This window comes from Gallinula chloropus (assembly GCF_964237585.1).
Source record: "Gallinula chloropus genome assembly, chromosome: 13".
Classification (NCBI taxonomy): Eukaryota; Metazoa; Chordata; class Aves; order Gruiformes; family Rallidae; genus Gallinula; species Gallinula chloropus.
The window spans coordinates 235,834-524,191 of NC_140098.1; the positions used below are offsets into that span (position 1 = coordinate 235,834).

The 288,358-nt window shown below is 39.5% G+C and overlaps 3 protein-coding genes across 4 annotated transcripts; 1 reads left to right on the forward strand and 2 right to left on the reverse strand.

The window, feature by feature from the left end:
- Window positions 1-21,811: 21,811 nt before the first annotated feature.
- Window positions 21,812-24,653, reverse strand: NUDT7 (nudix hydrolase 7; the record flags this gene model as incomplete). Its single annotated transcript, XM_084270040.1, has 4 exons — window positions 21,812-22,692; window positions 23,240-23,398; window positions 24,232-24,469; window positions 24,619-24,653. The coding sequence occupies 4 exons, from the start codon at window positions 24,651-24,653 to the stop codon at window positions 22,309-22,311; spliced, it is 816 nt and encodes a 271-aa protein (XP_084126166.1). The 3' UTR covers window positions 21,812-22,308.
- A 1,014-nt stretch (window positions 24,654-25,667) lies between these two features.
- Window positions 25,668-135,157, reverse strand: LOC311196469 (hypoxanthine-guanine phosphoribosyltransferase-like; the record flags this gene model as incomplete). Its single annotated transcript, XM_084270041.1, has 9 exons — window positions 25,668-25,715; window positions 26,608-26,684; window positions 27,354-27,400; window positions 28,429-28,511; window positions 28,689-28,706; window positions 29,206-29,268; window positions 29,940-30,123; window positions 30,567-30,673; window positions 134,663-135,157. 9 exons carry the CDS (start codon window positions 135,155-135,157, stop codon window positions 25,668-25,670), a joined length of 1,122 nt encoding a protein of 373 aa, XP_084126167.1.
- On the forward strand, window positions 135,147-212,141 carry ADAMTS18 (ADAM metallopeptidase with thrombospondin type 1 motif 18; the record flags this gene model as incomplete). 2 transcript variants are annotated; one of them, XM_084270250.1, is made up of 23 exons in its annotated part: window positions 135,147-135,299; window positions 135,415-135,493; window positions 137,353-137,669; window positions 162,146-162,428; window positions 166,082-166,281; window positions 167,010-167,093; window positions 167,933-168,092; window positions 168,711-168,816; window positions 174,232-174,369; window positions 175,579-175,732; window positions 176,762-176,857; window positions 177,426-177,574; window positions 183,053-183,225; window positions 185,196-185,326; window positions 185,462-185,585; window positions 186,789-187,033; window positions 197,417-197,558; window positions 199,050-199,176; window positions 203,649-203,853; window positions 206,051-206,242; window positions 206,623-206,835; window positions 208,209-208,356; window positions 212,026-212,141. In XM_084270250.1, the coding sequence occupies 23 exons, from the start codon at window positions 135,156-135,158 to the stop codon at window positions 212,139-212,141; spliced, it is 3,726 nt and encodes a 1,241-aa protein (XP_084126376.1). The 2 variants fall into 2 exon arrangements, with proteins under 2 accessions (XP_084126376.1, XP_084126375.1); XM_084270249.1 differs by having other exon boundaries at window positions 135,156-135,248.
- Window positions 212,142-288,358: the final 76,217 nt, after the last annotated feature.

Here is a 288,358-nt window from a genome sequence, read left to right on the forward strand (position 1 = left end):
CTGGCGGCCGGGCGGGGCGGACGCTCCCCTCAGGCGGCCTCGGGCCGGCCCCGCGCTCAGCCACTTAGCCCGGTGTTAATTAGCCCGCAGCTACACCTATAGCAGCTGAATGTGGGTTTTGGGAGACCTCTAGCAGTTCCATAGATGTCTGGATTTTGCCTGTTGAGTTCAGCACTAGATGCTTGCCTCAGTTTGCTGATGGCCCCTCAGTCTAAATCAACCCCTTGCTTAAGCGCCTGAAATCGTGCATGTGGTCATGAAGTCTGAAAATTCACCGCAGCGTGTTCGTGGGGACACTGTGGAAGTGTTACGCCTGTCAATGCCCTGCAGCAACTGAGCAGTGAATCTTGAGAAGTTTCAGGACCTTTCTGACTCATGGGTGAGGATTAGCACCAAGGTCTGGGCAATTCCTTGTAGCCAGAATTCATCCACATTCCGTAAGGTCACAACATGCGTCTATTCCATCTCAGTCTGTGCGCTCAGCATAGTGTATGGAGAGGAAGAAAAAAACCTTGGGAATTTCTTAGCTATAACAAGTAATGGGGTAAAGCATTTTTACTCACCAAGTACAGAGAGATAGTGTATGGGATAAAATTTCCATATTTCTAGTTAGTATACAATGCTTGAGCTTTTTCTGTCTGGTCTATAACATGTTTGCAGACAAAATTTAAAGCCCATTTCTGATTATTTTTTCATCTTCTGATTATTTTTATGTCCATCGTAAGCAGTAAACAAATACGTTAGGAGCAAAGAAGTGCTAGGCACACGGAAGCTTCACTAGCTTCATTATCTTGAGCAGTTCAAACAGATTCTATTAAAAGTGAAGTCCGATGCCTCATACACCTCTTACGTTGTCCTTAAAATATGTTTCAAAGATACAGAAGGGGCTCGTTAACACCACTGAGAATTTTCTATGTGACGTGTTAAAGTGATGCTATCCATTCTGAATAACAGCTTGTGGAGGGATCTGACCATTTTAAAGGTCAGGCAGCTTTTTTCCTCCCTCGCTCCCCTGATAGTACCATGAATATTCCCCTCCCTGTTCCCTGTACTTGGCTAATTCAGTGCTGTGATAGGGAATACGAAGTTCTGTCACTTTAGATCTGGCCATTTGAATGCATGACCAGGCAGGCAGCCGCTGAATAAAGAATAACATGCATTTGACTCCAAATGATTCACTCAGCTGGCGTCTTATTAAAGTTCTATCTGGAATGGTAAAGTGCAGAATGACTGGGAAAAGTAAAGCAGATAGTGTATGTCAACTAAGTGACATCCAGGGTAATGAAGAGACTGTGGGGCAGCTCACTCACATCACTCCAGTGGTCTGAGACATCCAGAGAAGTGAATCTGGATCTTCAGTCTGCTTTTGTTCTGCACTGGTTTGTCTGCTGCTGAACTTCTGGTTTACATTGATGACTTAATGATTGATGTTACCCATAACAACTTAAAGCGATCTCTATTCCTCCTTGGTCTTGAACCAAAAGTATTTACACTAAGTGACTTAACCAGGTACTCCTTGCAAGTCAAAGTGACTGAAGGACGGCCATTTCCTAGAGACATAATGTCTTGCTTAAGGTAGAACCAACTCTTGCATGTGTCAGTTGTGGCAGCTCTGGTAACCCATAGCATTTTTTTTTTTTTACATTATTCCTTTTTTTAATCATTTAATTCACACACACTTCTTTATGAATAGATGATGCAGTGCAGAAGCTTACACTAAGATGTAAAACCAAGATTTATTCTGCGAGTTGACTGTTAAGTTTTACCACTCTGGAAATAGGCTGTGGGATGGCCATTCCTGTCACCTAAGACTTAAATAAAAGCATAGCGAATTCTAACACTAGCTTTCCACTGACTTCAGCAGCCAGGGGATGAGACCTGTAACAGTGAAAACAGCACTTGATTTGATGGGTGTAGTCAAGTGGTGACAATATTAATGAACATGAGGTGAAAACCTGAACAAAAGGATATTAAAGAGTTCTGTGATCACCATCTTTATCTGCTGGTCAAGTTGGGGTGATGTATTCAGCTGTCATTCTTTACAGTGATTTTTAAAAATACTCTCTGGAAAAGAAGGGAAAATGGAGCAGTGTACTTGTGAGCAAATGCTGGCAGTTACAGTCAACATCTCGTCCTGATTCAGGTCCTTTATTTTCAGAACATAATAATGCTTTCAGCAAAAGAACCTATGTCAGGAACAAAACAGTCTTCTACTGTTCTGATGGTTGGCACCTGAATTTCACAGAGGGGAGCAGCCATTCAGCATAAATCCAGTCACAGGATTACCAAACTTTCAGGGTAAGATAGCTGAAGAAATAGAAATTGTTACTGGAAACACAGACCGCGTGGAAGGACAATCAAAAACTAAAGTAGATGAGTTAAATGTTATGTAGTTAAATGCAAGGTTTGATTCTGTGTGGAGATGAAAGCTTTGCTCAAAGGAAGTAACACATGGGTGGAAAAACCAAATCCTCAATAAGAATGGGTGATATCTCAGTTATGTTTTTTGGGGCATAGATCATATTTTGTCTTAGAATAAAGAATTAAAAATATTTTTAAGCTAAATGATGTGTTTTTATAATAGTTATAAACAGCACTAGTAAAAGCATTTTGATACATGTTCTGGCCAAGCCGTTGTTTTCTTTACACACTGCTGTTAAAAAATTCTGTTTAGTGCAAGGACAGAAAACATGCTAAGGAGGCTCTTAACTCATCATCTTATCCAACACCTTCCCCCTACAGCTTTGTGTGCTATAAACCATCCATATTACTTGACAGAAGTTGCATCTTGCATCTTAGGTGTAATGTTTTGAGAGCATATTCAGAATACTATTTCAGCTGCTGTTATAACCTATAGTCCACAACTTCTCTTATCAATAGGAAAATGGGTTCAGTGACTTTCCCCCCAACCACATCTTTGTGTAGAATGTAGTAACAAAGACAGACATTTCCAAAGGAATCTCTCAGAGTACGGGATGCTAGGTTTATTTGCTTTTTTAAAAAGCAAAGGAGACCTCTATTTCCTAAGGTTAATTCACATTGTGATAATTATTTTATCTTAGCCAGGGGCTTTCTCTTACTGGTGAAGATTCTCACTATGAATCACAGAAACAATGAAGCAATTCTCTCTTTATAGCCACTGGAAAGAACTGTACATTTCCCTTCAGTAGAGAGAAGCAGTTTAAAGCTCCTCAGAATCATCAGGAGTAATGAAAATGTGTTGTGTTTTAAATTAAAGAGGAAAAGAAATCAAAGGATTCACAGAGGATTTGCAAGGCCAATGTAAGCCAATATGACTTACCCTCTTGACTGCTCAGTTACTGAATTCTTTCATTACTTTACCATTTGTCTTGTTCGGAAATGGTGCTCAGATAAACCAGTGGTGTGTACAATAGAAATTAAATAAATGCAATAAATAGAAATTAAATAAATGGATCACATTGTTGTTGATCAAGAAATAATACAATTTAAGAAAATTTAAATGGATTGTAAAATCTTTATGTCATGGTGATGATAATGGTCAGTAAACACAGACCAAAATAAGGCCTTTTAACGATGCTTTGCTTATATATTTATTTTTAGAATCATACTACCAATTTGTTTGGCTAACTGAATGCAAGGTATAATGAAAAAAAAAACACTGTAGGTATCTTCACCTTCTGTCTGTACTTTCTAACCCTTCTGTTGTGTTTTCTGAAAGCTCCAAGTATTTTTTTTACACTGAAAAAAATCCTATTAAGTTACTTTTGATACGAAAATCGAAGCTGTCCCTTTCTGGACTGAACTCTGAAAAATGAAGTGGAAAAAAGCGTCAAAAAAACAATTACAGAGAGGGACAGTAAATCACAACGAGCAAAGTCACAGGAGATGAGTACATTAGTGCAATCACTGCTTTAAAATGTCACTCAAGACAAGTAGATGGGCTATACGGTCCCAGCTTCATCTTTTTAACTCTTTATGACTTGCATCCCTCTTTGTAAAGCTGAAGTGAGTTGTGCTTTCCTCATATGAATAATAACTAGCAGTGTACACAGTTCACTTGTAGTAGTCTGCAAGCATTAAGTATCCTTAGACTTTATTAGGATATTACAATGCCATGCTTGAATTCCAGCAGGTTCAAGACATTATTCATATCTTGTTCTTTAAGGTGATTCATAGTAAAAGCAAAAAAAATGCTGTACGTCTTAATTTCCTATTCAAAGTCCTGTGGTCAGTAACTGGCCTGTTAGAAATCCAGGGATGCACACAAAACTTTATGTACTTGCTCATTCTGTGTGACTCCAGGCATTGAGAAAGAATAATCCTGCTTGGCATTTTGACTCAATTTGGACTCAGTAATTATGGATCCAGACTAACTTGTTAGAACCTGTTGTGGTTTAACCTGGCTGGCAGCTAAAACCACCACACAGTTGTTATCTCATGTCCTATTCCCACCGAGAAGGTGGGGAGAGAATTGGGGGAAAAAAACCCGAATCACTCACAGGTTGAGATAAAGACAGTTTAATAATATGAAAAAATAAGATTAAGAATAAATATACAAACTAAGTAATTAACAGCACAGTTGCTCACAACCCAAAGCTGAGGCTCAGCTAGTTCACGACTTGCGCTGACTCCCCAGTTATGGGTGGAGCATGACATCATGTGGTAAGGAATATACCTTTGGCCAGCTTGGGTCAGCTGTCCTGGCCCTGTCCCCTTCTGGCTTCCTGGATATCAACTTAATTCTCATCCTAAATCCAGAACCCAGCACTATACCAGCTGTTAGGGAGAACACTAACTCTATCCCTGCAAAAACCAGGACAAAGCTTGTGAAAAAAATCTCTGAACTTTCCAACAGAGCTGACATGTAGAGGAGAATGACAATACAGCCAATACTGAGAATGGTTGAAAAGCATATAGAGTTGTTATACTGGATATATCCAGTTATTATACTGGTTATATACAGTTTTTATCCACTGTTGCAGTACAGTGCACAATATCATCAGGAATATGAATGCTGTTTTCCAGGCTGATTATATCTAATAGTGCATTGTATTTTTGATCAAAGTTACCTTCTACAAATTTCCACTCTATTTTACCTTTCTGTGGCTTCTTTTTTTTTTTTCCCATTAAGTATTTACACATATAGTACAAGTAGTTCCTGAATCTGCTCAAGGGAACAAAAGTGAGCATTTAGGTTTACTAAGCCAGGCTCTATTTTGCATAATTCTGAAGTTGCAGTCCCAAGAGCATGCAACATAAAGGTAGCTGCTCTGGAAGCAGTGATGCTTCTAGCTTGAATTTAAACTTGAAGGCATTATACTAATTTACATCTCTCATGAGAGCTCTGTCACAACACAGAAGTTTGGTAGGGTTTACAATAAAAATAAGTCTCCTTTTCCCCCAGAAACTCTTGATGCAGTTTGCAGTACCACTCTGGTTGTGCCCTCTGTGATGGGCCTTTTGAAGAGAGGAACAGGATGCTCTTTAGCATAATTGTGTTTTCTATGGAGTGTTTTATCATGATCTATTAATAGTTTCTTTTCCTCAGTTCCATAGCTAGTTACTGCTTTCTAACTCATTGATTTTAATAAACCAACTGAGCATGCCATTGTATTCTCTTCTACACTCCCTTGGGAGAAAAAAAATACAATAACAAACCCCATAAATGCCAGCTTATTAGGAGATTGGTTCACTCTGAGCACGCTTGAGATGCTAATGGAACTGTTCATTACAAAGCTGCTAGGTTAGATCTCACTTGGGCTGGCAGAGACAGGGATTTTCAATGAACAAAAGCATGTGAGTTTGCAGACAAGGTGTAGAACCTGTACTGGTGGGGTTTTTTTCTGGGATGGAGTTAATTTTCTTCACAGTAGTTCATACAATGCTACGTGGTGACTCTGTGACCACAACAGGGCTGATAACACTCCAGTGTTTTAGCTATTACTAAGTAGTGCTCACAGGGTTCCAAGGCCTCCTGTTTCTCACGCTGCCTGCCCCACCAGTGAATAAGGATGCACAGGAAACTGGGAGGGGACACGGCTGGAACAGCTGTCCCCACTGATGGAAGGGTTATCCTATACCATATGATGTCGTCCTGAGCAATAAAAGCTTGGGGAAAGAAGGAGGGAGGGAGGACATTCAGGGTTATGGCTGCAGCCCTGCTTTCCTGGAAATGGCTAAGCATCTGCCTGCCTGGGAAGTAGTGAATAAATTCCTTGTTTTGCTTTGCTTGTATGCAAAACTTTGCTCTACCTATTCAACTGCCTTTATCTCAACACACAAGTTTTCTCAATTTTGCCTTTCCAATTCTCTCCCCCATCCAGCTGCAGGGGAGAGCGAGCAGCTGTGTGAGGCTTATCTGCCTGTGGGGGTTAACCCACAACACAACAGAAAAGACAGCTGTCTTCTTTTTATAGTGGTTGTAACAGGGAAACTAAGAAATTAGGTGGGAAAGCAGGCCAGAAAATAGCTTCTGCTATTGGAAATGGCACTGTACCAGTATTTTTAATACCACAAGAATATGGGTTCTACTTTTATCACTTATGTATTGCATCTGTAGCTGTATTTCAGAGTGCCAGAAGATAACTGAAAAATGTTATTGTAGGCTGAAATGGGGCTCATTTGCTGACACCAGTGTTACTGCAGAAGAGGACTGACTGTGCCGTTCTGTTTCTTAGGGTCTTTGAAGATGTATTGTTTTAACTTCCAATGTGTTTTTAAATAATAATCAGATAAATGTTAGATAAAGGTGATTTCTGGAGACAAAGTTAATGTAAACCTTGCATAGCCAACTTTCAGAGTTGCTTGATATTTTAACCATGGTGTGAGCAATGTCCTTTCACAATAGGTAACCAGCCAGCAGTCTTTAAATGTGGAGATGCTGAGTTGATCTTCGGTCTCATGTAGAGAAGGGGTATTTTGTTACTAAATCAGATCCAAATCCCAATACTACCTTGGTTAAGCTGCATCATCAGAATTATTTCTGCTGAATGTCACCCAAGTTTCCTCAGAGACCTTGAAATTCGTGTGATTTTCAGGCAAATGTAGTTCCAAAAAAGTAATTTTTCAAATGAGAGACTAGATCTGTAGTTCACCTCAAAGTCACCTCCTTGTAGGACAACTGAAGGGCTGAATTTCTCCAGTTTAGAAAACATAAAGCTACTAGTGGGTTAATAAAGTTAGAAGAGGAGCAAGAACCTATCCACAGTTACTAGCTAGCTTCAGAAAAGATGAACAGTCCTCCAGAAAGTCACACTGCAGGGTTTTTCTCTTATTGCAATAAATTTTTGCAAGGGTGTGCGGAGGGGGTGGGGTTGGTGACCTTGCTATCTTTTGGGAGAGATGTGGGTAGGAACCTGAAGGAAGGGAGAAGGCAGTGCCTTATGGACACACCTAAGCAAAATAACCTGGTATCATTTCATGGGAAGCAAGCACATCAAAAGGGAAATCCATGTGAAGCTGCTCAGCAGAGGTTCATGAGTTACTTTTGAGGACGCATGCCCTATCCAATGCATGTCCTTTAAGATGGGCAAGAAATCTTGCAGGATGAGTGTTCAGTGGTCTCAAGTACTGCAGGCAAGAACCAACAGGGGCACAGAACAATACTCCCTTTCATGATGCTCCAGCTTCATGGCTACCAAGGCTCACCTCTGCAGGAGACTGCAAAAGTTATAGGGAAATAATTGAACAGAACACCTATCCAGCTTCCTGGATGGCCAGGCAGCTGTGAATTTTGTGACCAAAGCACTCCTCAAATAAAAAAAGTGAGCCACATCTTGTCAAATTTTAGAGGTAACTGCCAAGAATTTTAGCAAAGATTCTGATGGACATTCACAGTAATCACAGCCAATGCTGCTGGTAAGCAACATCAGAAACTGAACTTAACTTAAAGGGAAGAGAGATCATTTCAATAACTGAATTTATTTTAATTTTAAAATAAGGGGAAATTAAGAGGCCTTTAATTGGGAAACTGTGACATAGACACATCAATGTCAAAACAAGTGACAGTGCATTAGGCCCATCATACAGTATCCCAGCATGAGAGACAGGATGGCCCCAGAAGGAGCAGGTTCTTGCCAGGCTCTGATTTTTCTGCTTGAGCACCTCAGCCAGGAGCTGCGTTTCTTTGCCACAATGAAGAACAGGAGATTCCTTTATCAGGAAGAAGCCGTTCTGAGAGGGCTAGTCCAGCCCAACAGCAGCATTTCCTTATCCTGAACATATGTGCATCTTGACAGAATTACAGGATATGCTAAATGATACATCCTGATGGTAACCCCCCTTTATCATTGCTCTCTCCTTTGAATCTGAGAAGGAAGTGCTTGTGCAGCAGATGTTGTAATACACCATCCAATGTGTTCATAATCCCTGTATCACAGCCTACACAACACACACACACACTGCTAATCAGTGGCAGTGCTTAAAACAACCCCTAAGTCACAACTTCCAGTCCTCTCCTTATTGATTTACGCCTGTGGTCGATATCATGCCTTGCTGAGTTACCTCCTGTCATCTGAGCAGCTATAACAGATCACCTCATCTGTGAGGTAAACCTTTCTTTGAGCCAGCCCAACACATGGTACTTCACAGCTGGGTAGGAAAAGGGCACATTATTAGTCCATGGAGTTATGGAAAGATAAGGTTTCCAGCAGTTGGGGTGTTCTCACCCCTTCTTCAGCTGCTTGCTGCTCATTCCCACAACCTGCCATGAGATGTTGCCTCCTCAGCAGGGCTGGCCCAGCCACTTAAGTGGCCACAGTGAGACACAGCAGGGAACTGCTGGGGCTTAAAACTGCCTGGACTGTCAACCACAGCAAAGTAAATGTCCATGAAACAACAACTTAGAGTAACCGTTTCCACACTTTTTCACCCAATGATCTCTCTCCTGGTCCTTTTCGTTTCTCATGAGGTATTGCAGACCATCTTCCCTAACATTCCTGTCACTTCATGTGCCAAGCTGAGGACGAGCGAAGGTATGAGGTTCCTGTAGTTAACTATTTCCCTGTCAGCCAGGACTGGGCCTGAATGCTGTAGCTCATTCCATACCCTCCAGACACTTTCCCATCATTCAAACCTTGAGGTTCCAAACTCAAGGAAAGGAGCCTCAGCAAGGTGCACTCCCAAAGGCAAGAATAAAGTGAAAATCACTGCCATAAGATCTGCCACTGAGGTTAAGAAGAAGGCCATCCCCATAAGCACCCATTTTTGCTTGTTCTCTAGCTCCTGGCTCACCACAGGTGTGCCAGTTGTGCAAAGGAACAGGGGTTTCTAGCTGTGAATACTTGTCAGATTGTGCTAGGACAGGGCTATGCCAGTTGCACAGTGTTCAGTGGCAAGCATTATCACAGCGAATCCCAGCTCCCCATAAAGGAAACAATATTCAGTTCCTGTGAAAAAATTACAGTATTTTACTTCTTGATTCCAATTTTTATTGCTTTATCTTCAGGTTACAGTGTATTTAACACTGAACAGTCAGTCATCTATGTTACATGCTTAGAGGCTCTTCTGAGTATCATCACTCTCTTATGATTATTTATTGGCTTATTTTGTAGGTTCTGAGCAACTCTGTTGTTTCAAAATCTTGGCCTTCAAGATGAAGTGCAGGCTGTTCCAGATGAGCCAGAAGAGTGCCTCCAGCCTCAAGCTGAATTCAGTAAAATTAAGCTCTAGTGGCCTACTATTAACAAGGAAATCTGTTGCCCCTTTCCCCATTAATACTACATTCTTTAACTCTAGTTTTAAGTAGACTGAAGAGAGTTTGACAATTTTGTTGGAAAGTTATCAGGTACCAGTGACAACCCATACACTATGGCAGTTTAGATGGACTAGTTGTCATGACGACCAAGTTAACTAAATAAACATATCTGTATGCAGCAGCAGCAGCTCATGTCCTCTGCATCATCTTTACCTCAGCAGAAAGCATTTTGATTATATGCACAAATGAACCTGTCCCCCACCCCTTTGCCTCTCCCTGTCCCCTCCCAACCAGGTAATGATGAGGTACCAACCAGGTAATGATGAGGTACCACACAGTACTGCTCACTACTCCTGAGCACCTGAACTGGAATCGTTACAGGAGTGTAGCTGTCTCTGAAAGTGCAGAAATCCTGGTCAAGTTCTACTATAATTAAAGGATAAAAGGATAGTTTGTAGGTAAATCCACAGTAAACTACCTGATGGCCAATAAAATCTGGTTTTACATAAAGGAACGAGCACAATCAAATATGATTGCTAGCCTGAGGTTGTCTTTAAATCAGCAGGTTTTGGTAATTTCTTACAGAAATGGGTAGCATAGCAACTTAAGTTACTCAGCTCTGCTCACCAAAGATCTGTGGGCTCAGGAATGATTGACACATCTAAGTGAATGCTCAGGTCACAACTAAGTTTTAATTGCCTTCACTACAAAAGGAATGTTACGCTTCAGAGAGAAGTAAGAGTTCCAATGCCTCCCTCAAAACATCAGCACCAAGGAAAAGAACAGGTAAGAAAAGAAAGGTTCCGTGTTAGAAAGCTGTTGAGGTGACTGCAGGTTGAGGCCTTAAATGTGGTATAAGGAACAGATAACATCTACCTGCAATCATCTCGCACCAACGGCTTTTTTTATGTTTGAGAGCATCTATTTTCATGTTCCATCTTTTACCTCCTGTGTATTTATCTGTCAGAAAATATTATTGTGTGGGACTTAACAACAGCAATAATACAGCCCAGGTAAGTAAGGCATAAATCAGAAGGAAGATGGATAAGAAATAACAAAACAGAGTACAAAAGTACATGCCATAGAGCACCTGATAGACTTTAAGTGCTGGCACCATCATCATTATTTTAATAACTGCTGCATCCTGGTAGTTCCCAGACTGATTTTTGATCCCGAAAGAAGCATCAGATGTACAGCAAAGTCCTCTAGGGCTGGGAAGTGTACAGTGAAACCACAGCTGAATTTTAGAAAAGACTTAAGTGGTCCTTGTCTGGTTTGCATCATGGTGTGCAGAACAGTTTACACTGAGGTGAATTTTATCCAATGTTGAGTCTGATAGGATAGTGGAAATTGTAAAGAATATAAAAAAGGGTCTCGTTCAGGAAAGCATTTAACCCACTTACTTTTGTCCTTTTTGGCTTTGGTGTTTTTCTAATGGGATACAAGTTCAGGTCTAAAATTAAATGATTTTTTAAATAGAGGAATTTTTTTTCTCTCAAGTCCCTAATGATTCAACTAGTAAAGTTTTAAACAGGCTGGCACTGAGAGTTTACCTGACATTGCTTTAATTGTAGTTTATTTAAGTTGTAAAAAGGAAATAATTCGACCTTTAATAGTTTTCCTGCTTTAAAAACACATGGCTAGAGAACAAGTGCCAACTCCTTTCCCAAACCCCCAGCAACAATCATCCCCAAAACCCCACATAAAACTTAAGTAATGTATTCCTAAAAGAGAACATTTCAGTATCACATTTCTGGGCTGTCAGATTCAAGCAGAAAATGATGGATGAACTAAGTCAGCATTTACTGAAGGTAGAGCCCTTGCTTTAGGAGAACAGACGTGTTATGACTGTTTTTGAAGCGCATCATCCCATTGTACTGGTGTGAAAGCTTGAAGTCTTAGGATTCAGAGACTGTTGTTCTGAGGCATATGTACCTGAAAGTCAATAGAGAGTGTCATATTGAAGGAATTCGGTCCAGAGAAGGTTTAATTATATATAAATTGGAAAAGACTGATGATTATTCTGAAGAATTTCAGAAATGTTATGAGAGATCTTGAAAAGGATTAGTTTTGCTGCCCAGGTGTGTGAGAATTGGGTGTTCCTCTGCTTTGTCTGCCTTTTCAAGACAGACCAGGACTCTTGAGTCCCTGAAAGCTGAAAAGACACTGACTTCTGTGCAAGTATAAAAGGACTCATGCTGACAAGGACTCATGCTGACAAGGACCCAGGAGAAAATTTGGATTAGCAATTCAGTAAGAGCTCTGGTCCTGTTTATCTGATCAGTCTCACTGAATGCGAGGAAAACTTCTTCAGGCTTTTGAACAAAGCACATTTATTTTTTGTACTGAACAAAGCCAGAATTTGCCATGCCTGTTTTGGTAATGGGCAGCTCCATGCAGCAGACGAATCACCAGTATCTCTGGAACTGCACTAATTTCCACCAGCTGCAGATCTGACTCACAGTGCCTGAATGTGAGGGAAATGTCTTTATATCCTGAGCTCCGCAGTACATCTCCAGGAGCCATATGACTGCCCACCACACAAAATTGTGAACCATCTGTCTTTCTTGCTTAATAAGCCTTAATGTTTAATAAGTAAATGAAATATTTAATATTTACAGAACTCACGCTGCAGAGTTGCCAAGTGCAAAATGGCCATCAGAAAGTACACAGCTGCATCTCTGCCTCTGTGGATGTAGCTGAGGAGCTCCTCTGATGCCAGACACTTTCTCAAATTCACACTTCCTAACGAGCAAGCTTCAAGGGCGAAGTTTATCTCTGTTTTTGTTCAGCAGAAGGACACATACTTTAACAAGGACTTAAACAGGATCAATAGTTAAGCAACTCAGACACTTTTTTCCCCCTTCATTTTGTTCCCATCATTGGCCACTCCCTATCCTTTCCTGCCTCTCTTTGAACTGTAAATTCACTTGTTTTCCATGTTACACTCACAACATAAACTTGTAAAAATGCTCACCTAAAACTTACCAGCTTAGACATCTGTGAATAACCAGTTAAGATATAAAATACCCAACTTGGAGGATGTAAGAAAAGTTTCCTTACTGACAGTTAAGCCCCAGAGATGTATCTACATGTGGCACGTTAGCAATATTGGACACCATCTCCCATCTGGGTTATCTGAAAAGAATCTAACAAACGCTACTCAATAATGTTTTACTGGAGCATTTATTTTGACTGATGCTCTTAGAGCAATGTTTTATGTAGTACATAAATTGGTGTGCTAATCAGTTATCTTTAGTCAAATCTAGAGTAAAAACCACAGAAGATTCTAACAATTAAAATCAGTGTTACAGTTTTAAATGATGAATATATTTGGAAGACAGTTCTTGGGCCAAAGAGATTTTCTTCCTCCTACTTGTGAGAAATACTTCTCTTAGCAGAATGCTCTTTCTTGTTTATTTCTAGGGCTTGAGAAAACCAATTATTAATTGTCATGACTTCACTAAACAGCCTCATAAGACAGTAAGCAAGGCTGTCTAGGAGTATGTGAGATCTGCTGTTCATTCGGTCTTGAAGAAAAGCAGGAATCCAGGCTGAGAGAGTGTCTTCGTGCTGCTCAGCCATTGATGTGCAGCCAGTTTGAATGAACTGGAAGAATATCAGTGTTTCTAGCACAGCAGAACAAAGTCCAGGAGCATTATTTGGTAAACCCGTTGTCCCCGATGCCACGATGTGAGCAAACCAGAAAGGTACATGTGGACAAACACATGACTCTGAGGAGATCTACATGCAGAGTCTCATTCTAAATAGCTGTAAATAACGCTGTTTGGCAAGCTGCTGTCTGGCCGCCCCACAGAACACATGGGCCAGCCCCAGGCAGTTGTACCAGCCGGCACCAGCGCGCGGCCTGTGCCGGGCCGCAGGCTGGACCGGGCGTGCTGGGAAGCGCCTGGGCAGTGGCACGGTCCCGTGGCCGTACGCTGAGGGGCTGGCTGCTCAGCCCTTCTGCTCTCCAGCCGCCGCACATTGCTTGGTTGACACATCGTCATCCTTCCTAATGCTTTGGTCTTTTTGCCACCTTGGAAGTGAGCTCCAACCACAGCCCCTGCTAGAGCAACCCTGTGCTACTTCTCCTCACCAGACAGATTCTGTAATCACGTAACTCTGGTGCTTTTACATCCAAATCATCTCATTTTTTCATTATTTCTTCTTTTGCAGCCTTCTAGAGATCTGTCCCAGCTAACAGGCTCTCACAGATACGAAGTTCTCCATCAGATCAGCTGCCTTTTAGGCCTTTTCAGCCCAATGATTGTATAAAATGTGCTCCATCCACTGCACACACCTTTTTCCTTTTCCTCAAGCAAGGAACAATTTGATGCCAGGTGTGTAACATCAACTTCTTCTCTGTTAATAGGATTCCCAGATTTCCAAGCATCAACGGACCTTCATTTACATCTGTTATTAATTCATCAGTTACTGCATTTCTAATTTAACAGTTAATAGATTAAATGCACAAATAATGCATTCTGTATGAGTTCCATTTTTAGCACCGAAACCTGGCAATGAACCCCAGCACTCCCATTTCATTCCGTTTGTTTCCCATAAATATCTGCCAATCAGTACTGTAGATGATCTAAAAAGATGTTGCTCTTCGATTTAGAATTCCACCCTAATATTTTAAGAACAACTAACAATATATTCTAGCCAAACTTAGGCTTCTTTATAAGTACTGATTTTTTTCAAGTAGAAACATTGTTAGCACCTGTAATGCAAATGCTAATGAAGTAGTGTGAAAGATACATGCTAAAATATAACTGAGATCAGGTACATTATTAAGGTGGGTATGCAGTATAAACTAAAGCCTCAGAGCATGTACTTTGGCACAACTGTGCTAAAGTCAATGAAATTACTGTGATTCATGCCAACTACAGAACTGCAGCAATTAAGTTATTAGAAAAAATACAATAGTTTAATTAATTTTCCCTGAAATAGAGAATAAAATAAACACTATTTAAAAGTCCTGTTTGTCAGCCCCTTTGCTACAGGTATTTGTTTCTGTATACATATCCATCTGAATACAGGTTTACATCACTATGTCCTTAATCCTTTAAACATACAGAGAGCTTTTTGCCTGGGATTATTCATGTTCATTTCAACAGCTGGATATCTGACTTTGGGTTTAAACACAAATCTAGCTTTCCTCTGAAGAACAGTTCCTGTTTGTTGCCAGTACTTCTGGATTTTACTATAGGCATCATGGAAGATGCCAGCACTTCATTAAGAACAGCTATGCAAATACTTTAAAGCAGCTGTGCTAATGGTCAAGCACTGCAGCACCTGCAGGATGAATTGTAGGGGTGTATCTTTAATACAAAATATGTCCCAATGTAGTTATAGTACAGTGGAGATCAAGACAGACATCATTTAGTAAATGGTCATGACTGAACAGTCTAAAGGATTACAGAATTCAGGATAAGAACAGGTAAATGTGCCTGAAATAATGAGTCTTTTGCTAGCCAGGGAACAATCTTTCCCCCTGCAGCATGTTCTGACAAACAGGATGATTATTCTTCATTAATGTTTCAGTGTTGCTTGGGTGTTTTCCTTCGCAGCACACATCATTTTCAATTTCAAAACCAAACAAAACCTAGCCTCAAACCTAGTACTAAGTAACAGGCAACCACACAGTATAGTAAATTTAATGAACAACATAAAGCATAAAGCAATTTATGTTGAAACTCAGAATGCCATACCCAAAGTGAGCATTCTGCCTACAGAATTACAGCTTCTGCAAGGGATCAGAAGCAAATGTGATTCCTTTTTCTGTTTTTCTTATTTCTTACATTACATTTTGGGAAGAGATAAGGTTAGAGTGACAGATGGATTACCTAAATGACCCTTTTGACTATAACTTCTTTTTGTTTAAACTGGAGATGGTTTAACATGTACTGTTGTGCAAACTGCATTGCTATGGCAACCTACTGAAAAAAAGCATCACTGTAGGTACATCACAGACACGTTGACATGTAAGCACTCACATGAGGTTTTTCTTGAAAGAGGAAGACGCCTCCGGATTTTGCATTTTATATATATGATTTAGGCATGGGCTGAATATAAATAATCTCCTTTCTTGAATGTATACATTCTCTTCTAACTGCCTCGGCCCTGAATGAACTCCAGCTATGCAAGTGACGTATTTTAAAATGAGCAGCACACACTGAACTTACTGAAATTAAATTAACATGTTATGGGTTTGCCCCACATGGAAGTGCTGTAAGATACTATATATGCTATATCCTTTTGTATCCTTAAACCATCCTGAGATGGTTAAAATTGTTAAATACTCATTTACATATCAAATATATAGAAATGTTAGATGTTCACATAAACGTTAAATACCAAAAGCCTGATCATTTGAGCACTCAAAAATACAGAAATGTTAAATGCTGAATCACTGCATGTAAACTCAAAGAATGACTAACAACTCACATCAAACTGTATGGCACTTATTTTTTTCTATTTTTATATTATGACAGTAATTTTCTTGTTCTGACATAAGCCTTTGCACTCATTTTACTGTCAGGCTAGTATTACTTATCCCATAGCTAGAGAATCTAATCTGGAATATACTTTTGATACCTTTTTTTCAATTGAGCAATAGCCTTGGTGATTTGTTTGTGAGAAAAAATGCAGAAATATATATAAAAATATCTTTTCAGATTGGAAGATATATTAAGATACCATACTTAAACAAGGCATAAATGAATTTGTAATCAATCATTCAAATAAAGGAATCAATTAAAAACACCAGATTCAAAATAAAAGTAGATACAAACCTATTTTAATAATACTCAGGTATAGCACAGGACCAGTAGAAGAGAACAGTGGGGCACCCAGGTCTGGAGAAGTGCTTTGTTACATGACTTTAAAGACAGATCTGAACAGGAACTGAGGGTCTATAATGCTGCAGTGTCCAAAGCACCTGGCCAGCTGAACAAAATACTGGGCCTTTTTTAGGTGCTTTAACATTTGTGTACAAAACAAGTGAGAGCTAATTGTTCTAGGCCATGGGCCAGTTTAAGGGCAGCATACAGCGTATTCCAATAGGAAATTCCCAGAACAGCACATTTGCTAGATCTCTTCCCTTTTAGGTTTACACAGCCTCTGCAGCCCAAGGGCCAGGAACAGGTTAATCTCCCTGGAGGATCCACAGGCACAGTCACACTCTCCTTTAAACTACACTTTGCAGAGCAGCTGCAGCTTCCCTTTAATAGGCTATGTAACTACACAGAGCACTTACCCAGGAGGAGTGAGGGACACACACTTCCAGTTCTCTCATACTTCAGAGATAGTGCTCCTAAAAATGCCTGTTACCACCAGACTTGATACTCTGCTTGGGGGACTTTCCACTCCTTCCCTCCTGAAGGTAGAAAAGAGACTAAGAACAAGACATGGATTGGCTAGGAGGGCTGACTAGGTTGGAGGGAGTCCTGTTCTAGTTTCTGTGTCAAGAACTGTGAAAGAATTTTCTCCAAAGATTGGCCAAGGAAACAGTTTCTCATTAGTAAATGTGGGACTTGCAGAACTGCAGTTTTAGTCACAAGCACTTAAATTTCTTTCCTTTTGTGCTCAAAGGGTTTTTTAGGCACTCAAATCTCAGATAGGCATCTAAATACTGAGTCTTTTGAGTTAAGAAAGTACTTCCCGAATTTCAAAGCTAATGTGAGGAAAATGATTTGGAATGCATAACGTGAAGTGTGAAGCCCCAGGGTTTTACTGCAAATCACACAAGGATTTTTGTCTGTACCTTGTGCTGGTTTTGGCTGGGACAGAGTTCATTTTCTTCATAGTAGCTGGCATGGGGCTGTGTTTTGGATTGGTGCTGGAAACAGTGTTGGTTGCACAAGGATGTTTTTGTTATTGCTGAGCAGTGCTCACACAGAGCTGAGGCCTTTTCTGCTCCTCACCCCACCAGTGAGTAGGCTGGGGGTGCACGAGGGTCTGAGAGGGGACACAGCTGTGACAGCTGACCCCAACTGACCTGAGGGATATTCCATACCATATAACATCATGCTCAGCATCTAAAGCTGGGGAAGAAGGAAGGGGATTGTTACAACATTTGAATTCCCAAGCAACTGTTATGGGTGATGGGGCCTTGCTTTCCTGGAGATGGCTGAGCACCTGCCTGCTGATGGGAAGTGGGAATTAATTCCTTGGTTTGCTTTACTTGTGCACAGCTTTTCCTTTACCTATTCAACTGTATCTCAACCCATGAGTTTCTCACCTCTACTCTTTTCAATTCTCTCCCCATCCCAGAGTGGGGGGAGTGAGCAAGCAGCTGTGTGGAGCTTAGTTGCCACTGGGGTTAAACCACAGCAGACCACTGTGAGTTTCACTTTTCAACTAGTTCAAATGGTTTATTTGATTCAAAAATCAACAAGATTTGCATTTCCTAAAAGGAGCAACAGCTGTAACTGTTGTTGTTGGCCTTAAAGTTCCACACACTAATGTTCAAAAAAAGAAATAAAAACAAACTGAGATTTGAATCTGTACAATTTGTACAATTTCTGTGCCAGATCTGGTTGAGAGATGAAGTAGAAAGAAGGCTGCTGGGAACTGAGGAGGATGGTAAGTTAGTAATTATGTCTCCTGGTACCTGTTTTGTTTACTAATTAAAGGTCTAATTGCTTTGCTCTATTTTAATTAACAATGTTCTTATTTTAATTAGTTACTTTTCCTGCATACATTAGAATTGGGAGAAACCACTCAGGATATAAATACTATGATGAAGAGCTTAAAGTTAAGCTTCTAAAAACATTTTAACAATTTCACAAGTGTTTAATCATGAAAAATAAATGTTCTTCATAAACGTTGCTCCTACTTCCCCAAGGATTTCCTCCTAGCAAAAAAAATTTATCTTTTTTTCTTTTAACTGAAAAAGTCAACTTACATCAAATGTAGTTAACAGAGGCATCAAAAGAGCTAATGCAGGAATGTGGAAGGTTTGATAGTATTTGGATGTGCTAAAATGTTCAGTCAGGTCAAATCTCTTTACATGTCCCAGCGCAATCACCATTCTCTTAAGAACCAATCTCAGCATTATTAGCAATTGTCTCTGAAACTTGGGGAAATGTATTTTCTTCCCTAACAGAGGCTGGGAAAAAGCAAACAGTGCCCTGTAAAAGAACTGGAGAATTCATACAAATTGTTCCAATTTCTGGAAAGATATCAAACCCAATAACCTTTATACAAGTACTTTGACATGGAGACACGTAGCAGCTGTCATCTTTTTCCTATGAATTGTTTTTGACAAGTGTGTTTACTTCCTCTGTGGAGCAGGTAATGGGCCTGGGATATTGAGAAAACTATAAATCCTCAGGTTTTGGGAAAAGCTCTACTTAATGGTCCTGTGTGCAGCTTAAAATAAGTTTGGTCTCTCTGAAACTAATAGTAGTATGTTACACAGCTGGTTATAGACCACACAGTAGTTCATTGTCCAAGTGGCAGTTACCAGTTGGGATTCTGCAGAGGCCTGTTCTGAGTGTGCTTACTCTAAGTAGTAAATGGAACAAAATATATTAAACTTGAGGCTAACAGCAACTCAGATGTTCTCTGCTGTGAAGTTGCAGAGAAGGAAGAGGTCACCCCTTGGCTTCACTCTGGAAGAGATGTGTGTGCTCAAGCAGAGACTGAGGCAGCACAAGTCTGAGCAGCAACTCCTCCCTGGGGATGAAAAGCTCCTGAGGAACAGCTGGGAGCTTCACCTATGAAGCAGTAGATGTTACACCAGGAGGAGCACAGGCTGAGGCAGCATGGAGGAAAGGCTGTGCATTATCACCACAAGTCATGCTCTGGAGCAGGGCACAGCAGTCTGAAGACAGGCTGCCTTCCACAGGGATAGCTGAAGTCAAGTCCTCCAACTCCTCCTCAACAACCCATTCTGATAACTTCCTGAGGACTACAAGCAGCCTGCTGGAAGTGCCCAGATCCAAGCGACCACGTCTTGGCTGGAGGAAGTGTGTTCCACCCTTCTGAACAGCTACAGCCAGACCATCAGTGTGAAGGGAGTGTCCCCCAGACCCCTGGGGGCCATGAATGGCCACTTCAAGCAGCTCCTGTGGGCTGTGGGACTGAGAGGCAGCAACGTGCCCTGAGTGTGGCATTCTCTGACCATTGGCTGGAGAACCAGGACCCAGTGGGTCCTCCTAGCCGAGCTGGGACCCCTTTCCCAGTGTGAGCATCTGTGACACCCAGTGCCCACTGCCAGCCACCCCTGCCTGGGGCTGGGGGAGCATGGGGGGCTCTGACAAGTCTCTGGAGTAATGATTTAAGAAAAAAAGTGTTCAAAAAGCATCCAGCTATGACACTTCAGGACATGATTTAGTAGGTAGAGTAGTGGCGGGTTGATGGTTGGACCTGATGATATTAGAGGTATTTTCCTGCCTTAAAGATTCCATGATGAGAGAAATGTCTGAAAAACTCAGTAGTAGTTTGTTTATCATTTGTTTTAGGAAAAAAAAAACCCAAACAAAACCAAACAACCACCACAATGAGATGTGTAAAAAGGAGCTGTGACATGTTCTGTGCCATCCAGCCCAAATAAATGGTTAACTAACTAATGGTTTAATTATCACATAGTTGATGTGGGGGGAAGGGAATAGTGGAGGAGGGGTCGCTGAAGATTCTGGAAAGCAACAAAAATTACAAGAGATGTTACAAAATGTGTTTGATAAACTGAAGGAATCTAGTAATTAGTCTAAGGATGCCAAAGGAAGACAGAGTGATGTAGTTTTTAGGAGTGCAGAAAGTAACTAAGCAAATGAGCTATTCATCATCTGCTATGTTCAGGACAGGAAGCATTCCTTGCTACAACTAGTGTCTATTAAGTTTAGCCATGCTTTACACAGTTTGTTTAAGGCCTGCAATGGATTGTCCAGGGAAACTTAAGAACAACTTAGATATTTATCAGAATATTATGTATCCAATTCCATCTTTAGGGATGGAATCAGGCAAATTCTTGAGGCCTTTTCCAAGCCAGTATTCTGTATCTTGTACTTTAATGCAACAGCATAAAGATTATTTCAGACAGAACACTGTAGAATACCTGCCACTGAATTATCTCTGGGAGGAGAAAAACTAGTATCACACAGTTGTAGCAGGGAGAGGAGGCAAAGGGAAACTCAGTCCTTGCAAGATTTGTGTTCATTTTAGCCTTGATTTGTTTTGGTGTCCTCCTGTCAGCTGAGTGCAACTCCAGCATCTTTCTCTTCTACAGCAAAAGGTCACGCTGCAGTTACCAACCAAACACAAGCTGGTACTTTAGTGCCTAAATGCTACTGTCCTAACACAACAGCCAAAGAATATGACAGACACAATTATCAGAGGCTAAATAAAATATCTTAGAATTGAGTTTCCTAGAAAATCACCATTAGCTACTCAAGCCATGCTTGGGAAGCATTTTTAAACAGGATGCCTTTTGCTGAAGTCACAGGCAGCTTCAGGCATACTACACAAGCTGCTTCATGTGGAAATCCCACCTCTGCTCCATTACAGCACAGCTCTGGGACTTGCCAGCAGCCTTTTGGTCACGCTTGTATCCATCAGTGAGTAAGAGGGAGCACAAAGTGCAAACATCAAGAAGAAATGGGTGTTTTTCTTCATGTTACTCAAGACTAGCACTAGGGCACATGGTTCTGAGAGACAGCGAATGCTTTCAACTCACACCTGTTACTCAGGGACCAGCTATTTAAGAACTGGTAACCTGTTCACTTGCAAAGCACATCTCAAACCCAGCCTAAGTGGATTGTGCTTTTGAACACTTAAACATTTGGCAGTAAGATCATGACCACTATGAGTAAGCCTCCAGTTCACCTGGAGTAAGGAAACAAGGATTCACAGCACAAAGAATATCACCTACCTGTCATTGCCAGGGTGACTGGTAAAGGTTCAACTACAGGTAAGCATTTCAGACATCATGATTACTCAACTCTCTTCTTTCCTTAGGATGACACCCTCCAGGATCAGTAAGTGGTGCTAACAAGATGCTAAAGAGCAAACTTCAGTACTGTTTCCTGTACAGTAATTTCCTTGTGAGAAGTGTTAAGCAAGAGTAAACTCACCAAACCTCCCTCTTTCCTCCACAAGTCCAACTAAAACAAAGTAAGACTGTGAAAGCACCTGCCACCTTTTCTATTTTTATTGTGCATTTCCTAAGTGGTCAAAGGTACCACAGAAGACAGTGTGCATTGTGTTTTCTGTATGTGCTATGCCACACAGTAGTAAGAAACAGGCAGATCCCCAAAAGTTTTCATATTCTAATTCAAACAGACAAAAATTACATAAAATATTATTATCTCATTATATAGAAGAGGCAAACCATAGAAAGTGTCTTAGATCACACAAAATAAAGGCAGAAACAATACAGATTTGGAAGATCTGTTTCAAAGTCCACGAAAAAGACCACTTGCTTTAGGCAACACTAAAACAGATTATAAAAGTTATATCAATCTAGTTAGAGCTTGTCAACTTAAAAAGATTACTTAGAAATAAATATTTTAAGTTCACAATTCAGAATAAATTCAAGAGTGAAATTCAATCAAATAATAGATGCAACAGCAATAAACAAAACCCTTTTTCCCCTTTTAATATAAATTAATTAGCAAACCAGTTTGTCATAGATTACTCTTCTTTCTTTCATATAAGGATGCGTATAAACTCATGAAATTGTTCTCAGAGGATGAAATTAAGTTGTTAAGATCATAATCAACTTCAAAGGTAGGTCTCTCTCCAAGAATGACGAGAGCAAGAAGTACAGCAAAGTGAGCAGTGAGTCCCCATATCTTGAATGATGTTCTCCGCTCGCAGGCGTCGTACGTGAAGCAGTGCATCCGACTGAAGTAACCAGCGGAGTTGCGGTAAGACAGGGCCTTGTAGTTTAAGGGCTTGACAAAGTATTCCAGTGGCACGACAAAAACATCACTCACTTCATCTGGATTAGGAATGGCCTGGAATGTATCCTCTATAAATCCTACAACTGGTGTTACCAAGTTATTCATCTGAGAGGAGAGGGAAAAAAAAACAAACCAACAAAACCCATTAAGTTCCTGTCAAGTAAAACAATGTTCTTTGTTTTAAAATATTATCTCATCCTAATCCCTTTATGTCAAGAAGAGTCTGGTAGCAACTCCTGCATAACCACCCTAAAGGTACTTGAAGAGAGTAACTAGATACCCTGCTTGCTTTCTCTTCTTCAGGCTGAGCAAAACCACTTCTCCCAGCCTCTCCTCATAATCCACATGCTCCAGCCCCCTTTACTGTTTTCATGACTTACTGCCAAATTCTCACCAGTTTACCACTGTCTTTCAAGCCATGGACTTGGATTCTAGCTGGACTGTCTTTCTCCATACCAAATGCAGTTCACAAATATGAAAAGCAGAGCAAGAATCCCTTCCCTTCATTCTGCTGGCAACACAGGCTGCACACTTTAAGAAGCGGTAGTTATTTACAGCTACAGGCTTGAAAAGGTTAGTATCAACCTCTGAATAGAAAATAGCCCAAGCTTCTTTTCTAATGATATGCTGACTTAGTCATTGTATTGCTTACTTTATCAATTCCAGGCACTAGCCTGCAGATGACTTCCACCTTCTCTGGCTGGAGTCCCACTTCTTCTTTAGCTTCTCGGAGAGCAGTATCAATTTCATCTTTATCAATTGCTTCCCTTTTACCTCCTGGAAAACACACTTCCCCCGGTGACCTTCTCAGCTGGAATTTAAAGAAGAATGGCTGTTAAACATAAAAAGTTACACATTTCTTCTTGGATCCACATAGATACTTGTTCAAACTGCAGAACCACTGTATGCTTGCTTCATCTTTTGAGCCAAAGCAGCTGGAAATTGTGCCAAGAGGTTTCAGCAGATCAGAGGAAATAATGCCTTATTGTGCAAGCTACACAAGAAGTTGGGCCTGTAACTACCCAATCCAGAAACCCTGTAACTACCTCATCCAGAAACCCTGTAACTACCTCATCCAGAAACCCTGTAACTACCTCATCCAGAAACCCTGTAACTACCTCATCCAGAAACCCTGTAACTACCTCATCCAGAAACCCTGTAACTACCCAATCCAGAAACCCTGTAACTACCCAATCCAGAAACCCTGTAACTACCCCATCCAGAAACCCTGTAACTACCTCATCCAGAAACCCTGTAACTACCTCATCCAGAAACCCTGTAACTACCTCATCCAGAAACCCTGTAACTACCTCATCCAGAAACCCTGTAACTACCTCATCCAGAAACCCTGTAACTACCTCATCCAGAAACCCTGTAACTACCTCATCCAGAAACCCTGTAACTACCTCATCCAGAAACCCTGTAACTACCTCATCCAGAAACCCTGTAACTAACTAATCCAGAAACACACCTACTGCTCGCACAGTGTTGTGCAATCCACAGCAGGAATTCTATTTCAACAGCTGACAGCGTTGTGTCTGCCTGTAACCTGGGGCACACACGCAGGCCCCAGGCCGCGGGGGGACCACGGCTCTCCCTCGCCCCGGCCGGTGCCTCCCCCAGAGCCGGCCCCGGCTCACCCACCTGCAGCGACCTGACCGTGAGCAGCAAGTGCAGCTTCCCCGCCCTCACCATCAGCGGCAGGAGCACAGAGGCCTTGGGCAGCGGCAGGCGGGAGTACCTGTCTCCCACATCGAACTCCCGCAAGCGGAGCCGGGCTCTCTCTTTGATACTCTCTCTGCAAGCAAACGGAAAGGAGCGCGGTGACAGCCCGAGGCTGCGCCCGGCGCCCCGCGGGCAGCGGCGCCCGTTTGTCCCCGAGCTGTACCGGCCGCGCCCTGGCCGGCAGGGGGCGCGGCAGACACCACCATCCCCCCCCCCCCAAAGGCGCGGGCTCCTCTCTGCCGCCTTCCCGTCGGGTTTATCCCCGCAGCCCCCCCGGGCGGCGGGAGGGCCAGGAACGGCCGCTACCTTTCCTGCTCGTCCTCCCGCTCCGCAGCCGCCATCTTGGACACCCCAACCCGAAAACAGACTTTCCTCTTCCTCGTCGCCTTCCGGCCCCACTCCCACCCTCCCGCCCTCGTGACCGGCGGCCAGTCCCTCCAATCAGCACGCGAGACCGCCGGGTTCTGCCTTCCGATTAGTGGAGGGCAGGCCACGTGATGAGGCCCCTAGGGCTGCACGCGGCGTTCCCGCCCCGGGGCGGGGCTCCCTCGCTCCCGCTGTGGGCGCCGAGGAGAGGGCGGGGCTGGGCCGGGCCGGGCGGCGCGTCAGGGCCCGTGATGGGGCTGGCGAGCGCCTGGCGGTGGCTTCCCCGCGCTGTGCACGGGCTGCTGCCGCCGCCAGCAGCCCCCACTGCAGCTGGGACAAGCAGCAACCCGCGGAGCGGCGCCCGTGGCCCGCACGCACAGGGGGCGGGGCGGTGCAGCGGCGGGGCGGCGCTGGGCGCCAGCTGAGCCGTACTCCCTGTGTTAGGTACTCGCCGGCGCTTGTGTTCCTCCTCTCAGGCGCCTCGAGGGGCGGGTAGCGTCACGTAGGCACTTGCGGTAGCCCCTGCTGCAGCCGTGAGCGCGCAGTTCCCCTCCAGAAACCCACACACAACAGCCCGAGTCGCAGGGACCGTAAGAACCCACTCCAGCCGTGTTACCGTGCCCGTTACTTTCGTCACTGCACGATGCTTGAGAACCGGTGTGATTCCCTGTGTGCTGTGCACTTCACACCGCTGGCTTGAGGTTGATTAAATGCCTTTTGAGCCTATTTGTTACATAAAGAAGAAGATTGCAGCCCATGCGATTCTGTACCACGTTATTTCATGCACAAAACTAAAAGTCGACTACATACACATACACCTGTCCTGCCTCGTTCACCTTCAAGCTGTTTTACATAGTCATTGCAGGGAAAACACATCAAAATCTTCACAAAGTGGTGTGGATCTTCTGTGGAGAGAGCAGAGTTTGTAGAGTAGCGATTCAGCCTCAGAGCCGTGTGTGCCACTGGGCTGTTCCAGGGGACTGACGTTGTCAGATCCTGTATTTCTCTTTAGCTTTCTCTTTCAGAATGCAGATATGCTTTAAAAAAATAAATTAAAAGTTCCCCTTTAGTTAGTCTTACCTTCAGAAAGAAGTCGAGTGATTTTTTTGTTGCAGCACTCTGAGGAAAACAGGCCAGAAACAACTAATGTTTGCAAGTTCACTACATGCTGTAAAATTGAGATGTTACTGTTGCTTCCAAGCTTGTGTTAGAGATTCCCATATTCTGAGGAGGTCAGTTTTGTTCAGTTATTGTATCCTTCATAGTGCCTTGCAATAGCATAGATCCATCGTGTCTTTAACAGAATTCTATTAAATAAAGACTTTCAAAGGAAAAATCTTTGCACTTAACCAGATCTAGGAGCATGTTTTTAACAACTAAGGAGAGAAAAGAAGACAGCTTGCTCTATCAGTTACGCTTTTTCCAAGACTACTACTCACTGCAGTCTAAGAGCAAGGGAAAAAGATCTTTATGAACGTGTTTATGCAGTGTAAGAAGTTTATACAGTGTAAGAAACACCTTTTTACACAGTCCACACATAGCCACCTCAAAAACCTGGCTAGCAAATAGCATTGTGATATTTCCCTAAGACAGACAAATGTGAAATCAAAGCCAAGTTACATGCTACTTTCTCTTTAGATAGGGCCAGCCACCAACATGCTGGGAGGTTCAGAATGCTCTACAGCATGGCTGGGCCTTGAGACTGGTGAAGGAGATTCATGAAAAGGGAAGGCATAAGCAAGCTCTTAATGCATGTGCGCTGAATTACCAACTTGGCACATTGTTTTCCCCCCCTCTCTTAATGGAAGTTTCTGGTCAGATTTGAAGAGATTTTTTAATGGTTGAGAAGCTCCTGGTATAAGCTGATACCTTGCTGGTTACCTGTGGTAGCAATCACATATGTAACAGGGCACACATGTATGTACTTACATTTAGATCTCTGAAGTATTCATTATAATCAAGAGCATATCCAACCACAAATTTGTCTGGAATTTCAAAGCCTATATCTGTAACAAAGTGCAGTTCTTGTTATAGTTTTGTGATGTAAATAGCTTTTAAATACACAGTTTGTATTCAACACATGCTGCAGCTATTTAAGAGTAATATGTAACAAATACATCATCTTGCTCTCAAGCCACTTAGCATGCTTCTTTAGAATCAGATCTGTAAATTGATGAAAGGTTAGAATCTTTACTATCCTCATCAGTCAGTAATACAATTAAAATGTTAAGATAATGTATTTTAGGAACAAAGTGATTATTTAAAACTTAGGAGGTAGTCCTGGGGAAGGGAGAAAAGGAGTGAGATTTTACTTCTGTAAAAGTAGGTGCACAGCAGCTCACTAGGGATTTTTGGTTTGAAAATAGAGCAAGTTTAATGCAGACTCAAAACACATTGCTTTTAGGGTCAAAGCCATAAAATACAAAGTTAAGGCTTGATTCTGTTTCTAGTAACAAATAGCCAAACCTGCACTAGGATCACTTAGGGAAAGAAAAAATAAATGGTGGTCTTGAGATTTCAGCATGGGATAGCTAGTCATCTGTCTGCAAATTTGTATGCATTCTCTCCCCATTTCACTTGACTTTCCAAAAACTTATATGCCAGTTTTCAGACTTCCTGCATGAAGGGAAATTAGGAGATCATATTCTGGACAACCAGAAAAATGCAATACTTACAGTCTGGTCTGTAACCTGGACTTTGATGTGTCCTTTTAACAAGCAGGCTGTAAGGCAGAGCAGAGAAGGTTGTATTTTAAAATATGTCTTGCTGTGCACTTCACTTTTACCACCTCTCCCCACAAGCTTCTGTAATCAGGCAGTTATATTAAAACAGTGAGATTATTTTAACAGAAAGAAGTAGTGCTCAGCTTTATAATTGAGGAAGAAGTGAAGACTCTAATCTAGGGTCATTCTGAAGGTTCAAATGACTCTATTGTTTTGCATTTCATTCTTTTGAATTCTGCATCCCAAGAGATTATTTTTTCATGTATCAATTTATCAGCAAACTAGAATAGCACAGACAGGTATGCAGGGTCAAGTGTTATGTAAAGATTTTAGCAGAGAGGGAAGGAGAAGAGGATGAGCTATGCAGTATCACAGTGATTTCTTCCACTGAGTCGTATCTATTCTTGCTTTTCGTGTGCACTTCTGATGAAACAGAGAACCTCCTGGACATTCACTAGGAAGAGCACAACTGGTACATAAAACAAGTGTTTTTTCAAAGCATCGTGAGTACTTGACAGACACGGGGATACTCAAGAAATTCCTTTTCTAGATCTGTTTTTAGATGATCTCTAAAGTCACTTGAAATCACTTTCCATTGCTGGCAGTCTCTTAGATTCTGAAAACCTGTATGACTGAGGATATTAAGACAAGTTTTCAATACTGGCATCACAACATGAAGACAACTGACAATGTGCTAGGAAACTTGTGGGAAAAGCTGAATTTCCTGCAGGCATATAAGGTAAGAAACAGAGAATCCATCAGTCTGTGGACTAGCAGAGAGAGCCAGGAAACCTTTTTTTAGTTCATTTTAACAACAGAGGTGGTACTGCATATGTAAATTTCCCTGTTTAATAAATATCTGGGTGTTTACCAGCTGGATGAAGATTGCTTCCTGCTTTTACTTCCCCCAAATGTTAAACCAAACAAAACCATGCAAACACTTGCCAGCATACACTGACTATTCACCTAAAAGATTTTGCTATATCTTCTCATTACAGTACACCAGTAAGCAGCCACATCATGATACCTTACAACTTTTACCATCTTTGGTTCATTGTCTTTTAGTTTTGAAAGTAGTGCTTTCATTGTTCTACCAGTCTCAATAATGTCCTGAAAGAGATAGAAAAATAAATTATCTTCAGAGTCTGAAAGAAAAAACAGACTGCTAGTGGATTAACTTCACTTACAAACCTCCCCCCCCTCCCAATATGCAATAGGTATTAACTTGTAAAATGGGGAGGAAAGAGTCCATACCATTCCTCCCCTCTGCCTCCAATCTTTACTTACCTCTACTACTAACACATTCTGGAAGAGATCATGTAGGGAGAGAAAGAAAAGAAAATATTTACATGGCAATATCAAGTGAAAAGTTTGCAGTACAAATTGCAGTTACAGTAAGTTGCCATTGAGTTTTAAAAGTGCATGTCACATAACTAGGTAATTTTAGTGCTTTTTGAAGAATCTTTTAAGTATTTATAGAAACATAAAATGTTGTGAGAAAACCAGCTGTGTCAGGTTTTATATATTATTCCATGTATAGCAATAGCATTCTAAAACTACATGGGTCAGTTTAAGATAGTTCATTTTTGGGAGAGGCTGTGGATGAAAAGTGGAATAGGATCTTCAGAAGCATTCAGTACGGCTCACATCACGTTTCCACTGACATCAGTGGGAATGACTCTCTGTATCTATGCATGGCATTTTAAACCAGTGTTAAGTGGCTGTAAATATGTAGTATCTAAATCTTAATAAAATGGACTTCCTGGAAGATAGACAACTGAAAGCTGAAGATGCTAATTCATACCTTCCCATTTAGTGTAGAAAGTTCTTCTCCAACGATAGTAATTTTTTCTGTAGGTGAATCATTCTAGAAGGAGAAAGTACAGAGTGTTATCTTCTATGTCTGTGGATGCTGTGTTCCTCCTGGGTTTTGTCTAGCAAATGACACTTGCCATTTCTCACAGCATTTCTTCAGTAAAACAGCTTTTAAGCAGCTGAAAGGAAGAGGAGAATATAAAGATGTTTGCATGGAACAAGAGTACATCCATGTTCATGGAGCAGATGTAATTGCTTTTGGCCATTTTGTAGCTGCAGATTTATTTTAGAGTTCCATGAAACATTTATAGGATATTGTTCACTGTCATATTTAGCATGGGGTAAATTTTGATCGTGCAGGACAATAGCAAGTGTCTGATACTAAGCTTCTCTCCATCCTCCTTCCCACCAAAGGGTACCATGGTAAAGAGAGTAGAACCTATGCCAGATCTTTGGGCTGGAGAGGAGAGATTGGAAACTTCAGCCTGGATTTGGCATGTTAAGTGTTCCACTCTATGTTCATTCTAGTGAATATAGAATATCCATCTGATTGTTGGAACAGATCAGTAAATCAGTTACTTTTCAATATGTAATAAAATAATGTACTTTGAACAAGATATATGACTAATCTCATTTTTTGTGGCATTTTCATGTAAACTACCAATATTCAGAAAGCCAGTCTATGAGGAGAGTCAATTTTCCAAGGAAAAGAAAGCTGCTTACACAGTAGCTTTTTATTCTAACAAAATCCACAGTAATAGGCACAGATTTATCACCATTTTGATTTAACGCTTTTATATGGTCCAGCAAATCAGCGAAGAATTTGTAACCTCCTTTAAGGACACAGAGTGCAACGATGTGATGGCTTCCCATATCTTGCATGATGTCTCTAGCCAAACGCTCTGTCCTGGAAGGGAAAAAACACCAAATCCATTAGAGTTTAGTGTGTCATATTTGCCCATATATTGAGCAGTCTCAAAATTAAAATTCTGATCTTGGCATTAAGTTTTTATAACCAGCATATCGTGCCCACAGTAAGACATAGCAAAGTGAGTAATGTATTTGCAGCTCACAAGATGATGCCTACTCCAGTTGACATATTGTTGATTCAATCCATGTATCTAAACAATACAGGATAGAAAAGTACTAAAGATAGTTGGGGTAATGTAGAAACTTAACTGGGGTTGTAGAGGAGTCTTCTCCATAAAACTGCTTTTGTTTTAAGCTCCAGAACACAAGTGTTACAGCTGCACAGTCTCCATATTTTCAAGGGCTATACAAGGTAAAGTATCAGTCTTTTCATTTGGAGGGATCATTGGCATCACTACTCTTTGTTGATTACCCTCATACCTGTCCAGGATGAGTCCATGAGGAATGAATACTCTTTCTAAATCTTCTTCATAATGCTTAGGAATGCAAAATAGATTTTTATTGTAGCCACTTTCTTCATCTCTTATCTGCAAATGAAAGGGAAACAGCTCTAAGAGTAAAGCCAGTCACACAGGAAAAAAACCTTTCCAGTCTGTGCTAATGCAGAGGAAGACTCCCCTCCCCACACTCACCCCTCCCCAGTAATGTGTCAGAATAAAAATGTATCTGAGAGGTTTTTAACCTTCTGATAGAACAATTCCCATTCTGTCTGATAATTCAGGAGCTTGTCTGAGAGGTGAATGGATAGATAACTACTTCACCCTACACATTATAATGGAAATTCTTATCCACCATCAACTAAAAGAACCCCAAAAGACTAATGTAAAAAACCCATCTTGTATAACCCACTTACTCTTCTGCAGAATCCAGTATCTTACTTGTGTGGTAGACAGGCAAAAAGTTAGTTTCAGACAAGGAGATTAGGATTACATTTTGATGGCCTGTCAGGATATGCCTTTAGGATTCTGTACTACCTTGACCAGCATTTTCCAGTGTGTAAAAGAGAAAACTGTCTCATAAGTGTGAATTCAGAACTGAACTTTTGACAGAGGTAAGCACATACCAACCATCAGCTATCTAAAAGGGCAGGGGAGATGGCTTACCCCAAAGGAGAAGCTTTGAGGTGGTAGTGGGAAGCGGAGAAGCTGCAGGGGGTGCCCATAGGTGGAAACTGGAGACCTGAGCTGCAGTGAGATTGTCACATCTAGTATTGCCCTGTTAGTATTAAAGATACACAACTAACTGAAAGAAAAAGTCAAAGCTGGCCTGAAGCTTCACTAGTGCAAAGCAGGTTAGCTACAAACGAGCTGCATTCAACAGAACCCAGTACAGTATAACTAAAAATGTGAGAATGCTGCATTGTGCAGGTTTCTGTGGTGGTGCATATGGTCCTAATAGCATGTAGTCTGTTTATTGAGCAATGAAATGGACAACTACTTCAGTAGATTGCAAATATTTAAATGAGGTGTTTTACTTACTATTCTTACTGAGACTGTAAATAATTTCCCCCTCAGACTTGGCATGTGTAACACTCCTGTACCAACTGTGAAACATGCTTTGATTTTACTAACAAAGCCTCAAAACCAGGGATTTGGTAGCTTGCTGATGGACAGGACAGAGCTATGAACCAGGCAAAAACAGCATAAAGCATTGCTAACAAACAAGTTGACACCTGCAAGCTCTTTAAACAGATGAATTGGTTTTAATTCTTTTCTTTGGCATAGGACAGATGAGTGCTTAGGAAGAAAGGAGAAATGGAGGTGGGGAACAGGAGTAGGTTATTACTTGCAAACTCACAGCAGTCACAAAAATGAGATAACCCATTACCACTGTTTCTTTTAAATTGGCCACAAATAGGCTACTTTGTTTAAAGATGAAACTAAAGAGACAGGTGTTAACAGGAATTTCAAAGAACAGATTAACATAATACAAGGCAATGAATATAGAATCTCATCCTGGCTGAACTCACCATACTCTGAAAGTACTCAAAATTGACAGACCTTGATGTTCCAAGTTAGACTCTCAGAATAGCTTTGCAGTTAAGCACTGTTTGGAGTGTCAGCAGTACTATTTTGCCTGGTTTGGTTACTGTTTTCTTTGTGACTGAAGTCAGCAAAGTGAAAGCTTGGGTGAAGGATTGTTTTCAAATAAGGTTCTTCATGCTTTATTGATCTTGGAAGAGGTACTGGTATCAGCTGTAGGAGAGGCTGAACAGTAGCATCTGTGAGCGGACTTTAATGCAGTTCAGAACTGCTTATTGTTTGCATGTTATATTTAACCCAGTTAGCCAGCTTGAAATGGGCTAGTTTCTGCCTGCATGAGGTTGCTAGTGGTGACAGACAGAATGCACATAGAGGATACGGGATTCTGTCAACAAGAAGCAGTGACAATAAGAAATAATTAGAAGCATTAGTCAAAAGACAGTGTTTACTTGAGGCTACTGGCACATAAAAGCATCATTTTCATTTAGAAAAAGCACCTTTGAGAATAGTCATTGACATGGTAAACAGTTTAAAAATTGCTGCAGGGTAGGTAGGTTGTTTTACTGTTTGTTTTGGTTTCTTCTCCAAGATCCTCATCTCTCTTGCATTCTGCATAGCTGCAGTTTAAATGCCGTGACTATGCTACCTGTGACTTGAGTACGATTTCTTTTGCCCAGTCATGATACTGATTGCCATCTTTGATGGACCTCAGCCTTACAGTTTGCTTTTGCAGTTATGATTTGGGCTTTCATCTGCACAGCAAGGTAAAGTTCAGTTTGGTTGCCGATTTTAGCTTCCTGCTGCATTTGATGAGAGGCATTACAACTGGAGCAAGGGATGGTCTTTGTCCATGGTAGTGTAACTATTGAATAAAGCTAATCTTGAAGCATATAGGTATGCATAGTGATTCCTGCTTATAGCTACTCCAACAGTGCAGTTCAGTGCTCTTTATTTGGTTAACAACTATACTCACTGAGACTACTGCATGCAAAAACATCTGCTACATTAACATCTTGTTTGTTGCTATGCGTGGAATATTTTTAAGGTCTACTGAAAGGTTCAGAACCTTAAGGATTGCATCAGTTTGAGCACCACATCACCATAGCAACATGCTGCGTTTACCTTACGGGCTCATAAAAGCATTTGTATTGTGGCACATGCTAAATATTACAGCAGCAGCCCATTATAATAAAGTAACCTATTAAACTATCACACAAAGTCATCAGAATTTAAATCACAAGCTTAACTCGAGAAATTAGTTATTTAATTTTGATTCAGTCTCATCTGTTGTTCATTTAGTGATGTAGGCTTAAGGGGGAGAAACAAACTACAGCAATTATGTACAAAAAGAGATTCATAAATAAGTATTTATGAGTATTGCTTCCTCAACACAAAATGACAGAGTATGAATGTAAGTATATTAAAGTCAAATGAGTAATGTCATAAGCGCATAAAAAATTGAGTCTATTAAGATACTTCTGCTCTGAAAGCCAGTTTTTCTCCTGAGCAAGTAGAAGAAACAAGGCCTTTCATTAGTCAGGGTTTCTAACGCTCTGTTCTTTTTGCTGAAGCTAACCTCTCCCCCAAACCCAAAGCTCACTTTAATCAAATAACCAGATATAAATGCGTTATCTTTCTTACCTGCAGTCCATGAGCCATAATCTTACTTTGAACTTGCTATCAGAGAATGAGTCGGTGTTATTACTGCAGTTTGTCTTGCTCTATTTTCATCTTGCAGTCAGATCATGACCTGCTTCTGAAAGGTCAAAATTGCCATCCTTCCTACAGGAAGTATTACTTCCTTCTGCTAATGCACTGACATCACAATCCCAGGTTTTTACTTAGTCAGATTAACCAGAAATAAAATAGGCATTAGCCCTGCTGCAACCAATGGGAGTAAAGATGTGGGGAGCAGGGGAGATGCAAAAAGGAAGCATGTGAATCAAATTAGTGGGAAGGACTATGCAGGGTAGTTTTTTTTATTAAAAACACAAATCAGGTATTTGGTGTAGCATATGGTAATTCATTAGGACTCAATTCTACCTTCAGTATAAGGTAATTTTATATACCAGTTTATCACAACAATGGATGTGCACGTATTTTGTCATAAAGTCCAAATCTTTCTAAAGTTCTTGTGCTGTTTTGCTGTCAAAAATCAGCATTTGAATAAACAAAGCTACATTTTTAAAGATGATTTGAAGCAGAGGTCTGCAGCTGTTGAGACATGGTGAACCCTGTCTGACACTCTTCCAGGTCACCCTTTCATAAAGGGGGTGTGTGTGTGTGATAGTTCCAGTAACATGCTCCACATCATTTAAAATGAAATCGCATTGACTTTCACTGTAATCTGATTATTTGAGTGTACGAAACCACACTATTATCTGGGATTAACATGAAAGTCTTAGATTTCTAAAAATTAATCCTACTAACAAAATGAGCTGATGCCAGCTTGCATACAACATGTTACAGAATGTTCTTATCAGATTGGGTACATTTTATCAATTCAACTAGTTTAGTGTTTTCCTGGGGGAGAGGGCACAGTGGTGAGAGATTTTTTAAATTTCTTGGTAATCTTACAGATGTTCTTCAGATCATGGCTGGTAACAGAAATGCTCATCCAAGATAAAGGCATATCCACAGCTTTCAGTGACACATTAAATAGTAGTACTGTTTGGGAACTTTTAGTGCCTTGAGTCTACTTGACCCCTATTTTATGCAGTTAGCAATAGCTTCCTTCTACGAATTCCCTATTGTATTCCCTACCTTACATATGTGAGCTCCCTACCATGTGCAAAGCCTTGGCTTTCTTATTCCTAGTACTCCTTTCCAGTTGTGGTAATGTGTGTTCAAAAATACTTTCCTCAACAAAATTCTCCTTCAAAAGGAAACAATAAAAAACATACATGTAAAGAGTGGTAAGTGTTGTTTGAGCAGAGATACTCTCCCTTATTCTCAGGTGCCAAAATGAAGGTGACCAGCAGCACTGCTGAGGAACTCATGCAAACGTAGATTGTCTTTATAACTGTGTGTGTATTAAGTGAGAAAAAGAAAAGGGAGAGACTCCCAAACTAGTTTCACAGAATCCCAAGGTTGGAAAAGACCTTTAAGATCATCAAGTCCAACCGTTCTCATCCTATGCTAAACCATATCCCTAAGTACTTGATCTACCCTTTTTTAAAACACATCCAGGGATGGTGACTCAACTCTTTCAGTAAAAAAAATTTCCTAACATCTAATCTGAACCTGCCCTGGCACAGCTTTGTGCCATTAGTTTGTTTCCCTTCTCCTGAGCTTTTCAACCCAGCGTAATTTAGCTGTCCAGAGAGGACGTTGGTGCTCTAGAGATCCTTGAGAGGATGATGCCATGGTAGAATATTAAGTGCTGTGGTATTGCTCATACTGATTGCCTATGTATCATGCTTATGGCTTTGTATAACTGGTTCTAGGAATTACATAATTTGTTTTTTTAATAATTATTTACAGGAAAAAATGACATGTATAGATTTCACATTTGCTGATTCTCTTGTAGTTTTCCATATTTAAACATAATTTAGTGTAGTTTTGCAAAAATCAACAGTCTGCCTAAGGCCACTTGCTTTAAACCACATTCAAATGAGGGAGCTGATTATTGGCATTCTCTCAGTTTACAATTTCCAGCAGTTACTCAAATTGCAGTGAAGAAGTAGGTATTTTGTGCATATCTGATACTATCAGGAGCACCCAGCTTAGTTGTGCCCTTTTTAAAAATAATCTGTTCTTCTCTGTATTATGTCCTTTTTCTTCGTGCTTAATCTCTCTGTAGGGAAACTTGGGCTGCAGATCACACGTACTAGGCAGCCTTCTCTCTGAACAGACCACCTTCAAATATTCTCCAGTGTAATATGTATGCTTTGATTCTCTCTATTAGAAGACCACCTCTGTTATGTAAATTACTTTTATAAATCCCTGAAGTTGCTACTTGAGGCAAGTTTGATTTCACATTACTCACATTTTTATAAATTATGCACTGGACCTTGCAAATCTTTGTGTCTCCTTTAGGCACCATACTGTTTGATCTGATTTGAACTGAGCCCAGTTCTAAAGTCTTAGTTTACTCTGTTTCAGAAAAGGATTGCAGAAAATCCCTACCACTGTTTTTACTTGAGTTCCTACTGCATTGGGAGTATTGTCTGAACTACAAATGAGCAGTGACTTTTTGACTGGAGTCCATGCTTTGAAAGCAGAAGAATTTAAATCATTAGGGGTGCATGCATACATGCACATGCATTATATTGTTACATTATTATTACATTTTCTTAACAAGTACTGGTGTTTCTGACAACAAAAGAGACTGTTGTGACACTGCTTTGTGATGTGGACATCTGTTTAGCTGGAATGAGATTCCTGTTATTGAACTGGGAAAATAGGTCTATTCTACTAAAATCCCCATAGATTGAAAATGTCAGACAGGCTACCATGTGGCCTCCAAAATTTTATGAAAGGATTAATGAGAAATAGTCGGGTCAACAGCCCAGGCAGGGATAAAAAAAGTAGATTTTGTAACTCTGGGAGACTTGGAGTAGAAAAAGCTTAGTGTTGTAAAAACCATACACTTTTGTTTAAGCTCGTTTAAGTCTTTGCATACTTTATCACAAACTTGGAAAAGTACTTCACAGATCATATTTATTTGAATGAATTTAGGATTCTCAGTAAATTCCATGGAACCATAATAGTAACCACATACCACTATCTCCTGACAAACACTTGAAAATTCAATAAATGTGTTAGTGGTCACAATTACTAGTGGACTGAGATTTGCTTTATGAAAGTTACTGCTACTATGAATGTTTTTATTGTCACAATTTAAACAAGAAAAATTCACAGGTGAAAGGTTCGTGCTAAGACAGCCCTTTGTCACTGCTGAATAATGAAATTTGAATGTAGCCAGCTGACCTCCTGAGGTGATTTCTCAATTATAAATTATGTGATCATAGTCCCATAGGAAAGAAGAAAAAAAAAGTGAGTGCATATGTATTTGTTCCAAGTGCCTCAAGTGCATCTTTTTGAAATTGAATATTTTGAGGACACTGGCACACAAGCCCGTTGGGTATCAATCTGTGGCCTCTCTCTAAATAACAAGGTACTGAAAGAGCCAGAAGCGTAGCCTGTACAGCCAGCCTGGAGATGAGTCAGAGTAGCACTGATACCTGGGGAAAACTGCAGCCAGTCAATGTAGGAGAACACTGCTCTTGGCCTTGTATATCTTCCCTGAACTACTGAATCAATAATTTATTTTCTCAGGGCATGATATTGCTGTTTACATACTTAAGTTTGTTAAACAATTTTACATTTTAATATATTGAAGTAACTGGTCTCGAGACTCTTACAATAATTTTAAAGGTCCTCAAAAAACATTTTATAGAACTAATTAACCTGTCAGGCATTTCCTCTTATTCTAAATCAGAAAGCAAATACATGATATTGAAGGTATGTTACGATTGTTCCATTAAATGACTAAAACTTTACAAATAAAACATGAGAGAAAGTGTCCACTAGAGGGAAGCCTCTACCATGGAAGACAATCCTTGCCAAAGGGGAAGAAACCCCTGCATTTTATGAAGGAAAATTTCTAGACTAGGAAACTCTGTGTTCAGTTGCTAAGTACACAGTTATGTCACCAAAATAAAAATACAAACAGGTAATTTAAAACAGGCATCTTAAATATTTAGACCAGTTCTGAACTTGTATAATTATGGATTATAGGAAAACTGCTCTGATTTGCACCGCTAAAGACCCATGGGCTCCCTGTTCCAAGTGGTTGATAGAGACTTAAATTAAAAGTGAGCACATGAATTTAGTGACCGATGTCTTCTTACAAAACCTATATTACACTTTGAAATATCTGGACTTAAGTAATTTGAAGCTCATCCTAAATCTCTTTTTGTTTGGCACTCTGAAGTTTCAGAAAAGACCAGCTGCTTAATTGGTCTGCAGAAAAGCTGTCTAGAAAAAACCCACTGCACAACAGTGCATGTTTACAATTAGAAAATAGAAACAATTTCACTATTTTTAGTCTTTATCATATCTACTTCTGTAGATTATGTATCTCTTTTACACAGAAAATGTCATGAGTATGAACCTTCATACTTTCCTCAGCTATTTTCTCTCTGGTCTGAGATTTTTATTATTTTACTGAAACAGAAAAGTGATCAAAATCTTGACCAATATTGGATATTTATAAATGTTGTGCTTGAAGAGCCTTCTGCTTTTACAGCTCCTCTCAGACCCCCAACAGCTAGCAAAGTCAGACTGATTGACGGCAGAACTCGGAGGAAACACCCCTGTACAAGGTGACTCAGACTTGTTTGAATAATTCTTGAAAACTGACAGCGGTTCTTGAATAGATGAATACTGACCTGGAGGAAATGTACAATATTCATTAACAAAGTCTTTCTGCCCATAACAGAAACGGTGGAGTGACTGTGTGAAGGTAATTTTTTTATATACCTTTTGCTACACTTATTTTGTAGATAGGAAGAAAGTTTCAGTCTCCTTGACTGTCTATATTAGTCATTTTGAGAGAGGGTCTGGTTAGGACTGGGGCAGTAGAGCAGAGAGACAAGGAATCAGGGCTTCTGGATTTTATTCACGGCTCAGACACACAGTTTATTTGCTGTGTGACCGTGGCCAGTTTATTTTCCTGACTGCTCCTGTTGCACCTCTGACCTTCCTATGTGCTTGGTTTTCCCCCGTTGCCTGGTATAATCATCTGACCTTAGTCTTCTGAGACATCTCTCATGTGGGCTACACAGGTCATTGTTATTTTTGGGAAGGTGCCATTTGTGAAACACCGTTGCTGTGTTCAAATTAATGATTTGAAAAAAGATTGAGATCTATTTGCTTGAATGGTTAAAATACAGTTGTTATAGTTTAATATGTCAGTGAGCAAACACGAGTTGCTCCATCACTGCCATAATGTCCAGTGTATCTGATCAAGTTCTCCCCACCCCCAACAGCCAGATTGGATTGTTTTACCTAGGGAGCAATGGGTGGTCCAGGAAGTGGTCTGCTCTACTCTTGGGGAACTGGACTCATCTTCACTTCAGAGTTGTTTAATAAAAATATTTGTTGAACAATGGCTTTATCTGAGTGTGTGATCACAGCTGGTTTATTTTAGCAATGTAACAGCAATAACAATCAAATCCATATTCCTCTTTGGATATTTATTTTCCTGAATTCATTCTTAGTGCGGTGAAAGAATTTGGTGTGAATTGGCAAGTGAAAATAGAACTGCATGTAGTGGATTTCACATCACCTTGGTATGATTTTTCTATTACTTGAGACCTTAAAACATAGTATAAAAACACATACCACAGAGAGGCCACATTTTAACTTACTCTAAAATTCTTCCCTCTATTTTTTCTCATTTTTAATTGTTGATAATGTTCTGTTCTGCAAAGCCATGTTTGACTGTTAGAGAAGTTCAGTGCCATCTTCCCATAACAGCATGTAAGAAAATGTAGACTATGCATTTTGGGGAAAAAAAATATCTTTTCAAATACCATGCAATTACTGCATTCAAATAAAGACAGCTCAGCTCGAAATATCATTTTTTTAAAACCAGCTATTTCAGAGTTGCCAGTGCCTTTTGTTGAATAATGAAGATGACACATTTTACTTACAAAGATTTTACTACTGCTACTTGAGTTTACTTATAGGCCACTACAGTAGCTGGCAGCTCGCAGTGAAAACCACTGCTAATGTGCATTAGCTCTGCAGGCTTGCTCACAATCTGAAAAGGAAATTCAGTGCTGGTCAGTACAGTTTTGTACGACAATGGAGGGAACCAAGAGGAAGTTTCTGTTACTGATTCTTATGTTTTCAATTCCTTCCTCAGATCTGCATCAAAGCACTCCAGTTACTGCCTGTTGAATCTGATGGCATAGGTTTACATAGTTGTGCATCTGAATTCCATATGAAGTCAGTAAATCCTAGTAAAGTTGTTCTAGAACACAGAACAGTACAGGTTGGAAGGGACCTTGAAAGATGATTTGGTCCAACCTTTCATGAGAAAGGAAGCCTAGATCAAATTGTCTAGCACCCACTGTATCCTGAAAACCTTCAATGATGGGAACTCTACCAGGTTGTTCCAGTGAATGATTGTTCTCAAAATGAAAAAACCCTGTCCTATGCCAAGATGAAACTTCTGCTGGTGCAAGTTATATCTGTTGCCCCTTGTCTCCTTCATGTGGCACCTTATGAAGAGAGAGCTTCTGTCCTCTGTGTGGTCATCCCTTTATACTGGAGTACTGTGATGAGGTCCCCTGTGAGCCTTCTCTTCTTCAGAGACAAAAGGCCTTAAGTCCTTAAGGCTTTCCACATAATACAAGTTCTCCAGCCTTTGATCATCTTACTGGCCCTCCTTTGGACTGTCTCCAATATGCTGTGATATGCCTTTTTCATACTATTGAGAACTAGTTTCCCACTTCCAGCATTCAGGTTTCATGCCTTCACTCTCCTTCCAAGTTTTCTCTGAGAACTTTTGTTGCTTTTATACTCTGTCACCTTATTAACACCTTATTCCACCTGCTCTTGCATCTCACAAGTAGTATTACAGATTTTCCATTGTAAAATCTCATTCTCTTAATTAGGTATCGTCTTTCTATTCTCTCATCACACATCACTTCTAATTTCTCTCCATTTACTTGTTGTCTTCATGGGCAAATCCTAGGGCTCTCATTTATTAATTCTGTACTCATGACAGCTTTTGACCTGCTTAATGTCTTCCTCCTTGAACGCTTGCCCTTGTTTTGCTTAAGATTTCGTTATCTCCTTCTCTTCAATAATTTCCAATCTCCTCTTAAAAATTTAATTTTTTCTCACATTTTGTGAGGAAAAGCTATAACACAAAAGTAAGGAAGATTGACTTTAAACATAATTCACTTTTGTGCCCATTAGAGATTATAAAATGTCCTTCCTTAATTGAAATGAATGCATTATGCCCTCAATGCAGGTCACACTGTGTTTAGATAATTTGACATATTACTTTTTTTATTTTAATTTGATGCTGCGATGGATGGTGTGAATTACTGTATTGTTTTAATTACTGTATCCAGTTATTTCTACTAGAGCCCTCTGCAAGTAAAATCCTTGAGACATTCAGAATAGTGCACCACATTTCTATCCTGCACAGAAACCCTAACTCAGGTAATTGCTTTCTCATCGATCTTACAGAATGTATATCCCAGACTGACAGATTTTAGATACATTTAATACATACATTTGCCAGCCTAAAAACTAAACATGGCTTGGTTTTGGTACTTGCCAGCTATTACTGAAACAAGATAGGAAGTTGGAAAGATGTTACACTGGAGGCATGTGTTTGGTTTTGGATGACTCTCAAGTAAATCCTTTAATATTAATAGTATTAATAGCTTCCCTTCTGAAGTCATCATTCTAACCTAGTGTAAGGCCAAGTCATCTTTATGTGAAATGCATAAAGTGTTGCAGGTTAAATCTCCTGCCATACAAGATCATACATAAAATACTGATTTGTTTTATGCAAAACCATACGTTTTACATAGGACCAAATCTGGAATATTTGCTAGAAATCATCTAATTGAAATCAGGTTTTTAAGGGATTTATGTGAATTAGCTATACAACTCTCAGCATTTCTGAAGTTACTAACCTTCCACTGACAGCCAACTTCAATTCCCAATTCATTATGCCTCAGGTTTTCAGGCCAAAGTATTTGAACTACTTGTATGTCCTCTTTACTCTCATCAGAATTTGGGAAATGATTATGTAGTTTTGTGACTACACAGACATTAGTGGGATATATAAAAGATTTCCCTTATGCTATTATAATGGCTTTGATCTGGCAGAAACATAGTAAAATCAGAATCTGAATTGTTGAAAATGAATGCAGTTCTCCGGTAGTTAATTCACATGTGCTTTAAGCAGTGTAGTCACCAGTAGTTAAATCTATGCCATAGATTAGAGGCTGGAGTTAACGTTATTCAACCTCAAATAATACTAATATATAAAAAAATAATAGTTAAGGCTTGTGACTATTTAAATCAAATTGTTTTAGTTGAAAGAGATTGTTAAAATCTTTTTTTTTTCATTTATAAGTAGTCTTATTTAACTTAAAACTGTTATTCCAGTTTTGACATATAGCTGGACTGGCACTGCTCGTAAATGCCCCAAACTCAATGAAATGTATTTCCTGTTCCTTCTCATAATGACAATGTGTGTGTTAGGGTCACAGGTATATTCAATAAGAAGAAGTTCGGTTTGTTTTCAAATCAGCTAGAAGCAGCTTGGCTCAGAGCAGAAAACTTGTATGTGATCAAAAGGATCTTCCAAGCTTGTTAATAAGGAAGAGCCATGCAAGTTTTTATGGCACAGAGGACACAGGTTTTCGTTCTGTTCAGCCATTCACAAGAGTGTGTCATAATGAAGCTAAAGGCTGTGCTTGCTAATATTCCTGAAGACAAACAGCATACAGTTGTTGCTCCTGAACTAGTCTTTTCCACGTTTCAGTTGAGTTCATACTAAAACTGACATAGAACTAACAACTAAGAGCCATCCTGTGTAACATTTTGTGATGCTCTTGTGACATGGCAGCTTACTTCTCTTTTTGCCTTGCTGCTCCTAACATGCATTTCAGAAAGTGCCATCCAGCACTGACTGAAAAAAAGATGACTTTGTGGAAGATATGCTGCAGTGGTAATCAAGAGAAACCAGAATGTTAAGACTGTGGGCTCAGATGCTGGCTGAAGATCACTCAGTCTAGCCACAAGTCTAAAAAAGCACCACTGTATGGTAAAGCTAGAAAAATCTCTAACATATTTGCTATTACTAACAAAAAAGAAGAAAGTTAAACTCGTGGAAGACAGCTGTGATAATTTTGGTCATTTCCAGACATGTTAAATTTTCATTATAGCTATTATTCTTTTAATTATCTTCTTAAACAGCTTCCATTTTGAAACATCATCTACCATGATTGTATTTTCAAAAAATTCACTTTAATCAGTAGGAGTCCAATTTGGGGAAGCACAAATGTACACGTTAAGGACTATCCCTATTAAAGGCAGTAGCTATAACCATTCTTAACTTCATGTATCAAGGCTTCAGTCTGGCTTCAGTCATATAACTAGAAAAGTTAGAATGATTTAGGCATAGAATAAACTAGAACTATAAACATGTCGTACATAGCTTTGTATCCTCTCAACTTCTAAGAGAATACCTGTGACAGCTCCATTGTAGAGGGGTAGAAGGGAGAGTTGTCTCGGTGTAAAAGGTAGAAGCTGAGACATTAAGATCTTCACATTTTCAGTTAAAAAATTCCACAATGACACTGTCAGTAAGAGGCTGTAATAGCAAAGTTTTTGTATGGATACTATAGTGCACATAGTGGGTCTGCCCAGGAAAAACAAGAGAAGCTATTAAAAGAAAACTAAGTTTTGGACAGCTAGGGGGTATAACAGTGCTCTCACACAGCTGTGTCAATGGGCTCAAAGCACAGGCTTCTGCATTGAGTTAAAACACACAGTATGTTGTTATGCTTAAGAGTGTTGGGAAAAAAATCAGGATTTCAAGCTGTGTTTTCTATCTGGAAGCTAGAAAATGCTGAGGAATAGGCTGCCAGGGAGCAGAAAGGGAAAACGTTGCCTAAAGGAGGAGTGAGGCAGGGCAGGGGCCTCACCAGCCAGGTTGAGGTCATGTCCCACAGTACACGACAGTGGTGAATGAGACAGGCAAAGGAATGGAGCTGGGGTCAACCAGGAGTCCAGGTCATCAGAAAAGCTCTTGGTGATGCAGCAGGTCCAAGGTGAAGCTGGGAAGGTCCCCGGGTCAGTCCAGTGATTACCAGGCAAATCCACAGCAACAAAACAGATCCCACTGAGATAGAGACAGGTACACAGCTGATATATCTCAGACAAGGACTGAAATTTCAGTCCTGATCTTAAATGGAGCTGCTGGGCCAAGGGTCAGAGGGTATTGGTGGATGTCCCAGGTGAGACTGGCCACGGCCAGTAAGGCCTTTTGATTCACACAGGGCCCTGACACAGGCTCCTGACATATTGTCAGGAGCACCCAAACTTGCAGGATGTTTGCTCTTTAAAGAAGCCCACAAAAGGCATGCTTAGAAGAGAAACCCACAAAATAACACCCACCTTTGATAGTTTTTTATACCGCACCTGTACATGTTTGAAGTAAGTATCTGAAAGAGTGGAAGAGAAACCCAGTTTTGTTTACTCTAGCAAGCATTATTAGATCACTCAAAATCTGTTCAAACCATAAAAGGAATAGTAATTTCAAAAAACTCACAGATGACATTAACACTTCAGGTTTAGCACAAAGGCTTTGCATTGGGTAACAAGAATGTAATTAGTTCCCATCAAATGCTTCCACAGCTATTCATCTTCAGAGGAAGGGAGAAGATAAACAGCATGATGTAGAACAGGACAGCTGGTTGGGATCCTTGTCCCCATCTATACTGAAAGAGCACTAGAACAATTATTCTTACTGCAGGCATGTTCAGACAGCCCATTGTCACAAAGCTAACAGAATGCATAGAGATCTCTCCGATATCCAGTGAACTGCATACCTCCCAAGCATTGTCAGGGATGGCATCTATATTCCTATCCAGATTTTTTTCTTTTGTCATTATTCAGAAAGAATATGAAAAAGACCTACTTAATCTTCATTAACATAAATCTTTCCCTGCTGTAGCCAATGAACTTGAGATATGAAAGAGTATTTTGTATGAATTTTTGCATCCTGCATTCACATACAACAACCTTTGAGAAGAATTTGGGGGGGATTACTTACTTTTCCATTTTCATTTGTGTGCTGGAGTAACCTGTCATACATGGACAGCAAAAGAGTAGGATAAAGGGGAACTGGAATAGGTCAGGTAATGGAAAACAGACATCATGCAGGTACTGTGAGACACGAGATTTCGGTGCAGAGATGCCCCAGGAACTCTGTGCAGTTAGTTCAGTTTTGGTGCAGCTTAGCACTGATCCTGTTAGAAATAGGCTACCTGCAGCCTCTTGGAGAGTCTCCACACTGCATCCCCATTTCTGAGGGCTTTTGCTACCTCAGACCCAGAGGACAGAAACATATGAGAAGTCCTTTTCCTCTTTTTGTTTTGTCAGCCCAGAGACACAGCCATATAGGAAAAGCTTTTAATTATAGAAGCTATTTCAACTGGAGGGGAGGGACTGGGAGTCTAGTGGCCCCTGGGACTTAACAGAACAGCACAAACTTCAAAATTGAAATAGTCCTATATAAACTTTGTATAGCACTTTCTGAGAAATGCAAGAAATGTGAAAATGGAATGCTTAGCGGAGAAAATGATACAATATAAATTAAGCAGTATTTTATAGTGGCATAACTATGAATGCAGCTAATTAGCACAGGGGAAAATGATATCCTGCAATGTTGAAAATGAAGTCTGGTTAAATAGATGGTAATGCTGTTGCTGGCCGTGTAACAAGCCCCAGTATAAGATGTCTAGTCTGTAGATTCCACCACTTAGTAACTCATTGCCATAATTCATGTAAAACAATACAATTTTATCATTCCTCCTACAAAATTAACTAGAAACTGGGCTTGTAGCACAGCATTTATGCTGGCCTCTACGCCCCAAAGGTCATTGTATTGTCTGCATAAAATGTTCGAGTCATATTTGAAAGAAGAGTAATGGGATAAAAATGTCTCTGTTGGAAGTGTTTGCTTCCCTGGAGTGTAGGAGCTTTTGAGTACTTAACCATAGTACTGTAGCAGATGGTGAGCAGCCAAGCCACTATAATGGGATGAAAATCTCTAATGTCAATGTTGGCTTCAGGGATAAAAACCAAGAGTTTTTTATAGGGAGAGGTCTTATTTTCATCTGCAGTGTAACAGTAAGTGTTCAGCTGCATTTTACCTGCATGGTTTTATTTCCTACCATAAATAAAGTGTCTGTGTTAGGATAATAGTAAGGACTACCATCGTTATGCATAAAAATCTGCTTCTGCTGAAATCAGTGACAAGACTACTTGATTTCATGGAATCAAGGCTTCCCCAGTCCATTTAAATTTCAAATCACAGTAGCAGGTGTTTGTGCTTTGAGCAGTATCAATAATAGCATTCAGGATATTCCGTGCATTAGGACTTACAGCATCAAAATTAGGTGTCATGTATGACAGTATATCAACACTCACTATATGGTTATCCTTGTGCCTAATGACTGAGTTTAAAAGTGAGTCATAGTAGTTTTATGAGACAAATAATTCTTAACCCTGAATCTATGCAGATAGTATGGGAACAGAATCCTTTTTTCCCCAGAATAAAGAGTGTTAGAGGAGACAAACATGCTGAGTCTTCATTCTATCATTTAAAGAAGAAAGACAAAGTGGAATTCATGCAAAAATATAAAAAAGTGGAGGCAGACTGAACTCCAGACTGGTCTTGCTCCCTGCCAACCCAAACAGGGAGCACTGTAGCCACTTCAACACAGAGTTCACTCTCAGCTTGCTGAGTCAGCTGAGAGCAGGGCATCCACTGTCCTCTCTAGCAATACAGCACACTGGGGTATATATAACTTGGGCATGTGGCTCGTGTAACTATGTCCTCCCACTGGGAAGATGCTCTGTCATGAATTACTACTACTTTGCTCTTTGTGTATCAGCTGGAGTTGCGGTTTTCAGACTATGATAGCATGCTGCATTCTGATTTTGCAGCAGAAATACCTGCATTGCTCCACCTTACCACAAATACACATACACACAGACACTTTGACTACTGCCTCTAGTTTAAATCAGGGAGTGAAGCACTCTAACATCAATATAACAACCAAAAACTTATTATCAGTAATAAGAATTCTCTCTGTGCAAAGTTGTTTGGATGTTTTGCATGTGTGTGTGTGTTAACCAACACAGTTTTCTGAGGAGGTGGGAAAAGGAATTCTGCTTGCTGGATGAAATCTGAAATGGTTTCCCTCTGAACCAGCTGGGAGTCACAGGACTGGAATGACAGGGCCAGGAAAGCAGAGACCATTCTGGTTTGGCATGAAAGAGGAGGGAGAGAGATATAAGGGACGTGGAGAACATCAACATGTCTGAATAAACAAAAGGCCTAGACCTCAGAAGGAGTACATCTGAGAAGATGCAGTGAATTTAGTGAAATCTGTTCCGGTTTACTCTAGGCCCACAGACTTTCCAGGGTTTGGCTGATCTAAATCATACAGTGATTCTTTTAAAGTTTATCCCATCACTAATTATTTGGTGTATTTAAGGGTTTGACATTCACTCTGTGAGGCTTTTTAAGAACTTACCAAGAAACCACAGGACTCAGGGTAACATTTTTTAGACTGGTTGGTGTCAGTGGTGGTTTTTTCTTCTTGAGGTTTGTTTGTTCTACAGCTGTGGTTTCATTGGGAAAAATCTTCACATAGCATCTGGGTTTTCATTGGTGATGTTTGCTGCAAAAAGCACAGTATTTCCAAGCTGCAAGTGAAAAGTGTGTGCCCTGTCAGGAACCTCCCCCCAACCTTGTCAGAGTGCAGGTATGCTACCAAAATATATTTTATAAATAATGGCCAAAGTACAAAAGGCAAAACCTAAACAAACCTGAACATAAGTCTAAAAGCTATAAACCCAAACAGTCCATAAATCAAATGATAAGATTACACAAGACGAAGAATTCATGAATAACAAGCATGTAAGTTGACTTGGTAGCATGTTGGAAATGTGCCACCTCCTGCATTTGGTAATCAAATCCACCTGAACCAGTGGTTTATGACTTAAATAATGTGAAATATTTTCCATCTCTGTATTAGGAGCTAGATTAGAGAAATCAAAAAGAAAGGTTTAACTACTCAAGAAAATAAGAAGAGAACGTTGTGTTTTCACAGGCATTTCCTTTGCAGTATATCAGTGTTTGCCTCCTTTTAGTGTCCTCTTCGCTTACGGGGGAGAAGGTTCCCTTTCCTTTATCAGAGGCAGCAAGATTTTTCTGCTCTTGGAAATGTTTCTGTGAACTTGATGTGTCTCAAATGGAGTCTTAATTTCTCATTACCATTCTAACCTTTCAGTCTTCGCTGATTTCAGAATGAGGAATTTTGAAGTGTCAGTTCAGAAGCAAACTGGATCCTTTCAACAGGCCTCTCTGTTTAGTCAGATAAGAACATCTGTGCAATTTGAAGGGAAACCTTTCAAAGTGTTAGTGATCCACTGATTTTTTTTTTTTCCATTTGACATAAACAAACCCAGGTCTGGACCCAACTGGATGCTTGATATTTATTTTTTTGATTTGCTATTTTTCTTGATATTTATTTTTTCTTTAGTTTCTAAAATTTTGCTTGTTGGTAAGGTAAAAACCTCTCTGCAGAGGAATACATCTTCTTATGCCTTAACTTTATCATCGTGCAAAACTAGTTGAAGTACTTGTGACACAATGTAGATGAGATGCTGAGCAAACCTCATTAAGTTGCAAGTCTCCAAGAGAAGGCTGCAGTCTTATTCTTAAAATTCATTGCACTTTGAAGTGTGTTAACTAGTCCTTTGAATGAATGCAGTTGTTAGCAGAGTATATTGTTTGCCATATTCAGGAACAGAATTGAAGCCATATTAAAGTCTGCCATCATCATAGAAAAATTTAAGGAGTTCGTGCTGTGATCTCCAAACCATGTCAACCTCTAAAAAGTGGAACCTGCCAGTGGCTGTCTTAGATAACCATGAGAAAACATGTGTTATCACGTGTATCATTCTATGGCAACAATTGCTGCTGATTTTCTCCTTGTAACTAGTGCATTATACTTAGCTATTTATTCAGATAGTTTCATTAAAGTAAACCCTTTAATTAGATTCAAGTCTGAATTAGGTTTGGTTGCCTCACATTTCCAGATTTGAGTTTTCCAGTGAACTGAATAAAAACATTAAATGTCATACCTGGAATAATGTAGGGGCACAGGGTGGAGCCTTGCCCAGGATCCTTCAAAACAGTTGCCCTTTTACACAATGATAGGAAAAAGCATTACTCCCAATGTTTAAAGAACTGACTGCTAAATGTATTCTTTTGAAAATATGAGGAAAATAATAAAAACTTCTTCCTGCAAATTTTCCAAATAAGGAAGTGTAGTAACAGGCCACAAGCTATTTTTCAGTGTTGTTCCTTGTTGCTTTCTTAGACCTCTTAGAAGGTTCAGTAGGGGGAGAGAAGAGGGAGCATGTTGCCTGAAAACAATTGCAGTAACTCCAGATCTGCAGTTAGTATTTAAATTGAGCGAAAGACCTGTAACATATAGCCTGTTTTAGCATTATATGCATCGGTGACTGTCATCTGTCTTTGGAAAGAGGCATGATATAGAGGCTGATGTAATACAAAGTAAATTTGTATAAATTACTTTCTAGTAAAAAGAACTACATCAAAGCAAACCTCATAGCAATGAAAATCAGTGTAATCTTTGCCATGCCAAATGCTCAATCCAAACCAGAACTATAGTTTTACTTTGTTGAGTTCTGGAAACATATTTCCCAACCATTCATTTATTTCATTAAGTACCAGATAACATATAAAAACACTACAAAAACTTGTACTATCTAAATGAGACATAGTATCACTTTGCTCTGCAATTTTTACTTTAATGTAATGGATTTTTCATGGTTTTCTAAAAAAGTGTTGCTGAGCAATGAGGGAAGTAGATTTAAGATTGTCCCTATATTCCTTTAATTCCAAACATCATTTAAAAAAAGAAAAAAAGAAAAAAAGAGGAAAGCAAGCTCCTTACCTTGGGTGGAGTGGTGGGCTCAGACCAAAAGCTCACAAGGCTTCATTTGCTCTTGTCCTCTGTAAGGACTAAATTTCTTGATTTTATCTCTTTATATATGTAAGTGTGAGCCTGTTGACTTAATTTCTAAACTATTATCCTGGAAGGAGGTCAGCCAGGTACTATCCCTACCCAAGCCTGCACACCATCTCAGTGAACTTAAAAGGATATCAGCATATTCAGGAACTAGAGACCCAGACATGTCTTTGAGTTGAGCAAACCTGTCAGCTCTGCTCTGGATTAATCCCTCAAATAGCTGTCCTGCACTTTTTGCCGCCTTAGTCTCCCAGTGAATTGTTTTCTTCTCACAAAGTGCCTTCAGCTCATAGTGGATGGATCACCGATATAATTGGAATTTTCACCTATAAATATTTTTTACTCATCATTTGAAAGAAAAACAGCAACAACAGAAAGATAATAGCTTCTGGTAGATACTGAAGGACAGAATAAGCATAGTTGATAACATTCCCAGAACAACCAACTGCCAACATTATTTTATATTCAGGGACTTTCTGAGCCAGAGGATCATTTTTGTGTTTAAAACTCTTTATTAGACGTTTCTTCAATGAATTTAATTGATCCCTTGCAAGCCTTTGTGATCTTCCAGTATCCATAACATCTGTGGCAAGAAATTTCGTGAGGCAGTCTGTAAAGTCTGATGATTTTGATGCTGTTGTGTTTCTACAATGCATGGAAATTAACAACTCTCTCATATTTTCCTGTTCATTGTCTTAACACAGGAAATCACTGAGATATCACTCAAAGCACTGTTAGGTTCTTGAACGATACAAATTGAAATCAATGGAACTGGGATGATTTATGAAATAGTAGGATGTTAATTGTTGTGCAAGAGCAGTCTTGAATTTGAGATTGAGGTGAAATTTTTTCCATCTGTCCACACAATTTACCTAAAGAAATTTCTATCTGATTGACTATGTGAGAACCTCACTGGTACTCCCAGGAGGAAATAACGGGTCGAGTCCTCTCTGATTGAGAGAGTTTTGACCTGCTGTCAGGACTATGCCTTGCCTGGTGAGCTAATCTATCCTGTCTGACTTTACAGTGCTGTCAAATGGCAAAAATATAGGACATAAGGTGACACAAAATCTTTCTTGAAAAGACCCCAGAATTTTTCACCCTTGGGGAATACAATATTGGTAGAAAGTCTGCATTCTGGTTGCTTGATAGTGGAAAAAATACACTGTAGAGCTGAGTCCTGGGAGCAGTTCAGCCTACAGTATTCTTGGTATCTCTCAGGTCTTAGAGGTAAGTAAACAAACACATCCCACTGCACAGAATTCCTCCTTTCTACTCTGTTTTCTTTGGGATAGAACTTCCATTTCATCCTCATTACATAAATTTCAAATGTAACTTTATTTGCAGGAATGTTACAGCCATAATGGGAAGGTACTCAAGAAGGTACTTGGTTGGGACAGATTCTGTGAGACCCGTATGGAGAGCCCTCCTAGAAAGAACTTATTCATGAGACCACTGCAGATAGCCTTTCTAAAGAGAATTAGAAGTGGAAAGAGTGTATCAGACTGGGCATCTTCGCTCATTCTTAAAGGATTTCACGCAGACGTGCATAATTTATGGATACCTCACTGCCAGTAGTACTTTGGCTGTAGCTTTCTTTCTGGGAAGATTTTGCAGACTGCAACAATGTCTTGAAGAAACTATTGACCTTGACCTTAGCTGATTGAAAACTTAACTCAGCATGTACATTTTAGCCTGGAAATTCTGCCATCTATCTTCCAGAAACTCAGCACTTCAGTCCCGCCTATCTTGCTTCCTCCCAGTTTTAATTGCTTTTAATTCTGAGTATCAGATCATCTTTTCCCCTTCTTTTCTCAGCAGACACTTATTAATGGAAAAAAAATGTTCCTGGTGTCTGGCTGTGGGGTGTATCATACTCCAAATACAAAGGATGACCTAGTTTCACTATGTGATGTGGCAGTTTTCCTCAATTCTGACTGTATTTCAGTAGCACTTAGCGCCCTCACCTAACTCCTGCCCACAAACTGCTTCCCACTACAGGAGTGTTCATTTTCAGTATAAAAATATCTCTAAGAAAATAACAGATTACCCACATTACTGCTTTTTAATGAAGCAGACTCTCTAATGTAAAATAATCAGCGTGGTTTTCGGTTTGGCTCGGAGGTGGTTTACAATAAAATATTGAGTAGTAAAATGGTAGGTCAGAGTAATGCTAGAGTAATACCAAATTGTGCAAGCCTATCACATTTTGTTCCTGTACTTGGAGGGCTGCTCTGTTTTTACTTATAGCAGGGTCTGTTTACCCCATTGGAAAATGTCCATTCCAGGTTCTGTCTGTGATGACTTTCAGAGGACTGAAATTATAGCTTGGCTCTCATTTGTGATCATAATTTGTATTTTTAGTTAAACATAGACAGCTCATATTCTCAGCTCCTGACACCTTTGGTAATGCTTCCTGTGGTAGACAGTACAGAGCCTTTCATGCTGCTTTGGATGTCCTCACTAACACAGCGGTCACTGATAGTCCTGTAAGATAAAGTGTAAATGGAATGCTTGTTTATGCATGTGGATGTCAGCTACAGAGATTTCATGGAGCTTTTCTCTCTTGAACAATCAATATATTCTTCTAGAACCCACCGAAATGCTGATGTAGGAGATACAGTTGCAGCTTGTCATGCAGGCCCTAAAAAGTCATGCCCACCTGTCTAAACTTTCTGACTTGAAAACCTATTTTACCTGGGAAATGGCTAGGTCAGTGGTTTCATGTCCAGCTCTCAAAAATACCAAATACTTCCAGTTAGTATCAAGGATCTTTTCTGTTCTCTGCATGCTAATGCAGTTCAAACTGCTCAGCAATATGCAAGACCGAGTCTTACATTACACTCTCTGCTCATCAGTCTGTAACTGCTGGCAGTGTAATCTTTTGAAGACAGCACCAGCTCTATGTATGTCTTAAGGTCTTTATAAGCATTCTGTTTTTAACTTGATTGCTACCACTGGTGAAATTGTCACCCTTTTGGACCAACAAGAAGGTGTGTCTTATTTCACAAAGCCATTAACAGGGAATCTTCTGTTACTGATGATATTTTTAATTCTTCTAACTTCCCTGACCTGGCCTGGATTACTTATAATGATACTGAGCAGCACATTTTGAAGATACCATCCAGGTTGCAGAATAAATTTTTGTTTATTATGAGCTATTATTTAATTAACACAACAGCTGCAAAAGTAATTATAAGAACATATTGAACGTCTCTGTCTAATGAAGGTGAATTTCTAATGATAGCTACATTCTGATGTTCTTACTCATAAAGTAATAGCCAGAGCTTTGAAAATTTAGGGCAACTTTAGAGGAACCATCTTGTGAAAGCTCTTAGAGAGTAAACTATGTTCCAAGACATTCAGTGAAAACACTAATTTATTGTTCTTCTTCGGATATGTGTGCATTATTAAGCTGTAGAAGGACAAAAATTACGTTAAATTATTGTTCATAAGAGGACTAATATGCACATTGTTGAATGATGCAAGTGCAAGGAAAATAGTATGATTTTATTTATTCAGATGGGAAGAAAGAAAAGCAGTTGGAGGAAATTATTTGCACTATAACAAAGATGATAAAATATGGAGACTTGGTGATTTGCAGAATGCTTCTCATGTCAAAAGATTGGGCATGGCCTCAAATATTCAGTAAGATGTTCAGTAAGATCTTATCACAGTAAATTATAAGACTTTTGTGTTTTGTTGAGAATCACACAGCTGAGAAGGATGACTGATGTACACCATATGTATTCTGAACTCAGTTCTTGTAGGCAAGTGGGCAGAAAAGAATTGAGTCAGGGAATCTCTCTCAGGAATTATGCTATGAAAATGTCTCTGGCAAGTGGAATAAGGAAAGATGAAGGTGGACTTAAGCTGTGAATGGACTAGACCACTTTGGTAAAGTGAGAAAGAAGGTACTAAGAAATAAAAAGACATACTTAGGGAGATCCAGGGTATATTTATTTTGTTGGGACGTCAGAACTTGAGGTCTTTCATCTCTTATCCATCTGGGGTTTTTTTTCTATAAATAAATAACTCTTAAGCTGCAAAACACTGCAGACTAGCATATCTGCAACATCTTTGACTTCAGTGGATGAGGAATTACTGTGCATATTTAGCCTATAAGCACTGCAGAGCTGTGATGATTTCAGTAGTTTTATGCACAGGCAGACTAGCACTGAGCTATTTCATCCTGTTCTGTGTTCATTGTACGTGTACAGGTTGGATGATTAACTGGACTCTTCTCCTTTTCAGATATCTATTGAAACTGTGTTACTATGGAATGCATGCATTTTTCTTTTAAAGCATTATCTTCAGCATTTTCATGTTTGAGAGCTCCTCACTTTTTAACAGCCTATGATAAATCTGATTCTGTCACTTCAGAAAAGTTAACGGCTTCACATGATGTAGCATGGTGTTCTAAATAGCACTTAAATCAGCCATGATGGACAACTCTAGCTGCTCTGATTGTCAGCATCAGTCTCTGTAGGGATTCCAGAGCAGGTTTTTTGTGCAGCTTGCACTGGCTCAGCAATACATCACACAAGGAATTAGAGTAGAAGCAGTGTTTGCCAGTACCCACACTTTAAGGCAAACCCAGACTGAAACAGATTAGAACTGTAATTCTGGTTAACTCCTGTCAAAGAAGGAAAGCAGTGCTTCTCCATCGCTGTCCATTTTGACAGTCAGCTTTATCTAACTGCCTTAATTTTGAGTCCAGATTCTTATATGGATTTTTAAAGTCCAAATTTCATAATAAATGTTTTCCCAGGCACAAGACAGCAAATGTCAGGTTGCCTTACAGTTTTACTTTTCTGAATGTTTTCAGTGCTGGTTTTTTCCTCAGTAAATGAATTTGAATTTTTTTTTTTTTTTATTCTTTGGAATATGGAACAACCTGAAGTGGGATGGGGATGAATTTTACAAAGGACAGCATAAATAGAGCATAATTCAATAAGCAGTAATCCTTGCCTCAGTTCAATTCTCTGTTTTTATGACGGATGAGTTGGAAGGACATGCAGTTTGACAGATAGGAGACTGAGCTAGGATGACAAGATTTATGTTCTTGTTTCAGCTCAACCCTTGACTGTATGAATTCAGCCAGGATGTTTTATCCTCGTTCTTTAAGGTTGTTTTGGACTTAAAGGTGTAGAAAAAAGCCAGAGCATGATTTCTCTGTTGTGTCAAACACCTATCTTCCTGTCTTTTTCTTAATGATATTAAGGTGATTCAGTGGTTTTGAAATGCAGTACCTTAGATGGGATTTATCTCAAGAGCTTTAAATGGCAAAAGGTTTTTCAGAATTTGTCTCAAATGCCTTTAAGCTTCTGAGACTTAGTCATCTCAGTCTAAACTAGAGACAGTAACTTAGGTCTGTATTGTAAATTTCTTTAGGCATTTCTGGATTCCAAATAGTTGAGAGGAATTCAGTGGCTTAAGTGATCCTTAAGTATGCAAAATGTATACCTTGAAATATATTTTGGCACACAGTGTTATTTCACGGTATTTCATCAACACATCTTTGCAATTGCAGACAGCAGATTCCCTGCTAAGAAACTTCTGCCTCCAAGTTCCTTTTTCTACAACAGCAGTGTTTGTTGTGTGAAAAAGACTACAGTGCATGGTTTGTGAGGTGACTAGTGGATATTCAATGTGGATGATCGTGCAGTTGTTCTGTAGAGAACGTTTTCTGTGGATTCAGCCTGATGAAACATATGCTTCCTATTATATCAAATACATTTTTACAATAACCATTTCAACATTATGAAAACGTTTAGATGTTTGCTTTATAATTTATATCGTTCTTTCAAATGTCACCTCTTAAAACTCATAATCATTTTATGAAAAAGTATTTCAGCTCTTTTAACAATTATTGCACTCAGAAAACAAAAGAAAGCCAGTCATATGTATTCCATCCCAAACTGTGTTTGACCTCATTCAGAACTAATAGGATTTTTTTTATAAGGTTAAAAAAAGTCTAATAACAGTCATCTACCACTCAATGCCATTATTCTTCCTTAATTGTCTTCTGCAGTTGCCCTGTCTGTGTCCACCATTCTGGTTTTCTCTTCCTGTAAAACACTATTATGCAGAAGAGGAATGAAACACATGAAGACTGAAGTACGCTCTGGCTTTCCTTTTCTATACAGTGCTTTACCAGTGTGCTGTGCAGGGCAGGACTGAAGCACATGGTGGAGAAGTGTGTGAAGCAGTGGACTTTTTGCTTTGCTTTTAGGAATAAGTATACAGAGGTAAAGTGCACTTTAGGAATTATGAATTTCTCTTTGCTGGAATGTGTCTTCTGAATTTCAGATAGGAGGTCCCACTTCCTTTATTTCTTTAACCTTGTAGGACTTAATTCCCATTTTACTCAAAGGGCAGTGCGTCAGGACTTTACAGTTTCCCATCTGCTTTGATTTTTGCATTCACTACAGTTGACTGCAAACCAACTTTGAAGCCAGAGAATTTTTTTTATAAGTTTAAAAATAAAATCATTCATATTTTGTTAGTTGTGCCACTTTTTTCCCCTTGGTTTGTCCCCTTTTTTCTGGAACCTCAAAATGGTAAAATACTCTCTCAACACTAAATCATGTCTTCCATTTACTTTCTTACTGTATCAAACTAGCAATATGTAGCTTTGAAAAAGACAGTAACTACTGAAATGAATTACTGTATTGTGGGTATGCATTGCCTCTATGTATGGTGATGAGAAAGAACAGTGAGAAATAGTCATGTCATGTGAGACATTGGGACATACTTTCAGAGGAGAGAAACAAGATCACCTCCTACTAAGCAATATGTTTCTTTACAAGCAAATCGATCACAATGAATCTATGCATGCAGTTTGATGGTATTCCTTGTGTCAAAGTCCAGGCCTAACTTTGGAGAATAAAAAATATAGGCTTGTACTTCTGATTTCCTTGAGATTTTTCTGGTTTCCTTGAGGTAGATTAATGCATAAAGTATGACTAAGAACGGAGATGAAGGACAACAGGCATTGGTCAGCACACCATAGGTGGGCAAGCAAACTGGGACAAAATGTAAATTAAAGGTCACTTATAGTAGAGAAATCTCAACAATATAAACAAAGGTGCAAAAGCTGTTGGTTTGTTTGGCAATACTAAACCAATTAAGTGGATAAAGAAATAATATAGTTTGCTAATAGCTAATGCAGTCGGACTGTTTGGATAATGCAAACTGCTTACCTGAGCAAGGAGTTTAGAGTAAGGTACATTAATCTGTTCTTTGCCAAATCACAGTAGTAGGATCTTATCTGAAATTAATTTTAACTCTATTCTCTCTTGCTACCCAGACTTCACTATGCCTGTCTATTCTCAGTGGTTGCAACTGTAATGCATTTAGTGTGAGTACAGCATTAAAACAGTCTCTCACTTGAAAAATGCTACTGGGTTGTGGTTGATTGTCAGTTATGCTTTTACTCTTCCCTGACACATTCACCATATATTTGTCCAGCTAGATGGGACTAACATTTTCATTTAGACTAAGAGCTTGTGTCCAAATATGACAGCTACAGACACTTTAAGATGTTGACAGTAAAATTTTTTGAGTGTGCCTATGCTCAATTTTAATTACACAGTCTGCTTACATGCATTTGAAAATCCCATTTGGTTTCCACTCCCCAAGTGCCTAACTACTCTTGAAAGTTGTCTGAAGGACATATTTGCAAATGAGACATAGAATGTGTGTGGATGTTCGCAACCAATGAACATGTTACCCAAATGTAAGGAGTTCCTAAGTGATTTAAGCTATCAAATTTTACTTTACCACTGGGGATGACTAGGAGTGCACGTTGTCTGTTTGTGAAACTCGGTTGATGAGCAGAGGCTTGTTCCAAGCACTTGCAATCATCAGTACATGCCACAGAAGTGGTATTTCAGGCTCGTCTACATGCTGTGACAGAGCTATGTCTAAAACACAACATTTTTTTTCACCACTGCAATTGCAACCAAATGATGAGAAAATGAGAAAAAGAAAAACCCCAACCCAACCCAAACCCTCCCACTTCTAGTCTTCAAAGTTGAAAAAATAGACCCTGAATTATGAGCTTTAGTAGCTAGGAGATGCTGTCACAGGAGTCAAGCCTTTTTCAGTTTGCTATGCCTGAAAACTGTAGAATGGGATCTTACCCAGTTTTCATATTCATAAGTATTGATTGACTAACAAAGAATTTTAATTTTCAGATAGCTTGTTACAATAATATTTGAAATATAATCACTTCAATAACTTTCCTGCCTAAGGCAAATGTAAACCTTGGCTGTCCTACACCTTTCCTAGATATGACATGTGATGGTAAGATGTATTCCAGATTTTCAAAGTCTTTGAGGGCCAAAGCATTACAAAGCCAATATATATTTGCTTTCCTTTTCTGTTTTTAATTCCCAGACTTCAAAGCACTTTCCAGCTTTTTATTTACTTCGTAACATCTATGGTTGGTACTGTTCTAATGTAGGGACACTGATGTGCAAAGTGTAAGTGATGTGCTATTAGGGACACTGATAGTGGCATGGTGAGAACATGGCTGTAGGAAGAGCTAGCCAAAGGAATTTCCTGAATTAAACTCCTTTCTCTGTTACAATGGCAATGTATCACTCTATTTGTAACTTTTTCAAGTTTGGACTGTTTTGTTGTTTGGCTGGGTTTTTTTTTCAAACAGTTACCCCAGTTGCCCACAGCCCCTGTAGGAAAGCTGCTGCCTAATTAATCAAGAATATTGTCTCTAAATGTATGTAAGATAAGGTTCAGCTTTCAGATCAGGCTCTGTTCTCTCAAGCAATAGCAGGCATTAAGTAACAGCTGTATTCTTGATACTTAGACTAAATCTGTGCTCTCCCAAGGCCTAGTGAACAGCTGGAAAGTCTTGCAGATATTTGATGAACTGCATGCTAAGGAGCAGAAGTTGTATCTTTAAAACTAGTTTCTCCCTTCTCAAAACCTGTCCTTTTTCTCTTCTGCACATTGTGGCTATGCCATCTTTATCCCAGGGAGGAGCTTTTTTATGCAAACTCTTTAGAGTCTGTTTTCAGCCATGAATGGCACTCATGTCTGAAGCTGCCTCTGAGACATGTAATTGTCTTTTGCAACAGCAAACATCAGGAGCTCAAGAATAACAAGGACATATTGGAAAAATCAAACATTTGTAAATATCTGCTTAATTTAATGGTAAAATAAAAGAAAGCTGACAACTTTTGCCATGGACGTTTGAATTTTAGCTGATTTTACAGAGAAAGCCAGGACAGGAGGTTTCTATTTGTTGGAGGTTTCCATAGTTCTGTCTCCTCTGCACCTTCCACCCTATAACTATTATTAATTTCTTTTCAACTTAAGATTTTACAATTATTTTACACCAAGGCAATATGATGAAAAATGATTACATGCCAAATCTCCCATTTTTGGATAGACATATGGCTTTGTCATTGCACATTGAACACATGATATATATCTTTAATTATGTCACTTCTAAAGAGTTTCTTTTTTCTTAGCCACCTCTGTTTGATCAAAATTCTTTAAACATCATGGTGAAAATAGCATAACTTGCACGTGTTTAATAAAAAAAAATAAAAATCAAGATTCACTGCAGTTTGGTCTGAATTCCTCAAATTTGTAAGTGAAATGCTGTTTAAGTGAATTTTGGAATTCAGTAGAAGAAACTGTATACAAAACCCTTTGGGGCTTGATTCACCTTACAAAAAGAGGTTTATGTTTTTAGTGATTTTTTTGAATGCAATTTATGCTGTCATCTGCATGAATTATAGGGACTAAGTACTGATATCTGAAAGAGTGTTTTAAAAACTTATGTGCATTAACAGATTAGGATAGTGGAGGGCTACATTGTGAGATGCTTGAGAATATGCTCCTTGAATAACAAAAAAAAATAATCTGAAATATCTTTGTTTTGAAAATGCATTTTTTTCAAACCAAAGTGCTTTGTACCTTGTCAATTTGTTATCTGTGTTAGCTTGTGAAACTAGAAACACAGACCTGATAGGTTTTCTAAATTCCAAAGCAGCAGTTCAGACCTGTCAACACAAATGAAAACCAAAATGGCACAGTTGTAGAGCCATGAAGATCATATACAAGTCCTCATCCCACCATAGACATCCTCTGACTAAATAATTAGGTGTTATTCAAGTTGACAAATAGAATAAAGAGCAAAAGGAGTTATATGCAGAGATACACTTAGATTGGTCAAACTTCCATGGACTTCAACAAACATTTTCCTGTTATAAAAGGGATTGCTCTGGGCCTGTTGTGGTTATGTGTTTGCTACAAAGTGTTTTGAGATGGAAATGAGCATCCAGAACTTTAGTTTCTTATAACACCCGTCAGACTTCAAGCCTGCTGAAGTTGTCACAGCTTCTTCCTTGACTTAAGGTCCTTGCAAAGGTTTAAGCACTGATCAAGTGTGTGTTCCTATGCAGGATTTACAAGTCAGCTGGTTCTTCTGCATTCCAGTGTAATCACCTGGTTAAGAGCCAGGCTGTTCTGTCTAACTGAAGGTAAATACATGCTGTGCTTTTTCTGTGAAGCTAGAAATATTTCCTCTTGTCAATAATAACTGATATGTAAATTGGTAATCTCTTGAGCCAGTAAAATGCTCAGACTCCTTTTGATGCACCTCTTTAGAGAGTATTTAAATAGTGTCTGTGTTGTCACATGTCCTTTCTTCAGTGTCCTTTACCTTTTAATGAGTGTTACTGGGGGATTGAGGAGTTGGTTTGGCAAAGCTCTGGTTGTAGTTTATAGATTTTGATGTAGATCTGAATACAACACGGTGATCTGACTTTTCTGTTATAGTGGTTAGAAAACATGATCAGAATGTCCTGTGAGCCTAGTACAAGTGCCTGCTTTGGTATTTGGTGTGCTTGCAGCAGGGACATGGTAACAATCCACTTTCATTTTGCATCTGAGTACATTTTGGATTTTAGGGCAAGAATTTTCTGACTGGATTAATCCTACGGTAAAAATGTAACCATTCATCAGATATGTATATACAGAACCTCAGGCTCAAAATCACATTGATTTTTAATTTCAAACTTGTATAATGATCATAAAAATGCAAAGGTTTGCATGGATAGATATGAGTTGTGCATATTTATCATGTCAGTGTTCTGTAACTTCCACAAGCCATTCTAACAATTTAATACAGGTGAAAACCATTCTCTTATAACAATTTCCTGCAGGTGTGAATGTTAAATTAGTGTGACACTCAACAACAGAATTAGCTTGGTGAAAAAAATGGTAAATCAGACTCAGGGTAAATCAGTGCAATCTATGCTTTATATGTTCTCAGTGAAAACCATTATGAAAAGGAATTAAGAATGATATGTAATTTCATTCAACTTTTCACTGAAAGACCGTGATATGTTTGGCAAATAGTGAGAATGGGTCCCAAGGTTTTGTGAAAAAGATGGCACAGATAGCCACCCATCATCCTGCTTCACACTGTAAAGAAATGTGAGTAGAAAGGAGTTGGGATACTTCCAAACTCACACAAAGCATGATCTGGTTTCTTGAGACCAGATTTATTCTCCATTTGAAATACATCTGAGTAAATTTGGCTTTCAGTTTGTTCTTGGTTTTGACTTGGGACTCTGGAAATGTTGAATTGCTGGAAATGTTTTCAAGTCTGAGACTCAGGAATCACTTCTCTAATAATTAACACAGCTGAGAGTTCTATATAAAGACAGTTAAAATTCTTGCATAGATTAAACTTACATAGACTCAGTCCCAAACAAAGCAAGCTGGTAAATTACCAATTAAGTATGATAACGACAGTTTCTATGAGTAGGCAATATACTTGCTAATACTTGCTCTGATGGGCATTGATAGATCCTACAATTTGGTTAAATGAAGCTAGAAAAATCAATCTGCAAAAAGCATTTTCTTCAACAATCTGTTCTTAGTGTGATCTTCATGTGTGAATATGAGAATAGCAGAGTAAGAAAAGAAGTCTGATACTTCCTTGTGTACATCCTATAGGAAGGATTGTATTGCTGTAGAGGGTAAAAATTGTACCAACAAACAATGTTAAGCAGCCAAACTGTTCATTATTTATCTATGGCTTAACATCTAACATTTGATGAATGAATTTACAGCAAAATAAGGTTACTGGAGCTTGTTCAAGTGTTTCATGTGGTTAGGACAGCTGTAGGCAATCTGTATAGGCTCTTCTGCTATTAGAAACCTATGCAAGTTTAGGCAGTATATATTTCATTTATGATCTGCCAGAAAATATATTAAAACTGGAGATCACTGTATGAATATTCCTCTATGAATGCTTACAGCATAAGAGGAATTTCCCAAGACTAAAAGTAACCACAGTATTTTTATTTGAACATCTCATGTAAATGAAGTCCGTCTGTCTTGAATGTGCCTTCTACATGTACACTTCCTAACAAGAGAGGTTGCTTGATATAGGTTGTGTCACTCAGTCTGACCTGCTCTCAAATTAAAAAAAGTCTTCACATGTCTTTTGTCCACAAATCTCTGCTTCTCTTAAAGCATTGATTCGAGGCTTTGAATTTTAGCCTTTTAAGAAACCAAGATTATTCAGCCAGAACCAAATATCACAGTTCTGGCACTCCACATGTTGTTAAATGGAAATAAAAGTAGTCTGAGGTCAAATCATATAACAATCAAATACATGTGAAACTCAGTCACAGGAATCAAACTCTATCTATTTTGCCTATCCTCCTCTGACTCCCCATAAGAACTTTTCCAGACATATGCTGAGTCTTTCAGTTCTGCCTCTCTAACTTTGCATCTGTTGTCAATTATTTTGTCTTTGTCAGCTGTTCAAACAAAATCTAAAAATACACTACAACATTCACTTGCAAACCTTTTGGTCCAGAAAGAGCCAGGAGGTTTTTGACAATGGTTAGCTCATCATTTATTCCAAACCAAGGAATGAGCCTCCATCTTTCTTTCCTGTCCAGGAATCCTTATAAGTAAAAACATAATCTGACAGCCTCTAAGATTTGAAGTGCATGAGAGTACAGAGGGCTTCTGACTTACATGGATAAGCAGAGCAGTTTAATTCAAGAAACATAGACTTCCGTACAGGTAAAGGAGTTGAACTTCCTTGGAATTTTAAGGACTTACTAAGGACACAGAAAAGTTGTTTTGGCCCATTTTTAGTGAGCTTCTACTTGAAAAAGAACATCATATTTCAGTCCTAAAAGCATTATTTATAAATTATTGCCTATCACATGACTTTCAAGAAACTATTTTGACATCCACAAAGTTCAGGATACCGAAAAACTAATTAAACCAAGCAAGTTGTAGGACTGGTGATGCAGTTTTAATTACAATCCACAAGATGGTACCAAAAAAAAAGCTACAGTCAGCATGCCAAAGCTATCCACAGAGCTTGCTCTGCTTGCCTGGGGGACTGAATGCCTATGATGTTGCCACATGCCTGTATGTTCTGTGCTGGCAGTTAAGCCAGTGTATTGTGTTTGTTTATATTTAGCTCTTAGTGGTATATAGTATATGTGCTTGTAGAAAGATAGTAATTAGAAAATCATACCACTGCTGTTGTGCACTGACTTCAAAATGTTGTGATGATTTCTTCTTTTGTGCAAAGTAACCATAGTTCTATACTCACTTTCTTCTTTGTAAAGAGAACCAGGATTCACCTGACAAACGAAACCTCTGTGCAGCACACATTTAAGCTTTGAAATGCATGAAGCTACTTGTTTGCTTGCAGTTGAGTATACATTCAAGTATATTGGGCAGTTTGGAATTACTTCCAAACATGTAAATTCACACAATGGCAGAGCTGTGCTGGTGTTTCCAAAGGACTTTTCAATTGAAATAATGTTGAAACAAATAAACTAGTATTTTTGTGGCATCTTCAGAATAATTAGCAGGAATGCCACAACCACTGTGAGGTTAAAGGTATTTGTTTTCTTAAGTCCCACAACCTGGGGTGAGAAGCTGTATTTCACTGCCCGTCTTGGTTTGAAATGTGAGGCCATTCCAGCAGCATATTGAAGTACAGCTTCCTTCTCCATGGGTTGTACTTGCTATTGATCAGCTGGACAAGAAGGGAAAGGTGTAAGTAAGGTACCAGAGTGTAAAGCAAACCAGGGGTACATTATACTAATTATGTGAAAATGTTAGCTCAAGTGCTTTCCTTTCATCTATGAATAGACTATATTCATGCATATTTAGTCTAGTAGGCAACTTAGGGGCACTCTCAGGGCTACACACCAAGCTCAGCTGAATACTGTGGGAGCAAAAAAATGTGTTTTACTGGTGTTAGTCATCCAAACTCCGTTTTGTATTTGAGAATATAGTGCATGCTATCCCAACACAGGCAATGTAGAACATTGAGTGTTGTGACCCAGGACCCCTTCCTGGGGCATGGCAGGATGTGCATTTTACATCTGAACAAGTGACTTCATAATACTGGTGCATTCCTGATTGTGGGGATTCTCATGCAAATCCTGATGCCTGTTAGTTGAATTTGTGTTGTCGGTTGGTTAGTAAGAGATTGCCTGCAGATGGGTTACAAAACAGAGAAGGAGCTGTTAGACTCTGTAAGAAGGCTGGAAGCTGCTTCTTTGTTATGTCTAATATGCTGTCAGGAAAGGCAGCAGCAAGCATGCCTAAGGTCAGACAGATTGTTCTGTGGGGCTGGTCTGGCTTGTAGACCATCATTTAACTGCTCTATTACATTTACTATCCCACTCATTTATGCTTGTACTTTTATTCTAATACTCCTGTGTTCCACTGCGTGCTTCAGAAGAAAGATAATTGTATGGATCTATGGATCTGGCACATGAGAATCAGGCACAATATTTTGCTCTTTTTGAAAGTCTTTTCCTGGTATTGAGTGGGTTCCCATAGGAAGAGTGAACTAGTGTGTCTAGGTGATTGGCATTATCACAAATTCTTTTTATTGGAAAAAAACCCACCTCCCCACACAGTGTGCTAGTGCAGCATTCATTATAAACATTGTCTTTCCAGTCATGCCTGTATGAAATGTTTACACAGTTTGCTTCAAGAGTTCCTTGTTTTGCAAGTTCACACAAAACACCAGAAATGGCTCACTTAAAACATACATCAAAAGGGAAATGGTGATAACAGATGAGTGTTTTTATGAAGCTGGCCAGGGACAAATTCAGCTAAGAGCAGCTTGGAACAGAGCAGATGCAGCTCACATGTGTGTCTCTGGGCAAAGTTCACAGGTTCTATCTATGGGAGGATAGGTTATAGACCGAGCTTGGCTCTACAGTGGGCATGTGCTGAATGCTGGAACCACAGGTGCTAAACTGGAATGCTCAGCACTGGTTGTGCTTGCCCACTCATACTGCTGCTGTTCATGAGAATGGCTGCCAACTAACTGTCCCCTCCTAACAAAGTAGGGGCCTTCCATGTGAGTACTCAGACTCTCCCCTTCACACGTCATTCCTTTTAGATACCTAAGACTTTGGAGGATAGAACAAGGGGAAATGGCACTAAGCTGTGCCAGGGCAGGGTTAGATTGGATATTAGAAAAAAATTTTTTACTGAAAGAGTTGTCAGGGCCTGAAACAGGCTGCCCAGGGAGGTGGTTGAGTCACTTTCCCTGGATGTGTTCAAAAAAAGGGTAGATGAGGTACTTAGGGATATGGTTTAGCATAGGATGGGAATGGTTGGACTCGATGATCTTCAAAGGTCTCTTCCAACCTTGTTATTCTGTGATTCTGTGATAGAATCATAGAATCATAGAATCATAGAATGGCATGGGTTGGAAGGGACCCCAAGGATCATAGAGCTCCAACCCTCCTGCCACAGGCAGGGAATGTAACATATCATTCTAGATGAAGCAGAGACCAACAACTGAGGTCTTGGAGATCTAGAGTTTCAGGAGAGAAGATTTGAAAAAATTTAATAGCCAAATTTTGAAGGCCCAATTTACAAAGTCGATTGTTTCTTGATGTAAATTGATATTACAGAGTTACTAGGATATTGAAAAACACTTATAATATCTAATTCATAGTCAAAATTAGGAAAATCTTACTACCTACATAACTGCAGTTTCAGGTGCTTAAGTTCTTTAAACATCCCTTCTAGGTGAACTGAAAACTAAAGTGATACTGGCTTTCACAAGAGCTTACATTCTGACATCACTGAGATGACTATAAAAAGGGTCAAATGCTGATGTCTGTGTTCTTAGCAGATTATATTAAGAAGCCTAAAAAGCTTGTGACTATTTACACTGAGTTACTGTTTGGGTAGGTTTGGTGCACTCAGGCTTTATTATCTCTATTTTCAGTTTGCTGACTTTTGGTTTTTTTCACTTTTTTGTTTTACTTTGAACTTAATTAATGTACTATATATTAAAATGTTCAGTAGATGGCATTTTGAAATGGCCAATGGGCTGTCATGCACTGATAAGATCATGTATCTTTGAAGACAGACTTTGAAGAGTCTCTTAGATCACAGCAACAATCTTACCTAAACAGGACTCCAGTGGAAATCAAGCAGAAATCTGCATGAAGCTGGACTCCCTAATGGTACCAGGTTTTGGAGATAACTTAAATCTTGCTAGGTTGAAAAAAACCATTCAGTTGGTACAAAAGTTCAAACCAAATACAGACTGTTATCATTTGCAGTCATCTGGGAAGGGAAATGTTCTCAATGCAATGCCAGTAAAAGATATTCCCTTGAGTTTTCTTGTCCTGAGCTACTGTAGCTTGTTTACATTCTCCAAAGAATCTGTGAAATCTTTCATACACAAAGTCAAACCTTCAGAGGAATTTAAGATAGGGTTTATGTTGTTAGAGTATTTTGATGTGTTCTGGTAAAATTTAATGTTTTATACCTACAAACTCCTGGCTCCCACTTCCTTTATTTTCCTTCTGTGTACTAATCACTTCGAGAAGCATTTGACTGCTAAGGCATTTATACCATGAAAGTCAAAAAAAACCCCCTATCCAGCAGGTCAAGGCATGGAAAATAGTAACAAACACCTGCTGCTTCTACATATGGATAGATTTTTCACTTAAGTGGAAATCACTTAGCTGAAAATCAAAGCAGAGGTGGAAAGCATATCAAAGCAGTTAAAACCAGAAAAGCTTATAGAAGTGTTTTATGAGAAAGCATGTAGCTTAAAGTGTTGAACTTTCACAGATAAATGTGCAAAATTAGTTAGCTATTTTGTCTCTTTCATTTGCTAATCAATTTTCCCCACTACCAGCCTATGACAACTAGTAGACCTGCACATTTGTTTCATATGGTCAAAGAATGTTTAACCCCCTACTGACCCTCTGGTGTTTGCTCTCCTTCCCTCAAGGCACGGAAGACTTTAAAGTAGAAAACCGATGAATGAAAGGAATTAATCTCTTGGGGGCTTTTGTCAGGAAAGCTTGAAAGGGGATCAGAACATTCTGACATGTTGACAGCTGAAGTCAAGAGGAAAATTATGATATAATACAGCCAGTTAAAAAATGTTATGTGCCATCAGATCCAAAAGGCAAACAAAAGTATACATGCTGCGTTTTTTCTTTTTTTTGACTGCTCTTGCTACTGGTAGGAACAGTAAATTCTATACTGGAATCCCCTGAAAAAATTGAAAGGTATTCAAAAATAAGCTGTTGAGCTCCTTAAAGATGGGCGTAACATGTAAATTAGCTCCTTCTGACACTTGTGTCTTACCCCTTTTACAGCCTATGATGGATCTCTGGTTGCTGTTACTGTTCTGTACAGTTTTGTTCATGCTTTGTCTTCTTACTTTGTTTCGAAGTTATGAGGCTTTGACTTGATAGATTTAAACTTTTCTCCCTGAATACAGCATTACACAGCTCCTTATGCCAACAGTGCCATTGCTTGCTGCATGAGCTGGTTGGTTTTGGTGGTTTTTTTTAATATCTTCTCACCTAAATATCTTGTTAGGTATTTTTATTATTGATTTGAATTAGTGATTTGCCTAGCAATTCCAAAAGTGATCAAGACCAGAGTGGTTTTGTATCTTTACATGTTAAGAGAGAGAAAACGTATATGTATTTGCATTTAAATATGACATGTCTTTGGAATGGCTATTAGATAAATCAGAAAGGCAGTGATAAACTTCAGCAAAAAGACACGTTTGCACACCTCCTGTGCTTATTCCTTTTTCAGTCTGCTCAGCACAGAGAGCCAGGCAGGCTCAACAGCTACTGGACAGTGATCCCAAAACCAGATACATTTCACAGCAGCATTTTAAATCTGTGGCTGACTCTGTTTAGCATAATTTTAGGAATCTCCTGAGCTTCCAGTGAGCTTTCCCAGCTAGGGCTAACTGAGAGGCATTGCTTTGTGTTTCTAAATTATATTACAGTGAACCAACAGGAGCTTTTGCTTATAATTCTGTTAGAGGGTTTTCTGTTCACAGCAGCAGCAGCCAGCCTATGCTACATTAACAGCAGGACAGTCCAGTTGCGTAGTGAACTGTGGGGCCATGTGTGACCAGAACCATACACGCCAGAACAGATGGAGGTGATAGTGCCTGCTGTACATACGTGTTGAGTGACCAGGTGGGAGGTGGTAGTCCTATCACTTCCTCCTTCAAATTCCTTCTTGGCTCACATTCTTGCATATTAGTGCTGGCATTCTGAATTCTGTCATCCCAAGGCAAGTCTTGAGCTAAGCTTTTTGAGAGCAGTGGAAAATCCGGTCCTTTACCACGCACAGAACTTCCTTCCTTCCTTTTTTCTTCCTGTCCTTGGGCACGAACCCGTGTTTGGTGCAGAGGGGCAGCAGTGCCCCCTTACACTGCCCCCCCCGCTTTCCCAAATGCCATCCCGCGGTGTGGTGTCCCCCTTCCTGGGGGGCCCTTTGGCTCCCTGACCAGCAGATGTCCCCGTTGTCCCAAACAAATCACGCTGACCATGCATTGCGCTTAATCTAATTAAGTTTAAACCCTACTAAGCGATAGGATTTGAGCAGCTCACTGTGAAAGAAGAAAGTTCAAAGTGCCCACATTTCTGCTGAAACGGTTATGCCCACAACTGACACTGTCTGTCTTACCAAGCCAGGTACAGAGAGCTGCCAACGGGAAGGACCTTGGAAATGGGAACAATGGAGAGTGAAAAGTGAACCTCCCTGTCTAATGCCAGGCTAAACTAAAACATCCTTGAATATGTATATACAGAAATATAATGAAATCAGCCAAAATGGGATAAGCTTTTTGATTTTCATTTTTCAGCTGAAGAGTCAAGAGTTCATCAGCTGAAATCAGATCTTTGACTTTTCTGGATGGAAATGGAAAATTTTTGTCTTCTAAAAACTGTTTAAGAGATGATGCACACCTGTTTTCAAAGTATAAGTTAACAATTTTTTAAACTTTTTTGAGAGGCAAACCATGTTTGCTAAAGCTTTCATGACAGATGTGATATTCCCATGTCTGAGATGGTGGCAGGAAAATGTGAGTACTGGGCTGTAAAAGAAGCAAAAAAAGACCTTTACATTGTAAGACTAAGAGAATCATCTAAACTGATAATGTTTTAAAGACCAGGAAAACCTTCCCTGCTAGCTGCTAGTTAGATGTATGTCAGTTTGTATCAAGTCCCAGTATCCCAGATAGCATTTGCAGTAGTTGTAGCAGAATTGTTCATGAAGCTGTGAGGGCACAAGTCTTGGGAACTTACGGACTTAGAAGAGTTGCCAGTAGTCCTGAATCCCAAACCTGGCTCTGTGTGAAGCATTAGACCACTTTCCCATTCTGAGGACTGTAGAGAGTGCCCCAAGATAACCTCTATGTTCAAGTCAGTGTACTGAAGTGCACTTGCAGTACAACCTACAGAGTTCAACCACATGAAGCTTATTTTGGAAGCCAGTTTAAAGCTGTCAAGTTAGAAAACAAGATGAACAGTAACTCAAATTCAGCCCGTCAGTGAAGGTCAGTTGATTGAATTCAGTTCTCAGTCCACAAAAAAGAGTAGTTTTGTGCTGAGAAGTGGATTTTTTTTAAAAAAAAAAAATACATGCACAAAGATTAATCAGTCATTCTTCACTCAGATACGTGCCTAGGTCTGTGAATCTAAGGCCTTTTGAGAGCACTGCAACTCCTTTCAGCTGAGAACTAAGCTGTCCTCAGCAAGAGGATGACTTTTGGCTTCTTTTGCCATTTTTTGGAGCATGACTGGATGCTCATTTGAGTCCTATCCTATCTCTGGAGATTCCACTGAGCTCAGTGAAACTGGTTCCCAAGGAGGGGTCGCAGAAGAAAAAAGCCTGGAAGTTGGATTGAGCTGAGGTTAATAAACTGAAAACTTAATGTCTAGAAAAAGTTGGTGGGGTCTGTTTATGTATCCATAGTTACTTGCTACATATCATTCCAGTATCATGCATTCTAAGTGTAAAAAGCAGTAAGAGGACAAAAATGACTTTATCTGAGTCTTCGCTGCTTGAGGATACAAAGTTCTTTGAAAAATATCCCGAGTGGCTAATATGGTTGAGTGTTTATTGTTAGTGCAAGAACTTTGTTCATATCCCATCCATTCAATATATGAGAAGACCAAAAGTTAGAACTGTGGAAATAAGATACAAAGATCCAAAATCTGGTCTTTACTATTGCTTTTAGCTTTATCTTAATATTCTAAGTATTCCAAGTTTTATCTGGGCTATAATGCTGCCTGAAATGGTTTAAAAAAAAACCCATTTAACTGTGAAAAGCATCTACACTGGGGAAAAAAAAGATAAATAGGCACAATCATATGATCAAAGTTATGCCTTTGGACACATCCAACTCTTATTTAATGTCAGTCTTCCACTAAATGTAATGGAAGTTGTATGGAGCGTGAGCGCAGAATGCAGGGTTCTCATATAGCAGCAATACAGAAAATACCACCCTGAGGTTTTTGAAAACTTGCTTTAAAATACATTTTAAAAATTAAATCTAGATATGCTGACTTCAGAAAAGAATACAGATGCTTTTAATTTCTTCCTTTCAGCTTCAGATAGTATTAATTTACAAATTCATGGTCTGTTCATAGAATTTATTTCAATGACATAAATTTCAGTGGAATTTATTTGAAGATCCATGTTGGGCTTAAGAATTTTGTCTGCAATTCAGAGGTCGAGGGCAGGATTTTTCACAAAATGAAAAACTGTGCTCTAGGTAGGTAATATGATTAACATAAACATTTGTTATGATGAAAGATCCTTAAAAACCTGGAGGTTCAGTGAAGTTCTTGTGGTTCAATGGAGCATAAATTTTTCATCTAAAATGACACTACTTTACATGCTTTTAAGTTCCCCTAATGACTCAAAGTGGTTCAGCTGTAGCTCAGGGTTGATCACATGTAAAGATAAAGAACATAGGAATGCACATATACTAATATTTACATTTTTATGTGCAAAGTTCATAGATTTGCAACTTGGTAAGAATGTTAGCATTTACCACAATTTTTGTTAACTGTGATCAAACTGGAGTTAACAGGATCAGATATTGGTCAATAATATTTGGTTTTCATTATTTGTTGACAAGATTAAAATGATAAATATATTTATATTAGGTACAGCTAAGCCAGATAGCTAAATATTAATTGAGTTGACATTTACTGATATTTTGGTATAGTTGAAGCATAATTTAATAGTAACCAAATGCTAAAAATACCTAGCAGTTTATGGTCATGTTTCTGAAAAAGTGCATATAACTGCCTGGAAGGTATATCACATAAATTATGTCTCATGTTTTAAGCAGAGCTCTGAGTTTCTTGTATTAGCACTAAAATGATACTGACAAGTGCTGCTTTCCTTCCAGAATTACTTAATATTTCTCTTCTTAACTAGTTGCAGTATATATGAATCACATGCTTTGGTTTTTAGCTGCTGGAGTTCAGGCCATCATCTGTTACATTATCCTTCCTGTTTGAGTGTATTTGGCAAAGAAAATGAACACTGTAAGTAAGCAAGCAATCCATTTTCTTTTTCCACTACTCTGGCTTCTACTTCAGTTGTATCATTCTCATTCTGTCAGGTGAGATCATTATTACATGTCTTGTCCTGGACAGTTATTCTCATTTGGGGTGTGTAGGTTTTGAAGCAATCAATCGGAGGTCAGATTTGGTCAGGGTGGGACCCTTTCCAAATTACTCCTGGAAAAGGTGGGACCAGTTCCTGAAGCAACATTTTTTGAATGGAAAAAATTATTTGGTGAAAAGCTGTAACATTTCATGGCTCTTTTATAAAACAGCACATTGTAAGAAAGCCTGAGAACAGACTAAAAAGTAGGAAGTGACAAAATGCCATAATGAGAATTGATCAAAGTGAGCTCTTCCTTTGGAGTATTAAGTTGAAGTCAGTCTGAATTGCTTTTCAATACAATGATTTTCTGATGACATGATCCAAGTTATGATTCCATTATAGAGACTTTGTTAAATTATTCTTCACCAAACAGAACTAAATCACTGTCCTCATTCCATAGTTGTGGAAGTTTGACATCAGATCCAACTCTGGATCTGCTTTTTGCTCCTGTAAATCCATCTTGATCATCAGTAGCTCAAATAAGTTAAAATAAATGTGAAAAAACCTGGAAGGCAAGTTAAAGCAATTTATCATCCAGGAGGATGATCACAGGGCTGGACCACATCTCCTACAAAGACAAGCTGAGAGAGGTGGGGTTTTTCAGCCTGAAGAAGGCTCAGGGAGACTTTATGGTGGCTGAAGGGGACCTACAGGAGAGCTTGGGAAGGACTGTTTGTCAGGACATGTAGTGATAGGACGAGGGGCAATCGTTTCAAACTAGAGCAGGATAGATTCAGATTGGACATTAGGAAGAAGTTCTTTACTTTGAGTGTGCTGAGACACTGGCAGAAGTTGCCCAGAGAGGTGAGGGGCGCCCGTCCCTAGACACATTGAAGGTCAAACTTGATGGGTCTCTGAGCAACCTGATGTACCTCCTTACTGCAGGGGTGTTGGGCTAGATGGTCTTTAAAGGCCCCTTCCAACATAACACTTTCTCTGTTTCTATGATTGATTCTGTGATCTTGCTTTGTCTTCATTATTTGCAGAACATAACTTGCTGTACTCAAGCAACAAACACCAATGCAGATAATAAATGGGAGATAGGCCTAAGTGTAGAACAAGTGCAGAACTATAAATTGTGGAGGATGCCTGTATGAAAGACTGTTTTAGAAGTTTAAAATTTCTGAAAGAGGAGAATTAGTGAAATAATAACTTCAGTGAGGGCACTTTCACTAGAGACTATTAGTTATTAGCAGTTGTGTTGCATATACTCTTTAGACATTGACCTCATGTCTCAGACATTCAGCATACCAAAAGCTTGGTTGCTTAGCAGTGAATGCTAAGTGACATATTAAGTTCAACCAAATGTCAGTCATTGCAATGATGTCATGTTGTCCAAAACCCATTAATTACTTTGAAAATTCCCACAGTAACTGAAAATCTCAGATTATCTGCCTGAATTAATAGGAGCCCTGTAATTGAAGGATGAATCCCATGCTGTTACTTTGTACCCTATGTACTTTACTACACAATTTACAGGGAAATAAAGGTGGCAGATACTGGGTTTGGTGATCTCCACTTGTCTTATAATCATGACCAATGTTAATATCATCATTAAAAATTATTCCGGTACTAATAAGAAGTGTGAAAGGCCATATTCTCCACAGTACACCTGAGAAATTAATATGCTGATATGCAAAGATTTTGGTGGAATTACATGGCTGAGAGTTGGAGCATCCATGCCAAAACCTCTCATTCCTGCTTTAGCAATGTTCAGGATGCCAGGCAAGAGAAAAAGGAAGTTAAATTTTTAAAGTATCTCCTACCAATTAAGTATCTTTTTTTTTTTCTAAAGTCAGGAAGGTAGAAGGTCAGAAAGTTTTTAAATGTGATTATACAGTGAGTTACCAGTCTGCAGTTAAATTCCTGAACAGTACATGTAAGTTCTTGGGGCTTCATGCATTTGTCAGCCAAGCACTAGGAGGTGCGGTAGCCTTTCTTAATGGCAAGCAAGGACACTGTTACTCTCAAGTGTTTTTTGCTCATTCTAGACTTCTCTTTTGGCTTCCTGGAAGAGCTGGGGCAGCACCCTTATTTGGTGGTGTCAACAGCCAGAAGGCAGGTAGGAGAGAGGAGGGAGAAGGGAGTAGGGAGAAGGGAGAGGAGAGGAAAGGAAGAAGAGAAGGAGAGAGAAGTCTTTCAGGCTTTTTATGACTAATGATAAGGCCAGTTTACTGCTGGTAAGAAAAAATTGTGAAAATATCTGGTCTATTAATCAAACTACAAAAGAAAGACATGTTTGAAGCTACTGGAAAGGAAAGCATGATTCCCAGGATTGTGAAATTAAACATATCTGAACTTTCTCTTTAATAAAGACATTCATACTCATGAAAAGAATTGTCTTGCTTTGCAACTGTACATACTGGCAACAAAAGATGACTTGATGCTTATTCAATTATGTTTCTAATTTGCCATTGTTTCAGTGTGTTATTCTTTGCATGTGTACATGGCGTGTTCAAACAGAAGTCTCAGAAACTGGCTGAGTTGTGGTGCACTCAACAGGCTTTGGAAGCTGATTTCTGGATACTTTATTTCTTGTGATACCCATCAATAGAACGTTAGGACCAGGTGGAGATGTGATATAGAGTATTTATTCTGTCAGCTCATATTTTCAAAAAAATTATATATTCAGCATTAGCTAGGCTGGCTTTATATGTCTAAAAATATCAAGGAAGCATATTGTGGGGAATTCTAGGTTCTGTTTCATAGAAAGTGTAACCTATTTTCTCAGTCCTTCCTATGAGGAAGAGTGTGGGTCTGTAAAAATTAAAAAAAAAAAAAACCAAAAGAGAAGAATATTTATTGGAGTCACTTGTATGTAGCTTACTGAGCTTAAAGGAAGTATTACACCTCATACAGTCAGTATTAAAAAGGAATTTAACCCCCTAGAATATACACAAGTGAAAACCCAATCACAAGCAGCAATTTGCTATCTAACAGGTAGAATTACTGAACGTTCTGGGAAATTTCTGAGGCTGAGTAAAACCCAAATTCAGTTTATCAAAGTTGAACTAAGTCTTTTGGAATCAGTGGAGTGATTGTGGCTTTATTCCAGCCAACACCTGGTCAGCAGGATCTATTTTGGGGATGAGAAATGTCCCGAAATGCTGAATGTAGAAATTAAGGCCACTAGGGCGTATCATTATCCACTTCACACTGTAGAATAGACTGTGTAAATTACTGTCCTAGACTGTGGAACCAGAAGGAAACCGTGTGTCCAAGCCATCTTCTGCTTTTAGCAAGCTCATTTATTTGCAGCGTTTTGCTAACATTGCCATTTAGACTCACTAAGAACCAAAACCCTTGTGACTTGTGCCTCCCCAAAGGGCTATCACCTTTCCTCTCTGGCAATGCAGCAGCTGAATGCAATATCCTTGAAATTTCAGTTCACTGCCAGGAAAATCAGATTTTGCTCCTGAATCTCAGAGTATCTCTTATTATTAGCAATCAAACTGTATTTACCAACTGTAGTTGCATTGCACTTTACCAACAGGAATGAGACATTCTCTTTGTCCAGAATAATTTGCAGATTATTAAACAGAACATGGTATATTAAATTTAACTGTTTTAAAATATATTTAGCCTCCATTACCATAGACAGCTATCAGTTTTATATTCTTGGTGTATGCTTGTTTGCTTCCTTAAAACTAGGACAAGGTAATACTATTATTCCTATAGGGAACTAAAGCTCAAGAAGCTGATTAGCTGGAGTTCACACAAAAGCATATAGGGCAGATGAGGGACCTAAACTGATGTGTTCTGGCAACCACACTGTGATCCTAACTGATGTATTTCTCTTGAAATCGGCAAAAGAAGGCAACAGGGAAAGAAACAACTTTTACTTAAAACAATTTGTCTTCTTGGAAATCCTACAAGCAAAGCCCATGAATTCTTTGCTCATTTTTAGAACCTCAGGAAACACCTGCCTTCAGAAGAAAAATCCTGTAAATCCACAACTCTGAGGCAGAATATATCTGATTTTCAGACTTCTCAGTCATCAAGTGGGGAGGAGAATGTAAAGGAGCATGTGGAAAGATCATGTTATCACTAATCACAGAAAGGAGAGGAAGTATTGCTTAAGGCATGTTTTAGAATATTTTAGATGCTTATTGGTGTTTATTATTCAAGCTCAGTGATTTTTTTTCTCCACATCTTGGCAAATGAATTTCTAAGGTTTTTTTTTTTATTACTGGCATGTTCTACATAACCACATAAGGGTGCAAAATTGCAGAACTTAACTACCTATGAAAATAGTTGCTGCTGGGAGTCACTCATTAACTTTTCAGCAGAAAAGCAAAAATTAAAAACTCAAAAACTTGCCTTTCATTTTGAATTACTGAGCATACATGCACTCATTTGCCTAACCCTCTCATACACTGATGTCAGTAGTCTAGTGGAAATGCAGTAACAAACACGTTGTCAACAACTGGCTGCATCAAAACACATGAAATTTCCGAAGTCCAACTGTGGTGTTGCAAAAAACCCCACATATAACATTCCCACCTAATTAATCCAACAATATTTTTGATTTACTAACTTACCTGTATACAGGAATGCCAGGTTGTTGTAAACTTACACAGGGGAAAAGAAAGGTGTCTTCCTTGGCAAATGCCTTTACTAGGCTGTTCTTGAAAGGGTCACATTGGGTGTTGGTAAAAGAAAAATAGACTCATCTAATGCAGAGACACTAAGCCTAATATATTAACCTTGTTTTTTTCTGTAGCACCCAGAACCATGGCACTGACATAGACATAGAAGAGTCCTTCAAAATCTGAATGTCACATTGTATGATTTTTTCCATAAAATGATGATGCTCCATCTTAAAAGAAGAATTCTTCTGGTTAGGAAATCTCTGCACATTTCAACTTGTGTTAATAGTGATTTTATATTGTTATTTTAGGTCATCCTTTGATTTAAGTATCTTCTCCTCTGTGAAGAAATTCATCCATCATATGTTTTACAGACATCAACCCTATAAGCAATTCCTTGTCTCTATTTTTCTATTAGTCTTTTCTGCTGTCCTACCAGCTGCTACACTCTGCCTTCCACCAGCCACTCTTTTCTTTGCAGTTGCTTGCAGTTAGAAAATGAGCTCAAAATGCAGTTAGCTGTGCAGTCAACTGGAGAGGTTTCTGTGCTCTGTGTAAACTGACACTTCCAGAGGCAGATCTACAGAGTTGTTTGTAAACTTCTGATTACAACTGGCTATCATCCAGCTAGCTTTGAGGGTGGGCAAAGCAAGCACGTGTGTGCCTGTGACATAGCCAGGAGACACCCCTTGGGGGTTTTCTAGCTTTGCCCTAGTTACAGCTCATTCTTGCAAAACAGCTGAGTGTCAAAAAACTATGCTGAGGTCTTTCTTGATGGAACATTTATCAATGGCAATAGGAAGTGGCCCAGGTAATAACCCATAGGAAAGAACTGACTCAAGTCCTGTTGAAGGTGGTAGACCACCTTTGACTTCACTGAGCTTTGGAAATAGACCTGAACAGTCTTCAGCATTTGTAATGCAGAGCCAGACCTGACCACATAAACGTACTGCATATTCTCACATTCCCCACCATTCTCTTTTCCTTTCAAGTCAACAGAGACCAAAACAGGGTCTCCCAAGCTTCCAGAAAATACAAATCATTTGTATTTTTAATGATAGGAGATTTACTGAACTGTAGTCAGCATTGACTTTTTTTTCCTTATGTGGATTTCTTAAAGCCAAGGTAAAACCAGTCATCCTTGTTTTCTTTCTGTGGACTATGCTGCATCCTGAATTTGTACAAAACATTTCTTTTGACCTCCCATTGTGAAGGTCCGTTAAGTCATTAATTGCCATGGGGCACTTAAAGTCTGTTTCTGCTTCCATTTTGGTTGGCTGCTGGTTTGGTTGTGTTTTAGTTTATAATTGCTTTTAAATGTGCATCGTAAACACATGTTCTTTTAGAAAGTGTTATTTAAAAAGGCTAAATTAATTTTAAAGGAAGATTCTTTCCCCAAAATGAGCATATATTTTGGATGGCACATAGTCATACTATGAGAATAATGCAATACTGCATTAAATAAAAATGAAGTGGAAGTCAGTGAAATTCCATAACCCAGTTAATGGATATTCTGGATTTCTTGAGCCAGCCTTGTAAAGTCCCTAACTGGTGACTAATTAGAAGAAAAATGTTGACAAAGTACACAGAATGAGGGCAACAGAAAGAAGACAGATTTGGTGAAGAAATAATATTGAATATACCTTAAAAAATGGAACATCTCCTTGGTGAACTTCTTACATATAGATTCATCCACTGCAGTTTTAAAGTGATCAGATATTTATGTCACAATAAAAAGAGCCAAGGGTTCGTGGGCTAAATGACACTAACGGTAGGAGGTTGGATTGTCTAGTGAAAACAGCCTTGCAAATAAGAAGCATTCCATGTTCATAAATTAAACTTGCACATGGTTTAATCCATATTCATAAATGGATTGGCAATATATCAGTTCCCCATCAGTACCATCATGTTGAGCTTTGTGCAATTTCAGCTACATGCAGGAAGATAAGCAGGGACACCTTGTTCTACAGGCTTTGTGTAAGTAGTAAACCAAGCATAGGAAAGAACCTGCTCCTGCTGAAGAAAAGGGAAGTAAGTTGCCAATTCAATGTAATCAAAAGAAATCCAGGCTTACTTAAATTTTCTTTGCTCAAAGAAACCCCATGTTAGCCCATTTGACTCTTGATATATGGACAAAATTTAACTAAAATATTAAGTAGAAAAAAAAATAATCTTCACCACCTGTTTATAAAAATTACACCAGAAATATTGCCACACATTCTGCTCTCCACAGACAATTACTGATATTTTGTCTTGTCTTTGTTATAAATGAAAAGGTGAAGATAGAAATTATTGAATACATCAGGTTTTTTTCCATTTAGTAGTATCTGAATTAGCCTGCATAAAACATAAAATTGAAACAAATCAGCTGCTCTAATGATTGATACCAAACAATGTAGCAAGTTCCAAATCTATAGAAAATACACATTTCTTCCACTATTGTGTCTAGCACACAAGAAAGCAGCTGGAGTAGGGACCAGTTAAGTAAGAGCAGTAGAACCAAGGATGGAATCTACCCAGTAGAAGCTGGGTAGGAGGGAAGGTTTAGATTAGATATTAGGGGGAAGTTTTTTACAGAAAGAGTGGTGAGGTGCTGAAACAGGCTGCCCAGAGAGGTAGTGGATGCCCCATCCCTGCGGGTGTTCAAGGCCAGGTTGGATGGGGCCCTGGGCAGCCTTGTGTAGATCCAGACCTGGAGGTTGGTGTCCCTGCCTGTGGCAGGGGGGTTGGAGCTCTGTGATCCTTGGGGTCCCTTCCAACCCAGACCATTCTATGATTCTATGATTCTATCCACTAAGCAGTTTTGACATATTCTGTATATGCTTTCATGAGCCATAAATTGTTTGTAGACATTACCAAACTTAAGTGTGTAGGTACCTTTTCTCTTAGAGTGTCGGTTAGCTTTTAGTTACCCTTATGATGTTTCGATTTTGGATTCTATGTTTAAAGTATATTTCAGCATAGGACTGAATATGAGCCAATGTTATCTTGGCGTTTACTGGAATGCCATGTTTTTTGGAAAATTGAGGTTTCCTGAAAGGTGGTTTGTTTTGCAAATTTAAAAAAGTGTAGAAAGCCACATTCTTGATCTTCTTTCTAAGAGTCAGATCTTATCAACGTTGTGTTTTTCTACCATAAATTCCCACAGGTATATAAAAAACCCTTTATTTCATTAAAATATTTCTACTAAGCATGTTTCAAATGTATTTTAATATGGACATTTAAATTCTTGTACATTCATTTTGTATTTCTAATAGATCTTGTCAGACAGAAGAAATCTATAAATACCATGTACTATACAAGCTGCTTTGAGCTTCTGAATAGCTCTGACTCAGCACAGACTGTAGAAAGCCAATGGCTGTTGAAAATGGGTTGGTCTGTTTGGTTGACTGAAATGGTAGAATATGCCCAAAAAAGCGCACAAACTTTAACAGCACTAATAAATAGTTTTCTGTTTGTATTGATCTCAAAAGTAAGTAAACACTCTACAATTTTGCATTAAGAATTAGTTGAATTGGCATATGTTTCCTCAAGCAGGAAAACTTCCATGTTCAACTTTTGGTACACAATTGGCTTTTTTTGGTGTGTCTTCTTAACATCACTTTACATGTAATGAGGTTTATATATAATTCAGGAAAAAAAGTGCCTCCACAAGTATTTAAATTGAAGAGACTCCAGGCATTGTGTGAATACAGGGAAAAAAAATATGGTGGTGTTTTCAACTTGGATGGTTTCTGGCATGCTCACCAACTATATTTTTATTTAGTTACACAAATGTAGGTGAAGCATGTCTGAATTTCCACATTTGAAGGATGCAAAGAAGGAAGGTCTAATGGCCATCACTTGGTCTTTGGCCCCAGGGAGGATAGTATTTGATGTGCTTGGTGTTATTTAATTTTCTCCCTGCCACACAGTTGGAGCAACTGTGTTTTCTCAGCCACCCTGAAATATCCATTTGCAAAATTATAACAACTTAACCAGAGCAGTGAATGCTACCTCTCACTTCTTGATTCCCTGATTTCTTCAGGTTAAAAGTAATTTGTTGTTCTCCTGCATGCATGCCCTTGCTATACTAGGGAAATGTGGTAACATGTTCTCTGCCATTTAGAGAAATCGTACAAGTCCGAAGTTCCTCAGCTCCCTGCATTGTGGATGAGCAGGCTAGAAATGGAATCCAAGATGGGCAGCACTTGGCATTTTAAGAAAGTTGCAGTTTTTCAGGAAGCAGGTGATTTAAACACAGCAGATAAAGACAATCAGTCCTACTGACTTAGGGACTGCATGATACAAGTTTGCTTTGAGATGTCCATCCCAGAGCTAGGGCCAATTGAGATATGTACTATTGTTCTTCCTTACTGACAAGTTGCTGACAAAATGATAGGATGTGTTGCTTACAGTAGCAGAGGAGCTGACTCAGAGATCTAGGAGATCTGTTGCAGTCCTGAAAGACTGTGAAGCTGCAGTTCTCTGGGGAGCCTTGGTGACATATGTAAATGTTAGAGCCACACTGAAGATATCGAGAAGTCATCTCTGATTATCTATGTGAGTGTCCTGGGATGGCTTGTGCTGAAATCTGAAAAAGTAAGAGAGTGGAAAAAAAACCTGTTGAAAATAACCACTTAGCAGTTACTTATAAAACACAAAATTGCAGCTGTTGTTTTCAGCATTTAGATTCTACAGGTCATGTGTTATTTGTGAAGAAGTTTCATCACTTTTTGTCTCCAAAAGGTATTAAAAACCAGAATTTTGTCCTGCACATGAGCAAAAGAATTTGAGCACTTGCACAAATTAGAAATGTTTTCTGAACACTTCCAACAGGAAAGATTTCAACATATTATAGGAAAAATAATAATAAATACAGCTGTTTCAAGAAGAGCCCTGATGGCTATTTAGCTCCTACAGAGAAATCACACAACTTTGTCTTTTATGTTCACTATTTATTTACAAAGAAGTAATCTGTCATTACTTGTATACTCGCTAATGTTGATCCAGAGCTATTGCCGTGGTACAGGCCCAGTTTGACTTCTCTCTGACCTTTTTTTAACTGGTATCATTCCATCACTTGAGCTGGAGTAGCTACTAATGTAAACAGAGTCACTAGCTAAAACTGAGGTGTAGATGGTGGATACTTGTAGCTCTTTAATAGGAATAAGAAGAGTTAAAGCACGCAAAGTTATCTTGGACAGAAAAGATTTGTGCAGTGTAGATTTGTGTAGATTTTGCTGCTGTTGTAGGATGTGATGTTTCTTCCACCTCTTTCTGGGATGCTATAATCTACAAGATAAACATCCTTTCCTTTTTCACACTAACAGTCCCACTGAATTCAGTGCTATGACATATGTGAGAAAAGATAGGCAGATTTGACTTTCATTGATTATGACACTAATGGGACAAAACCTTAAAATGAAGAGAAAGAAGAAAAAATAAGAAAAAGTGTAATTTATAATCAGAAAGAAACATCATTAAATGTTCCATTAAGCACAAAGACAATGACTGCATCATAGTCAATAGGAAACGAGGGGAAAACGTTACACTCAAGTGAGAATTTTGAAATGCATACATCATGCATACAGGGATTCAGAAGGAATTTATCCAATTGATCATGAAGCCAGCAATTAAATCACTAAAGAAACAATCCATGACAATAGGATGTTTAGAAAATCCCATGTATTATTTTCCATTATTGCATTAGAACAGTCATCTAAACTTGAAAGAATAAAAACATTCCAGTTGAAACAGATGGAAAATCAGATTCCTACCCATGGTATTCATAGGACGATACTGCAGAGTATCCCAGCATATACACACTTTTGTATCTAAGAATGTGACATCTTCTAGGATAGCATTTCGGCCCTTGAAGTAAAAAAAAAAAAAAAAAAAAGTTATTTTTAAGCAGTTAAAGTAATTATAGTAGTTAAACATATTAGAAGGGGACAACCACTGCATACTATAGTGACAGAAGTACATGCAATCTCAGATTTCCAGTGTAAAATTTCACCATGTGGAAATCAGCATCAAGAATAGGTGATGTTCAGTAATATGCCCATTTTCTTTTTTTTTTTTCCCCCTCTGTCTTGTTTACAAATTGCTAGGACCAACTTGTAAAGAACTCTCTTCTTTGACCTTATAGTGATCTGTCATAACTTTTTGATTCTCAGTTTTCCCCTCTGTGAGGGATGGGACAATTGATATCAACCTTTCTTTCAAAAGACCAGAAGTACCCGTGAGACACAAGAATGATTATGGTTTAATTTCTTTGAAATCATTTGATAAACGTGTCTTTGTGAACAGTTAACGGCTCAGATTGCTTTGGCTTGGCACACACAGCATCTGGGATGGTTCTGTTCCCTGATGAACTTGACTCCTCAAAGCAGGAATGGCATCAATGCTCCATTATTACTAACTCAACATACATTCAGTGCAAATGTCTCTGCAATATTAACTCAGATGTCAGGCTTTGAGCAAACATGACTTTCTCTAGATTTATTTTAAATGGTGGCAAACTAATTGCAATTAAAGTCATACTATACACCTTTCAGAACTGCTGAGGCTTTGTTGCTGTATTCCCCAATTACTAGTCAAAGTTCATGCAACTATATGCCATGAGGAAATAGGCACAAGTCATCCTGGCACATTTTTGCATTTTCACATACATATTGTAAATACAAACCCCAAAGATTTTAAACTTTAAATAATGCACTGCAGTCCAGCTTAAATGTTTTTTATCCCTTAGAAGCCATTTCCTTCAGCTTAAAACCATGGGAATTTGTCTTTTCTCACTTGCCAAAACCACAGTACAGAACAACCATCAGAAAGTAATTAACATGCTCTTTTCTGATTAAATTAAACATATGTATGTGTTTAGGGTAGGGGTTGAACTTACTAAATCAACCTCATTTAAAGTAATAGCATTGGTGTCTTTCACCACATTAATTTATTAATGAATAATTTTCCTTGTTCAATGGTTACCCTTTTGTCATGATCACTATATCTTAACCATTCATAATTTTTAAACCACAAGAAAAAATGTTATAAAACTGAAATTTAAAAAGAATAACAGTTCAAATAAATATCAAGGAAAACTCTGTACCTCATTTATAAGTGCAGGAACACACAGACACCTGGAAGCACTGCACACTTCTGTAGGCTGTATCTGTTGAGAATACCACCTCTGAAATGGTTTACAAAATCCCACTAGTTGGTAGGTTTTGAATGCAGAGTAATGTGGCAACAGTCTTTGTCACATTTTTACTGTCTTCACAGGACAGGAAACGAAATGCTTTAATCAGTGTGCACATCAGCATAAACTAACTGCCTGTGTAAATAGCAGTCACTGACATTGGCTTGCAGATAAAACCCCTGAGTAAGGTGCTCAGTCAATAAGGGTTACTCAGTTCCACTCAGTTAAACACACTTTTTGTCATCTACTGTTTTGTAAAGAAGAACATAATCATGGCAACCAGAAGTATTTATATATCTCATTGAATTGCACAGTCTTTGAACAGATGGGAAACTTAACATCTCTAAAGACTGAAGTCACTCTTGTCATATGTTTTAGGTGTAATTTAACATTTCAGCATAGACATTCAGTAAGTTATTGTATCATGAGCTTCTAGTTCATTTCAGCTTTTGAGTATGCCAAGCCTACTTCTGCATGAGATAAATGACATAAAGTATCTTCCAGGTTATAGTTTTTGCTAAATGAGGAGTTGGCAGTTAATTGCAGGGGGAATGCCAAAGAAGGGAAAGAAGGAAATCGTGTCAGTAAGCTACTTCCACTTTTCCTCCGGGCCACTGACAATCACCTTGCAGTCATAATTGTGTCCCCTATGCAGGAGTACTGATCTGTGTGGCACAGAAGTAGAAAACCACTGTTACAGCAAGTTTTATCACCAGCAATGTTCCCCACCAGCAGCAGCAATTTCCCAGTCTTAGGTAAGGGCTTGTCAGTAGTGCTGGGTGTGCCGGAGAAAGCTTGTGGCCAGAGACCTGGCTGCACTCCAGCAGTTCCTGTCTCCGGCAGCATTCTAAGCACATTTCCTTGCCAACACATTTCTTATGCCATTTCATTAAGAAGGAGGGAAGGGAAGGCTGTGCTGCAGGCCATTGGAAGCAGGTGTGGCCCTAGAGTCTAACAGCCATCATTTGAAGCATCTCACAGTTTCTTCTAATCAATTCTGGGAACCCCTTGGGGACCTCACCTGTTTTAAGGGGAAACAATCGTGGCTTACAGTAGTTTTGCCCCTTTGTCTTCTGCTTAGGTGTGCCAAATAGAGTTTGTGTGTCTGAGTGCCTTACTGTTCTTAGGCATTTACAAGACGTGGTATATTTTGGACACATCCAACTGAGCTGTTTATCTCCATGGGATTTCTTTAATTACAGCAGGAAAACAGGTAGAGACTTTGTTTATCTAATTTGTTCCTTGCTTAGTCTGGGAGAAAGGATTATGCTTAAAAGCTTTAATGAATGGAGATGATTTGAAAATCAGATCTATTTATGATTAAATAATCTTTCAGAGTTCAGTCATGTTTATAAAATCAAACCCACAGAAAGTGGCCAGAAGAAGCCATCACAACAAGTTAGAATTTTTCTAAGTTTTTGGTCAATGTCACTTATTCTGTTCACTTTACTTTAGAAATTGATAAACCCCCTGGGTTTTTATTAAGTGTGCATTTTTTGTATGCCATGTTAGCATGATCCAGTTGGCGGTGGTAAATGGTAATCCTTGTTCTTAATCTTGAGAGACATGTATTTGGAGTTGAAGGAACAGAATTCCATTATCTGTACCTTGGTGGGACATGGAATGTAATCCAAATCCCTTTATTCAATTAACCTGGCTTACTTGAAAACAATGAAGTATTTTGTCTTCAGTCAGTTGTTCTGTGGAAAAAAATAGTTACTTAGTGTAAGGTAATATTTATCTGAAAGCTGTTAATTGACTATCCTAATATTCAGGACAACAAACTGTAGATGAAGAGGCCATCCTCCAGATGCCTCACAATGACTTGCAATACAGCAGGGACACGACACATTTAAATGTTCTCAGTTTCCTTGCCACAGCACTAATAAAAAATTCTCTAAGCAGAATTCACATTGTATCTACTATGCTGTATTACAGTTTCATAGTTACCTATTATCTCAAATCAACACCTTTTCTGAGTCCTCTCAGCTCTCCAAATGCAAGTATTTTGGGCCTCACTTTTCTTGGTCCACCCTCAGATAAGAAGTATTATGATGAGCTGCTGGTACCTTTCTGCAACTGCACTGAAACTGCTCTCTTTGCTTAATTGCAAGAGTCTATGTGTACATTTTGTTGGTTTTAGGACTTCTAGGAACTGTGTTTGGATTGGACTCTATTATACCAATTCATCATGTTTAGATTCTTTCAAAGAGCTTCAAACACGTGGCAGTTACTGGCAACCAACAAATACTAACCCCTGCTTGCATCCGAATTTCCAGAAATCATCATTCCACTTGGAGCTCAGTAAGCAGCACAGGGCACACTTCCCTTTATTCAACTAGCTGCAAATGAAGGTGTGAAAAGATGTCTTGATTCTGCTAAAAGCAAGATTTATTTGCATGGGACAAAGGGACAGAATGGAATCATAATAGTTATTTGAGGCAGAAATAATGTTAGTAGTAGAAGGAGGGTGAATGTTAGTAATAGAAAGGAAGGTTGGAATCAGTTCTAAATGGCAGAAGCTGTATTGTGCAGTGTGGGGAGCAGAAGGGATGTGTGCAAATGTCCTGTGGGAGTGTCAGAACACAAGCTCATTTCAAAAATGACAAATCCATACTGCAGAGAGGAGTTTCCAACTCCAATGCTTTGCTTTTATGTCAGAGTGAACATTTTTACTAAAAAGAAGACATTGCTAGAATTCCAGTACTTTGTGGAAGCAGGAAAATTGTGGGATGATGGTGGGCCTGGCTATTTAGCTGAAGTCCTTTGCTTCAATTTTTTTTTTTTGAGCCCTGAACAGTTGAACATGTTCCCTCAGGAGTAATACATCACAAAGGGAGACTGGATTTCATTGTACAAACCAAATAAACTTACAGTTTATATGCACTGATTTTGCCAGACACTTAGTTCCGTGCTATGCTTTGCTGTCATACTGGAAAATGGCTATTATACACTGGCTTTAAGACCTTTAGGTTTTAAGAAATCAGCTTTTACACCTTGTTTACATTTAGTTTGCAAGTTGTTTTGAAGATGGTGGGCCAAATCCAGACGTTTCTTTTCCACAAGTGTCCATAGTAGATCCCTGAATCTTCTAGTTAGGAAACTTGTAGCTTAGTTTAGTGCTCATTTAAGTGACTCACACTCATGCAACAAGCACTAAATTAACCCTAAGTTTGGAGGCAAAGCAATTATTGAGGTACCACCCCTGGGACTCAGCAGATTCTGGGTTATTTCAAGATGTAGGTTAGAAGGAGGCAAATGCAGTTCACCACTGACAATGTAAGATGGCTCTTGGGAACATGCTCTAAATGGGAACATATCCAGATGTTGGACTCCCAGATGTGTGAGTCATTGTGGAATAGTCATCCAATCAATCAATTTGTGTAAAAGCAGGAACAAAAAGGCAAACAGTGTATAAATGTGAGTTGGAAATTGAAAGTCAGTGGGTTGTAAGGCACAAAGATGGTCCTGTCAGTGTGTACAGGACGCTGGCTGTATCATGTCTGGGAGGCTTTATGTGAGAAAGTCAGTGTTATTAGACAGCAAAAGGAAGGCAGAATTTATCTTCTCACTTGTGTGTTGATGTGTAACAACAGTAAATAGCAATTAGATGTGCAACCCATGAATGACCGTCTGTCCAGCCTGCTGAAAATCAGATCCCTTCTTTGTTTACAAACTGTGCCACCGAAGCACCACAGATTAATGACATTTAGAAATCACCACTTCCACTCTGTGTTTTTATAATTTACTTTTTCCTAATTTGTGTTTTCATAACCCATTGAAGGCACATTCAATATGATATGAATACTTGCTGTTTAAATGATTTATAAACAAAAATAAATAAGGGAGAAGCACTATGGTATTTTCCTTGACCTAACATTTACACAGAAAGTTTTTAATTCTGACATGACCAGACAGATACCAAACGCCAAATGGTTTTAACTAACATCAATACACAATTAGCAGTCTTTGTAATTAATCAGGGCAGAAAATTGGAGACAAGGGTCTAACACAGGCTTCTCTCAGTCTTAATGTCCACTCTGCAGAAGTATAAACTTTTTCCCTACTCTTTGGACAATTTTCAAAATGGCTCCTGCACAATTCAGAGATGACAATTCCCATTGTTGCCGTTCATTCAAGGCTCTGTCAGTCTTTGAAACCCTGTCATTATTTCTGTTCAAAGGCAGGAAATCCTAATGAGGTTTGATTTCACCAGTCTCCATGAGACTACTTGCATAGAATTCTTCTCACAAGATAAACTCACAATATGTGTTATTTTGTCACATATAAGCTTAGATGTAAACCATGAGAACACAGTAGCTGGGAGATGATATCCTTAAACAATCCTAATGCTATGGTAAAGGTAGTCCAATAACATCCTTGGCCCAGCTGTATCACTGCAGCCTCTTCCTGGGTTTATGTGACTTTATGCTCCTGAACATGGCATTTGAAGTGTGTGGAATAGAAACACATTCTGTTCAAGAAACGCTTCAGAGTCCTGGTATGGTTGTATTGTTTAAATATTTTATATGTCTTCTGGTACAAGTGTAAGACAAAAGCTGTTTCCTTCTCTTACCTCTCACAGAATCAATTAAAAGACACTGGAGTTCAGTCAGCAAAACCTCAAATGTTTACTACTTGAAAATTTAATTGGAATTTTTAAAAAGGTGTTTGCAGTGAATTACTGTATTAGCTGCTGAACTATTCTGCTGTGCAGTGTTTTGGGTCAGAGAGTCATTTCAACTTAAAAAATTTCACTGTTTTTCCATTGATATTTCTTATCGTCTTTCAGAATGACTCACTTATCACTCACCAGTGTGATTTGGCATTTAAGATTCTGACTGCTAAAGTTTCCTAGTCCAGTCAAAAAGGTCCCAGAACAATACATTGCTAAAAAGTCCAGTGTAATTAGGTTACTTGCAATTTAAATTATAGCTACTCAAGTTGAAATGACATGTACTTAGATTGTTGTTCATTTAGTTATAACACGTTTCTGAATTTCATCTTTTAAAATGTGGATTTAGAGTGTTTTTTGTTTAATAGCTGAAGGATTTTCCATGTGGCTGGTCCTATTGCACAGATTTGGTTTTAAGCTGGGATCAGAAGAAAAAACATAATCATGTATAAGAATTAATTACAGCTTTAGTGGATAAGCTAACTTTAAAAGATACAGGCAAATCTGTACTCATCAACTAGTCATTTTTTTCAAGCTTCTTTGTTGATTGTCTGTGTTGTGGGAAAGTATGAGAGACATTTCAGGAATGACAACCTGATTGCAAAGATAAGTACCAGAAAAGATTTGATCATGTCATTGATATTGATGGGAAAATATAACTTGGGTTTTCATGGGGATTGACTTGATGGGCAAGCTAAAGTGCATGTGTAAGGATTAGGCTTGTCAGTGGGAAACACTAAGTCTGGTCATTACAGTTAGCTCGTTTACGGTACAAAGAGGTAAGCCAACGTTTGTAAATCCTTGGTCTTTGCTGAATAAAACTGAATTATTTCAGTCAAACTGCCATCTTAGCTGTAAAATATCAGAGCTATAAGGTAGGAGCAGTGATTAGTGACCCATCTACATCTTGGGCACTGAGAAAGCATTAGTATGGTCTGTTCCAAATCAGGAGACTACCACAGAAATTATCATATTGAATAATATGATTCCTTTTTTCAGAGTTGGTGAGAAAATTAATAAGTTTGGTTTATACAGCTACACAGGAAAAAAAATACTTGTCTCTCTGGAAAAATGCATATGTGAACTGTCTGGTTATCTTCTTTACATGAAGAACTGAAGAAAATTCTTCTCACTGGCCACTACTCTGAGAGGTGAAGCAGAGAAACTGTATAGCCTATGCTGAAAAGTTTCAGTACTCTCAATCCCTCTTTGAAAACTGGTCATCACCAAGGGCTATAGAGATTCTCCCTGCAAAAAGACAGCCTTAGGAAAGCTTCCCCAGTTACACCAACTCCCCCTTCCCTAAGATTTCATTCTCTCTATCAAGTCAGTGCTGCCAGTTGATTCTGTTTCTGTTATAATCACTCCTAGCTTTTTTTCTTCTGGACAGGAATCATATGATAGCTTTATGCTTAGTTGTCATAGGGTCTGCAACAAAGGAATCTTCATCTCTCAGGTCTCAGGGCCCCAACGAGTTCTTTATGACCATATGCAACTCAAAAGAATGAGGGAAAGAACCTTCAGCCATCTCTTAACATTCAGGTTTATGAGTCATGTCACACCAAGGTACAGCCCCATTTTGTTCATACCATAATCTCAATACAATTCTTTGTGCTTAATCAGTTGCAGAGTCGTGTTTCTGTGTTTCACAGGCTATGCTATTACTGATTTTATTATAGCTCAGAAACATGTAACTATTTATGCTATTAATATGGCCCCGGTGGGAAGGGTATTCTGCACTGTCTGAGGTGTGTGTGTCATAAAAGCTGAAGTCCCCAGTGAATGCTCCATTTGTTATCAGCAATTATTCAGTAATGACAGAACAATAGTGGTGGCTTAATGCTCAAAACACAGAAACATTTGTAATCTTTTCTGATGTATTAAAACTTGGGAATATAAACAGAGTTCCTCGGTTCCATGTGAAGTTAGTTCTTCAAGACTAATGGGAACTTCCAGAGCCTGTGGGCATGCAGGAGTTTTGCAAACAAAGCTTGAGAAAAGAAACTTCAGGTTTCTGCTTGTGCCTGGTTGTGCAGTTCCTTCAAAAGCCAGAATTTGAATTCAAGTCTAGGTTGTGAGACTTGTATTTGGATTATTTCCCTAACAGGAACAAGGAAGTCAACATAATATTGGTAGTTTCTATTGCACAAGTAACTAATTTCATGTATGAAACCAGAGTCTTGGTTAAGCAGCCTGTTTAGAATAGATGTGTTTAATCACAGGAGAGTTCCTGTTTGCTAGTAACTGCAGGGGGTCACAAAATAGTCCGGAGGATCTTACTGCCTCTGTGCTCTTGCAAGTGCATTTATACTCATGATTACAAAGAATAATGTCTAAAGATCAAAGTAAAAGGGTAATTTTCAATCTTGTAGTACCCTACAGTGGAGTCAATCACATGAATAATTCAATATATCACAGGCATGCAGTGTAACACCCAGGAGAGGAAGTAACTTTGTGATAACAGGCCTGTGTCAATGTATCTCTTAGCCTAAAGTGCACTGGGACTGGGAGCTTTTGCTTTGTTATTTTAAATCAGTGTTCTTTTTGAAGTTTTCAAACAGTTTTATCCTACAGATTACAGTAACAATGGTACCTGTGTTGCCCTACATTACAGCAGCACTTTGAAGAGGTAAGCAAACAGCTGAGGAGTTCTGTTTTAAGAAGCCATTAGAAGCAGAGTGAATTTGGCAGTCAGTGGCCACCCCATAGTCTCCAAAGTTTCCTCGTGCTACTTTGCCTACCCTGAAAACCAAGCAGATCAGTGGCTTTTGATCACATTCCTGGAGATCTTTTCAAATTCACAAGTAACATAGAAAAGGCAGGAGGGCATCTCTACTCACCCCATATCTGTGAAAACAAATAATAAACTTTATCTTAAAAGGCTTATCCTACCTGTGTAAGATAAATAAAGATATCATTAAATTTACCTCAGCTCTTCCTCTAGAGTCCCCTACCTACATTTTAATCCTCATTACTGGTGTCTATATTAGGAATGTTGCACCAAAGTAATCTAGTGTTAGGGAAAAAGCAAACAAAGTCAGAATTGTGAAGTAGTTCCTTTCTCTGCCTTACCCTGCCTTTTGGGATCTTGGCATGCTAGTGACATGCAGAAAGGATATGTAGTCAGATGTACCTTCTCTCCAAGAACAGGCAAATGAGCATGCTCTCCAGTTAAAGAAAGTGCTGGCCCAGGAAATTCCTCAATAAAAATCTCTCGTAAGCAAGGAAACATTTTTTTTCTCCAGAAGGATAAATTAATTTAAAACATGTTGTAGGGTGTGTCTCACATGCTCTAATGGGTATGTCAGACACATGACATTATTTAGTATTACACAGCACAAGGCATCATCTTTAAATTAAAGTGTTGGATGGCCCATATTTTTGCTTGACACATAGCAGATGCCATTTGCTTACATAAATCTTCCGATGAGTTTGTTAAGATACAAGATTAGGCTCAATACTGAACACAGAATATTAGAGAGTGCTTTGCAAGAAAAGCTCTTCATTACCAGGAGCAAAAGAGCCTGAACTGTATCAATTCTAATGCCAGTTGTAGGCATCTCCATCAAGCAGTGCTGTCAAACTGTTGTCCTTCTCTTTAAAGAAGGTGAGGCAGGTGATGACCTTTATTTCAAGTGCTGGTTTATCTCCCTGGTCAAACTAAAGGAGCAGAAGTAAAGCCCTTTCCTTTCATCCTCCCTACCAGCAGGATCTTTATCATGCTCAAAGCCACAGTCTTTGAGCACAATCTTCTTGCAAGAAAGCTCCAGTTGCTCATAATCAAGACCCAAAACTTCTGGTTTCAGCACAGGAACAATATACAGAACAAACCCTTTTAAAGAGGAACTATGTGAGCACAGGAGGAGCAGAGCATCAATAGCATGCAGCGTGATGGATCTCATGCTGCAGTGGACTGAAGTGATCAAAGCTCAAGGCAGTAGGTGTTCCTAAGGAAGCCAAGGAGATGACAGTATTTAGCAGTATTTTGCTCTTGAAAGGTGCAAAGTGACTGATTTGTGATTATAACAACATCAAGACAATAGTAGATCAGAGAAGAACTGCAGTATAGCTGTGGCTAAAGAAGATGAGTACTAGTGTTCACAATGCTGAAGAGATGGGTCAAAAGTCTTTTAAGTCTAGCTTTTTTTTAAAGATCACCCCATTGACCTCAGCTGGCTGGTGCTGGAACAAAAATTCATTACTGCTTCTTTTTGGAACTGTTTCTCCCATAGTCATCCCCAAAACAATAAAGGTTTTTTCATTAATCAACTGTCATTAATAAGACTGATTTCCTCTTTTTTGTCTCTTGTTTTCCTTTCTTCTTCTTTGGACACATTGCTGTAGGCATTTGCATGCTCACTAGCCTCTTCAGTATTCATAAAGCAAAAGTCTTACATAGCCTATAGGGGAGGACATACCCATTCATATGTTTTTTCAGGGTGAAGTGCAGACCTTTTCAGAAATGCTGAAGAACCTTTGTCCTTTGCTAGTAGCCAACACACATGGTACAGACACTCAATTGTACTCACTGTTAGAGTTTGATCCCAAGTCACTCTGGCAGGCAGAGATGCAATGTTGATGCTAAAGAGGAGAAAGAATGATCACAGAGATTCTCTAGGATATTCTTTAACATCAAGAGAGAGGAAAAGCAAAGATAATGAATGAAACAGTTAAAGGGAAAGAGGGAAATGTTAAAGCAAAAAGCGAGCAAGCTATTGTGTAGAATTTGTTTGTACACATTATCCTTTTGAAAGGAATCACTAAGGTTTTTTCCCAAAGAGCATGAACACAGCACTCTATACTGTAGATGTAATACAATAAACTTTTAAAAGTCCATTTCAAGTCCTTGCTAAAACAAGTTTAGCAGTCTACAAACAAGAATGCTTTTAACGTTGCAACACCCACAGCCATTTTATAGGTCTTGTGGCTTGGATCTCATTCTTGGTGGGGGTTACTCTTTATTTCTTATCCAGAGTGTTTACATCTTTGTGGTGTCGGCAATACAGACCCATCTTTATAAGACCAGCAAGAAAAAAACAGCAATAAATCTCTGCAATGTGTTTTCAGTATGTCTATAAAACTGAAATATTTAAATGTAAACCAGTCCTTTTCTTTGAAAACTGTGAAATGAAACTCACAAAAGGATTGATTACAATATTTTTATTCAAGATGATCTGAACAAAGATGAAGCTAATAATTTAATAATTTCTGTGAATGTAACCTTTAAATTAAGGAGTACTGTGAGAAAAAAAGAACCCTAGAATTTTATTAAAGGAATTGGTGGTGGTTTGTCACTGCGGGACTGAAGCCAAAACTGTTCTTACAGAAAGATGTATGGTTCACTGATGAAATTATATAACCTGTGTGTTATACAGACACAGTAAAATGTACAGCTGTGTAGATGAAAAAACTAAATAGGCACAGATAGATCTCTTCTCTATGTCTGTATTCATCATCTTAAATATAATGTTATTCAGACAGGTGAATACTGATTCCTGTAAGTGATCTATAAGTAGTTTGGGAGATTTCACACGATTGGATATCTGTGTTTGATGAACTGATATTTTAATTTCCTATTTTGATAAATTATAATGTTTTCACAACATTCCCAAAAGACCAAAAATTCATTGTGTTAAGCACCTTTAGAGTGTTCAGCACTTTCTAGAGTCAAAAATAGTTTCTGACCAACAGAGATCTTACTGAAAGGATGGGATCTGAGACAGAGTGGCAAATAGATAACTGGGGTTTGAAAGGCAGGAGAAAGAGATGCATGCAAAGAAAACTGAAAAGCCAGACAGATTTTTAATAAATCAGTGGCTACAGACTGCTACAGTCTGGAGTGACCAGAGAAGATGTAGAATTACCTGGGTTGTCATTCTATTATCAACAAAGTGCTGAAATTAATAAAGGTGGAAGTGGATTAATAAGGAGATCGAAAGAAACAGAAGAAAATCCTTCAAAAGATAGAAGGTCAAAATGTGTGTTTTGAGAGTGGTAGCACTCCCTCATGTGTGTTTGCCCTTCTCATCTCTGTCAGTACCCAAGTGCCATGAATTCCCTGGTGAGTGTATGTTTTGGGAAACTCACCACACAGTAATCCCATTCTTACCAGTCTGACTCTACTTCATATCATCCTTTCATGGATCCATCATATCTTCTCTGAGACATACACCATAGAGTATATGTGTACATACCTTACAAGATATATTGTTATTTCCAGTGTATGATTCTATTAAAAGATGTCTGTATTCAGCTATCTCCTCTGAACACCACCATTTTTTACCTCACCTGCTCTACACACTAATTGTTCAGTCAAAATACAGGTTAGTCATTTGTCCCTGGTCTTGTGAGCACCTGGTAGAGATTTTGGCAACAAAAGAGGTCTGGCATGTCCCATTTTTTCACACTTGAGGCCACCATGTCATATGTATGAGTTAGGTCTGTAGCATGTGCACAGGCTGCCTGTACAGATAGTGCGTAGACATTTCAGAGGTCAAGTCAGCCCAGCAAAGCTCTGGATGCAGGCCACCGCGGCGTTCCAGTTTTCAAGAATTTTTACAGCAACAGCTTCAAAATATCAATGCAGAATTCATAAGCTGCACATAGACAGATTCCACAAATAGTCATACAAGGCCAACCCACACACCCAAGCGGATATTTCCCAGCTGCTGGAGTGAGTGGGGTCCCCTGCTGCTATCTCTGTCTGTCTTAGCAGCTGGGAAGGAGATTCCTGCTGCTTCAAGGGCAATTGGTCTTTTTTTCCACTTTTAGGATGGAAATAATGAAAGATTCCTAGAACATTCGCATTATCTGGGAAGGCTTCCTAGCCACCAATTCTGCAAGAGGAGGATAGGTCTTATTTTTGGGTTATAGAACCATCGATGACCGTGTGTTATACTGTGTCGTTTTAATTTCATTTACTGGGGGGCAAGAAAAGAAAAATGGAAAATAAAAAAAGAGAGTTAATATTGAATGCGAGTACTGGTGGGACTGTACAGGAGCTGGCACCAAAATTCAAGCATCCTAACAAAATGAATGAATTGAATAAACAGGGTTTGTGACTATCATGGGTCAAGTCCTGGAAAAACACATTAGCAGATATGTTAATGCCAGAACAAACATTTAAGTAAATCACTGTGTGTTATTACAATAGCACTGCTATTACGGCTAGTAATCCCCTTCAGAAATTAACCCAGTTCTGCTTAATAACAATTATGACTTTTTGCATCCACATTCACGCTAGTCATTTTAGATATACAAATATTTCTAATTAGGAAAATGGCAATAAAAGTAATAGAACTAGTGTATTAGGTTAGCAGCTGCAAGTGTGTTTTTTATCTCAGCTCTGAGCGAACTTTGTGTTGCAACGTTAGCCTTCAGAATGATTGCATGTGGATGTTTGTCAGGAGATTTGCTCTACGTATAGTTGTACAAGTGCTTCTGTACTCTAGAAAACAAGAAATGACAGCAATATGTTGTAAAAATGTATCGTCTCTGTTGGGAGGGTTTTTATTACGCATACATTTAATCCAAATAATTTTAAACTTACATTTCCACCAAGGCTCATCTTTGCTTTAACAAGTGTTTTTTATTAACTGGAATGAGTGGGTTTTCATTTTGAACTGAAATCTCCTTTTTGTGTTTTCAAAAGGGCATATATCTGAAGGCTTATTTTTAAAGCTGAAATGCAATATGTTGAAAAAGCAGTTGTGAACTCTTTTTCTGTAATTGAAAAAATACATGAGTTAGGCTTTAAAGTGTGAAGAATGATACAGCTACTATCTGTGCTGACTCAGGCCAACTTGCTTCCATGCTGGTATGACCTCCAAAAGGAGTTAGAAAAATCACTTGAGGAAAAGAGAATTTCTGTCTAAAAATGTGAACCAAAACTTTTCATCGCTGCATGCAAAATATCAAGTGGAATACATGTTATCATTTTGATCTTAACATAGCTTTTTTTCTAATATTAACAATGTGGTCTGACTACATCAGGATCCTAAAAGAATACTTTTGTTTTATAGTTGGAAATTATGCAGTAAAAACTTCTTCTTTCTTAAAAATGTAATGAGAAGCAAGTGTCATTGCAACTCTGGTACTGTAACAGTGCATTTTTTATTGTATCTGGCTCTATGTTAGTAATGCTCAGATCCAAATATATTTTTTCTCTATGTCTAACTAGTACTTAGGGATCAGAGTGGCCGTAATGATCTGATGGTCATGACAATAAGAAAAACAATTTTATTGGTCAGACAAGAACTTTGATCAATTTTTAAAGACGTGTAATACACACTGATTATGTTCAAAGGAGTAATATGGCTTTTGGTTCCAGAATTGTCCTGCAGGTCTCCAGGTCAGCCAAGAATAATATCTAGATAGATAGTTTTAAGTGAACTTCCTGCCTGATTTAGCTTGGTCAAAGTCAACTGTTTCACTAATGTGTCGTTTATGGAAGAAACGTGCAAAAATTACACCAATGTAGTTTTGAGTTACATATTCATTAAGTTGTTAAGCATTTTGACAAGTTACATAGGTTGTCTGTAGAATTTTTAGTGAGAGGGTAAATGATTGAGTCTCATTAAATAAGTGGGACTGTGTATCAGTGAGCATTGTTGTCAAATATTCTGAAAAACAGTCATCTAATTGATCACTAGCCTCTTATTCCAGATATACTGGAGAGAAGGCATAGGGCTGCTACCTTAAATATTGTGGCAGTTCCGAAAAATTCTTCTCATACATGGCAGCATGTGCTTTGTGTCACATGATGTCACAGCATGTTGGTATGTCTTGTGGTCAATTACTTGTCTCCATGGCCTACAGGTGATACTATGCCATACATGAAGGGCCCTGTGTGTGGAAGGCAGGTGGTCTGCTGGTCAGCCAGACCATTTAGAATTAACCTCAGGGATAACAGTGACCATAGTTTGGGATTGCCTTCTTATGTTATACATTGTTTAGTGCTTTACCTAAGCTTTAAAGTGACTGAGCGCTCTTTATGATAGTTCCTTGCACCATTTACTTAATGTTCCTGATCAATATAAATCCCACCTGCCACGCCTGTACCTGTTTGTTACATCAGGGAATCGAAGAAGCCACTGGAAGGCTAGAACAAGCACTGTAATTGTCCCACATGCCTTTCACAATCTCCTAGTCTTCATGGGTCGTTACTGAACTTTAACAAAGATTTTGGTACAGCTCTTGTCTTTAGATGCTGGGAAAATGGGGCATTGAATACCTTGCCAGACACTTCACTACTAGTTTCCATTGTTGTTGGACTTTACTAGTTCCAAAGAAGGAAAACAAAACAAAAAAAAGATCACATTATACATGTAGTCTGGAAACAATGTAAATTTAGGACACTTTTGTGACCAGGACTCCAACTGATTCCTCTAAGTAAGCAATAAGGAAGGATACCATCATCATCATCATCATGCTATAACCAAGACCAAACCATCTGTTTCCTCAGATTCATACTCCATCATCTATTCATCAAGATCAAAGCACATTATCATTTTCCTATAGCATCCAAACAGCTGAGTGAGTGACACAATGCATCCCTGCCAACCCCCTTTCCTGATGTTGGGCCATTTTGTTTTGTAGCACCTTTTATTATTTTGACTGCTGTTTTCTGCTTATAAGAGGGACTTGACAAAGTCAATTAACTAACAAATTATTAGTAATGTCCAGTTCCAAAAGACTGTAAAGCTACACTGACGTTGTATAAAGCAGTTTTTTACTCAGTAGCTTAGTAGCAGTATCACTGGCTGGGTTAAGTTTGTACTTTCTCATTAATTGCTCTGCAAGAGAATGCTACTGCTGTTGTTGTATTTCACAACTGGAGTACTGCAAATAGTATAAACTTCATTTTGTGAATGTGTACACAGATAATTGTTTTTTACATAGCCTGTTCCTGCAATTATCTTTCATTTACCCTCTTTTTTGACCCACTGTCCCTCTCATTTATCACACTGAGCATAAGCTATGTGTCCCGATGGCTCTTTCCTGTTACCCCTCTGTTTTTGAAGGCTCACCAATGATGTGACAGTGGTGCTCATCTTATGTATACCTTTCACATACTCCTTTTTTAGGTATTTGCTAAACTTTAAACACCTTTATGCTGTCCCTTGGGCTTCATCTTCCCTGTGGAAGAAGCATTACAAAATCTTCCAGTTGCAGGTTAAAAGCAGAGAATTTAATAATCTCCTGATCATATGGAATCTGCCTTACTACCTGACACTTCCTGCTGTGCAGTGACCAGAGCAGACAGCATCTTCAGTAGTATGTAGTTCTGTACCTCCTGTGCTGAAGTACCATGTTGTTCATATATTACCGTGCCATGGGGATCACGCTACAAGGATGTTACAGCCTTTCACAGCTATGCCTTGCAACCTCCCAGTGAACCCTGTGATTTAAGTATTTCTGTGCACCTGATCAAAAAAGAAATGCAATTCTTGAACTTTCTGTCTTCTGCTTGACCATCCTTGTTTGTAATTCAGGCTAGAAGCACCGGGTGGTGGCACACTGTTCACACAGTACAGGCGTATTTTCTTTCCACAGCTCAGGTGGAACGGTGGGAAAACACCTGAAGTTAGTAGCACAGAAGCCATAGCCCAAACTTTTTGGTTGCATGGGAGTGTAATGGTTGCTTACAGAAACAGAGAGCATCTCCAAGACCTGCACAATTTCAGATCAGAACTGCTTTAACTGAGTACTGGGCTGCCAGACAAAAAACAAAAGTGATTCCCTTGGATGGTGAAGACAACTACATCTCCTCTGTAATGAATTCATTATTAACACAGTGAGAGACAGAACCAGGCAGTTTCAAATTCACAAATCATCTGTCTTTTTCCTAATATCTGTATTTTTTGGCACCTCAATAGCAGGCCCCATTCCCCTGGAGAGACTCTTTCATAACGCTCAATAATGCATCTGTTATTGTGAGAAGGATGTTGAGAGTTGTTGAACACAGCAGCTCAGCTGAAGCAGCTGTTGCCTCAGAAACAGCAAAAGCAGAAAAAAAGGACATCTAAAATTTTAAAGTATATGCTCCCATGTGGTCTGTTTCTCACTGCAGCTGCCACCTGTCTGCAGTGGGGAAGCTTTATAAAGTTTTTTCCTAGAGCTGTACTTGGCTGTCTGTTTCAGGCCAAAGCCAACTATTAAAAACCATTCTAAAGAGTGAATTCAGCTATTCCTCCCTGCTTAGATTTCTCATGACCCTGATCTTCCACAGGGGCTGGCAGTTAGAGTGAGTGACATGCTAAATCTTGGCCAATGAAAAGCTTAGCAATCTCCAGAAGCAAATATAATTACCTGGCTGATGGCAGGTATTTGATTCAAAGAGCCACAGGAAATAGCAATTACGATTTCACAGAACAATTATGTGTTGGTGTATCAGCCAGGTAATGGTCCTCATCCTGCCAAGGGAACTGTTGTAGGCATCTACTAGGTTTCTCACAGAATGAGACAGTCCACCTGATGGATGTGATAGCAATACTGAGGCCAGTTTCTTGAAAGGAGGCCTGGAGACAATCCTATGGATAAACTGTGTATATCTTTCAAAGACTGGGCTTTATTTTATACAACCTAACTGCCTGTTACCTGCCTACCACAGCTTTTTCTAAAATTCAGATATTTACTCTGGTTCAGATTCTGCCTCCTTCTTCAACACACCTTCTCATAGTAAGTAACACCACAGTCCTTACTGAATACAGTTCACTCAGCTGGGACTTTTAAGGAGCAGTGAAAATCAGTTCTATAGGAAGTCTTGTTTTTAAAGTTGTTTCATATAAGAATTTATTTCTAACTTCTTTAAGTACAGAGTGGAAAAACAACCATAACTCATGCAGTAGTTCCTTTTTTCTGTGTTTTGAAAGTGTAAATCAAAGGTAAGATTTAAACAAATAAAAACCTGCAAGTGCCTGTTAACACAGAGTGTTGGAATTCTGGATTTGCCACACTGATGGACAGAGACCAATGGGAATCATATATATTTCCATGCATTTCTAGTAATTTTTAGAATTCAAGAACAAGTATCCTGTCCCTATTGTATATTATTTTATCTTCCTTGACTTCTCCAATTAACACACATGGCTGTGCTTGAAGTTATGGCTTTTACAGACCCATGTGGCTTTATACTGACACAAATAGCAGCTCAAAACAAAAGTAAGGAAAAAGAAAATTTATAGCTCAGCCCAATACTGTATGCCAAAATCTAAAAATGTTTTAAGACAGCTTCTTAAATAATCATACTTCAAACAGCACACTCAAGTTCCTAGGCCAGAAACATTAGGCATTTTTGTACTTCCCCAAACTCTGTGGAAATCAATCTTTTCTTTTCTTTTTTTTTTTTTAATTTAACATTTTTTTATTGAACAATTTTTATCCAGTCTCAGAGCTGCCAGTTCTCATGATATTAGGACTTTTGAAATAATTCCAGCTCATAAAGCATGAATTACAGTAGATTCCTAATTCTTATTTTATTTTTAAAAGTGACTTTGTTGTTCTTCTAACTGTGCAAGGACAAACAGAAATGTGAACACTTAAGGTTAAAAAAACTTGAAAATAAATTTCATAGTACTATTCTAAAACTATGATGTTTGAAGTTAAGTCCTTCATTTTGGGGACCTAATTGATGATGCTAAAGTTGTGCCAATACTGCCATCTAATTTAAGATAATAGATGCTCTTCTGGAGTCAGCACTGCTAAATGGAATACTGTAATAATTATAATTATACAGATGTAATGCTCACACTTAGAGTTTTTTACAGCAGATTCTACTGGCAAAATTGAACCTATATATAATTGAAACTATATAATTAATTATAAAGTAGATATAATTTCTTGTGCTTTCCCTCAAAATTACATCTTTTAAATGGGTCAGGTAATTAGCTCTTCCAGAAGATATTGCAGGAAAAAACCCTATGATGGTTTAAGACCTAGTGCCCATTGAAAGGTTTTGAGTTAGACTTCTGGTCAAACATGATGTGTCAGTACAGACAAATTTTACAGAGTTAAAATGTGTGGCATGTTTGCATCTCAAATGAGATAAAGCATAATTATATTAGCAGTAGGAACCATATAGAAACCTAGTGTAGATTATTTCACTACCATTACTAGTTTAGATTAGGTAAGCAAATTTTGTGCATTATAAGCTACAGAAGAAAAGTATTAGCTGTGAAAGGAATGTATATTTGGAATTTTTCTGGAGTCAGTGGAGTTACACAGCTGCATTCCAGGCAGATTGGTCATATGTAGTTTCCAGAACAAATTGATGTCTGAAAGATCATTTAGATAGCTAATACCAGGTGTATCATTTGGTCATATCCATGCTTAGGTGTGTCACAACCACACTGACATTGCTGAAAAGTGTTGGAGAGTTTATTTTAATACTGCAGAGAAAAACAATCCAAGGTTTGGGGCCAGTTCTTGAGTGCTAGTGGTAGGATTGTCCTTTGTGTGTTCTGACTCTGTCACAGTTAGGTGATGTCTTACTCCCCTTGTCCCATCGCAGGCTGACCACCTGCTCGTCTCTGGACACTGGGCAGCCAGCTGGCTGCTGGGACTGGCTGAATAGCTAATCCTAATCATGTCTGACAAAATGTTATGGGCCGGGGGGATGTATATGCATGTCTATGACTGGCTTGTGAAACAGCTGGCATTACTAGACTGTTTTCTTTTTACTGATGTACCATATATTGACTCTCTCCTTTCGTCAGGAACTAGACTGCATTTGTGACACTACAAAGACCTGAAGAAGTAGGAAAGCATAAAGTAAAAATCTGCATATGGGAAAATTAGATTGTTTGGCAAAAATTAAATACTGACTGTGATGTTTGTACATGAATTTCTGAACTTGCACAATCATTGACAGAGAGGAGACACTGGGGCTAACTGAGGTCCCATAATTGCTGAGGAAGTATTCCAATTTTCAGCTATTTATTATTCCTTATTAGTCTCAGCTCTTTCATTGTAATCCACTGTTTCTTTTTCTTCTTAATCCCTTCTAATATTGTGTATTTGAAACACAGATCCTAAGGTGTTATGTAGCTAGCTCTCCACTTACTTACTATACTTATTTTTAAATGTGTTTATGTTTAACTGTGTTTGAAGATATACATATAAATATTTTTCATACATAAATTTTTAAGTTTGTATGAAACAAATATTTACATATATATATATATGTAAATATTTCTGCATGTGTGCATACATTTAATTGCTGCGTGGTTAAGTCAAAAGTACCTGGATACCTATTTAGATAGTTTTTGCTTTTTGTGCACACAACTTAAAAACAGAATATATTGAGATACATCTACACATGCACAAACTAAGAATTGTGCAAAATTAAAAAAAGGGCATCAATTTTAAAATAAATTGTAGGGAAGCCAGACTGTTATACTAAATATTTTTGTATAACGTATAAATATATTTGTGAAAAAAGTTAATTTTCCATTGCTGTAGATAGAGATTTATGCATAGGCTTAAGTCAATAAACTGTGGATAATCTCACTATTATCAGTGGATTGCTACCAGGATTTAGTTGAATGCAAACCTAAGTCTTTCTAGAGTTAAGTATATCTATTAATTAAATTATTATAAAAAACAGACATTTATTTGGATGGATGAGCATCATAATGAGAATATTTGATCACACTGTAACAAGCTTTCATCCTTTTTCTGTGGCATGTAAAACCACTGGAAAACAGCCTTATAGTCAAACCCCTGATGTAACCCTAATGTACTGTATAATTGTTCATTTTAGTCAAAACTGATAGTTGGGAGGGTTGTTTTGGTTTGCTTTATGCCCTAAGGATTCTCTAGGACTTAATCAGACTTCCTGGTTTATTTCCATATCAAAGTTAAGTAGTAAATATTTTATTAACAGATGTTTGCATGAAAACCTTCCATTTGGATGCCAGCCCTCAATACGCAGTCTTATTACAGAATAAGAACAACTCCTGTACTGCAATTATCATCCCCATTGTTCTCAGACAGGAACCCACCAGTTCCCCATTTCTGAATGTTCTTACACATTTCCTCTGAGGAATAATTGCAAAACAATCAGAGCACATCTAGATGGGGTGCAGAGTTGAAAGACTTATAAATGACTCTTGTCAACATTTTCCATCGGTGGTTGATTTATGATATTACCTGGTGCTATAATGACACACGGATCCTAATTTGTAATAATCCATTCAGTAGAACTGAGATTCAACATTATGGAAAAGCAAAAAAACCCCACCCTCAGATGAGTTGATTAAATGTGCTGAGGGAAAATATACCATAGAAAATCCTTTAAACACTGGCGAATGGGTTTTACATGCCAAGATGTGGAAAAAATGTTTGCATTTCAGGAAAAACTAAAAATGAGGTAAAAAATTATTAACGGTTTGGGTTTTATAGTGGTCATTTAGTTTGAGTAAGGACTATGGTGTCTAGCAGAGCCATGATATGCTGAAATAGTCTATTTCACTCATTTTACAGCCTTCCTCCACCATTGCATATACTAAACATCGGGCCGCAGCAGTGGCTTTGGGAGGCTATCTAAACTAGGCTTCCAGATTATCTCCATTTTAGAAGCGTTTTTTCTCTCTGAAAACAATCTCTTCATAGAGAATGAAGCAGCATCCACTGGAGTCACCCCACCATGGAGTCACCTCTGTTAGAGACAATAATAGCCAGTTAAGTAATTCATTTCATGGTCCTGAATGGAAGCTGATTACATTCTCTGTGAATTGAGATTGATTCAATGTAATTATCCTCTCTAGAGCTTTAAACAAACCAGCTCTAAGTATTTTAAGCGATGTGGCTTCTATCACTTCCTTTGGACAATATTTTCATTGTCTAATAGATCTCAATCTGAATTTTCTTCTGATATCCTGCGTAAATTACTTAACCACATATCATTATCTCTTACTCAGTTACAATTCCTTATAACAAGCCCTGTCAATTATTGTTGCCAGGAGCTGCTCCTTCAAATGTTTCAGTAGGGTTCATATAGCTAAAATGTTTCATCAGAGAACACATTCTCAAAGCATTTGGCATTAAATATATATATATATATATGTCACAGATCATCTCAGTTTCTAAGCCTATTAAATAATCCTTAATTCAATTATAAGGAAACTATCATTTATAATTAATGCAGAATTGAAAATTGATCTAATGATGGGGAAGATATGCTCCTCTAGCAGTACTGTAGATTGGGATGGGCAGTGGGAAAGCCTCTTGCTGGGCATTAAAGCATTTGTCACCAAGTGCCATGTTCATCTTTTGCAGCTATGGGTCTCTTTCTGTTCTTGCAGTCATGAAGATTCATGATTGCTCTGTCTGATGGCTGTGGGATGTTAGAAAAGCAATCCTACTTTCTTGGTGAAAAGGATAAATGAGCTGGGAAGCCTGACTGATGCAGGAGGGAGGGAGCTAAGAAGCTGCATGGTTAGATTCAGGCACTTTCCAAGAAGGCAGATGGATCTTGACTATATTGGCCAGGTTAAGACTTGTAAATAACCTCATACAAGTGCAAAGAAGAAAAAGCTGATGACAGCTCATTCAAAATGGTTACACTTGCTTTTACACTGGAGTAATCACATCCAGGTTTGCTGATTAATTGATGGCTGCTTGACCAAAACCTCCATCTGCATATCCACCCTTATTACCCATATGCCATTGACAGATCTCTTTTTACATGGACTCTAATTAGATGGACCACTATCTGAATCCCTTGCATTTAATCAACCATATAATTTGCATTATTGTTAAGTTCAGTTTACAGTAATTGTTGGAATCTCCTCATTCTCTTGAATCTTGACCTAATGCATCTTACCATGCTATGAGGGAGTTAGCCTAATATTTTGCTTCTGTTCTCAGCAAGGAAGATTCTGTGTAGACCTGACCTGGGTGCGAGTTAGAAAGTTGTCTAAGACAGAGTAAGCAGGTGTTGCTCACTTATTAGATCTTCAAGTTTACTTCCCTGTAAATCCTTACTGCCACTTGGCTAACACTGCTGTTCCTATGTGAAGACTTTGATTTGCTGAAATCCTACAATGGAAAGCAACATGCTGGCATGTATGATGCAGTGGATGTAGTAAATGTCGGACAATGCAGCAGGACTTCCTGTGGTGCTATGTGTTTGGCAGAACTAATAGCAGTAGTATACAGACAGACCCTAAAGTGAAGTCTGCTCCCAGCCTAACTAATCTTTCTTATCTCATGCTTCAGCATTTGTGGGTTGACTGTGAGAGATGCATTTGGACGCTTGTCCCATAATCATATAGGATGGTAAAATAATTCCTGGCATACTTTCCTTCCCATGGGATGGCAACATCTGCAGTAGAAAATGTTTTCAAATGGGTTCCTGTCATGCTTTCTATAAACTCTTCTTTTAAGGCTTCCTGCACGGAAAAAGGAAAAAGTGTCCAGAACGCAAGATTATTTTTATTTCTGTCCTTTCTCAAACTAGTAGGACATTTGGAAAGGAGATATGTAAATTACCTGAGATAAACTACTGTTTTAAGACAAACTTCTACCAGGTGCTGTCCGTGCTGTCTACAAGTACTGAAGTGATATAAAGTGAATGTAGCAGAACCATGAGTTTAATCTGTAAAAAAACCAGCAAATCTGAGACATTCTCTATAGATACAGAATACGCTGAACTAAAGCACTTAGCTACATATTTCTAAGCATTTATTCTTTTTCATTATTATTATTCTGCTCTGACAACTCCTATAATGCCTTACTATTGAATACTTCCTTATGAATACTTTACTGTTAAACTAAATCAGTTGCACATCCTGTTCATGAGACTATCTTCAGGGCATGTGGCTAAAATGGTTAAATTACTTACTATAAGAAGTCACTGATTTTCTAAGGACTGAACAGTTACATAGTGTCATAGGACAGGAGACATAAGGCTGATGAGATTAGTGTGAGGAAATACACTTTTAGTGCCATGTTTAAGGAGCCAAGTGGATCAGGCAATTAATTCTGAGTAGTTTCACCAGCTCACTCACCAGTGAGTTCAGGTCCACCCTTTTTTGATGCATTAAACTAATCAATGTAAGAATGTAAATAGCCTCTAATAAAAAAAAGTATTAAAAAAATCGTATTTTGAAGGTACTTACTAGCTGCTGAGAAAATAAGAGGGCACACTAGTAGTTTAAACCTTACATTTCCATTAACAGAGTGAGCTCTCTTTTTATAGTATGGACCACTGTTGCAAGTCATTTCTGTGCCATGTGTCCCTTGAAACTCAAGTTCCTTCAGTTTTAAAGCCTCACATCAAATTCTGAGTCTCAGAGTGTGTGAACTAAACTGAAAAATTAGTGTTTGCCTTGAAAAAAGCTTTAGTAATAGTATGGATGAAATATCTCCCATCAGTGTTAAAAGAGTAAGAGTGTAACAGAGTGTTTTTCTACCTTCCATAGCTGGCAAAACTGTGAAGTTCAAAAGTCAGAGAACAGAGAGAGCTCCATGTATCATCTTGAAAAAAAGAATCTGATTATCTTGTGTTTGGCTCATGGTGGCTTTAACAGCTGGGGTTGGCAGAGGCATCAGCATGGGGACTGCATACCTTACAGTACTAGCATTTTGTTACATCTTTTCACTGGGGAGGTGCTAGTATAACAGTATTATTTTAATCATAGCAGCTACACATGGAAGGTTGGCTGATGCCAGGATACTGTGAAGTGTAAAAATTGGTCAAAGTACTTCTCTTCCATTATATATATTCCCAGCGTGGAGGCAAGGAGGACAGCATAAACAAATGAACACTTGTGCTCAGCAATATAGAGTTAGCATAGTCTCAGAGAAGACAATGAGAGGCAGAGAAGGAGTCTGACCACATGCTGTGCTGCTGTCCTTATTTTCAGCTGGGGGAGGGAATACAAAGACTCTTTCTTGAGTTCTTTGAGGTTTTTATCATTGTAATACACCACAATAAGCTGTCCTAGACTTTGTGTTACTGTCCAACAAAATAGACTAACTCTATATTAGCTATTGAAACCTGATAGCCAGAGCAAGCAGTTTAGAATAGGAAAAAGACTGCTAAAAGAAACATTGAAATGTTACAGTCCTCGTGCAAATTACACTGACTTTGTGGGCCGAGTGTAAGATCCTGTAACAATAAATAGAACAAACAACAGAATTGTAACTAACTGACTGAATGGACAAAGCTGGCTACAAATTAACTCACAGTAAAGAGAGACTACTATAATTCTCCCTTCTGGCTTCTTTCTACCTACTCTCTCAACATGGAAGGAGGATTAATGTATGCACACCCTCCACGTCCCTCCAGCTCTGTACTTCCATAAACAAAGCAGCTGAAATGCAGATCGTATATATTTTGCTTCTGCTGGCGACTCCTCGCATCCTATCAAAGGCTAATAAGGCATTTTGGATGCTTCATCTCATTTGTTATCTTCCTGATGGCATTATCATTCCAGTCAGAAAGGCACCGAATTCAACCACCTCTGAGATCAGCCATCACTTTTCAGCTGTGTTAGCAGGGAAAGCACATGGAATTATGGTCCCCCTGCAAGTTCTTCCTCCTGCTTCTGTCACCACAGACATGCACAGTGTACCAGAGACTGCATACCATATTTTTACTGAAAGAGTTAAATGAAAATTGACAGGGCAGCTGTTTTTCTTTCCCAGTCTTTGCTGTAAGGGTTGCCTTAGCATACTGGGAAGGGAAGTGCTCAGGCACTTATTTTACATGCTGCCCACACAGTCTGTGTTAAGTAGGCTTCAGTTGACAGCATGAAAACACTTGGATTTACACATCACTAGTGTTCCACTAGAGTATATGGGCCTCTTCTCTGATAGCTTCTGCAGAACAGTGCCCTGGAAGGGCACAATATGACCACTCACAGACTAAAGCTGCCCACTGGATGTTTGCCATGCCAAGATTCAGGCTGTTCTTTTTCAGCATTGGCATCAAGCCTAACTGCACAGCAGGCTTTAGAATAGTGTGGAAATTGGTACCCGTCTTCCTAAGATGCCATACCCATGAGATTATTTATTAAAAGATTTATATCTTGTTAATGATCTCAGAACCACCCACGGGTTGTTTTGCTTTAGAATCTCTTCTTGTGAAATTGATGATTAGGAAGAAACACAAGGGATTTGTTCCAGTGAAGCACGATTTTCTCTTTAATTAATACAGGAATTTCAGGGGAAGACTCTTATCTCTGTCTCCTTAAGGGGAGAGTGGATCTTCATCCCAACATCAGTAAACTTTAAAACATAATCATGATTATTCCATATGTATTATTTTTGCAGTGTTGGTAGTCCAGGTAGCTCGCTACTGGAGTTCTTTGCTCGTCATCCTCAGAGATTGTAGTGAGCTTCACAGCTTTGGATAAAATAGAGCTCAAGGGCAAAAACAGTGTCTGAGCAAAGAAAAAGGTTTGGTGAGGGTAGGACTCAAGCAGACCAGCTAGGTGTCATGCTGCTTTCACCTGATGCACTCACTGCAGGGAAGGGAACTGTTAATTATGTCTTGAGGCTACTTGGAGATTAGGAGGAGATCAGCACTGTGGATCTTGCTGCAAGATATCAACATGATCATTAGGCAGCCTTCACAGCCTAAAACAGCAAGGAGGAGTATGGCAAGTAGGCAAATTCAGGTCAAAGAAGTCAACAATACAAGCAAAGTCCTAGATCAATGAAAATTTATAAACCATCGGTCTTCACTCAACTACTGGGGACTCCTGTGCTTTTTGTGTGGTAGACATTTATGAGAAATTAATCTCCTTGGGGGCTGTAGTGAATTTTATTACTGAGGCTGTAGCCGGACCCTGCCACAGGTGTGTGACATAACATGCTTTACAGCCATGTTTTTCCAAAGTATTCAGATTAGGAACCTGGCAAGATCACACAGGGACTCCCTTTGAAGATCTTGGCAAGGCAGTAAATAAATGCCAAATTCTCCTCCAGATAGAAATCTAATGAGAACTGTACCTATCTTCAGGTCCTTAGTTTACACAGACAAAAATAAGCTTTTAGCTCTGAGAAGCTGCTAAATAACTGACAGCTCAAAGACATCTCCAAGGAGGCATATCGTGACTACAGTAAAAGGGGCAGAGGATTCAAGCATTAAGACAAATCAGTGCTTGTGGAGTGAAATATGTGTCTGGTGAACTATATGTTTGGCAGAGACTTCTATGTATTTCATAAAAGTAAGTGATTTAAACCAAGGTTTTGGAGGTGGTAATGCTGTGTTCTTCATTTTCTGGAGATCCAAGTGGAGACATCTAAGCTAATGCTTCTGGTTTGCAGATGTGGTAAGATTCTGTTGTGCTGACATCTGTTGGGAGTGGAAATGTGCTATACATTGGAAGTGTTCTAAAAAGTCCTGTGCTTCTTAGACCAGGCAACCAAACCAAAATAGCACATTTGGCAATTGTGGAAGACTCATGAGTCTGATGAGGTGCAGCAGGGAACGCAGGAGGTTATTCACTGAAGGAGGGGAACAAAATAAAATAGTAGCAGTAGTGAGCATTGCCTGTTCCTGCACAAGCCATATGGCTGCATAATGAGAGTCTGTACTGTACTGTAATACGTATACACATGCATGACAAATTAAGACTGCATAGGCAATTGCAGAGGAAACCTTAACTCTGGTACTTCCTGGTTATTGAATCCTTTACTTCACAAACTTAATGTCCTTTTATATATAGTTTTTGGGAGACTTGACATCATTTAATTGAACTGTGTAACTCCTCAAAGGTAGGAACTTCTTACATTAGGCACTGCAAACCTATAAAAAGGGACGCTCCCAGACCAAGGAGTTTATATTTTAAACATAGCAAAGTACTCGATGTGGGAAATACGAAGTATGTGAGAGATGCTGAAAGAAAAATGTGGCTCTGAGATACAGCATAGTGATCTCTCCTGTCCCATATCAAATCTAAACCACAACGATTAATTAATAGTAGTACATGTTTATACATTGTTCAGGCCAGTTTTGTATTGACACTGAAGAGGTTAAAGTTCCTTTAATCACCACAAGACAGCATCCCTTCCTATAGCCAGACTTTCTTTAATAAAACTATTTGTATCATATTAAAAAAAAAAAATCACCTCCTAGTAGTTCATTGAAAGCAGGCAGTAATGTACCATAGGGTGCCTACTACAGGAGGGCTCTGAGCCTGGAGCCACCCAAAATTTCAATAGAACTGTCCTACTAATAGCTTTGAAACCAAAGATTCTTGAGACCTTCTTAAGTTTCCCTATGAAATCCAGTCGTGCTTTCCCTGACCAACCAAAACAACAAAGTGCAAGTCCGCACAAGTCCAAGAGCTGCAGGAAAACCTGGTGCAAGTTGAAAAACAAAAATTCCAATGTTGGTGGGCTATAGAGCTGGATTGTTGTGAACCCTGTGAAATTCTAACAAAGCAACCCCCTAATGTTCATATAGGACATGTAAACAGAGAGCCACGACTGCAGCGATTGGACTGGGTTTCTTCTTGGGGCTGCTATTGCTTTAGCCAGACCACATGCACGACAAAGCAAAACACATCTTTGTCTGTCCTCTGCCTTACTTCTTTCAGAATTAAGTGCAACATGAAGCTCAGCTTCAGGGAGGTGATGGGCAGAACTACATGCAGGCTGCTTTCTCATGCGTACTTACCTTTGTTAGCAACAGAAGAAGGAAAAATTAATGCAGAATTTTATTGCTCCTTTCCCCCTAGTCCTTCTCACCCTTGCTTTATGTCTCGTAAGCTAAAGGTCAATCTTTTAAAGCGTGATTTAAAACATACAGCCATAAAACCCACACAGATCCTGGATATTAGAAATATACTCATCTGTAAACTGTGCATTCCTCTTGTGTCAAATACTCCTTTGCTGAGGTCTGGTTCTCTTGTACTGTTTTGTGAGATATCTTTGCATGGAAAGAGCCATTACATATGATACCTTCTATAAATGAGGAGCAAATGAAGGAACTAAAATCCTGATCTATGATTCTTCTGCAAGACAATTAAGGGGATGGAGCCTTAATAAAGATCTTTAAATAGAAAGACATACTTAAAGAGTATGGCTTGGGAGAGGTCAGGTTGAATATCACCCAATTCTCCTGGATCTGCTAAAGGAGATCCACACTGTTTTCTGCTGCCTTCCTGATAGCAGAGTCACTGAGGCTTCCAGCAATATTCTCCTGCTAATCTCAGAGCTCCACTTTTAAGCAGTCCCAGAGTCTCGTGCCATTCCGAAGAAAACTCCCTATTAGGCCATAACAGCATCTTGTAGTGAGCTGTGAAAGCTCAGGCCTGCAGATTGCCACAAGGCACAGGTTAGACAATTTGTGCACTGAAAACTTTGAGTCACAACAAAACTGAATGCATGAAAAGTGCAGGAATTTCACTTCTTGCAGAGCGGAGCATTGCTTGAGGCTTGGTAATACCAAAGCCCTGGATTTGGACATGGTGACTAATGTATTTAATGCTCAGCAGTTCACCTCTGGAACAGCTTGAAAATGGAGGTGCATTAAGGAAGGGTGTTATGCTGCTTTCTTTCACCATCTTCCTCTGCAGAAACATTCCCTTATCCTGAAAGCCATGAGCGATCTGTAAGATAAAACAGCTGGCAAATGTGTATGGAAAAGTAACATGCTGCTACTGAAGCTTCTGCAAACACTGGAGATGTGGGAACTCAACCTCCCCCTGCACCTCTCTGGCGTAGGCAGGAGATCAGTAAAGACAAAGTCGTTGCTTGCAGGCAAGCTGTGTTGCAATGAACCAACCTGTGTGCTTTGTACTGAGACTCATTAGGTTTACTGACATTGTGTAATATTCTTAGTGTGGCAGTAAAACACTTCAGTTTTCCAACTTTGCATCCAGTGAGGCTTTTTAAAATCCTGTGAATTTATTTCTAGTCGTTTGCAGGGACATTTTAATGGCGAATGAGAGACATCATTATAGATTTCCTTACCTCACACAACAGGGAGGCAGGGTACACACTGACAAAAAAACAAAGCCAGAAACAAGAGAAAAATTCTCTAGAGGACCGGGAAAATACAATTCTGCCTAGAGATAATATTTTTTATTTAAAACTTTGTTGTCTAGATTTTCAGTCTGAGGCTTCTGCTGTGTGAGAATGGGCTGTGTATTGTGTGTGTTTGGGGGCTTGCTGTTGTTTGCCCAGGGATGTTTGGCATCCTAAAGGAATATGCAAACTACAGATGGTGCCCAAAGCAAGGAAATGTGGAGTGGAGCTCGAAGTGGAACACAAAGGGAGTGCCTGAAAATCTCCTTGTCTGCTCATGTGGGCCAAGGGAGCAATGCACAGTAGAAAGGCTCTTTGCTTCTATTATGTTATATCAAATTGTTTGCTGAAAGACTGTTCATTTTCCTTTTCTTTCTCTCCATCACCCACCAAAAAATCTAAACATTTAACAGCCCAGTTTGAATAGTGGAATGTGCAGTACATTCTTGTCTTGCCTGATGGGACAATGTCTGTACCATGGGGGATTGCTGAGGTAATTCTTTATTGACCCTGAGTAACTCTGGGACCTTATTGTGTAAAATTCCAATGAACTGTATTGTGTCAAAAATATGCTTAATTTGATATCTAATTTAATTAACTTTTGTATGCCCTATCCTGGAGAATGATGACATGGAAACACACCTTTCAGTTTATAATCAATTTATTTAATGGAATACACGTGCTCTCCAGTGGCACTTAAACTGGAGTTTACATTTGTTGAGTTTTCTCTAAAAGTTGTATCAAAATTTTAAATAAAATCCCATATTTCTAAGGTGAGGCATACATATCCAAATGGAACATTCAGGCACCTCCAAACTCAATGGTTTCTATTTCATTAAAGAAATTTTTGGACTGGACAATCAGTCACCTAGATATTGTCACAAACCCTCTTTCAGAACCTTTCCTCTTAAAACCATAGAGCCTAAACCATTGTGAAAGATGACAGTTTATTCTTTCTTCATCAGCTACAGTGGCAGCAGGGCATGGCTGAAAAAGTCCAACAGGGGATGTGATGTGGTCCAGCCATAATTATCTTTTTTTAATTTGTATATTCAGCTTTAGAAAACGTTGGAACAGTCTAATAATGCTGGCATGTGATTTAACACCTGTGTGATAGCACAATGCAAGAGGAACCGAGTGATTTACATGCAGTCAGAACACAAGGTTGCTGATGTTGCAATGACATTCGTGTATCTTGAAGATGTACAACTTCTGGAATACAAGTAATCAAATTTGCTAGATAATTGAATTCAGATGGTTTGTGGTTACTGGAAAACAAACAAAGACCACAAACTGAGAGAGAGGCCTAAATATCCTCTAATGATTTACTAGGAAAACTTTCAGCCTACATAAGTGATGCTATGAAATTCACTTAATAACTGAGATATGGAACACAGTAAAACCAGACATTTTTGTCTTATAGTTCAGTGTAACCATATCCTACAGCAACATGCTGGAAACACAAGCAGATGTTCCTTAAATAAATTGTTTCATGAAAGATGCTGCTTTTTTTTTGAGAGAGAGGAATTGTCCTTTTGGTTGGGCTGTAACAGAGATACTTTACTGACTTCAGTGGCTGGCAGAAAGAAAACTGTAACCATATTTATTAAAGCAGGCATTTTTAGTTCAAAAGCAGTAATAATAATAGATCTGAAGACCTTAGTGAGATGAAAATGTATTCCTTGGTAAAGCTCTGCAGGAACAGTAAAATGCTTTTTCTTTTGTAGGGATGATGCGATGCTCTGGTCCCGAACTGCAGCCAGCACACCATGACACCCAGCTGCAAGGTGAGTCAGAGGAGCCTTAGAGTGCATGTTCTGTCTTTCTGCCATTGCTAACATGAAGTGGGTTCTCTGATTCATAGCTCAATAGGCTTGTGGGTACCCCAGATGGAAAGAGGGAGACTTGATTCTTGGGATGTTATCAGGATGCCATGTTATGGCAAGGGAATATGTTTGAAGCTAATCTAACAAGTGTGTGAGTGAACAGAAAAGACCCCTACGGATTTCAGTGGCCTCTGGATCAATGACCTTTAAAAGTGAGTAAAAGCAAAACAAGATTGTAGCCTGGGTGAAGGGAATGACGTAGTTCCCTTAGTCAGGGAGCTTTTCTTTCCATGCCAGTTAAAGACAACAGTGTTCTACAGTTAAGAACTTCAGGAATAGACGGTTATAATATTATATATTCTTTTACATTGCAACAATAGATCCACTCAACGCCCTTCCTTGCCTCCAGTGCTTTTTGAAAATCCTTTGTGGGCAGGTGGATTTCAGGCTGTGTCAGCCAGCGGGTAGGAAGTCAGTTTTCAAAAACCTTATTTCTTTTTTCACTCAAAAGGTGAAATTTTCAAAACCATGTATGCAAAGCCCAAAGCTGCAGAGTAGCCTGAACAACTCTTTTGGAATTTAATTGGGATTTTGATTTAAGAAGTTAATAAGCTCTTCATGTCCTTAAATATTGTGGCATGCTAAGATTATTTAAGCAACCAAATATCTCTCAATTGATTTGTTTGCTACGCTAATGTTCACTCTCTTGAGTAAGACCCCTTCTGTGACATGTCTTCTGGGTCCTGCAGAATGCATTTATAAGTATTGGGATCATATAGTGGAATAGATGATAATATTAATCATTATTCTTATTTAAGGATTCTCTACTAGTCAGGAAATATGGGAGATACTTGATTTAATCATCAAAAGCTGACTTTCACAATTATTAATTAGGAGACCATTACTATGAATAATTCAGTGTCAGGTTCCCTGTAAAAGAGATGGTGTTTATCACTAAGAACATTTGTTGTGTTGATGTACATAAGAAAGTAGCAAATAAGAGCTGTGTTATCAGAAATGCATTTTCCCTATATAATAACAAGAACTTAATTAGTACTTCAAATATACATATCTCATTTTTTGCTCTATATGCTATCTGCACATGCCCCAAGATACATCTCCATATTCTTTCCATGTATTAGTCCTGGCAGTTGACTCTCAGCTCCTGCTGAAAATTTCTTTTGCCGTTGGGACTGTGTTTTTCTGTCTATGAGTCTGCAGATTGCCATTTGACTTAGGTTATTAAAAAACCATAAAGATGGCTTAGACCCCTGAGCTGTTTTATATAGAGGCTGAAATTAAATAAACCAATAGAAAGCCATCATATTGCACCCTTCCCTGGCTGAAACACAGTGGCTGCAGTTACGGAGTGGCAGCCACAGCGTGGTGTGTTCTCCAGCATTTGGTATTACCTGTTTGAGAAACAGGTGAAGTCACTCCCGTGCAGGAGGTGATGGAACTCCTGTTTCTCTGCATGAACTGGTTCTGTGTGGACAGTCCCAGTGTAACAGTGTAAGCTCAGTGCCTTATTTTGGCCCGGCTGAGGAAAGGTATTCATGGTACCAGCAATCAGCAATGTGATTGGGACAGAGAGGAGACCACACATACGGAGTGTGAATGTACAGATTGATTGGCCTTAAAATACTGTGTATGGGGCATAAAGAGGCTGCGGTTGAAATTCCCAGCATGTTGGTTCACATGATGTCTCTGACTGGGAACATGTGGCTGCAGCATTCAAGAGGTTTTGCCTGCACATTCTTTTTATTATTCCAATGTACAAACTCCAGTTTGCTTCTGCTTGATACGATTTCCCTCTGTATCTCTGGCTGGAGTGAATAAACGAAATCTCGTTGCCATTTAGCAAAATGAAAGCGATTTATGTTCTCTTCATTATTTATTGACATTCATTTCTGTCTCAGGCATATTTTATATTTGGTAATGAGTAGATTCAGTTTTCAGCTCTAGATGTCACTGAACCACATGTCTGTGATGTAGGAGCATAAACACGGCATGAATGTAAAAAATAGAGAATTTCACTGGAAACAACTATTACTGTTGGTGTGAGATGATTTAAGTAAATTGCTGCCAGGCACTAAGGCTTCCCCTAGCAAGCTGCTGGAAGTACGTCAAGAAACAAGCATCTATCAAACTCTGAATTCTTATAATGAAGGTACTTGATAAAAGTCTTGGTATTTGTTTTTTGCTTGAGAGATGAATAGAAATTACTTGCTTGAGTTCATCAGGAATGCATGTTATAAATGGTGTACCAAACACCTGCATCTGTGCTCGTTTTTGGAGTCACATATATTTTAGTGGAGGTATTCAGAAGTGGGGCCTTTCTAGAAGAAAAAAATTCTACAGAGACTTTATTTTAAAAGTAGATGGAGAAATTCATGTGAAGAGAATTTCAAAGACACCCCCAGTTCTTCTGGGTAATGCGTTTGATAAATGGTAAATTTGTATTTGGTCCTTTGGAAACAACTTATGAGAAAAAGTTCACAAAGCTCAAAAGTCCCTAAAATTCTTTCCTCTAGAAACAATTCAGACTGTTTGGGGGAGTTCTTTGTTTAATCACCAGCATCAGACATCTCTTTTATGTGTTTGGAAATTTGCTACCTTTTTTTTTCTCATTTTGATTTGATTAATTAGACCACAATGAAGACATTGGAATAAAATGGACTGGTTACTTCTTCCTTTGTTTGAAAAATAAACATTTGGGTCGAGATCACATTTTTCCACTTGAGTGCATGAGAATATATTTTCATGGGGCTTGATTTTTGAACACTTATTTGCAAAATGTCAAACATGTTTCTGTTTAGCTTGCTTTATTTGCATTTATGATTTCTTTTTTATTAATCTTTATTATTTGAACCATGTCCATATTTATTGAAATATATTGTTTAGCATTTCAACTACTGAGCCCTCTGTTAATAGGATGATGAGAAACTTGTCAAATTCAGGAGGAAAAAGAAAGACAAAACATACCATTTTTTTCAGCAATTCTAAATCTTTCTACCTCATGACACACAACTTGTACAATCATTAAAGCGTTCTGTGACATAACTGTGTGAAATTATGAAAATATATGGGGTGAGAATATTACGAAGTGATGACAGCTGAATCCTAATTTCGTCATTCATTATATTTCTTGTCTCCATGAACAGCTTGAGATAAGCTGATTTTTGTGGTTGGTATATTCATCGTTAATATGTTGCTATATTTCTTGAGACATATGTACTCTGCAAAATATTTTAACCAGTGGCAGCGCCTGTCTGAACTAAATAAAATAGGGATAATTTAGGATATGCTGAATCCATGTAGAAATCCCCCTTCCCTCTCCTCTGCATCTGCATAAGGAATGAGCCTTGAGTTAAACCAGGACAGCAAGTTTGACAGTGCTTCATTTGCAGGCCCACTTAGATAAAATGGAGAAAGATGGAGTGAAATAAGGAATAAAATCCAGGTGCACGCAAAAGTCTAGCATGCTTACCTGCTTTGTCTGGTCTGTGAGTCAGGCTATGATAACATTCTAATGAAGAAGAAAAGGCAATCCTCACCAATGTCCTTTAGCATGATGTTTGCAGTCCACATCAAAGTAACTGCAGTATTTGTTGGTAATCAGAGTAAGAGGTGGGTCTGCAAAGCCTTGTTTCAAAATGGTCTCCGCTTGCTAGATTAATAATGATTGATGATCTATGATCAAATACTGAAGTAATGCTGGAGAGTGGGCCTGAAGTCAGTTCTACGGTGTTAGTGTGATCTTCTACTTTAAGCTTTTTAATGTATTTTATAGTATGTAGCAAGTGTTTCCACATTAACATTTAAATTCTTAACTTTCTATCTCTGTAGTTCAATCTTATTCTTATATCCTTCAGCCTTTCATGACATTACCATTATCTGATAAATGCAGAGTTCTCGGTTTCCTTTGAAGTAGTGAAATATTATACAGTGTGGACTAGATTATCCATAGATTATCTTCAATGCAACGCAAATCATGAGATTCTCAAGAGTCTAAGCACACACTCTACATCTAGCTTCAAGGTCTGGTTTAGTACTTGCTCCAAGATTATGGAAGTGAACTTTCCTTGGCTGGTTTTAAGACATAACTCTAGCCACAGATGCCTGAAGGCAGCACAAGCTAGAATCTCCACAACAAGCAGCATTTAATTTGTTTTCACTGAAGAGTGGTTTCATCATCTAAAAGCAAAAATTGTCCTTGCTCCACAAGTAGTCAGTCAGTACTAAAAGTTCAGAAGTTCATTTTTTTCCTTTTTCCATCCAAAATTTTATGTTTATTATCAACTTTAGTGATGGTAGTAAGGAGGAGATGATGTCCCACATTCCTTGAAATCATGTGGTCATTTAAGGATTTTACCTTTCATGTAAAAAAAAAAAAAAGAAGCTTCTGTCCTGTAGTTGTAAGAGAAAGGCCAAAGTCTATGAAAAAACAAAGCAAATAACCTGCACACAGCTGACTTCTGCTGCCTAAACCTGCATACAATCATGAGTAGATGATGATTTTATGACTTGTATCTTTCTCTCGTGATTTTGAAGACAGCTGTCATACATCTGATTTGATGTGAAATGCTAGATTTAGACCTGGACTAGTGGGTCGGCCTTCTCTGCTTTCTGCTGCCATGGATGTCTGCATTGGGAGAGGTGGTCTAAATCTCTGCAAGTAGCCCTAAGATTACGTATGAGTGAAACACACTTGGATCTATACTCAAGACTACAAAATCCAAACAGTGTGAAAAAACTCAAATAATCTAAAATAAAGGAATAAAAAAAGAGAAGATGTTTTATCAGCCAGAAATCTAAATGAAGAGGGGAGTTGTCTGAAGATTTATGAACCCTGTAATTTTGCATGTAGCTCCTGTTCCTTGTTTCCTCATAGGGCTTCATCACATTCTGATATTCACAGGGGTTGCAGTGGAAATAGTTTTGAAGCAAATAACAATACCTCCACTGAGCTCATCAATCTCCTGTTTGGGGAAAGTATTCTGTCTGCATTGTGCATAATTGTTCAGGTTTCCTTAATGTGTACCTCCAGTGGACTGATCTTCTGTTCCTGTGCTGGACACGTCTTTAGAAGCTTATGGTCCATGCCCAGTTCCTAATAGCTTTTTCCACTCCACAGGGAATCAGATGGTGCCCTTAGGAAATGTGTGATTCAGTCATTCCAATTCTCTTTTAATTATTAATTTCTACTCTTCATTTATATTTCACTGAACTGCAGAAAATCTCCAGTCATCACAGAGCCACTTCCATCTCTTAACAGCCTGAAATATTTATTAAACTCATTAAGCTCCAGTCTCAGTAGCTAATTACAACAAACGTATGTTTATGGAAACAAATCTAGCCGTGAAGATTAAATTTAAATGAGTGCTAAAATCTCTTTGCCTTTGGAGATTTTTGTTTTTCCTCTTTTTAATTTGTCATGCTGATTTGTAAAGCTTCCTAGTTATTCTGGTAACATTAGCACTGTTGATAATAACAGACACTGTTTGTCTTGGAGAAGTGCCAGTATTCTAAGTACATATCTAATTTGTCCAGCCAGTTTTAAAGTCTCTTGAATTTCAATTGTAAGTTTAACCTGAAGACTTACAACAGCTAATTACAGACGAAAATTTGGAATGAGAATTTTTAAAACAAAATGAACTACCAGAAATCTTTGAAGTTAAGGCCACAGAACAAATCCACTCCTTTTGTACAATCAATGTCTCTAACCCATGTATTCAAGCAGGGCTCTCAGAGGATTGAACATGTGGACTTGATACTATTTGCAGATGCCAGCAGCAGACCTTGTGAGCTGATTTTGAGGCTGCTGCTACCCCTAAACCTATGTGTATAGATTTACTGCAGTAGAAAAATACTTTTGCATTGCTGGAGGCTCTTCTGGAATGCTGTCCAACTTAGACCTCCTCTGAAATATCCTCTGGAGGACCATCGCCCTCTCCAGGAACTACAGATAGGCTACTGGGATGGGCTCTTTAGGCTGTGGTAAATGGCATGTAGAGTATTCTTCCATTTTAGGGGGCACTGTAGAGTACTCTTCAATCTTGCTCTCTTCTACAACTAAATTCTCAGTAACTTTTTTTTCAGCAAAGTTTTCCCATGAAGACAGAAAACTGTTTAGGCTGCCAGAGCAGAAGTATTAGCTACTTGAGTACTAATTGTACTCACAAAGAGTAATTGCATTCATTTCAATTTTATGTGTCTTTCTGGAAGCTGTCCCAAAATTATGGATGAGTCCCTGAAGTGTCCCCAAAAAACATTGGAATATTTCTGTGTGCATAGGGTGTACAGAGTGCTCTCCTCTTTCCTTCAGTGGAAAGGGAACAAGCTTCTTCCCTCACGAAATTCTGGCCATAGGATTTACTGAGTATTACAGTTAGTTTATGGGTACAGACAATATGCAACATCTAGATTGGATTAAAAAGCCTCTTGAATTTGTTTATATTCCCTAGACAGTGTTTGCTGTTGATGCACATTGCTGCAGTTCTGTTGATTTGTTACACTCTGGGCTGGCCTGAAATTCTGTCTAGCAATGGTTTTCAGCAAGATGTGACTTCAGTCAAGCTATACTGGTTCACACCAGCAGAGATTTTTGGAAGAATCTGACCCTCTGTTCACAGCAAGGAGCCTGGGAAGTCTCACTGATGCTTTTTAGTAAACTGATAGGCACTTTTACTAGAAATATGTTTGCTGTGAAGTGGTGTGACATTCAGAGCACTTGGTAAGAGTTGTCAATTATGTGGATTAACAGAACATGAATCAGGAATCATAGAACCACAGAATGGTTGGGGTGGGAAGGGACCTTAAAGCCCATCTAGCTGAAACCCCCCTGCCACAGTCAGGGACACCATCTGCCAGGCCTGGTTGCCCAAAGCACCATCCAACCTAGCCCTGATATTATACTCCAGGTAGGGTCTCGGTAGAGTGGAGTAAAGGTGGAGAATCCCCACCCTTGACCTGCTGGTTGTGCTGCTTTTGATGGAGTGCAGGATACAGTTGGCTTTCTGGGCTGCTAGTGTGCATAGTCAGGTCATGTTGAGCTTCTTGTCCATGAACACCCAACCTTCTTCTCAAGACTGCTGTCAATCCGTTTTACACCCAGGCTGCATTTGTGCTTGGGATTGCCCTGACCCATGTGCAGGACCTTGCACTTGGCCTCAATCAAGTTAATGTGATTCACACAGGCCCACCTCTCAAGCCTCTCAACGTCCCTCTGGGTGGCATTCCCTTCCCTCCAGCGTGTGGATTGCACCACATAGCTTGGTGTTGTCAGCACATCTGCTTAGTATGCACTCAATCCCACTGTCCATGTTTGCAAAAAAAATGTTACACAGTCCTTTAATCTTCTTGAGGAAAATTCTCTTCTTAATGAGAAATGCAGTATAGGATTTTTTTGTCATTTGTAGACCTTCCCCTCAGTTTCAGTAGAGTGAAGGATCTGGAGCATGTACAAAAGTGAGCCCATTGTGTCTTGGTAAAGATGGGAATGCAGGGCAACACTTCAGTGATATAACTCTTGGTATTACAAAATTTCCACCTTTCACATTTCTATAATGGCCTGAAAAATCTAAAAAACTTTGCTACAGAAAATACCAGCAGATCAAGAGAACAAGACATAAACACATACAAGTTATATGCTGAAACAGTAGTCTTAAATAGCATCTTTCAGCTTGGGAGACAAAAGGTGGAAGACAGAGATTCTTAAGGAGAGAAAAGGTGTCCCACATAATCACTCTCTTCTTCCTGATTTATATGTCAATGATTTTGTCTTCTACTTTTTCTATCAGTAAAAGCCCTGGTATTTAAGACTGGTGCACAAGGCTCACTGCTGACATCTTCTGGATGGAATTTCGGTTGGCTGGGACAGGGAGTTTGCCGTGACTTGCTTCTTGGCTGCAGTGGAGTCAGGATATAAAGTGTTAAGGTGGTGTAGAATAGAAAAATTCCTTTATGCACATACTAGGTCTAGCATATCCTTCAGATGTGCACAGCCAGTTCCACCATTTCCATGCACACTGCTTTTCAGGCTACAGCATGCAAAGGGACTGGGTGCAAAAATCACCACGTAAGGGCTTCTGAGTCCTTGACTGAATCCTACCCTTTGCATTTAGAAAAAATGCTTACTACTATTTTCATACTGTTTTTAAAAATATTTGTGGGTATGCTTTGTGTTAGGTTACTTAGATAAGCTCAGAGTTGAACATGGAGTGACCCTCCAGCATTGTACGCTGGAATGAGAGAGAGTTGAGCAAAAAGAAGCCCTATTTTCTTTAAGCCAAAGAAATAGGAGTCATATAGGATATCATAGGTTGATAGCCATCAGTGTACGTTGCCAAATCAGATTTTTTCAAAGTGTTTCTGTAACTGCCAGACAATAGCTGTGTGCAGAACTTGGGTCATGGTACAATGACATTAGGCAGGGTTCAGAGAAGTAGGCATACAGATAGTGTGCTTTTTGAGCTGCAGTCGTTCAGCCACACGAGACTAGCATGTTACACTAACCATTCCAAATCCAGTTATTTCCTCCAGTACACTAAAATATTAATGGTACGTTGCTGAGTGTTGAATTACTTCATCATTTGACTTTCCAGTTTTATAGTGGCAGGGGATGCATGGAGTTCCAAACATTTCACTGACTCTGGGTATGAAGAGCTGTCTTTGCTCACCTGAGGGCTGCAGAGCCTGTTCAAACTACAAAAATACTGCAGTATATTTTCAGAAGTGCTTAAAATCCATAAAATCCATGCTTAAGGTTGAGATTTTTATTATATATGAATCAAACATGTTTATTAGGGTGGAAAGAAAATGGCTTATTGGCTTTTTAATGTTTCAAGGAATATACCTCATGAGCACCAGTGCCTATTTCTGTCCTCTTGGAGAAGACTGGACAACGACATATTTTTATAATCTCTCTAATCTCTCAGGGCAATAAAATGGAATTCTCCATTTCAAGTATCAATGGATTCAGTTCCTTTTTGTTTGGGGTTTGGTTTTTTTTTTTTTACCTGATATGAATGATATCTTCAGATGGTTTTCTAACAGCACCATTAAGCATACCAAATGAAATTCGTACTTATGCCATTTACCTAGGACTGCATCTGACTTTTTTGAGATATGTCCTTTTTTTTTACCTAGATATTTTTATTCCAGAAAAAACTGAGGACTCTGATGACCTCACCAAGGCCATTTGCAGACATACCTATTGTATATGGTCAGATCTACTCTACAATATATGAACAATGGATCCCATGCATTTGGGATGTATGGGATCTAATGTGTGTGCACTGAATAGGGGATCTATCTGAGCACAGTAAATCCAATTCATTCTGAACTTACTCTATGTTCTATACTCTATGTGTATAAATCAAGGATGCATCCCAGACACATTAGTCTCACTGCATTTCATTTCATCTGGGAAAACCTGGACAGAAATATGGTAGCCCTAAGCTTCCCACATTCCATGCTCCACACACACACACACATAATAGTTTCATGTCTTAACTCTTAGTCTCTCTTGGGCTTTTCATTATTGTTGATACAACACATAAATCTGAGGTTGTGTTCTCCTGATTTTGCAGTTACTTGCAATTTTCCTCTAAGCCCAACAGTCTTTAAATCCTTCTGAGTCTCTTATTAGACTTTTAGGTGGGAAATAACAGACGCCCCTTGATTTAGCTCTTAGGATCACTCAGGAGAAATGTCCTCTGTGTAATGCCCCAACAAACCATTCCAAGTGTTTTGCAGACATGGGCATTGTTCTCTTTATTTTATGTTCTCTGTTGTTTTCTTAGCCAAGTCGCTTTGGTATTTATTAATTGAGACTTGTAAGTAATTCAGTTTATCTAAGACTTGATCAGCAATTTCAAATCAACATTTGAGAGGGAACATGTCCTAAGGCAGTTGTTATTTATTCTGGTCAGGTAATTCCTTTCTGGGCTGTTTAAACAGCAGTGTGTTTTCTGTAACAGTGAGGCTACCCAGCCCAGGGAGGGAGTTTGCAGAAGGCTGCCTTTCTATTTCTTTAAAAGTTTAGCTAAGTAAACTGCTTAGTGTGATAATGATAAACAAGTACTAAGATGGGAAGACAGCATCACAGTTAAGAATATGAAGCGCTGCAATATAAAGTCCAGGCATCTGGTAAGGATTAGATTTGCTGGTTGTACAAAACCATGAAGATACCAACCATTTTGACAGAGCTGATAGGGAGAAGAAAGATGAATACATTACCATTTAAACTGCTCTTGTAGCACTGAGAAATCCTGTAGTGTTTTTCACTTAACATATTTCAACATCAAAAGCTAAACATTTGGCTCTCAGGGAAAAGTTCTCATATTTACATGTATCACCTATAGCTAAATTCTCCCTTTAGTATTTTAAGTATTTTGTTCCTCTGAGGAGGAAATATCGAATGTTACTGCTCACATTCGGATTTTAGGGGATTTCTTTTCTCCATTTGGAGTTTTGGAGTGTAAGCCTGACTTAGTATTCCAAGAAAGTCCAATAGTCATGAAGCTCCATAGTAAAATCGCTTCTGGGCAGCTCATAAGGAAGAAGTTAGAATAATCTCACTGAAATGTGAAAGGCTGAGCTATAATAAAAGCACTGTGATAATTCAGGGGCTAGCATATACAAGCCACATTTGTAGTTAATAAACAACCAACCTTTAATCACTGCAAGTAGATTGCTCCCTTTACACCTATAAAAAAGTGCTTGCAGAGTTAAGCAGCACAGGCACTTAGCAAGAACTCTGACATTACAAAAGTTAAACCTGGTCATGTTTATCAACAAGGTAAAGCCATAACACAAGCCTCCTTTCTCCCCTTTCTTCCTCCTCCCAAGAACAACAACCAGCACACTACCAAATCATTAAGCTCTATTTAGTGAATTGTTAGAGGAGGTTTTTCCTGGACCTAACAAGGCAAGTGTCTGCAGCTCCAGAATGAAGTGGGAAACTGAAGAAAGCTTTGAATTTCAAACATCTTTCAGTGAGGAATTAGTTTTAAAAGACATACAACAATAAGCCATGAAATAAGTCCAGACACCATAATTCAGGGATAGAATATGCTATGAAACTGGCAGGCGTCCAGACCAGAGCCAGGTGCCTGTTTTGGATTAGATTCAAGTGGCCTTAGGCCACCTACAGAGCTTTCAGGTAAAATCTGGAAGCTGCTCACCTCAATATGCCCTACCTTACTTCTATTTCAGGTACCTGAGAAGGATTCCCAGATGGCTGGCCCTCATCCAAAGCAATGTGCTTTCAGATCGCATTGTCTCCACAGTGTGATGAGGCAGGTTTCAGAAAAAAATGTATCTGGAAAACAGGGACTTAATAAACTGCCCGTTTCCCTCAGTTTGCAATGAGAAAATTTTGCTCTTGAGAACAGTGTCTTGCTGCTCTTGACATACTTAGTGTGTGATTGCAAACGAGCAAGACACAAGTGCGTATACATAATATATGGGACACAAAAGGTAGATCCTGAAAAAAAAAATCTTGCAGCTTAGACATTCATAGGTTATAAAAAAGTACTTTATCAATCTCATTCATATTTTACCTGTCACTTACGTTGTTTACTTTTAATTACATTTTATTTTGGATCATGAAAATAGGCCAAGGTAACTCCATTCGTGCTCCAGTCATAAAGTTTAATGTGCAGACTTCTGACTGCGAATAATTTTTGCTTGACCGTGCCTAAACCCTGGGTGCAGTACCCTCCATAGCTCTCTGAGAGATCCTGGGCATATCCCAGTACACAGCACGCAGTGTGCAACTCCAGTTTCATGGGTGAGGGCAGCAGGCAGTGGTAGCTGGCCTGGCAGAGCCAGGTAGAGTCAGCAGATTTCTTCCTCCTAGATGCAACTCAGTAAAATTATCCTGCGAGCATGGGTAAAAACTAATCAAGTTGCTCTCAAATAGACTAATCAGTTTCAGTTTCTGGTTATGAAGCTGTAGCACAATGTTGCAGTGTCTGCATTGCCAAGAAGGTTAAATCTCATTTAAAGTCAGGATAAAAAGAAAACCCTGCTCTTGTTAAAAGTAAAATGATTGAAAAGGCCATGAAATCACTTTTACTAATGTTACACTCTTTCAGAGTTCATCCATGAAGCAAAGCAACAGCACTTGCACAGGATTTGGTGTTTCTCAAAAGAGAGGAAGGGAAGGATTGTGCTTCTGAGGCGCCTCCCCGCAAACATGAACGTACCTAGTCGTTAGACCTGCGTGTAAAGGGCTTGCTGAGTAACACTTCAACCTGCATGACTCCAACTTTCACGGATATTCTGTTCTCCAGTTCTTACTGTCATATGCCTAAAAATCACTCCTCCTTTAGCTGCCCCAGTAACCTTTCCATTCTTGCCCAGCTGAAGGGCTTGTCTTGATATGCAAGTTCAGAATTGCCACCGTAAAGGTCGGGCTCTGGCTTATTGAATTCAGCTGAAGAGGGGCTGCTAATTTCAATGTTACAGGCATACAGCCTAAAATGATTTCATTCCTTTTTCTTCCCAACATCCAGCTCTGTTGAAACTAGACAAAAAATCAAACGCTTTCCACTCAGTACACACACAGAGTAAGATATTATTAAATGTTGTCACAGCAACCGGTGCAACACTGAGTTTGTAAAACAACTGTTTGACGACTCAACATGCTGAAATCACTTTGGAAATCAACACCACAGTCAGGGAATAGTTTTGTTTGCAAATTAGGAATGCAAAGAAGGCTGTAGTAAATTAAAAACTGTAAGCTGAGCTCTTGGGATAGACACCAATTTTCTGTTCTGTGTGTGTTCAACACCTAGCTCAAGGGGTCCTGTACAACTACTGCTACCATATTCTTCACCTCTTATCCTCATCCTTTGGTGAGAAATACGGTGGTAAAAATATCCTTCTTTGCAGAAAGCAAAAGATATGTCATGATGGCCTTGTTTTCTTGATGAAAGAGTCAAAAGCAAGTTAAATATTTAGAGTTAATACCCTTATACAAAGCTGTGAAGTGATTGCTCACTGCCATTGTGGTGCAAAATAGCCCACAACAAATGAGAATTTGCTCCTCAAAAATACAGCTTTCTAATGTCTAACACAAACCCCATTCTTGTTATGGTACAAGAGTTTGAAGTCTTTCAGTACACAGCAAATAGAATATCTCTGCAGATTTATTAGACAACGCCTTCTTTGTATAGTATTGCATGGTGCTGTAAGCCCTTTCTTATAGAAGCAAATATGGAACAGCTCCATAATTCTGTGGAAGACATTTTCCTGTTTGATTGCCAAGCTGTAGTTAAATTCCCACCGAGAAGTCCATTTTGAGTAAGAAAGAGATGAAGGTGATGGGTCTGGGCAGACAACTACAAAGGGAAGATGAACACACACTGAACCAGAAGTAAAAGCACCTAATTTTCATAGGAAATGGCCTAATACTTAATTGAAAACGGTGAAACAAAGTATTTGTGGGTACACTGAAACTGTTACACAGAGGAGTCTGAAAAAGGCTCCTGAACTTCTCTGCAATCTATGTTCCCAGCAAGAAGGCTGAAGTAACAAAGGCTCATTGATGTGAAAAGGGGGGGAAGTTTTTAATAGAGGAATCCCAGGAGCCAGCCAAAGAAGCATTATCTTGTATTAAAAAAATCTGCAAATAATGAAATTCAGAGGAGAGAGAAGCCAATTTTCTTCTTTGCTTGGCCCATGAAATTAGTCGCAAATAAAAGAAGAAACATGTTAAAAAGGACCAGAGACTAAATCTTCCCAGCAACATTCTTCTCAGGGCATATTGTTCAAAAGAGCACAGGGGTTCATGCTCAGAAATGCTGAGCAGGTCCTCTTGGTCTCAACTGGAGCTCTGAATTCATGGTACTTTGGAAAATTAAGTCCCCAGAGTGCACTTGAAATTTTCATCCCAGAACTCAGCCTCCTAGCCTGAAACTAACTGGATAGAAAGTCGTCATCAGAGATCTTATCTCACAACGCGAGGCGAACCGACGCTAGCGCTTGTGGGAACAAGTCACATCAGCAGAAGTTACGTTTCCAGTCCAGAAATAAAATTAAAAAGCAAGATAATATGCCAGGCTTGGGTGAGATTAAACAGCCCTACTAGGAATAGGGGAGAAAATAGCTTTTAGCCTCTGTTTGCTAAACCAACTATATTTTGTTTACCGAGATGAAAACAAGAACCAGTAAGAAATAAATGAGGAACCGTTTCATCCCGATGCATGAGTAACCTCATACATTCCTATCATGGAAGACAGAGGTTGCAACTTCCATATGGATTTTCTTTCTTGGCCTGGCTTATCCTTTTCTGGGGTGCAGATGCTGGCTGACTGTAACAGAGACTGGGCTTTCCTTCCTGCACGTGATGCCAAAGTATGTCTGAAACCAATACTACTGTCTTAGAAGTAATTTGCAGGGGCTTTAACTATGTCTTTGTGAGTCCATGGGCTACAGAGCCTTCCGGGTATAGTGCAGATCAGGACTTACAGAAAGCATTTTCAAAGTGGATCTCTGAACCTGCTGGACTGCACCGTTTCTCTCGTGCCATTTTTGATCCATTGTATAAATACAAATTTTGGCACGTGTTCGGCATTATAAACGGCATAATTGTTTTTATTAGAGTTCTGTGAGTTTGGAGGTACCTGTGCTTTAATTACGCTTGGCAAGTTTCCAGGAAAACTCTTCTGAAATGTAGTGCTTGCAAAGCCTTTCTTGGGCCACCCACAGTGACAGCTTTTATTTTTCTTCTATTAGTGATGGACATTTTCATTTAATTTTGGTCTGGGTGTGTGACAGAGCCCCCGTGTACCGAGCTGCAGCTTCCCCCTGTTCACTTTTCAGCCACAGACTGTGTCGGGACACTGTGGCAGCAACTTGTGACATTTGGATCCAAGCCAAACGAATGCTATTTGCAGAGTTTTTAGGTTGTCTTTCTTGCTTCCTTGGCCTCCCCTCTCCCTGTTAAAAATTGCTGGTGGCACCAGAAATGCAAGTCAGTTAATCTCTTCTAAAATCTAAGTGTTAGCCTACAGCACTGTCGGCAAGAGCAGTGCAGCACATTGCTCTGTGAAGTTTCTGTGTGTCACTCCCAAGCACCCAGCGTGGAGGTGGTTTTAGTTCCGCTCCTGAGCTCAAACCTCTTGCGTAGCAGGATAAAGCAAGTACAATGGTAACAAGTCAGCAGGATAGCTGGAACTTCATAGTCCATGCCAGAAAGTAGGATGTCCAGCTAGCACAAATAAATGTGTAGAACTAATCAAATTAGGATGGACATGCTGTGTAATACAGAGAAATGCATGTAAGCAGAAAATTGTGTTTAATATTTGTAATCAAAAGCATTTATTTGGGACTATAACAGCCCAGTGCTTCGTGCAAATTGGGTGAGGAAAAATGTAAACATTGTTTCTTTGATTTTGTTGGGAGTTAGGGTACTCCAGGAATGCTGGATCGAGCTCCTTTCCAGTGGCTGTGATTAAAAAGCTATGTGAAATGAATTTAGGGGCTTATTGACAGAAAATATTACTGTAAATGGTGGTGAAAACCTATTCCACAGAGATTAGTCTTTATTACATGGAGTTTGCCAGAATTTAGAGGATGCAATCTGAAAACTGTGGGTTTAGAGACCACTTGAGGAAATAACTTCAGTCCTAACACCACGTTTTGAGGCTTCTGCAGAAAGCAGAATTTAACAGAGAAACTGGTGAGACAGTGGAATTTTATTCTGTGAATTTGCAGGCACTTAAGGAACAGGAATTAATGGAGGAACTACACTAGGTCAACTGGTAGATGTTTTTGTTACTTATGCGATTTCCATGTCAGCTGAAATATAGGTGCCCATAAACAGAATAACCAGTGACAGGGTGTAGCCCGTGCCATGTGTCACTGAAGAATGCAATTAGCCATCACGCAAAAGCAACTTTATTACAGCAGCTCATATTAGAAACTGAACACTGGTTAGAAATGCAGCAATGTGCTTTTGGGAACGTGCTAGTCCAGCATTTTCCGTTCCTGAGAATACTGTAGTCAGCTTCAGATTTCATGGAAGTAAACAAAGGGGTCCTCATAATTTCTTTTTATGTGAGTAGCCGTTTGGTGTGTGGGGAAGGATGCAGCGTAGGGGTGGATCCGCTGTTAATGGCATTACAATGCTGTCTAGTGCTTTATAGACCTACTCCATGGAAGTAGTTGCTAATGCCATTCCAGCTGGAGGGGAGGCTGGCCAGTGTCCTCAGACCACCAGTCTGTGAGCACGTGTCATGTTCCAGCTGTGGCCCTGTACCATGTGTGAGGTGCTCCCTGTGGCAGGGAGGTAGGACACAAACTCTCTTTGTTTACAATCTCCTTTCTGCACAAGAGACCTCTCTGGCAAGAAGTAGACTGTCTTCTCAGGTTCTGTAACTCAGCCAGATGGAGGAGCTATGATCATCTATGCCAGCTGAAAGGATTGGGCCTCTTCCTAAATCATGGTATTGAGTGGGTTTAGATACCGTACAAATAGTCATGCAAATGTAATTTGGTACCAGATGAATACATCCCTGCAGCTACACTTAATCTATATGAACCCTTCCATAAGTTCTTTTTCACTGTTTAATTAGAGGCTTTGTCCTGCTACAACTGAGTAAAAGGTTGTTGAACTCTTTAGACAAATTATATAAATTCACAAAATGCCTTGAGAATATTGAATGAATAACACAATGGGAAAGTAAAGCCTCCTCAGCAGTTTGTGGTGTGTATGGACCATCACCAACTTCGGTTCATAACTTCACTTTGGAGTCTCTTCAACCTGGGACAAAGATAAACTTGATGTGTTTTGAAAACTACCAGCTCGTTCTAAAGAGGGTCATTTTCATTTGTAAAGGAGTTTCCATAAAGACTTCTCTGCAAGGAGTTTCACACAGCATGTGGTTAATCACCACTCACTAAATGAAGGCAAAGGGCTTCTGTGCTTCACGGGAGTGAAACGTCTTCATGAGGATAAACACAAAGACATCATGAAGATTGACCTGGAAGAATCGTGCGGGGTGCTTACATTTATCCTGAATAACCCAATAAGTATGCAAGAAACAGTCACGAAAATGGTAAAGTAGGAATGAACAGTTGCAGAAACTGAATACTGAGTTAGCAAAACCCGTTATCTGCTCCATATACTATGAATATTCACTCAGTATGACGTGGCTGACTGATTAAAACAAGCCCTCACTGCACCATTTTCCCATTGGAAGACCTCTGCTTCCAGTTATCCAATCATATAGTATGTAGATATTATATAAATTATTCATTTTAATTTCTGATGCAAATATATCTGGAGAAATAATCTAGGTTGACAGAGGGAGAGGTGACAGCTGTCAGACAACAGGCCTCTGTGAACCATTCGTTCATCTCAGTGGTCCCAAGTGTCTCACGTGGTAAAGAATTTGCTCTAACAAAGACAGCAAAACAAACATGATGGCATTTTTATTCAGGGCATATTTCCTCTGTGTGTCTGTCAGTCATGTTACTGATAATCTGAATTCTGAGTGGGGCTAGACTCTGTCACAGTGGCTATGACAGCAGAGTTCTTGGGGGGGGGGGGGGGGGGGGAAGTTTATAGAATTGCAGAGGAGGGATTCAGAATTAGAAAGAATAGAGTTATTAACAACAATAATCCTTTTTCTCTGATAAACTAGCAAGTGAAAACAAGGACATCCAATGCCTTTGCATCTAGACATCAAGCAATATGGACACTTTGCATGATCTGTCTAGATTGGGTGGATGAGAAGCACTGGCGAAGTGAGTCTCAGTGTGGTGATGAAAGTGAAGCCGTAACTCACTGCTGACACAGAGTACCAAACCCCCTGCTTCCCTTGCAGATGCCAGAGAAATCCTGACTTTCTAACTCATAGTACTGTGCTGGTTGATTTTCTTCATAGTAGCTGGTATGGGGCTGTGTTTTGGATTTGGATTTGTGCTGAAAATGGGATGTTTTTGATATTGCTGAGCAGTGCTTACACAGAGCCAAAGACTTTTCTGCTCCTCACACCACCCCACCAGTGAGTAGGCTGGGGGTGCACAAGGAGTTGGGAGGGGACACAGCTGTGACAGCTGACCCCAACTGACCTGAGGGATATTCCATACCATATGACATGCTCAGCATCTAAAGTTGGGGAAGAAGAAGAAAGGGGGAACGTTCAGAGTTTTTGTGGTGTTTGTCTTCCCAAGTAAGTGTTATGTGTGATGGAGCCCTGCTTTCCTGGGGATGGCTGAGCACCTGCCTGCCTGTGGGAAGTGGGGAATGAACTCCATATTTTGCTTTGCTTGTGTGGCTTTTGCTTTACCTGTTAAACTGTCTGTATCTTCACTCATGAGTTTTCTCACTTCTGCTCTTCTGATTCTCTCTGTGCCATGGGGCTGGTGAGTGAGTGGCTGAGTGGAGCTTCGTTGCTGGCTGGAGTTTAACCGTGACAGGTACATAGATGATTTCTGTACTGGGGAGCTCCCTCCCCAAGAAGGGCATTATTACCTGTGGGACGATGCTGCTTCTGGGATCCCACATGTTCTTGTATTCTCAGGTACTGGAGAAGTTCCTCATGTAGGTGGAACACAATTACAAACAAAGAGAGGAAGAAAAAGACTACTAAAAACATGACAAAACTGATCAGCATAAAAAAGTGATAGCAGCATCCAACCTGACAGCTCAGGGAGAATAGAGAAGAGTCCAATAACAGATTGTAGCATGGTAATGATTATCTCTGAAGGAATATGTGCTTGCTGGTCATCTGAGGTGGGAATTGCTAGGGAGTTGGGACAGAAAAAACCCCTCTGACTGCATTGTTGACTACACTGCTGGCTGTGAAGCTTTATTTCTCATGTTTTGCATAGTAACTATGTTTGCACATGGTAACGAGCTGCCTGCAGGATTCTCTGATGTTTATGACCATCACTGCTGGGATCTCGATTGACTTGGGGAGCAAAGTATGATGTTGTCTGAACACGTTAACTGATCAATGTTGCTGCCTACAGGCCAAGAAAGGTTGGAGTCCCCTGCCTAATGCCAACTCAGATTTGGACACGTCATTTATAGTCATGCAAAGCAATGTCACATTTTTTTTTCTTCTTCTTTGATCATATTCAGAAACTATAAATCCCCAGGGTGAAATCTTAACTCCACAGAAATCAAGAGCAAAACTCCCTTCAGTGGTGCTAGGTTTATGGTGAAAGTTGTCTTTTTCTTTCTTGTAATTACTAGAGAACTGTATTTATTTCCTCCCCTCATAACAAATAAAATATCAGTCTTCACAGACAGGAAGTCTACTGAAAACAGTCCAGCCTGTCTGTTCAGGGTGTTGAGGGCCAATAATAAAATTACAGGCCAATAATTTTATATTTTTCTCCCATTATCTGCAATGCACAGTATGTTTTCTGTGTTCTGCTCCACTGGGACCCTTGTAAACCTGTAGCCAGCTATTTCATTTGAATATTCTCAGTGGGAGGTGACAGGTGCACTATGGCAAAAAGATCTTGAAACTTTATCATAATATATTCAGCAAGGTGATAATGTAAAACCCACTGGGAAATAGAGAAAGAGGTGCAGGAGAAATTCCACACCTGGGAACTCATTTAATATTTAAAGACAGGAATTGCTTTAGAAGGGAAAATATCTCTGATTTGTTTAATCCAGTGCCTAAAGTAGTTACCACAAAACCCCCATGAAGGAGGTAGATAGAGGAAATGACCTCCAGCTCACCTCAGCTTCCATTGTGCTCTCCAACTTGTGTGCCAACTGGAGCAGTGAGGCACCTTAAATTGACACAGGTACCATTTCTTTTCATGGTGTGACCCTGGAACAAGGGAGATTTGGAGAGAGATCGGACAGAGACACATGCTGGAAAGCTCTCGAGCACAAAAGAGAGCTCATCAGCTGAGGGACACTTCTCCAGCTGCAGCCAAAGCTATCAGAAACAAGGGCTGTATTGGCTTCCAACCTGGACCAGTCCCATTCGCTCCAATGCTTCAGTTTCCTTTCAGATTGTTTAAATCTTTGATCCTTTACTGAACTTTTCTGTAGAAGGGAAAGTGTAACTGAATAGCACAGGCTAGATTAGGAGAGCCCAGAGCCTGGCGATGCAGCGGCTCAGTACGTGTCAGCCCCTGTGTGAAAGGCAGCTCCTGTACAGTGACTTCGCTATCGCAGCTGTATTGTCCTCCCAGACAACCTAATCTTTGTTTGAGTCTTCTCTTTGTTCGCTTGCTCGTTCTCCCATGAAGCTGCCTTTAAAAATAATACAAACTAGCAGCATATTCTCTGCCGCGAATGGTGCTTTGATAGCTGGATGGCTGATACTGGACTCTACTGCTTCTCCCAGCATCACCACGAAAACTCTGGTGCTGGTAATTAAGCCCTGTGGGTCGGCCCCCCGGTGTTGCACCCCTCCTGCCCCAGCGGCGCTACCCCCGATCTCACAGCAGCCCGCCACAGGTGTGCCGGCATTGGCGCTGCCCTTGCCCGGCCCAGCCGCTTCCTCGCCTCCCCCCGAATCTGGGGGGGCGCCGCAAGCCACCCCCTTTCCCAGGTGCCTCCCCGCCCGCACGGCGAGTCCCATTCCCGTTCCCGGCCCGGCCCCGCCGCCTCCCTATTGGTCCCGCCCGCTCCGCTCCGCGTCGCCCCCCGGGCGGCGGCCGCGCCGAGTCGCGGCGCCGGAGGCAGCGCTGCCCCGCGGCGGCGGCGGCGGCTTAAAGCGTGCGCGCCGGCGGCGGCGGCGGTGAGGGCGCGCTCGCTTGGGCGCCGCTCCATGGGCTCCGCCGCCGCGCACGGCGGGGGTGCGGCGCTGCGAGCCGGCCGCCGGAGCCGCTGCGGGGCAGAGCCCAGGTGACCATGCGGGGGATCCGGGCTCGCCCGCCGCACGCTTCGGGGAGCAGGTAGCACGCCAGGTGCACGGCGGAACATGGACTGTCTCCTGCTTGTCGTCTGGACTTTACCTGCTGCGATTCTCAGCGGCAGCTCCATGCAATTCCCGTGGCTTGGAAGCGCTGTAAAGGCAGGTCGAGAGCACTTTCTTTTGCAGTCGCCTAGTGTGCTTTCATACCAGGTTACTGCACAGTTCCTGGTGCCTTGTCTCTCTGTCTTCCCTTGTCAAGTGAATCCTGCCCAATGCTCCTTTTCTCTTTCTTTTTTTTTCTTCTCCTTTTTTTTTTCTCTTGCAGACCCTGCAGCTGTGCTGCCTCTGTTGCATGTCTCATGCAGCAACTTTAACCAGTGACAGCATCAGTGAATTGAATCATGGTTTGTATAGCTCTTTCTGTGTATATGAACATTTGCATGGATGCTTTTTTTTTTGGTGGACTGAGCATTTAAAGGGAAGAAGCCACAGTGTTTGGGGAACATAAAGGGAAAGCGACTTGACCGCTGTAGAATAGTTAGCCATGGGCAGAAATTACCATGTTAAACCCTGTGTGCAAAAGCTAAAAGTAACAAATGAATGGGTAACAAATGAATGAGATGGTAAATACATCCACCTTTACATGTGTGAGTACGAGGATGAATGTGTGCGTAGCCACAACAACAAAACCTCGTGTCTGCTGTGGAAGCAACGAGACAAAAGTGGGGAAAAGGTTTGGGTGGGAGAGCAGAAGCTGTGCGATGCAGGCTAGGGGCAAGCAAAGCTGGAGGAAAAGGACCTGTGTGAGGGAGGGCTCAGGAGCTGTTTGTTCCCAGGTTGCAGACACTAACACTTAGATGCTGATGACTTTGGGAAGTTTGAAGTGCAGGATGTGCTTTTTATTGGGTGCGAGTGGAAACAAAGTACAAAAGTACACCAGGGTGCAGAAGGGAAAACCCTCTTGTACCCTATCCTCTGCTCACTGGGGGATTCCCTCTCTCCAGCAGCTGCTTGCATTTTTTGGCCACCAGCCTGCTTAGCGTCCTCAACTTCTGCCATTGATTAACACCACTCGAGGAAAGTGAAAGTTCTTGATGTATTGTTTCCACTGTCTAAGGAAAAACAACCTATCACTGGTTATGTTTTCAGCTTAATGTGTGTCCAATAAAGTCTACTCAGGCAAAGAGATTGATAGTTTTTGCAACATCTGTTACAACACAAGAAGGAGGGGGGGTTTCTTCTTTTTTAATGGTGTTACTTCAATTTAGGAAGAGAAATGAATTATTTTACTGTCAAATGCTTGGACATCTTTAAGTATTCACAGAGAAATACAGCTCAAAAATGAAATGGGCTTGTGAAACAGTTTATTCAGCATAATTACTCATGTAACCAGGAATAGGTGCAAAGGTCCTAGTTCAGCAAACGGCTAAAATTCAGACCCAGCTTCCAGGGTCCAAGTAATCCCTGTATGGTTGGTTCAACAGCAGTGAACTGAACGTCAAGCTAGGCACCTGCTTATGCAGCTAGCTGAATCATGGTCTCTCTCTTCCCCTTCGTTAGGGGGTTGTGAGTAGATCTTAGTCTTCTCCTCACAAAGAGTTTTGTAATTTTTCACATATTCATACCCAAAACAATAAAATTCTTTGACAAGCAATTAGCAATGGCTGACTAAAGGTTATTAGGTAGGATGTAATCTCTTTCTTCTGAAGGTCAGTTACAACTTGAAACCCGGTCTAATCAAGTCACTACAAAGAGATGAGGTCTTACTCAGTTAAGGCATTAATGAATTAATCCTTTAATCCATTTGAACAAGCAGTACAGTTCTATAAAGTCTCAGTCATGGTTACCCCTACAGTGATATAATATTTGCTGCAGTCTCAGGGAAGGAAAAAACCTTCAAACCAGAGCAGCCTTTGCATTTGACAGTAATTAATACAGGGGGAGGGGAAAAAAACCTACAGATCTGCTGGTGATGACAAATATCTTCAGAAGACTGATTGTGGGAATGTTCACAGCTATGGTAGTTAGTCTGTACCTCTCAGTGGGGCAGAAAGGAAACAAACACTGTTTGAGAGCCTGTGAGACTTACAGGGGTGAATTTATGCAGCCGAGTCTATCCACACATAGCCTGCAGAGCTTTCGGGCCGTTCCCTAAACAAGGAATGCCTCATGCCATAGTGCAAGCCTGATGCTTACCATGTTAGAATGCCACCTACCTTACTGTTGGATACAAAAGCTGATGGCTAACTTTTTATTGTTACAGATTATGTATTTGTGACACCTGTCAGAGTGGATTCCAGTGGATCGTACATCTCACATGATGTTTTGCACAGTACTAGGAGAAAGAGATCAACTCAGAGTTCAAAGAGTTCCTTGCACTACAAATTTTCAGCATTTGGACAGGAACTTCACTTAGAACTTAAACCTTCGACCATTTTAAGCAGCAGTTTTATTGTTCAGGTACTCGGGAAAGATGGAGTCTCGCATCCTCAGGAACATGACATTGAGCAGTGTTTCTACCAGGGATTTATAAGGAATGATAGCACCTCTTTGGTAGCAATATCTACATGTGTAGGCTTGGTAAGTGTTTATTTAAAACCAATCAGCATTAGAAGTATTTTCGTATGTGGAATAGTAGCTGGAGGTGTGTGATTCAGGATACCAGGCACCATATGGCGCTGTTCCTCACACCACTACCTGCTATTGCTTTTAGCAGAAGACCTTTAGTTGGAGCCAATGAACTGCACCACAGCCTTTGTGTTTTTTGATCACAGGCCTTCAGGAAAAAAAAAAACACAAAACAAACACAAAAAGACTGGTAGTCCCAGTAATTATCCCATAGCAATTTTCATTTGGGATAGTTTATATATTTTGGTTGCTTTTAAGTAAAGTCTCTTCCTGCCTCTGAACTACTACAAATAATGAAAAAGAATCAATCTGTAAACCTGTGGGAAAAAAAATATTGTACCTAGGCTTGTCAGCTGCTTTAAGGAAGGGTGAGTTTCCTAGCTCAGCAGGAATTATGAACCAATTTCCCTTTGTTTCCTTTGACAAGTCCAACCTTATTTGAGTTTATAAGTCTTGATTAGTTGGTCTTTTATGAATGTGTTAAATATTATCACTGCATATTTTCCATTGATGGCTGTCATCCAAGTTCATGAAAAATTATTCCTCACAAATTATTATTTCAAAATACCTTTGACAGTGCTCGTTGCCTGCAGAGAAGTCTTTCCTGATGTAATTCAGAAGAATCACCCACAGAATTAACAGTTATTGATGGGTTTTAGGTTTAAGCCCTTGCACTTGCAAAGCAGTCTCCTGGGGATGCAGATGAAAGCAGTGACATTTAATAGTGTTACGTATATGAAGCAATCTGTATGCTTTGTGGTTGTCTGAGGACCAGCGGATATGTTGGGTCACCCTCTAGAAATCTGTTTTGCAAAGGTACTTGTCCACAAGGGCTATTAAACTGTGTGAGGGGAGCAAAAAAGGAGCACTTGAGACACCCAGTGTTTCCTTTGAAATAGTAATCAGTGACTTGAGAAGAGGGTGGTTCATTAGGAAGAGCTGTTGACTACTGATGACTGGGTGAAGTAGTCTGGATTATATTTTGAATGCTCTACTTTTTTTGTTTTTTCCCCTCAGCAAATTAAAGGAATTAGTATTTTATAGTTCATTTGAACGGTTGCAAATGGGACTTCAGGGCCAGTGCCAGGAACAGGAATGAAGCTTTCTTTGGGTTTTAAATTGTGTTTGTAGTGCTGAACTGTTAATATTGTATGTGTTTAGCTGTTTCTGTGGAAGCTACATTTTCACAACTCCTACCTTTTATCATATTTATTCAGGAAAAAAAAAATCCCTTATTGTCATGTTTGTCTTTTCCTCTAAGAGTTCTACCTCCACACAACAGTTAGAGTTTGGGTATCTCCCCTGTTCGGTCACGTTTTGTTTTTTAACATGCTTTGAGTTAAGTGAAACTGGGCTTGTCAAGTCTTGTCTGGAGAAGGAAAGTTCAAGTCTGCCTCAGGTCACAGAGAAACAAAATGTGGTGAACTTAACTGAGACTGAAATGGATCTTTTACCACTGTCTCGACATAGAGACTGTTATGACTGGTAAGCTTCACTTAGAAAAGATCCAGAAGCTGATCAAAAGAGAATAAATATTGTGGCACGAACAAATTTATTATGGCAGAAACTTTTTCAGTACCTAGATTATCATCAATTAGAATGTCCCTCTTTAATCTGTTTCAAAGTTCAATAGATTTCACCTTAAATTGTTATTTTAAACTAGTAAATGAAGTAAACCTTTACTTGTATTTATCTCCTGCAGAGTAGGAATCACAAAGTATTGTTGTTCCTTTCTCCCTATTCATTTGTGTATTTCCCTGCACCTAATGAATCCCAGGCGAATTACCAACAGGATTATTGGTCTTTCTGGTTTTAAGGCTGCGTTCTTAAAACGTGTCGTCAGCTGTCTGTAATGACAACCACGTCATTTTGTACTGTGATCCAAATTCAGTAATCATATGTTAAGTCTGGACGCTGTGCTCTGATCAAGAGAACCTTGTGAATAGCTTCTATATCCTCTTTGCAGCAACTACTTTTGTCACTTGGTTGCCCTTCTTTCCTATTTGCTTTGTTCACTGCAATTAAACCGAAAGTGGTGTTTCTTCTATATGGTTGGTAGCACTAATCTTTCCATTGTTCCTTTCATTAGCAATAGCTTCTCTACAATAAAACTGCAGTGACCCATTCTTTCAAGCCTGGAACACCACAATGTGATTTGGAAGCAATTGCATTTCAATAGACTACAGGGACTCTTTGATCTAATTTTTTGGATGACCTAGAGTATTCAGTCATTCAGCTGTCTGTTATCTGCCATTGCCTGCAGAGTAGACTTTTGAGAGAGTCTATATGAAATGGTTTGTTAGACAGGGTGACCTTAACTTAACACTGGAAAGGAGCAAGAATTTGTTGTTTTGGTATAGATCTATCAAGAGATGTGTGTATCTTACCCACATTTTAATAGCTTAGTTGATTGTAAGGCCCCACACTTTTATGCTCCTTTGTTGATTTGAGACCAAATGTTGCAATGAGTCAACATAATTTTCTTGATGTGTCAGATGGCAAAACTGGATGGATGCTCTTTATCTGAACAAGTGCTCCAATACATTAATATTTTAGGAGAATATGTACAGGTTTACTCTGGGTACCGTCTCTTGCCTTTTCATCATCACTGTTTAACCACTTTGTTTTTCAACAGGAAACTTGTTTTCTTCTTTCTTCTGCCCTTTCCTGCTTCAGTCAGTATCCTTTACTTGCTGGACTATTAGTTGTGAAGCAAGAAAGCTGTGATTTTATATATTTTTAAATTAAATTAAATTGTATGTAAGAAATCCCTTTTGGATCTTCCTAAGTGTCATCAATGCTATCTGGCATTATTAACATCGTGCTTATTTAGTGATAAGAGTATGACAGATTTATTAAAATTCAGGCTTGTGTTGTACATAGCACAGATTTGCTCAGTCATTTTATCTTGAAGTTTCCTTCAACCTCTTCTGCTTTCCCAATTGATATATCCAGGACACTGGTTTGTCTTGCTGCTTCATCCTCTGTTTATATTCCCCAATGCAAATTGTTTAATCTTCACAAATTATTTGTTTCCATACTCGTAACTTGAGCTAATTCTTACTTATTGTAATTATGGGGCTTTTAAATACTATTATTATTTATAATTGCCTTTAGCTATCTGAGAAGCAGACTATGCCAAATCCACAGAATGCAAGGGACATAGTGCTGGTCATTGTTAGAATATAAAGCTGGGTTTTAGGACTTACTCAGTGTGGCTGTATCTCTATTCCTACCTCATTCCTTTTGCCTCCTCCACATGCTGTGTTATATCATCTGCATTAAAACACATACCTATTGTAGGTTCACCGTCTTTAACTCTTCTTTCATGATAACATTGCCTCTAAAAGGCTTTCTGCTGTCGTCCTAGTCTGTGCATAAAGTATGGTGTTTGTGTCTTTATATGCAAGGTTTTGGGTTTTGCCTCCCTTTCTGTTGCTTAGGTTATGTCTATGTGTACACAATCTCTTGTATAACATGAGTTGTTTGTGGTCCCACAGTAAAGGAAGGCTGAACACAAGAGAACCCCAGAGTTGTCAGTAGTCCAGTTGCATTCTGAGATATTCTTAAAACCAATTTATAACTGTGCATTTAGGAGCAGAAGTCACATTCCCCTTATTGGCAAGAACTCTTATTACACAACATAGAAAATAGTGACTATATTAAATGAGTAGCTTAGTAATGCAGCATACGTGGAGATGCTGCTGCTGGTTGGTGGAGGAGACAAGTGGGGGTACATAGCAATTACAAACCCTGTGCGCCTGGAGGAAAGAAACATAACCTACAACAGAAAGGAACTCTCCTACCATTAAATCACAGAGGAGATGTGCATGTTGATTTGGGGTCAGAGAAAATCAGTACAGTTCAGTGGAACAGTTCAGGTCCTTTAAAACTATATGATACACAGTTTTATTGTTCAGTCCTCAGCTGCACCTGCTTACACTAAAGGTGAATGTGGGCCATTCTCTGCCTTGTATTTATGTACCTCAATTAGAAGAGTGGAGTCAGCTTCATGCACTAGCTAGTGCCATCCTTTGTTTCTGGTAAGATGTGATTGAATCTTTCATTATAAGGGGCCTCTTTCTCTTGTCTCAAGTTCTGTTATGTTTGTTAGTGTCTAGTCAAGGGAAGAGAAAGAGGAGGGAAGGATGAATCATGTTACACTCACTGAGCTGTCAGAGGAATCTACGACTGGAGAAAGGGTTAGATGTAGCACAGAGAGATAAACAGGAGCTGTATTAATTCAATGGTCGTTGTGTGTGCATGTCTGAGGGCAGGACTTTGCTCGGAGTATCAAAGCAGCCACAAAATTAAAGCTTCGTAGCACAGTCTGGCCACCTAAGAGGCAGGCAGGCAAGGCAACTCATGTACCCGTTCTTTGTAGTAGTTTAATTGCACCCTGTATTAGCATTGTTTAAGTTCATGCTAACAACAGCCTCTTATTCCTAGAGCTCACACTTTTAAGTCCAATTAAATATGTTGAGACAAATCCCAAGGTTCTTTTGCTGACAAACTCCCATCAAAATCAGTGAGCCAGACTGCTGGTAAAAGTACAAAATAATTGCTGTTCACAATTAGGTTCCTTTAGAAATCTACAGCTGTAAAAATATGGCAAAATTTGGCCCAGTGAGAACTTGAAGAGAAACTAAGTACAGAAGTGGTGGCTTGACTAATTCTCAAAGCTATTTTTAGTCCATCCACAGGTCAATATAAAAATCTTGCATTTTCTGCCATTACATCAGTGCAACACAAACAGTATCTGGCACATGAGTTCTTTGACTTTCTTTATATTTACATACCATTGTATCTCCATGCTTTATAAAACACAGAAATAATATTTTTTCTACTGTTTTGATGGAGATTTTTCACTGCATAACGTTGTAAGGATGAAAATAAGAAAAATCTTTACAGGAAAATAAGGTGACAGTGAGGAAAAAGACATCTTCTTGAAGATAAATTATACTAGACAAATACAAGACACCTTTTCTGGTCTCAGCCTTGAATTGATTTCTGATGGGGAATGAATTGTGTGATTAGATTATTGGTTGCCCTTCTTCATATCTGTCTGATAAGCCTTCTATTTAACTCTGGCTTTAGCTCTGAAAGACAAAGACAGTGTTATCCCAGGCATTTTGACCCTACTCATTCTTGATCAGTAAGAAATGGAATTAGAGAGGATTGATGATGGAGAAATAATCTGTCCCTGCTGGACAGGAAGACTATCAGAGGCTGCATTTCCTCGAGGTTTTACATTTAAAAGCCTGGAACACACATAGAGGAGATCCTGTGTCTCTGAGAGCACTTTGAGTCGCTCAGCCTGAGCACAGTGGGCTGTAGACATAGAACAGTCTGCAGGAGTGCCCACAGAAGCTGGTCCTCTCAGGCAGTTTTACCTCCTGCATTACTGCTCAGCTAGCAGTAAGAGCATGGGAATTGTTCAGCAATCTATCCAAGCTGCGGGCTGTTGCCAACTCTGCTGCTTGCACTCTTAAAGCAGGTCCAGAAGAGCAGCTGCCCATTTGCACATAGACCTTTCTTGTTAAGCAGCAGCCTTATCAATACTTCTAAAGGAATTAGTAGGCTCTATCTGTACTTGAAACATCAGCATTTTTCTTGCTGTGGCAAAAGCTGTCCACAAAGCTTAGTTCCCACACTTTGCCTAGTCCATTAGAGAGACACTTAGAGTCAAATGCCTTCGTAAGGGTCAGGAGAGGATGACCTGTCTGTGCAAACTTGACCTCTTCATGTCTTTGATGTAAATGAGGTTTTTTTATTTTAAGAGCCGCTATTTTCATTTGGACCATAACATCTCCACTGCTAAGATGATGCCACATATGTTCTGCATAGCTGTGAACTGGTGTTCTAAAATGTTTCTTTTTTTAGAGGCAGATTCTAGTAATAAACGAGACCTTTCAGTCACTAATAATTAACCTAAACAAGGCTTAATGTCTGTCCTTTTCCCCTTCTTCCTCTACTTCAGAAGTGTTTGAGGAAGATACCGGGTAGGCAGACCTGGATTGTAAAGGCGTTTGTTTACCTAAAACACAATGACAGTCTGTGAGACTGTAGTTCAAGTCTAACTCAAGCAGCCCACTCCTAGAGCTCTGCACCTGACACACAGCAGTAGAGTGAGTGGAAAGCATAGGAGTATTTTAGTTCTGCCCTGGCTCTGCCACAGGGTCCTCTTAATTTAAGCAAACAGTGGTATCAAACCTGTTCTTAAGCAATTTTTTTTTCTGAAGCTTACCTGCTCCTTAGCCTGTCTGCAAAACCAGTGCCCTGATTCTCATGACAGCTTTGTGATTTGCACGCTTGTACTCAGTTGAGAACTTGACTTTGATTTGATGTAGGCTGCCCAGTCACAGCCGGTTTGGATGGTCACTGGGAGCTGCCAGCTCCCTAAGTCCCTCAGTCATTTTGGCACCTACAGTTTTTGTTTGTCACAGCTGTGTTTAAGTCTACAGGATATTTAGAATAATGTTTTCTAACTTTCAACATTTTAAGGATGGGTTTGTGTTTCTGATGCATGACATGTCCCGTACTCTTTGAAAAAGGTGGTAGTTTGATCACTGGGACTGCTGTCCAGTACTGCAAACAGTGAGAGAAGGATGGAGGTCTAATGACAGTTCTCAGTGTCTGCACCTTTGAGAGCTGTAGTCCCTGGAAAAAGGCAAGGTAGAAGTTGGGGCCATGCTAGGCTAGGGCATCCACAGCTGTGATGCCATTAACAGTCAGTTCTTTAAGACAATTTCTGATTTCATTCTCTCCTGGACATGAGTAATGTTGTTGACTTACAGATTTATAGCTACCCAGGAATTTTCTATAAAGCACTTGCTTTCTCTTTTTGGAAGCTGCAAACCAGACAGCAGCCCCACTAAAGTCAGCAACCTTTTTAGTCATCAGAAGTGTTCCCTCTGACTTGACTCCTCACTACTCACAGAAGAAGTTATCTCTGTGTGCCTTATTTTGCAATGGTGGTCTCTCAGCAAGCTGGCAGGAGAGGGGTTAAACTAGTTCTCTCTGCAGTGAGAGCTAGCAGTGGACCTACAGTGAGTTATATCAGCTGAAGCTCAGACTTCAGTATCTTTTTCAAAAAACCTCTCATTTTGTGTTAGGAAGGCTCTGACTAGCCTTTAAATGGTATCTGAATTGAACTTTGGTGGATAATTACATTACAAACAAGGTTTTCCTCTGTCTTTTTGATCATGTCCCTGGGAGCAGAAATGTTGGTTCTTTCTTGCCTTTTCTTATCCCGTTTTAATCCCAATTCTGTTGCTGCAGGTCTACCATAAATTACTGTATGCTAAAGGAATTTCCTATTGATTTGCTCTGACAGTGATTTGACCAGCTATGTGAATAGCTGATGGAAGCAGAACTTAGCTTTGGTTCAGACAGTAGAGCATTGACTAAAGCTTTGAGGTAAACATTTACAGAAGAAACCTGAAATCATAATGCCTTGCAGCTCAGCACAATTTGCAAACATGTATTAATTAAGCTTCGGTACTGGCTTTACTGTGTGTTAGAGGAGAACAGCATCCTGGCTCATAATAGGTTGACATCAGTAACCTTTTATTGTTTATCATGCTCGGAAGTCACTAAGAATGAGGGTGAAGAAATGTCAAATAATCAGGTCATATGCAAGTGAATGGGTCTTGATGGCTGAAGCTCAGTACCGTGGGAACCATTATTGTTCAGTGTAATTCTGGAACATGCAAGTTAATTTCTTTTTTACAGTGTTAGTTCATAAACTAGGGAATCTACAAATGAGTTGCACAGTCAGTTGAAAATCCTTTTCCTGAATCTCCTATGTAGCAGCTCAGCTAGTCCCTGCCAAAAAATAGTACAAGCAAAACGTTTGATGACGAAGATAATAGGTCTTGAAGTTATTCTTGCTGGAATAACCTGGCCCAGCACAAACCTCCTTAACAGAAGAGGAAGCTGAGGCAATAAAGTGATATTTACTTGCACAGACAATAGTGTGTTGCCTTTTCACTCTTCTGCGGCATTAGCATTTCTAGTTGCCCCACTATGTACACAGCACACTCATGGCTTTATTCTTTGAGGACTGGATTCTTGCTGTTCACAGTGGGATCACTTGAATGCTTGTGCCTGCCTGCCTAATATATGTTAATTGAAGGACTTTTGTGTCTCAACATCTTTATTAATATTAATGGAATGAGGTTTTTAATGGACCATACAAAATATGCTTGACCTAGCTTGAGCCCTCACTTTTGTTTTTATACTCTGTAGCACAGTGTGGCCTCCAACTAATTTAAGAACGTAATATTATATTCTGTGGCAGAATACACAAACTAATGAAACATGGATTACTCTTTAGATCTGCAGTTTCTTTGCCATCAGATATAAAATTTATATAATGCCAGAATATATGTGTTTTTTTTAACATCATGAAATTAAAAACAGATTTGCTTTTTCTTCATGCAAATTGGACTTCAGTGAAAAGAGTGAACATTTAAAAATAAGGTTCTTGAGCAGGCTTGCCTTATGCCACACACATTTTTTTTTAGGAAGAGGTCATCAAAACAGTAAGTCTTAAAATTAGGCTAGTCTAAACCTCAAGAAATATTTCAAATTCATAGTGTAATTAAAGTATAAGCTGGTTATGGTAAGGGGGTAAGTATTAATGCTGTAACGCAGTGTTGGAGAGGAAAGTTTAAACTTTTCTAAAACTGTGGCTACCCAGTTTCACTTCTTAACACTTGACAGAAAGATATGGTTTGTTTTGGTACATGCAAGTATCAATTAAAGAATAAAATTGTGATATTGGGCTTGGGCTGAGATTGTTTCTTTGCAGCCCAGCGTGGATGATTACAGTGTGGACAAGAAAAATGCTTCTGTCACTTTTGCTCTTTTTTACTACTTTTTCTGACTAGGGATCATTCCTTATACTCTGTTCTACATTACATATTTTACAGGAGATACCTGGTCACTGTAGAGACCAGCCGACCTCAGTGGTATCTCCAGCCTGCAGTTTGGTCTGTTTGCTGGCTTCTCTTTATGCTACAAGCCATGCCAAAGGCCATACAGTTATTTTTTTGCATGCCCAACATCATGTACTGATGATCAGATTGTTATCCTGCCTGTAGTAGGAAAAGCTTGAGCAACAGGTCAGAAAAAGGACAGTTTCAAGGCTGAGACACAAGTGAGCAGTTGATGTCTACTGATGCCTGCAAGCGCAGTGTCTTCCACTCTCGCTGCCAGGTATTTCCTGATTTGTGGGTCTCATCTAAAGCTTGCAGTGAGTAAAAGTCTCATGCTGACTCCTTTGGATCAGAACCTGGCCTCAGGAGAGTTCTCTTTTGCTCCTCCCTTCAGGAGGAAGGGGCAAAGTGTTTCTTTGGGAAGCATTCCTACAGTTACCATTTGGTTGAGAGACACTTTGCAGATGGGAAGTACCACAGGCTCATCAAGGGGAAGCATGTCCATTTCAACTGCACGACCCCAAATCACGTATTGTAAGTAATCCAAGGTAGTGCTGCATAGTCAGATTTCACTGAACCAGAAGATATAAGAGAATGGGCTGCTTGAAAGGCAAAGAAACCCCTCTGCAGACTGACCCTATGCTTTCTTCATGGACCACTCAGACTGGTAACTAGAGTGAAATGAGGCAGAAGTTCAGGCGGTTTCCTAGAGAACAGACTGCTGCTAGAAAATGCACTGAAGTGCTTGGCATCTGGTGTCTGCGGCTGCCAGATATGTTTCAGTGTACTAATGCCAACTGTTTTCATTCTGCTATGCTGCCAGAGTAATGTGACAATGAAGAAGTAAAGAAAGAACACTGGCCACCAAAAAAAAATGAAGTCAAGAGTCAGTGTAAAAAGGTTACTTGGCTTAATCCCAATCAAGTCCTCATAAAGTCAAGTCTGGCATTGGGAGTAAGAGGAAAGTAGCTTTCAAGGCTTTTTCCCCTTATTAGACAGCAAAGGATATTATCTTGGGAACATCTGTAGGAGGCAAGACCTCGTTCATCTTCTGCTCATGATAGGAGAGCCAAATATTTGCAGAGAGGAGAGCATGTTGTGGAAATAGTCCATTGATTCCTCTGACTCTTGTGATTCTGCTACCTACCAGAGTCCCGGGTGGTCATTTTAACTGCTGGAGGCAGAAAGTCCTACAGCTCTCCCTGAATGAAGATCATGCATGAACCCAAATAAAGGGTGGGAACCATAATAGTGCAGCATACAGGTGGTGCCATGTGTCATCGAACATCTGACTAGTGTTATGGTGACAAAGCTTTGCTCCCTTAATCAGCATGTGTGACAGATGAAGTACTAATGAAGGACAATTTGGACCAGAAACCAAATCAGAAGGAGAAGCTGATAGATTACCACAAGTACTTGGAACTGGGATCAAAAATGTGACAGACTTTGGTCTGGGCATATGGATGTTGCACTGGTTCTATTTACAGGTTCTCAGGTTTTGGGTCATAGTGGCATAACAAGTTTATTTTTGTTGTAGTTTTCCAACCATTTATTGAAAACTATCTTTCTGGTGTACAGAGAGATTTAGTGTTGTGCTGCACTGCAACACTAAATTCATTGGAAATTGCTTGAGGGCTGAGAGAATAGTATATTTTTTGTTATTGTGGCTGTTCAAATGATTTATTTAATAATTGTAAAGTTTGGGAAAGTCAAGAACATGCTCTATTGTGAAAAACAGAACAGGAGGAAATAGAAACTTGCACAAGGTAATGCTCTTTACAGCTTCTGTCTCTTCTGCCATTCAATAACTATATTAGGTGCTTGCACAATAGTAATTATAATTTAAATCAACACTTTCATGTTTCCTACTGGAATGGACTTAAATTTTAAAGAGAAGGTTGATTTGTCTCTATTTTTGTAGTAGGTGCATGGATGTAGGGTTATTAAAAAAATGATAATACAGAGAATGTATCTCAGTATTGCATGATTTCTATGGTTACCTGTAAATATATGCTAGAGGAATAAGACACTGTAAGCCTGTAAATTATCTTATAAAAGTTGTTTCCTCTTGAAAAAAATATTTATTTAGGATTTGTGAAAATTGATGATAGTATAAATAATTAGGAAAAAATATGAAATTCCAGTGTCCTATTATAGTCCTTTTGAGGAGTTCAGTGGAGATTTATAAAGAGAAGCCCTGGACAGAGGTGATTATTGTATTTGGAAACACGGGCTGAAACTATTCCAGAAGAATGGGGACTGTAGTTCAGACCCTCTTTTACCTTACCAACATTCTTGTGCCTGCTAACTCTCCATAGCAAGATGTCTGATTGATTCATAGCAGCTGATGAGCAGTCTAAAATTACAAAGCTTTTGACTTGCTTGTTCCTGACAGATACAGAGAGTGGGCATTTCCTGATTCTGCCATATACATTCAAAATATTTAAGTTCTGGTGCTGTTTGTGACTAATTTACTCCCGTAGCCCATTAGCACTGCTGGTTTTGTGGTGTGGGAGGAGTGTATAAGGTAACATGCTGTGAAGAGAGGAAATGTTTCACAACAAGAGGTCCTTCTGGCTTTTCCTTTGTTTACATTACCACCTGGAAAGAAGAAAAGGTGGAATAGGTGACTGATGATGCAGATGGATTACATGAACAGTCACATCTTTAGTCATGATACATTAAGCTGGACACAAGCATGCCAGGAAGTGGCAGGGTTGTGCTTCAACTCTGGAAGCATGCCTCATCTTATGTAGGAAAATGTGTGGGCACAAGTAGGGCTTGACTACTTTCATGCCAGTAGTGTTTTTGCCAGGCAGTGCCCCTTCAGTGCTGCTGAGCAGACACAAAATTTTGGGGAAAAGTCAGGTATGCACTAATGTGAGGGATAGGGGCTTGAGGACAGGCTCTTGCAGAGCAGTTGGAATCTCAGAATGATAAATCAGTGGCTGTGCAAGTGATGTAGAACTTCAGAGACTCAGAATGGGAACACCACATTTTTCACCTCTTGTGCCTAAACTTTTAATTCTTGCCTCTGAAAGTAGACAAATTCTCTCTTGTTTATGGGAGGGGGTGTGCTTGATGCTCTGCTTGACTCATGCAGCGCTTCACAGCACACCAAGTGCATCCTGATTTCTAAGTAAGGACTCAAGACAGAGCAGCAGTGAAGCTGTGCAGCACTTCTCTCACGTTATGCCTGAAGTCCACAGAGGGCAGCCGCTGGCTGTTTTGTGGTGTGGTGTGAAGCCAGGTCTCGTGTTCCGTGGTGTCAGCGTGGAACAGAGAGCATGTTCGGGCCCTGGGACTAGGAGCTGTATATGAGATTGAAGTGGCTGTAATTCACACACTTCACTGATGTCCCAGAGCCTCCCTGACCCTGACAGCACATTCCTCTTGGAGCTTTTTGCTTAACCTATGTTTAACCTGACCTTTGCTTAACCTACTGTTCAGTAGATTCATTGCAGAAAGAAGGTCAGGCTGCTAGGAAGTTTGCCTCCTAAATCTTCTGCTGATATATTTTAATTACTTTTTTTTGGTTGTGTTTTTTTTTTTTTTTTTATCATCAGGTCATAACTTTGGAGCATGCTAAATTGTCAACAAATTCCATATAATTATATCTCTCTAGACTCTAGTGCATTTTTATTTCAGTAGGAAGGCCTGTAGTGTTTAACAGTGGCAACAACTGGCAATAGACTTCTTGAACCAGTTTAATATAAAGAATATCTCATAGAAGAAAAAGCTGCTTCCAGGCTCAACCTTGCCTTTGTCACTTTGTCTTTTGTATTTCCTGAGATCTCAGAGATCATACTCTGGATCTTTGCTTCACAGACTATATTTTGGGAGCCTAATATGTAAGGTAGTGCACTGAAGACACTCTACTATACGAATAATTTAATGAAGAAATGCTATTTACTTGTTTAAAAGTCATCACAACTGGGGCTGCTGACACAGGAATCAAAGGCCTCCCTTCTTGGACTCTGTAGAAATGGGAACGTTTATGTTGTTGCACACCTTCTGTGTCTTCTGTTCTCAGCTCTGATTCTCAGAGGTGCATAATAGGGCTGATTTCATTGAAAAGACTGAGGTAATTGTTCCCACACCATCTTTCACACTTTTCTTAGGACTCATTCCTGCTAAACCATCACATATTTCACAGGCTTGTGCTAAAGTCTGCGTATGGTAAAATCATGACCAGTCTGATTCTGTGGGCCTGCTCGGTAAGTACAAGTCAAACAGAGATCTGAATACCTGGGACCTGTTTGGTAACACTCCAATACTGGTTTAGACTTGTAAGTTGTACTCTGACCCTGTCAGTAGACAGGATGTCAGGAGATGTAAATTGATGTATTGGGCTGAAGAACTGATTTACCTCCCTTCATGCTGAAAAATCTGGACCAATGTAAAGGCAGTATTAGTTCCCATTTTAGGACAGTTACCACATGAAGCTTTGTTTTATGTCATACCAAACCAGGGCCTCTTTGTGTCAGCTTTTGCATGTTGTCACAGTTATTTCTATTACAGAGATGTCTGCAGTTAGAAAACTGTACTGAAAATTATTTCTCATCAAACTTTCATTTATAATTGTATTAAAAACTTTTCTGGTCTGGGAAAAATCCACCCAGGTTTTCTGCTTTTAACTTCAGTAGAGTTACACCAGCAGAACAGTTACAGTATGCTCACCTTTGTGCATCTTTCCCTTAAAATAGAAACACAGGCCAATATGTGGGAGAGAGGAGTGTGAAGTGTGCACAGTTTTAAAGCAGAACAGTAGGTCTGAGCACTGCTTATTGATATCATTTTGCTACAGGTAGGAAACTAAAGCATCTTTGGACCCACAGTATATGTGGTGACATAGTGATGTGAAGGCAGGTTTCATGGCCTAAAAATATGAGGCTCTTTCATGGCATGGAAAAGAGATGTAAATGACTGCATCTATCTTAGCAAATAACTCCTGGTTCAAATGCCAATTGTAAAATAATATTTGGATGCTCAATGGTTATCTAAATGTTATGTGGGGTTGCCATTGTACAGGTTTCCAAAGGTGAAAAAAGAGAGAAAATGGTGAGGTCTTATTTTAACTCAGTGGATCTTTGGGCTGCTGCTGTGCTGTATTTCAGGTTGACTACTCTGGGTTGCATTCAAGACTTTACTGATTAGCTAGTTCTTGGAAAAATAGGTGATTCAGACACATAGGCTGCTGTCCTGTTTCAAAGATGTGTTTACACATGGGACTTCTGTCACAGAGCAGAAGCTCATCCAGTGATGTGTTGAGGGGAAGATCATGGGTAGGGCCATGTTTGAGGAATGTGTCTTTGAACTGGGCGCTTGCCAGCACGGAGCCCTGCTAGGTGGCACACACCTCGCTGTGCTGTAGCCTTCTGTGCTCAGAAGGAGCCCTGGGGAAAGTTCTCTCTTCTTTTCGCTGGTGTATCGCTGTGCTGGCAGATGGGGCTAAACCATGACAAACTGGTCTTTGGATCACAGCAGCTCAAGCTACTGAGTGACATCCCGAAAGCTGAGACTACAGCTTATAGTGAGGCATTTTAGTAGATCAACCCAACGGGGGCCAAATGTGAGTCTTCACAAGTTTCTCTTGAGCATTTACTGGATTGATTACAAAATTCTGCCTGTAAAACTGAAAAATAAGGAACAAAGAAGCTGAATTGCTGAAGAACTGGAAGTTTAATCCAGATAACCCAGGCGCCAGCCTGACATTCTTCCCTCTTGGCCCATCTTTGCTTCTTGCTTTCCATTCCCTTAATGGCGTAAGCTCATTTGTTCCCCTCCCTTTCTCCTTCCCACATAGATATTTCAACATATGTAGATGTCTGTGTGTGTGGAATATCAGCAAAGTTGATACTCTGCTCCCTGCAGAGTACCGTGTGACCACTCTCTCATGTAACTAATACACAGCAATGTATACTCCAACAAGGAAAATTAAAAGGTTGGGAACCACTGACCTAAGTTCTTAGTAAGCAATACAGCTGGCGATGCGATGTAACCCGAGCTCCTCGTTATTGGAGCTGCCTGAGCTATTCATAGCAAAGTAAAATTGCTATGGGAATTGAGCTTGATTTTATTTTGTTTGAATGCAAATTTTCCCAGGTCAGACAGGTTCAGATCTTCTGCCCCCACAAATTCATTTGCATCAGCTCTGCCAGGCTGAAGCTTTGATCTGTCGGCTCTTCACTGAGGAAAAGTGGGTATGGGTAGTGAACTGCCACTGTCTAGAACATTTGCTTTGGGGCTTTGATGCAGTCAGCATATGTCACCCTGAAGCCAAGACCTCCGAACAGAATGAAGGGTTTACCACCAGCTAGCCCTGTGTGGTGTCCATGTGCATTGAGTAAGTGTCTCTCTCCGTTGGCTGCAACTTCAACAGGGTATCTTGTAAGGCAGAGAGAGTCTGTCAGGCTTGTCTGCCACTTTCAGTCATAATATGAAATGTTCTCTAAAAGATACAGCTGCCAAAGTCCCATCATCACAGGAAAAGCTGCATTTTCACTAAACCCCTTCCCCCAAGTTTGATTCTAGTACACATGATCCTAAAGGGTAAAAAAAACCTCTTTATAAACTTGGTTGAAAAAGTTTCAAGAAATCAGAAGATAAAACACCAAAGCCCTTTGGCATTATTTTTTAAAGATCTCATAATTTAAAGGGTAGTTTCCTGCAAGGCCTGATTCATGACTTTTAATGTTTGGAGTTGCATGTCTGATAGGAAGGAATGTTCCTGATCGGAAACACTCAAGCAAGCATCTGCTAATGCTAAGTACCTATGGAAAAGTTATCTATCATCACTTTCTTCAAGCTGTTCATTTTGTCACTGTGCTGTAATCTCACTGGCTTTGCCTTTGTCACAACTTATAGGAGCACAAGATTCATTAAGGAGGCATGCACTTTTCCTAGAATATTAGTACATCTGAATTCAATCCACATAAAATCAATTATCTGTACACCAAGGAGGAGTAGGAGAATCTTGCAAGAACATTTTCATTGCACCTAATCCTTCAAGCAGCATGAATAATTCACAGCAAACCATCCTCAGGGTGAAAACCTGCCCTGTTGAAAGGTCTGTTAGAGATCTAGGCATCTTGAAGTCACACTGCAGAGATTTAAGAAGAACACAAATGGTACTTTTATTTTTTGCTGTTACACAGAATGAGAGGACTGGGAGGGCTGCATTTCCTGTGCTTCAGAATTTCCAAAAGGTATACCTCCTCTCAGGCCTTAAGGATTCCCTTAAACTGTGCACTCAGTTACATGGGTATGCTAGATTAGGGGACTGACTAAACTACCTTCTGAAGTCAGTTCTTCTGTTATTCTTGATGTACCATAAGTAACTAATCAACCATAAGACAGCACATGACAAATAGTGGGCTGCTTCTTTTTAGGAAAAGTGAAGCATAAATGCATTCATAAAACAATCCTGCTGTTTCCTGTTTGCTTTGTGATGGATTTCAGAACTGTCCTAACTAATAGAATATCTAGATTTTATCTTACAGTTGCAGGGATTTGCTTTAACAGGCCATCCCCAAATGCTTGCACAGCTACCCAGCCTAACTTCAAGCTGTTAGTTTTAGCTAATTGCTTTCCAGAACTATTACAGCAAGCCAAAGAGCCATAATGAGGGCATCATGAATAAAGTGATCACGAGCACAACTTTGTAAACCTTTGGCAGTTCTCTTAAATATTATTAGCATGTAGTTAGTGTCATAATGCTGTACCTTACAGGAGTATTTTTCTTCTGTTCATTTATCCTGCCCACTTCTGTTTAAAAAAAAAAAGAGGGAGCCTATGTACTGACAAGTGAGTATTTAATCTGTGGCAAAGCAATAAAATTTATGTTAGTTTTACAATATCTCATTACCCAGCAATAAATACCAATTTAATACATTTCAATACCAATGTGACTGGTTCAATTACCCTCAAGTGAAGGAACAAATAAGAATACTTCCTTATTTGCCGTATGTTGACAGAGGGTTGCATAAAGATGTTTTAAACAAGTTCAGTCAACTGCAGAAGTACAAAGGCACTATTCAGAGATAACGCTGTCTTTGTTAATATAGGAATAATTAAAGACATGTAGTTTTGTTACCTTGTCTTAATAATTAATTGCTGAAGGTTCTGCATAGCACTTATTTTGAGCAACTGGAGTTATCTTTGATGACTAACTCAGATTGGCAATTTAAACATCTTACTTTTCTTGTGTGAGATCCTCAAATAATGAAATACTATATTGTTAAGAGCTCTTAACATTTTACATTTGGAATAAATCTATGTTCTCTTAGAAAACAGAATAAATCGCGTTATTTTTGTGAGTCATTCAGAATCTAAAGGAACGTGTGATCTGCTGTACAGTTCTCAAGTCAGAATATGTGATCCTAATGTTTCTTTCACAATAAAAATATTTTAGTGTGTATAAAGGCCATTAACTTAACCTAAACATTTGCTGTGGTACAGAGCCAGATATTCCAATCTGGTGGAAATCAGTAAAGGTCTGCTGAGGTTATTCTCATCAGCCAAGGACCCAGCCCAACAGAACATTGCATTTGTACTTCCCTGACCTGGGGTAGCTGTTAGTAACTGCCTGTGCACAAACCTGACACTTTCCTGAAGGATGGGTGAATTTGTTTGGCAAACATAAAAGCTAGGGAAAAGTTTAGTTAACTGAAATTCTGTCATTCATTTAGTGTGTTCACATGCCTTTGTACTGCCTGGTTTGGGATAGGATCAAAAATGAACTTGCTCTTGTGTTTTGCTCATGGGATTTCTGACTTCAGTAATACATGTATATTATTGGAAACCTCATGAGAGTCCATTCTCACTACTTTCCCAGAACATTTTCTTTCCCAAATTGGTATAAATGTGCTCTGGAAATGCTTGTGGAGGCAATGTTCAGCTCAGTGGGAGCTTCTGGGTGCTCACCACTCTTTAAAAGTCAGTCATTTGCTTGACAACCTGTGTATAGATTTAGGGTCCAGACCTTTCAGTCTTTGTTGGAGAATCATGGATCGCGTCCCTGTCGCTGTGTCTCAGGAGCTTTTTCAGTTTACCCAGTGGTTCAGTAACATGGGTGCATCTGTGGGAAGTGCCCTTCTGAGAGGGACAGAAACAACATAGGGAGGCAAAGTATGCCTCAGCTCTGCTAGCTGCTGCTGTCCCCTTTGCTGTTACCACCCAGAAAAGGGGCTGGAGGTCATAGAGGAGAGGGAATGAACTTCTTTAATTACTATGATTTACTGCCATTGGTTTGGCTGTTTACTCGTGATGCTTCCCAAGGGTAAAGATACCTTTCACCTTAGCAGCACTTTCTGCAATTCAGCTCCTTTTTGCTTTGCCAGATATGTTGCTTGTCATAATTTCTACCTAATTTCACATCTTAATTTGCTGGTTTTGATTATATTTTCCAGACCATTGACATTTTGACCCTAACCTGAGAGGTGCTCAATAACCCATCTCTCAAAAAGTCAGGTAGTGATCTCTGGTATCTATAGTTCCAGGTCAGGCTGCACTATACTGCTGGCTAGAAATTCTCTGAAATAGTTTTACTTATGAGTATAGTAAGGTTATAGTCTTGCATATTTTACAGACTACCAACTTAACCCATTCCAAGAGGTGAGTCTACTCCATTGCACATTCTCAAAAGAAACAATAATTTATTTAGACTGCTTGCATGATGCAGGATTGCTTTGAACAGCCTTGTGCTAGTATTGGTTGAGTGTCCTTGCTTTGGAGGAAAGAGAAATCCATAAGGTGAATGTTGGCAAACTTTACAGGACTTTATTCTCCTTGGGGTTCCTTGGCATGTGTGAGAGAAACTGTATCTTAATCTCAGTTTCAAAGCCTGACTCAACCTCATTCTAACCCTCTGTCTTCACAAGATTTTGTGTCAGGCTGAGGGAAGGGCCTCATCTCTCATCAGTCTGTGGTGGATTCTGAGCAGAAGCAGAGGAGTTACGGGGTGACCTCTCCCTTCTTGTGCAGTATGTTGGTATTTGAAAATTGACATCTGCCCAATTGTAGAGGTCAGTCTGGGTCCAAAGGCAACTTATGGCTGTTGTCATGTAGCTCAAGTTGAATAAATGGCTTCGTGTTCTCTGCATCTCCATCGTACCCTCTTTCTGCTTCTAAGAGATGCTTATTATTCCTCGATGGGAAATGATCTGTCAGACAAAACCCCAAGTAGGACACTTGTGGTAGGGGAGTTTCTCCTCCTGCAAGGGAATTCTTTGGTGGCAGAGATAGGTCTGTGTTTCCTTTGTGATGCCAAAGTGACAGAGATTTATCAAAGCATCATGGCAGAAAATAAGATTTTGACTTTGATTGAAATGAACTGTAGCTAAGATGATTTCATGGGTTTTCACTGCAAAGCAAATGAGAAGACCCTGATATGGCATGATGTGCCACCAATATTGTGATGTGAATGCTACATATATATAGAGAGAGGCATCTTTGACCTCAGATAATTTTAAATAGTCAGCAACTATAGTTCTTAGATCATTTGTTCTTCTTTATATTTCAAGGAAGTCCTTAATTTACATTTTTATTTGTTTTTAAGTAGAACTAAAAACTGTACTTTATGTCTCTGTACTTTACGTGCTGTAACTCTTGTTAAGATGTGTTTAAATCAATGATTTGGGTTTTTTTTAAAGAGCTGGACAGTTGGGAAATAACACAACAGAAGTCTTGGATCAATGTCCACTGAAGTCTGTGGAAAGCTTTATGCCAATTTCAGTTGACCTTTTGTCAAGTCTTTTAAAACTTTGCATGAATATTTGGAGCTATTTTAGTGGGTGTGAAGCTATCTTTAACTCTTCCTTTTGAAATGTTTTTCATCTTGAGTACATGCACACCCATCTAATGGTATAGACGTCATTGATTTCTTGTTTTAGCTGCTATCAGTTAAGACGCAGTCGTTTCTTAACACTTAATTTTGTGTTTATGTTCATAACACTGCATAAAGAATTCTGGGTGTGTTTCTTAGACAATACCTGCAAGGTTTTTAACACTTTATTCAGTTGAGATACTCCTGTCTTCATACAAACTGTAATTTAACTTTGTGTCAGTCAGTATTTTAAGCAGTTGTTTAGCAGAGACATTGTAGTTCATTTATTCATATGTCTTAATTCTCAGTTTCATTTAATTTCATTATGCTTCTTCCCCTATTATTTGCATCCAGTGTATCAAACTCCTATAACTTTACTATGCATATGGCCAAGCTGTTGTCTTTAATTAGCATGTAATGAAAATGAGAAGCCACAGCGATGAAGCTCTTCTAGTTTAGAGCAGGGTTTGTCTGCTGGCTCAGCTCTTAGCTTTGTTAAAAGAGGTGTAAGTTCTGAAAATCCTTCACTTGTCACTGCTGTTTCTTATGGAGGGTTTGGTGTTTTGGAGATGCTGAAACCTCAAAATGAATTGGGTTTAGAAGCTGGTACACTGCCAAAGGCTTCACTCTGTCTAAGAGAACAGGGAGAGACAAACGGGACCAGCCTTTGTGCTGTTCCAGTAAGAGACCGAGTTGACCTGGTAGATGTGTAAGAGTGTGATTCTGAAAACCATTCCATGTGGGTCTAAAATCAGTGGAAGTTTTACCTGGTTTGTGTAGCTAAGATGAGCTTCCAGTGGTTTAAAAAAAAATGTACCTTATTTTTCAGTATATAATCTAACTTCAATTTCAAAAGTCTCGAAGCAGATGTTTTATTATAATTTCCCTTGTCCAAATTTCTTTTTGGGATTCATCTTCCTTTTGAGACACATCAAGAAAACAGCACCAGTGCCTTACCTTGGTGATAACACCCTGATACTGAGGAATTTCACAAAGGCCTATTGGATCTGAAAATTCCTTTAGCCCAGAGCTGAGCAAACATTTCATAACAAATAACAAGTGGGAGGAATGCTGCTTTCTCATCTCAACCTTTCTGCAAACAAACTGCAAGTTCCTCTAATTTATTGATTTAGAATTATTTGCTAACCACACAGAACAACGTATGTCTTTATATTTACTTTCCAGTGGCATGGAATATCCCTCATGGAAGGATAGCAAATGCGGGTTGTGAGGGAAGAACAAGAGAACAGCAAATTCCAGTGAGCAATCTCTTGGGTTTTCCTTCCCACCATATTCTCACAATTACTGCTATTATTAGTGATAGCCACAGTGGGAGAGACAGGGAATAGACAGGAGTCCCTGGTCTTCTTCATGCTGTGTTGTCTAGACTTAGTAAAAATGTTAGATTTTGTCATCCTGCTTCCTCTCATGGTGTTGAAATTGCAGAGATTCTGAAATAAAAATGGAGTTTTGACCTTTATGACCCTCTCCTTGTTGGGTCCCAAACCCATCAAAGTTAATGGAAAGATACCACTGAATTCCGGTTCAGGGAAATCACATGTATACTTCAAGCTATGCTGGTAGTAGGAAAACCTAATGCATAAATTTCCATTACAATTTTTACAATATTTACTCATCTACTGAGATGTTTGAGCTGGATAAACATATTCCATCTAACTCATGATCACAGAGATGTTTCATGTATTTGTAGAAAAAAATTCCCAGAAACCGTTTTTTAATGTAATACCCTGCCCAGGAGTACAGACAAGCCAAAATCTGGCCTTTGAGAAACTGGAATTGCTTGGCAGTATAGAGTTAGCAAAGAGGGTTCTGTGCTAGTACCCTGCCTCAATGTTCTGGCATCTCCCAGCTGGTAGATTTTCCAGCCAACACTGTCATGGCCATAGGCTGCTGTGCTTTACTTAAGGCTAAAACTTCAGAAACCTGAAGGAAAAGTGTCTGGCAGTTATTGCCCAGTGCCCCCTTTGCTGCCATCCAAAGACCTGTATCTCTCAGAAGCCAGGTCAGCATTCTCAATATTGCTTTGAAATTGCTGAAGAGATTATTTTAATATTTTTTCAAGAAATCCTTGAAACTCTCCCCTACCTGTAAGAAATGCAAAATGGTCTGTGATTGAATGAGTGTCCAGATTGCTCTGTGGCACTTCCCCTTTCTTCTTGACAACTTCATAAAACTAGATGTTATCAAAAAAGAGGTCCTTTTCATTCACACAACATTTTTCAATTTGGAGGATGCATCTGATGTGAAACCCAAAGGAAAGAAGTCTTGTTGGAGATTTAGGGTCACTTCTGCTGGGGAAAAAAAAATTGAATACAGCCTGCACAAAGGTGCAGCAATACACATACATTGCAGGGCCCAGAATTCAGTTTGCTTTTTTCTTTCCCCCCCCAGAATTCTCAATCCACCCTTATAATGTTAAATATAGAAATTACTTTTGAGGCTGAAACTTGGTGTACATCAGGGACAGCTTCTTACAGGAAAATGTAGAAAACCCTTTGTTCCATATGGTTTGAATCATTTACAAAATGAATCCTACAGGGATAATTTCAGATGTGGAAACCTTTAAAATAGGGAAATAAAAAACAGATTCACTACAACTCTGTTTTCCAGCTGAAAAAAAAAAATCATTTAGCAGTGCCCAGTTATCAGTGCACTGTAAGTAGATAAAGATTGCCTCTCAGAACCACTTTTAAATTGTGTGATGACACACATCGTAAGGATTAAAATATTAGTCGTCTTCCCTACAGGAAAGTACTTTGTCATGAGGAAATGCAATCTGACATTTGAAATATGCCAACTTATTGCAGTGAGCAGGCAAGTTATATTCTTGTAGTTTAACGCCTGTCTTTTGATGGGCAGAGACAATCTTAGAATGTTAAGTAGATATAGGCTGAGATACGGAATTCTGAATTCGTGCTGAAGAAAGGAGAGTAGACAAATCAGAGTATCTTTTATGTTTATTTCATACTGTTTTTCAGGAGGCAATTAGAGTCTCCCAGTTCGTAATGTGCAATCTCTTCTATTCTCAGAAAAGATCAGGGTACAATTTTATATGTGCTATTATTTGGCCCCTGGGAAATATACTTATATTGAAGAGTACTGCAAACTACCTTGGATTTGCAAAGAGAGAAGTGAATTTCCATGAAAAGGACACAGTGCGTGACTGTAGACTTGACGACCTGCACATCTCTGATAAATCTTTCCTGTTTTAGCATTATGTTGCTGAACAGTTAAAGCTGTGAAGATTTTACATGTAACTTTCTATTTTTAGTTGCTTTTCATCTTCTGTTGAGTTTTCCTCATGGGAAACAGTTCTGAAAGTGCAAAAAATTCCAGAAATCCTTAAGTAATACAATGGTTACATTAGACATTCAAGCCTCTCTCCTTCTGATACCCTTGGCATTCTGGTCCTAGGAGGTTAGGCTAAAGAAAAGCATCCATTTCAGAAGGGAATAGTTGATACATGTCTAATATGTGCATTTTCAAAGAATACTTTCTGAAGAAGGATGGAATAATGATCTGGTAGGACTTAAGATGTTGGGCAAGATGGTTCGCAATTGACATTTGTTTGTCTGCACATATTTTTCTGAAGCATAAGAGATATGTAGTCCTTGTGGGATGTCAGTTTTGGCAGGAGGGTGTTGGCACATGGTAGAGCCTCACCAATCCAAAATAAAAATCTATATCTATTATCGTGTATATAATATAAAAGAATTACCTGATGAAACTTCTTCTTGGTTTTTTACTTGGTGAAAAGAAGTGTTTATTACAACATGTTTTACAAAACCAAGAAATGAAATAAAATCATAACTGATTAATGAGCTGCATGGAAATACTTCCTCAGTGCCACCCACGTTTCCCTGGCCCTGATCCTGGAAACACTTCATCACATGTGCGCATTTATGCACAGATACTATGTGAGAAATACAGTCTAGTTTTCCCATACTTCTGTCTTTTAGGGATCCAAGATGGAAAATAATCAGATACTTGCTTTCACTGATCAGTTTCCTATTGTAGAGGGCATAAATTTTAAGCTGCCTTTACGATGGTTAAATTGTATGGAGTTGATTACTGAATGTTCGTACTGAAATGTTCAGATGCTTCAATTGGGTGCTGTTGTATCATAATGTGCTTACTTTTCCACTTAGAGCAACCCAAAGTCTGGGATTCCCATCTGTTAATACCTTGTTTGGAAGAAAACCTGAATCTTAATTCAAATATTTTGTTTTAGTAGTGTTTCCATTTATTAGAAGCTGCATTTTCCAAAAGCGATTTCTTTCTTTAGGCAAGCGTGCATACGAGCAAATCTGAGCTGGGAAGAATGGGTTGATATTGCATATGAAATGATTCATGGTATTGTGTGAAGGTGCTATGCTGCCAGTCCCACAACATTCTTGTTCTGTGTGTTACCAGGTGTGAAACCTGGTCACCTCTGCAGCAAAACAGTGCATACTTTAATTGGGAAGACAATCTAGACTGTATCTTGAGTAAATGTGATTGTGAAGAGCACATTTCCACCTGTCTAAGCTTTGAAGGGAGAGCACTTAAAGACCTAGCATGTTCCAGCTGCAAATCTTGACAGTCTTTCCTCTAATTTGTGGTGATTTTTGTGTTGGATTTGTTTGTTGTTTTTTTTTTAGTCAGGCTTGATAAGGACACAGAAGATCGAATTCCTTATATCTCCATTACCTCAGCAGCTAGCACAGGAGCACAACTACACATCACCCGCTGGACACCATCCTCATGTATTATATAAACGAACTGCAGAAGAGAAGGTGCACCGGTACACAATAGAGTCCAATCCCAAATACTTTTCTTCTGGTCACCACAGAATTCATGCTTCCCACAAGTATCGTGCCCAAGAGAATGGTTACCACCATGGAAGGGTTCAAAAGCAACATTTTTGTGGACGTCGCAAGAAATGTATGTAAGGAAACTTTCCTTGTTTGTTGGCTCTTAGAGACTGTATGGTGATTCTGAGGTGTGGTTCATTGTCAACTTTGTGATGGAGGCATAACAATTTTAAATAATACAGTCATAAAGCAAAATAGATATTGGAAACTTGATTATTCCTTTAAATTGATGTCATCATCCATTTTATGAAGCCACCAGAATCACTGTTTAGTTTTCTTATTCTCTACCTAGATTAATAGATCCCATACCTGATTTTTGACACTGACATAGTTTTCAGTAAGCAATTCTGTTTTAGATTGCTGCTTTTGCACAGTGATGGATGCCAAGTCCTTGAACTGCTTATTTTGGGACATGAAACTACTTATACTTGAAGATGAAAATGTCTTCCAAGTCATTAATTTTTGAGAGGATGGTGAATAAGTCTTTCAGAACTCACCATTTGATAATGAAAGTTTCAGCAATTGAGCTCTTCAAAAAGAACCTCCCATGTAAATTGTTTAAATAAGATTTTGGAGCCACCTCTTAAAAAACATATTGGAATATGTTATCCTGCCAAGCTTTATTCTGAGTCCTTCATTAGGCCTTCAAATTGCAGAGCATTTTAGAGCCCCCTCGGACCCTATATCCTTACTTACAGCATTCAGTTGATTCTGTTTGAAAGTTGATCTGCTTCTGAGCTGAGTTTCTTAATGAGGGTCTGCAGGACTGCACACGGTTGAAAATGTCGTCTCAGTCCAGTTACATTCTTCATTCCTAAATGAGTTACGAAAAAATGAGCAGGTTCCTTTTCCAAAAGATGTGTAGGGAAGCAAGACAAAAACAAATAGAAGGGAAATGAGAAAGGAGGTAGTGAGAAAGGAGGTAGTGGTTGGTTGACACTAAGGCCTGAAAACTGCTTATTAAAAATTGACTCCTCCAGAAATCCTTTTTCCTAGATTTGAAATCTAGATCTCAAATGCCAGAGGAACAAGCTTAAAATTCAATCTATAAACGTTTGCATTCTGATGCAGTTCAAAACTACCTCCTTACATACTTCCTTTCCCTCCTGTCTGTTTTTTCTGCTGCCTGCTTCAGAGCAGAGGCATAATGGTGCTGTTAGCTCTTCTGCTGTAGGGTTTTATTTGCATTGTCCACTGTGGTCTTGCGCCTTATTTACTTTACCCCCTGGGACTGCTTGTCCAAATTTTACTCATGTTCTCTTGAGCTTTTACACAGTGATTATCCCTATGATAAGTGAGTGCATTTTGAACACTGTATTTTCATAACCTCCTGGGATGTGTGAAGAAACTATCATTATTCCTACCCTATAAATGGGACTCACAGACACAGAAAAGATAAAAAATAGCCATTGCTTCTGGGTATCAAATCAGTTTATCAGAATATATGCTTCTGAAATAGTATGTGTGTAGCTATATATTCCATAATTTCAGTTACAGCTATGAGCTCTTAGGTGCATATTCAATCTGGGTTTATATTAAATGAAGAACATGCAATTAGCATCCAGCTGTGATGAGTTTAGTGTAAGTGGTTTACCCATCATTGTTTAGGAACTCAGTGTCAGATGCACCGTTAGAATCCAATTAAGCAAGATTGCATTTAATTACTTTAAACACAAAACTCTTTCTTTTCACATCCTGCAGTCTTTCACTCCATGCAGTACAGACCTGTAACCTTCTGAGAGAAAGGAAGGAGGAGTTCTAAATGATAACAACCTACTTCCATACCCAGCTTTGGTTAATCAATAGAACAAGTCGATCTCCTGTTCACAGAATGGATGTGGTCCTACAAATAAAATCATCTGTGATCATTTAATTGAGTAGGGGCAAATATAGGATATAGAAGAACAACATATCACTGGTAAAGGCAACACCCCTTATATGATCTGGGACATTTTGCGGCTTCTTCCTTTTCTGTTGTGTGGTTGGGTGTTTTTGTTCTGGTTGGGAAGGGGGAGTGTTTGTTTTCTTGTTTGTTTTTAGTTTTTGCATTGTTTTCCTGATCTTGTTCTGAGATCTGGAGTCATATGAGTTTGAAATCTTTCACAAAAGCCAGCCTGGTCACCTGTAATAGAAAATTTCAGCTTGAACGAGCAAAGGTGTTGGGAATGCAGTCTTACGGAAGGCGGTCCTTTGCTATTACAATTGCCTACTCAAGGTTCATTTATCCTAACCTCAGAATTCATCCATGCTTGCCGAACAGCAACTTTTAGTGTCATAAAAGTAGCTTGTCCTACTCACCATCTTGTAAAATTTCATAAGCACTGGAGAAGCCAGTTAATCATCTTTCAAACTCTTTTTTCACAATCTAAATGTTTTTTGATCATGAGCTGGACTGTAGTTACTGAATTATGCTTGAAACATTGCTGCTGTTTAGGTTTGATTAGTAGCAGTGAATTTCATTCAAGAGAATAACTCCAGTGCTTATGGATTTATGAGTCAAATTATCTTGAACTTGTATTGCCTTCAGAACAGTACATGGAAACTGATGTGCCTTGGCCTGAGTGCTTCACTCCTGAGCGAGGCATGTCTCCATGTTTTGATGTGCTTTCAGGAAAGTTCTTTGAGCTTGTAGAGAACGATTGTTTGTAGTGGGTGAATGCATTTTAAAATCTTACTTCACTGTCACTTGCAATGTTAAATAGAGTTCAGAGTGACTTAGTTCTTGAAAGCAGACCACTGTTGTGCATTCTATGATGTTCTTGATTTCCCAGTTCAGCATGGAAGAAATTAGCGCCTGTTTTAGCTCTGTCCTTGGAATAACTTTCTGAGGAGGCACAGGTAGGATTCCAGTGATTACTGGAGGCTCCCTTACTTGTGTCATGTTACATCCTGTGTCAAAAAAAATCCTACTGTTATCCAAAGAGTATGTTAAAGTGGCCTTTGAGTTAATTCTTGATGCAAAGGTGTAGTGTAGGTTTATGCAAAGTAAGCTATGAATAACAGAAGCCTTACAGGATGTAGGGTATCAATTTATTTTCCCACCTTCTGGCTCTCTGAAGAAATGGAGTAGAGACCATGTTCTAACCATGCCATTGACCATGCTACTTAAGAATGGAGGGAAGCACACCCTGGCACTGGGGTGTGCGGGCTGGATGCACATATCCTGGTGTCAAGCCCTCCTTGCTGTTGCCTGACGTTTCCCTATACTAAATAAATGAGTTCCCAGCAGGAATAACCTCAGCAGCATAATCACATAGAAGGCTAATGTCAATCACAATAGCAGGCTGGCAGGAATCTTACTTGTGATGTATGTCTGCTTTCTGTACTGATGGTGGACATCTGTTGTGGAAAGAAGTTTTTTACCAACTGCTATGTAAGTAGCACATGACAAACACTTCAGAAAGTTGCCAAAAGGACAGGAAAAATGTAGGTACTCTGTTAAAAATTATGTGTTTTTGACACAGATGCTACCATTTTATTAGATTAATTCCTTATTTTAAACTGCTTATTGCATACAAATGTGGTTCTCCTATTTCCTTTTCTCCCTGTAGCCATCCTTCCCTCAGGAATGAATCAGATGCTTTTTAATAAATATACAAGAACTTAGCCCTAAGTATTAAATCACATGCTGTAAAAATAATCTAAGGCCCTAAATGTGCAATACTTCACTTCTGATGAAACTGTTCATTGGTGTTCTGAATCCTGAGTTTTATTTCCTTTTAGATGCACCTAAGCCACCCTCAGAAGAGACATACATTCGCTCAGATGAATATGGGACTTCTGCAAGGTTCAAAAGATCATCTGCTAAAATTCAGAAAAATGGAAGCCTGAATGTTGAAACGCTTGTTGTGGCAGATAAAAAAATGTTGGAGAAACATGGCAAGGAAAATGTAACAACATACATCTTAACAGTCATGAATATGGTAATATTTAGTGTAATTGAAGCATGTTCCCAGTGGAATATTGTTATGTCAGAGTAGGATCTTTCACTAGACAAATGGTGATAGCAAGAAGAGCAGGAACACTTTATACAAGCCTTTCTTCACATTTCATCTAATATATTACTTATGTCAAAAAGCATTTAAAGATACATCCACAGGTTATCACAGCTCTGGCAACAGTACTGTAGGGTTAAAAAACAATAATTGGAAAATATTTAAATGTTAAATTCTAAAATACTTGTTACTTTTTATAGAACAAACATCAGAGACACTGAGACTTTCATTTCATTTAGTATCATGAAGCTTAGCTTGTTTTGTCTGATGTCTTTTCTTGTAACAAACATTTGAGAAAGTGCAAATTTATTTTGACAAAATAACATGATTTAACTAGAAATATATTTTACTTTTGAGCTTTTGTACTACAAAACTTGAACTTTGAACTTGACTACAATAACACTTTAGTCAGAAGACCAAGGACAGAACAAAGCCCATTAAAAGCAATAGAAAGCTTTCAAGTTTTTTTTTAATAAATCTAGTGGTTTGGGGCATAATTCTTCTGTGTTAAGAACATTTGGATTAATCCTATAAAGTAGAAGATTCCATTAATTTGCATTGAAAATTGAAGTCCAATGCAACAAATCTATATGTTTAGTCTATAAAAACCAACTGTGTACATGTAGATGATATTTCCTCTTCCATAATCATTGCAGGTCTCTAGCCTGTTTAAAGATGGAACAATTGGAAGTGATATAAACATTATTGTTGTGAGCCTTCTTCTTTTGGAACAAGAGCCTGTAAGTTGTGTCAGAATTTTTGTGTCATTTGCTGCTGTTCATAGGGAGCATTGGGTGTTCCCATGATATGTATATTAACTTTCAGTAGTGCTTTCTTAAGACATAAAGAATGAGAAGAAGGTTCAAATCACAAAACCTTTCAAAATCACACTTTCTGCATTTTATTGCTTCTCGTTTTTTCATAGTAAAATCTCCATTTCATATAAATATTCTTTAGAAACATTGAAATGCTTCCAGTGAGATAAAACTTTGTAATTTCCATCATTTTTTGAAGAGAATCAGAAAAGCTACTTAAGAAGTATTAAAATAAATTTATTTTGAACTCAACTTGCCAGGATTTGATGATCAGAAGAGGGAAAGAGTCAAAAGTTCCCATACTGAAGATAGTATGTAACAAAAGGTGGGAGCAGAGCCAATTCTTTTGGCAAGGATGTTGAGACAAAAGACAACAAAATTCTCTGTTCATGGAAAATTTTAAGGGATTGATCTACTTGGATCATCCTTTTTCTCAACAGAATTATCCAGGGTTGAAAATGGTTTAGTGTTCAGCTTTATCAGGAATAAAATATGTTTGTACACTACAATTGCAGCCATTGGCTTTGAAAATATCTGTGTCTGGGGAGAGGTGCAGTTTTACTTTGCAGTTGTGGTAGATTCTCTCATCAAATTAATTGGTCAACACAGACAGTTAATGTGGGAATACATATGTTTGTGTAGAACAATATGAAAAACTAATTCCCTTTTCCCTCACCAATTTTTATTCATTCAGTCACTGTACTATTTTTTTTTTCAAGTACTGATGGAAGCACCTCATTTCTCTCTCTGTGAAATATCTGCAGGGTGGATTACTGATTAACCACCATGCGGACCAGTCTCTGAACAGCTTTTGTCAGTGGCAGTCTGCTCTGGTTGGGAAGAATGGAAAGCGCCACGACCACGCCATCTTGCTTACAGGTTTTGATATCTGCTCTTGGAAAAATGAGCCCTGTGATACTTTAGGTATGACATGAAAACACGGAAACTCATGGGTATCAGCAGAATCATCTTGATTTTGAGAGAGTGAGATGTTTTAAAATAAAAAAGTCCATTTTTGCACGCAGTGGTAGCCTTCTTGAAGAGGAAATAACAGTATTATTCTTACATAATTGTCTTTGAGGCAACCTAGAAGAAAATGAGTATTACTGGTATCATTGCCCCTGAAAAAGTGGCAAAATAAGCTATCTGAAGACAACCTTTTGGATTATCTCTTCAAGAAATATTTTTGACTTTGAGAATATTTCTGAGCCACTCTGATTTTTGTTTAGTTGTTGTTGTATCTACCTGCCTTTTTTAAATGGGATTCACTCCTAATTGGGAGCACTAAAGGCATGGGGGAGGAAGAATAATCTTTACAAGTAATGTGTATTTTGAGAGATTAGGTTGGATTTGCATATACATCTTATACAGGAGTCCCTTGGTTGACAACTAAAAGTCTGCTGTAATATTCCATGATAAACCTGATGGAGTAGGCAACCGTCTGCAAGCACCACAATAGACTGGCTTATTAGGAGCAGCACAGGTGATATATGTATTGGAATTCTATGGAGAAAAAGCTATTCTACTGCTTCATTCCTTCAGGATTTGCACCTATCAGTGGCATGTGCAGCAAATACCGTAGTTGCACCATTAATGAAGATACAGGTCTAGGACTGGCTTTCACTATTGCTCATGAATCTGGACACAAGTAAGTTATTTTTCATGAATCTTGCATGCTCCTTCTATAAATAAATATGTAAGTGAATGGAAACATAGCACCAGTTAATATAAATGAGTTAAATATGGATCATTTATAGAGAACTCCAGGGTGACCTAATTGCAGTGTATCAATACTTAAAGGGGTACTGCAGGAAGGTGGGAGAGGGGCTGTTCACCAGGGAGTGTAGTGATAGGACAAGGGGCAATTGCTTCAAGCTGAAAGAGGGGAGGTTTAGGTTAGACATTAGGAAGAAATTCTTTCCCATTGGAGTGGTGAGGCACTGAAACAGGTTGCCCAAAGAGATTGTGGAAGTCCCATCCATAGAGGCATTTGAGACCAGGTTAGATGGGGCTTTGTGAAGCCGGGTCTAGTGAGGGTGTCCCTGCCCATGGCAGGGGGGTTGCAACTAGGTGATCTTTGAGGTCCCTTCCAACCCAAAGCATTTTCCAATTCTATGACTAGGCAAGACCTTATTTGACCTTATTAAATATCATCTCTTCGGCAATCATAAAAATAACCTTTTGGGTTAATGATTGATTTTTCTTCCATACATGGAGCGACAGGCTGACAGAGTTGGGATTGTTCAGCCTGGAGAAGAGAAGGCACTGGGGGACATTATCACAACCTTCCAATAACTAAAGGGGCTTACAAGAAGCTGGAAAGGCACTGTTTGTAAGGGAGGACAGAAGAAGGGGTAATGGGTTTAAACTAATAGAGGGGAGATTTAGGTTAGATACTAGGAGAAAGTTCTTCTCTGTGAGGGTGGTGAGGGTGCAGGTTGCCCAGAGAAGCTGTGGGGGCCCCTGGATCCATGGCAGTATTCAAGGCCAGGCTGGGTGGGGCTCTGGGCAACCTGGTCTTGTGGAGGGTGCCCCTGTTTGGAACTAGATGATCCCTCCCAAAGCAAACCAGTCTATGATTCTGTGATTTTACTCTCATGCATGTACCTTAACTTCTTCTAATTTGATGGGAAAATTTAGGCAATTTTAGGCCAGAGTGAAGACTCTTCCCTCAGAGGTGTGTACTTTACTGTGAAATACTGAAATCAGCTGCCCAGGGTGCTATCCTTTTATTTTTTGATATTTTACATATTCCAGGTGATAAACAGAACAAACAGTAAAAGCTGACAATAATAATCTACCAGATTCCCCACAGCTACAATATTCTTGTAGACAAATTGCTTCTAGTATTAATGTGTTTGCTCCAAAAAGAGAAGGGACCCTACAGCTTACAGTATGGAGAAGTGATCTCTGTGAGTCTCTTGGCAGTCACTTTCCCAGAAAATCCACAGAATCACAAGGTTGGAAGAGACCTTTGAAGATCATCGAGTCCAACTATTCCCATCTTATGCTAAACCATATCCCTAAGTACCTCATCTACCCTTTTTTTGAACACATCCAGGGAAGGTGACTCAACCCCCTCCCTGGGCAGCCTGTTCCAGCCCTGACAACTCTTTCAATAAAAAATTTTTTTCTAATATCCAAACTGACCCTGCCCTGGCACAGCTTCATGCCATTTACCCTTGTTCTATCTTCTGTCACCTGGCTGAAGAGACCATCATGCACCTCTCTGCAACCTCCCTTCAGGTAGTTGTAGGTGGTGATAAGGTCTCCCCTCAGCCTCCTCTTCTCAGGCTAAACATCCCCAGCTCCCTCAGCCACCCCTCATAGGATTTGCCCTCCAGCCCCTTCCCCAGCCTGGTTGCCCTTCTCTGCACTTGCTCAAGGACCTCAATGTCCTTCTGATAGTGGGGAGCCCAGAACTGAACACAGTACTCAACGTGCAGCCTCACCAATGCCCAGTACAGGGACACAATCACCTCCCCAGACCTACTGTTTTTGATACAAGCCAGGATGTCATTGGCCTTCTTGGCTGCCCGGGCACACTGCTGGCTCATGTTCAGCCTGCAGTCACCCAACACCCCCAGGTCCTTCTCTTCCTGACAGCTCTCCAGCCAGTCTCCCCCAAGCCTGTAGCACTGCATGGGGTTGTAATGTCCCATGTGCAGCACTCTACACTTGGCCTTGTTAAACCTCATCCCGTTGGTCTCAGCCCATCGGTCCAGCCTGTTCAGGTCCCTCTGAAGAGCCTCCCTACCCTCAGGCAGATCAACACTTCCTCCTAGTTTAGTGTCACCTGCAAACTTACTGAGGGAGCATCCAATCCCTTCATCCAGGTCATTGATAAAGATGTTGAGCAGAACTGGACCCAGGACTGAGCCCTGGGGGTGCTACTCGTGACCGGCCTCCAGCTGGATTTGGTTCCATTCACCCTTTGGGCCCGGCCATCCAGCCAGTTTTTAACCCAGCTGAGGGGCCACCTGTCCAGGCCAGTGGCAGCCAGTTTCTCAGTCAGAATGCTGTGAGAAACCGTGTCAAAGGCTTTCCTGAAGTCCAGGTAGACACATCCACAGCCTTCCCCTTGTCCATTCAGCGGGTCACCTTGTCATAGAAGGGGATCAGGTTAGTTTGACAGGATCTGCCTTTTGTAAACCCATGTTGACTGGGCCTGATCCCCTGGCCATCACACATGTGCTGCATGACAGCTCCCAAGATGACCCTCTCCAGGATCTTCCCCGGGACTGAGGTCAGGCTGACAGGCCTGTAGTTCCCCAGATCCTCCTTCCGGCCATTCCTATGTATGGGTGTCACATCTGCCAGCCTCCAGTCCAGTGGAACTTCCCCAGTCTGCCAGGATTGCTGATAGATGATGGAAAGGGGTTTGTCTGGCACATCTGCCAGCTCTCTCAGCACCCTCGGGTGAATCCCATCAGGTCCCATTGACTTGTTAGTGTCTAACTGGCCAAGTAGATCGCTAGGTGTTTTCTAGGATCTGGGGGGAAAATTTATTCCATTCAACCTGTCCTCTGTTGTCTCTACCTTTTAAAGAAGTGATTTGGCAAAACACAACCTCTGTGGAGGTTTCTGCCTTTCTTTGTCTGTATCTGTTGGATTTCCATGTCATTTCTATGGTAACAAAACTGTAATTTTCCTAAAAGCCTGCTGTCTTTCAAACAAAGTCATTAATAGTCTTCTATGGAGCTTCAGCTATTCTCTGAATTCTTGAATTAAAACTAAAGAAAATTATTAGGGTTTTCTCTCATGGTTTTTTCATCATAATTTTGAATTACTTTTTCACAACTTCTTGCATGGTTTGATTTTCAGTTTTAACACAGCCCAAGCTGGCATCTGTCTAGCCACTGGCAATATAGAAGCATACTTTCTCTATGTGGTACAAACCAAAGGTCAGATAAAATATGGGCACAGGATCTTTATTTTGTGCAGCAAGATTACTGCACAGAAAATCTTTGAAAAGCAGTGGTACTGTATTGAGCTGTTTGGTCAAGACATGAATCCTTCCGATTCTGCATGACTGAATCAGGACTATTTAGTTTTCATTGTGCAAATATGCTCTACAGTATATACTATGACCTAATGTCTACATCAGTGACCCTTTCACAGGTTTCTTTACATCTGAAGGGAAACAGAGAATTAAAGAATAATCCAGTTATCAGTGAACCCTGTGGGAGCTCTGCCAATGCTTTCAGTGGGACCAAATATGTAAAATACGTATTGTTTGATCCTCTTGTCACACTAGTGCAATTTCACTGACCTCAGTACATTTTTAATGCCCTTCAATCAATATTAGCAGAGAATCAGGCCCAATAATTATCCCTTTTAGTTTTCTAATGTCCTTCACCTGTCTAATAAAATGCATCTTATCTCCTGGAAAATCTGCCCCAGATAGAAAATATCTTTATTATTGTTTTTTCGTGTTCATGTTCCTGAGACTACCTAGTATATGATGTAGGACAACAGAATTCACTGTGTGATTCAGAGATTCATGCAAGAAAAAAGCCCCTGTGACAGCTTTGGGGATGCTGAGGTCCACTGGGAATGTTAACCTAAGGATTTCGTAGTAGGAGAACATTGTCTACTGTACAGATCACACTCTGATCTACTGCTTAGTTCCAGTTATGATACATTTTTATGGTTTTCTTGAAGTACTTTGTGTTTTTACCTGAAAGCTTAACATTTCCTTCAGGAGTTGAGAGCCACTTGTGACAGTGAGTATATAAACTGTGGGTTCTTTGCTTGCAATGTATCTGAATGAAGTTAGTGTTTTATGAAGGATTCTAAAATGTTGGGTTAGTTGGGACTTTTTCTGTCCAGTTATAGAAGGTTATTTTATATAGAGTTATTTTAGGAAGTTTGGAGCCTCAGCTGGTGGTAGCACATGCAGTAACTCTGATGAGCCTGCAATGATTTATACTTGTAGAGGATCAAGTCCAGTAAATTAGATATCCCCTGCACGTGCACAGTTTACATTCATAAAGTTGCCAATGTACTACAATGCAGAAGTAACAGAGTACCAAATTTCTGTTCAAAACACATTGAAATTCACAGATGTCCTGTACAGAGAGTAAATATAAAACAGTCAAAGGAAAAAACCTGAAAATCAGCTTTATTATAACCACGAGGTCCACATAATTTATCATTTTTAACACGGTTTTTATTATTGCTCACCAGTCTTTATATTAACCTAACACCTCTCGTAGTGAATGCAGGGCCTCATGATGGTGCAGGCTGAGCAAAGCACCCAATAAGAGGCAATATTGCCACTAAAGAACTTACAGTCTAGACAAAGTAAGTGACAGTGTATAACAAAGGTGAGGAAAAGGAAGTGATTTGCCTAAGGTAATTTAACAACTTAGGGACCAAAATCTGAAAACGAATCATGTTTTTATATTCATACTTTGCATCCTATTAATTCAATGCCACTCCTTCTGCTGTAAAGTGAATGCAGCTATGTAGTTCTTCCCTGCTCTTAGGAGGGCAGTTATGCTATATTCTGGCAGCTGTGTAACCTGGATATTTCCCTCTATTCTGACCTCCATGCCAGTCATGTTAACAGGCATTATCACTAGGCAAAGGAAGGCTCACTCTGCACACGTGTTTACGCTGATACAGATTTGTAGGCAAGCACAGTGTGACTGAACGTAAGATCCACTCCTGCCATCCATCTCACCACAGAACATTTCTCCTGCAGGAAAGAGAAATTATTAGACTGTAAAACTTCTGACATGGTCTGCAGATCTGGTCTTACTTGCCAGTGTCTTGTCACATTGCAGAGCTCCTGTGCATCACCAGTATGGGTCTTCCTTGAAACTTGACTGTCTTTTTCGCATCAGACAAGTGTATGATGACAATAAAATTTGAATGCTATTAATTGGAGCTTGTTTCATGCTAATATTCATTTGTATGGTGCATGAAAAGGATGAATTCCACGTTCCCTGTGGTGTTCAAGCATAGAACTGTTACCCAGAAAGTTTCTTCTGCCCCAAATTCTGTCTTGCCTCTGATAAATTTAGATTTTCACTCTCAAACCTGGTTCTCTTTTCAGCTTTGGTATGATTCATGATGGAGAAGGAAATCCTTGTAGAAAAGCTGAGGGTAATATTATGTCTCCCACGCTCACAGGAAACAATGGAGTGTTTTCTTGGTCTGTATGCAGCAGGCAGTATCTCAACAAATTTCTCAGGTAGGTCAGATGTGAATCTGGGCTGGTGCCAGGGAATGTATCTTTAGTAACTGGCCTTGAACTCTTGAACAGACATAAAAATTACTTGAGTGTGAAATTCACTGCTTTTAAAATGTGCTCAAAGCCATGTACTGTTTAAGCCCACACACTTGGACTTAGGAAGCGTATAGCTGGTACAGCCTATAAGTGCTTTTGTCCTGCCTCGTTTCAAAAGAATGAATTTCACTCTCCATGAGTATCCTGCAGTAATGCCTGGCATATCATTCTTTCCCAGGCATTCCTGTCAGCAGCTGGGTTTGTTAGAGAATTAGTGGGAAGTGAACACAAAAGAGGGCAGACACAGTGGTACCAAAGCCATTACAAAATGTAAATTAACGTTCGTGGCCTTTCTCACTGGAGTTTCTCTCTTGAACTAGCTCATGTCATGAGTAAGGACATTTTACTTTTTTCATATACTGAAAAAAAAGGAAAAAAGACAGATGCCAATTATTTCTCCAGTGTGCTGGCATTACTCAGTGTTGCTTTTAAAGGAACTGTTTTTCAGTATGTGTTTAATGTCATCAGAATTGCTGTCCTTTCCCGTACAACCTTCCTTTTATTTTTTTCATTTTACATGGGTAGAATATACCTGAGTGCTAAAAAATGTATAAGTGATACTAAGACCCATCTCCAGTACATTTTAAATGTTAATCCAGGCATTATAGATGTTAACTCCTTAGAGTGAAAGTCAAGTACCTAGATAGTTCTGTGGATCTGAGCCTTGCATCCAAGTTTGTATCTTACAGGCCATGAAAGGTGATGAGTTTGAGTGGTTTTGTTTTTTTTTTTTCCTGCTGCAAGGATGCAACACATTCTGAGTACACAAACACACTGCAAACTAAAAAGTCATATAAGCCCTCTGACATGTAATGTGGTCCAAGAGACTTATAGTTGGAATATAAATCCAGCGTAGAGTGACCTTCTGCATACATGGGTTCCCAAGCATATACAAAGGAAAAATAACCTGGAAATACCTGCTGCCTTAAAACTTGGCAGGTCAGGCTACAAAGAAGATGTCAAGAACTTTTGCTCCTGCAAGCCATTTCAGTGCATACCTCTGAAGCTAGTTAAAGGTGCTGTGTACTGTTGCGTGGGTTTGCTGGTCTGTAGCAAATTAAAATATTTTTATATAAATACCATATTCGTGACTAATATACATTCTCATTATAGTACAGCTCAAGCTGCCTGTCTGGTTGATGAACCTAAGCAAACAGGACAGTACAAATACCCTGACAAACTGCCAGGGCAGATCTATGATGCCGATACCCAGTGCAAATGGCAATTTGGGATGAAAGCAAAACTCTGCAACCTCAGCTTTGTAAAGGTACCTATTGATCTACTCCTGAAAAATTGAAGTTACATTAGAGAACTGCAGTACCGTAAATAAATACAAGTAATACCGTGTTCTCCAGAGGCCTGGGCTATTTCTGTACCTTATCTTCCTTGGCTTTGAAGGTACTGGCCTCTTTTGAGGAATATCACAGTCCCAGAGGAGTTTCAGAGGGAAATGTGTTCTTTCCAGGAGCCTTAAGGGCTACAGTTGAATGTGTAAGACTCACGAGCCCCTGCCTGCTCAGGGAAATCAGCAGGCAGTAGAGTTTTGATCAAAATGTGCGTGGGGGAAGAAGGACTAAGTTTCTTGTGTTTTGTTTCAGTCCCACATTGACAGCAAAGTCTGGAAAAGATCTATAGGGTTATTTTAGGACAATAAAACATAATTTAGACTCTTGACTTTGTGATGAAGGATTCATTTAGATTAGCCTGTTATTTTAGTGACTGCTGCATACACTCCTTGCTGATCTCTTCAGAGAAGGCATTTCATTAAATAATCTGCAGTGCTCATTCTGAAAAGAAGTATTGTAATTTCTTTAACTCCTGTTATTATCCTGGAGTGTTTTGGTTTATTTTATACTAACCACATTTATCAGGTGATGGCAGCTGTGTTTCTTCTACAGCTAATAAACAAAGAAGAGAGAGTGAACAGCACTGTGAAGAGACTGTTTCCAGATATCTGCTGTGTTTTAGAAAATCTAGTCTCTACACAGCCTTACAGTCACTGTAGACTTGATGAAATCTTAGCCTTGAATTTTTTAACACAGCTTTTTGTCCTATTATAGTCTCACACTCAAAATAGTTCTAAAAATATATATAGTGAAATGGTGCATAAGCAAGAAGGCAATACACAGGGTATGGCTATGCTATGAATCTTACACCCTGGGTTTTCTAAATCCAGGAAGGGTTTTATTTATATGGCTTTTAAGGTAGCAAAGGTGTGTATAATTTGTTACTCTTTCTAATCACTAGGAAATAATGGGAATTATCACTACTACAGTCAGTTCATTTTTCTTTTTAGGATATATGCAAATCTCTTTGGTGTCACAAAGTGGGTCATAGGTGTGAGACAAAGTTCATGCCGGCAGCAGAAGGAACAGCTTGTGGTATAAGTATGGTAAGTTGTTTTATAAATAGGACAATGTCATTCTAACTGGGTTTTAGAGTGTATTGGGTCAAATACCAGCTCCTGTCAAAACCAGTTTTATCCAGATCCCTCCAGGTTTGCTATCATGGACTTCCAAATCTGTATAAGATCAAGCTGTGATATGTAGTCAGGACTGGTCCTCTCAGTGCCTCCTCTCTGATGCTCTCCCTTTGAGCTATGGAATATGTTGTGTCTGGTAAATCTGAATCAGTAACAAAATCCATTAATTATAACAGAAGTTAGAGGAGGTCTTCAAATTCCACCCTGATACAAACATTCCAAAAACATTCCTTAAGCCATAATATTTGCTATACAAAGGCCATCATGCATATTATCATCAGTTATAAAAAAAGCATATGTGGGTCAATATCCTACTTGAGTCCTTGTCCTACTGTGAACAATCTCATTGAGTTCAATGGGTGACCTCATGTTTGTCAGGGTTAAGCACTGGAGCTTTTAAATGTGGATTTTCTTTCTTTTTTGCATCTACTAGGTACCACTAACTCTGATGGGATCTTTTTTGGCATTCTTTTGGCAGTGGTGTCGAAGAGGACAGTGTGTCAAATACGGTGATCATGGACCCAAGCCTGTAAATGGCCAATGGTCTGCCTGGTCCGAGTGGTCGGAGTGTACTCGCACTTGTGGAGGTGGGGTCACATATCAAGAAAGACACTGCAATAATCCAAAGTAAGACATAGATATGGAAAGGTATTATTTTTATACTAACTACTTAAGTTTTTGGAATGAAAAAAAAAAAAAAAGAGTCCATTTCAGTAGGAAAATAATGTGTGTGAAAATGCTTCTAAGTCCATTCTTTCATGTTCAGTATGACTAGTTGGTAGCTGAAGGACAGAAATATGCCCTGGCATTAGGAAGTATTGGCTGTCTGAAGACTGCTAGAGAGCTCAAACATCTACAGCTCATCTATCTCAATTTATTTTGTGACAGTACAGTTTATCAAATACCTGTAGAAGTAACCAAAAGCCACAGAGACACATGTGCATCTAATAATTTATGAGCAAGCGACAAAAGTCTTAAAAGCTATTAAGACATTCTGATGAGGTCATATTGTCCAGGATAATAAACTAAAAATGTTTAAAGTCAATATGAAAATGTTTGTAGACAGATGTCTTTGTATGTCTGTCATGTTCTTTGCATTCTTCTATGTTTCTTAGGCCGGAAAAAAAGTTGCTGAACCCCAGAACTGCACACTATCATGAAACATTTCTAATAGTTTCCTCTAGTGAATGTCTTATCACTATAAATGCTACCATGCTTACCATGCTTTACAATACTATTTCAAAGTAGAGGTAAAGTGTTACCTGACCAGCATCTTCTCCAAGTACTTCATTCACTTCAAATTGCAAGGAAAAAGGATTTCATTATTTTATTTCATACACAACTTCAACAGGCATAGACACATGTATTCTTCATTGCTCACAATAAAAACAGCATTTAAACTGCAGTAATAAAAAACAGAGAAAATATGACACAGTTTATATGAGGCTGTAAAGAAGCCTCACACCTACTATATAGTGCTGCAGTAATAATATCCACGCTTCATATACTATATTATAGGAAAATGTGAGTTAGTTAAAATAGTCTTTATTACCCTCACTCAGGCAAGCCAATTTTTGCAGATCCGTGGCAGAGCATTTTCTCAATTTTTTCTGTTGCTTCTTAGTGTATTTTGATAAATAAATTACTTGGATGGTTTCCTTTATTACATTATTTAGGAAGAGAATGCAGAGTCTCAATTACATGTCATATATACATTCCAGTCTTCCTACTTTGGTCCCTGTTTTCCTGCTAAATCTGTGTGTATGCATATTGTTCTTTGCTTTATTCATAAGCCTTGATCTCCCTGTGTGACAGAACAGTGTCCAGTGATTGAAAGGTTTCAGTTTGGCACACTGTTATAACTGATGATGATTTTAAATGGTCTTCAAACAGAAGCCCTTTACCATGAAGGCTGTGTGTTACTGTCATTTTTATGTATTTAAAACTTGCATTCAGATTAAGACTTGATACCAGAACTGGATTGTGTTTATACTAAGTTTAATTTTATTATATTAGTGATAATTCAGTTAGAGCAAAGAGAAGATGCTATAAATCAGTCAACAATGAAATGACAGGAAGATAAATAAGCCATCCACAACAGTGTATGAATATCCAGGTAACTGTATTTCCCATCACAGCACTCTTGTATAAATGTGGAATCATTAGGAAAATACTATCCTTTTTCAATGTTACACCACATGGAACAATTTACAACCTGGTCACTGTTCATTGTTCACCTCTTTAACTGCACATAAACAAAGAATAATGATTCCTTTCTTTTTGAACTTCTGAAATATATTTCAGATGTTTCTATATTTCAGTACATACGTGTATATTATTTCATATGTACTGTATTTATTCCACTTTGCCTAATCCAGATTTGTGTAGGAAATAATGTTTATTTTGTTCAAAGCTTGATGGACATTTTTGGATAGCAAAATTTTGAGAATGATGAAAAATAACATGTATTTCTGTAAGAGATTAGGACAAGGGGTGTTGATCTCTGAAGAACTGACTGGGCTATAAAATGAGATTTTTAATAAGTAGTTCATTTTTCAAAGCAACTGACTTATGAACATTAAGGGAGGTTACAAGGTGCCCAGTGATTTTGAAGGTGACACATCTTATTAAGAGCTTAGAGGCAGGCAAAGAACACAAATTGAGGCTGCTGCTTATGAAAAAAAAATAAATCGCATTACCAGTGTTTGTATGTGAAATTCTCCTCTGGCACATAATATCCAACCAATTCACTTCCCTTTCTCTTGAGAATTTTAAGACAGACCTTGTGCCCACACCCAGAGAGCTCTGGCTACGGCTTCTGAATGACCGCAGTTATGTGCAACTTCATACCACCAAACACCTATGGAGGTGGTATGAAGGCTGTAGAAGAGAGAGCTATGCAGAGTTGCTAAAATCATTATGGTTCTGTAAATTGTCACAGCATAATTTCATGGATCTGGTTTTCATACATCACAACATTTTAAAATTGAGGTACTTTTCCAAGATAGAAATAGATTACATAATTTAATAGTTTAGCTGGGAAAAAACCTGAAGAGTGTCCGAGAGATTTAAATTAATACCTAAATCATATCTGTGGGACTGCATCCTACCCACTTCACAATAGTGCATTGTTCAGTAAGAGTAGAATGGAGTTTTAGGCATGTATGCAATCAAAAGGCTACAGCAGAATTGCTTGAACACGTCTTTTTAATCTTTTGTGTACAACATCTGTAACAGTGATTACAGACAATGCAGATGTAAACTGATACAAAGTAATGATGCCATTTAAAATACTAATTAAAATGAGGACTGTGAAAGATCTTGTAGACCTTTCACATCCATGAAGAAAAAAATGGTTTAGCTTTGTGATACTATCGTAATCTGGTTATAATATGAGCACATATGTTCTCACTTGAATATAAACAATTACAAACCAGGACAAAATAGGAGTCCAGAATTTCAGATTCTAATTCCCATTGTAACACATAAAATGCTTTCCTTAATCAGATTAATTGCAGGCATTCACACTCTCCCTGCTGCCTTGCAGTGAATATCCATTTAACATCCATCACTTGTGACTATTCTTAAAGGGGTACTGAAAATTCATTTAAACCGCTCTTGTAGCATTTTAATATTCAAGTCTTATATGAAGTGGAGTATGTATATCTTTGAACACTCCTTTTACAAATCATTCTTTGGTGACTGTTTATTGCTGGCCTTTCTCACCATGTTTCTCACTTCTGCAGTTATCCTCAGCAAGGCCTCAGCTCTAAAGGTATCTACTCATCTGGGTATCTTTGCCTCTACATGCCTATGCTGGGAAGGTACAGAGATGGGTGAAAAATTTGGGCTCTAACTGTATTAGCAGCACAGTACCACTGTAGAAATATTGCACTATCCTCTGTGCTAGCGTTCCTTTGTAAGCGCAGTTATACTAACAGAGCTTCTGTCAGCAATCAAACCAAAATCTGCTGGTGGTATGAATGTCTACAATAAAAGCGTGATCTTGTCAGTGCAGATAGTAGTGTTTTCTCAAAAACTTGATTTTGCAGATCTACATCTAGTTTCCAGTGAATTACTTAAGTCTCACATCTTGTTGGTAAAAACCTGAAGGTGGGGAAGTTTCCATTAATTCTCTGGCCAACAGTTTCAGTAATGGGAGTGTACTGCAATATTAAAATGCCTTAACAGAGCTGGGAAACAGAATGTCTCTTTCAGTGCTCCCTTAGTTTGGTGGAATTTTATACCATCCTCAAATGCAAGACTGTGGCAAGAAATCACGATCTAGCCATAAATAATTCTATTATATTGCTTGTTTGTTGGCATTTACTTGGAAGGAGGTTGTTTCTTTTCTTTACTCTACAGCAGATTTGTTCTCGGGGGCTGAAGGAGGTCAAAAATCATACATGTGCTGTAGCAGTAAAGAAAGTCTATAGAGAATTGAGTAAGGACCCAACAGTTTGGCTGCCTTAGCTCAAATCTCTCACCAATTGCACAAAGTCAACATAAATACTGCCTGACTTCACTGATGTTACGTATCCTCCCTGCCCGTTGCAGACTGAACTGCCGCCTACTCGGACAGAAAATCTGACTCCATGCAAAGACCTTTGCCATTAGACCAAGTGTCGGGGTAACTAGTAGGTGACTTCAAGAAAAGTCACTGGAAGTTGTTTTGTTTCCACAACACATTTCTCTGCTGCTTTAACCCAGTTTTTACTAGAGGAACAGGTGGGATTCCAACTCTTCCTTTGACTGACTACTTTGTAGCCCAGAATTCGGAAAAGCCAGGTATTGTGTGCATTCAAAGCTGATAGAAGGAATAAAAACCAAGCCCCAACTTGGTCAGATGCTTGTACATGCAAGGGTTAAAATTTGTAATAAAGCAAACAGAAGCACCACTTCGATTTTCTCACCCATGTTACACCAAGCTGTCTCCACAGTACTCCCGACAGATTCATGTTAAGAGAAGCTGTGTAGGATACTTGGTATGGGAAATAGTTATAGTGTGGAGGGATTTAAACAAACAACCTGAATCTTATGTTTTGTAACCATATATTGTATGCTATTATTATTATTGTTGTTAAATTTAGTATTATTGTTATTATTATAATTTTCCCCTATTGTTTAACATGGGCAAACTGTTCACTGAGATTTTTAAAAGTCATTATATAAATGTGTGCCTTTTTGCATTTCTTTTCATTGGACACAAGAAATTGTCTAATATGATAAACAGTTTTTAGAATTTAGTGTTTTGAATTTGGTTCAGCATGTGCAGATGTATATCTCAGTTGTGAAATTGCAAAAAGAACATCAGTGAGTTCTGGTCTAGGTCCAGAAGGAATACAAAAGGGAGTGAATACATTTCTCAGCAGCTTGTGAGACATTTCAGTCACCTTAAGAAGAGCAAGTCTTACATTTTACACAGTTTTACAGTCATGTGCATAGACCAAGTAGTTAAAAACTATGATTCTGATAACAGAAGATACTAGCAAAGTAAGAGAATATACTCTTTTCTTTTGGGCCATGAAGGGAAATGCCCAGGTAAGGTTTGCTGAAGTGGATCTGACATGTTTAAAGTCCTCCATGAATTCCAGTGTTTTCCTAAAGCAGGACAACTGTGCACAGTCCTTGTTCCCTTTGATTGTTTAAAAGTACATTTTTCCGAAATGATTTACAAAACAAATGAACATCCAAATGTAATTATTCATTCTGTTTATGTTTGATCAGTGTTATGTTATCCTTTATTAACTCTTATTGTGATACGTAATTCTTTGCACATGTTCATTCCTGGGTTACAGCACAGTAAAAATAGCTGTATAAGAAGATTGAAACCAGCCAATACAAAATAACCCCATAAATTTAAATTAGTGCGAACATGACTCACCTCTAGATGGTTGCATCTCTGCTGAATTTGCAGTGATCCAAGTAGATAATTCATGGCAACTGTTTTGCTTGGTTCTAGGAACCATGAAAATTAATGGCCCTTAGAAGAAATACTCCTCTCCTAAGACAAACCAGCCTCTCATTTTCTCTGCTAACACACATGTAACATGCCAATCACACAAAAAGGCAGCTTTGCAAAAGGTTTATTTTTCTTTTTTGCAGGCCACAGTATGGTGGCAAATTCTGCCAAGGGTCCAGTCGGATTTATCAGCTTTGTAACAATCAGCCATGTCCAGCAAATAGTTTGGACTTCCGTGCCCAGCAGTGTGCAGAATACAACAGCAAACCTTTCCGGGGATGGTACTACAAATGGAAGCCATATACTAAAGTGGAAGGTAATTATGCCACAGCTCTGATGGACAAAGGCAATTGCAGGAAGCGAGTTGTAAGCTGTAATTCATCCATATTCCTTGGGCAAATATCAGCCTGATGTAAGCAAATAGAGATTTGGTTGGCTTACTGTCGGTGTGTTTGCTTTCTGGCAGAGTTGAGTCCGGCCTCCCGTGCGACGCTGCCTGTATGAACATGCAGAATTCATTTTGGTTGTGAATTTAAACCTTTGTCCTTAGCATGACTCCCTGGCTGTTGCTACCCCTCTTTTTCATTTTATATTACATATCTGTTAGTGTAAAAACAAAGCAAAACAATTTCCATGGATTTTTCAGCATGGGAAATGTGAGCTCCCACCAGAACACCACCAGAATCTTCCTTCCTTTGGAATGTTCTCAGATTTCAAAACGTAACAATAAATCAACCTTTTGACTTTTCTGCTGGTATAGTCCCGTGAGAATTGGAAAAAAACAACAATGTACTGGCATAGGTTTTTTTAAAGTCATCTTTTACTAAGAGATCTTTATGAAGTTCAGGTCTCAATAACTATTCCTTGTCTTTTATACAAGCAAAGTTAATTTTTACTTTACACATCTTAATTTTGCAAGTATTCTGAATCTTTCTATCAGACACAAGTATTTTGTGCAATTGAAAAACAGTTTGTAGCTGTAATTGATACTACTTGAATAAAAGTGGCTGGATTACATCACATCCTAGCTGCTTTGTTTAGCACCTGTACACATTTGCTTTTGATGATAATGAGTGTATAATTGTGTGTGAGTGTATAAATGTGTGTGTGTGTACATACACATATATGTAACTTTCATTCATATATACATATATACACATATATGGAACTTTCATTTCTTCAAAAGACTTGGCAGACATTTTCATTTAGAAACCTGTATTCTCACAGTTGTTGTGAACAGAGAAAAGAGTAAAATACACTTTCATGGCATGTAACAATGGATATTGTATGATAGAGAGCATAATGCATCTTGCCTGACAGAAATTAAGGTAGCCTGCACTGGTTATAAAGGTAGGGGTTGCATTTGGTAAAAGAAAGAGTAGTTTAAAATTAGAGACAAAGGGCATAATTTTCAAAAGTGAGACATCCCCGAGCGACTCTGAGTGGGAAAAGGCCTTTCCTTCCTCTCTTAGCTGTTTTTCAAAACCTTCCCCAAGATCTACATTTGCAACCCTGAAAACAAGATCTGGCTTTCAAAATTGCTGCAGATGCCTTGCCTCTGTAGAAAGTGCTATTGAAACTCCAGCTGCTGATTTCAGCATAAAAAGATATGATTCTAAATTGCATGTTCTTCAGAACTTCGTTATGCTGTTTTATTTGTTGCCCTTACTATTTGTATTAAAGTTGTGTGTCTTGGCAATTGTGACAATATTTACAATTGCATGACCAGTTTTGGCTATAGAGAATTAATCAGCCCTTCATAAACATAAGATATGACCCGTGTATAAGAAGACACTCGATTGACAGTTGTCGGGGCTTTGTAGAGGAGAAGTGCTGCTGTTAGGGCAAAACCTGGCCCCAGCCCTAGCTTTCAGCTGAGCTGATAATTTGTGCCATTTTGTATTGTTTTCAAATTTTAACTAAAAAATGGAATAAAATTCTTACAATGTCTTATTTCTACTAATTTAAAAATTTAACTGTGGACCAGTGGAACTGGACTCAGGAGCACATCAGCAGGGCTAATGTTTTCACAGTGGTTTGAATTCTTAATTCTATTTGTGGAGACTCAAACCCACATGTTCTTTAAAATAGCAAAATGTAAGCTGCTATATTTCTGACCATCTTGGGGTCCTAGAATCTCACCACACACAATTAATCATTGTAGATTTTCATCTAGGATGCAGGAAGAAGCAATAGCAGAATGCCCTTTACTTATTTACTTTTTAAACTGTGGTGCAGGTCTGCTAACACTTTCTTGTCTGGATTTTTTGTGTTGTTTTCCTCTAGAGGAAGACAGATGCAAATTGTACTGCACAGCTGAAGACTTTGACTTTTTCTTTGCAATGTCCAGCAAAGTGAAGGATGGAACTCTGTGTTCTCCAAATAAATATGATGTTTGCATTGATGGAATATGTGAAGTAAGATAAAATTTAGTTTCTTACAATCCCAATGTCTATTTTTTTAAGTGGGCAATTGACTCCTTTATGGAAAATGCAGCTGTTTCTTCAAATTCCCTTACGTCTGAGTCCTTCACTTGTGCCTTTTGGTTGCAGCAAGTAGGGTGTGATCACGGACTTGGTTCCAAAGCTGTATTGGATGCTTGTGGAGTTTGTAAAGGAGATAATTCAACGTGCAAGTTCTTTAAAGGCCAATACTTGATCCAGCACAAAGCTAATGGTAAGGAAAGCTGTTCCACATGATCATCAACTCATTGCTCTGCTGTATCCCCATGTAATACATATGACTCCTTGCTCATTAGGGCAGTGGCTAAAAGTCCAGATGTGAATTGAAAATCACAGGGAGAGTGAGAGGAGAGTTCACATTTCTCCTGTTTCTTGGTAACAAGAAAGCTATGACCATAAGTCTTGGTTAGCTAATTTGCAAGCATTCCTCTTCTTTCTTAAGCCACATTTTCCCTTTACGTGTGAATTTCCTCCTAAAAGAGATTTTAAGATTCAGGCAAGTGAAAAAATAGCTGTCAACAGCTCTGACTGGAACGGGGCTGCAGGAGATATAAAAAGCGATACACAGCATAATGCCAAACATGACAGTATTTCCACGTCCACTTTCAAATTAAGTTTCCTGGAAGCTGTCCAGCTGATTCAATGGATGATCCAGTGACTGGGAGGTGGACTTTTCTTTAGCGGACTTTCACAGGCTTCCTGTGAAACAATCTCACCATGCCTCAGTTTCTCAGGCATAAAATGAGAATAATATTTCTTTATCCACGGGGTTACTTTGAGGATCCATTCACCACTGGTCATAGGATGTCAATGCTGCAGTAATATAGAGTTTAGAGTACAGTAATACAGAGCTGCAACGCTAGAAGGATAATTTAAGTGACTGCTCTTTGAAATGAGCTGTGTGCAGTGTGTGTAGGAGATGGTCAGCAGTGTCTCCCCTGACTGTAGAATGAGTGAGATCTCTGCATGCTCAGAGTGCAGTGACTCTCAGCAGGGAGATCCAGCAGTGCACAGGGCTTTGTGAAAGCTCTCTGAACCCCAGTGCATCTCACCTCAAAAACCTTGTCCATGATGGAAGTAGTACCTTCCAACTACTGGAGGGAACTACAGGGAAAACATGGTAAAACAATTACAGTGAAACCACCATTAGTCTGTTCTGCATTTTTCTAAGGTGAACTTGCTTTTTCTTGTCTTTAATCACAAAGAAAAATTCCAGGAGTCGAAATACCTCTGAGTTACTCTGATTACAGGCTGCATAGGGGCGTTAAAATCAGAAATGATTTCTCCTTCTGAAAACAGAGTCACTGTGGTGGATGAGAACAGCTGCCTTCAGTATCTTTTAAGCTGCAAAAAAGTCAAATTGGCTCAAATAACTGTATGACAATTGCTAAAATGTTGCTTACTTCTGTCATTTCAGACTACTATGCCGTGGTCACTGTCCCAGCAGGAGCACGCAGTATACAGCTGCAGGAAATGCAGATCTCCACCAGCTACCTTGCAGTGCGCAACCTCAGGAAGAAGTATTACCTAACGGGAGACTGGACAATTGACTGGCCAGGAAAGTTCTCTTTTGCTGGGACAGTTTTTGATTATCAACGCTCCTTTAACCATCCAGAGAGTCTATATGCAGCAGGACCGACTAATGAGACGCTGGTCTTTGAAGTAAGCTTTCTTCTGTTTATTCTTCCCTTGATGTCTATTACAGAATTGGTAACGACAGCTTCAGCTCTGCACTGTAGCGCTCAGCCAGATTAAAGAATAGCGTTGAGTCACGACAGTCTTCAGGCTTAATTGTGTGGTCATGCTAGATTGAAAGGCCTTTCACCAGTTTATCAAGGTCTGAAGTTTAGTAAACTGTCACAAATTCAGTGAAAAGGAGGGTGCATAAAACACACCATGTATCAGTATCTCTCAGTTGCTGCACAGTGGTAATAAACACATCCCATAAATAGTATCCAATGAAATGTAGTGATGTTTAAATTAAAGCAACGTTAAACCAACGTTAGTGGTAACAGTTTCAAATAATGCTTCTGAAAATGCAGACACGTGCAGCCATGGGGCACAAACGGTCACAAAACGTAGGCTCCTGTGCCATTTCGATTCAGTTTTATTGGTGATAGCATTTAAAATAATGCATTTTATAAATTTTTATCTCCCAGTCAAATTTGTATCACCTACTCTGCCTGCCAGATGTCCTGTGTGGAAATGATTTAGTAGAAAGTAAATTTGGTGCTTACAGGGTTTGTTCCAGTGTTACACTTTTGAAGTTGACCACTAACACTGCTGGTCTAAGAAAAATCTCTTTCTGTGCTAAGTTACTTTGCTACCTTTTCTTTTAAAATGCATCAGAAGATTTGAGGGTCAGTTTCTGGTTGAATTGCCAGTCTTTACTCCCAGTCAGCTAGTAGTTTGCCTGCTTTGATAGAAAGCTCTGGCAAACCCTTGGCTTTGGAACTCCTCCCATACGTCTGTTTGGATGAATGCTTCCCTGTGAGAAGGAAGGAGCCCTCCCCAGAAGGGATCCAATTCCTTCCCACACCTTCCACCAATACTCTGGTCAGCTCAGTGTCAAACACACAGCTGCCTCTAGTGTGCCCTTGGGGAGCATGAGAGCGAGTGCTGTGCCTGGTCCCTGAGGCTGCAACCTGTGGTTCTTCACCCCACCATGAATGCCATAGGAGTTTAGCAGGAGCTGAACTCCCATCTCCCTTACACAGCTTTCTTCTGTTGAACTAAGCAGCACAGTAAATACAGACCTTGACATGAAATACATTCTTCAAGGATTAGTTAAATTTTCCAACTATTCTGTACATTTTTTACTTGGAATACTGAGGAGCCTCACTGCTACTTATGCTGGCCTTGCTGAATGTGCTTGGAGATCTTCAAGAGCCACTGATGTTCATGGACCATGAACACGTGCTAAAGTACTCTAGGGTGAACATACATTTTTGAACAGTTTGACATGGGCTAAGGGCGTGTATTGTCACAAACTGCTGTCAGAATTTGCAGTGCCTTCTTGAAACACTTTTTTTTCTTAGTTGAAGCATTTTCATTCTGGGTATGTATGGCAGGAGGGATGTTTTAGTACAGGAAAGAGTTTGGTGGAATTTTGGTACAAGTAGACTTCCCTGTCTGCAAATCATCTCAAAAATAGCCTTACACCAAAGAAGCCTCACACACTTATAAAGACTGTGAAATGTTAAGCTGAATCCTGAGAGTCTTTCTTACATATTAGAGTAGATTGAACTGTGTGTTATAAAGCTAAAGTATAAATTGCCTGCAAGATGACTGACTTGGCTGCATCTCATGCACGTATTTTTTCAGAATAAAGATTAAAGAAAAAAACTTTAATGCCAAATAACACTTCTATTTTCATTCTATCAAATTATGCTAAACAGTTTTATTAAGGTTTAAGATTTAACTGGAGGCTATTGCTCCTATGAGAGCTTATTTAAACTTCCCTTGTATTTTTATTGAAATACCTACACCAGTGGCATTGGTAACTAGGGACTCTAACGACTGCAAATGTTACAGTTGTGTATTCCCCAATTTTATATACATATTCTCTATGGGCTGTAGGTAAGATTTTTTTCCCTTTCAATAATTTAAGCAACATTCAATGAGTTGAACTCTGAAAAGAAATGTAAAATGTGTGCTCAGAGGTCTGCCTTGTTTATGATTTACCAATATCTCTAAGGAGCAAAAATGGCAATGAAAACTAAAGAAATATGCTTTTATGAGAAAATACACATACTGCTGAAGATCTGTTTGCAGCAGTAATAATGAAACAAATCCTACTTCAACTGTGAATACCAGAAACTAATAGAAGGCTAAAAAAGGAATGTTTAAGTGTACTAACTACACTCTGTCTTTGTTTTTCTTATTCTCTAATCTGTAATTTTCAAAGAAGCATGAAAAAAAGTCCTGCCAGCAATTTTTTATCCAATTAAGTTGATTTTCAATAAGATAAGGCTTTCCAGGGTTTGGACCTGAACTTTTTCCTGTAATATTTACATTATTTTTTTCTTCATTTTTAATTAGGTCATATTCAAAAGGAATTTAATACTTATTTTCTTGTTTAAGTTTTTTTTCCTCTCCAGAAGAATTCAGTGCAACCCCTTGTAAAACACCAGTATGGGTATTTTGAAATTGAATAAATTGCACACATAAATACAGAACATTTATTATTCAGGTGGCAGAAAATGTAAGGTTTTGTAGGTGTATTTATTGCCATGCCACTCTGATCTGAAAGACAGATTAACACAACTTAATTTTGTAGTTGTAGTTTTGCTAGATGTTTGTGTGATTCCAGCAGTCCAGGTTTTTGACTGTGTTTCTGAGTTAAATCAGCCTGCCTGTACCCAGAAGGTTCAGGTTACCCACGTCCACTGAGCAGTTCACAGGAGAGGATGGGACCAGTGCTTCCCAGGGATGAGTCCAGACAGGCCTGGCAAGTCTGTGCTCAAGGCAATCACCTCCTTTGAAATGCAGTCATTCTCCAAAATATTTTCTTGAAAGAGACATCTGAAGCATGTATTAAGAGAGAAGGATGAAACCCAAATAAGGAAAAAAATCTTAAAATTCCCTATTGTCTTGCACATCACAAGTTCAGCCTTGCAGTTCTACCCAGGGTTTTGTATCTGTATCTTCTTGCACAGTTTGTGCCTGTGTGTCTGCTTTGCTCTCGGGTTTTTCAGTCGTTCAGCTGTGTCAGACTTCATGGTCCTAACTACCATTCAAAAGTGGGTAAGAGACAAGAAAAAGATGACAAAATGCTTTTCTTATTTACCCTGGAATGTCACCAAAAAGTAAATATACATATACATATATTAACATGCATTATAAATATGTAATTATGGGAACGAGTCATACAAAGACAAGGAAGGGCAGTGAGTCTGTAATTTAACAGAGAAAAAATACCAACTATAGTGGCCAAATATTTTCTGAGGCAGAGGAGAACACTGTGACAAGAATGTAGAATTATACATGTGGGAGTAGTATTTCCTTAGCACAACTCCTGGAAGTGTAAATCCGTGACAAGATTTTAGAATTTATCAGAACCCTTTCTGGATTGTTCAAGAATTAATTTCACAGATGGAAGGAAGAGCATGGAGGTAGCCCAGAACAGCACTGCCATTCAGACTTCTTGTGTCTCTGTCCTTCTGAAGGTGCAGATAGCGTTACTGATACTTTGGGAACTGTGCGTTTGGAGAAACCAGTAACAGCTGAAATGAGAAATATTCAGAAATATTCCCCAAATGGTCAAATTCAGGCTGGAGGAAATAACAGACAAAGGTCAGAGCGGTAGAAATATGACAGTTAAATGATAATCTAGGATCAGAAATTAATACCAGGTTTTTACAGTACGGTTTCTGCAGCACAGTTGTCTCATCTTTAATGGAAACATGCCAGAATAGTTTTTTAATGCAGTTGAATATATTCAGCTTATTTCTCTGTCATTTGTTCATAGGTAATCTAAGGTCAGCCCTTTCAATTTTAAGACCTCATCAGGGATTTTCTGTTGACAAAAAAATGCTTAACTGGAGGGCAAACAAGAAGCAAATTTGTCATTGATTTATGTAGCTTTGGGAATAAGGGCTGCCAGCGGGTACCCCTAAGTGCTGAAAATCCTTTCCAGAAAAGCTACAGAGCACAAGGGATGGTGCCATCGCTGTCTTTATTGATACAGAACTCTTGTGAGATTGACTCCTAACACCCATTTCTTGACGTATTCAGTCACCCTCCATAACTGACTCAAATTATGGAAAAGATTGTGAAAGGCCAAAAGAAACCGGACTGTGATGTAAGCATGTAGAACGTTGCCTGGCCAGGGATTGATAAACTAACCTAAAACCCTGAAAGTTTAATAATTTGATTTTCCACTCTATCAATAAATGGATGAAGAACTGACTGATTCGAGAACTCGTAGCCAATTTGAGAGAGCATTGTGAAGTGTTTCAGGGTGAGACAGGATCAGTATCCTCACCGAAGTTTACCTCACACTCTGAAATACTGAATCTGAGAATTGTCAAACCTTTGTGAAAGAAGGTAAGTTTATTTTGACAACAGTAAGGAACAGATGGAAAGGATGCTTTGAAAAGAGGCAGATGGGAGAAGAAGGTGAATGAAGCTTCAAAGCAGGAATATGTCTAATTAAGATCAGTAAATCACTTCCTCTTTATCAATAGGGGAAAAAGAGAAAGGAGGCCAGGTGGAATGACTTTAGTGATGATCTAGCTGCCACTGGGAGAAAGCCAAGTTGCGGTTATAAAGCATTACATTTACTGTTAGCTACTAGATGATAAATTTGTACTGATTTCCCCTAAAGAGAAAGTGGGCTAATGAGGGCTAAGATGTGCTTATAAGATACAGATGTTGACTCAACACAATGGATAAAAGGGTTTTCCTTTAGTGTGGAGAGATTAGCCGGACAGTATCCCTGAAGGTTGTGCATTTAGCATGTGAACAGTAAAAAAATGAAGACACAATAACAACAGAAGATAAATTTGAAACAGCTGAAGTAGAAATGAGATCATAGAGAACCTTTCAAGGATACTCTTTTTCTTTTTCTTCCTTTTAATGACCTTAGTGGACTTTCTTGAAAAACAATAGTTTGTCATAAGCTTTTAGTTAAGATTGTGTTTAAAGTGACTTTAGAACTATTAAAAGGATAAAACCCCTTTTGTTTTAAGGTTTGGCTTAAGTAACCAACAGGAAATTCTTCCTTTACTGGTGCTTTCCAAACAGGTGTTCTCTCACTTTCCTTTGAAGCTCCTGTTTTAAAACTTGTTTTAAACATTTTTTCCACTATCATCATATACTACATGCTTAAATTTATCATACTGAAACAAGAGGAAATTCACAGGAGTCAGTGGAATTAATCTTGATTGGACAAAGAAATCAGAATCTGTTTTAGGATGTTGGATGATACAGTGTTTATTAAGCAGTGTGTATATCCACAGTAGAAGAAGGATGAAGGTCTCAAGCGTAATACAGGCAGGCAGTAGTCTTCCACACATACTTCTCCCTCAGTGGTGCAGCTGATGCCTCACTGCAGATAGTTTAACTCTGTTACATCCACCTAAAGAGGTGATCAAAGACTTACAAATCATGGGAGTGACCCAGGAAACAGAGAGGCAGTGTGGAGACTCAGATCAAAGCTGCCATGGATGCTGGGATTCAAAATCTGGGCTCATGCCCGTCTTTTAAACTGTGCACAAGAAGAATGAGTAAAGATGAAAATAGATAAAGCACATATGGGTAAACAGGAGCTATTCCTTTACTTGGCTTTTTCTCTGTGCTCAGCTTCACTCTGTGATTTGTAAATGTCTGTTAGTCCTTCACAGAGATACTGAGCTTTTTCAGCTTGTTTCATGCCAAGCATTAGGATCATTTCCTGTACATTGACAGAACATTATAGAAGAAAGAGACCTTTATCTTGTGTAAATTAATGTCTCTGAGTTCAGTGTCTTCCAAGTAACTCTGCCTATACATCTTATAATAATAAAACCACCTGAAGAGCACAGAGTTAATCATAACAAAGCAATGTTGATAGGCTCTTTAAAAAATTGACCTGCAAAATGGAGTATTGTATTGGAAATTTAGGACAGCCATGGAAAAAAAATAATCTCAAAGGAGCAGATGCACAGTTTGTTTGCAAAATGTATTGGTTTAGCTTTGAAATCAAAATTAGCAGCAAAAGGAAAAGGTTCTCTGCTCCAGAGAATTCAGTTTATCCATTGTTTTAACATTTTGTGCCCTGAGCAAAAGCCACAGTTCTTTCTCTTCAGAATAGATCTGGCAGATTCCAGCCCAGAGTCTGTGGTTTTCAAACTCAAGAAGCTGTAAATTTTATAACTCTGCGCCCTGCGGTCAGAGCTGCTGAGTGTTGTGTCTGAAGTCAGGTGGTTGGTGTGTTAAAGGTAGACATTAAACAGTTCTACTGAGGAACTGGAAATGTTTAAGGAGGTTGTTTGCCAGCTGTAAATTTGGGAGCAAATGCCAGTTGGCTGAAAAGATGCTGGAATGCATCCAGTTAAGTAGACTAGCACTGGAGGTCTTTCCAAATTTGTAGGTCTGATAACTTGGCTGTATATGCAGACTTCAGTTATTGGGTTGTTAAGGAAGGGCTTTATAATGAATGTTTGAAAATATGATAGAAAACTTTTTATATGCTCATTACTTTGGCAAAATTGTAACTTTGCAATACTATTGCATTCCTGAGGAAAATATGAACATTCTACATTGTATACTGGTTTTCACCTGAGTGCCAGGGGCTGCAGAGTGTACGGTTTGTGCCCTGCAATGTTTTGTCTCCAATACCTTTCCAGAGTTTGATCTGCCCTTCTTCTGCATAGCTGGGGTGATGCTGGAGGAAAGAGACGTGACTGTGATGCAGAGCTAGTGGTCTGCTGGATAGGAGAGGGCTCTGGCTTTGGCCACCAGCCAGGAAACAGAGAGGAAGGTCACTTCATCTGCCTCTCAGAAACATGTCTGCTTCCCAGTACGCAGGAAGGCGGTGTAGTTCCATGTCTTAAAATGCATATGGCCCTGCTTGCTGGGGGTGCAGGATTTACCCCCCAGGCACTCGTTCAGCTGGAGGGTGGGAGTTTCTTACATCATTGTGTGGTTGGTCCCTGAAGCCTACATACAGATGTGCCTTGTTCTAACGTGTCTGATATCATTCGCTCTATGTTCCCTTCACTCTGTTGAAGCACCAGGAGAATATTGCTCTAGCAGGACTAAAACTGGTGGCCAATTTTATCTTCTCATCCTCCCTGTGTTCTGAATTCTGTTGTTGAGGATGCATTTGTTGTTTCTTGCCTCTACTATCACAAAGCAAGGAGCACTTTCAGATGACAGGTCTTCAGTTTAATACTTCAAGATATTTTAACCAGAAAAGTTGAAAGCCTTACTGTTGTTGTGGCCACTGCCATAGCACAGTTTCATGACAGTCCTCAGACTCAAATGAGACAAGTCTAACCCTTACACAAGGTCTTGAGGTATGGACAAAACCTCCTCCTCTTTTGACATGCCTTACTAAACAGCCAGATAGAATTTCAGCCTCTGGCCTTGAAGGAACACAGAGCACCTACTGAAATGGGAGAAAGTGCATCCCCATAGGACCATGAAAGAGGAAATCTGACTTGGACTGTTGATACATTAGCCAGATCTTTTCTAGCATAAGAAGAAAACAAAGCTACTCTTTGAAATTGTTTCTGGCTTCCTAAGATGATGAGATCTGGGCTAATATGTTGGACTCATAGGACCTTCCAATGGGTAAAAGCAAATTAAAGCATTTTGAGGTCTGGTCTTTAAGAAGAACCAGGAAAGGAATTGATTTAATTAAAAAATAGTTTTCAAAGGCTCAATTATTATTAGGATTAACGCACCCTATTTTGTTCTGAGGCATAAGTTCTGAAACTTTACACATTGGTTATTTCTCTGAATTTGTCCTTAAGAGAAGGCTAGTAAAAAGTGGACACATTACTGCAACCTATTTTTTTCTAGAAACTCTAATGCCCGTGGACTTGAGGTTCAAGATTCAAAGTGACTGTGGAACAGCTGTTTTAAGAGAGTTGGATCTTACGCTAGCAGCTTTCTAAAAATTAGAAGTTTATATAGAAGACACATATTCCTTCATCTGAAGAGGCTCCTAAATCTCATAAAACATTTACATCAAGTGTTGTGGTTTTGCGTGGCAAACCACCACAATCAGGTAGTCCTTACCAAGGGAAGGGTCTTGAAAAAAGTTACACTGATAATGGTATGGATAGAGCATGGCCAATAGGTCACAGAACCCCACACTGATGTAAAGCACAACACAGCACCTCCTATGCTCATTAGGGAGCACCGTGTGCTGTGAGCAGGGGACGTGAAAGAGGCTTTCTGGAAAGACAGTAGGAGTGAGATCCAGAGCTTCAGGGTGCATCTGTGCAGGTCAGCATGCAGTGTGTAGCAATCTCAATCTCAGTCTCTAATTTCAGTGTTTGATTTTAATCCTGTTCTTGTAAAAAGGTTGTGATATGCAGATACAGATATGATTTACCCATCAAGCAACTATAGAAGTGTTACTTCTATCAAAAATATTCAGTAAAAATAGAGAATAATCACTCTCAGGTTAATTTCTTCCACAATCTCATGAAGTGCTCATGAATTAAGCTTGGATGGGAGAGATTAAAGCTTTCACATGAAATACTTTAAGTTCCCTGTGCTTAGAGGAGCTTCTGATCTGAAACTTCCAATGAGAAGGCACGAAACTCTCCAATTCATTTGGAAGTATTTTGCCTTTTACAGTTCTAATTCCTATATTCTCAGTTTGGGTCATTATTAAGGTTCACTGACTGAAATAAAAATCTTTGGCTACTAAAAATGGAAAACATAGCATCCGTTTTTCTTTCTTCTAGAAAAGTAAACAGTAGGCAGTCCAGACCCTTCATATGTTCAGCATTATTGAGCTGAAGGTCATGTAAATTTGGTCTGAATTTTCACTGTCATGGGTAATTTCTGTTTTCCAATAGGTACATTTTTCAGAATACTTTAAAACCCTTGGCTACATTTCAAAATGTTACTATATTTCTTGGTCTTAAATGACATAAATGCAAGTTTGTTGCTATTTTATGAAGCCAGTCTATACCATGATCAGTTCCACCTACATGGTTTGCTTAAGCACTCAGGTTAGACACCATGTGTACTTACCTGATATTTCATTAATATTTTGAATGGTAATCATTAACATGGACTGGAATTGTGCTTGAAATGCTACTGCTTATCAAAAAGCATATTTAGGCACTAAGGTTAACTACACCTGCACTTTATATTACCATGACCAGATCCATATTGGTGAAGAATTAAAATTTAGTAGAGCTCTGTAAGTGCTTGCACTTTTCTATTAAATATGAATATAAATGCACCCTGCTGCCAAAAATAGTTTCTAAAATAAACGTTGTTAAATAGATATTTCTGCCCAAATGTGTCAGGTGTTCATGCATCTTGCATTAATTAAAATTCAGACTTCAAATGAATACAGTGAATTTTAGAAAGTTGCCTACCTGAAAGCTGCACTATAATTCACCACTAAAACAGTACACCCTGAGAGCTGAACTCCCCAAGTTAAATGACAAAGACTGTTACTACAGTCGCTAATCACACTTTTTGTGTGTTTTCTAATACATTATGCTGAAATCATGAATAAAAGGTTTTTCCAATCCTTTTTCCCTTGCAGACACCCAGGGACAGGTCCTCTCCTGGCCTGAAGCTTTATCAGCTTCAACCACAGGAAAAAAATACCAGCTGACAGTCTCCCAAACAAAGTTTATCATCAGTCTGCATAGAAAAGAAATTCTTACAAGAAAAAAACCCCAAATAGTCCAAAAATATCTATTTTATAACCTGAGCCTTGAGAATGAGGAAGCCATCTCTGACCATCTCTGCCTGCACACTGCTATAGTCCTGCTTTGCTCAAGTTTCTTTGAGTGTTTGAATCATGGTTACTGAACAAGCAAAGGCTTCTTCATTCATAGAAGGCACTGTGGACAGCTCAGCTAGCCTGGACTTTGCTTACTAAAGGAGAGGAATTTTCTCCCACCCTCAGTCCTTAATCCAGCCACTGCCACAAGCAAATTCCACTTGTTAAGGGACAGTTGCAAGAGCAGACCAGAGTCCCAGCAACAGCTGGGACAGGCAGTGACTAATACTGCATTGCCAAAAGTCTTTGGATGATATTTCACATCTGCTGAAGGCGTTTCTGCTTCACCAGTGAGTCTGATGCTCTCTGACTGGAAGGAACATTACTCTGAACCATGTATTTCTGTTACAGGCCCTGCAGGGTTAGCCCAAGCAAACACTTTGCTGCTTAGGAATTACTTTCATGGTTTTTAGTTTATTAAAAATTTACATCTGCAGAAATTCTTTCACAAACATGGTGTGTATAAATATATTATGTGTGTATCGTGTTCATCTTCCTTGAAAATGACAGAATCCTTTTTTTTTCCCCTTCTTCTTCCTTTTTTTTCTTTTAACCAAACTCCAAATACTCCTCTATAGATCCTGTTACAAGGCAAGAATCCTGGGATTGCTTGGGAATATACATTTTCCAAAAGCAACAATGAAAACAAGACATCTGTCAAAAAACATAGCTACTCCTGGGTGACGGTGCAGTCAGAGTGCTCAGCCAGTTGCGGTGGTGGTAGGTAACCTCCCAGCTGCCAATCCTATTGCTCAGTTTTAGAAAGCACCTCAAACTGCCTTCAATTATGCAAATGTGTATTAGTGCCTACAGGGGGTTACACTGCACACCTGGGCCTTATTTTTTATCCACAACTTACAGCATAGATGCAGTACCTTCATACCTTACAGGGAAAAAAGTTGTGTCCCTTACAGTAACTCAGTCTTCTTTCTTTAGCTCAGTCCATACACTTAGGAAACCTTCCTGTTGAAGTAACGTGGAAATTAAGCATGTGCTTTGATGTTGTAATTTGGGAACATAGAAAGATAAGAAAGAATAAGTAAAATTTATCTTATCTGTAGAGAGTAATTGAAGACTAAAATATTATCCAGACCTTCACTGACAGATACAGTCTGATCTCCTCACTGCTTAAGTACAAATATTTGAGTTCTGCCAGGTCAAAGTTGGAGATTCTGTATAAGCTAAGGATTTCTTGTAACCATATTGCTCCAGGTATTTGCTTTGCACAGACCATCTATTTGTTTTTCTGAATCCTGGATGTTCTGTCAGTGAAAGTAATTCTGGGCTGTAATGAAAGCAGAAAACTGGCATGTAGGAAGTCCTGCAAAAAGAATTGGGAATTAAAATTTTAGTAGATTAAATTGGAACTGGGTCATATAGATGAAACTATATGATGCTGTTGTCATTAATACCAAATAATAGTGTGGGGTGATTGAGGCAATACCTTCTAATGCTCCTGTATTGCCAAATAAGTCCAGGTGAAATTCAGGAACACCTTGTTAGTCTCTTGTCAGACTTCACAGCATTTCAATAAACTGTGGAAGAAACACCCACCAGGAGCACTGCAGAGATAAAGTACAACTGCATTGTTCTTGCTTCTCTTTGAAACAAATAAAGGCTGGATATAAAGACAATAGAAACAACCATATTTCCAAATTTGACTTGTTGTGCCAAATGAACCATGTGTGAGGGGAATGATACATCTCAATTAAAAGACAAATCTCTAAAATCACTTCAACTCTTAAGGCATTTATAGTCTTCTCTGTAACCTGCCCTGATGCTGACACTAGATAGAGTTTAGCTACAGGAACCTGCAGGAGTCTGTACACTGTGAAGAGCTGCAAAATGTTTTGCAGCAGTTTGCAAGTGTGTGAGTGCACACAGAGTGCCTGCTCTGAGCAGGCACTGCTCCCTTCTCCAGGGAATTGGGCTGTGAAGAATTGCTAATTTTTGCTGGGGGAGGATTCTGCAAACACACTGTCCGTAACTGAAATGTTTCATCTCACTTCAGCAGTACCTGTGTTACAGAGAAGGAAATTAATGGTAAAAACATGCTGCCAAATTAAATTCTATTTTATTTAGTTCAAGTCAGCAGAGTTGTACCAAGGATGAGTTTGGACTTGTTTAGTTAAAATTCTCCCCTGCTCTTTTTTCTCCTATAGTTTGAGCAAATGTTCATTTCACTGTATTTTTTTTCTGATGCTTCCATAGGACACATTACTGCAAAAGCAATTTGTTTAGAAGATCATCGGACACGAGTTAATTCCTCCTTCTGTGGCCCAAGGATGAAGCCATTAACTGAAACAAAACTATGCAATACCAATCCCTGCCCAGCATAGTAAGTTCTCTTTATTTTTGTGCCTTTTCGCTGTTCCTTATGACTGAGTTTGCCATGAAAGAAGTCCTCTGTGACAGGCACACAGAACTGTATAGCCTGCTAGATGAACCCACTTTTATTCTGTAAGGTCAACCTGTACTTGTTTAAAGCTGTTAGTTGTGTAGGCTTCTGCCCAATGATAATACCAGAGGCGGTATTTCTGATGCGGCCGAGCGAGACCTCCTGAGGATTGCTCGCAGCTCTGTCACCGTGTTGGGGTTAGCTATGTGACACTGAGTAAATCTAAGTTACTTAGAGGCCTGTTCTGCCACCTTTACTCACCTTGAATCAATAAGACCATTTCCTGAGTAAAGTGCTACTCCCTGTGTGGAAGCTTGGCCCCATGACTCAGATTCCACATATTAGATTAGGTTAAAAGAATCGTCTGAAGTGTAATTAGTGATTTTTGGACAAAACGTCCCACAGAGTATTATGATATCAAGAAGAGGACTATCTAAACCAAATAAATCATCAGCAATGCTCCTGGTGCCCACAAAAATAAATATGAAGACATTGCCTGTGTGAACAATCTTATTTTCTAAAAGACTTAAGAAAGGTGAGATGCAAAGGAAGACATTGACATATAGATAAGCATTTAGAATCCAGCTGGTCTAAATCAATAGTGCTTCTTTAAAAACAAGGGAGTTACACTGATTTATAGTAGCTGTGGTAGGGGTCCTTTGGAAAAAAAAATTTTGTATGCTCATATAATTAAACACAGTATTGTGTGGCTTAGTTATAAATGGGTAGGTTTGAGGACACATTTGCCATCTCTTCTCTGCTGTTTTTTTTCACTTTGGGATTGCTGAGTTTGCAACCTTAGCATGTTTTAAACTATATACTAAAGATCTGAAAAGCTGTACTGTGTGGGACAAGACATTTTGCAATTTAAACCAAGAGATTTTCTAAAGAAATGTGAGGAAAAAATTAGGAGTGTTTCAGTGGGAAATAAAGGCAGTTGAAGATGCATTGAAGCACACGGGCAGCAGAAGGCAGAGGAAATGGAGGAAAGCTCTTGACCTGGTGTCATCTGCTGCTTTTACCCTGTGGTGACTGAAGCAATGGGCAGTAAAAGCAATTGGCTGAGCCCGCTCCCAAACTTACTAGAATAGCACATTTAATGGAGCTTAGTAAGAAGCATTCCATCTCCCCCAGTTCAGAAAAGGATGATGGGGCAAAGCAAAAAAGATGTATATGCACTGCAGTGGCTTTGTTTTTACTTAAAATCATAGTTTGCCCTATGTTGAACAATAGTCCAGTAATAGTTTGGAATTTCCTGCAAAATTTAAAGATTACAGCAGAGGACAGAAAATCCAAATGGGAAATTATACACTGTGACCACAAAACTATAGAGATAAGGTTTAAATAATAGTAACATGGGACATGAGAGCTCCATGTTCCTACTTCAGCAGTTTCTTTAGATTACATTTAGCCACATGATTTTCTCAATAGCAATTTTAAGTAATCTTTTGTAGCCAGACACAATCTGTTTGTAGGCAACTTCTCTTCTGCCAGAAGGATTTTTATCCAATGAACTCAGTCTCATGTACTCAAAAATGAAGTGTCCATGATGTTCCCAGGAGTCTTTTTAAGCAGTTTGCGCTCTCCTTCGTGTTGATATGGTGGTGTTATGCTTCACCAAAATCACATCCCCTTCTACTGGCCACACTCAAAATTTCCCATTTCTGTTAATCAGACATCCCCCTGTGTTTTGAACAACCACTGATATATCCATCACTGAAAATGCTGAACAGCCCTTCTGACACACACACACAGGGCTACGTTCAGCTTTTCATGCTGAAAGTGCTCTGATATTCTTAGATTTCCTACTTTAAAAACAATTAATGACTTGAAACCTAAAAAGAATATGAAAAGAAAAACTGTAAAAGCCCCAAGCCACCTCTAGGGAAAACAATTCAACTCCCTAATTATTTTTAAATCCTTAGGATATATTAATGTATGGAGGAGCTACATGTAGGACCATGCCTTAAATTAACAGATTGCCATTGCGCTGAGTGAAACTATGCCAGGATATCTCTGCTGAGGAATCTGCCCAGAAAGTCATGGCATGCAGTAGTTTCCATACAACTGAGACTGCCAACATCAAAAAATGCAGTATTAACAAATACCATGGAGGGAACAAAGAATGCTTAATGGCCAGTGAATAAAGCAAACCCAAATGTGGTAGGCATAATGGGCAAGGGAAGAGGTGAGTAATAGATAAGATACAAGTGTGTCAGTTTTGTGACATGAAAGAGGCTCCAGACTCACAAAGGTCAGTGAGGAATAATTACTGCATAAGAACAAAGACTTATTAGTCTGAGTGGGAACAAACTACTGTCCCAACAGTAAGAAAGAACACAGAAAGGCGTCAGTACTGCACACTGTTGTTGTTGGATTTCAGAGCTGCCAAATCTGGTCATAATTATTTAGTTATTTGAGCTAATGAAAGATACTCTTGGATCACAGCCCAGATAATCTTCGAAAATGGTAGTTTACTAGAGGACATTAAAGTAGGTTTATTGCCCTCTCCTCTGTGAAGAGGGGAACTCTGGGCAGCTGTGGTGAATAAACTCTTAAAATGAACACTTTTGGTTGCTCTACCAATCACCATTGTCAGAAACATCAAGGTAAGCTAATTTCAAGTTGTAGAATGGATTAAAACAGTAACTTTTTTTTTTTTTTCCAGAAGCTTGCATTGCAATAGCCCAAACATTTCTAAATCCAAAAGAAGGAAACTTCTGACATGGTCTGGAATTACACAACTACTGACTTTTCACATTACTATTTCTTTGTCCTTAAATTACTGCTTTTCATATTAACTTTTGGCAGTTACTGAAGATACTAGGCTGAGAGTCGGGATTTCTTCTATTCCCAAAGGAATTTTTCAAAAATAGACTTTTAATACATTTTTTTAGAAATCTAAATTAGCTTTGTTTTCAGGCTGATGTGAACAGACAGGCAAATAGGATGCTGTTCATCTTTCACACAGAAAGAAAAGAAAAAGCTTTCCTGTCATTAAGCCTGTATGTAAGCAGCTATTCCAGTGGTCACACTGGGGACTTGATGCTATGAGAAACCATGGAAGTAGGACAGGCCAAGCTGTTGGATTTGAGATGAGAACCTTTTATGTGCCATAAATTATTAAAAACTTGTAAAACTGCTTTTTAAAAATCTTTAGCTTAAATTCAGCACTAGATCTTTGAATAACAGTTCTCAAATTGAATAATCATTTAGTCATTCATAATTTCCTTTGTTTCTGCTCTTCTGTTTTCCTGTTCAGCTGCTATTTATGGTCTTGCACTGTAGCCTTTGAGGACAAGGACACTTGGTTGCATAGTGTTCCACCAAGCTGGGGACCCACTCTAGTGCTTCATTAATAGAAATACTGAGCAGATAATGACATTTCAAAACTGAATTTACCTGAAGCAAATGGCAATAATTCTTCAGACTTTGTGTAACTTCAGTGACATGAGGCATAACTGAAGCATGCCTGTGACTGGAGTATGGATTTGCCTGACAGCTTTTGCTGTTTAAATTTCCTCTGTCTTATTTAGATTCCACATCATTTGTCTGCCAGATTTATTAGTCTGAGGACATTTAAATCCTGCAGACAATAATGACAGGACTGCTGACTTCAGCCAGGCCAGTACGGTTTGACAGATACCTCTGGACAGCACCACGTCGACATTTGTCACCCTGTGTGAATATGTCTATGCCCATATGCACTGGGAGGTACATGCTGAGCTAAACTGGCCCTGTTCTTTCCCTGCCATGCCAGCCTGTCCCTTATATCAGCCTAAGTGATCTCCCTCCTCCACCCTCTCTTCTGAGAGAGATGTAAAAAGAAAAGAATGTAACAAAGGGCTGAGCTTCCCACTAGTCAGATCTCATGGATTTACAGAACTCTCTGTTTCTCTGGCTTCTTCCTTTGGCCCCAGGTGTATTTGAGGTCTCTTCAGCAGCTGAAGAGTGATCATCCTGCCATTTCTTTAGAAAATATGTTTCTTTCCTGTTTTAGAGGGATTTTTTTTATTTTCATTTGAAAGCATAATGTGGTTAAGAAGGAATGGTGATTTGTTAGCCAGACCCTTAGATCTTCGACATACTCAACCAGTCTCCATGGCAGTTACTCTCAGTCCCTGTGGAATTCCAGATTCCAGGTCAGATTCACAGGCAAGTTGGTTCGGGTAGATGAGAAATGTAAATAAGTAATACTAGTTTTTCTAGTTGTGTGACTTCATCCCAAGTGAAATGTTCCATGCTTTGAAGATAATGTAACTATGGCTTATTGATTGCTTGGGCAGATGTCGGGGCATCAGGACACTAAGGCGAGTCTCTGAATAACTCACATTTAATAGGTGGCTCATATGTATTGATTTGATAAAGCTAATTGGACTTCTGTGTTTCTAACACACATCTTCTCCTTCAAGCTGGTCACCAGGCGAGTGGAGCGCATGCAGCAAATCTTGTGGAGGAGGGCAACAAAGTCGTCTCATCCAGTGTGTCCAGAAAAGGGCTTTCCAAAGAGAGGAGGTAGTGGCCCATTCCCTGTGTCCTGTCAGCACCCCCAGCCAGGTGCAGATGTGCAATAGTCAGGACTGCCCACCTGAATGGAGCCCTGGTCTATGGTCTCAGGTAATTTGGGGGGAAATTTACACTTTTGCCTGCTGGCATAATGCAAATATTACCAAAAACTGGTCAAAAAGAATAGTGCAAGCTTTGTGAAGATCAGTGTTGTGCAAGCAGCTCTATTCCCAAGGATAGTATGCAAGCTATGTATTTCTTTCAGCGAGTCCTCCTAAGTGCTTGGACAGTAGGGCTTGCCAGGGGTGGCCACGTGGTGTCCTTTCCAGTACATACAAAGAGATGGATAGCTTTCTCTGGTTTCATAAATGAATTCTTCAAAGGCATTAACCCCCCTCTGAGCCTGCTTCCCACAGCAGTATTAACTTTTCTCAGCGATGACAGGCAGACAAGGAATGAAGAAACAAACATTTGGGGTTAGAGTTGCATATTAATGCACACACACACACATATGTGACTCGTGGGTTGATAAAGCCCTGATTTACATGTTCACTAATCACTTCTGTACTTTTGCCTTTGTTATGCTGGGAGAGGAGCAGTGCTCCAGTTAATTGCCATGAGGGGCATAAGGCCCCGGGCAGATTCCTGTGTGCACACACCCCGCTTTACAGACCTGCAAACTGCCTGCCATCAAACCAGCTGGAGTTAAAACACACACACACAATGACACAAATCTCTGCTCTGCTCTTTCTGTCACTACTACTGATACTGGTATGAACAGTTACTGTAGGACGAATGAAATCTGGCATTTAAGAGATGTTATTTTTATTTTTCCATCTTCATCTAGTGAGATTCAAGGTGGATTTAAATTTACTAAAAAATCTCTCACTTCTGTGTGCACATCTTGGGACTGTTACACTTTAGGCCTTAAGAACACAATGACCTAAGCATTCCCAGGGGAGAAGAACAGCCTGCCATTCCAGGGGACTGCCCTGCAATGTGCTATGACTGACCAATAACTACTCAATATTCCAACTTAAAAAAAGTGTTATGTGTGGCAGGCGATGACAACAAACTGGTCTGATGCTTAGATACTTAAAAAGGAAGAACAACATCTTCAAACACATTCAAATTTTCAAACTTTCCTTACTCTAAAATAAAGCAGAAAACATTAAAAAGTCCGTTTGCCTCCTCTTTAGAAGGTGTACAATTCAGGTGGGGATTTTCAAATCAGCCTGTGAAAATTAAGTTCACAAAACTTTCTGTAATGTAATGAACAGGCCTATTGAACACTGGTGATGATTTGAAGATTCAGCTGGAAGCTGTTGTCTCACAGGCTCAGAGGAGTTAAATATTGTGCAATACCCAAGCTCTCTGCACAAATTTCAGTAATTTTAAATGAAAGGATTTTTTTGTTTGAGGGAAAGATTAAAACCACAGATTTTCAGAATGAAGATATTTCTGTTGCATCCTCAGTACAACTCTGCTTTCATGAAATCTTTCAAAAAGAGTTGTGATTTAGTACAGATAATGACAGCACAGGATTCCTCCTCGGGATGGGCCCCTTAATTATTACTAAAAAGAATAACAATTAGAAGAGGGTGAAACAAGGTAGAAAACTGGCAGCATTATTTCAGGGCTGTTTATTTCTCCATGTCATCAGAAATGGCTCAGCTGTGCATTTTGTTGCATGCTAGGGCCATGAAAACTATAGCTTGTCTCTTCAACTGAACCACGGTTCAGCAGTGCTTGTTTATTCACTGGTGACTTGCCCCAGGCTTCGGTTGCAAACTTGGCAATTAAAACATCTCTGGCCAAACATCTCAGATATTGTCTGTATCAGGTTCTGTCTTGTGAGATTCATTTGGTGAAGCGGTTATGTACAGATTCCCTGGGTAGTGTTCTCTGCCTGTATCTCATCCCTCTAGGCCAAGGTGAGGACAAAATAACAAATAGCCAGGAACATCTTGCTGTGGGAGATGTTACAATGGGAGGTTAGGACCAGCTTTCAACTGTGCTGTCCAGGGAAAAAGCATTTTGCTCCAAACTCCATCTTTCCCATCTACGGAAGAGAGATATTACTTATCTGTTCTACAGTGGGGGCTCTAAGAGTTCATAGCTTACTTTAAGAAGGCACTTAGAACAATGCTTTGGAGGTGACATACAGATGTTGCTGTTACTTACCAACAGAATTCCAAGTTTACTTACATTATAATGGCAGCTACACAGCACATCAGACACCGTTTCTATGCAAATACTGCCAATTTTCATTTCCTCTAGTTCAAATGAATGTTTCTTTCCATCACAGTGCTCCAAGACTTGTGGGAGAGGCATTAAGAAACGGGATGTCTACTGCAAAAGTACCGGTTCTCCCAAGGGTAAAGTCCTGCCTGATAGTATGTGCAGCAGAGACCACAAACCTGAATCCCAGCAGACCTGTGTGCTAGGACGCTGCCCCAAAAATGACCGACTGCAATGGGTGATTTCTTCCTGGAGTGAGGTAAAGTGGTGCAGTCACCTGGCTCGCTGCCTTCCCTTCCTGGGCCTGAAACGGTGACTCAGGGACACACAGGCAAACCACGGGGTGGGGGGAGAAGCCAGCTGAGCTGTGATTTGGAAATCAGGTGTTCTAGGCAAGGCACTGTAAAACCAGTGTTCTTTACATCCAGATGTAGGTAAATGTACCCTGATGTCTTTGTTTGTCAGGACTCTCGGTGATGTGGATTCATATTTCAGTTTGCACATTGCAGAACGTGGTCTTTATGGTTTTAGTTATATAATGCTTTTGTAGCTTCGCATCATTTGGGGGTCTCTTGCACATAACACATTCTCCTTTATCTGACCTTTATCTGATTTAAAAGGTGTCATTTGCCTTGGCAGTGCTCAGCTTCCTGTGGCCCAGGTGTACAAAAGCGAGAGCTAAAATGCGGTGAGAAAAGCATCCATGGGAAACTGATCACCTTTCCTCAGAGAAGATGTAGAAACATCAAGAAACCAAACACCAACCTGGAAGAAGCTTGTAACAAGGGAGCGTGTCCGTCACAAATGCTGTATAGCATGGTGTCTGGCTGGTATTCCTCCCCCTGGCAGCAGGTAGGAATGGGAAACTTTCTCGCCTCTCTCTGCCTGCCCCAGTTGCGGTGTCTCCAGCACTGTCATGTCTTGGCTTTTGTGGAGTTTCCAAAAGGAGCGAGTTTATCTAGACAGTAGCTCGTCACATTCCCTAGTGCTTTGCACTACAGCATTAAAACCCAGAACAGCTGCATTGTGACTGCTGACTCTTGGACAGCCGTAAGCCGAAGGTGAGGTGGCCGTGCTGGGCTTGGAGAGCACCAAACCCAGCAGACCCGCTGCAGCATCACGCGCCACAGAAACTGTGGTGAGTTTAGGACATTGTGAGTCCAAGCCACCTAGATTCAAGCTACCTTCAGCTACCATCGTGCTGTAGTTAAAGGTCTGATTGTATGGAGGAAATATCTGCAGTACTGACAGTCCACAGGTGTCTCCTGCACGTAGCCATTCCCTAAAGAAGGTCACACCACTCAGCCACTGAAACATGATGCAGCTGGTCCACATCCATCATGTACTGTGGGGCAGCTCATTTCTTTGTCCTGAAACTGAAGAATGTCACCTAAAAATGTTATTTGTGCTTGAGAGGCACTGCGTTCCACACTCATTTTCCAACACTTTCTTCTCAGTCTATTTCAAACTAAACTGTGGTTGAACTATTACATATCTATATGCACAATGTATTTGAGCATCTGCACAGATTGCCTGGAATTCCCTAAATACTATGATTAATTATGGGATCAGTCTGTATTTGTTTCTACATTCTTGCAAACAAGCTTCTGTATTTCTGGAACCTATCTACTTTATGAGTCACATATCAGTGAGACACACACTCATTCAATAACATTTACATGAAACAATGTCGGCCTGACAATTGTAATCAGATGAAAAAGATCACATTTATCTTAAAGACAACTTTTCATGAAACACATACAAGTAAAAGGCTTATTCATTTAAAAATACTTCATAGATCTTCCTGCAAATGCATAGTGCTTTTCCCCAGATACTGCCGTAATTATGGTTCCAGTGGGAGTTTTATCTCTGTTCAGACAGCAGGTTTGGGCCCAGAGGCTCAGAGTTCAAAAGAAATCAGTGCAGACAATCAAGAACAGGTTTTCTAAAATGTTCAGTTTCTGTCTCAATGTCTAAGGAACCAAATTTTCATCTGAGTCCTTAAATAACCAAACTTTTGGAAGGGAGAACAGATGCACACACATCTTTGAGAAGTTGTTCCTGATGGTCCTGATGGGGGTTGCTGTACAGCAACACATCCAGTCCTGACCACTCTCTCTTTCAAAGACTCACCCACAGCCCTGGAAAGTCACTCCTTTGGCTTTCACAGGCTCCCAGAAAGTGTCCATAATGAAAGACGGGTTTTAATTTTTACCTCTCCACAGTGTACGGTGACGTGTGGAGGAGGCGTGCAGACCCGGAGTGTGCAGTGCCTGCGCCAGGGAAGACCAGCATCTGGGTGCTTGCCACATCAGAAACCAGCAGCCCTGAGAGCCTGCAACACGAACTTCTGCCCAGTGCCTGTGAAAAGAGGTAAAACTCAGCTCTACGTGCTGCAGCAGGGCTGGTTGCCTAGAACTCTAAATCCATCAGAGATCGCCTTTTCCAGTGCCACCTACTGAAGCTCAGTATTGGCATATTCCTTCTTAAACGATATTTTTTCCCCAGACTTCCCAGCTTTGCATTTACTCTCTGATGCTGCAGCATCTCTCTGCTCAAAGTGAACCCTCTGCAAGCAGACCTGAGAGTATACCTGACACAGGAGATTTTAAAGCCAGGGATATGTTAAAAAAAAAGTTACTCCATTGTTTCTGAGCTGCATCTTTATACTGTCTTGCTGAATAACATAGAAACATCTTATGCTGGTACTGTTTTACAGTTAAAACCAGCAACTTTCGAATAAGAAATATTCAGAATATTTGAATAAGAAATAAAAATTTGCTATTTATTTTTAGTCTTTTGAAGTCTTCCCAAGCTTCTGATTGCACCCATATCCTGGGAGTCCAAAGCCACTTTCTCTGAATGCTTCTGATCAGTGTATGATGTGTTGTCAGGGAACATGAAACAAAGCTGTGTCCCTACATGTATGTCTACTGTATCCCTCTCCACCACTTCCATGTGTTTTGCAGTTCTAGAGGAGCAAGAGCAGCGAAAGGTTTTGAGTCACTCTGAATGAAGGAAGGGAACATTCCTGGCCCACCCCAAAAAGACAGCTGTACCTTAGCCCCATCCCATATATTTGCTTATAAGCTGGTCACAGTTTGTGGCTCCTTCTTAACTGTGGAAAATGGTCCTGGAGGTCCAGGTTTGTCCCATGTAGCACTAGTTCTCTAGGTTTGCTAAAGGGCTTTAAACATTAACTTTTGCAATGCCAGACATTATCTCTCTTGCTACCATTTTAAAACTGGGAGCTGAAAGAAATCCTATAAAACCCAGTCCGGATGGCAAGAGAAAGGTGGCACTAGAGTCGGGAGCAAAGGTCAAGCTCTGGCCCTGCATCATAAATTGACATTAACCACCCCCATCTGCATCAATGCCAGCAGTCACTGCACACAGACACCCTGTAAAACCCAGGGGTATCTTAACACACCATTCTACTGCATCCACTCGAGACATGCAGAGTATCAAACTGATGTATCCAGGGACCTGAATCCAAACAAGGATATATGGATGAAATGGCCCTAAAAAAGAAATAAACAATTCTGCTGGGTTTATAAGTAAATGTTTTTAACTCTTCAAATTAACCTTCCCAGAAAGTTCTGCTGCACTTTGGAGTTTCTGTATGACATCCTCTTCTGTCACAATACAGCAAGCACTTTTCTTTCACCTCTGCCTTCCCCTGCTATATGTCATGTCTGGAGTAATGTCTGTTATTAATTTTGGCCTTGGCCTGTTTCTCTCTCTCCTCACATCTGCAGGAGCCCTTTTCCCATTATTATAACTGGGTCGTCAGGCTCTAGAGATCAATTATCTCTTCACTGCTCTCTAACTTTCTGTCTAAACCAGCACACCGAGAGGGAACCAGCTGGGCTGGAATCACACTGAAGCAAATCAGTCTCTATTATCAGCCGTGCAGCTCCAGCTCAGTGATCACAGTCGAGAAATTAATGTTTCATGGAGAGTTTACACACTCTCCTAGAGAAACTGGGTCATTTCCATCCCTCTGTTAGCTGCAGTTATGGTCACCGTAACTCCTAGTAAATCCAGCTGCTTAAAACAAATTTAAACAACATATAAATACTTGAGTAAATAGAAGTAAGAAATCGACAGCCTGATCCACATCTATTGAAGTCTGTGGGACACTGTGTTCATTCCAGTGGTCTTTGGATTGGGTCCCAAGAGTTGAGTTTTTGGCCATACCTCTGTAATGTTAGCACTGCACTCTGATCTTCAGAAGGGGCATAACGACTTGTTGACATCGCTGCCTCAGTACTTATAATTTATTTTTTTAAACAGTAATTTGTAATTTTTGAAAATTTACCCTTCCGTGGCCAGAGCTTTCCTGACATAATCCAAACAGCTTTCCTCACTTCTCTGTGTGCTTTTCATCTGTTGCCTCCTTTGGGTTCTGTCTGGTGGGCAGCCGGTGAAGTCATGGGAAAGCTGGTGCTGAGCTCCAGTCTCACCCCTGCTGACACCCAGGTAAGACTAGAGAGGCGAAGCTGTGGAGTGGGAAGGCTTCAGTTCTGCACTAAGCTTCCTAGTTGCTGGATAACTCTTGGTTCAGTAGCAGTATTTTCTTTATGTAACACTGGCATTGACAGACAGGATTATGATTTTGAAAACAGAAGAACAAAATGTCCTATTTCAAAAATATTATTCATTTCTCATTCAAATGAATTCGAGGGTGACAAAAGGATGCAAGATCACCTTTGCCATCATATAAAAGGTACTCAACAAAAGCAAAGTGCTGGCTAATCAAAAGAAGTTCCTTTCAAGAGATGTAGAGGACTGCTGGCCCCCAGAATACGAAGAAGTTGCCTATGCTGTGCGAGGGAGCATTTATCTTGTGTGACTCAGCTTGGCTGATCTGAGAACGCAGACAACAGTGGCTAGGTTTTTCTTCACCGTCTCCTTGTAAATTCCTTTTATTGACCATGTAAACAGTAGTTCTGAGAGTCAAATGGAATCTTTTCCCATGCTCACAGGAGATTTCAGTTTAGCTATAAATTCTGCTAAACCTCATTTAAATGTCTTACCGCTCTCTCAGACATGGTGAATTTGTTTATAAATCATCCGTATGAATCATCACTCTGCTCTTTTAAAGAAACATAAAGTATCCACCACAAAACTGTAGAAAGGAGCAGCAGTGAAACATTTTTGAAGTGACTGGGCTGTGTGTATAAATGGTCTGTGCATAAATTTAAGGGAAAGAAAGCCTTAATTGAAAAATATGATTTATTTGTATTTGTAATTAGAAGCTGGGCTTTTCAGAACTGAACATTGTCAGCCTGTCTCTTTTCTCATTGCAGTTAATTAACATTTCACCAATATGGCATCGTCAATGTCCTAAAAGCCTGCTTCATGCTACCTAACTGAGGTGTCCAAGAAGAGGGATTTCTTAGGTGCCCTGCATAGCCAAATGGAGAGAACAAAGACCCTCTGAAAGTGTTGGAATGCAAACGCACAGCACAGCACTTTGTGCACACACATGCACAGAGCAGGGTCTGTGCATTGAGATTTCCTTGCATTCTGTGTGCTCACACACACACGCTCAAAGCTGATGCTACTTTGAGGTGCAAAACTCTGTGTAAAATTGGTGTCAACAAGCAGTCAGCATCAAGCATGGAGCAGGCTCTCTTGTACAAGTATCTGGCTTCAGAACAACATTTGTAATCAGAGATGAAAACACAGATGACTTTTCTTTATCCTTCACAATGGAACTTCTTCCTGTTTCCCTGACCTTCAAATCACATTCTAAATTTTTTTATTCCTTCAGTCTCTGACCCCCTGTATTATATTAACTCTATCTTTATCAAATTAATACATTTGATCTCTTAACACATTAGGTATCTCTAAACAAATTAAAAAAAGAAACGAGTGTGTCTGGGATGAAAAGTAATTCCTGGTTCCCCTTCTTTGAATTGAGTTGCCCATCGTGTTTTTACTGTTACCAAACGCATACAAGCAGCGGAACTATGTCTGACTTGTAGACTTGCTAAAACACAGTCTCACCATATTGCTTGGATTTCTGTCCTTCAGATGATCCCTCTTGTGTGGATTTCTTCACTTGGTGTCATCTGGTACCCCAGCATGGTGTCTGTAACCACAAATTTTATGGCAAGCAATGCTGTAAGTCATGCACGAAGAAGAACTGATAGCAGCGTGTTATCTGAACCCTCCAGTGACAGGATTCGCTTCTTCAGTTTATGTTGGAATTCACTCTGCTTTGAGGCGAGACATGGTGCCACACAAACCACTGATGCAAGAGACATTTTTTCTAAGGGAACGTCTGAGGTACAGTAATTGTTGGATAGATGTTGAAAGAGGAATTTTTCTTTCTTTGCTTTCTTTATTTGCTGACCTCACTAAAGTACAGGGTACTATGGATCACTTGAACACTGAGACTCGAGGGGCAGTTCTTTCTTTAAAAGTGTCATTTTGCACTGTCAGATCTTATGAGGAATTAATTAAGCCTTTTCTGGCTAATTTACCAGAAAGCAGAGGAGATTGGGAGCTCGAGGAGGAAGGTTACAGCGTGGCAGCATGGCAGATACACAATCAGAAGCATTTCCTTTCTATTTTTATATGATGATATCGTCCCAGGGTAAGGAAGCTGCTTGCTGCCACTTTCACAGAAAGACATTGACATGGCTGTTGCCTGGAGAACGCAGCGTCACAAGTGTGACCACAAGAAGTAAATAGTGCACTACAAAGATTTATGGTGCTTCTCTATTCGACTTGCTGCTGGAAAAGCAAGTTTTGCATCATGCTAATGTTTTTATTGTTTTGAAGAATTCATTTTCTGCTTTGTGTAGAAACTCAGAGGTGGTTAACTAGTAACTTGAAATGTACTCCTAGAAATATTCAGCATTAGAATATTTGGACTTTTAATATTGCTGTGTTACAAGTAAAATAGAATTTCATATTTCAACTAACTCAAGGAACTCAGATTTATTAAGGTCAACAGTTCTGTTTTCAACTTTCTAAGCTCATTAGCTATGTAATTTTAAAATTTAAACTTGATGTTTTAAAGTAGTTTTTTTCAGAAGCTAGGTTGTTTGAATGCCAGGATACTGAAGAATGTCTTCCTTTAAATCACAGATCTCTCTGTGAGTTTTGATTCATCCATTAGCCAAAGGAAATAACAATAATATTAGTCCATTAATTCATGGTAAACTTCGCTAAGTAGTTATTTATTCCTACAGGTTATATGAGAAAAAAAAGAAAGATAAGAAGGTGATTAACCAAATAAAATTCAATTCTATTTTTATACGTTCTCCTAATACTTTTATTTAGTTCAGAATCCACCAGCAAACAAAAGATATGTAAATGCAATGCTAACTGTGATCATTCAGTAGGAGACGGTGGGTGACACTGTACAGCAAATGGTACAATTTACAAAGTGTCTGCATTGACAAAACCCCCAACCTATTTGCCAAACCCATTCTGAGACAGAGCTGTGTTCTACTGTAATTTTCTGGGGAGTGCCTATGAGGGACATATTTATCTAATTCCACCCAATCCCACAACGGGGTTTGATGAATGTAGTTGAGTTTTACTGTTTTTTTAAAGTATCATTTCAGCATCAGATTAGCCAGCTCAGCACTAATGCCAGACAGTGGTCACTTAAAATTAGCAGTTCCTTCTGCAACAATTTAAATTAAAAACATGAACTCTATCATACTTTAAGAAATTCTGATTGGAAACATATCTCAACCTATGCCACTCGGTCTTGATATTGGACATCATTGTGTAACTATAACCTTTTTTCTAGGAAAAAACTACAAGGGTTTTTTTTGTTTTGTTTTGTTTTTATAATTGTGTCCTTTTTATTATTTGATGTGAAATAATTAATTTATTAATGCATAGCTTTTTCTTTATATTTCTTTGCTCACTTCCTTAAGTGACAGCCGAGGAAAGAAAATGGTAGTGTCACAAAGTATGAATTATGGTGTAAAAAAAGCAAAAAATATAAGTGTAATATTTAATTATTTTATAAGCTTTGTAATAAAGTACTCTAACTGTTGCATTATATTTGGAATTGTAAAATTCATGAATAAAATATGGAAGGTATAAGGAAATATCAAGCAATAGGAGTGGTGTATACTGTCATTTGTGTTCATGTTGATTGTCCCACAGTGTCTTTAAGCAAACATCATCCTGTTTTCTTCTGCCACCTAGTTGGCTATCGTCAGTGACTCTGAGCCCACGATGCTTCTGGGGAGGGGCAGCAACAAAAGCTGCCCAGAAGAGAAGCCTGTTCTTTGGGCAGTGGGAATTTAGCCACCACAGCTAAGTGTGACCTCTGCCTAACCATGCCCCAACCATTCAGGTCTTGTATGGGTTCCTATTGGTGGGGAACCCTCCAAACAGTGGATCTGAGTGTTAACGAGCCATTATGATGAATGGGATGGAGGTCATTCCTTTCAGGCACTCAAAGTCAGGCATATGTGCTAAGGTCATGTGAAACTTCTCTACTTCTGAAGGTCCCATTATACTGGCAAGTGAGGAATGCACCACTGCGTATTCAACAGTGTGAATATATTGTAGTTGCCTTTTAAGAGCAGGAGATGTTTCTCATTTGAACGACCACCCTACCACTGAAGCAGCTGGCTTGGATTGTGCCCATTTCAGGCACAAAAAGGCAAAATGGACATAATGTCATGGGTTTATTTTCATAACAACACAAAAGCTAAAATACACAAAATAGAGTTGCCCCTCCACCCCCATGCAAGACAAACCTGACCTATTGCTTCTCTCACCAAAGACAATGGAAACATGTATTGTCACAGAACATGGTGCTGCCCTACATCTATTTATCTGCAAGGTGGTTTGCAAGCTAAGAAACGTCATTCAACATAGTTTTTACAGCTTCTCCCAGCTGCCCGGGGATACTCTATGACTCAGCTTACAGGTTTCCAAGCCAAGCCCTAGTAGGGTCTACATCATCCCCTCCCTGCATCATGCCACACATATTCTGGAACAGGGATTTGCTGCTTTTCCCGTCATTCACTGTCACTCGGCTCTCTGACAGCAGCAAGCTGTGTAGAGTGTTGCTGCTCGGACACACTGAGCATTCCTCTGACATACAGTATAAGCTAGTAGGAGATAATAAGCAATAGATCAGTCTTCTCCTGAGGGAAGCCCAGCAAGTGCTCTTTTGCACATGATTTGGACTAGTGATTTAAATAATTAATATGCCCACACAAGCATTCAGACTAAACTGCTTTGTGTTCTGGGCATGAATTTTGGAATTAAAATGAACTGATGGTTGTCAGTGAATTACAGCATTTGAGATGGATGTTGAAAGAGGAAATATTGCATAAAGATGTGCTATTGTGTGGTTGGATCAACCCCAAGTCTACAACTGTTTTATGGCAGAGCCCTTACAACGATATTTGGTATACAAAGCTTGGCAGTTTTCTAAAATTATATTGCTGCAAGGCTCACTTTATAAAGCAGAATGGGGTCTTTTCACAAAGGAATAGCTCTGTTTCCTGTAGTCAGATTTCATCACTCAGGTAGAGGATGCATCTGCCCCAAACTCAAACAGATATTTAATGAATGCCCTGATTGTGTACTTCAAACTCAACTACCTCGGATGCCCAGAAGACATGAAATGTTGGAGACAGATGAACGTTTCACTGCATGTGGTTTTATGGTAACATGAGCCATTTCCCATATTTCCTTTATTTTTCAGCAAATCCTATTCAAAAGCATCAATAAAATAAAGTAACATTATTATTTCTATTGTACTGGAAGTCCAGCCCTCCTGAGTCACTGGGATCCCATTGTGTACGACACTGTATACACACGTCATGAAAGGCTCACAGTCCCGAGCGTACACAAGAAACAATAGGAGAAGAACATGTTAACAGTGAGCTCATTGTGATCAGGAGAAGTGGTGTTGCTCGTGGCTCAGTGTCTGTCTGGACACTGCAGAACATTTCAAAGGCAGCTCCATGCAGGTAAGATCTGAAAGAGCAACGCTGAGGAACATTAGCTTGACTCTGTTTAGAAAGCAAATGCTGAGGTCTGAGAGGGTAGTAGAGGGAAAGACATTAGGGAAGCTGGGATAGAGAGGAATGAATCAGGAACGAAATGTGTTCAATGACAACTCCTAACCAAGATAGTGGCTATCACAAGAGGGAAGTCAATGAATCAATCTGTTAGCCTGGCAGCTATCAGTGACTACAGAGATGTGAAATATTGGCACATGTGTTGCCTTTCCATTAAAAACTTCTGAAATAAGGAGATGCAGCTGCTAGACAATCCCTTAAATTCCTCCCCAGCCAGTAGTGTATGAACACCAGCCAAATCAATCTGACCTTCCTCCCTACTTCCTCCACTATTATAGGTGTTCTTCATCCCCTGCTCTTCAGAACAAACCTGAGGCTGGGCTGGAACGTTGAGTGTACCACATTCCCGAGTCCCGCACTTTGCAGGCTACAAACACCTCTTGCTTGCCCCGAGAACAGGCAGAGACAGCCAGCAATGGAGCTGTGTTCATTCCCAGGCTTGCTGTTTACAGCATCTGCACTGCATGGCCTTGGGCAGTCACTGCCCCTGCCCCAGGCAGAGGCAATGGGAAGCACACTCTGGCCCCAGGAGCTGCCTTCAAACAGCCAGCGCACACCAGGTAGGGCACAGGAAGCAGCACTCTCCGTGAGCGTGAGTGTCCCAGCTGGGCTGAACTAGAGACTTCTCCATTTACAATGCAATGTAATAACATCAAAACCAATTTTCCAGTTTTTCTCCCTAAAGAAAAGCAACTGCAGTGGGACTTACACTTCAAACTAATAAATATTTTATGTACTTTCTGTTCATTAATAAGTAGTACTCAAACATGAGCAGAATCTGGTTTAATTTCTGGATTCTGTCAATGAATGCAGGAAACTTCAGTTAAGCCCTATAATTTACAGGCTTTCTAAGCATTAAATCAAGCTATTGTCACCATACATTTCAGCCTTAACACTGTTGTGTACCTGCTGCAACATAAGATTCAGTATCACCCCGGTGACATGGGCGGCCAAGCCTTAATTTATGATGTTCTGTTATGATAATGTTTACTAATCTCTTCATAGTAACACAGGAGAGCTGACACAAAAGCTCACTCAAAACAAGTATGAACTTAGAACAGAAATGTTTATTCACAAAGTTCTTGCCTATGAGAAGCAAACAGATTTCAGAGAAAATCATACACAAGAGCTCCCTCTCTCACATCATCACCTTCTTGCATCACTATATTATCTGAAGGCATTCTCCCCAAAGCAGGACTACCCTGCCAACACTGTGCTTCATGGAAATCATGGCCCTCTGCTAGCTCTATTTAGCTTACAGTTGAAGAGATTCAGGGTATCTGCAGAATTTGAGAGTTGTTCTTACACTCAAACCTACTTATAAGGTCCTTCCTGAGGGACTGCAGCAGTGCTGTTAGCAAGGGGATGTGTTACAGCCGTCCCAATTCCTCACCACAGGCACTGCAGGATGCTTCAGGATTCCTGTGGGGCTCAAGCAGAGGGGGCACCTGGACACAGAACTGGCTACATTTTCCTTCCATAAGGACAGACGGGAGAAAATGTCGTGAATGTTAGGACTGGTCTCACAGGAAAAGCCATTCTGGTGCGATGGGTTCCCCAGAGCACTGGAACTCACATTTCCACATTGTATATTCAACTGTTAAGCAAGGAAAAGATAACTGAGGTCTCTATTTCCCAAAAATGCACCACCAAAAAATTATTTTTATAAGACACAAAGCAAAGTATTTTGTAGGTTTCATTTTGGGGGCTTTTGATAGCTGAAGTATAAATTTTTATTGAAAAAGAACAAATTTTCTAGGTCTATTTTTAATACCCAAACAGATCATCTCACTGATTTGTTTTCCCAAATGATACAAATATATAAACCTCGCAGAAAGTGGCCTTGGATTATTTCTGTATTAACGATATATCACTATTTATCCACAGGAGCTGAATAAACTTAAATATACAAATCATTATTTCACTCTCCACAAAAAGAAACTCCATTTCCAAGTCCACTAAAGCACTCAAAGTGCTTTAAAAAGATCAAAAATCCACTTTCAAAGACTTAACTTGAATGATACTGCACTCTCTGTTGATAGATAATATTTTAACTGGATCAGAACATTTCATTTCTATATTGCCTGTCAGCAGAAGGTTGATCAGCTCAGGTTTTGTAAAATGCACTACAAATGCCAAGTTGCCCAGAACTACCATGACTTACTCATTCCTGTCATTGCTGGCGCGTGGGGAAAAGTCAACCAACAGAGTCAATAACAGGCTGTAAACACAGGATATACTTCTTCAAACAGTATCATTTACCACAACTTAATTTTGAGGGGTTTGGTGTCCACTTCCAAAATACTAGTTGCAAACCCAAAATTGTACATAAACAAAGTGGAACATCTAATTTGAAAAGCATTCAGCTATTGAGTGAGACCGTTGGAGGGTATATGGGCTACTGCGATATACATCCACCATATTACACATTCTGAACCCAAACTGGTGGTGTGTCTTGTGGCCAGTTAACATCTAAGGCTGACCTTTTGTTTCTGCATGTTTCTCAGTTGCAATGGAAATGGTTGTGAAAAATGTTGAACTTCTTCGAAGGTTAATGCTCAGGTAGGCATACAGCTTGCTTAAGTGCAGGCTGTTTCTGACTAAGCTCTGGCTGGACTAGACCTATGTTACATTAGCCACAATGATTCAAGACTGTACCAGCACAACTCTCAGGTAGCTGACAGAAACCACTTAACTCACTAAGACGTTTAAGGCCTGGCACACTCATCAGCCATTCATAGAATCATAGAATCATAGAATGGTCTGGGTTGGAAGGGACCCCAAGGATTATAGAGCTCCAACCCCCTGCCACAGGCAGGGACACCAACCTCCAGGCCTGGATCTACACAAGGCTGCCCAGGGCCCCATCCAACCTGGCCTTGAACACCTCCAGGGACGGGGAACCCACTACCTCTCTGGGCAGCCTGTTCCAGCACCTCAACACTCTTCCTGTAAAAAACTTCCCCCTAAGATCTAATCTAAACCTTCCCTCCTTTAGTTTTAGTCCATTCCCCCTTGTCCTGCCATTATCTGCTCTTTTAAAAAGTCGAATCCCCTCCTGCCTATAAGCTCTCTTCAGGTACTGGAAGGCTGCAATGAGGTCCCCCCGCAGCCTTCTCTTCTCCAGGCTGAACAAGCCCAGTTCCCTCAGCCTCTCTTTGTAGGGCAGGTGCTCCAGCCCTCTAATTATCCTTGTGGCCATCCTCTGAACCCTCTCCAACAGTTCCACATTCCATTTATCCCTTAGCACAGTGACCCTATCCTAGAGCTTACACACTTTTGCCAGCCCTGCTCAGTTCCACCCGTCGTACTGCTGTTAGTAAGGGGGAGCTAAAGCCCCTACACCTCCCTGCTGCTGGGCAGTGTTGCAGGTAGGTTGTGAGCATTGGTGAAAATACTTGATCTGGGCTAGGTAGCTGAGGAGCCAGAAGTTCAGAGAACTGCTTAGGTAACAGGTGAGGGTAGATGCCAGAGCTTTAAATTATAGTTTGGGATTACAGGGCTTTTGAGCCCTGTTGCTGTCAACTGGGAGGTTGAAGGGAGGCCAGGCTGACTGCCGTTTGCTGCACAGTATTTGCACTGTGTTGAGTTGGAGCTATGCTTCTCTGTTTCTGCTGGTCTTCATCAGGGGACAAGAATAGGTCTTTCACCTTGAAGTGTAACTTGGAAACACAAAATAGAAGGGCATTTATCTTCTGACTGACAAAAACCAGGAATGGGAATAGTACAGGAATTGCCAACACTCTCCTGTTGTTGGCTCAGTGATTCTCACCCTTTCTTACACCCAGTGCTAGATCTACAGTCAAGAAGGAGGATTTTTTTTTTCTCGCCCAGTTAAGACCATCTGGACATTTTTAATACATTCCTAGTGTTATTGCACATATTTTAACCTCATGCACAATCTTCTGTGAATTACCAGGTTTTGAGTCTTTGACCTTTTGTATCAAGTCTGCTGTAGGGTGGTAGATAGTGCTTCTGCAACTTCTTACACTTGCGTTGGAGAAAGAAGAGGGGAGGGTGAACAGAAAAGCATATACACTTGGTTTATTCTGAACTCATATGAGCAGAATGACATAGCAGTCTGATGTGGCTCACAGACTGGATTTGATAAATGATTGCTTTCAGCTCTCTAATCACCTCTCTCCAGCTCACTCTATCTACTGTCTCCTCTTTGATTACTTTGGTTAAATGGTTCATTTTATTTAGACCAGTCACCACTTTCACCACACGTCTGCACGAAGGTAAGTGCAATGGTTCCTTGCATTGACTGATACTGATAACAGCACTAACCTGCTGAGAGACTGTGACTTAAAGGGAGATTAAAGGTCTTATTCCTCTTTTAGGTCACAATAGAGATTCCTCAAACAAAGCCAATTTTAGAATTTGCCATCCAAACTCTTCTTATCCCCATACATACAATATATATTGCGTATTTCTTCCAGGCTGTTAGTCTAGATCTTTTTTTTTTTTTTAAAGGAACTTAATTAAGGTGAAAAAAAAACCCCAAACTACTTCATATGTGCTATGTTGTCTTATTCAGGAAACAGCCAGAGCAAAGCAGTTCCCCAGCATCTTAGATTACACAATCACACTTTGCCCAAGAACTGAGCACTTCAAGAACCGGGTTATTCTTGGTGCTGGCTTTTGTAAATGCTCTTCCCTGAACTTCTCATTAACCTTCTGAATCTCATGCCTACTGGATGGATCCCAGCCAGCATCTTTCAACTACCAAAGGACCCTTTGAAAGGAGAGTTTACACCTCCCTTTCCAAATTGTGTTAACTGTGGCATACTAAGAACCACAGAAGAGGAAGGCAAACAGCAGTCGATTAAAAAATAAAGTACCAATAATGTGAGAATCATAGAGGCCTGAACCCTTCAGACATTTTGGCACACAGCTCTGTCTCTCTCGGACAATTGCATCGCCTTTTTCACTGACTCTCTCCTCCTGTTCCAAAGCTCCCCCCTGAAGCCATCGGGGGGTGGGGAGCAGAGTGGGTTGTGAAGTGTCTTGGGGTAATCCACTCTGACAGGGAACTATGCTGATTAAAAGTTATGGCTTTGGAACAGTAAAGCTCCCACTGCTGTCCATGTACAAGTTGCTGCTTTCTATTTAAACCTTAACAGTCACATCGAATCAAGAGAAAATAAGGACGTTTTTATGAATTCCATGAGAAAAATTCCCCTCAGGTGTAGGTTGCATGGTTTGATCAGCTCCAGTATCATGTTTGAGCGTTTCATATTAATCCCCCAGATTCTGAGCCAAGAATGCTAGCTTCATACTCGCCTGACGGCCAGGCAAAAAACATTTTGGCAATCTGTTATTATTTTAGCTAAACTTGCAATATGCAAATTAAGATTTATGGCAAATGAAGGCTTAAAACTATGCATTAATCTTCACATGGAAAAGGTATCATGTTGTTACAAGGTGCCAAAAAATACCAGAGCTGGGCAGAGAACAAGCGAATTACAAATCCCAGAAGGCACTGGAGAGTTGTACATCAGCAGTTTGTGTCCTGATGACAGGAAACAAACTATTTCACAGTCTGAGATCTTCTGGAAGATATGGACTTGACCCAGCCCTCAGACTAAGTATCCTGTTTCAGCATTTCCAACTGAAAATTGTTAAAGTGTCAGGTAAATCTAGGTTTTTCAACAAGGGTAAACAAAAAGAAGAATTATCGGTTTATGGAATGTAAGTATCCTGTTGAAAACACAGTGATGGGAAAAACTGATTAAGTACAGATAACATTTATATTCCCTACTATTCCCCCATCCTCCCTCTTCTTTCTCCATGCATAAGCAATTAAGATCCTTCCCTGCCCTGTGCTGATTCAGTTTTGCTGTGATCACATCAAGGCAAAGCGACAAGATACTGCTTATTACACAAACCATGCAAGTAAGATTCAGGGGTGCTCTAGAGGGATGCATTCCTGTGTGGTCTTATTCCCTGCTCTATATTCTGCAGTACTGAAGACAATAGGATGACACATGGACTGGAGATAGATCCATGCATACTTTCCTTCATAAGTCAGGGTTTCCAATGAACAACATTGGAAAACTGAGAGATGTGCCCGAAGTTCAGCTCAGCCTGAGCTTTGGGGTCCAATTTTCATCTCAATCAGAAATAATTTCCCTTAAGTTAAAGGATTCATAACCATACAAAATCAGTGCATTCAAGCCAAACTCAAGCCACATCTGGCAACAAGGACTTTAACAAGAGGGATGTTAGATGAACAGCATTTCCCCTCGCCCCCCTCCCCAGTCTACGTCCTCACATGCAAACCACAGTTCCCAGATTACAGAAACTGCTTTGCCCCATTCCTCTAGTTACAGAAGAACAATCTGGTTTTAGTCTTAGTTACACAGGTTCTACCTTACTCTGTTTTTACCTAACTCCTAAGAATACCACATAGAATTTGAAAAAACTGGTGTTGAGAGGAAGCCAATCGGGGGGATGCTTGGACTTACTTGATACAAACACTTAATTCTGAGAACAAAACTGGCTTAATCAAAGGGATCTGATCTCCAGTACCAGTACGCCAGTGGGACTGGGTTCCCTCAATCCAGACCTTGCAGCTGGTACCCGGTTCGCGCTGTGGCTGATGAGAGGGTGCTCTCCAGCGTGTGACCAGAGAACGGCACAGCAGCGAAAGAGCTGTATTGCAGCAAGGAAGAGTATGTCTGTTCTTAGACAGCCACCTAGTGAGCTTAGTGAGGAATCAAGAGCTGAAAGAAAATTCAGAGAACTCTTACAGAGACAGGAGTTACACTGCAAATCAATGGAAAACCTGGGCTAACATTACCAATGCATTTTATAAGTAAAAACCTTTTGGCTCATAGGCAATGCAGTAGCAGAGCAGGAGGACTCTTGAATTACTCAGCAGCTGTGAGACAAGATTCCTCAACACTTTGATTCTAGAAATGAAGGTTCAGGTGAGAGTTCCAGCAGTAAAAATTATGTCTGAGGGTTGAGTGAATTTCAGAATTTTGTATAGGAACAAGTATATGTGTGTGTTTATATATATATGTATGCACCCCCCCCCCCCCCCCCCCCCCCACACACACCTTGTTCTTACCTCCCCATTTCTAAATCAAAACATCACTCTTGACTGAGCCCTCTTACACCCTGTGATATGAAAGGGGCAGAGTCCAGGGGAAGAGATCCTTCGATCCGCCTCTGGGAATGCACACAGAGCCTGCATCACCAGCGTGCTTGTACTCTGCATTTCTGCCAGCCTAAACTTGCATGTGGTTGGGAAAATAACACAGTCTTTTGAGTAAGACAAGCGAGCCCGTGAGCCCAGTCCCTATCAGGAACAGCACCTGCATTAGCTTGTTGAGTGCACTAAAGTCTAGTTCTGTGAAAGAAAATAAACAAGGAAAGAACAAAGAAGCCCTCAACCATCAGGGCCCACAGACAAACATTCAGGTGTGATCTCTGAGTTTGCAAAGTTATTCCAGGGAGAACTCTGACAAGTTACACACTTCTGGTCTTGTATCTGTGCCAGTGCTCCAGATGTTCCCAGAGCCACAACATGCCACTTTATCCTCATGTTAGAGAGATACAGAATGTGTGGAATTATAATGAAGAGTTGGCACCTCATCAGTCCAGTGGTTACCTATTAACCCCTGCTCACTAAATTACATTTTGCTATGAAGACCACCTGAGAGAAGGAAGCTCCCTGATGGTCTCCTTTTATAACTGTGATCATTGAAGGAAAAAAGGATTAGCTGAAATAAAAGGTTGAGACACTGGTGGAAAACCTTATCAAAACCATGGTTCCCTGAAGTTTCATCTAATATTAATATGCCACAGAGCAGCTGCAGGGGTTGAGTATGTCAAAGAAGAAACAGTTATATCATGGTGATGATACTCTGAGACGCTGTAGAATTTATACTAAGATACTTAATGTCTCCCACAAATCAGATACAGAGAGCTGCTGTAGCTGCAGACCATGTCAGTCCTGAACCACCGCTGCAGCCTTGGACATACAGTTTCTTGCAGTGTTTGTACTCCCCAAATCCAGCACTGTAATACCACCTAAACCCAGCAGTGAGTGCACTTTGAATTCTTCTCAGAAACACCAGCTAACACATGCCTAATTAAATATCCTCACCACACAAAAAATAATTGCAAGAAAAAAGGAATCTCCCTCATGAGGCCCAGATGATTTTAATTAGGTCTCACTCAACATCTCTCTAGCCTCACATGGCTCCGCTCACTACAAAACGCTCAGTCGCACTGAGACTGCCTGCTGTGCTCCAGGCTTCTCCTTCCCCCTTCATGCTCCTTGCTGCTCCTCTGTCCCCGTTTCTCCCTGGTCCTTAAGAATTTACTGTCATCCAGAGCTCCAGTTCTGAAATTCCCCAGACATGTGGGGCTGGAGCCATTTGCTGTTTTCTTACTTTTTCATACCTCAGGAGGAGCTAGCCTGCACACATGGCACACTTCTGTGCAGGAGCTGAACAGATGCACAGAGGTTCCACGCAAAATCTGTGGAGGAAGAGAAACAGGATTTATTTATTCCAGGTACGAGTTACTGCCCCTTTATCCTCCCACAGACACAAGCAGGTCTGCTATTGGCTCCAGCACCTGAAGTACAAACCCAGAGCTCACTGCCTTCCTTACAGGGCAAGAGGGGTTAAATCCTGATGGTGACCAGACCCTGGAGGCTATCACCAGAGGGAGTGTGGTTACTGCCACCAACAGAAGAGATCCCAACAAATTCACACCTCTGCCATCTCCCTCCACAAACCTCAGTTTTCATCTCTTCTGGGCCCAGGGAGGATCTTGTGCCACAAGGATCTTGTGTGGTGTTCAGTGTCCATGCCAAGGCAAGTGAGAGAAGCGTTTCTCAGTGTCCCAGTTCCAACTCAGACATGTAACGCTTTGGCATTCAAGAACTGGGGTGTCTCTGAAGCACAGTCTCCCACCTCCCCCTTTCCCAGCCAAACCTATTAATAGCAAGCACAAAAATTCATACCCCAGGAGAACTGGAACGACAGGGTATCCAGTTCGGCCTATGTAGGTACTTACAAATAGTAGAACTATTTAATCCACTTCAGTGTAACAGATACTGGTTGCCATAGTTAACACAGTCCTGCAGTTCATTCTTGTATGATTCCTCCTCTCCTGGTCCCAAGTATTTTTAAGCACAGGCTTTTGGTTTGAATCTCTGTGTGTGTGTGTGCACTATGGATTCAACATGTTCAGTATTATCAGAAGCCTTGTCCTGGCCCTGAATGACTCTTGTTTACTACAGTGTTTTATCTTTCATCTCAAGGGTTCATTCTAGGTCTTGCAATGATTTTTGAATGGGTTTTGTTTGTTTGTTTTTAAATGCCACATCATGGACTTTGGCAAATTATAACTTGCAAGATTAAATTCCAGCTGTTGGAAAGACAACATGTAGCACAGACCTTTTGAACATCTGCACTGCAGTGCCATGCTTCTCCCCACTTGGGGTCACTTACAAATGCTCCCCAAATTGCCCCTGGTTCCCAGCACTACCCTGTTGCTGGAAGTTAGCACTGGCAGGAGGTGCATGTGTGGCATTTCGGGCTGAACTTCTGCCTCCCGCTTCCTCAACCACTGAGGTTTCCAGCTCTGCCATCAGGAGTTCTGTTCCTTCATGCTGGCATTTTCTAAGGTTTGAGTTTTCATCTCATTTCTAGTACTGTGACTTGTCCAGGAATTTTATCAAGAAATATGCTTCCAGCTGTCATTTAGTTACACACACAAGCTTCTTTAAAGGGAGCACTCTCCACAGTCTCCATGACTTCTCTCTGTGCTCCCCCAATTTAGTACAGAAGTCTTATTAGCAAAATTTAGAAGCCTTTCTCTTTAATTACTACAGATTGAAGCAACAAGATTAGATTGAGTCACATTTAATTTGGCCAAAGACAGCAAAGTGCTTGCTGCTGTTGTATTAAAGTAGTATTAAGCTAGTGATAAAAGTACTCTAACCTGAAGCAGTTTCTTTAGCTGTGAAGCCATTGAGCTTCCTGCCTACCTGTGTCATTCTTGCTTTTTACTTGCACTTCGGTATAAATTCATCCCCATCACACTACACAGGAGGTATTGCTTCTTAACACTTGAGAATGTATAAAACATATTTCCTTTATGCTGGCCATGTGTCAGTCATGCCGTGTGCTTTCCTTTTGGTTAGCATCTGCATGGCACCATTTTCTACATTATGTGGTTAAAACTTTTTAGTGCTGATCCCAAAAATCACTCCTTCAGAATACCTGTTCCCCTGGAGCAGAGCATTGCCATCATATGTCTAGAGATCCCTTTCTGAAAGTATTTGACCTCCATTCCTGCAAAGTGGATGAGTATTGCACATGTATCTGCTATGGAGAAACATCTCTCTTGTGGAACCTGAATCAGACTTTATATTTTCCCCCATAACCTTTTGTTATTTTTTGTCTCTGTCACCAGTATCATCCCAGCAGGTACCATTTAATACCATAAGGCACTGCAAAATTTAACCTTCTAGTAACAGTAATGTGACAGCTTCTGAACCACAGAAAGTTTCAGGCATAGCCTGTGATTGTGTTCTAGGACTTCTGCTCATTCCTTTGACAATGTGTTCAGTACAGTTGCTCTGCTGGATTAAGTGCAAAGTCTAGGCAGGACCTGAAAGGATCAGAGGAACTGAAAGCAGACACCAGAAAAATACCCAACTTCTCCTATGGATGACCATAAAGACATCTTTCTGTGGTTTGACAGTAGGGGCAGGGCTTGACTGAGTATCTCTGTGATCACAGGTTTGATGAGTCAGGGCAAAAATATCTCTCTAATTTAGAAAGGAATGTTGCCACTCTCACTGGTGAACTACCCCTGTAAATGGAAATTTGCTATCACTCGCAGCCTGTGGGAAATACTCCAAGTAGACTGGCAAAATTAAAACCAGAACTTCTCTGGCAGAAGACAGTGTGGTGGATTTTATTGCTTCTAAGATCTTCAACTACTGAAACATCCCTTTTAAAACTTCACAGAGCTTTCAAAAAACAGATTTTGGATTATGTTATTGTTTCTACCCCCGATTTACTAACTGGAAGTTTGCTTTTTAAGTTCTGAAGGCAGGCAAGAAGATAAAATTGCAGCTGAATCTGGTGAGAATTTGAAGTATAGAACTACTAAAAATTCCCCTCTGATGTCAGAGTAAAGCCATTTTACAGGATTAACATGTACATTGACATAACACTCTGAACACTCTCAAGCATATGAAATTAGTATGTCCTGGAAGTTTTTTACTATGCTTCTATTTTTGTAAATCTGACATGCTGACACAAAGCATTGCAGGGTAACCCACAGTCCAAGGAAAGATTATGTTTAGATCTCCAGTGTATTTCATGTAAAAGTTTGTGCTACCTTGTGAACACAAGAGACACAAGAATGCAAGTAACTATTAAAAAATTTTTGATCAATTCCACTGAGCTGCAACCAACCAAACTAACACAGTGAGCACTTGCAAAAGATGCTGAGCAGACATGACTTTTCTAAGGTTCTTTGCAGGTAGTAAAGTTTCAAAGTCATACCAAGAATACATGAAAACCCCCTACATTTCCTGAAGCACTTGCTTGCAAAAATGGATTTGTTCCATTTTAGTGAAAACAACCTCAGAGACACAAAGTTGTCACAGTTTTTGTAAAACAGGAGAAGCACTGACCCATCTGAGAAATTAAGATATACCTACTGAGTTAACAACATTACATGGAGTAACAGTATGGTTGCATTGATAGTACCACAGGGCTCAGACAGCAGAGCCAACAGAAACGTGGTACTGGGCTTGGAGATAGCTTTTCTCTCTTGTCAGTGCTCCTCAGTGCTGAGCCTATCTAGATTTGGAGAAAGTCTGATATTTTGAATCTAAAAGAAATTAAAAAAACCCCACATCTCTGTTTTCACAGATTTAGGAGATTTAAATTCAGGCACTCTGTGAAACTTCATAGAAGGAAAAACTTCCCACAGCTCATCTAAAACTTAAAAGAGGTGTTTGCTCATTCTGTTTGATGTTTTATACTCTTCATGTGAGACAATTCCCTCCACTGATCTCCCTTAGTGGTCTTAATTTCAGAACAGAAGTGTTGTATCATAGAAGCAGGCTGCATGGTGAGATGGTAGAATAAGTTGTAGAGAAACTCTCATGTCATATGGGAAAACTTTGAAAGCAAGTTACAGGTGTTTAGATTATTACAAAATGAATGATAAATCCTTTCTTTATACACTTTTTGGACATTATTAGAAGAAATGCTGTAACAATCATCCCCAGAAGTGTGCTATTCTTGCTGTTCAGTATCAATAAGACCTAAAAACCTTTTTCCTGTTTTCCCCTTGTTCATTTACCTACAAAACTGCAGAGGGGCTGCCACTAACAGGCTCTGAAAACAGGGGAAGAAGGAGCTGCAGAGGTCCTCTGGCTATGGCTCATTGCTATGTAAGCATAAGAGGAATTGATCAAAGGTTGGCCCAAGATGTGGAAGAACACATCAGGCAACATGGGAAAGGTATGGAAAAAAAACAAGACAACTGTTCTCATAGATCTGACTGGCTTGACCTGCTTGCTAGATTAAAATGTGCCCAGGTTAAGCCTAAGTAGTATAAAGTCTATGTTATGCTGCTCAGAGCATGCTAGAAGAGTAGATTCCTTTTACATTTACTGGTCTGGAGAGGAAATGACCTACTTATAGTCAGACAGATCTGGTGAGTCTTTGCTTAAGGGCACTGCCAAAGAAGTAGCTTTGGCTTAATTCAGATCATGCTAAAGTCAAGATGGTACATGGGGGAAGCCTACCATGAACAATGGCACAATTCTTAGTTTAATGGTACTAGTCACAGCTTTCTATTTCCTTCTGATTTCACTTGGCTCTTCTCTCTAGCCTTCTGAAAGCACTATATAGAAACACATCACAAAACAGCTGCATTGCTACAAGAAGCAGGATCCTTGCTTCTTTCCATGAGGAAAGTCTGTACATAAACATAGTTCAAATGTTTCCAGCAAGTGACAAAACTCAACAAGGAACCTCTTAACTCTACTCTTTCATGTTATACCCATCTATTTCTGAGCTACCTTTGCCAGTAGCATCCTGAGTTGATAAGAACTGAAGGAAATTTTTTAGTATTACAGCTGTTCCTTCAATGTACACCTCCAAAAAGATGTTCAATGACAGTGCCTTTCATAACATGTAACCAAGCTCTCTAACCCTCACTTCACAAGCCTACTGCATTGAACCAGACACTAAACACAATGCATAAATGAGCAATTGCATATTATTTGCCTGAAGTTTTTGCACATATGTGGATCTACTCATATGCTCTAAGGAAAACTACTCCTGCAAGTAAAAACATGAATGTGTCCTTAAAATTGCCCTTCTGAAAATAGCTCAGCCCATTTGTAAGAATTCCTGCAACTTAGCACATGCTTCATCTTCAGCTCAGAATGTTAGCCAAGTAATAATCAGCACTCAGCAAGAATTAGAAAGCCAGTTTGTCACAGTGAGGTCATGGGGAAGATTATTCCTGCTTTATGTCTCCATTTATAATAAATATTCCATAGCCTGTCACGGAAAGGATGTAGAACATATTTATATTTCCAGCCTCCCTTTTCACATACCATTCATCCACTTGTTCTGGTGAATTCAATAGGAGCCTATTCCCTTTTTGTCTTTTTTCAGGTCTCCTGGCTCGGAAGAACCAATAACCTACCTTACAGCACAACAGCGACATTGTATATCTTTGAAAGTTAATGTAGCACAGATCTAGAACTGCAAAGGTATTTGGGTATTTCCTTTTAAAGTAGAACATAGCCATATAAATCTTCTCAGAGTCAAGTCAGACATATGCACTCACCTCACTTTCAGGCTGCTTATGACCATCTGTTGCCATATCATGATTCAATTTCACAACTTCATCTTAATCCTATCCAAGTATTTATTGCCAGATAACTGTGAGGTTGGAAAAACAGCCTACATGACCATGTAATGGCTATCCCTTCCTCTTTCATAAGCACTTTAAGAGAATCTAGTGCATTTCTCAGAGCAGAAACATTCTCTTCCCTGAAAAAGGCAACGGGAAATGTCAGCAGTGTCTCGCTACGTGGCAGTGAGCTGTTGGAATAACTTGTGGTTATTAAAGAATTCATTAAAGAATTCATACAACCCTAAGTTATCATGTAAGAACATCTTAATGGAGTTATCTCTGCAAGTAGAGGTGCTAAGGAAATCAGTGATAAAGTCGGTTATTTACTCTCCATAACTTGATGGGAGTACTGTATAAAAACATGTTATGCAGATGGGATTGACTATATTGGGGAAATCAGTAACCCAATTACAGTGTCTTAATGGTCAGGGAAGCCAGAGTAACTAGTCTAACTGTAATGGGTGGCTTCCAACATGATATCTCCCCTGCCAAGGTGGTCAGAGTTCAACAGACATTAGACACAATGTTCCTATCTCCTCAGATTCTCTAAGGGAATATGGCAAAGGAGCTGGTTGTGGTATTTTTTTTTACACAGACTGAAGACTTCTCATACCAGGAAATTTCCTTGAGAATATGTGGAGAATAGTACATGCCAACACCAATTTGCAACTTGGTGTTGCCAAGTTTTCAAAATAGGTTGAAGAAAAACCTCTAGGGTTTTTTTTTTTTTTTCACACCTTAGAAGCTCTGTGGTGACCATGCAACTTTAAAAATAAAACAACAAAATTAATCAGATTGAGGACTGTATTATAACTCAGGTCCCACGCCACTGGAATGTTATAACAAGACAGGAAACAAAACATGCCAGCTTAGATTTCAACAGGATGGTATCTCAGAAAAGCTGATAGCATGGAATTGGCCAGCAAACAGAAAAAGCACTTATTTACCAGACATGAAGATACATGTTGTATCTCTGTCCTCTGTAAATGTATAACAGATATTTTAAAGCCTATTTTTGAAGCAAATTGAATACAGACAGCTATTTCTTTTTACAAAACATATGGGAATGATCATGATGGAATTACTCTTTTCAGAAATTCAGGAATGAAGTTTTGGGGAACTTACAGTTGTACTCCAGTAAAATAATTGCTTAGATAGAAAACAACAATTTTTTCTGGGAAGAAAGTTTCTAACCCTACATTTCTTAAATGGGTAATTCTTACCCAAATGGCTTTCACTGAAGTCCACTACATAAAGAAGTACTCTCAAGTGAGTGAAAAATTATAATGAAAGAACTATAACATATTTAAGCTTCACAAAGTAATAATGTTTGTCTTGAGATGAACTTGAGAAATAACTTACATGGCAGCTTTCTTCCACAACAGTGTAGCTGTTGCTGATAGGCTTTTGTTGTGTATCATAACTGAGCTGATTCTGCATTGATATTCAGTAGCATTAACTGTTTCAAAAATAGAGCTAACAGAGGAAGTCTATGTACCCATCCTTCAGAGGAGAGAGGACAAGAATCTTGGAAATAGAAAGGATGAAGCAATTACATATTTTTTTGGCCCTAAGGCTATGAATCTGTTAAAATCTGAAGTAACTTTGTGGAGTTTTTCAGACAATTCACTCAATTGTTATTTCAGGACAAGAAATTGGAGAAAAGATGAATGAACAGTTAAAAAAGAACCACATTGAGAACAAAGGAGTAACCAGGTGTTGAAAGATGTCAGAATTTGTATCTTGCTCTGATGACCTGAAGATAAATACTCTCGCCTCCAGCTCCTGATCTTTTCTCCAAAACATACAACCCCTCTCAGTTGCAGATCTGAACTGGGTCATTTCCTATAGGCTCTCCCTAAAAGCTCCTGGCATGATCACCTGATCATTAGCTCTGGCTATCTAGCACTACAGTAGCCATATCTCATTTTCCATATCCAGGCCTTGTTAGGATTGCATCAACCAGTTCACTGGCTGTTTCCATCATTATTCTAAGCAGGATTCTGTGACATTTTAGTGGTTTTGTTTTGGGTCATTTCAGCCCTCTAACCTAAAGCTGCTGGTAAGCTGAACAGCAGACTTTGCATTCTGATATGTACACACACACAGATTCTCATGGTATCCGTGAAATACTGGTCTTTATCTAAAAAAGAGTCACATGAGCTTAAAACTGACAGGTTGTATGAGCCTTTCTGAGGCTGCAGCATTTGTACAGCTATCAGCACAGTGTATAAACCAGTAAACAATTAATGCTGTTTAACTGTCCTTTTTCAACCAACCATTTGCAGTTGAGAGAGTGTCATTCACATCTCCGTGCTCAGCTGGTGAGACAGAGGCAAGAAGTTTCTGCCCCTTCTGAAGTAATACCTACCTTTAGGATCAGACCTGCCTAGAATTCAGAAAAGTCATTTTAAAGCCTGCACACATTCCCACCTACCTTACTGCATTCTATCCTTTCCCATCCTAACAAAGCCAACTGAAAAGGGAGACTAGGGATTAAACACTTGCAAGACAAAGATATGAGCACTGAAAAAAACCCCCAAAACCTCAAAGCACGTGTCCTACACTGAGGGTAAGTTATCTTCAGTTAAGATGGGCTAAACAATAAACCTGTCATAAAAGCCTTTGGCAGTCCCATGAACAACTATACTTAAGAAAATCCTATAAAAATGCTGAACACAAACCCAATTCAGTATAACTAAATACTGTTTCTTCTTGAAGTAGGCTAATGTAGCATGAGTGCGGCACTCAGTCAAATCTCTGGCACTTAACAGCACTTAGAGAAATACACAATGCAATCTTGGAAGCCAGGCAAAGACAGATGGAAATGAACAATAAATGAACGGGTGGCTAGACAGACAGAAAATCTCACCCAACATTTTATCTTCCATCTGCTTGCCTGGGTAGCTGTACCTTTGCACAAGCGCTTCATGCCTCAGATTTCCCTTCCTGACACTGGAAATGGCACAAGGACTGTTTGTGACAGTGGAATGTGTTTAAACACAAAACCCAAACAACAAAATTAAAATGTGAAGGTTAGCATTTGAAAGCAGAGACTCTGAGAAAGGTTTCTTTAAAATAAAACATTCTTGTCACTTCCTTTGTTTTTCCATATTGTTCTTTAATCTTCCTCCTAGAGGGGGGTCTGAACAACAGGAAGAGATAAGCACAGAAGAGATGAAAGGAGGGAAGATGTAGCTTTGAAAAAGTAAAATCTGTTTCTTTTTGTCTAGCTCTTCAGTATCACCTGCAGCAATATAGGAAAGCAGTAGGAAATGTGCTGGGGTGGGAGTTTTGCTGCAAGCTTGTGTTACAAACAGTGCATTTCTACGTGGCACAGAACACAGTCTTTTTCATCCTTCCCATCAGGTCTAATGATATTTGACACTTACACCTTAACATATACCATGTTATTTCAAAACACTGTAAATCATCTTTCACTGAAATTTATGTTGCTCCTGTGGGGCTGAAGGGAGGACAAAAAAAAAACCCCAAGCAGTTAAAAGCTGGGTAGTTACTGGACACGTTTCCAGGCTCAGTAAACTATAAGGGTCTGGGAAATTCCTCAACAGGTTTTATACAGGCACCTGTGACACTGTACCACATCACCACAGACACCTCAAAGATACATATGGTTAATATCTTCTCCTGTCATCAAATGTACAGCAACAGTATGAGCTAAAACTTTCTCTATACAGGAAGAAATACTTTGGTATATATAAATTTAGTTCCTCAAGAAATAATTGAGAAACAAAGCATACTTAGGGCTGCAGGTACGTTTATAATGTAGGCCTGGAGCATATCTTCAAACAACGCTACCCCAACATGCTGGGCTTCAGGAGTTCTGACTCACTGTCTACATCCTACTGCATCTACTACTGTAACTATCACTTTCCATTCCCATTTACTAGAGTCAAAGAGAGTACAATAAACCCATTTTCAACAGGATTAGCAAATTTAGAATCAATTGTTTTTATTGATGCAAAGGACAGAGGGATTACTGGTAGCAAAAGAAAACATAAACCTCCCCTTAAAGCTTCCACTAATTTAGATTTCTTACTTAAAAGCAGCAAAACGCTTTTGAGTTGTCCCTGGTGACCAATTCCCAATGAGAATGGGTTTGGCATGGAGCACTAAATCAGTGCAACAAGGGGCACTATTCCCTGGCATTGATATAGTGTGTTTTTATGGCAAAACCTTACTGATTTCAGGACCTTACTGATTCCATAGTCAAGCATTTCAGATTGCTGCAAAGACTTCACAAGAGTCGCAGCACCAAGTTTTATCAGTTTTGTCAGTTTGATTGGGTTGTATTCCAGGCTTCAGAGACGCCAGCTATACAGTAATGTTTTACTGCTTGTACCTTTGACAAAGACTGTATTATCTAGCTCTAGAAATGTACTTAGAGGGCTGTAAATAAAAAGCAACATTTTGCAGGACTGGGATTGCAGGTTGTGAATGGCAAGAGAGCACACACAATAGAACACTGGTAGCATCTTCTGGCCCCTAGTTAAGTGTTATTGCTATTTTAGCAATTGAATAATGGTGGAGGGAGCTTACAGCAACTTTGCCTTGGGTCACAAGGGAGATCAATGTATAAGTTCAGAAAGAACCTCTGCGGTTCCATCCCCCTGAACATTAGTGCCCTCTCTTAGGGAACACTGTTAACTATAAAATACAGTCATCTGATTGAATATCTAAATTAAGTACAGACAACAAATTTGCATAATGTACACAGAGCTGGTGCTTCTAAAGATACACACCCACCTGCATCTAGTGCCTATCACTACCTGCTACTTTGCACAATTGCTTATGTGTCAGCATCACAGATGACAATACTCACTCAGCTAATGGACAGTTTACTTCAGCTGACATAGCTGAGAGCCCCTCTGAGAACAAGGGCTGCAGAGTTTGCATGTCTGCGCTGTATTGAACCAGATCCAACACCCATCCCAGCTGATGACCTCAGCATGCACTACATTAGGCCCTCAGTGCAGTTAGGTGCAGTGACAGTGTATGAATGCTGAAGCTCTTGCACCCTTACACTACATGGACATCTCACAATTTCGGGAAGACATGAGCAGCCTGGTCCAGTGAGAGCTGTCCCTGCCCATGGCAGGGAGGTTGGAACTTGATGATCTTCAAGGCCCCTTCCAGCTCTAACCATTCTATGAATCTATGTGAGACAGAGCTAGAGAGAGTTCTTTTCACTCCTTTCCAGTGCTCTCTCAGTCTACCACAGAAAGGACTGGTTTCTCCAAACCACTGAACAACCTTCCTTATTTTTGCATCTTCTTGGAAAAACAATCAGACAAAAATATCAGCTGCCTTCCCTTAATATTAAACAGCTATCTCAGAGCAATGGCTATCTTACTTTTTTTGCAATATTTAGCAGTTCAGAGCTGGATTGTGCAGAGAGTTAAAAAGAAGCAGCCATTTTAGCTAGTGAATTAAAAAATCCTACTTAAAACAAACCTTCTTCCTTTTCAGGAGTGTCCCTAGATCACACAAGGCCAGGCACTGCCTTGATCATGCACAGAGAGAAGAGGTTCTCTCAAGGGACCCAGATGAAAGCTTCTCAAATATTAGCCCACACTAAATAGTTTAAAACTTACTAAATGCTAAATTAAAAACAATTTCAACAGCCTGATTTCCCATCACCACCACTTGCTTCTAAAATTGCTATTGCTTTTGAAATCCACATGACATATGTAGGAATTATTCCTTTCATAACTGTAGTTGTCTAGTGTTTTGTCATACTATTACTATGATTAAATATATTAGATCTCAGCAGGAACTCTTACTGATAATCAGAAACTGAAAGTGCTTAGGAGAAAGGAAGCTGTATATGTAAACATGATTTACCTTTTCTTCCACGTTTTTCTATTTGTAAGTGCCTCCAAAATAAGATGACACAATTAACATAAAATTGAGTTCCTTAATGATCTTACCCAGTATTCTTTGTCCCTTCCAGCAGCCAACCCTTCCTCTTTATTGTTTAGCAGAGCAACACCTAGACCTGGTGACAGTGCTGTGACCAAGGTTTATGACGTTCCAAGATTTGAAATGAAGGTGATATTATTATAAAAACTTCTTTTTTAAACTTAAAATAGCATCATCAGGAGGATGACACATTTTGGAAGATTGTTTCAAGAGAATAAGGATTTCAGGCTATCCATGGAAACAATCTACTTGAGGTATTTCCTAGAGATCCTTTCACTGTCATAGTAAAATTTCAATGTGTGAGGCAGATAAATATGGATGGCAACTGAGCTGCAAATTGACCTTGTAGGCTTGGGATAGATTTAGTCACTGCTGCCAAAAAAATTTTCAGGTACATCAGAGATTTGTGCCCAGGGGTCCTCTTCTTACCCAACTAACTTGTAATCACAACTGTCAGTTTCAGAACATTTATATGACCCTGTGGAGTGTAATGTGAGTCAACCATCTGAATGTGAAATTCGTTAGACAACTGCAGCATGCTCAGTGGGAGCAGATTGTGAGACAACAGTGATGTATAAGAGAAGATGAAAGAACAGGTTAAAGAGTTCCTGCAGTGGTTTTGCAGGTTTGGGAATAGGTGTGCACACATTAAGTGCCAATGTGCCATCTCACACACCTCAAAAGAGATCATTTAGGTGCTGTGAAAACTTCAGCAGTAACAGAACCTGACACCTATCTCTTCCAGTATCAGGGTATAACAATGCTTGGACTACACTTTATTAAGTCTTGTTTATCAAGGACATCAGGCTTCAAAAGCACAATTTGCTAGATTATAATTTTGCTGTAAGAGGTGTGAGCAGCCCTCTCCACACCACTCTACCCATTACCCACAGCACCTCTTAGCCTATGCCAATCACTCATCCATAAATCACTCTAATTGTATAAAGGGATTTTGAACACTACTAACTTGTGTCTAATACAAGCAGGGTTGATTTATTACTCCTCCCCCACTTATACTTGTTTTAGCCTTCAGTAGGCTAAGGAATCTATTGGTACATTTAAGGGCTTTATGTAAAGCTGAACCCTTAAGCAGTGAGAGACTATTTGGCAGGCTCTCAGTGAATTATTAGTTACGCATTTTTTTTCATGTAAGTCTAATTTTACTTCCCACTTCTATTTTTCCTCATAATTTCTTATTGCTGAGGTGGGCACTTACAGAGAAAAGCAGTACTGCTATTAAAAGAATCAATACTTACATTGCACGATACTTACACTGCTTCATTCTGGTTGCATCCTGTGCCCTTCCTATGTCAGGAATAGCGATCAATTACAAAGATTTGTCAGGTTTGTTATTACATGAGATCATTTAGTCTGCTAAGAGGATAAAGCAGAGTCAGCAAGCCAAGAACACATCAAGTCAACTACAGTTTCAAAGCCTACAGATACAGCCTGATAGAAAGACAAAAATACTTCCTGTATTCCAAATTCAGAACTTAAGAGCAGAGGGAGAATTCTCTTCAGCCCGACCGCTACAGAAATTAATTGAGAATCACAACATGCAGCTTGAAAAATTCTGAAACCTTTTTCTAACACTGCTTTCACCTAAAAGCTTTCCTCTAAAGACCTCACCTCCATCATAAAACACAGTCAACCAGAACAGGGCTTATCAGATCCTTTTGATACTGGGTCAAGAGAATTACTTAATTTTCCTTAGCTGGCCCAGTTCAGGTTCTCTGGGAATGACAATTAGGGCATATGCAGCTGTGGCCTTCTCTTGCTTCTCTAAGACAACGTCAACTTGAATTTGCCAAAACTAGCAGGTGCCCAAGTGCACTTCAAGGGGTAAAAAGAAAAGTAGCCAGTGTGAGCAGAATGTGGCTTTCAGATCTCTACGAGCTTGTTCTTAGTGCCATTCAGCTCTAGTATTGCCATGGAACAGGTTAGACATGGAATCATTAAGCTTGCAAACACGTTCAGTTGCTGAGTAACTCAACTCCAGTTCCATACATGTGTATGCTCAGTCCAGGTAAAGGTAAGGTCAGAGACAAATTTTGTTTCTTCAGGTTTTATGGTTTGGGGTTTCTTCACAAGATAAAAGACAAAGGCAAGAGCAGAATTTCCTATAGTGATTTTCAACTAATGCTTTGAAGGGGAATTTCTGAATATTTAAACTTTTCCTCACAGTGGGAATTCTGATATTTGCAGCCACTGCCAAGGAAGGATCTTTTACAACTAAACTAGTTGAAGCTGAAAATGAACATACTGCAGAGTCTGGGAGAGATGCCAGAACTGCAAGTTCTCTGTGTAGCTACAGAACAGGTATAGCGCAAGCACGGTGTGTTCAAGATATTTTCTATCCCCTGCAAACATCTCATCCTTATTTGGAAAGGACTGTGTTGAAGATAAAAAGGTTTTTCATTCTGCACTTCCATTCAGCATTGATTTAAGGAGCTAATCAGTAACAACACTGAGGTTCAGATCCTAAATGAGCTTAAGCACCTGTTAGCAATTGCATCTCATGCCAGCTGAAAGCCACGTACCTTCGAAGATCTGAGTGCAAACTCTATGGTAAGAGGTCCAGCCTTATATACTGAACCTTCTCTTGCTCTCTAGTTAGAGAAAACCCCAGGTGTATGGAGACTAGCTCCTACTTGTGCTCAGACTTTACAGGCAGGAAGAGTTGATATGGCTCTGAGAACATGATGAGGAACCTGACCCCGGGTATCAAAAGCAGTTAAGATTTAAGCTACTTGGACCTTCACAAGCCTTATATGAGCTATTACTTAGCATTCAAAAACTTGAATCCACTTGTTTCGATTCAGATGCATTGGATGCAAATATCTGCTTGGAAATATACATAATGCTACCGACACCCTTAAGACATTAGGTCCTGAGCTAAAGAATGATGCTTGAAATAGTCTTTTTTATCTGTCATTCTGCTTTACTGGACTCAAGGCAGAAACTGTGGTCTTAAACCATGTGCTCCTATTTATCCCTCTATCTCCACGTGGTCTTGGCTAGACCCACACAATGTAGCCTGTGCTATTACCAGGGCCAAACTTTCTTCTCAGTACAGATGTAAACTCTATAGAATATAGTGGAGATTTTTCAGACAGAGTGGTAGGAATTAATTTAAAGCTGATTTTTTTCTTGTTATTCTCCCACACATCTCATGTACAGCTTTCTTTTAGACTATGAACAATCTTATAATAGGTATTTGCATATATGAAACCAGAGTTTATATCTCAGTCCAAGTGTGACCCAATGACATTTGTGTTACTGTGCCTGTCCTGAGTCTGCTGATATATTACAAAAGCAATGACAGGCTGCAGAGAAACAATTTAGAAGAAAAGAAATGCAATTCTAAATGTGTTGTGCTTATCTACATTTGTAATTCCAGTCATGGATCCTATCTGTTTGTAAATTTCAAAGCAAAATATCTCTGAACTTGCTAAGTCAGTATGGATATGCTCATCTTTTTCTTGCTGCATAAAATTAGACACATACCAGGCAACTCTGAACTGATTAAAAGAGTTTCTCCAGCAAAATAAAAGAAGATAGGTCTTGTTATCAACTTGGTTGCTGACTCCTGACAGAGGTAAGAATGTAAGGTGCATTGAGATGCTTATGAGATTCCTACTGACTATTATGAGAACTTTCAGAAGTGGTTATAAGCTGAAAAGTGACTCTGAATAAATAGCATTGTGAAGTTCCAAATTTATTTTCTCTCAAAGTCTTACAGAATAAATTTGCCCACTTTACAGGTAAAGATACATTTTCTCTTGCTGACAGCCCCACAAAGCCTGAAAGTCACAGCTGTGTTCTTGACTTGTGCATTTCATTACACTTCTGAAGTAGTGTCTTAGTTAAAAAGCTATTGTTAATGTAAGAGAGAAAAAATTACCCAAATTACTTCCCTACTACCCTGTTCATTCTACAGGACTAACGAGAATAAAAAAGAGGCTGGAAACTGTTTCTCACCATATAAAAGAAAAAAGTATGCAGGGAGCAGATCTAATGAGTATGAAAGGAACATTATATGTGGCCCCATTTTTGACCAGAAGGAGAGAAGGAGCACGGAGAGGTACAAGCAACGATCTGCTTCTAACTCAAAAGAATTTTCCTGCATTCTTTAGCAGCCCACCTTCCAGTCTAGGCTGCTTATGCAAAAATTAAGGAATAAATCCCCCCCCAGGAAGTGAAGAGTCAGAGCTTATTTCCACACAGTTTGTGTATTTTGTTGGGTTGTATGGAGTCTCCTCTCATGTTGATGCACATATGTTTAAGGCTTATGAAGAGCTATGCAGAGTGCCTGTATGATATGCTTACCCCCCCAGATTCCTCTATGGACACAAGTATTTAGAACTGTGATGGCTGCAGTTGCTGTGGTCTATGAAGTAAATCTCCAGTCTTTTTTGCTGCTTCTGTGAAGTCTTCCCTGACTCTAGTGGAACTCTTCTCTGGAAAAACTCTAACTTCAGCCACATATATGAAGACAATTGTCCTCAGATGTACTAGGAAACTGTGCAACCTGCAGTGCGTTTACTGATTTAGCTTCAGATATAAATCCTCTAACAGGTCTTGAATATAAAAAACAACTAGTGCACATCCTAAGATTATGATAAAGCTATAACCATAGCTAAGGGGGGACACAAATCACTCTGAGATTTGATTTCTCTGAATCATAAAGATTCACCATAAAAATCTAGTTATGAGCATCGTTAAAGAAATGAGCTTCAGAGCGTGAAATGTTAGAGACGTTTGCAATCTTTTAGAAAAATAGTGTCTTGTTCAAGATCAGATTTTAAATCATCCCCTCTAAGTTGCCTGAGTGCTAACCTCTTGCAGGTAGGTCAAGGAGATGTGTTAAAATGTGGGCAAAGTGGGTTTTAAAAGTGTCATCTAACACACCCAGTGCTGGGATATCATTGCCTCCTCTTCTCAGAAAGTGATTAGGGTCACATTTTGAAAGACATCTCATTTCTGAAGATGTAGATAAATGTCTATTGACAGTTTTGAAAATTTTTAGTTTCTCACTCTTGTCAAAATCCTTTAAGTTTGGAAGTATCTCAGCTGTTTTGAAAATTCCAGGAGGTGCTGAGTGTGGCAAGGCCCAAATGACTTCAAAAGTTTAATCATCGGTGTCTTTCAGTGGCTGGAAAAAGAACCTAGAGAACAGATCCCTTACACATTTAAAGCAACAGATAAATAGATCACAAAATGTAAGGGGGCAATTAACATTGCTCTGTCCACTCCTTTTATTAGGATAGATCACATTATGTCATGGAAGCTGACTGCTGTACAGAGCTGTATGAGATAAAAGCCATGCCCAGTATGAATGTGGAGAAAACATAGTAACATTTCTTGTTTGTAAACAGCTGGGATGCCATGGTTCACCTCCTGTAAGGGCATTCAGGGGTTTGAATAAGAAATGAGCTGAGTTCTTTGCTGGATTTCAGCAGCATGTTCCCAGCAAAATCTTTTCCAATGGCGCAGGTGAGCTCCTGCATGAGCCCAGGGTGAGAGCACCTGTGAGAGAGGTGAAGTTTTATTTTGTGTGGACCACTTGAGGACTTGAGTCCTCTGGAGTTTTCCCTCAAACTACTCCCTAAAAGGCATCAGAATGAATACGATGCATGGTTTGAGGAAAGTGCTGCTGATCTGGGCTCATCAAGTTCAGGAAGTCAGGGAAGTTTCCTGAAAAGCTGTTGTGGATTTGGAGACAATTAAAAAATCTAAGTATGTATCCTAATATGTTTAGAGCTTTCTGAGGAAGTCTGGATATTATCTTGTAAAGCCCCAGCTCTGATGGACCATTCTCATCTACAGAAAGAATTCTCCATAAGTTACTTCATAATTTCTTTTCTAGATGGAAAAAGGAAGCAGAAGAAAACAATGTGATGCTGGAAATGCAGATTTTTGAAGGCATATCATCCCATAGGTGGTAACTTTATCCATTAAGGCATGGTCCAGCAGACCTCCATCAAATGAGGAAATACACAGTATTTGATGCCTATCTGCTAGAAACAGTGAACACCATTTAAATACCAACCAAACCACTATTTTAGAGGCCTCATTTTAAAAGAAACTGAATGGTCCTGTTGGTCACCTTTACTTAAAATTGTGAATAGTATGTTACTAGATCAAGTTACCTAAATCATGATATGGGCCTATAATTTTCAGTACCCACTCTAGAAAACTGCTAGTAGCCTGTCTACAATATATAATTTTTCTCTGGCAGTGGAAGAGCAGTTATTTTGTCCCTGCTTTAATGGAGAAGGAAGATCTGGATCCACACTCTTTCACAATCTGGCACTGTTTGCATCAAGTGTTTGTTTTAGACATAAGGAAAGAACTTCCAATTTCCCTGGAAACTGGAAAGTCTTGGAATATTTCAATTACAATATTCACTCTTTTCCCATTCTTTGATGCACATGTAAGTCTCATGAACCAGACAATTACAGGCCACACTCCAACATGCCATTCTACAGCAAGTATGTTTTGAACTTGGCCATGTTTGTTTATTTTATTTATACTGGCCTTCAGCTAAACCAAACATTTTAAAGTCCCTCATCAACTTTCAGCCACAGGAAAACTGAGATTAGATCAAAATACACATATGGCACCAGTGACATCCTCTTTGGAGTATGAATAGAGATTTGGAGAGCAAAGTAAAGACCCTTGTGCTTCCCCCACTCACTTTGTGTGGAAATGAACATTCAAAGCACTGGTTCTTAGTAAGTACCTTAGATAATTGACCCAACCAAAATCAAGGGGTTGCAAAATGCTTCTTTCTACAGCTATATGGTCAGCACTTCTCTATTTCAGATTTGGCCCTGTCTCTTTGAAACATTCATTTGTTATTCAGTTTTACAGTTGGAATCTTCTTTGTGCATTCTGAAGTAACACTAGAGGGCAATAATGCATGAGACATTTAGAATTTCTGAGTGTGAGAATATTTGAGATGGGTGGTCTTCATCTGTTAACAGTGAAGAAAAATTCATCACTTGCTTCATGTATTTGCTTTAATTTGGAAAGGACTTGTGCTAGGATAGGAAAGGAGTAAGGAAAAGCTTCACAGAAGACTAGAAATGAAAAATCACTTCTTCATATTGCTGTGATGTTCTTAAAGTGAGAAAACCTCCTGGGAAGGCTATCTGCATACAGGGAAGGGGTGGATCTTCCAAACAAAATATTAAAGGACATTTTAAGATCCCTGAAGTTATTTTGTATTTTGGTGAAACATTGACAGAGAAAAATTTCTTGAGAGAAGAGGAAAAAGGGAAAAGGAAAGGGGAAAGATTAGATAAAATTTTATAGAGGTAGGTAGAATACCCCACCTATGTCTTCATGAGAGGTATCTTACCTGCACAGCCTAAAGACTGTACCTACCCTTAGTATCAAGTCTCTCTAAAAGTTTTATCTTTAAAGCTAGCTGATGTGTAAACTGAGAGTTTGGCAAGGGAGGGAAGGATGGGTATGGTTTTGTTCTCTTGAAACTAATTTATCACCCTTTCATGGAGTGTCTTGGGCCATAGATTATTTTCAACAATGTTGCTTACTCAGATTGCTGTTAGTAAAGGGTATTGTCTAAAGCTGGGGCATTACTGCCTTCAAGTCTCAATAAATTCAAGGTACCTGCATGACTTTTTCGTTTGAATGCACATCTCAGGTGATTAACATCTTCAGGGTGTATTCAGACATCAAGAGAAGGTTTTGCTTCAAAAAAGCTTTCTTTTAGGAACGTCAAGTGCAAAATTAATGATTCAGGATCCAGTCTGGAAGAAAGAGATATAAGTGTGAAGTAAACCTTTAATGGTCTGTAAGAGGGAGTGACTGCTTAGAAGAGTTTTTATAGCACTGCACTTCCTGCTACTTCAATAATAATAACAGTAATAATAATGCCTACCTCTTACATTTCCCTTCCCATCAGCAGACCTGAAGTAATTATGTTCATTGCTTATCTTAGAGCAAGCCTTAGCAAAGGATGGAATGTGATAATGCAGTATGTGTTTTCTGCTCTCTGTGTTTTTCAGCAATGTAGCAGGGCCACTTCTGCCTCCACTACTGAGGCAGGATGCAGAAAATGACCAAATAGCAGGTGAAACTCTGAGCACCCACATTTTAGACAGATCCCTATAACTTACTTAAAGGTGACGTGGGGATCATGTCATAGCATCACAGGAGGTCTGGCTGCTTTGACTAGAAAAAGAATATGTTACATTTAAAAGCCTAACCATTTCTGCATTCAAATACATAGTGCAGGACTAGCATGAGGCCACATTAGCGTGGCATGTTATTGATGGTTGATACTACCTAATGGTTCAAGCCTGGCAGTTTAAAAACAGATTATGTTCTTTTTAAGAAAAGGATTTAAAGTCTTAAAATGCTCATCAGTCTGAGTGAGCTTCATTTTTTTTCCTCCTACAGCCAATACAAAATGATCATGCTATATAAAATTAATTCAGGTCATGATAGTGTAGCTGTAAAGCTAGAGGACAATTCCTGGAGATTGCTCAGAACAGACTCTCTGTTTTCATGTTGCGTTTAATGAGCCTTTTGAGTGAAAAATTTGTTGTGATGCACTTCGTTACCAGTAAAAGATGAACATGGCTCCCCCAGTTTTGAGCCTTTCCAAGATAATTACCAAGATTCAACTGTTCATACTTTATGCACCTATCTTCCATAGGTCTACCTTCCCTCTGTCATTGACAGAGTTTGAAAAGGAACAATAAGGATATTCACATAGGTCAAGTTTCCCTGAAGAGATCTTGCCTCCCATACTGGTGTTCTTTCTGCTAATCCAAACGTAAAGATGAATAGTAACAATTCATTTCAGCTATATATTATTCATTTTAATCAGTCTAATTTTTCTTTCAGCCACTTTATATTACCCACATGTAATGACCCTTGCCCACATAAATCAGCCAGGAAGATTTAATTCGCTTACTGATGAACCCAGTTCTGCTCATTTCCAGCCTCTTCCTGCAAAACTCTGAGCTCAGTTTTTCCTTAGTCTTCTAAGAAGTAATGCATAACTAAACCCTTCAGTGAAACTTGGAACATCGCCCTTCAGCTCCTAAATGCTGACTATTAACTGCAGGAGCTTTAAGTGTTTCACTTTGTTGTATTTAGCTCTACTATGCTAGATTATCCTTGATTTTTGCATTGGCCATTTTTTGTTGAATGAGGTGATAATTAAACACATGCAGTCTATAGAACAGAAAGTGTTATTCAAAACTAACCAGCAAAGGTCACAGAACAAATTCATTGACAACTTGCTAAGAAAGGAGATTATCCAAAGTCTTGACTTGGTGTTATTTCAAATCCCAAGGCACAAGAGAGTTTTTCTTCCCTCTCAATTCCTTCGCTGTTTGGGGATTTCTATGTATTGCTCAGCTTTAATTTCCCTCAAAGCCATCCAATCAACTCTGTCCACTGCTTGGTAAAATTCCCTTCTACACTTGGGTCAGTATGTACTGAAGAAAAAGGTTATCTGCACTATTAAACCTTTGACTTCTTGTCTTTTGAAGAGATCATTTTGCATTTTGTTATGGCAGAGCTGTAATTAGATCTGTTAATTAAGGACAGGATGAACTTTTTAAAAACTCTAAACCCCTTTGCATTTTTGATAAGTTTGCTTAGGTTGCTACTGACCTTCGTACAGGGTTTGCCACTGCTTATTAATTGTTAAATTTTAATTAGGCATGCTGATGAATGTGCTAGCCTTTGCAATAAATAAAAGGTAGCTTCATTTATAATCGGATATTTACCAGTCCACAGTGAAATGATCTGCTTTCCTAGAACACAGTTAATTTAAAATATTTTGATAACAGTAATTGGTGGTATATAAAACCCAAACCCAAACAGATAAATATAATGACTACCTGGTTCAGAGATTGGATTACCAGTCCAAACTAAGCTAGGACACTGGAGTTTAAAAACATTCCACAGGCACTTGAACTCAATGACTTTAGCAGCTGGTCAGATATTCACCGTATTATTACTGAAATTCTTTCAAAATGTTTTTCCCAGAGAAGAATCAATCCTTCTTACAGAAACAGCAGGTCAGACAGGGGAGATAAAGAAGTAAGGGGATGAGGAAAAGGATCATCTTTCATGCCTAAGGGAAGTGAAAATTTTCAGCACTAGCTAGCAACCTGCTTTTGTCTTTGCCAGTAATAAATATGTAGTCCATAATCCACCTATCCAGGGATTCCACAGACTAACCCACCAAGAATGTTGTCAAGAAACATAATGGGAATCTTTCCCAAAATCCCTTGAAATCAGAGTACCAGGAATCAAAATAATTCTTTCAGAATGATTAATAGTCCCATACCTGAAAGAAAGAGCAGGTATCTCTCCTGTTTGATTACTCTAGTAGAATTAGTAACCACAGTATTTAAATTGGACCCCTTGTCACTATCACCTCTTGCCTATGTGAAGGTTCATCAGAGAATATTTTTATGAATGAAATATTTAATTAGCCATGTCCATTACCATGAAGACAGAATTAGCTGTCACTAGCTTCCAACACAATACTTTATCCCCAATTTCACAGCAAACTGTGAAAATAATAAAGTCACTCACTGAAGGCCTGATTCAGGTAGAGGCAAGTGGCAAAAGTCACCCTTAATTCCCACACAATCCCCACCAAACTCGAGAGATCAATGGCCAAATGTTCTGCACTGTTCTTATCAGGACCCACCACATACATAATGAAATGCTACTGCAGCCAGCACTGATTTTCCAGCTGTTTCACTGTTTGCCTTGAAGAAAGAGCATGTATGATTCAGTTTTTGCTGGGAAGTTTATTAGGTATCTCTTCCCAAGGACTGCATAATTAGATAATTATCATGTTGTCTGTATTATTATTGATGAAATGCTACCTAAATTTAATTAGGGATGGTCCAAACGGGTTTTGAAAGCTGATGAAGTGCACTGCTTAGAACTGTGTGTGTAGTGCCGGGGTTCCCTGTCCTCTGACCATCTCAAAGCATGTGGTCACTGCTGTTTGGTTTGATGCCAGTTCTTCAAGTGTCGAGTGCAGCTTTCAAGACTCACACTGCAAGCAGCAGGACTGATGATTGACTTGCCAGGGTGATTTCAGGCAGTCATGAAAGTACTACTGTTCAAAGGCTGGTGCTTTGGGAGCATTCCACCGTACTGTGGGAATATTTTGCCAGTGGTACACCTAGTTGCTAACTGGACTTACAGTGAAAATTCAGAAACAGTAGGCAAATTCATTTTCTGTGTCCTAATAAGTATGACTTCCCAGAAAACAAGTTTCAACAGACTCCTTATGTGGAACTCAGTGATATGTGTTTGATTATCTCCTGACATTGAAAAAGAGACCTAAGCCAGCTCTCAGAGAGTGTTTGAGTAACCTGCCTGCTGTTAACCCTGTTTTATCCACAGATGTTCCTGGCAAGGCTACTGACAATCAATTCTTTTTCCTTTGAAATCAGGTGTGATTGCATGCCTGGCTTCACTTTTCCCTGCAATGAAAAAGCAAGAGAAATATCTGCAAGCTTTCCCCCTCACAGACATAAAAATGGCATCACATCTTCAGCACAGGGTGGGGCACACCTCATACCTGATACTTCGCGACGCAGGTTAATGCATCTTGTGCAGTGCTGTTGATTTAAGTGACGACCAACACCCCAGAAATACAGTTGTTACTGCAACAGAAAATAGGGCATGAAATAGAGGTGGCATATCCTTCTTTTTAATAATGATCTCCTTGGAGCTGTATTAACGAGCTGGAAGCAAGGAATTATGGTTGAGCAGAATTTCTTCCCCTTGAACTCAGAATAGCAGCAGGACATGAAGGAGCTGTAATAGAATGTTATTTTACAAGAAGTAAATAATGTAATAGAGTCTATAAGGATGTCAGCAGGAGAGTTAGAACTGTCATAGCATAATCTTGACTTGAGCAGCAATGTGTGAAAAAGTAGCCTGCAGCAGTTTTTCCAGTACTTCAATAATTTCTGCTTTCTCACTGATCTTTGTTTACTCTACTTACCTTGTCAAAAAAATGTTTTACCTTATGTTAAAATGCAAGCTAAAAGAGGAAAATGTATTCCCAGAAATCCCAACTTCTCAAGCATACACATTTTCTTTTCTTTTTGAGTTGTTGTTGTGGAAAAGATGGAAGAATTGTATTCCCTTCACTTAAAAAATATGAAGAGTAGTAAAACCATAAATAAAAAGAAGAATCCTTTGCTGCTTCTTTTTCCTTCCCACTAATGAATAATTCAAAAAATTGGCAGCATTACACTTCACATCCTTGTGATACGATGGCAGTTCTTCCAATAAGTCCTCAAATGTAAGCTCAAGAGGGTCATGAAACTACACAGTTATCATTATTGGAATACAACAACATCTTCCAAGATACTGCAGCATTATTGAAGCAAGGCAGAGAGGACAAGTTTACAACTAAATAAAATGCTAAGTATTAAACTGAAGTTACAAAAAAAGAGGAGCAGGGCTGAGTTTCTTCTTGTCATTTCTCTTTTCATATCACATCTATTTAAATTTTCTTAAACCATTATCACAGGAGTGTGGTAAAGACTGGGGGATAAATTAACCCAAATTTTCAGGATGGCTTTGCTCCCGCCTTGGCAAAATGTACCCCCAGAGTAATACTTCCCTGGCACAAATCCAGTCTGACTTTCCACAGGATCTAGGCACCTCTACTTTGCTTTAAAAAAAATGTTGCTTCTGTTGTTACTGGTGCTCTTGTGGAACTCAAGACCCTATGCAATTCTCTCACCCCATCCTAGTCATAGCCTCAGAACTGCTATGCCATGCTTTTAATTCAAAATGTATTTGCTTCTGTAAGTTTGAGACAGACCTTTAACATCAGTTTGGTGTAATGTGTTTGTATGGAATATTTGTCTTGGTTTTAAGGAAATACATTAAAATCCTTTCACTGAGAATATGAGATATTGCATTGTCCTTGAAATTGTGTTAGGTCCTTCAAAGCCATTTAATCTCAATTAAAGCAGAGCATACAAGATAAGGTGCTCTGAAGATGCATTAAAGCGTGTTACAGTGCCAAGCCTCCGCGCACTCTGACACGTCCTAAAAGCACAGTGGCACTGGTTTAAAGGTACGGTTCAAAACTCTCCTTGCGACCCATTATCCATGGATCATTAGCATAATTCAGAACTATTACAGTGTGTTGTGCCAATGCCTGCTAACAAGAACTGTTAATGTAGGAAATCTTGACGTGATAGATTGTAATGCCTCTGGCTCTGTCATGTCAATGGAAGTTTATGCATTAAATAAAACACACTAGGGGATTAGATAGCTAAGAGATTGGAAATGCACTATAAAGCCCTTTAATGCAAAATCACCACTTGTAATCTACGCTGGAACTGCAAGATACAACCAAAAGTTTGACCTCGGATGGACAGCCAGAAATTTATTTGAAATGAGTTTTGTGTTCTCAGTACAGTCCTTCTGCCACAGGATGGCATCCTTCTTGTCATTCCTACTGGGATCCTAAGGACTGGTGGTGAAACGAAGCTCAGGCACCCTCACAGCTGAGTGAGCACAAGACATTTCAGAATGACATGAGCAAGTTTATGCTGCCATTGATTTTGCTGCACTAATTCAGAGGATAAACAGAGGACTCAATTCTCCAGAGTTATCAATCTGGCACCTTTCAAGCACACTGAGATTGGCATGGGCTTTTGTTTTCTGTTTTCTTTTTTTCCCTTCCTAATTACATGTTAAGTGCAGCAGTGTTAACAGATGTCACTAGAATATAATTCCCAAGGATTTCAAGAGCAAATAACACCAGGAAAATATTGATTCACAAAAAAAAATGTTTAGCTATCATAATTATTGAGAATAAACAACATTATTTTCTTAAATGCCTAGCTCAAACACTGGTTTTTAGAATTATTTGTCATAAGATTTTGCTAAAGTTGCCAGCAAACTATGCTGAATGACACCCACACAGGAAGAAGATGGTGCCACAGTGAGAAGTCACCAGTGACAAAGATGAAAGGAATGGGTCATGGTTTTTACAGTGGTCTAATGTCAACACCTATAATAAATACCTAAATGGTAAATATTGCAAAATCCTACTGTGGCAGAAAATGTATTTGTACCAGGCTAAAAAATACCAACTGACTGCAATGATATCCTGGCTCTATTTCTTATTTGCTTTTGGGGCTTAGAAAACCATTTTTGTATTTCTGTCCTCCTTAATTTAATTGGGTTGGGGTTTTTTAAGCAGCTCACCACACAAGTCTGTTGTTAATAAATTACAGCTGATTTGACTGATAAATTTTTTAGAAAGAATTATGTAGGAACCTGAAGTAATTAATATACCAGAGTGCCTATTTGATTCCTGCAAAATAATGATCTCAGAAGCACAGAGTTCCCACAGCTTCTGAAGCAGAGGGTGAAAGCTGCAAAGATTAAGCCTCTCTGGAAACGGAGCTGTTTTAATACAGCTGCCCACATGTGGACACACACGCCCACAAACTGTAGAACCATAATAATAACTGGTTAGTAGTTAAACTTCTTTTTGGAGTTCATTACCACTGCCTCTTTGTTTTACACTAATAATATCTATCTATTTTGGACATGGCAGAGCAGGTCACAACTAGATGAACACGCTTACATAAAACTACTCCACATAGGCTGCAGTCCGTGCATGAGGACCGTATGCTTGTTTAATGCTACCCAGTCTACTGTCAAAAGTAACACTGATAGAAGTAGTAGAATAATCTGTGAAAACTGATTTCTGTGTAAGATGGCAATATCCCTGGCCCTTATCAGAAACTCGGTTCGTTTTCTTCTAGACTGCAGGGCCTGGAGCTGCATCAGTACATCAAGTTCAGACAACGTCTCTTCTGCACGTCCTTAAGCTGGCTGGCTGTGAAGGAGGTCTGGCCTGGGAGCCATGTGGCCAGGCCTGTGATCAGCCAACTGAAACCTGACCAGAAACTAGCTTGTCTGGCCAGCTCAGAGCATGAGGAAAGCAGATGTGTAGCTGTCTCCATCTGATCACAGCTTTTTTCATTTTTTTTCTTTCCAACTTCGCCTTTGGACTTTGGAATGATATCTGCTCATTTTGACCGTCCTGAGTATGGTCCTAGGGAGCCACTATCCAACTTGGAGAAAGTCCATAATCACTTCAAATTGACATTTGCCCACAGGCCCTGCAGTCTCCACCACCAAAATAGAAACTTGTCCAACACCCACTGTAGGACAGCTTTGAGTGTGTGCTTATGCACCACTCCTACTTCATGCCATGGAAAAACTTCCAACAGAACATCAAAATTATGCACTTTTACCCTTACACTAGTGTATTCTCCTCATTCAGTCTGTTGTTTAAAATGTGAAGAGAATCTGGGTTTTATCTCACTAGTGACCTAGTTCAGGCTCATATCTCCAACACTTGTGGAACGATTTCAGTCATGAACTGTAGATGGAGTTATTAACACACCAGAAGCCTCTGACAGAGGAAAAGGCCCCCAATGCATTCTTTGAAACATTTCTAATCTTTCAATTGTTTGTTCATTTACTAAAAATAATATATTTAAAGGTATGGAATGGCATAGGGCTGGAGTTATTGAGGCATATGACAGATATGACAGGTACCTGGTTTGGAAATGCCATGTCACTTCTTGTGCATATACCATCATCCACGTCTGAACACTTCTTAGCAAACTGTAGACCTGTAGGAAAAGAGTGAAAGCTGTTAGTGCAACATGAAAAAAATCCAGGAGAGATCTCAAAAAACAACCCAAAACCCCACAACAAAACATGTTCTTAGAAACACAAATAGCCAAAATTGCTTGATTAAATTTATCTTTATTGGAAGCAAAAGCTCCTCACCGTTCTCTCGCTGTCAGTTAACGTCACGTTAGCTGAGCTTCATCAGTTTTTGAAGTTGGGCAATCACTGAACCCTGTTCAGTAACATCACCATTGGGCTAATGCAAACAAAACCATTTTCACTTCCCAAGACATGCCAGTAGCCTACTGATGACATTGTGATAGAAGCCCTTCTCTCAATTGGGTGCATTTCTAAGGAAGCAGAACACTCAATCAGCAGCGGGGTAAGAAAATCCCCTGGAACTGCATCATAAGCAAGTTTTATTCCTGTTCAGTGATTTATTTAAATGCACTTATCTCTGAAGGATAAGAAACAAATCCTTAGGGTATTCACAGAAACAGAGAGTTAGGGCACAAGGGATTTTTCACCTTCAGATTAAATGAACTGACTTTATTCTGAAATGAGGATGGTCAGCTGGGATGGTCAACGAAGCATTTGTTCAAGACTGCAGAACATGACTAGCAGAGGAACTCTGCTGACCTGAGGGTTTTCTGAGTAATCTGAAACCTCAGCTGTGGGAGCAAGTGAATTAGCAGAGACTACTGAGGCTGAAAACTAACAGCCAGTCCTAAACTATTTACTCCTCACCTCCTCCTCCTCTATCTGTTTTACAAGGAGTTTGGAATGCATTTTCTTATAGTTCTCAGCAATATGAAGCTATCAAGATATATTTTGTACAGGAAAGCCAGTCCAATCTCTCCTAACCAGCTGTTCTCAGCAACTGGATGCCCAGGCAAATACAAAACATCTTGCACTGGAGATCCACAACAGAACCTCTAGAGCAGAGAGGGCACCTCTTCTCACACACTGCTCCGAGCAGGAGGAGACACTGGTCTGTGTTTATGAGACCCCTGTACTCCACCTCACAGCACATTTTTCAGAGGGCCTGAAGGCAAGTTGGTTTTTCCTTCAGCTAGACTTTCTCTGCTCTCTCCCTGCCAGCTTAGTACAATAAACAAGGGCCAAGAGAAACAATTGGTTTTGGGGTCAATATTATTTGTGTATTTTCAATGCAAACATAGATTTTTCTTTATGTCTTCTGAACATGAAAGAACATGTTGCTTACCCCAGTATGACTTCTATACATATACATACTCCTATTCATTCATACTTCTACTGTTTGCCTAACATCAGAGCTGTAATTTACACCAAAGCATTGTAGAAGATGGACTAAATCTGAATACCACCAACACAGACATTCATTATTGCCAATCATAGCAAGATGGTCCTAGAAGCTTCCATGTTAGCCTATACAATGGTTAAATATGCAAGTTTTCTTATGCAAATAATGCAGATACAGAGAATTGTTCACATTTCCAGGCAGTAGAAGATCATGCCTTGTAGCTAGCTTAAAAGTATGCAAAGTTACCATTTAAAAATAAAATGCTTTGAGAAATGTTTGTTATAATCCTTAAAATACTGCAATTATTCAAACTGAAAAAACTCCACACCTAGCAAGGCAATAATTTGATGGCTTGCTCAAAGAAACAAGCCATAATAATGTATTCATGTTAAAATCCCACATTAAATTGATGAACTACTTGAAAAGATGTATGTCTGATTCTCTGTTACCCTAGGGCCACTTTAGACTATTCTAATAAAACAGCCTCAGATCATCAGTGCTGTTTATGCAGTACAGCAGAAATGGGAGTTCTGGCTGATATTTATATATGTGGGAATGTATAACTATTTTGGGGTGTATTGTATTAGAAACACTGTGGTGAATGGGATTTCAGAGCAGTGAAAGCCTGGTTATGAGGGATTCTGACAAGAAGGGCACAGTCACACATTCTCTCGCTTAGGGACACTAGAGGTCTCTCTACACCTGCACTCTTGTTATGCCAGCTCGGAGTGCTGCTCTCTTATTTTGGACCACAGTTTCTGTTTATGCTTTAGACAATTTAACTCGTATAACCTGAATGCTAGCGTATAACACCCACTTATTGAATTAATTGTTTAATAGGCCAATTAACTTCAGCTATTTCTCTCTATAAGTAAGCAAATGAGATCATCCTCTACATAATATGACACTATTGTAATGAAAAGTTGAGGGAGGTTGGATACAGCGATGCAGCATTAGTCTTTCCAGCATGGTCCAAGAATTACTGCAGACAATAGGACTTCTGATATTGACTGCAGCTGCATCAGGATTTGCAAAAAGCTTCTTTATGACACCAGTGATGCCCATTAAGCTGTGTCATTTTAACACATTCATCACTCACCTGCTAAGGCAGAGTTCACCTTTTAGGTTGTGTATGTGTTAACTAATCTGTTTTCTATTTTGTATTTCTTTGCAGGTCACTCAACTAGTTGATTTAGTAGCTATTTTTCACACTCCTTACACATTAAGAAAACCTGCCCTGCACACTCAGCAAGTGTCACTCACTCACAGTGTCGAGCTCAGGTTCTGAGGAAATGCTGCCACAGACATACTCAGGATAGTATGTGCTCAGTGAGGCATTTAAATTCCTTACCCTGTAATTCAGTGTCATTGGCTGACTCCTGTCAGAGAGCCTGCACAGAGATCCACCTTAGCATCATCACCATCTCTAAATTAACCTGTGGCAACTAAGGAAGCTACAGCTTCCAGCTGTTGACGCCACTCTGCTGGAATCCATTGCCTTGTGGCAGGAATCAAAGGACTGCTTGTGTGCTCCTCAGGCACCAAGGTTTGCATATGGACTGCTCATCACACCATAGCAAGGGCTTTCACCCCAGCACTTAGAAAGACCCATCTCAGTTCTCCCTGCTTTCTCCTCCTGTTTCATAACCTTTATCACCTGTTGTTGGGAAGAAATGAAGTGCTTAGGATTAGATGTTAAAAACTTTCAATCTGACTTAAGATCCATTGTCATTGGTATATACTTTGGCTGTATTAAGTGGATCAGTGAGCACATGCCTTGCATATGTTATGGTCCCTCATAGTTAAGAGGCATGCAGTCATCTATCTTACTTTTCTTTGTAGTATATAAACAAGTCTTCCTTTTGGTGTGTGGTCATGCTCCATTTGCAATTAGGAAACTGAGTCACAGAGAGTGAGTAGTTTGCTAAAGGACCACTCACAACATTTCTGGCAGACCACAGAGCCAAAGCCAGGTATGGAAAAGAGCTGGCTACTCATGTGTCATCAAGCAATGGGGTACCCAATCTTCTTGCCTGACAGCAGGTTCTTATCAAACAAAATGAAAGTGCTTTCTCACAGAATGCTCAATTGCATTATGGAGTTCAATATCATTTAATGTTTTGGAGAACAAAAATGTAAATGGGTTCAAAGAAGGAATTAGAAAGGCAATCTCCATGAAAAACGTTTATCTAACAAGCAGACAGACTTTTTTTTTAATTGACTAAACAGAGAAGTCTGTATGCAAAAGCAGCAAGTTCAAGGTATCAGATGAGAAGAAAAGGTTCACTTACATATTCCTTAAACACTACCCACACCTTCCACCCTGCTCACTCTGCAGACAGACTGCTTCACAAGAAAGGATTTGAGTTGAAGTTACCACTCCAGCTGAGAGGAGAGAGAGAGAGAAAAGCTCTATTTCATCAGGGATATCTAGTAAGCAAGTGCAGTTATGGTTATCTAATGCAAATAGGATGTGCAGGGAAGGAAGAATTATTTTTATGCTTTTCCTCTAAGGTTCAGAGACTTTGTTCCTATAAAATGCATCATGTGCTATTTCAGAAAGGCTGGCAGAGGATATGCTGCCAAACAAGCAAACAACCACACGGTTTGCATCATGGCCAGAAGACCAAGTTGTTAAGTCAATCCAAGTGGGTTTCCCCTTCTGTTGACAAGAAATCAGACCTGATACATGGAGCTTCACTAACAGGTATGGAAATGTTCAATGATAAAAGAAGACAGAAGCTTCAGAAGGAGCCTTTCCAGTTTTTTTTCAATCCAAGCCCAGTGCAGTGGTTGTAGGGGTAATTTTGAATCTAAGGGCACTGCAATGTTGTTTCTGTTTCGCAAGCAAATGCCAGTTCTCCATGTGTAATGGCAAGTGATGGCAGCTCAAGGCTATATCCATTTTTATTCCACGAGTGTACCAGGAACAAGTAGTGCTGGGAGGTTGCTGTGGAAAATGAGGGGATCTAAACAGCCACTGGTTTACATAAATATTCTAAATATGCCTTTAGTAAAGCATCATGGTTACAGAACTATACCCTTCTCATCTTACTGACTTCTGTGGCAGCACCTATTCTCTTTTAGGGCACATAGCCCATTTTTCATATGGATCTGTATGTGCCCTGTTTTTTACTGATTATCAGGTAAAGGTCAAACCAGATACATGTTTTTCTCTCCCCAGGATCCTGTTACCAACACTGAAGTTATTAAGCAAGCACATTAGGAAATGTAGCAGAATTTTAAAGCAAATGAAAATAAACCCAAGCACAAGCAGTCTATTTACATGCTTACTCTTATCTAATGATACACTTCAGTGCATGTCTAGTTAGATACACTGCCTTGCAGTTAGAGAAGACCCCAGTCAAGTTACAGCCTTTCACTTTTCATAGGTCAAGGAGCTCTTAGTTCAGCAAGGATTGCTAGTCTCCCCAGCTCAGTTTTGACTTTCAAGGAAGCTGGATTTCCTCAAAACAAGCTTTATCTTTTAATTTTTCCTCTTGATTTTAATACTGCTCAGTCATGCTTGTTACACAGTTTTTAGCTTCTTTTTTCCACCATTAATTTTTCATAGCTGGCAAAATTCTAACCAAATACAAATATCAGGAGAAAATGCCTTAGTAGTTTAGTTCTAAACCATAAATCATCGCTGTGGAGCTTTTTTTCACAAGATGAGAAAATTCTCCTGAATCAATTGAAAGTTTTTGCTCATTTCAACCCCCAACTCATAAGTTTCTAAATTACATTTAAATAAATTCATCTGTAAATAAATTCAAATTCTTGTTTTCTGAAATGTAAGAAATCAAAAGTTGCATTTTAATTATACTTTGCCTTTTTCAGGCAAAGCATCTTCTAAATTTGAAAGACACCTGTAACTCATCTTTTTTTAACTTGAAGCTGCTGCCAGTGTTTCCCATCTTAATGGCTTAACTGACCTTGCACTTGCAAAAAGAAAGGTGGAAAGTATCTTTGTGATAATCCACCCCTGATGCTGAATAATTCCCATTTTGGAACAGCATTGTAAGAACCTCACCACAGCCATATTACTCCTGAGTAAGTAGACAGACCAACACTAGCAGAAGCCTGTTACTTTGACCCTATGTAACTCGGCTTTAAATGGGATGTAGTTTGGCTCTGAGTATCTTAAATTAGACTCTAAATGGACACATCTTGTTATAATTACCAAACCTTTCAAATACATGAACAAAAAAAAAAACACTTGGAAAGAGGAAATTTGAGAGAAAGACAGCTTCTAAAAAAGATGTTATGTAATCTTTAAAATACATACAGTTCCTGAGATCTTATTTCAGCAAGTCACACTGGTAAGAAAATTAACACAACCTCACCAAACATGAGCTGAATCAGCCTGCATGATTCATGGATTTCCAAGTAAGTAAAGACAGCTATGACTATCCAGCTTGATTTGCATTGCTCAGGCCAAAGAATTTCACCCAATAAATCCTGCTATCAAATGAATTACTGCTTCCTTCCATGTAAGCAGTCCTTAGATCCAGTAAGTTGTGGATGAATTATAGTATATCTTTCAGGAGAGAATCCAACTTCCTTCCATCCTATAATGCTTATGAAACTAGGCATGAAGCCCAATAAGCCATCTTCTTTTCCATCTCATATTGCTAGAACTTCATCCAGCTAAGATGTGAAGGTAAACTTACACTGTTGTGACATGCTACTCCCATATTGCACTGCCCTTACCCCGTGCCAGATTTCTACCTTTACTCAATGAGTTAAGTATTTCTTCAGAAAGGATGACCAGAGTACCAGGAAGAAATGAGTCAAAAAGAAGTTTGCTGTCTACAAAAGGAGTACTTCTCATTTGGATCTTTTCCTAATTTGTTTTGCAAAGTTAGTGGAATGCAAGAAGTGAGGCAGAGACTGGAACAAAGAATGAAAAAGACAAAATCATGAAGGGTAAGAACATGACAATATCTCAGATTTATCTTGTGCCCTTCACTAGAAATTTCTGAAAACAGCACCCTGAACTTTAGGAGTGACAGTCACAGTCTCCCTACTCTGTCAGAAGTGAGTTATACACTTCTGGGGGAGAATTCAGATCAAACAGGCTCTGAATCTTCTTTGGGTGCTTCTCTGTATCTGCAAACATGCAGCAATGTATCAGAACAAGCATATTCCTTACCTAAATACAGGTTTGATGGGGCAAATTTGAACATTAATCATGGTTATGTCTAGATGAATATAGACTGAAAATGGTCCTATTTATTCCACTGGCAGGCATCTGAAATCATTTTGGAGCTTAATTTGTGGTTCTGTTACATCACTGCAAAATAAAATATGTTTAATAAGCAGAATCCCAACAAGTCCAGGATAGAGGAGAGAATTTCGTTGTTGTAGGTATTTGCCATTGGTGACATAAGCAAATAAAAGATGCCCCAGCTGCAACACATTCTCCCACCTGATTCAAGATTTTAATTTGAAAATGGCTATTTTTAGGTTAGAGCTCATTTGAGGTTGTTCTCTGTCCCCAGCATGTAGCTGATTGCTGATAACCCATTTGGGGGAGTGGGGGTGAACTAGTGCAATCTGCAAACATTATGAATCAGATTGACTGAAAAGCAGAGTAGAACTGCAGAGACCTTTCTGAGATTCCACTCTGATCTCTGATACTCTGCCTTCTCTTAAAGATCCACTCTTTAGTTCTAAGTGACACTTCTTTCACATTTTAAATAGCTAGCAGAAAATAAAAAGGAAAAGGCCCTAAAATGCTTTTGCCAGACTAGTCAATGCATTTAAGATTAAGCTGAACATTTCTATACATCTATGACCTTTAAAATCTGTTAGGAAGGTGAGATGTTAGGATTTAGTCTCAGCCAGGTGATTGATGTTTTTTTTTCAACTGCAAAGCAAAGCTATAGTCTGTAGTCTAAAGCCTATTTATAATCCTCTTTAACAGTACTTGGTATAAAGATACAACTCATTTCTTTCTGAAAATAGCCTGGCTCTGCAATAGCATGATATATTTAAAGAAAACAAAGTAAGGACCTGGAGTTTGTCAATAACTGCCCTGCATTTGAAGGAATTTTGTTAATATGAAAATGTGATGGCATCCCTGTAAGATTAGTGTCAATAAGGGTATTAATGCATCCACTTACTTTCTGAAAGAAATTGGCAATGACAATAAACAAGAACAGGAGTGGGTTTGCAAGCAGAGCGTTTGTTTCTCAGGCTGCTCCCAAGGATATGTCACTTTATACCACTTGGAAGTAAGTGCCAGTGCAGGAAGAGCAGTCTGAGGGTCAACTGCCTATTGACAGGAATGCTTAATGCAGCCCCCTTCGCTCTTCTTAACCTGGTACACCACCGATCCATTCTTCATGTGCTCCAGGAAAGGTATACATCCAGATGTAAATGTGCATGCCATTTCATGAGGTGGTTTTTTCCTATCTGCAGGAAAGCAGTGGCAAGAGGGAGAGAAGGTCTCTTGCATTCACTGAAATATGGAAATGGCCCAAATTCAGTAGTTTGGCACTGGAATGGCAAATGGAAGTCAGAGACTGCTTGTCCTTTAGTTCTAACATCCCATCACAATGATCCCCACATTGGATTGCAAATATCAGAGTAAACCTTTAGTAAACCCAGTCCATGTGCTTACAGTGAAAATTTTATTCCAGCCATCAGCAAACCTTTACCACGCTTCTGGAAGGCTGATTTTTATGTCTCCTTCACTTTGTTTTTCCAATGTGCAAAGCTGCAAATAACACATCAGAAAATGCAGCAAAAACAACAAGCAAAATATATTTGTTTCACTTAAAGGGCTCTACCTTAAAGTCTGTTCTGATCCACTTTCATCTAGTGACTACAGAGCATGTATCACCCTCTATGGGTAGAGTAAATATTACAGACACGTTATGCACTCAGGTTTCAATTCTGTCACCACTGAAATGGCTTGATTTCAGTCTTAAAGCTGCAGAAAAATTTTACAAGGAAACAACACATCTCTGGTGCCTCAGTGCAACTTCTTTCTGAGTTTTGCAGTGAAGGAAAAGGTGGGAACACTGCTGGATTTACTGCAGTCTGATCACCCTGTGCATTCAATGCCTCCCTGACAGGCAGTTCAGATGGATGTGTTCCTGGCTGCTATCTTCTTTCACTACACTGTTGTTCTACAAAGTGAAGTATGCCTCACTGCTGGCATTCAGAGTGATGGGCTTGCCTTCTCCCTCCAGAGCAGAAACACTTACCCTTGATCTCCACCCCAGGGAAAAGTTCCTTGCACCCTGCTGCCACCAGGCTCTATCGCTGTGTGCATACCTCTCCCTCTTGTTCAGAAACCAGAGGAGTTACTCATGAGATTATGCTCAGGAGGATTTTATCAGGAAAGGGATGCTATTGAATTTAAGTGTCACCTTCCTTTTGCAGCAAAACAGCGTGTTTGTACAATGACAAAGTAAAGCTTTCCCTGCACTAACTGACAAGGAGCTTTCTAGACTATGGATTTCCCAAGAATTAGGTACAAATGAAGTAAAATTTAAAAACACATAAAAGTTCGGGCTCTGAGATGGAGTCCCAGCTGAGCACCTATCTATTGAAATATCACTGGGATTTAAGTGCAGTGCATACTCTCAAAAAAACCTGACCAAATAGACATTTGAAAAGGGTCAAAAGACAAATGTAAGGGCAATGTGATCAATCCTAGGGTATATGTGGGCAAGGAGAAGGAAATATTAACCAATCTCTCAAAGGGAATACTGAATCAACATAGTGGAAGGAAGGTCTCATTTTATTCTGTGTAGTCGGTTTGGAATTTCCCAGCTTCTCTGAAAGCACCTCTGAAGGAAGAGAGCCTATCTATTTCTTTTACCTGAAACTGGTACCGGATCATTTGCTGTTACATCTTGATATGAAAACTTTAACTGTTAGTGCTGCACGTCTCCAGGAAAGGAGCAGAAAAGAAAACAAATGCTCAAGCAGCAGGTAAACATAGCTGGGACTAAATCTTCCTCTGCATGTCCAGCCTTTCTATTTTGGTTCTTTGCTGAAAGGAAGTACAGGACCATACCTAAGAAACATGACTGTCAGCATTCATTAAGACCAATGCTTAATCTCAGTTGACAACATCAATGTCAGCATCGTAGCTGGGAGCTGGCAGCATTTCAATAGAGGATTCTTCTGAGCTCTTACACACTACTTCAATAAATAATCCTACCGGGAAATATGGAGAAGAGCATTTAAAATGATTTTAGCTGGCACGTCACTACAAGGTTGAACCATCATGTAGCGATGTGCCCACTGCCTAATTCCACTGTGAAATGTTGAAATACAGCTTTTAGCTCCACAGAAGCATGTAGGCCTCTATTTACATGCAAATTGATGCTATTCATGTGTGAACTACAGCAGGTACTGACTCTGCCAGATGGAATAATTTGGGGATGGGCCCATTCTCCTTTGCTGAGGGCTGCATGCATTCACACATGCTGTAGATAATTGTTGGAGTTTCCATGTCACCAGAAGTCCCAATTAAATAACTATTTAAATAATTTACTTTTTTCCAAGCGAAACATGGTCAGGCATGCAGTCCTCAGACTAAAAATAATGATGATGGCAATCGCACTTATAATACCACTATTAGTAACAGCATCATTTGCAATAAGGGAGAAGCAGGTGGTTCAGGGCAGAGTATCAGGAAACCTGGACATGTCACTGCCCAGTGATTCTGGACATGCCATTTCATCTCATCTCTTTTTCCCTTTGTTTTCATCCATAAGCTATTCAGGGAAGGCATAATACTTTATTCAGTGTCCTGATGTGAAGTAGGCAAAAAACCCCAGAGATGTTACTGTAAGAGACATTCACATGCAATTCGTTGTGTTAGCCCCCACTTGACCTTCACCAGCACTGAGGGTCACTTGATTTTAATCAATGGCAGCCTTTTTCCAGAGAATTAGGATGATATTGCAAAGCAGTAGGTGGTTAAACTGACTGATGAAAACAGGCCCAGTTTGGCTGATGGTGCTTTATTTGAAACCCTGATATGCTTAATATTTGTGCAATTATCATCAGCAGAGAAATCAGGATATCAGTGTGTGAACCTCCTCAACATGCGGCGGCTAACCTGATATAAGGCAGCAACAAACACAAGACCTGAGAGGAATCAAACAACAAAATCAGCTGATCTGTTTACAATTGGAAGCTACAAAGGGTTTTTTAGCCAGTGATTTTTCATTCTCTTGAAGCTGGAGATGCAGAGACAGATTTTGACAGTTGCACAAGGTAAAGGATTTAATTAAATGAAGAAAATGAGATAAACTTTGCATAACAAAAGAAAGGAGGAGAATACACCTATCTTGCAAAAATAGGCTGGGACAGGATGAGGGGCTGTCCTCACCTCCCACTCTCCTTGAAACCTGTTTCCAGAGTGTGTACTCCGAGTGACACACCAGGGGAGCAGCTGCAGTGCGGCCAACCCGCACAGTTCGCACTGAATCGCGTCCGGGGTGTTCCCGCAGGGGCAGCCCTTGACGGGCCCATCCTCTGCAGACTGTAGCCAGCTCTGCCTGACACCGCTCTGCTAACAGCCTCTGACGGGCCCTCCAGCAGACACCTTCCCCATTCTGCCCCAACCAACCTGCTGCTGCAGTGAACATCGGACGTGTTACTACGGAACGCAGTGAGACAAGGAGTGTGGCAAGAGAAGAAAATTAGCTGCACATTGAAAAAATCCATAAATGGAAATGACTGAAGAGATCATAAACAACCAAAACAACACCACACACACACATACACACAGCCCCCCAATGCAAAAACCCCAAACAACCCACACCAGAAACCCTCTAAATTCATTAGGAGGGTCAGCAGAGCCTTTTCCTTTTCCAATTTCTCCTATTCCAGAGCCATTTCAGAGCATTTGGTTTCACTGTGCCACCCCCTGGCACACTCCCAAATGCCTTTACATTTCAAGATCTCCAGGGCTAGTGGATGGGTTTGCTTCACCTGGAATTGTTGGCGAGCACTGCAAAACATAGATTTGCTATGAAATCGTTACAGTGAGAAATACAGCATCATCTTCCAACCGTGGAAAAAAAATCCCTTTTCTGTATTCCTTAATTCACAGGAAGAAAGTCAAAGATATTTCTCCCTAAATATAATTTCTGAAAGGCCATATAAATATAACATCAGACAATCATATATTCCTGCCAGAAAGAAAAAAAATCTAAGCATGGGGGTAAAATGGCAGCTATTCAGATACTAATGTCTGAACCATTTTTTTCTTTAACAGAGATAAATAAACACCAGAAAATAGCCCATTCTGGACTTTCTACTTTCCCCATGTGCTTGATGGTAGGACGCTAGTTTTGTTTTGTTTTTAAATCTTATTTCTTTGCCAGTTCTATGGCATAATAATAATTAGGTCAGGACATGGAATGAAGGGCACTACCATGAAATTGATACCCCTGTCAATCAGCGACTGCTTGACTCTTCAGCTGGTACGCACAGGTTTGTGAATAGAAAGGCTAGGTTTGCTTGCTGAGCTCACCAGGAGCTAACCAGCATCTGCTGATAGACCTGCCTGATAGGTGATGCATTGAAAAAAGCCCTAGCAGAGGAAAAACAATTAAGTTAGTCTGTGCTGCACACTTCCACAGAAATTAAAAACTACTGCACTAGATGAGATGAAATGAACACCTAGTTTTGTACTCAAGTCTCCAAGAGTGACCATGAGAATGCACAGGGAGATGTTTTCCCTGCTATGCTCAACAATTCGGTCTCCGTGACAAAAGATCTGAACACAGACATGCTTTTAGTAGCCACGATAAGCTTGCCTTTAAAGAGTTTAATCACATTTGGAATATCTATTTAATATTATCTTCTAAAAATCCTGTAGTAAAGAGTTCAACAAATTAAATATCCAGTTAGTGAAAAAAAACTTCCTCTTCTTTCTGTTAAACATACTCACCAGTAAGATAGCAGGTTATGTTCCTGGACATCAATCGTGAAAAGCAGTAACATAACCATCCCTGGCTCTTTTCCCTTAAGATTTTATCCACTTCCATCATATGGATCCCCTTTCATTTATTTTCTAAGGCAAAGATTTCTAATCTGTGTGATCTTTCCTCCTATTTTGAGCATTCTTGTTGCCTCTCTCCTGTTTTAATATTCTCTCCTGAGCATTACTTTGGGCATCTCAGTACTAAATTTTATCTCCTGTTTTATTATTTGTGAGTTTAAGGTCTAAGCTTTTCAGTTTTCAGTTTGACTATCCTGATAATTTTCTTACTGCCACTACACATGAACCTCCTCTCCAGGATCTCTGATAATACACTGATTAGTACAAATCCTAGCTCAAAGCCTTGGTGTACCTCCCTTCAATGGAAAAGCTGTCCGTGTATTCTTACTCTTTATTTCTTATCTTTTGACCAGCTTTTAATACATGAGAGGACCTGTTCTCGTATGCTTTGACAGCTTAGTTTCCATGGGAGTGCCTCATGAGAAACCCTGTCAAAAGGGTTGAATGGAAACCACTTGTATGAAATGTTTCCTATCAGAAATTAGAACATTCATTTAGGATCAGCAATCTATGGAAAAGTCTATTTGATTTCTGGAGAAGGGAAAAGGAATTGTGAATCATTTATAAGATGTTTTCTGACATGCTATGTCAAAGTAGATGCTGCACATGACATTAAAATACCATCATTTCAGTAGTTTAGCTGATGTTTTAGTAATATCTGGTGAATAACAACACTGATAATTTTCTATTAATTCTATACAATCCCACTTTCACTTCCTTCCTTTTTTAAACTGAAAAATAAAATGAAAACAGGGATGACCTGAAATTAAATAGAACAAGCTGTTTGTCTTCAAGCATGTTTGGGTGAGACTGAGGAAAACAATGTCTGACCTCTGAAGAGACAACATTCAGTGCTGGAGCCCCTTGGCAGCTCCTGTCAATCCTGGTTCAGAATGCAAGTCCCACTCAAGGTACAAGCAAGACAGACTAAAAGAAGTGGCAGACATTCTCCTTTGCTGTTGTCTATTCCACTCTTCAGCAGTGGATCAGCCTGAGTGCTCTGGCAGATGCTGCGGTGCCATCAAGCATGTGTAAGATGTGCAGTTTCGGGTGCAGGCCACATTCCCTGCCAGCACTGGCAGTCACCTCTTGTAGCTCCATCCTGGCAGCAACAACAGTCACAAGAAGTCCCACTCTAGCAGTCTCCCCAGCTTGGCACTTCTCCTTTCCAAAAGCCTAGGAAGCACTTCAAATACAGAGTGCTCTGATGTGGGGCTGCTTCCTTTAAGACCCAGTAAGAAGAGTAAAGAAATGCAAAAACTTTAAAGTCGGTGGGAAATGAGGTCCCTTCTCAAGTACTCTCCTCCGTTCAGAGCCACTCAGTCCTCCAAACTTGCTCTGCCATATACCCCCTAAGTCTCACTGCCAACATTCTCAGTCCTTTTCCCACTTGCTGGGCATAACCTTAGGGGTTGCTAGCAGTCCTCTTCCCACAGCAGAACCCCCTCTGCCATCCCTCTGAAACAGAATTTTCCCCAGTCTGCTGAGAAGCTGTAGAAAAGCAAAGAGTAAATGGAAATTTATACTGCTGACACTGAAGAGGTCTCTGTCTGTTTGAAATGTAAGTTATCATAGTAATTTGGAGAGCTAAGCAAAGTGAGAGAATCTGTATAAGCAGGCTTTCACATTCTGTTTCCTTCTGGTAATTGCATAGTGAAAAATAATTTACCAAGGAAATGATCTCACAAAGACATAATGTAAGGATTATTAATGTCTAAAATAAAATAAACTCTTTGTATGTTATATTTTTCTGTGATTTCATTAAAGGAAACATTCTTCATCTTGAAAAATCCAAGTTAGCTTTTATTTTATAATCTCATGTTACTTCCTGATGAATAATCACATGGAGATAAAATTCAGATTCATGTGTACCAGGCATTTAAGGATATAAAATATCAGAGGCATATTATTAATTCCCCAAGCCGTACATTGCAAACCTAAGAATATCAGCATTAAGATTACACTTAGAAGACATCTGCAAATACTAAGGACAGTAAAGGTCATTAAATAAACTTAAAACTTCCCTGCACTTCAAATAGAACAAAGAGTTTGAATTCCTGCTGTAGGTGCCAAGCCTACTCTGTTTGAAGTCTCTAGTTATGACCAATTTCATGTGGGAAGTTATCGTTATAACAGAGAAGCTCCTGACATGGTATATGTGAAGCTAGACAACAATTTTAGAATAAAAGCTAAAACTGGAAAATTTAAAAGGCAGAAAACTTTGTAAAATAATGTAGAGACAGTTAATGCAGGAGAACTCCTGATCTTGGAAAAAATTACCAGAACATTGTTGAAATTCTTCTTTTCTTAGGTGTTTCGCGTTGGCTGGGAGCCATTTACTCCTGCACTGCAACTGAAGAGAACATTTGCCTCCTTGGTTTTCGACTCTAATGTCTCATAGCACAAGCAGAGCTTTTGTTATGCATCAGCAGCTGCCAATATTTTAATGAAAGGCTCCAACAAAAATGGTTGTCCTTTGCTTTTGATTTATTTCAGCTGGCAGCTCTTCAGAGTTTCACTCCCCGGTTCAAACCCAGTCTGCTGTAGCTTCTATACACAGTCCTCCAGGATCTCCCAGTATTCTCCCATTATGAACTGATTGACTACACTGTCAGAACCTCTCAACAAACTTCCCAGTTTCGTTTAGTCTGCAAGACTTTTGTTTTCAGCAAAACAAATTCCCAATTCTGGCCTCATTTCCTATTAAATGCGAAGGGGTATTTTACATTAGATATGTTCCTGATTAATTTAGGCAGTTAGCAGTCTCTGATTTTGTCTATTCATCCTATAAACTACATTTTTTTCTCAACAAGTGAGGCCTTTCTTTGCCTATTAGTTTATTTAAGGTTTTAATTTTTGATTCTTCCTGGTTTTTTTAATTCCTGCACAAGGTTGTATTTCATTAGCAGTCTGTCTTGGATGCTGTCATAGGCACAGGCAAAATGTCAGGCACCTAAGCAAGCCTGTGCTTAAGACACATAAATCTGCAGAAGTTAAATACATGTCTAAATGCTGTCTTCAACTGTTACTGACAAAAAGATTTGCAGGCTTTTTCACTGGACTCTGCAGATGTCTCTCTTTTATGTTATTGGTAACAGCAGCACTTAGCCAGTTGCCTTTCTGGTGTGATATACCTAGGAACTTTTAGTAAGTCAGCTGCAATCAGGGAAAAAACCCCTTGAAAGACAGTAAATGTCAATTCATTTGTACAACAAGAATAAAAACTGAGGCTGATTGCAAAACACAGTTTAGATTAAACAGTGGAAACACTATGAATTATATACCTATGCATGACACAGAATTTAAAGCACAGAATTTGTCCAGATTAAAAAAAAGTCCTGGAGAGATTATTTTATCCATTTCCACTAGCTTTCATGATTTATCTTGCAGTGATGGTTCTGTGGAGATATAACACTGCTTGGCGTACTAAATAGTGTCACTTTCTTCTGATTCTGTCGAGTTTTAATGTCGACTAGCACAAGGAAATGTTAACCTCTCTTGTTCTCACTCTATCAGCATGATTTCTAATACATCTGACACAATCCCTTGCAAGTTCTTATTTCTCTGTAATTACATTAACATGATGATGTGCCTTCATCTGGGACTTCATCAGGATTTCATCTCATAAAGAAAAAAAAGGCCTAGATCATTGAAGTACCTTTTTTCTTATGAAATCATCTTCAAAGCCTTAACCTCAATGTTTCTAGAGATCTATCAGCTTAGAACTAACACCTGACACCATCAAATTATTGCCATTATCACATCCAGGGCAATCACTCCTCCCTCCCCTGCCATCCCAAGGTTTTTGGAAAACAAAAAGTAGGGTTTCTCTCAACTTTGAAAGTCGTTAAGCATGAGCGTGACTTAGATTTCCTGAGGTATTCTACTGTAGTGTCCCAGGAAGATTTGGCAGAGATTGATTCCAGCCACATTGAGGATGACACATATCAAACTCCTTCACAGATGCTTATTCACCCATCAGATTATATAACGTTGACCTTGGAATTGCTGAGAACTAAAAGGAGTAAAGAAGTGAGTTGGATGTGTTTCATCTGGGCTGCCAGGTCATTAAGACTATTCTGGTAAGATATAACAGAAGGGAATGATGCAGAGTGTCTAGCTCAGGCTATGAACTTGTCATCTTACAAGTGAAGTGAAGCCAGTCTGCCTAACTGCCTGAGCAATAAATAGAACCTCTCTCCTAGCACATAATAAAAGGAATGGACAACTTCTACTGAACTTTCTCTTCTTCATTTTCCCTTCTAAAAATGCCCTGAACTCTGCTGGTGTGCTTGTTTAAGAGTGTTCACTCTTGATCCTTGTAAGTAATTATCCATGGTAATTGGGCCATTTTCTTCATGCCATGAATGTCATGTTTCCAAATGCAACATCATAATTTCAGGAAGGGGTAGAATGGGGTTTATTTTTTTCAACCTGAAATAATGCTTAAGACAGGAAAGAAGTAAAACTGTAATTATTTTCTAAAAATTTCCCAGAGCATGTCATTAATTAAAGTGGAATGTGAGCAAACGCAGGACTTAAGTCATCATCACAGAGCTAAGACATTTCTCTGATGACATAGATGAGATGAAATTGAGTTAGGTCAGCATTGACTTAGATGTTCCATTATAAGATGGTTTCTTCCCTACAGCAGAAACCTGCCTGTTGCAGAGGGAACAGAATAGAGGAAATATAGGAAGCATCTAGTTTTGATTCAGCTATTATAAAGGTTGGTTCAGACTGTACTACCAAAAAAATGTCCTATAGCTATGCAAGAAAATGTATTTAGGATTTATTTGAAATCCTACATTGGTGAAGGACAGGTATTACACTTGATTGACTTCTCTCCTCTCTTGATACTCACAGAATTTAAGGCAGCTGAACCAATTTGATCTCCTCTATCTTGTAGGACATTACTTTCAATTACCTCAACAGACAAGTCATGGCAACCACATTCCACAGAGAGTGGAAAAGACTGGTAGTATGCCACAGGCACAGCTCAGTTTTGTGCTGAACTCTTTCAAGAGGTTTTATGTCCTTCTTGAACTGAGGAGCCCAGAACTGGACACAATATTCCAGGTGTGGTCTCATGGCTATATAATAAAGCTACCCATTGAGGCAACTTACATCCTTCTCTTACTGCTGATTTTTAGTTGCCTCAATTTTGCAGTAGTAAACCAGTTGCCTTTCTTGACAAATAGCTAAAAATTGATTCCCGGCCATTGCACCACACCGGTCATTAGGCTTCTTCAGGGAAAACACACATTAAAGGCTAACATATGATCTTTGGTACTCCTGTCTTCTGTGGAGTATGTTTTCATCCCTGTGAATGGCTTCACAGTGACCTAAACAAAACCATACTTTCCCTTTGGTGTCCCGGAGTCCATAGATTCAACTCGAGCCCTCTTTTTTCTTAGGGCTGTAGGCTTTGAGTTGGCAGAATTTGTGTCTTTAGTTATTTCAACAAAATTATGTTTACAAACGAGGAAGATAATCAAGTCCCTTTAAAAATCAGGTTTATGGGAACTAATCTAAATGTGAAGTTAACTCATTTTTAAAGCTGCAGCTTAAACTGTCATTAAAGCAAAAAAATAAAGGCCTTTAGAGAGAAAGGAACATTAAGAGGAAGGAACTGAGACATCAGGTTACAGATAGAGTTGTTTACTGCCCAGCAAACAAGTAATAGAGCTAACCACTTCATCTTCCATCCCACATAAACAAGTAGTTGATGATACAATAAACACAGCAAAAGTGAATCTCAATACTGCAAATGGTTTTATGCCAAAGCGCAACGAGAATCAGGCTCTGAGGTTGTATAAGCTCTTTACAAACAGGCAAGTTAAGACTGCAATATTACATAAAATCATTTAAAGCCTCTAAAAACCTTTCAGATTTCTCTCCCTCTTTCACTGGCACTTTAATAAGGCAATTCCCAATATTTGACTTGTGAAATAGCCTGGAATATACAGTTGTATCAGCAGCCTGTAGCTTGGCTGTTCCTTATTGTTCCTCTGTGAACATTTTAAACACCCTTTGTAACATGATGAAAGCCATACCTATTTCAAGGCTTATTTGCAGAGAGGGAGTAGTTAAAAGTTTTGATTATTGGGACTGCAGATGGTGGGGCTGATCCTGGGAGTAGCAGTCTATTCTCCCAGTCCCCGGCATCTGGAGACCACTGGTTACACTGGCACCCATTTTTTCTGAACTAAGTCCTTTTCATCTGATAACAAATCTGTGACTTGCATTGTTCATTTCAGTAATCCAGCACGATGTCACATCAGCTTTGTCCCCATCTTTAAATATATTCATGCCATCTGTCTCATGGTCTCAACTGGTAAAACAATTGCATCGTAGGTTACGTACAATCAATTCCCAGTTGTTCTGAACAGCTTGAGATGTCTCACATCTTACTCAGTGGCTTGTGCAAGAGAGTGATAAATGATTTTTTACAGGAAGATGATCAGTTTAGGATTCCCTTTACTGACATTTCAGATGCCAAGAAGTTCAGATTTTAGCTTGATATCTTTGCACTTTTTCCCCATATGGTTTTGGTTCCTCTTGCAAAGAAATGTGTTTTCCTCCATATGTCTCTTATCTTGAGTTTTCAGTGTCATCTTTAATTAGAAATTAAAAATCAGTTGGTTTGATTTATCTTGGTATTTGTCATTGCTCCTATTGTCTTTCAGACAATCATATTCAGATGTTAATGTCAAATTAAAATTATTCTTTATAGGGTCATAAATATCAAATATGCAATTAAAACGTTCCCATTAAGAAATAACAGAGAGTATGATAGACTCTTGTTCACAATGCTTCAGCAGCACACCCAGTCAGCACTGTCCTTGTGAGAAAGCATTGTGAATCTCTGTCACTCAGACCTAGCACGGCAAAAACCTAGATTAAATCTGTGGCTGCAGGTGTGACACAGTTCAAATTCAGACACCAAGGGAGTTATATTTGCTCTCAGTTCTTGTGATCATGATGAAATTGTCAAAGTGAATGATGACGCATAATCCAACTGGAGAATGTAGGTGGTCTCTGCTGAAAGCTGTGTATCAGGAGCAACTGGGTCCCCTTACACCCATGGGAACAAAACCCACGGGGAGCAAAACTGTGGTCCCTGGCAGGATACAGATAATCCCTTCTGCATTTGAAAGGCTAACCATAAGCAGAGAGAAAAATGAAGAATGTGGAAAAGCACAGGCCGTAACAGGAGGCCAGTACTTGCTAAACAGATGTGTAAGCAAAATCATTCTCACCCCGGTTCTATTTCTGCAAGTACATCACATCCCTGATTATGGGGTTTTTTACATGAAAAACAGCCAGCTTCCTTATGAGGTAACTCCATGCAAACCTGTGGGTTCTAGTGACAACAGACTGGTCCTTGCCTTGAAGCCTCTGGAAAGAGAAAGGTCTTGTCCCTTTCTTTAAAGGAAAGGAGCCTGAACAAATGTGTAACTTCATTTTGGTAGGTCCTTTTTCATCCTGAGTCTATAACCAGCATTTTTCTTTCATGAAGAACCCTCTACAGTAACTTAACTGACCCTTTTGTTCTGTTACACATGAGCACAGTAGTGTGAGAATTTCCAGCATTCGCTCATTACCTTACCCAGAGGTGGTAATAGGGCTCAGATAATCCATAAATAGTGCTAAGAGCTATGTGTGAAGAGCTGTACACAAAAGCAGCCTGTTACAATGAAGCATAAAACAAGGTATTTGATTCATCCTGCAAATGCTCCATACTTCTGCATGCTAGCTACAGACAGGCTCTCTTCAAACTAGTATTCCAGCTAGTTATTTTCACATTCTCAGAGATCAGTTTTGACATTATGAATGACTGCAACCATCTGTACATTCAGAGCTGTCCCGAAGCAGACAGTACATCCCTCCTCCCTGCAGCCCCTCGCACACGGCGGCAGCAGGGAAAACAGAACCTGGGAGTTCCTGGAGGAGTATGGCAAAACAAGAATTCCTAGGACAGATGGCATGGGGGACAGACTGGTCCTGTTAAGTAAGGCAGCAGGTAAAATGCTCCTTTTAGCAAACTTCTAGAATTTTCTTGAATGCAGAACAAAGGGCAAAAACTCAAGCAAAACTTGGCTCCTCCATCTGTGATCAACAGTGTCTAGAAAGGGGATAAATACCTTCCAGAAATTGCCAGCATTCTATTCTATGGGAGTTATATATATCTGTGTAACTATTCTGATCATTCAAACCAGTTTTAAAGTGGAAATTCTTCTGCTCTCAGCTGTTCTGTGAAGTTCTGTTTTTGTGATAAGTCATCTTGGAAATTGTTTTACCACCTGAGATGCCTCAGCTTTGTGCAGGGTTATGGGGACACTGACCATAAAATAACAATATCTGAAGCACTGCTTCTGGATACTGACCTGGGTAAAATCAGTCAGATTTTTGGAAGGCACCCAAGTAGTTCTAGCCTCCATATTTTCTGCTCTCCTACTAGGTAAACTGAGTATAAATCAGGGTCTTTTACTGTGATACAAAAGAAACAACCTGTTACATTTGGCATCATGGGTCAGTGCTTTGATGTTTGTGCCAGTATAAATCTGAGCTAAAATGCATTTCCTATCTGCACAGGGAGAACAGTAAAGAATGTGAAAGATGCTCAGAGGATAAGTACACTAAAACATGAATAATTGAGCTAGGTGTTCAGTAGACATTGCATTCATCTGCATGAATAAAATGGGTATGGTCTTGATTTTGCTTCCATCATAGTCAATGGCAACATCACCTTGTCTGTACAAGGAAGAATGGGACCACACAGGTTGTCACCTACTGTGCACTTGCAATTTTCTGCTTGAACAGACTGGTGCAAATACAGCTTCTTAGGTATTTTCTGGAGCTCTATTTCCCCTGTAACACACTGACTAAGAGGGAGAGAAGGGCTACATTCAGGAATTTGTCTAGCAAGCCTTAAAAGGGGTCAGTGGGATTGTGAAGTCATAAAGTTTATTGAGAAGCAAATTAAAATGCAAAATATGGGAGAGTCATACTTCAATGTCACTACAAGAAGTCCAGTGAATATCAATCTAAATTAATTTTGGCCTCTTTAATCAATCATCTCTTTATGAAATACAAATAAAGCCACATCAGTATGACATGTTATTAAGAAAGAAAAGAGATGTGCCCTAAACTTCTGGTGACAATTTACATAAATGTCATCTCAGGCAGCAAGGTTAGACCTCAGGGAGAGCATTATAATATTCTAAAGAGCATCAGCAACTTCACTGTATACAAAACCCTGAAATAAAGAGGACTGGTGCCCAGGAACCGGAGGGTTCTGAAGGAGTGTGTCAGAATAAAGTTAATTTGGTATGTCTGCAAATCTTAGAGTTTGCACAGCTTAAAAAGGAATGTAAACAAGTCATCAAAAGAAAATGACCTGAAGACTACTCAGTACAATTTTTTTTAAAAGAACTATGATCTCAAGTAACTTACCCAAAAAATTCTGTTTTATTAAAAGATCTGTGTAACTAAGAAGTTACATGGATACCATATTTATTATATTATACTATTCCTATAGTATTTGCATTGCTGTAATTCCAAGTCACCAGATGAAAGTGGGACCCTTTTACACCATATGTCTTTCCTACAGAGGACAGTCACACTAGGAATTTTATATTCTAAAGAGAGGAGTAACAGGAGGAGACTGATTTCCCAGGAATATATTGAATATGTCTGGTTAAACCACAGTTAAAACTCAGGAAATGCCATTCACAGCCAGTGCCCTAGTTGGGGCACAATCCAGTTCTTGCACCCTATATGCCTGATACACACCATGGGCATTCTTCACAAAAAGGTCATCGGATCACACTGAAATCTCAGTAGCCAATTTCTCTCATCAGGTCTCTAATGTGTGTTTTGCTTTCTTTCCCTCCAGCCTGTTTATCATTTATTCTCATTCTCCTATATCAAAAATGAACAAAGACACTTTCTAAAGGCCATTTTACAGCTTTAGGGAGCTGTATTCAGGAGAGTAATGTGTGATCTAAGGCAAGCTGAGGAGCATTATTTTCCTATCACCACCCCACAGATGATGGGGAGTGACAGATTACATGTCAGTCACAGCACACTAGGCAAGGGGCCAGTCTGCCAGTAGTTCTGTCCTTTCTGGCTCCAGCCAAAGCATTGTTGAGAATGAAAGAATGGTTTATAAATAGCTCACACTGAAGTCAGTCTATCATAGAGGCTGCAGATCATCTTGGCCTTTATTCAGGCTGTTCAAGATGATGTCTGTGTGCTAAGGTACACGCAGGTGTTGCATACACAGCCTGCAAGGATCATGTCCCAGAACTATTCCCTTCCTACCTGTCACCTTTCTTTGCAAGAAAAATAAAACCTACTGTGAGCACGTTTAACTTCACTCCCTCCACTCCTTTTTAACTTCCCTCTCATTTGATAGATTTCACATTAATTTGTACTTTCTTAGAAAGATTTTTTTTTTAAAAGTAATTTTCAAGTATCCATCCTTTTCCTGAAAAAGTGACAATGAAAAAAGAACAATATCTTATTAGCAACCAGGTTAACAGATCTCCCACAGAAAGTGTAATATGCAGAGTACGTATTCAGCAACAGAAGTGAGCAAAACCTTCTGCCAAAACTGAAATGAATCAGTCTGGAGGCATCACAAATGAGTAATTATTCTCTAACACTTCCCTGAATGTTCACACACACAAACTATATGGATTTTCAAGTCTTTCTGCTTATACTATGAAATTAAATTTATCTGAATCAAGGTATGAATATCCTCAGTCTGCTGCAAAAGTCTCTTAGCAGCCCTAGAGGCAGAGTGGGCATGTGACACTCTTGTTCAGTCTTCCTACTACTGAACCTGTGAGCCGACCCCAGAAGACCCCTGACCTGCCCAGGGTTCTGTGATGCCCCAGCCTCTCTGTCTTGTAATTGAACACAACTACCCAAAAGTGTTTCCTGTGAAAGTAAGCAACAGGAAAGCCTGGTATGGAGCCACACTCAACAGACCTTCAGCAGCATTTCCTGTTCTAGATGACTCATGAATTGCAGTGGTATGGTGGCTTTGCACAAAGGGACTTGAAGAGGCACCGACTTTCTAAGGTGTTTCATTTTTGAATGACGTCTCTGTAATGAACTTTCTGCATCATCATTGAACCTGTTCTTGGTGCTGCCAGTAGGAGGGAAGATGAATAAGGCTGTTTGTTTCAGAAGAGGAGTCCTCGATGACAATAAAATTTTATTGCCAAAAGCAAAACCAGAACAGATTGGAAGAGAAGCTGTGCCCACAGAAGATTTTTTTAATTATCATTAAATATCATTTATCCTGTTTTAATCTTATATGCAGAATATCATTACTCCTGATATATTGACCAAGAATAAAAACTGACAAGTTACTCAGTAGCTGAAGGTGTAAGATGAAGACTAATGAATTACACATATGTTTTGGACACACCTTAAATCAAGACAGTATAGGGATTCATACCTCCCAAAATCATTCCATCTGAAATTTTCAGCCATGTACCTTCTGTCCATTCTGCATCATTCTCATATGTAAGAGCAATGACTGCCTAGTGCATCACTAATTGTAAAAAATCAGAATTACATTATAGCTCATCTATAATACTGCATGCATTGTTTGTGGACTTAATCCTTAAAGAAAGAGAGAGGAGGAAGAAGAGGAAGGGAAGTCATCAAATCATAGAATCTTCTGAGTTGGAGGGGACCCATGAGGATCAAGTCCAACTCCTGGCTCCACATAGGGCCAACCAGGTCAGGACAGGAGATTGAATGCACATAGACAGACAGATAGACAAGTTAACAGCATGCTTGTTCTATCATCTGCCCTCATGTAGATCACTGAAACAGACCCCATGAACTCAAACCATGGCTGCCATGGAACGGAGAGGTATGCAAGTTACCTTCTTTACAGAATTCATTTACCCTTAAAACAATCTGCACTGTAATCAAAGGCTGCTTCTAAAAGCTGACACGCTGGCTAGAAAGGTACCTGGGTAATCTAGTACTGCAGTACTACCTGCATGTTAAATATGTCCTGAATGGGAAAAGTATCAGGCTTTCCTTCAGTATTGCAGAATTCATGTTTCTGTTTGTTGTGGTTTTCCATTACATGTGGGTCTGGCTCTGAAAATGCTTCCTACCAGAAATAGTGCATAGGTACCCAGAGGACAATTCTCCTGAGTTCACACTCTCTCCACTGCTCCTGTGTTCTGACTGTGTAGTGCAACGCAGCTCCTGGCAAGCACCACCAAGATGGTGACAAGCAGTTCTTTGTCCACCAGCTGAAAATAGACCTGCCTTAAAAGAGACCCTAAGTGTTATTCATATTGTCTACATATATAGAAACAGCTGATAGCAAAAGTCCTCCACTTTGGGAAAATGAGGATCGTGAGGCCAATTTAAGGCTAGTTGCACATGGCTGAACAGCAAACTAATGACAGAGGAATGGTAAGTGATCTGCTGAAAGGTAACAGGGTATTGTATGAGGTTTGTGGTTAATCCTCTCCTAGGGGGTCTTTAAGCAATTAAAAGTCTAGGTAAGCTTCTACTTATGAAGAATCATCCTCAGCTAATGAAAATTGGCATAGTTCATTAACTTGAACACTGAGCCACTGATTTACATGGATGAGTATACAGCTTGACAGTTACACTGAAGTCATTGACAGAAAAACCAGAAACCATGCTAACAAGCATAACTAAGTCTTAGAAATCTAGGGCTGAACTTAATCAGCAGGAGAATTTTAAAGCTTCTATGCCCTGAGGTGTTTATGGTCTGTGCATTGCCATTACACTAACCAGTCACAAATAAAATTATTTGATTAGGTTATTTACTGCTCTTGTGGTCATTTTTGTACCACTGCTGCCCTAGCCAGAGAAGGCACTTACGAAGTTTGGCCACGATCCTTTATTGTGAAGGCTGAAAATTTAATGAAAATTCTACTCTGTGGTGGGTTTTTTTTCTTTTTTTTACCAATAACTTTATTATTGGTCCATCTCACACAATAAGCCTGCTATTTTCCCTGAACCTTGACATAAGATGAATACTGCAGGTTGTTAAGTGCAACTAAAATCACAGCAGGCATTTCTTGCAATGAATCCAAAATAATTCTGTTTTACTCTGCTCCTTCATCCCTTTCAGTGGTGGGAGGTCAGGACCTGCCCCACCATCAACTGGAAGTTGCAGAGGATGAACTTGGCTTCCAGAAGAAGAGTAAGAAATCAATGAAGATGGGTCTTTTGTAGAAATCATTGAGTGTCAAGCATCTCAGCACTTTTGAAAACCCCACCAGGGGTCCAGCAACATCATTTGGAGGCTAAATACTTTTCAAAATCTTCCTTTAATGTTTTAGACTCCATTAAACCTACAACATAAAGGACCATATTATCAAAGATTAAAACAAATATCTTTCGTCTTAGTGCCCTCTGAGTGAAGCTATTCTAAGAGGAAGCATAAAGAATGTAAAAGAAAAGAAATAAAAGCTGTACCACTTATCTCTTTAGTGTATAGGAATAGCAATGCTAAGCTAATACAAATATTGCTCAGCCAGATCCCATTTTGATATTCCAGTGGTGCATGTAGTTCTAAAACAATGTATTTTAATACTGAATTCCCTAAATAATTATTCACTGTAAAAGATATTCGGCCCATAGAATTGTTCCTTTTATTTTCAAGGCCTGAATCTGGAAGTCCTTATTTAGGTAAGATGCTACAGAAATCCACAGGGCTTACCAGCCTTAAGAGCTCAGGAATCGGTCCTGCATATGCACATAAATTGCTTTGGGAACTGAGAGATTGCAATGTAACAAAAAAAGACTCCATAATGCATGCAGGTTTCTGACAGTTTTTGCAAACATCAAGGAATATGACACCTACCCTTAATATGTTTCTGCTCTGATTATAAATCCCCAACTGCACTGACTCCATCTTTGCATATGCCAGATGAATCATTTTTCCAACCTGAGCTGTCTGGTATTTCTTTGAGTGGATGAAGAACTTGTAAAAAATGAAATACAGAGTAATGGGTACTTATAATTTAAATGAATCACTGCATGCAAAGTAATTTATTTAAACTATATGCCAGGTAAATCTTGAATCATCAGCATGACACACTTGAAATTTTAAAAATTTGAACATATATTATTTAAATACTAGTACCATTAATTGACATTCAACAGAGTACAATTCATTGTTTAAGGGAAAATTCCCAAGATGCCTGTGCAAGGAAAACTTCCAAAGTCAAGAGAAGTTACACCTGCAGATGAAGAACAGGTTACAAGGTCCCATTCTTCCCTGGTAGCCAGGCTAACCTAATGTTTACCTTTATCAAATTGCAAGGAAGAACATTCAGACTTTGTGTGATGCAGGAAAATGTTATCTACCTCATTATCTAGGGACCTTCTACTAGGCAAGCTACAAAAGGCTGAGGAAGGTAAGATATGCAGTTGCCCATAGAATCAAGATTTTATGTATATGTGCTGTTTGCAGAAGCTGTAAAAATGCCTCACTTGGCTTCTTCTGAAGTTGGGTCAATGCTATATGATTCTGAAAACACCTCACTCTAAATGTACCCTGACATATTTGGAATTGGTCAAAACAGTGCATTTTCACTATATGCAGTTAGGATTCTGATGTAAAAGTTTTCCATTTAAGAATAGTACATACTTTAAGGAACAGCCATATCTGGGTAAGAACACAGAAGGATGAGGCAGGAGGTTGGTAGGAAAGGATTTGAGCTGAAGAGATTGTGTCCTACTGTTCCAGGAGATTTTCTGCAATGTTATTTTTCAATCAAATTTTCATCAAGCCAAGCAGTAAAATTCAGGCATATTTTCTACATAAGTGACTGAAACAGCCAAAGCAGCATGATGAGCAGCTGTGCAGATGCATCAATACATGCACGTTTTACACGGGTCTACAATGAGAATGGGTGGGTGAGTAGATCTGACCTTGCAAGTATGTTACCTTTCCCTTTGAAAATGTTGATCAGTGCTTTGCAGTACCTTAGGTACCCTCCTTAGCTCACAGGGCACAAACTAAGGAGCCTATGGCGTAGCAGCAGGATCGGACTCCATATCGCTGTCATCCTGCATATCACAAATTTGTCCTGGTGTGACTGTTAAAGTCCAGTACTTGGGACATCTTTCTAGCACTATAAAATGCTAAAAAATTACATTGCTGATATCTGGCTTAAGCTAACCATCTTCATTCTAAGCAGCAGTAGTTTTCATATAGGCATTACTTCTTTAAACAGGGTAAGAGTTTAAGAGTTATCATTGGTTCAATTCATAAGCACCAGGAAGACTGAAACCAGTAACAAGGAAAAGAAGAAAAATGCAGTATGTTCAACATAACATTTTCAGAGTTTATAAAACTCCCTTCACCAGACCTAAAGCAAAGCTGTGCTATGCTATTCGGTTTTGCCTTCATCACTGGAAAACCACAGTGGAAACCAGGGTGGATTTTTAAAGTGCATTAAGTGATAGGACTAGGTCACATGAGGACTGAAGCTAAATTGAAGAAAATTGAGAAATCTGTTCTTTAACTACAGTTTTCTGTTACATTTGAACTTATTTTTCCCAGGGTGATTTTGAAAGCTTTGCCTCACACTAAAAGTAATTAGCCTAATACTCAGTAATGCATTTGAAATCAATGAAGTTAAGCAGGTATACAATTGGTGTAACTAGTATCACCTATTACAACAGATGCTGGAATTATTTGTGTTGCTTTATGTCAAGGGGTAGTATCTCATTGACTTCAATGAGTTTTGAGTAAAGGTCTGAAACTGTCTGCCTCACTTGAGTTTGGATTTGTACAATGGGAAAAAACAAGATGGTCCCACTGAAATAAACTGAGCTACACTTGTAGAGAGTCAAGATAGAATCAGAACTAGGATCACAGAAATTACTGTTTTGGCAATGCTACTGTAACAGAGTTCAAAATCAGATTCGTATTATGGTCATTCTGGAAAGCATTTTCCTTTTGTTTGTTTTTCCTTAATAGAACAAAAGTGCTTTACAGGCAACATTCATATTACCAAAACCAATTGGATTTACAACGTCTTTTTATTACCACTAAAGGAACACTAACTCAAGTTTCGGGTGCAATGTAGTGCCATGAAACAACAATAATCCTATTTTTATAGCCCTACTCAATAGCTTTGGCTTTCTTCTACTACATAGTTTACAAATAGCATTATACTTGGTAAATATAGTTGACAGTCATGATTTGTCTTTCTGTTGTCTTCATGTTTGTAAACACAAGACTTTGGTTCAATATTAGGCCAATTCTTCAGGTTAAGCAAACCCCCTACATTTTCAGGGCACTACAGTCAAAATCCATCTCTTTCAGTCCCAATTACAGTGCTCAGAAATGCTGTAAATATAACAGGTGGAGTCACCCCAACATAGAACACTTTAATAATATTTAGATGTTTGTGCAGTTCACTGCTTGGCTTTGTTTACACTCAATGCATATCTTCCTGTCAACTTCAGTAGTCTTTAAACCAGACCTTTAAAGACTACACTAACTCAATCACTGTCTAAAAAGTCAACTAAGTCCATTCAGCTATGACCCTTTGCTGGAATAACCTATTAAATCAAGCTTTATGGGGAAATAATATTCTCATTATAAATAAACTACTGCAAAACCAGCATCATTAGAACAAAAGAAGACAAACCAGTAGATAAGTAAATGCCAAGTTGGAGGCTGGCATGTTGAGTAGGCAGAGCCTTCCATCGTGTCCCCAATGACAGGAAACATGTTTAGAATGGGAAGCCACTGAAGTAGACTGCACCCTGCAAGACAGTAGGTTGCAGGCCTTGTGAAAGCCTGACCAGGAGGCCAACATACACACATGTGTGCTCTCACTAGTATCTTTATCTATGAAGCACAGAATATTTTGCAGTTTTGACTGGATGATTCGATTGCCCTGAGGAAGAGGACATAAGCAAATCAGAATGTGCTACTAAGGTCATCTGTCAGGAAGGTGTCATCAGGGAAATTGCCACACTGAAGCTGTTGGTGGGCAGTTCAGAGCTTGCTGTCCCTTTGCACAGGATCGTTAAACTTGATTGTGTCTTTAGAGGTGATTTTACAAGGGAGGAATACCACTGATGAGCAGGGAAAGGATTAAATGCGGGGCAGCTGATGAGAGTGGGACCTGATGATGACGGTATTTCTACCAGTTCCTGTATTTGACACATTTGTTCAAACAGAATTACAACGGTGAATTCTACTCTTCGGTAAGCTCTGTTTGATTGGTACAATTTGTATTTAACATCTGCCTTTGATTTCCTGGCTTTATAAAGTTACTCCCATGGCTCCTATTATCTAGCCCAGGCATACCACTAAGTTAAAACTGGCAAGGTGGGAAGGGCATGATTGAGGCTAACAGCAGAAAGCCCCAACAAGTACAAACTACCAAATCTTTACATAAATAAAGCAATTCACAATCTTTTATACATATTTACATGTATATTTTGCCATTAGGCATGATACAAAGTTTGCCACAGAAAGAAAAAGTGTATGAGTGTCGTGGTTTTACCCCGGTTGAGAGCTGAGAGCCACGCAGCTGCCTGCTCCTTAAAGGAAAAGAGCAGGGGGAGAAGGAGAGCGAGGCGTGTGGGGTGTGAGGGAAGGGCAAAGGAAGGGGCAAATAACAACCCCAAACCAAGAAACCAAAAGCCCGTGGGTTGGGATAAGGATAGTTTACTAAAATAGCAGAAAGATAAAATATAACAATGCTAACAGGACTTTAGAGCAAAAAATCTCTGAAACTGTTGCTACCCAATGCAGTTCCTCACCAAACCCACAACTCAGGCCGTGCCACCCAGAGCCGACCCGGAACCCGACCGTCCTCCAAGAACCGCGTGTCCCGGAGCCACCCCCCTCCTCCTCCCACCAGCCCCCCTTTATACTGAGCAGGACATAATTGGCATGGAATACTCTCTTTGTCCAGTTTGGGTCACCTGTCCTGGCTTTGCCCCTCCTTTCTCATGAATAGAGAACTACGAAGAGCTGAGAAAGTCCTGGACTGCTTGACCACAACTAAAACCATCAGGGTGTTATCATTTTAACATTCAAACTGCTTTCATTTTAACTCTCAAACACAGCATTCCAGCCGCTGCTACAAAAGAAGTTAACTCCATCCTGACTGAAACCAGGACAATGAGCAATGTGCCACTGCTTTATTTTGAAGCGTGTGCTTAGGGAAAGTTGCTGGGAGACAACAGGAAAATGTCACTGTTGAGAAATGGTTGGCTTTGTTCACAGCTGTGTAATTTCCAAGCTGATAGATTGTCTACACACAGACAGAACAAATATGTGTTGTCCTGAAAGCCTGATTTTTTTCTTGTTTCCCTTTAGAATTATTTTTTTTCCAGTTGGAAATGAACATATTCCATCAGCATTGAAACCCCAGACTGCAAATGTAATTTCCCATAGCTAAGCAGAGCCTGCCATAAAGTCACTTATTTCTATGATTCTTACCAAGGAAATAGTTTCTTCAATGGTATTAATAAAATTGACAACATTTGAACATTCCCTCAAGTGGCAAGGGGGACATTTTTGACTATAACTTTTACTTAATATATTCTTATGTTACAGTTTATCTTTAAAAATCAAAATGAAATTAACATATCCAGTGCTACACTGAAGCAGGCCATGGACTCAAACAGATTCTTGGGCATTGTAAGCCACACATAAATGAGAAAGTATTGCTTTTTTAAAGGTAAGCACCATTATTCTTAGGAACCTGTTGTAATACTCTGAACGTGTCAGCTTGTGCTACTTACAGGTATGAGATGGTGACTGAAATCAGTGTCCGATGTGAAGAAGAACAGGGAAACACTGTGAAGTTTAGAAAATGACACAACAGCCAATTACAGAAAAAGCAGAAAAAGCCTGGAGACAATTTTAAAGTGTTCCCTCTTCCCCAGCATGCATGTTCTCTATAGAACAGCAGCTCCTGCTTTCAGTAAACATGAGCATAGCCTCAGAGGTGAAGCTTGAGAGACAGGAACTGAACTGGCCAGATGCCACTCTCTGCTACTGCACATCTGTGCACATCAGTGTTTCCACCAGAGTGGCTGAATCCAGAACAACTCCACTGGTCCTATTTCTCATTAAACTTTATTAAGAGAATGTCAGGGATGTGGTGGATATATAATGAAAACAGAAGGGGGATCACTGTACCTCAATTTCCACACAGCTTGTTCACGCTTTGTGTATATCATTTGGATAATCTCAAAGATGTTCTTTGTAGTTTTTCTTCTGTGTTAATTTATAATACATAATAAATTATGCCATCTAAAAAGTTAACGTATTGCTATACCATCATTTTATATGTCCACTAGGTTGGTGACCTAGTCTTCCAGAACTCTTTATGCAGGCACAAAACCCATAGTTAATGAAGTTTTAAGCCTTGTTAGTTTAAAAGCATGTTGCATATACATGGTGGGGAAAATGTTAACTTACACGTGAGGTGATGTCAGTCACTTTAGGATTTTCTAATTAATAGTAAAATAAATGTACCAAAAGATAAAGAAGATTCTAAAACCATTAAATTGTCTACTTTCCATCTCCCTTCACTGATCAGAATACTGGTCTTGAGAGAGAAGCAGAAGAATTTTAAGAAATTCTGTTTCTTCGTGCTTAATAACATTCTCTCATTCCTATTAGTAACAGGCTTTTGTGAAAAAATAATTGGTGTATCAGCCAATATCCTTTGCTACTCCAGAAGGATTTTCAGTGAGAATTTATGCTTTGTATTTCCTTATACAGGTTTTTTCCTCTAAGAAGATGCTGTACTAATAAAGTCCATTGTATAAATACTGTGCTAAGTGTTTCAGTGTGCCTTTTGATCAAGGAAAGAATTTGGCTACCCATCAGTAGGTTAACCAATTAATATGCACAAAGCAACAAATGTGACAGTGGGTACGTACACCCAGCTGTAATTATACCTATTGTGATATAATATTGTTGGAATACTGTGCCCTAATTGCAGACATTGGGGATCTGGCAGGTCAGATTCTCAGTGGAAGAGAAATTACTGTCATGGAAGATGGGGAATACTCCTAAAGAGGCTTGTTATTTTAGTCCTGCATGCAGTGATCTGGGAAATGATGGTGTTACAAATGACAATCACTGCTCATGTTATTCAGCAACCTTGCCCTATATGCCCCTGACATTACCTAGGGCTTGGCTTTAACTCAAACACTAGTTCCAGTTGGAGAGATGACGACAAATTCCTGGGCTGCTCACTAGTACTTCCTCCATGAAAACTCATCAAGCAAAAGCCTTCTTCACAAGCTCCACATCATTTGCATGGTATCAAAGTAATCTGCAGAGAACTGCCTCTCCTTCCTGCCTTGGGTGACTTGTGCTAAAAATAACATAAACTTGCTTTCTCTTTAGTATGGAAAGGATAGCCAGGTCAGGGGGCTGAATAATGCTTACTCAGGTTAAAGAACAACAGATTTCTATCTCATCCTTACTGTGTAAAGGATAAAGACATAAAATCTGTTCCTTACTACCACTCACTTTGGCTAATTCCAGGGAAGGGAGAGCGTAGAGTGGCTTGTGAAAATGGAGGATGATGCAGTGTTGAAATGGTCACATGGGACATAACATAAAGAATGTATACAAGAGGATGATGAATGAATAAAACCAAAATATGATGGGTGATGCACATGAGGGTAACGTTTATACTGTACTCCTCTTAAATGGACTTCATAATGCTCCATACCTCCTAAAAAGTCTCAACAGGTATCAGCCAACTGTGCCATAGTTTAGGAACTTGAGAAAAAATGCCACCTTGTTTGCAGCCTTTCAAAGACAGCTGACTTATTCATATTGGCAATGCAACTAATGAAATAAAAAATGAGAGACAGCATCGGCACTAGCACTATTCTAATTCTGATTGATTGTTTGTTCTTCAGAAGTGATTGATTCATTTTATCCCACTGTGATGCTCACCACCATTTTGCTTCCCTGGAAACAGAGGTGTGAAGGTCTAAATATCACCCATCAGAAATAAAGCAATTAGCATCTCCTACACAGAACTCTATTAATCTCACAGCAAATATTCAAGCCCAAAGCAATTTACTAAGATGATATATCTCTATTTGAATCTAAAAAAGGAAATCACAACTCTGTCCCAATCAGGTGACTTGTAAGGGTGTGGTTATTATGAAAGGCACATACTTATGGGGAGCACTCAGATTTTATATAGCCAAATGCCCAAGAATATTATTATCTCATGATAATCACATCCCATGCTGTGTTTTATTGCTTACAATACTCACTTTCTTATTAGAAATACCATCTTCCATTAAGTTTTTTATATAGCATAGACAGTAACTGAACCTTATCTCCTGTATTCAAAGTAATTATTAGGAGAGTTCTATTGTTGGTTTAGAAATCAATTATTCCAAAAAATCTCTCACTTTAGTACTTCTCTGAAAGGCCTGGGCTTTATGATGTGCATGCATTTTGTTGGCACAGTAAAGTCCCCAAATCCATCTGTCAAATTTGTGTGCTATGCAAATACATCTCCTGAAGCAAATAGGAATATGTCTGAACACTGTTATTATAACCAAACCCTAATAGTCAAAACTATACAAACAATTTTTACAATGTTTTCTTGCTGTGGCATGTGTTGGGAAACAAGTTTTGTTTGGTACTTGCTCTACTTCAACAGTTCAAGTAGCATGATCAAGTCATGAGGAAAAAGCATCACCACCTTTAATGTCATTCACATGGAAGAAATGCAGGTGGGCTGTGACCTTGACATCTCAGGATCTGAAAGTTATAGACCAGAACTATCCAAAACTTGGCCTTGGTTATGTGATACAATAGTACTATTTTCCAGGCAAGGACCATTGCAGTTCAGAATCCTATAGATGCTAGCAGGGAAGACTGTTTCATCCTTTGTTACTCTCTTGTATTTTAGGGTACTCTTTGCTTACCAATATGGGTCTGGAAATACTTTTCCTGAATATGACATAGCTGACATGTTTATAAGTAGTTTTGAAGTGATATAAGAAAGAAAAAATCATAGCAAGGGTAATCAGTCACTGTAAGAGAAGTCAAATAAGGCTGTGAGAGTCTTCAAATGTGCAGGTTCTCTCTCAAGAGCCCTGGTCTGAACTGGGATCCTCCTGAACTGAGTCCTGCTGTGATCCCCATCCTCCCAACAAGACTTGTTCAGTAAGTCTGTAAATTCTGGTAAGGCACTGCAAAGAGTCTCTCTAGAAAGCAATTCCCAACTCTATGGACCACGGGACTAACAAAGGCAGTAAACTGCCTTGAGTGTTTTTCAGAGAGTATACAAACCAAGTAACAATTTATCCACCCCTAAAGCAGAAAAAACTGACAAAGAATAAATAAATGAGTAGTAAAAGCTCCAGAGCTACAATCCCAAGAGATGTGCCGTCTGAACTAACAGTTTTCTGGGAGCTGAAAGATTAAGAGAATATGATAAAACTGTAGGGTTTTTAGTATGTTTATAGTTCTTTCATATGTAAAATAACCAGCTCAATGCCTCGGGCAAATTCCAACTGGTATTTTGCACAACCCCTCCAGAAAACAGGTTTCATTGCATAGGATAGCTGGTACAATCTGTCCTTGAGAAGAACGCATTGTTGAGGCATACAGGGCACACAAGGCAACGCTGCATTTTAGATACTGTTGCAGCAACAGCAGCCTGTATTATACAGATGGGAGTAACATCTAGACCTGGCATTGTTTTGGGAACTTGCTGTGAGAGGTGACGGTGCCACTGGCCAAAACAGAAACTCCAGACCAATATAAATTTGCAGATACCAACACCAAAATCTTGAATCTAAATCCAAATGTAAAATTTCCATTTCACTTATCACTTGGCTGCACTGTAAAATCTGTTGCTTACACAATACGTTACAACTCTTCATGTACAACTGTTCAAATGAGATGGAGAATAAGATCTTTTGCTGCTGACCTGTATTTCACGAAGGGTCTAAATCAAGAACCTGTATCCAAATGCCTGAAACAACCCCAAAACTTAAATACAGACTTTGGTCTATAGACTTCTAAGCAGTTGTTTATGAGACAAACATAACCAAGGTGGGGTGGGGTTTCTTGAAGTTTGATTCTTTCTCAGGATTTATGACAGTTCTGACTGATGGTGGTGATGTTGATGCCTTGATTTACATGCTGCAGATTAACTCAGCCAGTCCATATCAGGGTGTAACATCAATTGAAGCACAACTGTATGAAGGGAATCTGCTCTGCTTACTTTTAGCATTTACTTGTGTCAAATGTTCTCAATATGCCATTTTTGTCATGTGGCATCTGAACAGGGAACAACACAGAAAGCACCAGAGCTGTGACAAGAATGGCATTTTCATTTTTCTAGAGATTTTGTAATTTCAAAACTGTTTTCATGCCCATCAGGAAGCAAATCCTATCACTTCAAAATTCTCCATGAAAGAAGATTCCAACCGTAACAAACCAAAATACTGTCTCAGGCCAGCTACTGACAGATTTTATTTTGACAAAAATCAAAATGCTTCATTTGGTTGCAACTGCACTTTAGTGTAGAATACAAAATAAAAAGACATTTGAAAAGAAGACCTCATCTGAAAGGAAAAATAAAGATATTTTGTTAGAAAGTAAAATAGCTGGGAAGTGAAGAAATGATTCACCAGCCAATGCCACTATTCCCAAAATAAAAATTCAACAAAATTAACAATATTCCAAGCATTTCGGTAGGATAAAAATGAAAAATATAAAAAATGATAAAATTTCAAAAATGCTTTCAAAAAATAGTTAACAAATACCTTGGGGGAGATTTTCTTAACCCATCAGATCCTGATACACCACCTCTTGGAAACCAGACAAAAGTCTGTAACTGAGGGCACTGTAGTGACACCACCATTTGCATCTTAAATGCCTTCCTCCATAACCACAAACAAGATTACAAGAAGCAGAACAGCTGATTAGAGCAGCACTGAGGAGACCACTTGCCAATGTCAAAACTTCTGCTGTGAAGGGCTCCCATCTCTGTGCTGGCAGTGCATTTCCCTGCTCAGGAATGCATTCAAAGGCACAAGTCCATTACCACCTTCTTCTGTGTGGCAGTGAAAAGTTTCCTTTCACATAACTTTATTTGGCTTATCAGGAATAAAAGATACCTGAAGTATCTTGAGCAATATCCAGCGATTTTGTTATTCTATGTGTAATTATTGTGTTCAGCTGCTGCTCGAGTAATTTCTTGAGTATTACATCTTCTTCAAACTGTTGTACTGTAACACCAAAATACACTATCAGGCTGTTACTTTGTCACCTGTCCTTAGAAATATGATCCTTTGGTACTTAATGCCGATAAAATACCTTTGGAAATGAATATA